Source organism: Sturnira hondurensis, unplaced genomic scaffold, assembly GCF_014824575.4.
Source record: "Sturnira hondurensis isolate 20B ecotype Veracruz unplaced genomic scaffold, ASM1482457v3 Scaffold0013299, whole genome shotgun sequence".
NCBI classification, from domain to species: Eukaryota; Metazoa; Chordata; class Mammalia; order Chiroptera; family Phyllostomidae; genus Sturnira; species Sturnira hondurensis.
This window is the reverse complement of record NW_028085930.1, coordinates 1,734,802-2,023,159: the sequence shown is the minus strand read 5'-3', so window position 1 is coordinate 2,023,159 and position 288,358 is coordinate 1,734,802. Positions and strand designations below refer to the sequence as shown.

General features: G+C 37.7%; 4 protein-coding genes and 2 pseudogenes across 12 annotated transcripts; 2 read left to right on the top strand and 4 right to left on the bottom strand.

The window, feature by feature from the left end:
- Positions 1 to 4,310: 4,310 nt before the first annotated feature.
- CEP70 (centrosomal protein 70) lies at positions 4,311 to 62,851 on the bottom strand. Of its 5 annotated transcripts, none has more exons than XM_037061193.1 (18): positions 62,705 to 62,722; positions 46,827 to 46,915; positions 44,913 to 45,034; positions 42,809 to 42,899; positions 42,556 to 42,679; positions 42,081 to 42,261; positions 41,167 to 41,336; positions 37,911 to 37,967; positions 27,702 to 27,786; positions 27,524 to 27,612; positions 26,322 to 26,396; positions 17,227 to 17,332; positions 13,960 to 14,130; positions 9,593 to 9,739; positions 9,250 to 9,418; positions 8,964 to 9,078; positions 7,941 to 8,020; positions 4,311 to 5,200 (listed from the first exon to the last, which is right to left on the bottom strand). In XM_037061193.1, exons 3-18 carry the CDS (start codon positions 44,925 to 44,927, stop codon positions 5,139 to 5,141), a joined length of 1,737 nt encoding a protein of 578 aa, XP_036917088.1. In that variant the 5' UTR covers positions 44,928 to 45,034; positions 46,827 to 46,915; positions 62,705 to 62,722; the 3' UTR covers positions 4,311 to 5,138. The 5 variants fall into 5 exon arrangements, with proteins under 5 accessions (XP_036917088.1, XP_036917089.1, XP_036917091.1 ...); XM_037061194.1 differs by lacking the exon at positions 62,705 to 62,722 and adding an exon at positions 56,191 to 56,205; XM_037061196.1 differs by lacking the exon at positions 46,827 to 46,915 and having other exon boundaries at positions 62,709 to 62,851.
- An 8,555-nt stretch (positions 62,852 to 71,406) lies between these two features.
- FAIM (Fas apoptotic inhibitory molecule) lies at positions 71,407 to 93,298 on the top strand. Of its 4 annotated transcripts, XM_037061188.1 has the most exons (6): positions 71,420 to 71,490; positions 75,196 to 75,254; positions 76,625 to 76,757; positions 77,107 to 77,335; positions 86,963 to 87,012; positions 93,009 to 93,298. In XM_037061188.1, exons 2-6 carry the CDS (start codon positions 75,211 to 75,213, stop codon positions 93,153 to 93,155), a joined length of 603 nt encoding a protein of 200 aa, XP_036917083.1. In that variant the 5' UTR covers positions 71,420 to 71,490; positions 75,196 to 75,210; the 3' UTR covers positions 93,156 to 93,298. The 4 variants fall into 4 exon arrangements, with proteins under 4 accessions (XP_036917085.1, XP_036917083.1, XP_036917086.1 ...); XM_037061190.1 differs by lacking the exon at positions 75,196 to 75,254 and having other exon boundaries at positions 71,407 to 71,490; XM_037061191.1 differs by lacking the exons at positions 71,420 to 71,490; positions 75,196 to 75,254 and adding an exon at positions 71,770 to 71,942.
- A 4,816-nt stretch (positions 93,299 to 98,114) lies between these two features.
- Positions 98,115 to 232,373, bottom strand: PIK3CB (phosphatidylinositol-4,5-bisphosphate 3-kinase catalytic subunit beta). Of its 2 annotated transcripts, XM_037061186.1 has the most exons (24): positions 232,274 to 232,373; positions 187,492 to 187,678; positions 183,933 to 184,158; positions 173,414 to 173,637; positions 167,282 to 167,461; positions 164,102 to 164,272; positions 163,231 to 163,308; positions 158,397 to 158,648; positions 157,726 to 157,822; positions 154,164 to 154,294; positions 151,906 to 151,956; positions 139,743 to 139,931; positions 133,180 to 133,301; positions 132,806 to 132,871; positions 131,105 to 131,248; positions 129,809 to 129,908; positions 123,249 to 123,427; positions 122,105 to 122,214; positions 120,919 to 120,997; positions 106,197 to 106,364; positions 105,066 to 105,189; positions 101,200 to 101,345; positions 99,942 to 100,074; positions 98,115 to 99,566 (listed from the first exon to the last, which is right to left on the bottom strand). In XM_037061186.1, the coding sequence occupies exons 2-24, from the start codon at positions 187,660 to 187,662 to the stop codon at positions 99,429 to 99,431; spliced, it is 3,279 nt and encodes a 1,092-aa protein (XP_036917081.1). In that variant the 5' UTR covers positions 187,663 to 187,678; positions 232,274 to 232,373; the 3' UTR covers positions 98,115 to 99,428. The 2 variants fall into 2 exon arrangements, with proteins under 2 accessions (XP_036917081.1, XP_036917082.1); XM_037061187.1 differs by lacking the exon at positions 132,806 to 132,871.
- Positions 232,374 to 237,388: 5,015 nt separating this feature from the next.
- On the top strand, positions 237,389 to 240,829 carry LOC118997498 (multifunctional protein ADE2-like; annotated as a pseudogene).
- A 39,948-nt stretch (positions 240,830 to 280,777) lies between these two features.
- LOC118997497 (small integral membrane protein 7-like) lies at positions 280,778 to 281,061 on the bottom strand (annotated as a pseudogene).
- A 5,931-nt stretch (positions 281,062 to 286,992) lies between these two features.
- Positions 286,993 to 287,907, bottom strand: LOC118997496 (60S ribosomal protein L36-like). Its single transcript, XM_037061170.1, has 2 exons — positions 287,895 to 287,907; positions 286,993 to 287,312 (listed from the first exon to the last, which is right to left on the bottom strand). Exons 1-2 carry the CDS (start codon positions 287,905 to 287,907, stop codon positions 286,993 to 286,995), a joined length of 333 nt encoding a protein of 110 aa, XP_036917065.1.
- Positions 287,908 to 288,358: the final 451 nt, after the last annotated feature.

The following is a 288,358-nucleotide window of genomic DNA, read 5'->3' as shown; positions in this document are numbered from 1 at the left end:
AAATACCGATAGAAATAAAGTAGCTTTAAACAACACAATAGATATATATAATAAATACTACAAATGAGATTTTTTACTGTAAGTGGAACCTTATCAACAAAACAAATGAGCAAAATAGAACCAGACACTTGGAAATAAAGAACAAACTTACAGTGATGGGATAGGGGGAGGGAGATAACAGGGGAAAGGGCAAACAAAGGAACACGAGTAAGAGGACTCAGGGGCATAGACAATGGGGGGACTGACTGTGGGAGTTGGGGGAATGGGGTAGGGGTGAGCAATGGGGGAAAACGCGGGACAACTGTAAGTGAACAATAAATTTAAAAAAATTAATTTTTAAAAGCACATGTGAAATAGTATATGTCCCATAGAAAGTCTCAAGAAATTTCAGACTCAATACTCGAAAGACCATGTTCTCTGACTACAATGCAAGAAAATTAGAAAAAATAAATACCAGACGACGACCTAAGAGAACCTACATATTTTCTTCTAAACTTCCATTTAACCAGGATAGACTGATAGAAACCAAGTTTACCCTTCTGCCTATAACAACCAAAATCAAAACAAAACACCAAAGAGATAAAATACATGAAAACAACAGTTTTTTAAGACACCAGTTTTCAAGCCCTGGCTGGTGTAGCTCAGTGGATTGAGCACAGGCCTGTGAACCAGACCATCGCGGTTCAATTCCCAGTCAGGGCACATGCCTGGGTTGCAGGCCAGTTCCTGGCAGGGGCCACTTCCCAGCAGGGGATGCACGAGAAGCAACCATACATTGATGTTTCTCTTCCTCTTTCCTTCCCTTCCCCTCTAAAAATAAATAAATAAAATATTTTTAAAAAGACACCAGTTTTCAACAGCTACGTGCGAAAAAATGAAACTCGAGCACCAACTTACACCATACACCAAAATTAATTCAAGGTGGATAAAAGACTTAAATATAAGCTGTGAAACCATTAAAGCCCTAGAGGAGAACATTGGCAGGAAAATCTCAGATATTCCACCCAGCAAGATTTTTACTGATACGTCCCCTAGAGCAAGGGACATAAAGGAAAGAATAAACAAATGGGATCTCATCAAAATTAAAAGCTTCTGCATGGCTAAGGAAAACAGTATCAAGATACAAAGAGAAGCAACAGCTTGGGAAAACATATTTGCCAATGATACCTCAGACAAAGGTTTAATCTCCAAAATATACAAAGAACTCACTCGACTCCACTCAAAGAAGACAAGCAACCCAATTAAAAAATGGGCAAAGGACTTGAACAGACATTTCTCCAAGGAGGACATACAGAGGATCCAGAGACACATGAAAAGATGCTCGATATCGCTAGCTATCAGAGAGATGCAAATTAAAACCACAATGAGATACCACTTCACACCAGTCAGAATGGCTATCATAAACAAAGAAACAAACAACAAGTGGTGGAGAGGTTGTGGGGAAAAGGGGACCCTAGTTCACTGTTGGTGGGATTGCAGACTGGTACAACCACTATGGAAAACAGTATGGAATTTTCTAAGAAAACTAAAAATGAACGTGCCTTTTGACCCAGCAATTCCACTCTTAGGAGTATATCCTAAGAACCCCAAAACACCAATCCAAAAGAACCTATGCACCCCGATGTTCATAGCAGCACAATTTACGATAGCCAAGAGTTGGAAGCAACCTAGATGCCCATCGGTAAATGACTGGATCAAAAAGCTATGGTACATTTACACAATGGAATTCTATGCTGCAGAAAGGAAGAAGGAGCTCCTACCCTTTGCAACATCATGGATGGAACTGGAAAGCATTATGCTGAGCGAAATAAGCCAGGTGGTGAAAGACAAATATCATATGATCTCACCTTTAACAGGAATCTAAACAACAAAACAAACAAGCAAGCAAAATATGACCAATGACACTCAAATATGAAACAGGCTGACAGGGTCCAGAGGGGAGAGGGGAGAGAATCATAGGGGAAAGGGGGAGGAACTCACATGAATAAGTATAAAGGACACATGGACAATAACTAAGGTGGGGAGCAGAAATGGGAGGGATGTGGGAAGCACTGTGGGGGGTGGGGCAGGGTCGGGAATATAAAACAGAAAACTGTACTTGAATAAGAACAAAATAAAATATTGTGGTTATAAAAAAAAAGACACCAGTTTTCATCACATGTACGTCCGCATAAAGACCTGAACGTGAATATTCATAAAAGTTTTATTTGTAGCAGTTGCCAAAAACTAGAAATAACCCACACTTCCAACAACAGGTGAATAGATAAACAAACTGTGGTATATCGCTACAATGGAGTACTACACAGCAATAAAAAGGAATGAACAGTTAATAAATGCAGTGACATGTAAGAATCTCAAAATAATTATGCTGACAGGGTAGATGAGAAAGAGAATGTATTGTATGATTGTGTTTATATAAAATCCCATCAAATGCAAACTAGTCAACAATGCTGAAGGCATATCATTTGTTGCCTGGGGATGGGAAGAGAGGGGAGGGCAAAGAGATAACTTTTGGAGTGATGGATAGGTTTATTATTTTGATTTTGGTGATGGTTTCATAGGTGTATGAGAGGGGACCCTCCCCCCAAAACAGAATTATCTTCTGGAGGGCAGGACCCTTGTCCTACAGGCTTCCCACACTAGGTGAGTGCTCTAAGAACTGATCTGTATCAGTGTACCACCTGGCACTGTTGTGAGAGGCTGTGTTCAGCTTCTATGAATTGTTTTGGAGACTCAACACATTTGCCCATTTCATGATTTATGAGCACACCTGCCCACACTGCACTGAGTATTCAGCAGTTTTCGACTAAAAACAGCATGACCCCCATGCCCCACCTTCCCTATTCACTTGATCTTGCCCCGAGAAACTTGTTTTTGTTTCCCTGGATGAAAAACTCCTCAAAATGAAATGCTTTTTGCTGATGTGGAAGAGGTGAAACCAAAAATAGCAGAAGCACTAAAATGCTTCAAAACTGATGAGTTCAAAAACTGTTTTGAGCAGTGGAAAAAACATCTTGATAGGTGTGTTGCATCAAATGGAGAATACTTTGAAGGTAACTGAAGTCTGAAAATGTAAGAATAAATACAAACTTTTTATAAGTTAATTCCAGAGATTTTGGGGGGTCCTCTCTCATATATGTATATCATAACTTAACAAAACTATATACTTTCTATATGTACAGTTTATATATCAACTGCATATCAAAAAATTGTAAGAAAACCAGGAGCTAAATAATATTTGCAGTATGTATATTTTAAATAATTAAAATTGGATTAAAGTAGCTCTGATAAAGAGGGCTTAATAGTCTTACTAGTGACACCGTCCCTCTCGGTGGAGGGACACCTCCAAACACGCCTAGGCCTCTGAGGAAGAGTCTGAAAAACATCAGTTTTAAACTAAGAGTTAGCCACAGGCTCTTAAACTAGCTGACAAAATTTAGATTAACATAATTTTTTAAAGATTTTATTTATTTACTTTTACAGAAAGGAAGAGAGGGAGAAAGGGAGAGAAGCATCAGTATATGGTCGATTCTAGTGTCCTTCACTGGGGACCGGGCCCACAACCCAGGCATGTGCCCTAACCAGCAACCCTGTGGTTCGCAACCTGGCACTCAATCCACTGAGCCACAAGAGCCAGGACAGAAAAACAAAATTTTTAAATTATATTTCTTCCTCTCAAATATTGTTAAGTTTCCAAAATGTCTCAGCAATTACTTGGAGTAATCTAATCAACTCAGACTATTTATATTATTGAATATCCAAATATTTTTTTCTGTCCAACCCTCAAAGACATGGGTTCTTTCACAATTATGGGCCAGTGTTTGGACATGTACTTGGAGGATAACAAAACAAAGAATTTTAAATCCAGAAAGAACTTTATGTCTAATCCCTAAGGTCAAAAACCAAAGATCAGGATGCTTATCTATTAACATTTATTCTCTCCATTTTACCTTGCTATTTCCTGGAAATTCTTTAGAATACTCTACACAACAACAAACAAGAATAACTGAGACCTGGCTGGTGTGGCTCAGTGGACTGAGCACCAGCCTGTGAACCAAAGGGTCACCAGTTCGATTCCCAGTCAGGGCACATGCCTGGGTTGCAGGCCAGGTCCCCAACAAGTGGCACATGAGAGGCAATCGCACACTGATGTTTCTCTCCCTCTCTTTTCCCTTCCCTCCCCCTCTATAAAATAAATAAATAAAATCTTTAAAAAAAAAGAATAACTGAGAAGTCCTCCTAGGCCTACTACTTATAAAAATGAAGGGGTGGGTGCCAGGGCTGTGGTGGTGGGGAAGCAGCACTAACTCAGAGCGGCTTGTACTCAGAGAGGTGAGGCAGAACACTGCCAGTCCTTTAAGAAAATCAGCTTTGACTATTGAGGATAGAGAATAAGTAGACGGTAGCAAGGGTGAACCCACTGCCCAAGGAAGGCTCAGCCTAGGAAGAGAACATGACTCATATTTGTAAGACAAGCCACTGAGGACACTTGTATTTGAAAATCGTTCACAGAAATTTTATTTAAAGATCTCATGCCCTTATAAAAAGTACATCACATCAAGATTGCAAACAAAGACACTTTTCAATGAGACTTTGATCTACTCATCTACATTACCTGGTCATTCATTTCCTACGCTAACACATTTCCTCCTTCCCCCTCCTGCTTTGACAGGACAGGTGCCGTGAAGGCTATCCTAATAGAATGTGCCACTTCCTTGCCAGGAAAGCAGTGACTTCCTAATGGCTGGTCTTGAGAGAGTCACTGGTATCCTTGTTCCCAGAACAAGAAAGGCACTAAACCCTAAACTTAAATGTGACCTTTGTATTACTCTCAATCTCTCCTTGAGTTTTTCCTTTACTCACTCATTACACTTTAAAACAGTCTTAAATTTTGAGCACTTAAGAACTGCTTAAGAAATACTATAATTAAAAGATCTAAAGCTAACTTACTAATCTGACTTAATAACTGTTTCCTACATAAGAATCTCAAAGCTAATAAAAATTACGAGTGGGAGGTCCAACACTAAGAAGGGGATGAATTCTGTAAACACATTTTATAACCCTTGTGTCAAAAGTAAGATCCTACAAAATGCTTAGAATGTTAAGAAGGCAATTTACACAGTAAAAATGATTTGTTTTCAGTATGAAAGTACTTTTAATTTCTTTACTGCAGGTACAATGGCATCCACGTCATCAATTTCTGTAATAAAATAGAACAAGAATAATAAAAGAGTAACTTTATCTAGTGATAGGATCAGATGAAGTGAAAATCTCTATGCAGAGGCAAACCTTACACCAAAGGTGCACTGTGCTTTCAAGCAGAAGAAACTTTTCTCCAGTAGTGTGATAGGAGTATCACTAATTCACAGGGCATCTTATTTGTAAAAGCTACCACATGCCTATAAGCATTCAGACACTGATATGTCATTAACAGTATGCTCTTATTAACAAATCCTACTGGCTACATTTATAGTATGTTATTACGTCTTTAAATCTGTATCGTTACGTGGGTGACCCTACATGGCAAAATCCCAGGTAGAGGCTCTCTTTCCTGTGCCTCTGAGGATTTCTTTGTAATGAACACAGTCCTATACTTAATTCTGTTGGAAAGACTTCTCATTAATATCTACCTAGTAAAAGGTGTGAAGCTTCCCAAAGTACAAATCTCAGATGCAACATATTATAGAGCTTTGCCTGCTCCAGCTCACCAGAGAAACCAGTTCAGGTTTTTCTCTGCCAGGTTCTTTCTGAATCTGATTTTTCTTCCTAGGACTACCTTTTCCCAATCAGCCCGTGAGAACTCTGTTTGAAAGGCCCTGGCTCCTGAGGAAGCAAGGTCCTTTCTCTCACATTCTGGACTGCAGCCCTACTTAAGGTAAGCCCCAGGGACAAGTTCTCTAGAGTCTCACCACTTTTTCTAGATTATTCTGCCAGGCCACTGTTCATAAACTCATTTCCTTTACATAAAACAAGCTTCCTTGCACCCTGGCCAGGTAGCTCAATTGGTTAGCGTGTCATCCCAAAGCACCAAGGACGTGGGTTCAATCCCCAGTCAGGGCATATACAAGAATCAACCAACGAATGCATAAATAAGTGGAATAACAAATCTCAATCTTTCTGTCTCTCTCTCTGCCTCCCTCCCACCTTCCCTTCCCCTCTGCCTCTCTCTCTCAAATCAATAAAAATTTTAAAAATGAATGAATGAATGAATGAATAAAAAACAAGCTTCCTTGGAATCCACCTCTCCCCCTCAATGTTTAGTTGGATTTGGTTGTTCTTCCTTTTGCCTAAACACATAACCCATGTTTAAAGTCCTGATTTCAGTCAGAATACTTATCTGGATCTAATTATAAAGCATCAATAAAAGAAAGGAAAAAACATAAGCAAGCCTACAGCAGAGACTTTGGTTCACACATTACATCATAATAAGGTTACAAGATCGGGCTATTCCCTGATCCCATTGTGAAATCACACCTGTTTTCTCACTAAATGAGAAATCCACACTATAAATGAACCTCACAGAGCAGAATCCTGGCTGATGTGAGAATTTCCTCAGCTTGTATAAAAGAGAAAAGCCTTCTCCATAGCTGGTGTTCAGTGCACAGCTCTAGTTCTGGATCCTCACCATGATGCTCAGTAACAAAAAAACAGTCATGTTTCCCAAAACAGATTTAACTTTCCCAGTGTTATAACATTTAACTCCATAATCTCAACTGTGACTAAAATGCAGAGCTCATCTGCAGGCAGGGAGACTTGAAGCGAATGGCCCTACACGCACCATGCTGGTAACATTTGAGAGAAAGTTTCTACAGAACGATTCTGAAATAAGTGTTACCAGCACAGCAATTAAAATGTTTACTAAGAATGAGAACTTCACTATTTAAGTTAATTCCTACCCAAAAGCAAGTAATATCGTGTTCTTCTATGAGACAAGGTTCTTCAGGACACAAGGCAACACATTTCCACAATTTCATGTCTCATCCTAAGTTTAACTTTCAAATTACATTTTTCCTTTGCAAACACATGAGCAAGCCTAAGGCACACTCACGCACAGCTCCCTGCTGCCAGTTCATATAAAACTGGCCCTAAAATGTCCTTTTTGTTTACTAGGCTGTAGATGCCAGTTGGACACTTCTTTCATTTATTTATCATCTTATCAAATTTTAATTTACTCATTCCCCTATCTTTTCCCAACTCATTTCCTTCTAATTTGATTTCCAATGTCAAAGAGCCATTGCTAAAAAAACTAACAAAAAACCCCAAATCTTTCAAATGAGCCATATAAAAATAAAGAACTAGTGAATCAATCGCTTTAAACTTTAACAAGTGTTCTTAAAATAGAAATTATTTTTATAGCCATATATAATCACATAAAATAAGAGCTTTAGGTCTTATAGGTCTCTATTTTGCCTATAATTCCCAAGCAAGTTCCCCTCAATATGACCAAGAATTTAAATGTATCTCTTCCCTTCTAGAAATTTATAAATTAATCTTCCTTTCTAGAGAACTTCAGTTCCTATCTCCAGACTAAAAACAATTTGTATATTTGAACAACACAGTAGCTAGGTCCTATTTTTTAAAAGGAGGAGGAAGAGAAAGAGAGAAAACACCTTATAAGACCATAAATTCTATCAAGATTTCTCATTATGTAGTGACAGAGTCAGGGCCTGGCCAGACTAATCACCATTTCTCTTCAGGTCCCAGCACAAAGGCAGCCCCTTGCTCCTTAAAGGACACATGCTTCTCTGTTCAGTAGACTAATCCCAACCATCTCTAACTGCACGTTACAAGTGTGTTTCTAGAACTATGAATGGTTTCCCAACACTTTCTACCAAATGTTCTAAGTAAAACGACAAATCTAGGAACTAATGAACATTCTTCCCTCCAACCCACTGTCCCCTTAAAACTTGAAATTTAAACACCATCAACAAAAATCTTACCTAAGATCTCAAGTAGATCATTAGTGAATGCCTGAAATGCTGGAAAAAATTCCTCATGTTCTTCCAATTTGATGATAATGCTTTAAAAAAATGCAGTTTACATTGAATTTCCAACTTAAATGTCTTGCAGCTGATTGAATATAGAACATTTTCAAAACAGAAATTTTCCTGCTAATTTAAATATAAATTAATCATAATTTATAGCAATTCTCCCTTTTGAGCTCTTTGTTCATCAAATATCACTTTTCTAAAAAAAAATCTAGTATCAGTATAAATTTATATAAAGGTTCCCTAACATGGGAAACTTTCTGTTTAGCTCAAGGATCCTTGAGACCATGTTTTTATAACATATTAAAGATAACTGGCTTTTATATCCACTATTCCATTAAACAGTAAGTATCAGTAGTCAGTAAAACTGTGGGGAAGGGAAAATAGCCAGTGGTGATAGAAATGTTTCTCCTAAAAACATCAAGTATCAGAAAATTCAAGTGTCAGATAGGTAAGGGTTCCTAGAGAACGTGCAGAACATATGGAATAGTTCTAACGTGTTTCCCTGCCGTTTCATAAATTTTGTGTATAGAGGTTGGGGTGGGGAGGAAAAGTTATACATTAGAAATGCTTAGTTTAAAAAAAATCCTTAACATTTTATGTTCTAATCAAAAATGGTAGTGTACTAAAAATAGAACCTGCTTATATATTCTAAACTCACGTGAAGTTGCTAACAAGGTTGGAGTTTCTCCATATATAATGTCCCTGGGAATGGACTTACGGCAACAATGCTGGATTATGTCATAAACTTACCACCTTATGTAAACTTACAGGCCCTACAATCTTCTTTTATCTTTAAAATACTTGGCATTACCTCCATCCCTAAGGTGTGACTTTTAAGTTATTTAAAAGATGCTATTTAAGTTACTTAAAAAATGAACAGGAAAGGTAAGTAACTTTTGAAGTTGTCAAAGTTTTAATTTTATCACTCCAAGCATTCTGGATGGTATTTTGTAAGCTATTTAAAATAAATACCTCTGAAGGTCTTCAGGTCCCAATACCTGCATAACCTGTTCATTCACATCCTCATTAATCAGCCTACACAATTTTCCAACTGTGCTCACTAGCACACACAAGGAAGATGAACTATCTGCAAAACAGATATAAAAGGGTATTTTAAAAGTGAATTCCCCAAATCATTAAATCAAATACTTTATGTTTGACTTATCCTCAATTTTTTTACTTAAAATTTTTTTATCTACTTTCTGTTGATTTAGGAATAATTCCTAAAGGGGGACCCAAAATGAAAAAGGGTTATCACCTAATTCTAAGAGTTCTTGGAGGTTTCTCACAGCATTGTTCATTTCTCCAAGTCTGGTATAAACTTCATTCATTCGGGGGTAGACTCCATTTAAAGAAGGAACATCAAATAATTTTTGGAAGTGAGAAACAATAGCTTGAAAAGTTTGAAAGTTTGGCAAATTGCTGTCCTGTCCAAAAAAGAGAAAGGAGGATACTTAATACCTTATAATAATCCCAAATCTTTAATTAAAAACTTTTAAAAGAGAAATAGAATTCTAGTAGAACAAATATTAATATCCATATTGTTATCAGTGTTAATATTACATTAAAATGTAAACATTTATATAAGTATTAAGCATTACCTTTTCCTTATTTTCAACCTCTTCCAACATGGTATCTACTATGAACAACAGATCTTCAACTCTGATGCCTTCACTTTCATCCTGCTTCTTTAAATTATGCCAAGGCACCAATTCTGCTGATAGTATTTTCAAGGACTTATACAGATCCTTTATAACAAAAGAAATGACATAATATTATTGATTTAAGAATAGTTTCCATAATACTGCTAATAAAATTAGCATAATAAGTGCTAATTATGTTTCAATATCTTTAAAAGTCAGGATTTATGTTGAGGCTTAATAAATCCATTAATCAATTCCAGTATTTTTTAAAATACCATTACCAGTTTAGAAAAAGTCTGTTAAATTAGTGTTCTCCAGGTAAAATATAGGCCTTACATTAAAACAATCTCTACCAGCCCTGGCTGGTGTAGCTCAGTGGATTGAGCACGGGCCTAGGGACCAAACAACCGAGGTTCGATTCCCAGTCAGGGCACATGCCTGGGTTGCAGGCCAGTTCCCGGCAGGGGCCAGTTCCCAGCAGGGGATGCACGAGAAGCAACCATACACTGATATTTTTCTCCCTCTCTCCTTCCCTTCCCCTCTAAAGATAAATAAATAAAATCTTTAAAAAAAACAATCTATGTTAATTATCTTGAATCTGGATGTTTTAAGTAATTATATGTTATATTAGCATATGTTATTTAAGTAATTGCTTGAATTATTGATGGATAAAATATAAGCTTGTTCTTTATATTTTGGCCTTAAATGTTTTATAACACTTACTAAGATGTAATTCACGTAGCATACAATTCACCCTCTTTAGTGTACAAATCAGTCGTTTTAATAGATTCACAGCGATGTGCAACCATCTCTGTTACCTAATCCCAGAACAGGTCATCCACAGGAAAACAAGCCGGCAGCTCCTTGAAGTCACTCCCCAGTGACCCTGGCCCTGGCCCCTGGGTAAGTGCTAATACTTCGTTTCTATGGATTTGCCTATAGCAGGCATTTCACGTAAAATGGAATCATCCAATATGTGGCCTGTTGTGACTGGCCTCTTTCACTTATGATAACATTTCCCAGATTCATCTATATTATAACATTTATCTCCTGGAAGGTTTTAGTTTCAAAGGGCTCCTAAATTAATTCTACTTAATCTTCGTGACAGCCTGCGTAGCTTTCCTGACCCAGACATGTCGCCCTAATCAAGTTTAAACTGGGCACAAGAGGCGATGCCGCTGCAAGTCGACAACTCTGAGGCCGGTGAACCGGTACCTGTTTCCTGAACATCTGTATGTGCGCGGCAGAGTACCTGGCCCTTTAGAACAGTGCTGCCCAAAAGAGATATAATGTGAGTCCCACTAAATTTAAATGATCTACTAGCTGCACTTAAAAAAGTAAAAAGGAGGTAATATTAACTTTGACAATATATTTCATCAATATATGAAAAATTTAAAGAATATATAAAATTTTTTATTACTTACTATTTTAATTACTTTTCCATTCTAAGTCTTTTTTTTTTAAATTATTTATTTATCTTTAGAGGGGAAGGGAAGGAGAGAGGAAGAGAAACATCAATGTATGGTTGCTTCTCGTGCATCCCCTGCTGGGAAGTGGCCCCTGCCAGGAACTGGCCTGCAACCCAGGCATGTGCCCTGACTGGGAATCAAACCACGATCGTCTGGTTCGCAGGCCTGTGCTCAATCCACTGAGCTACACCAGCCAGGGTTCATTCTAAGTCTTTTAAATCTTGTTTTATACTTATAGCAGAATTCAGTTAAAACAGCCACATTCAGGTGACCAAAGCTACTTGTGATGGGTGGTCACTGTGTGAGGCAGTGCAATTCCAGAACACAGGAAGAAGTATATAAGAAACTCTTTTTCCAGCTTCTTTTAGTCCCCCAATTAATTAATTAATTAAACAGTTTAATTAAAAGTGTGATTGATTACTTTCCAATTTATTAATGCTCAGATCTCACATGTGGTATGTTTAAGCCTTCATTTGACAAGAAGGTAATTACCTATTTTGGCAACATGTTCAGTGTCAAATAAATGTTTTAAATATCAAATGCCACCAGAACTTGGAGAAAAGCCAGCAAGTTGCAGTGTAATACTTTCATTAACCAGTGCTCCATCAGCAAGGTGTGATCATGAACAAATGGTCTATGGTAAAACCACACCAAATATAAGTTTTTGCTTGAGAAGAAAAGTATTAACAAGATTAAGAAAAAATGACATTCTGGTGTACTTAGCAGTGCAGAAGGGTTGCAGCACAGCCCATCAAGTAGGCCCTAAGAAATCGAAAGGAGAGTCCCTAGGCTCTCCACACTGCTCAGCTGTGGGGGTGCAGAAGCACAGTCAAGGTCCTGCCTGACTTTGGATGGCCGGCCCGGAGCACCGGAGCGCAGGAAAGCCACAGCACAGCACAGTGGGCTGGGCTAGGAAAGCTACGGAGGCTGGAAAGGTGGGCAGGAAAGATGGAAGGAAGGAGGCAGACAGCTAGCTAGCTTCATGCTTTTCCCATCCTTCTCTTTTATGCCAAATCAACCTGAGAAGAAAACTAACCTGGGAAAACAGTTGTCCCAGACTTGCAGGCCGCTACAGGATGGAAAACCTTACATATGAGGAGGCATCGAAGAACTTCATAGAGTCTCTCAATTTGGACCCTGATTCTGCAGTATAAGGTACATATCTGAAGCACTGCCCAAAACCCATGAGTTACTTCAGCGGCAGAGTGACTAAATTCCTCTTGGGTGTCCTCGGGATATTCTTATTATAATGCTCTCCTTGTCTTTTCCCAAACTATATAGTAGCAAAAACTCACCACCACTACAATGCTTTTCTTGGGGGCCCTTCCTCCCCCAGAACTTGGAGTACAAGTTATCTGCATCATTCATGTGGCACATTGTGGCCTGTTTTCATTTCTTCCCATTGTATCTTGAATGGTTAAATTTTATTTCCTGTATTTTAGAATGCTTTGTCTCTCCAATCAATCTGAATCTTGTATTACCTTTTCTGATAACTCCCACAATGCCTTGAACATAGTAAATAATCAATAACTATCCATTTATTTGATTCTTCCCTTTGTCTCCTTTCTCTTCTAGACTTTCCCTGTTCTTGAGAAGGCTGGGGCACGTTCTAGCCCATCTGCCCTGAGGAGAAAAGTAGAGTCAGCACCCCCCCTCCTACTGGAGGAACCCCTGACAAACAATGATTGGGGAAATGCCATGATTTACATAATTAACCACTATTTCACCCTCTTCCAAATAAAAACTGGAGGAACTCAGGCCCATAAGATAGGGCATATTAATCCAACACTGTCACTCAGTTAAAAAAATTTTATAGCTCTTGCCGAACGCTATTTAAAATGGGAAGTAGAAATTAGGCTGAATATGAAGATTCTTTATTCTTTCATCAGTTAGAGGTGTGTTTTCATTTAAAAATTTTTTCTTTAAATTCATTATCATCTCCATTTTGTTGCCCTGAAATGTGTTATTCTGCTTTATTCTTCTGACAAATATTGAGCATTCCTTATATATCAGGAGGTTCCTTGGAATATGTCAGAGAACAAAGACAAAACTCATGGAGCTTACACATTCTTACATGTGTCTCCTGCATCATTTAACTTCATGTAATAGAGCTTATATTGATGAATACTATTATTAAATCACCCCTTCATGAACAGAGGTGTGCTACATATGTATTAGTTACTGAAACATCTAAAATTTAAAGGAAACAGAAACTAAATACTATTGACTTTACCAATTCACCTTTCTGTGAGCTACTCAACAAAAACTGAAAAAACCTTAAGTTAATTAATAAGGAATATGCAGTAACTCTATAAAGCAAAGAAATTTTCATCTTTCAAGGATAGACAGAATAGGTAACAGTATTGGCTGCTGTCTGACCACCATCTACTCCACAGTATAAACAGACATGGAGATAAGCTTTGAAAAAAATAATTTGAAGTATGAAGAGGAAAAAAATCCCCAGTTAAAATGGAAGAAAGGGTAAGACATTACATCTGAAGGGAATAAGGGCCAGGACCCTCTGTAGGATGGGAAGGCCAGAGGCGGGCCATGAAGGCGGGCCAGGGAAGGACCTACAAGTGCGAGTGGATCTACTACAGGTTTGCAACACGGTGGGGGGCCTGAAATGTCTTGTCTGGTAGAACTTTACAGGAGGCAAAGCTAATAGTAATGACATCATACGGGTAATACTTAAAACAACATGTGAGTACCAAGATTCACATGTAGATAAGCTAAATAAGCCTTTTCAGCTTTACAGTTAAAAAACAAACAAAACAAATTAAGCCTAGTCCTATTAATAAAGTTCACAGACTCTAATAGATTTTCACAGCATATAAAGAATACTCAACCCCTTACCTTTAGGGAAGTCAGTTGATCTGCCCACATTTCTATTACAGGAACAAGATGCTCAAATCCACAATCTTGAACAAGATCTTTATTAAAATGTTGGGCTCCTCCTTTACTCTGTTTATAAATTATTACTGGAGCTCTTGGATTGTGAATAATTGAATTGATGCTATTCAGCACCTTAAAAAAAAGACTGTTTTTAGTTGAAATATTTCCCATAGTCCTATAAAAGCGACATATGGTAAAGTAGGGCTGTATATGTCAATGCAATGTCATTTTCAGAATCAATTTTAGGCATTAAGATCTTTAATGAGACTAACACTTGTAATGTTTGGGAAGTACAACAGTTTCATCACCATAATTAAATATATGAGTTCTAATGAGAACCACAGACTTCACAACAAAAACTAAAATGTTTTTTAAATGATTTAGACTTGAAAGTAGTTGTGACCTATTATAATTCACATAGAGAAGAATAATCATCCAGACATCCTTAGCTCAAGTCCCACATTTTCCTATTTCTTTTTCTTTTTTAAAGATTTATTTATTTTTTAGAGAGAGGGGAAGGGAGAGAGAAAGAAAGGGAGAGAGAAAGAAAGGGAGAGAGAAAGAAAGGGAGAGAAATATCGAAGTGCGAGAGAGATACATCAGTTGGTTGCCTCTTGCACACCCCCAAGTGGGGATCTGGCCTGCAACCCAAGTGTGTGCCCTGACTGGGAATCAAACCTGCAATCTTTCAGTCTGCAGGCCTGCACTCAGTCCACTGAGCCACACCAGCCAGGGCACATTTCCCTATTTCTATCTCTTCATATTTAGGCCAATTAGGATGTTAAATGGGGCACTTCCTGTTGTTTCACAGCTTCAGCTGAAGTTGAGAGTAAAGACAATGAGTTATAAAATTCAACACATTCTGAAGAGAAATCCTGGAAACATCATGCAGGTCTTGCTAAGGGGTGATCAGTGATCCTGGAGCATGACCAGCCCATTTAAGAAAATGTCTGATTCATTGGACAGGATTCACCAAGACAAGAGTGTTTTAAAGTAATGTATAAAACTAGTAAATGAAAAATGCTGTGCTATTTTTCTTTTCTCCCCATAAAAGCTACAAGTCTCCTGAGAATTTGACTTTTGATGACTATTTACAAGCAGTTTTGTTTGCTATTTTAGTGCATTTCACTATTTCGCTTGTAGTATAGTTAAACTCTATGACTACCATTTTAATGGAAAAATTTTCCCTCCACTAAATTATCACTGAGAGCAAGAACACAGTCCTTCACCCCCAGCCTCAGACAATAAGTAAGAAGGGCAATAGAGCCCCTTCAAGAGACCAGGGAGCTGATGCTAGCTGTGCTTCAGAAGTTCACAGGACAATCCTATTCCATGACCGAGGTGATGAACCAAGGGAAATTACATGTATGTCTAGCATATGTATCCAAACTTTATGATAGATGGCTTGCAAAAATTATTGCAATTTTTTCTCTTCCTTGTATTTTTCCCACTTTACAATGTGCCACTGCAGGTTCTCCCATCAAGAAATGGAGTCTATTTTCTGCTCCTTGAATCTGGTCTTGGGCCTTGCATTGGCCGACAGTAAAGGAATTAATGGTGTGCCAGCTCAGAGCCTAAGGCTCAAGGCACTTTGATTATTTCTGCTCTCTTTGAACTCTACTGCCACACGGGCAAGCCCAGGGTAGATGGTAGATGGTAAAAGACTAGTGGCTCAGTCATCTCCAAAACCCTGTGTCAATTACCCACCTAAATTCCAGAGGCAGAGCCACTAAACCTACTTGTATCTGGCAGCAGATGCATGAGGGAACCCAGCCAAGATCAAGAGAATGGCCCAGCTGTCCAAGCACAATATATTAAAGGGCTGAACTAAGTTTTAGGAGGGTTTGTTCCACAGAAAAAAATAACTGACACATATGCAAAAATAAAGGTAGAATGGAACAAGGAGAAGAGGCAGAAACAACAGAAGCCTGCCCTTCTACATTGTAGCAGGGTAAAATACACCCTGTGGCAAAATGAACACTGTGAAGGGGCATTAACCTTTCCTTTCGTGGAATAAAACTAACCATAGCTAAAGAACCCCAGGGGAGTATCACTTGAACAGGGGAAGGAAAGGCACTCCTAAGAAGTCAGCTGGAACATGCACTGCCCAGAGAGTGAATAACACATGGCCAAGTCCCTACGTTTCTTCCCCACATTTCTTGGTGGGGAAGAAATAACTGCACACACAAACTGTTTATCCAGAAGAATAAATGTGCTAACATATAGCAAAGGAGAAATTGTAAAAGAAGAATGACAAGACACTTAACCTAAAAGTTTTGTATCAAAACTACAATGATTAAAAGAATGTGAAAATAGCATAGAAATGAAACAGACTAGAGTCTAGAAACAAATCTGTGCATGCAAAGGAATATGGTATACACTAAGAGTTTCATTTCAATGGTCTGTTGGAAACTGCAAACTCAGATGCCTAGAGAAGCCAGGTAAGAACATAAATGAGTGAAGCAAGGATGGGTGGGACCCATGGCCCACTGAAGGGCACATGCCCCGATGTGACGAGGAAAGGAATAATTCTGCTCTGATAATGGCTGCACCGGATTTTCTTGCCAGATTCTCTTTGCAAGAGAAGCTACAAAGACTTAGCAAATAAAATCTCTTAATTTAGAAAAATACCATTAATAAATTCAAAGTTTTTTAAAAACCCTGTGTGGGTCCAATAACATAAATATGTGGGCCCAGTTCAGTCAACAAATGACCAGGTTAAATTGCACATGTACTCAGCACATGTACTCAAAAAAGGCACATCTATCTATTCTATAAAATCAGTAAGGTGAGATCTCTGCATCACAACATATAGAAAGTTAAATTTCAAATGAACTAAATATCTCAATAAAAAACGAAACCATACAAGGACTTTAGAAAACAGAGTTAGTTATAGAATAATAATAATAACCAGAACAACAACAAAAACGATGAAAAGGGAAATGGCTTAAGGGAGGAAAGTAGGGAAAAAGATAAAATCTTTCCAAAATCTTACCAGCTTCTTACTACCCTACTTTGAACAAGGCTAAAGTCTCTTAAGGGCTAAGACAAATTCTAAGTCAAGGTAGCTACAATGTTTTTGGCCAAATAGGTACTCCATGGCAAGACAAGACAGGGCAAGTACACACAAATACAGATGCAAGTACTCCTTACCAACTGATAATGTTACACTGCGACTGAAACCAAAGTTGACTACAAACACCAGTCTCTTTGCCAGCCATTCAATACCTGAAAGTATCTCTGGTCAATTAGGGCCTGCTGCGGGTTATCTTTGCTGGGTTCATCTTTTTTCTCTGTGTCCTCAGCCTTGTTTTGACTGATAAGATCCTGTAATCTAAAGGGGGAAAAATCAAGATAATACAAAATGCTTTCCTAGACACTGCATTAAGATAACAAACTGAGCCAGTGATCCAGCTACCCTCCCCAAAGCTTTCTGTCATTTTATATATGTCTGTGCACATGCATGCGTATGTGCATTTTTACAAATTTTAAGCCATACTCTCACTAGAAAACAAGAAGATCCTTTCAACAGACCACAAATTAGAAGGAATTACTGAAAACAAAAGGTTCACAATGAAGAAGAAAGTTCTAACCACTCCCAACACTTGCAAAAAAAAAAATAGAACAGGAAAGAACTGCAGTGAAGGATGAAAGCTACTTCCTAGGGATCCAAGCTAGGAAGATACAGGTACGGGAAGCAAGAGGCAATGGGCAGGGCAACGGGTTTGGGCACTGCAGCAGCAAGAGCTAGAGCAAGGACCATTTGGAATGGTCCTTCCTTCCCCACATTCCAAAAACAAATAGTGATGCCTGGCCCAGTCAAGGGGGCATGAAAACCCAAGAGAATACTGGACTTTCCAGGTAAATACTGGAAAGCTAGGGGAGAGGCTCTGCCCAGAAACCTAATTATGCATGCGTATCCACCCAGTAACTAACCGTTGCGCCCTTCTTCAAATATCTCTGAAAGTCGGGCTGTAGCAGACATTCCTTCTACAACCCACCAAATCTTTGAAAAAAGTGGTCTCTTATTAGACTCACTTCAAACTAACCATTTTACTAGTAACTCTGAGCATGCCTACTGGTTTCCTACAGAAACTTGACCACCAAACTGATTCCATGACTCACTAACGAACTTGACCTGCTATGTGTAAAATAGAATAGCAATGTGCCACCATGTCATTTGCCTGCTAAAAAACAATCATTTGCTTCCCACTGCTTTGTGAATTAAATCTAATGTCCTTGGGTTAGCATTTGAATCTCTCCATGATATCAGTCCTAACCCAATACTCTCCTGACTCCTTTCTCACCTCATCTTACTACTACTGACCCACCATTATCTACTCCAGTCACATGTACTACCTTGATCTTCACTCAGTTGCTCTTCTCTGCTCCCTTGTGAGAATACGACCAAAAAAATTAATGAATGGAATAAGCTCTAGGTAAAAAATCAACCTCTTTCCTCTAGTAGACACAAAGACCTCATAGTCCATTTTCCACTAGATTTCCCACCTATTTACCACATTAACATATTGTACTTAGGGCTTTTGCTGAAAGGCAGTGCCAGAAGCACATTACCTAAAATACAGGAGACACAGAAAAGCCAGTATGCTCTCCAGTGGGAGCACAAGTAAATGGACAAATCTGAATTTAAATGTTAGTTAACCTTGCAGTCTTGCTCCTTGAACCTCTGGAATGTTTAAACTGGGCAAAATAACCTTTGGACCGGGCAAAGCTATTTCACACAACTGTATTTCACACAACTATTTGCAAAGCTAACAGGAAAGCGGAGATACTGTGGACTGAAAATTAAAGATGTTCTTTAGCATTAGCACTACCATGTCTAACTAAAGAATATCTTAGCTTACATGCACCTATAAGATTCCTTCCTTTACTAATAACACCAAGAGAAATTCCTACCTTCTATTCAATTATTCCCCTTCCGTTTCTAATACAAACCCACTGCCATCAACCCCAGTCTGAACGCTATTTGGGTTCCTGCCAGAGTCAGTGCTTCCTGAGGAGATGTCCCTTTGGGTCTTAAACACGTGCTGGCTGCCCCTCACTCTGGCCTTTTATTTTTTAGACTAGCACTTCTAATCACATAAATGTTCTCTTCCTTTTCTCATAAAAACCCCTTGCCTTTGCCCTGTAACTGGGACACTATTTGGGCTTCTGTCTTAATCTGTTTTCAATTCTTTTTGATCCTAAGTAAGTGCTGTTGCTTCTCATTTTGGCCTTTTAAAAAAGTTCTTAGTTTATTCATCCTCTCATGAAAAATCTGCACAACCACCACAGATGAAGCACTGAAGAGTCTTCCCTCTCTTTGCCAGCACCGACACTGGCCTTCACGGTCCGACCTCCGGCATTCTGTTCCTGCATTCCTTTCACTGTTTTCTTTCTTGAAGTCTTATCCTTCTCATACAGGCCATGTCTGCTAAGTCTATATTTGGGCTCATTTTTATGTAATTCAAGGGATCATAAATAATGCCAAAGCCAGCTGTCTTGCCACCACCAATATGGGCTCCGAATCCAAATACAAAGATAATATCTCGTTTTTCTGGAATTTGTCTTAGGTACTGTTGCCTTCCCAGGGTGAAGGACATCAGTGACCACTGTTTCTGTGCACATCATAAACTTTCTGGTCCAGAGAGTTATTGTGTCATTCGTGACGGTGGTGTGACCTTCAAGCAGTCAGACTTGAAAATCTTTTTTTTTCTTAAATTAACATTGTTTGAGAAACCAATGTTGTAGCAGAACAGGCTGTACTCAGAAATATGCTAGGGATGTTTTGTAGTTTCCAAGGCAGTGAGCAAGGTCTGAAGGCCATAAAAGTCCCCTAAGATGGCTAAGGAATACTTTACATTTCTTTCTGGAGTCCAGGAAAACCAGAAAACCTCCCTTTCAACTTCAAATATGCTGTGTTACCTCCACAAGATAAGTTTCTGTGTAGAGACAATTTAGAGCTTTTGTGTCTGCTGAAGCCTTTCCATGGTCTCATGTGACTACCATTCTGAAGGTGAGGAACGAGTTGAAAAGTGTAATGCCAGTTTTGTTTTAAAATCATGCTAATTTAGCCACAATGATACAAAACACATGTACCCACCAATGTGAGCCTCTCAAAGTTTTATGTTCCCTGAGTCCTTCTCCCTACATTCCTAAGATGTATTTGTATTTTTTTTCTTTTTCCCTAGAATTTTTTTAAATTAATAGGATGAAAAGAGGGGTGGCTCCCTTCAATCAAGCAGTTACAACTCCGAAGGAAACGTTTTTCTAGGAGGGGCATCCAGCTTCGGGCCCAAACCCTGTGTGTCTATCATCTTTGGGGCCCAAACCAAGGCAACTACACAGGCTTTGCCTGGAAAGCCTCACAGGCTAAACCGCTTCTCTCCATACCAGACCGGGTGCACAGCCTGTGCATCACAACCTCTGGAGGGAGTTGCTGTTAAGGATTCTGTCCCCCCAGCCTCTTCCCTCCCTCCAGGTTCCCAGCTGGCCATGCTCACCTGCATGTCAGAACTCCCAGGTGCCTCCATTCTTAGGCCTTTTTAAGGGGCAGTTTTTGCTTCTCCTTAAGGGCAGTGGGGGTGGGAGAAAGCCTTAACTGAAACACTCTTCTCCAGTCTGACTCTATTTTTCCACTCTTGGGCCTTCTCCTAGGCCCATGAAATAGTAAGTGTTTTGTGCCAGGCTCCTAAGGCAGTGAGATGCTCCCTCCCATCTATTCTACATGTCACTGACTGATCTTTGCCTGGTGCCAATTCCTGGGGAAAATGGAACTCTGAGGACCTGGCCTTTTTCTTTTTGGCTCCTTGCTTATACTATTGCAGTAAGTGAATGAACCTTGACTGTTCATTTCAATTTGGCTTGTTGGCCTAACTGAGCTCCTTAATGCCCATCATCTCAACACCAGGATGATGGGATTCTGATTTTGTTTCCTCCTAGCAAAAAAAAAATACCATTGAAAAATTAAATGGAATTGTGCTTTCATTATCTTGCACTAACAAACCTATTTGGTTACTTCTTTGATCACTTCTTAGCAACAGAATTTCTTTAAAGAGATTTTATGTATTTTTTTATATTAGAGAGAGGGGAAGGAAGGGAGAGAGGGAGAGAAACACTGATGTGCGAGAGATACATCAATTGGTTGCCTCTCGCACACCCCCAACTGGGGACCCGACCCACAACCCAGGCACGTGCCCTCACTGGGACCCGAACTGGCAACCTTTCAGTTCGCAGGTCAGCATTCAATCCACTGAGCCACACCAGTCAGGGCAAACAACAGAATTTTATAACTGACCTGTTTGCAATATTAACTCAAACAAGAGGAATCTGTGTTAATAGTCTCATTTGATATTGAATGTTGGTAGTTGAAAGGTAACTACAAATCTTAAAAAAACCCTGAATTTTCTCTGATTCTAAAAAGGAAAGAGACTTCCCCCTCCTTTTCTAGTAGCATTTCCTTTGGAAAACCTATAACTGTAATCAAGAAAAATGCTAATTTTTAAGATTCGCATGAGCCCTGGCCAGGTGGCTCAGTTGGTTTGAGTGTCGTCCTGTGCACCAAAAGGTTCCCGACCAGGGCACATAGCTAGTTTGTGGGTTCGATCCCTGGTTGGGACGTGTATGGAAGGTAACGGATCGATGTTTCTCACATCAACGTTTCCTCTCTCTAAAAATCAATAAAAAACATATACTTGAGTGAGGATTTTTGAAAAAAGATTTACATAAGCCTCTTGCCAATTTTCTATCCTCAGAAAGTCTGCCTTGAGAGCCTTGGAAACATCTCTTTGAACGAGGACATCGGGGAGGACTGTGCCCTGTCTCCCTGGCTCAGTGGAGGTTAAGCCCAGGCTCCTGGTCCTCAACTGTAACCTCATGCTTAAGTCTAAGGATACAAGAATTTTTTTCCCCTTTAGATAAAGACAATTCACCTGTATGTAAAGGACAGTACCAGTGTGGCTGTATACTAGGGTGAGATCTCTTTCTGTCTCTGTCATCTCTTCAGCAGATTGCTCATAATACTTATCAGTCTGGTTGAATGTTTATTCAGTAAGGAAACTGTTTCTTTTTCCCTATAGATGTGGAAAAGTATTCACTGGTTGACAGGAGATTTTACTCTTAATTATTTCACCAACATCTGATCTTTGAAAAATATTCTAACTCTGACACTTAAGAAAATAAAAATTTTAAATGTTTTACCTTAAAAAATAATTTTTCATTGAGTATTTTGTTTGGTTCTGATTATTAGTGTCATGGTTAAGAATGTGACCTTTGGAAAAAGAATGATTAGATATGAATCTGACTTCTTTCAAAGTTTTTTCACATATCACCTGTGTGACATGGACAAGTTATTTAACATTCCTAATTCTGTTTCCACATCTAGATACTACAAAAATTCCATACCTAAAAAAAAAAATCAACAAATACTTTTTTAAATTCCAAATTTAAATTTCTAAAAACACAAACAATTTCTTCAAATTCAGCATAAAAATACAGCAGGGATTGGTTCAGAATCATAATTTTAAAGGCTAAGAGTATAAAATCAATCTAAAGACTAGACCTAAATGAACATTACAAAATATATTTAATAAATTCTTATTTGTAGTAGTTATGTTCTTAAGGTTAGCATAAACACTTAATTAGCAAGGACTAAACCACTGGTCCTAGGGGAGATACAGGGTCAGGTTCCTGCATGCATCTGGTCATAGTTCCTCAACTGACCAATATGCAGTCTAGTTTCATGCGTGTTAACATTTAAAGAAATGGCTAACAGCACGGTAACTCACGCCTAAATGAAGTTTACCTAACACATGTCACTCTTCTGTAAGGCACCTCACAGGGTTCTGGTGTGTAGGGACAGTAAACAGCACACTCCAACACTAGACTTGGGGACCATCTTGGAGAAATCACCAACATAAAGTACAAAAATGAAAAAAAAAGAGAAAGTGGCACTGTGATAACAAAAAGGATGTGGGTTGACAGCGGGAGAGGTGAAACAAGAGGGAAGTGCCTCATCTGGTTCAGCAGCTGGAAATGTATGTGGTGGCCATGTCCAAGAATGATTATGAAAGTGCAGCAAATATTAATCTGGGCACTAAAAATAAAACTTAGCAGGTAGGCAAGTTCACAAATATGGAATCTGCAAATAATAAACACTGACTGTGTTATCTCTGTATATAAAAGTGCAATAATGTGTGAGTGTGTCTTCACTCATATACTTGCCTTGATATCAGTAAGATCCCTTTAAAGGGGATCAAGATATGCCGGTCTGGCCCTAGTCGGGTAGCTCAGTTGGTTAGTGTCATCCCAATACACTAAGGTTCCGGGTTTAAGCCCCAGTCAGGGCACATGCAAGAATCAACCAATGAATGCATAAATAGTGGAACAACAAATCAATGTTTCTCTCTCTCTCCACCCCTTCCTTTCCCTCTCTAGAAAAATCAATTAAAAATATGCCACTTTTAAAACTCCCTGGCTCAGTGGATTGAGTGCCAGCCTATGAACTGAAAGGTTGCTGGGCAGACTGACAGAGCCACTGTGGAAAACAGTATGGAACTTCCTCAAAAAATCAACTGCCTTTTGACCCAGCAATTCCATTGCTGGGAATATACCCTAAGCCAGAAACACTAATTCAAAGAACTTATGCATCCCTATGTTTGTAGCAGCACTATTTACAATAGCCAAGTGCTGGAAACAGCCTAAGTACCCATCAGTAGATGAATGGATTAAAAAACTGTGGTACATTTACACAGTGGAATATGGAAGGAAGGAAGGAAGGGAAGAAGGGAGGGAGGGAGGGAGGGAAAGAAAAGAAAGAAAGAAAAGAAAGAAAGAAAGAAAGTCCTATGTTTTGGAGCAGTCAAGTTGGAAGTGGAAATTGTGCTAAGTGAAACAAGCCAGTCGGTGAAAGACAAATACCATGTTATCTCGTTTTTAAGAGGAATCTAATAAACAAAATTAACTAACAAGCAAAACAACGAGAGACAAGGAAACATGGAAGAGAATGACAGCACCCAGAGGGGAAGGGGGAGGGAGGGATGTTTGAAGGAAGGGGAAGGGACTAGTCAAAGAACACATATGACTGACCGTGGACACAGACAATGGTGATGTGGGGACTGAATGTGGGAGTGTAGGGTGGGCTGGGCAGAGAAGGGCTAAGGGGGAAATTAGGGCAACTGTAATAGAATAAATGAGAATAATAAAAAATAATTAGTAAAATAAAAATATGCCACTTTAACATACGAAATTTTTTAAGCTGAAGGAGTTTAAAAAATGGCAGGTACAGGAAAGACTCTCTGACCTCCCTGCTTCTTACTTGAAGCAAATGGTAAGACCCTCGCGTGACAGGTACCCTCCCTGCAACAGAAGGGAAGGATCGCCTTCATCTGTGAGGACAAAGAGACAGCAAGGAGAATCGGAATTTCCTCCAGTTCACTACCCTTAGTGCACACTCTTTTGTCCTATCATGTTTTCCCACAACTTCCCTCTCTTCATCGAACCTAGTAAAAACACACTCAGGCTTAACTGCTTATTCAGGTCTTCATTTCTTACGGAGGCTCCTATGTCACATAAAACCTACGTTCAATATATTTGTGTGCTTTTCTCATGTTAATCTGTCTTTGTCAGTTTAATTTTCAGGCCTAGCTAGAGACCCTAAAAGGGCTGATGAAAAGTTTTTTCTCCTATACTTTCTCCTCTGATTTTTTATCTCCCTGTACCTCAATGTTGCCATCTTGGTTAATGCACCAACAATTACCTAATTATTCAGGCCTAAAACTTAGGAGTCTTGATTTTTCCTCCTCAGCTGCCTATATTCGGTCCTTCACCAATCCTGTAAGTCCCACCTCTAATATTCCAAACACTCACCATCTCCACTACTGCCACCTTTGATCACGTCACCGCCACCTCCTGTCCAACAACTCACAGCAGCAACTCCTGTGCTATTTTACATTTAAGTTCTTCTCTACCAAAGCTGTCTTATGTGTCTATTTTCACTGTCCATCTCCCTTCATGTCATCTCCACGAGGGCAGAGACCTTTTCTATTTGGTGTAGCACTGGAATTTTGGGTACTGGAATTTAGGTCATTTGAGTACCCCAAATGCCCAGCAGACAGTAGGAGGTATTATAGGTACCCCAAATGTCAAGCAATAGTATAGTAAGAAGGAAAAAAATGTTAACTGAATGAATGAATGCAGCTTTTCCACTTCTCCTCTTTTTAAGTTTTTCTTCTCTACTATTTTAACTCAGTATGTGATTCTGGGATATCCAGAAAAGTTGCCTTTCACCATACACGTGTTGCCATAGAAAGAAGGAAACACAGCTATGACTAAAAACTGAATCAACTTATGCTACTACATTTTATTTAATACATCTAACACTTATATACCTCATACAGTTTTCAAAATATTTCATCCCAATGCTCCCTTCAAGTCCCATTTCCTTGAACCAAACAATGCACACAGATCTTTAGAAAATACTGTCACTTCTGGAGGACAAATTTTCTGAACCTCCTCTGAGTATGTATTTCCAAAGTCAAGAAAGATACAAGTGGTGGATATGAATGGCTGGCTGCATTCATTTCGGTATTTTAAAGTATGATGAGGGTATATATTCTTTAGGTCATGGCTCTACCAACAAAAATTTGGGGTGTCATTTCTAATTTTAGCAATTTTCTTAAAATTCCTCCATGACTTCCAAATATAATTTTCTAGTTAAAATCTTGCCCTTCATTGTATTACACAAATAACTTTTTCTTGTTCTTACTTAAAATTAACATATAACTAAATCAAACTGGACAGCATTATGCTAAGTGACATAAGCCAGGTGATGAAAGACAAATTACCATATGATCTCCCCTATCAGCAGAACCTAATCAACATACACATGAGCAAAACAGAACCAGAGACCCAGAAATAAAGAACTGACAGTGCCCAGAGTGGCATGGCGAAGGGGATAATGGGAGAGAAGGGGAGAGCAAAGGAATACGAATAGAGGACTCATGGGTACAGACAATGGGGGGGATTGACTGTGGGAGTGGGGGAGACAGGGCAGGGGAGAGGAATAGGGAAAAAGGTGGGATAACTGTAACTGAACAACAATAAATAAAAATAAATAAATAAATAAATAAATAAATAAAATTAACACATAGCTAAATCCAACACAATAGAAATGTTTTTAAACTGTGGAACCAGAAACACCCCCTGTTAATATCATTTCCCTCCATCAGCCTGCCAATTTCAAGCCAAGCTCACTGTGAGGTAAGCTAACAGGTAACAAAATACAAAAACCTAATAAATTTGTAACTTTGGTAAAATATAATTACTTGATGTTTTTCTTTAGGGCTTTCTCCAGTTTCTTCACCTGTTGTTTATAAAGTCTTAATTCATGCTGTGTGGGCCTGCAGAAAATAAATCATGTTGAATACATTCAATTTAATGAATTAAGCTATAAAGATATTTAATAATGAACAATTATCACAATCATTTTGTTAAAAGTCTTAAAATATTTCATGACTGCTACTGAAGTGTTTATTGGCCACTGCATTTCTTCTTCTCTGCATTCCCTGTTCAAAACTTTTTACCCATTTTTATTGTTATTAACCTATTGCTTGTTTTTATAGTGAGTATAGTGAGTATTTCAAATTTGCAGACAAGAATAGAAAATAGTAAAACAAATACTATTTGTTTTATAAGTAGTTTTACTAAATCAAAGTTGAATATTAAGATTTGTTTCAACTCTTACTTTTAACTAAAACATTATATATATACTTAAAACTCCATGTATGTCCCTCATTAATGTCATTCCTCTCCTTTGCATAACCTAGAAAACATACTATCCCAAATTCACTGGTCATGAGTCCCATGCATGTTTTAAATTTTTTACTACAGCCTATACAATCATAAATTTATATATCATTATGTGGCAAGCTGTTAAAATTTACTACATAAGTGGCTTATACTGTAGGTATCAGTCCTCTCTCCATTAAAGTATAAGCTTTATGAGAACGAGGTATCTGTTTTGGTCATTATATTACACCAGAGCTTAGGACAGTGTCTTAACTCACAATAGGTGCCCAACAAATATCTGTTGAATGAAAAGTCTCATTCCTTATCAACACGTAGAGTCTCAACCTTTTGTGGTAAGTATGCTGTATATACATACACTTGTCTGTCATATGGCATTTAAACTTTTTAGTTTTCTTCTCCTCCCACAACACAGGCATAAGTTGAGACGAGATGTTCTAAAGGAATTTGGAAACCTGCTAGTAACAAGACTGAATCTACTGAGTTCCTACCCAGTTTTACCTTTTCAATGTAGACTCCTATTCTCTCACTTCACTTGCCTACTTTCGTGTTCTTGTTCTACCCATCAAACGAAAGGCACTGGACTAAAATGATTATAAGTGTAGGAGTTTCCCCAAGATTAGTTTTACAGCAAAGGGCTAGAATGACTAATTTAAACATTCCAAATTCCAACATGTTTATTTTCCAAAGATTACATAAAAATGACTTCAGTTTCTCTCACCTGGTTTCCAAATCTTTTTGGAGATTCAGCTTTTCAATTAAAAGTACATCAATCTTAGCTTTTGACTCCTTCAGTTGATTCTGTAAGGACTGCAACACATTTCATAGAAAAAGAGTTAACTTTCCTAGATGATTATTTTACTTTATAAAAAGTATTTATGAGTTGTATAGCCCCATACCATGAGAAGGCCTTTATAAGTGAGTGAGGCATCAAGACTTCTGCAGTCGTCTTCTTCTGACTGACTTTCATCTTCTCTATATTGCCTATGAAAAAAATACATGAATACACTTCTTACGAAGAAATCTATCTTCAAAGAAAAAATCTAGCTAACAAAATCAATCCAATAAAGGTTTGATAATATAAATATGAATTTAAAATTAAGCCGTATTTCCTACTTGTTCTCACAGAGAATGGTATTAGGAATTAGGTACTATTGTTATGTATCTATTTACTATCACCTTAATTAAAATGTAAGAGCCACGCAAACCAGAACTTTGTCTTGTTCACCATGGTATCTCATTGTCTAGAAGAGTATGGGGCATAAGAATGAGTGGAAAAAAACACTTGTTGGCCCTGGCTGGTGTGGCTCAGTGGATTGAGCGTCAGCCTACGAACCAAAGGGTTGCTGGTTCTAGGGCACATGCCTGGGTTGAGGGCCAGATCCCCATGTGAGGGCACATGAGAGACAACCACATTAAAACACTTGAATGAATAAATAAAGCATACTGTTTTCTCCTTCTAGTACTTTTAAGTCACCAAAAAAACTATATAAAAAAATGTAGAGTGTAAGTGGACAAAGCAACAGATTTAATAGTCCTAATTCAAGTCATGACACCACCATTAACAAGCTGTGTTATTTGAATAGTAGGTCAATCTCTCAGGTTTGTTTTTGCATCTGTCAAACAGAGATATTATCTGTCATATATGTCTCACAGAATTGGTGTTAAAAGTAAACAAAAGATATTAAAGCACTCTGGGAACTGTGAAGTACTATCAAATCAGTATTATTACTAACAATCCTGATGCATTAACACTGGGCTAATACAGTAAACACTAAAACATTGTGGCTAATGAGCACTTGAAATATCGCTAGTGCGACTGAAAAACAAAATCTCTCATTTTATTTTAATTAAAAGAATTAATAACCTGAAGCAGTATAAAAGCTCAAATGAAGCTCAGAAAGGCCCAAACAAGCTGGACCCAGACACCTACACCAAGACATATCATAAGTAAAATGACAAGGCTTATAGACAAGGAGAGAACCCTAAAAGCTGCAAGAGAAATGCACATAGTTACCTACAAGGGAGCACCAACTAGACTGCCATCTGATTTCTCAGCAGAACATTTCAGGCCAGAAGGGAGTGGTGTGAAACATTCAAGGTGATGAAAAGCAAGGACCTACAACAAAGGCTACTTTACCCAGCAACATTATCATTTAAAATTGAAGAAGAAATGAGGAGCTTCCCAGACAAGAAGTAACTATAGGAGTTTGTTAACACTAAACCAGTACTACAAAAAAACAAAACAAAACAAAACAAAAAAACATTAAAGGGCTGCTTTAAAAGAAAAAGATAAAGGCAAAAACAAACACAAGAAAATGGCACTACATACGTATCTATCAATAATCACTTTAGATGTAAATGGCTTAAATGCTCCAACCCAAAGACACAGGACAGGGTAGCTGAATGGATAAGAAAACAAGACCCATACATATGATGCCTCCGAGAGATCCATCTCAGATCGAAAGATACACAGAGACTAAAAGCAAACAGTTGGAAGAAAAAGATATTTCATGCAAATGGAAAGGAACAAAAAGCTGGAGTAGCAGTACTTATATTTGACAAAACAGACTTTAAAACTAAGACTATAGTTAGAGACAAAAAAGGACACTATAGCATGCTAAAGGGAACAATCCAACAAGAGGATATAACCCTAGTAAACATTTACACACCCAACATCACAAAGCACCTGATATGTGAAGCAAATCCTAATGGACACCAAGGGAGGGATCAACAGAAATAGAGTCACAGTTGGGGATTTTAACACCCCACTGACTTCAATGGCTAGATCTTCCAGGCAGAAAATCAACAAGGAGAAAGCAGCTTTCAATAACACACCAGATCAAATGAATTTAATTGATTATCTTCAGAGCATTTCATCCCAAAGCAGAATATACATACTTTTCAAGTGCACATGGAACATTTTCTAGGATAGACCACATGTTAGGACACAAAACATTTGTTGAGACCATTTATTTAGGTCTCATTAAATTCAAGAAGATTGAAATCATATCAAGGATCTTTTCTAATCACAATGCTATGAAACTGGAAATCAATCATAAGAAGAACACTGAAAAACACACAAAAACACAGAAGCTAAATAACATGTTATTAAACAATGAATGGGTCAACAAGATCAAGGGAGAAATCAAAAGATACCCTGGAACAAATGAAAATGAGACACAACAATCCAAAATCTGTGGGACAATGGGAAAGCAATATTAAGAGGGAAATTCATAGTATTACAGGCCTATCCCAGAAAGCAAGAAAAAGCTCAAATAAACAGTCTAACTCTACACTTAAAGGAATATGAGGAAGAACAACAAACAAAGCCCAAAGTGAGTAGAAGGAAGGAAATAATAAAGATCAGAGCAGAAATAAATGAAATGGAGTCTAAAAAAATTATACAGTAGATCATTAAATAAAAAAATTGGGAAAAAAATTATACAGTAGATCAATGAATCCATTGAGAGGTTGGTTCTTTGAAAAGATAAACACAACTGAAAAACCCTTAAGCAGAGTCATCAAGAAAAAAAGAGAGATTACCCAAACAAATACAATCAGAAATGAAAGAGGAGAAATAACAACTGACACCAGAAAAATTCAAAAGATTATAAGATAATATTATGGACAACTGTATACCAACAAACTGGAAAACCTGGATAAAATGGATAAATTCCTAGAAACATACAATCTTCCAAAACTAAATCAGGAAGAATCAGAGAATCTGAATAAACAGATTACACCTAGTGAAACTGAGACAGTAATCAAGAAACTTCAAACAAACAAAAGCCATGGACCAGATGGCTTCACAAGGGAGTTTGCCAAACACTCCAGAAGAATTAATACCTCTGCTCCTTGAACTATTTCATAAAATTCGAGAGGGAGAAAGGCTCCCAAACTCATTTTTCGAGGCCAGTATTATCCCAATTCCAAAACCAGATAAAGACATTACAAAGAAAGAAAATTACAGGCCAATATACCTGATGAACATAGACACTAAAATTCTCAACAAAATATTAGCAAACCAAACACAGTAATGCATCAAAAAGATCATACACCATGACCAAATGAGACTTATTCCAGGAATGCAAGGTTGGTATGACATTTGCAAATCAATAAATGTGATTCACCACATAAACAGTATGAAGAACAATCACGTGATCGTATTAATAGATGCAGAAAAAGCATTTGATAAAATCCAGTACCTATTTATGACAAAAACTCTCGGCTAAGTGGGAATACAGGGAACATACCTAAACATAATAAAGGTCATATATGACAAACCCACTACCAGCATCATACTCAGTGGGCAAAAACTACAAGTATTCCCCTTAACAGGTGCATCCACTTTCACCTCTCTTATCCGACACAGTACTGGAAGTCCTAGACACAGCAAGCAGGCAAGAAGTAGAAACAAAAGGCATCCAAATTGGAAAGGAGGAGTAAAACTGTCTTTATTTGCAGATGACATGATACTGTATACAGAGAACACTAAGGATTCCACCAAGACTCTACTAGAACTGATAAATTCAACAAAGTAGCAGGACACAAAATTAATATTCAGAAATGAGTTGCATTTTTATATGCTAGTTACAAACTAACAGAAAGGGAAATTAAGAAACCAATCCCATTCATAATTGCTTCAAAAAGAATAAAATACCTAGGAATAAACCTAACCAAGGATGTAAAAGACGTGTACAGGGAAAATTGTAAGACACTGAAAAAAAGAAATAAAAAATGATACAAGTAAGTGGAAGCACATATAATATTCATGTATAGGAAGAATTAACATCATTAAAATGCCCATATTACCCCCCAAAATCTATATATTCAATGCATTTCCTATCAAGATTCCAATGACGTATTGCACAGAACAAGAACAAATATTTTAAAAGTTTATATGGAACCACTAAAGGCTCCACATAGCAACAGCAATCCTGTTGCTGTTGAGAAAGAAGAACAAAGTTGGAGGAATCATGCTACCTAATATCAAACTACACTATAAAGCCATAATAATCAAAACAGCATGGTACTGGCATAAAAACACACACACAGATCAATGGAACAGAACAGAGAGCCCAGAAATAAACCTACACCTTTACGGTCAATTAATATTTGAGAGAGAGGAAACAAGCACATATGATGGGCTAAAGATAGTTTATTCAATAAGCTAATGTTGGGAAAATTGGACAGATAAGTACAGAAAAATTAAACTAGACCACCTTCTCACATCACATACTAGAATAAATTCAAAATGGATCAAAGACTTAAATGTTAGACCCAAAACCATAAAAATCCTAAAAGAAAATATAGGCAGAAAGATCTTGGACACTGCTTGTAGAGATTTATTATTAGATATATCTCCCCAGGCAAGGGAAATAAAAGAAAAAATAAACAAATAGGATTATATCAAGCTAAAAAGTTTTTGCAGAGGAAATCATCAACAAAATAAAAAGATGACCTACAGAATGGGAAAACATACTCACCAACATATCTGCTAAAGGGTTAATATCCAAAATTTATAAAGTACTTACAAAACTCAACACCAAAAAAACAAACAATCTAATTAAAAAATGGGCAAAGAACCTGAAAAGACACTTTTCCAAAGACATACAGATGGCCAATAGACATATGAGAAGATGCTCAGTGTCACTAATCATCAGAGAAATGCAAGTTAAAACCACAGTGAGATACCATCTCACACCTGTCAGAATGGCGACCGTCAACAGATCAAGAAACAAAGTGCTGGCAAATAATGGAAAAGGGGAACCCTGGTGCACTGGTGGTGGGAATGCAGACTGGTGCAGCCTCTGTGGGAAGCAATATGGAGATACTTGAAAACACTAAAAATGGACCTGCCTTTTGACCCAGTGATCCCTAGTGTCTGAATTGAGCTAAGCTATGTTAAAATATTCATATTTCAGTGATTTAATATGAAAAAAGAAATAACTGAATAACTAAAAATATGAATGAAATAATTCATTATTATTGTTCTTTCTGATTACATATTGAAATGATAATATTTAGAATGTTAAATAAAATATTAAAATGTTTCATTTGTTTCTTTTCATTTTTTATCTTGGCTACCTGAAAATGCAAAATTATGTCTGTGGCTTGTATTGTTTTTCTATTGCAGAGCGCTGTACTAACATATCTCTTAGATCTTCTAAAGCACATTCTAGCCCTGAACAAATAACCGTTTTAGTAAAGATGGTTAATGACAAGGATAACTAAGTAGCTATTACATAACAAGTAGTGAAATACATATAAACGATTTCACATTTAACAGATTGGGAAGTAATGCCTAGAGGAGGCATACAACTTGTTCAAAGTCACACAAACAGTAAGTAGTAGTGGAGAGATTCAAATCGAAATCTCCCTGGCTCCATAGCCTACACACTCACATCATTCCCTATATACACTCCAAAATATCTGCTACTATGGCTACACTTGTTGTTCTCAAGAGAAAGCTAATACGGAGGACAATTTTAAATGCATGCACACCTAAAGCGAAAATGGTTCCAGTAGAGAATTCTAATGCTATTTTCCTGTAGTCCTTTACTTATCATTGAAAGACTTTCCTGAAGTAGAAACATAACTCTAAGCATGTCCCCAAGCTCTCATTTGGACTTGCAATGCCCACAGCCAAATTCCTCCCCATCCTTTCTCCAACGGCCTCCAGAAGCATCAAAGAGGGGCCAAATGTTGAAGATGATGCCTCTTAGGAATAAAGAGAAAAAGTAAAATTAAAGAGATCCTATGTCTTATTTTCTTCTCTAGCCCAAATGTGATCATGTTCAGGAGATCAGAAGTGAATCTCAAGGCCCCCTGCTTTCCTTTCCTAGGACTATTTTTAAAATTTCTATCTAAAGAGAGAATAATATTAGACAAAGGAATTTCACTCAACTGCTAATTCCCTATAAAACTATTTTCCTGCATGTTAACTTTTCAAATGCCTCTACATCAATTGCAGAAGAAACTCCATCTGAGTCTTGTAGGTTTTCTTTCTTTGTTGCTTTCTTTGGCTCTTTAATCCTATCCACCAAGCCACAGAAACACTAATGCAAATAACTAGCAATATATTCCATGTAATCTATATTGCTGTATTGATATTGGGTAGAGAAAAGTAGGTAAAGTAACACAGCTGAAAGTCTATCATTTGAAAATGTACTTTTCCTTTTTCAGAGGTTATAGCATGTTTGCAGTTTTCTCAGACTTCCAGAACACCACAATAAAGTGAAGTCTTGCAATGATTTTGCTGATGAAGAATCTTGCCTTTAATTTGTAAAAAATAATGCGACACCTCTGTGAGGCGCAATCAAAAGAAGTGCAATAAAACAAAGTATTCTTCTATTCACATTTCTGTTGCCTTGATCACTGCTTCCTTTGCCTTCCCTGAGTTTTCTTTTGCATGGAGACAAAAAGGAGTACCAGTCCACAGTATTCAGTAACTGTCCTTCACAAGTCCCTTTGGGGAGGCCCTCTCAATTCTGTTTCATGGAGCAGAGCCCCAAAATGGTATGCCATAGGTGTACTGCACAAAGGGCTACAGATATGCCAGGATATTCACCTCCCTCAGCCCTCAGGACAACTAGAGTGTTCAGGGTTCCTGAGCCAGCTGCTTCCAACTGCAGCTTCGTCTGGGTGCCCCCATGTGGCACACAAACATCACTTTCAGTATTTCATGGCGAGAAAAACAACACTGACTCTGCAAGAGGCGCGTGTCCCGTCTGTCTTCTTCCTTGGCGTTGCTCCTCAAGCTCTGCAGGTGCACACTGCCTTCCCCTGTGCTTCCTGTTCTTATCCCGGTTAGACCTCCAACTGCAGCCTGTATTCCCTCCTTTTCTCCTCTTCCACTTCTTTCATCTTTAAATGCTTCCATCACCTCTTCTTCAGTAATACTTGTTATTTATCACACTCTCCTTTTACAGTACTCCTGCTTCTTCAGGGGATGCTAATATTCTATTTATAGATCTCAAAATCCACTCTGAATTGCTAGTCTCACTATTAAGTTCATACTCACTCTTAGAAGGGAGGCAGGCTGAGCTTACAAACTCTGTTCAGTCCATGAACTCCGAAAATCCCCTCCTTAAGAGAGGCTCTATACTGCTGCAAAGTCAAAATGACTTTGAATTTTCTCATCTGTAAGAACAGCATTTATTATGTAGCCCCTATTTTCTTCCTACCTCCTTCTCCCTTCATGAGAGACATTCAGTCCAAATACCTGACCTAAGCAGTTTGTACAGGCCAAAACATTTCACGTCGACTAGACAGTCAGTGATGATGGGATTAAGTGAAAAATTCACTTCCTCCAACTTCTCATTCTTCAATCTCAGATTTTCACTACAAACTCATGACGACCAAATTCAACACTACCCGACTATGGCATCAATCCCTTTGTCATTTTTGGTCAGAGAACCCCAGTTTGCACAACTTCAGAGGCAACCCCTCACACCATATTCTACATGAAAGGCTTCAGTGACGGGTATCCTAATCTTCTCTACTTTTACTAAAAATCCCAAACTCTCTTCATCATCTAGATCAGCACCTAGCAAACTGTCACCTGTGGACCACACCTAGAAGCCCATCAGTTTTCGTAACTAAAGTTTATGGAATACATGCTCCTCCATTTGCATATTGTTCATGGCTGATCTCATGCTACAACAGTAGAGCTGAGCTGCAGCCCGAGACTATAGTGTCTAAAATGCCTAAAATACTGTCTGGCTCTTTAGGGAAAAATCTTGGCCAACCCCTAAATATAGAGTCAAATTTACTAAAGATATAGGCCAAAGGTTGCAAATGTTATATTGGTTTGCACCATATAATATTTTTTTAAAGCACTGAGTTAATGGCGAACATCAAAAATCTGATTTCACTTATAAATCAAATCTTGTAGCATCTCTTGAAAACCAGATCTAGCCGCATGGGGCACACATTCCTGCATGGCATCACCCAGCTAGGGGTGTAGCAACTGCCCCCTTGAGACAGATGTACACAGCTCTCCACTTTGCCACAGGCCCCATCTAACTACCTTCTGTCATTTTCCTTACTCTTGACTCCATGGGCATAAAAGTTTGCAACCAGTTCAGCCATGAAATTCTTCATTTTCCTTCTCTTTACTCTTATGCATTGTCATTGTTCACTGTAGTGTCAACTTGGCTAGGCTCCAGTGCCCAACTGTTTGGTCAAACACCAGTCTTGATGTTGCTGTGAGGTTTTTAGATATGATAAACATTTAAGTCAACAGACTTCGAGTAAAGCAGACTAACGTTCATAATGCGGGTGGGCCTCACAAGGCCTCAAGAGCAAAGACCCAGACCTCCTGCACATCTCCAGTCTCAACACCGCAACGCCAACTCTTCCCTGGGGCTCCAGCCTGCAGGCCTGCCTCACAGATTTCAGACTTTCCAGTCTCGCAATCACATAAACCAATTCCTTTAAAATAAATCTTTCTCTCTATACAAATGTACATCTTACTGGTTCTGTTTCTCTTGAGAACGCTAACACACGTATCTATAATCCCATCACCCAGTTTTGCTGTATTAAAGGAAAAAATGCCTTCTTTCTAAGGCAAATAATGTCCTCTTACTCATTCACGGCTTCCCCTTGGTCCAGCATCTGACTGACTGCTCTCTATAGGTTATGACCTCTGTCTATGAATATACCAACAAATCCCCTGAACTCCAGCCAAACTGGCTTAATTACAGTGACATAAGAAAACTTACACTTTTATATCGAGGCACTATTGTTCATAACATCCGAGCAGTCTAAAACGGCTTTACCTTTTTTCTTTCTGCCTTCCCAAATTTTACTTATCCTTTAAGTTCAAGCACAACCCCCATATACTTTGCAAAAGCTTCCCTAGTCACTAATTCGTTCTTGTTTTATACTCCTCTATTACTGCCTGTACAATTTTTAGTAATTATTATGACATTATTAGTGTTTTTTAAGCCTCACATTATCTGTCTTAATTATTATGTGGTTACATTTTACCTCCCTTAACAAACTGTAGGATCCTAGAAAGGAAGGACCACACCCAAAGCTCTGTCCCAGCTCTGTGGAATCTCACACCACACGTAGCATCTAGAGGATAACAATTTCATTTGAAAATCAGAAGGTCCGTGAAGTCACTTATAATACTGTTTTCTGAATAGAATGAAGCAAGGAGTGGCTCTATCATTAATTGTTCTTTTCTTGTCTTCCCTCCATCCTACATTTTTTAAGAGTCTCCAAGGAGCTAGAAGTCAGCATCCAGCACAGCTCTGTCACTGGTCCTGACAAGAGCACAGTGACTGCAGGGGGTGGGGAATGGGGTGGGGGGATGGGTGGAGGTGGAAAGGGGTATAGGGGAGATAAATGGTAATGAGGAAAATACAATAAAAAATGAAAAAAGAATACTAGAATGTAAACTTGATGAAAGTAGAAAATTTATCTGCTTTGTTTACTATGATAGCCTTAGTACCTGAAAAGGAACGTGGCACAAAGATGATGCTCAAGCCAAGATTTGTTAAAACAGCCGCCCCATCTACAAACAACAAACCAGAATAGCTACTGTTTTAATGACCTTACATCAAAGCACTTTAGATAATTTGGCCTTAGATATTGTTCAGCTATTTTAGGTTAATTGAAGACCACTACTTTTATCTTTACCCTTAATTTCTTTAATCAGAAGTGACAAGTGTGTTTTACTCTCTATGCCTGTGTTTTCACTAGGATATTTTATCTTTATCTCACATTAATCTGCATATTAATTTAACTGTATTTCTGTAGGCAGCTAATCTATCCTACGCATACTGTGCATATCCCCAGTTACTATCCAATGGCTCAAGATATCAGTAGAACACAATATGATACCTCAAAATATAAAGCAAATTCTACTTTTCCTGTGATCAATATTTTGGTGAAGTAAATACATATGTAATTTAAATACAACAATACATTTTAACATAAGTAGTAAAATAAAGTCTTTAATTTTTATTTAAAAAATTCATAATCACACATTAGATTTCCAAAGCATATATTAAGTTTTAAAGACTGTAAAAACTTTTGCTGTGATTCATGACTGGATAGTAACTTTAAAAACTGTAATACAGAATTAGTCATACCTTTGTTTATGAAGTTTTCTAATTTTAGATTCATAGTAATCAATTAGGCAAAGCAACCTGGAAACCAGAAAATAAATTTAATTATTTTCAAAATGTGATATTATAGCATTTACTGTTCTCTCTGGATAATTTCAAATTACAGTCACAAATGTACAGATACTCTAGCAAGCTTATAAAAACTTCAAGTGGTTTTACCAGAAGTAGCATACTAAATCATATATATAAAAGATTTTATTTATTTTTCCTTTTTTAATTTTTTAAAATTATTTTACTGCTGTTCAAGTACAGTTGTCTGCATTTATCCCCCACCACTCTCCCCCCCACCCCAGCCATCCCCACCTCCCGTCCCTGCTTCTACCCGCCCTTGGTTTTGTCCATGTGTCCTTTACAGTTGTTCCTATTTATTTATTTTTAGAGAGGGAAAGGGAGGGAGAAAGAAAAGGAAAGAAACATCAATGTGTGGCTGCCTCTCATGCACCCCCTACAGGGGACCTGGCCTGCAGCCCAGGCATGTGCTCTGACTGGGAATCAAACCAGCAACCATTTGGTTTGCAGGCTGGTGCTCAATCCACTGGGCCACGCCAGCCAGGGCCTAAATCATGTATTTTATATTAATTTCAAAGTATAGTTTTAAAAATAACCACGTACATTACGTCTCAACATTTAAATGCATATTCTCCTTGTCACAACAATTCCACCTCTAGCATCACTCCCACAGAAGTATTCGCCCAAAGTTGTAACTCAAGATGATCAAAGTTGCTCATTGTACCATTATTAAGGAAAGTGAAAATGCAGAAACAATTTATTCTTCAACGAGGAAGAAGTTATATAAATAACAGCACACCCATACTATAGAAAATGCTGAAGTATTAGAAGAAATAATGTAGACTTCCAGTCAAGATGGCTTGCATCCTCATAACCACATCAAAATTACAACTAAAATATAGAACCACCATCACTCAGAAGCACCAGATATCAAGTTGAATGGAAATCTGACAACTATGGAACTAAAGAAACCACATCCATTTAAAGTGATAGGAGGGGAAGAGATGTGGAACAGGCTGGTCCCACAAGCACGTGTGGTGAATAAAAATTTGGGAGAGCTATTTCAGCAGCGGGGAGTCCCAGCCCCACACCAGGCCCCACAGCCCAGGCTTCTAGAGCTAGTAAGTGAAGTCCTCGTAACTTCTGGCTGCATAAACCAGCTTGGATTGAGTTGGTGAAAGAAATTTCTGGAGTCCCAAGCAGTTCCTCTTACAGAGCCCACACTCAGACTTAATGAGACTCACTCTCTCTGAGCTCAGGCACCAGGGTAGCAGCTTGAAAGGCACCAGTGGCACACAGGGGGAAACTGAAGTGTGTGGCACCAAGGTGAGAGCTGGGAGACAACTTTCAACAACAGAAATGTGGGCAGAGGCCACTGTCCCTTTTCTGAGCCCTCTCCCCACAGAACCACAGAACTGGCAGGCGGGTGCCACATCTGAGACTCCATCCACCTGGCTAACACTGTTTGCCCTGCCCTGGAGATCCCCTGAGACTCCATCCCACCCAACTTGTGGGCCCAATCCAGCTGCTCTTCCATACGAATGGATGGCCTTAGGTCATACTTCACAACTTCTTAAATCCTCTCAAACAAGCAACAGCTGGCCTCAGTGAGCCCCCCAGCCCCCATACCTCTTGCTAAGTGGCCTCAGACCTGGGCACTAGCAGCAGCCAGCCTAGATTCACAGCTTGGCTTCACCTGGGAATCTCCAAGACCGGCACAAGGAGCAGCCATTTCAGATCACTTTATAGCTCAGGCAGCGTGGCTCCAGGCAACACACAGGTCGGGGCTGACCGTGGCCTGCACCAGCCGGGAAACCCCAGAGCATGTGCACCGAGTGGACAGCTACAGACCACATTAGAGCACCCCACCCTGCCCCCACACAGCTGATCCTCCACAGAGGGCAGAGGTTGGTGGTCAGTGGTCACAGCCAGTCCTTGCAGCTGACTGGCCTGGGTAAATCCCTCCCTTTGATCTGCCAACAGCAACCAAGGCTCAACTACAAGAGGAGGGTGTACTCAACCCACACAAAGGGTGCATCTCAAATACCCAGTTTTGGTGATAGGGGAGACTGTGCCAATGGAACCTATGAAAATACAATTTTTTTAAAAAGCGGTTATCTCTAGGATGTGGGAATTAGGGGGATAAGCAGATCTATATCATTTTACTTTAAACACTTTTATATTCTTTGAATTTTTATAAGCATGCACTGCTTCTATAATTTAAAAATCCTCAAAGAAAAATCAAGTAACACACTTAAACATGTTATTCTTTTTAAAGTAAGAATTCATACTATTTCCCTCCTATCTTGGGAAACTTACTGATCTCGTCCCTTTAGAACTAATTCAACCAATTAGTTGACTTTAATATAACCTTCTGGATTATTCTTTCTCTTCAACCTTTCTCCACCCCAACACATATCAGCTTTCATCTTACCCTGCAAATATGCTTTAACGTCCTTTATATCCTTAAAAGCCCTCTTACCTCTACACTTCCCCCTTATGCCACCATTCCACGTCTACCTTTTCCTTCCCTCATTCATTCTGGGTGACTGTTACCTGCTACCTTCAACAAACTTTTACGGAGGAATTATGTGTCAGACTGAGCATTCTGAGCAAATAAGACAGGAAGAAGGTAAACACATACACTGATGAGGTAGCAAGTAAGACTTAACATCTTCTCCTCCTTGAAACACTGTTCCTTGGTTATCCCGACACCCGAATACATGTAACTTCCCTTCTGCCTCTTCGTCTACCTGAGATTCGGAAGTTCCCTGGAGTTTAGTCCTTCCAACTGCAGGCCTAATATTTCTACATGGCTGACAGAAGGAATCTAAGCACACGCCCATAAACAAACTGATCAGCTTCCCGCCCCGTTCCCCAAACCTAGCATGCAACCTAACAATCTTTAACTCCTCTCCTTCTTTCTACAACTATAATCAGTCTGGACAATTTCAGTCCATCTCTGCAGTAACTTGCTTTTAGCTTTAACACAGCCTTCATTATCTCTCACCAAGACTATTACAGCTCAATAGTAACTTGTCCTTCTGTCTCTAGGCTTAATTTCTTTGCTTACAAATCCTGGGGATTTTTATCATGCTACACAGAAAGTAGAACCCAGTTTATGAGATATATATAGCCACTCCCAAGATAAAATTAATTTTTGGAAAAACTGTGAATCTACCTACAAATCAATATATGAAGCAAACCTTACTGTCTATCCAAGACGGTATGAGGAACTCTCTTGCAGAGGTAAGAAAACACTCGGTTTTGAGTGACAATGCGCTCTTCCTCCTCCTTTGTTAATCTATAAATATCCTTTTGCAAAAAAGCAATAGTCTCTTGTTGCTCCGACCATTTTTTCTTATAATACTGACATTTTGCCTATAAGAAAAATTTCAAAACACATAATTATGATACGCACATCTAGTACACGCTGCCCTAACAGTACTGTACACAAAGCCATCTTCACTGTTTCTATCAAGCTGCTTCATTCAAGGGCTTCAGTATTGAGGCTATTTTTAAACGGGTGCTAGCTCCAGAAAGTGTCATAAATGTGAAAATGTTAGTAGGTAAAACAGGTATAAAATGGAGGAAATACCACCAGATATTTTTGAGCTGCGATGTTGACAGCACATTGGAAAGGCCAGGGGAGCAGCAGCAAGACCAAGAGAGAAGCAGGAGGGAAATGAAGGCGACATGGACCAGAGTGGAGACTAAAGGAAGAAAATTTGGAGAGGAAAATTCACGAACTCAGTTTTATACATGTTAAGTTCAGTAGAGATACCAAGAAGGCAGTGGGATATGAGTTGGGAACTAAGGAAAGAGGTCTGGGCTACAGGTTTAAATAAGGTGCTAAGAACTAGACTGAGCATCGCCAGGGAAGTTAGAGTGTACACAGGAGAGAAAAGGTCTACGGACCAGCACTGAGAGGTCAGGGAGATGAGAAGAACCAGCAGTGGGGTCAGAAGGAAATCAAAAGAGGAGACAGTCTAGAAACCAAAGGAAGAATCTCAAGAAGGGACAGCAACAGGTCAAGAAAAGAGCACTGGATTTAGCAACACGGAGGTCCCTGTGACCTTAATGAGCTGTTTTAGTACAATCATGTACAAAAATAGAACTCAGTACCTGTAAAGCTTTATGCTCCTTTTGAAGATCTTTTATTTTATTCTGCTGCTGGCAAACCCTATTTAGAGATTCATCCTCCAATTCGCTGACTTTGGATTTCACACTCTCCAAAATTTGTTCCAAGTCATTAGCTCGTTGTTCCTGATCTACTACTCGGCATTTTTCTAGCTGAAGTTCTTCTCTAATAATAAACACAAATCACATCAACACACCTATATCTAACAACATAATGAATTTCTAAAATTCCTTTGCATTCTTAAAATTTCTATCTTATTACACAAACCAAAAGAAGAAATATATGGTACCATTACATATTTAAACTATTACCAAAAAATTACCCATTAAAAATATTCTTAATATGTACTCGAAGTGAAAAGTTAAATTTCAAGATTCTTTTCAAGGCAGTCATTTCTAGAATGCATACCATTTGGATACAAAAAAACTCAAGAGAGGTTTTTTTCCCCCATTTTCTTACTTAAGCTGCTGATTAGTTTCTATGAGCTCCTGGATCACGTTCTGTTGACGGGCTGTTTCTTCCACCAATGTCGTCAAGTTCTGTCTCATCCTTTGGGATGACTGTTTGTCAAAAATGATGAGATCTACATTTTTAAAAATGTAATACAAATAGGTAAAAGTAAAGGCATGACAAAAAATTAAGATAAAGATATTTTAAAAGAAAAAATAGCTTTTTACCATAAAAAGCCAGAGATTACCTAAGATCTGATTACCTTTAAGATCTGTTCTTTTGACTAGACATAAAGGTTTTAAGCCATGTGTCACCAACAGCACATTTATGCTCTCCCATTCTGCTTCTTCCCGCTACAATTGCAAAGGAGAGAGTAAAGAATCAATTTTAGAATATAAATTGAAGAAATAGACTCTCGTATGTAATTTCCTTTGTTTTCAAAACTTTTTATCCAAAAGTCTTTAATATAAATTTTCATGCACATTCAATTATTAAAATTAAAACAACATGACTTAAAAAAACCCTGTAATTGCAGTGAACCAAACAAACCTTAGATTTTTCATTTAACTGAACCAGACCAGGTCCCAATCAAAAGAAACAGCTGCAAACTAGGTTATATTAACTGAATAGTAAAGAGAAGATGAGTTGCTTGAAAACAAGTATCATTTTAACAATGACTAAGATCACCAAAAAAAAAAAGGGAAAAATATGACTCACTGGCAACAATAATGTAGGTATCTCCTTATATAATGGACCTGGTCTAACTATAAAAAGAAGTCTCTCTCCCTAGCTGGGTGGCTCAGTTGGTTGGAGTGTTGTCCCATAAACCAAAGAGTTGTGGGTTGGATCTTTGGTTAGGGCACATACTTAGGTTGCAGGTTTGATGCCAGGTAGGGGCACATGTGGGGAGGCAGCTGATGTTTCTCTGTTTCTCTCTCTTCCCCCCACCCCACCCACACTCCTTCCTCATCCTCCTCTCCTCCCTCTCTCTTTAAAAGCAATGACCACATTCTCAGGTGAGGATTAAAGCAACAACATAGGCGTCTGTCCACCCATCTAGGTAACTGATTCTAGTAGAATCACTCTGAGGTCTCTCAAGTCTTGTATCCCTGATTCTAAACATGTATTTATGCCATACAGCTGAGAGGGGATTCTAACTCTCAGAAATAGAGATGACTTTTTAAAATGACACATTTAAATCCACAATACTGATATAGTAGTTTTATAACGGGCTTTTGATATTAAGCACAGTGATCAATTTTGAAATCACGGTGTGAGGTGTTCTTGTTTTTTAAAGTATTAAAGCATATTTATGAAAAGGCAATTTAAGTAAATTTTCAATGTTTAAATGCTTGAAAAATGTAATTTATACAGTGAACACATTTTTATTACTACTACATAGTATGTAAATACTGTAATAGCTTAAATGTAATAATTTAGACAGACAAAGCACAACTAAAAATATTACTCCCAACACCCAAATGCCCCTCTAACATTGAAGATTCTACCAAGACAAAAAAGGAACAAATTGCCCTGACAACTCCTTGAGAGCTTTATGACTTACGGAGCCAAGTAAATCTTTCCTTTTGACTGCTGACTTTCTTTCCCTTCTTTATCTTTTGTACACCTCTCCTCCTCCCCGCAACCTTTCCTCCTACTTATACTGCAGGTCCTCTGGTCACAAAGATTAATGACGCAGAACTAAGACTATTCCTGATCTGTTTTAGGAGTCAAATGCTCTGTGTGGATCTCGGGGCAGGTCTGGTATGACTCACAAAAACAAAATACTCTGTAAATAACACTGTCATGAATACTGAAGGATCCAATTATACATGCTAGTCTGTGACACCTCTTTTAAGAGAAAGAACAACACGATTGTTTGCAAATTCTGAATAGAGCTATGAATGGCATTTTCCAAAGTACGTGCTGCCGAACACTAGTCTGATGAAATACTATAAGCAGGAAACGCTGTATACTAAAGCCTTCTTTTGGAGACTGACAGTGCTGTAAAGTCTCAGAATAATGAAATCATTTAATAGACTGTCACCCAGCATTTCTCAAAATTATTTTACTGAAGAATCTTTTTATTTTTCAATTACAGTTTACATTCAATATTATTTTCTATTGGTTTCAGGTATGCAGCACAGTGGTTAGACAATCATATACTTTACCGAATGGCCCCCCAATATTCCCAGTAGCCAGCTGGCACCATACACAGTTATTACACTATTATTGACTATATTCCCTATGCTGCCCTTCACATCCCCCAAAAGAATCCTTTTAAAGTAATACTTTCCATATTTGCAGATGCGGTATTCTTTACCACATACTTCGAGAAACACTGGTTTCAAATGTTCCAAGTTTACCTGTTTTTCAGTCATTAGTCTGTTTGATGATTTACTGGACTCCTGGGCTTTAGCGGCTGCTGGAGATAGGGTTTCGTTTGCAGAACCAAAGTAGAGATTGGCAATGATAAATGTTGAGTTGCCTAAATTAAAAGAGAAAAAAGTACAATAGGTGTTGAATGAAATTTTATTTAAGAGAATCCATTGCTCTTGAGCAATTTAAGCCATTCATGTGTCAAAACTTTTATAGCATCTTAGAAAGATGATTTAAAGAATGATGGGAACACACCCTTCTTACAATGTTCTCCTATAGATATTTTAAAAATGGGGTTTTACACACATACCAACATGAAGAAAAATATTTGTTTTAACTAGATAATGTGAAAAGCACATGACGCTAATAAACTGTTATCTTTTGAAAGCTGCTTCTCAAAAAATAAAAGCATTGTGCCTGACCCAAAAGTTATAGACCCGTCCAACAATTCACTGAACTATTTGCAAGAGTGAACGGAGTGCCACTTTCTTAGGTGGACTTTATTTCTAAGTAGATCAGAGGTTAGCAACAAAGGGTTCTGTTTCACACACACACACACTCACAGTCAGTATAAACTACCATCACTTGCTCTTGTTATCTAAGATTCTACCAATCTGTAGAAAAAAACTTCCTTGGATTATTTTATATACGGGTATAATCCCTCCTCTCCAGAGGCACAACCCCACACAATCATTGGCATCATGGAATTTTAGAACTTGAGAAGACCTTGAGAAGGAAACTCGAGCTGTTCATGGCTGGCAGGAAAGAGTGCAGGGGGAGCTGTCCCGACGCATCAGGCGCCAGAGCCGTCTGAATCCCGGGGCTGATCAGAGGCAGGCCTCCTTGCTGCCAGTTCCGTATTTCTTCCAAAGCACCCTCTGCTCTTCTCTAGCTCCTTCAGATCGTGAAGTCCAAACAAACAATTTACTGGCCACCACCGATAATTTATTTATAGCTAAACCTCGTAGCATATTACAAATTCTCATATTCTGCCATTTTTGCAGTTTCACGTCAGAGTCCTTTCTCCCTTTAAACTCTGGTCTCTTTCAATAACTCAATCACCCACTAAGTTCAAGCCTACCACCTTTATTTTAAATAAAGATCCTTTACAAAAATGTCGAATAACTTCAGCTGCTATCACCTTTCAGATAGATTTTTTTTACTTTTCATTAGAGAAAATTTTCAAAAATACACAACAGTAGAGAAAGCATATAATGAACTCATGTATTCACCAATCTATTGTAGCTTCAATGATAACCGACATTCTTCCATTGTTACATTTCTTCCTTACCCACCTGTATTTCAGTATATATCTCTAACAAATATAGACTCACTATCACACCCAATAAAAATAACAATTCCTTCCTATCACTTAATATCTAATCTATGCTCGATTTCTCCCAAGTGTCTGACGATTCTTTAAACAAGGTCCATATTTAGCACTCTTAAATTTCTTTAATTTTTAACAGTCCAAGCCCCCTTTTTAACATGCCACATTTTGTGGAAGAAATAGGCCATTTGTCTTGCAGAGTTATCCTCATTTCAAATTCGGCTTATTGTATTCTCATCATTTAACATATTTTTCCAGCTCCTATATTTCTTGCAAACTGGATATATCTAGAGGCCTTATTAAATTCTGGTTCAGTATTTTTTGGCAAGAGTAACTCAGAGGTGGTGCCGTGTCCTTCCTACTGCGTCACCATCAGGAATCAGCCAGAGTTTTAAAATGGGAGGGATACACCATGTAAACCAGACATAAGGCTCGTAGACGTCGATGTAAGAGAATCTCCCAAAGAGCGACACATTCTGACAATCTTCATAACAGCCACCCCAGACCTCTCTCAAAACCTCAAAGCGTCTCTGCAGGTTCAAAGCCTCCACCTTGTTAACTCATACTCAACCTTCAGATGTCAGCTCAAATTTCCTTCTTCATGGAAATCTCCCATTTCCATGACTAAATCAGGTCCTCTTGTTATACACTCTTGTAGCACTACAAAGAGTAAAGTATAGAGGTTTAAAGTTCAGAGTCAGAAGGCCTGAGTGACTACCAGCTTAACCATTTATTAAACTGTGTTACATAGACAAACTCATTAACATCTCTGAGCCTTGATTTCTTCATTTGTTAAAAAGACAACATAGTAATAACACCTACACCTCAGAGGTTGAATTAAGTCAGACAACATGTAGAAAGTATTTAGTACAAGAGCATGGCACACAGAAACTTACAGATAATTGGTAGCTGTTATTACATAAGTATGCTGAGCAAAATGGATCTTACCTAATCATACCATCATATATTATCTTAGACCTTTTTCTACAAATTACTCAGCTAACTATCTGATACCGGTTGTTTTACATAAAAATGTATAGGCAAAATTAAATTCCATGAGATAAGTAGCCTACTTTTTGGTAATGGTCGAGTAGGCAACTCTGCCTCTAAAGACAATGAAGAACACCAAATAAAACGTGGTTTTTTCATATAAACATTAAAGAACTAACAAGATATGAGGAATTACCAGGCAAAAAAATCAAGAAAATGAGAACCCACTTTTCCCCTGAAGGCATTTGCCAACTCCAAAAAAGAATAGTGAGAATGAGTGGGGAAAGATAAAAGCCTGAAAGGGCTACAACTCTCAGGAGAAGGGTGAGCAAGAAGTAAACCACGTCTTCCGGAAACCTGATTTCCCCTTCTCTGTGTCATTCCAGTGTCTCAAGGATGTCCCAAATTAACGGTGCTTCAAGCACCTGGCAGAGCCAATGAAATCTCTGGAAAAAGGTCTCAAATTAACCGCACAAAAAACTGTTTCATGTACAACTTTCAGAAAATAGTTAGAGATAACTAAGTCATACAGGAAACAAGATATAAGAACAGAAACAACAGTGAGAAGAAAACCAACCAGCAAAGAAGGATTTCTAGTATTGTACTTATTAGGCACAGACCATAAAAAAACTATGCAGACAATGTTCTTTGTCTATGCAGACAAAAAGTCAAAGAAATAAAAATAAAACTTTGAAACTTCTGGTAGAGAATAATAACTGATTTGAAAAAAAATTAAATTTAGAACAAAAAATGACAATAACTAAAATTAAGATCTTAAAGCACAGGCTTAACAGCAGATTAGACAGAAGAGAAGAGAAAATTAACCAACCGGAAGGGAAGTTAGAAGAGACTACTCACTTTTTTAGCTCTCTATGCTGCATTCAGGAAAACACAAAAGAGATGCAACTTCAAGTGGAGGGATATTGCCACCCAAGAAAGGGAGAAGAAAAGGGAGCAGAAGCAGCAACTGAAAGTAAGACAAAGAAGTTTTGAGAGCCAATGAAATATTCAAGTCAATAGATTCTAGAAGCCCAACATAATAATGCATCAGGATAGAGAAAAAAAAATCACACCTAGACACATCATATTAAAGTATAAAAAACCAAAGTATTAAAAGCAATTACAGAAAAAAGATTATCTTCAAACGAGTGACAGAATGTCAGCTAACTTCTTAGCAGTAACAGTGGAAACTAAAAGTAGACTAGTATCTTCAAAGTGCTGAAAAAATAAGTGCAGCTTTAAAATTCTAAACCCAGTGAAAATATCCATTAATAATGAAGGCAAAAGTCCCTGGCTGGTGTGGCTCAGCGGACCGAGGGCCAGCCTGAGAACCAAGGTGTGGTTGGTTCAATAGGGCTCATGCCAGGGCTGCGGGCCAGGTCCCCAGTAGAGGGCGCAGGAATGGCAACCATACATTGATGTTTCTCTCCCTCTCTTTCTCCCTGCCTTCCCCCTCTCTAAAAATAAACTTAAAAAAAATAATGAAAGCAAAGAGTATTTTCAAATGAAAGAGATCTGACGAAGTCCTAAAGATGTTCCATGCAGAAGATTTCTTGATAGAAAGAGCTGTAGAAAGGAATAAAGAGCAAAGAAATGGGGGGAGTATAAACACATATTGACGACATAAAATAATAAGATCCTGTGAAGTTTAAAAAGTAACTAAAAGGTACAAGGACAAAAACACATCAGTTAGCAGCAGGGTAACTAGAGTAGCAGTGCTCTAGTTTTTTGTAACACAGGAGGAGAGTAAAGGTGTGTACTACCATCAGGCTTTTGTAAGTCAGGGGTGCTCGAGAATTTCCAGGATAACAACTAAAGAATACAACACAAATTTGCTAATTAATAAAGGGGAAAAAGAGATCGTGATGATAAGTCAAAGTAATTTCAAAAGGAGAGATTAAACAGAACAAAGAGAAAAGTACATGATAAGATAGCAGACTTAATACTCACATCAGTCATATTAAATGTAAATGGAGTAAATGCTCCGATTAAAAAAGAAAGATGGGACTTTGGCTGGTGTGGCTCAGTGGACTGAGCGCGGGCCTGTCAACCAAAGGGTCACTGATTGGGTTCCCAGTCAGGGCACATGCCTGGGTTGTGGGCCAGGTCCCCAGTAGGGGGCACATGAGAGGCAACCACATACTGATGTTTCTCTCCCTCTCTTTCTCCCCTCTTCTCCTCTCTAAAAATAAATAAAAAATATATTTTTAAAAAAGAAATATGGTCAACTTGGATTTAAAAAAAGTCAAACTATATGTTGTTGGAGCAAAAAAGACACCTAAAATACTAAAAAGCCATAAAATATAAAGAATGGTAAAAGTAAAAGAATGAAGAGAGGATTGATGGCATAGTGCCGGCTTAGTTCAATCTCTGAATCCCTACATAAAAACAGAAGCAACTAGGTAGCAAAGACAAAGACAAAACAACAATATTTATATCAAAACTTAAGGACAAGTTATTAGTACAAACATCAAAATAAAAGTGGGTGAAGACCAATCACTATCAGCCAGAAAAAGGGCAGGGTATCAGCATCTTTGTAGAAAGACAAAAAAAGCAACACACACTCTCTAACAGTTATGAGGACAGGAGGCTTCCCAAATCATTGGTATTTGCTAATACGCACTATACGGCACTAACACGAAAACAGCAGGTAGACCTGAAAGGGGTTTTGCCCTCTTCTGCCGTAAGTAAGAAGGACTGAAAATGCTGCAGCCCTATGCCACCGAGAACTGACCCACTAGGGCTCCAACACAAGACCCACAATAAGAATAAACTTCTATTCTCAGGAATGAAATAAAAATTGAGCAAGACAAACAAGAGGGGAAGGGGAAGGTAAGACCAAGTTGGGGTGGAAAACAGGTCCAGGAAATCTTAGAGAAAAAAACTGCCGTATTTCCAAACACTACATAAAACCAACAGAAGAAAGAAATCTGAGAAGTTAGAAAGGCTTTCCTGAATTCTACTGCACTGTACAAGTTCAGGAGGTGAGGGCTCAGGGAAGACAGCAAAGGGAGGAGCACCAGGAAAGTCTCCAAATACCAATCTTGGCGGACCAGACAAAGAGGCAGGCTTGCCTCTCCCCACGGTTGTAAATCCCTCCCCCTCTGGCTAAAGTGACTTCCAGGGGATTTAAAGGGCTATCATTCTTTTCTTTTCCCCTTCATTTTCCCCCCTTTCCCCTTTTGGGAGCCAGATATTAAAGACCACGACTTTTAGTAAATGTATGTATGAGGAAGAAAAAGTTATTACACATGCCCAAGAAAACATTCAGGCTAAAAAAGATCTGAGAAGACCTTAAGTTTACACCTCAGGCTGATCCACAGGAGAGACAAAACCTGGAACAATTAAAAAAGAAAAAAATTAACAAACAAAAAACAAAACCCATATAATCATGGTGAAGGAAGAGAATCTTGACTTTCAGTGTTACCACATTATTAGATTCAAATATCCAGTTTTCAACAAAACATAACAAGGTATATACCTTATTCTCACAAAGAATAAGGGAAGTTGGCCTATTTAAAGGGAAAAAAACAACAACAAAAATTGTCGGGGTTGGGGCAGAGGGGAGGATCGAGGGCTAATCTACTAAAGATTTTAAAATAACAATGTTGTGGTTGCCAGAGGGGGGTGCGGGTGGAAAAGGCAAAGGAATTACAAAGTGCAGATTGGTAGTTAGCAAACAGTCACAGGATGTAAAGTACAGAATAGGGAATAATATTGCAATAGCTATGTATAGTGCCAGTCAGGTACTCGGACTATCACGGCAAACACTTTGTAAAGTATATGACTGTCTGATTACTATGCTGTACACCTGAAACTAATACAAAATAATACTGAATGTAAACTGTAACTGAAAAACAAAACCCAACCACACACTGCCTTCAGGAGACACATCTAAGCTGCAAAGACAAACATAGACCCAAGGTGAAGGGGTGGAAAATGATTCCACAAGCAAATGGCACCCACAGAAAAGCAGGTGTAGCCATACTTGTATCTGACAAAATGGATTTCAAGAGGAAAAAAGGTAACAAGAAACAAAGATGGACACTTTACAATGATAAAGGGGGTGCTGCATTGAGAAGACCTAACGACGGGGTTCCGGATCCTCCGTGTGGACAACCCCCATGCCTCAGCCATCGTGGAGAAGTGGCCCACGGAGCAGGTGCAGGCAGCTCCCGGGGCCGAGTCCGGTCTGATGGACGGAGTGACAATGACCGACGCTGCCTTGCTGTATGATGCCATCCGCATCGTGTCTGTGTGCTACCAGAGGGGACCCCAGATGACTGCGAAATCTGTGCAGTATCACAAGCACAAGGCCTGGTGCTTTGGTGGCCGCTTCATGAATTTCATCAAGGAGGTTCCTTGGAAGGATTAAGTGGACAGATTATTTTCAACAAAACCAGTGGCTTATGAACCAATTTCAATCTGGACATCATCAGTCTGAAGGAGGACAGCCTGGAGAAGCTTGGGGTGTGGAATCCTGCTGGGGGGCTCATCATCACAGACATCGCCAAAGGCCAAGGCCCTAATGTCACCAACTCTCTGACAAAGAGGTCACTCGTTGTCACCACAGTGCTGCCCTCAGAGAGCACTGGAATACAACAACTCTGCTGAGGGCCACAGGCCAGAGGCCTCCTAAAGCCCAAGCACTCTGTACTCATGCCCACCTGAAACCTGAGTGGTCAGTTCCTTCTGCAGAGGCCTGTGTGCTTGCATGTCACCCCCACCCACTCCCTAAGCCCAGAAGTTTGAATAGGAACCGTGATGGTATGGAAGAGAGAAGGGCCAACCTGACCTCTGAACCAGGACTCAGGGTCTACCTCTTTCACTGCAGTCTGCAGGGAAAAGACCCTTTCTGCTGGTCTCCCCGGCTGCGGCGGGTGCTCTGGCCACACCTGGAGAGCCCATCAGGTGCTGTGAGACCCCACACATGCCACACTCCAAAGTGCCCCATCCTAAGAGCTCTAGGCAACACTACCTGCCATCCTCCCTCCAGTCCCAGGACTGAATGGTGCCATTTTCTTCTGACCATTTCAACCCAAGGAGGGTGTCTGGGGTCTCCTAGGGTCTCTTCCCTTTGGAGCTCAGGATGGGCAGGATGTACTCAGGCCACTGCCCCCATGAGTGGCAAGTGCTGTGCCCACTCTGAGTGTGCCGGCCCCTCTTGAAAAGCCTCCAGGGTGACCAAGACCCTCCCTCTCAGAGATACAGCACTGCTCTTAGAGGCCCACGCTGGGCTACGTTGTGGGAGGCAGGCTGGTTGCAGCCTGGTGGAGTCTGACCAAAGACCTTTTGAGGACAATTCTGGCCCTGGTCAGCTTCTTTTTATAATAAAGCAAAATGTTTACAAGGAGAAAAAAGAAGACATAACAAGTGTTGATAAATATGCACCCAATTAGGGAGCAAGAAAATATTTAAAGCAACTACTGAGAGAACTAAAGAGAGAAATGACAAAAACACCATCATACTAGGGGACCTAAATACCCTACTGATAGCTGCAGGGAGGTCATCCAAAAAGGAAATCAACAAAGAACGACACATTAGACCACACAGACATAACTGACATTTAAAGAACCATACACCCCAGAACACCAGATCATACATCCTTCTCTAGTGCACATGGAACTTCTCAAGGACAGACCGTATGTTAGGACACAAAACTAGCCTCAACAAATTTACAGAGACGGAAACCATACCAAGAATATTCTCTGAACACAATGCTTTGAAATCAGAAAGCAACTGCAAAAAGGAAGCAAAAACCCCGAAAATCATGTGGAGATTAAAGAACATGCTACTAGAAAAATGATTGGGTCAAAGAAGAACTAAAAGGTGAGATCAAAGATATATAGAAACAAATGAGAATAACAATACTACATAGCAAAGCTTTGGGGATGCAGCAAAAGCAGTAAGAGGGAAATTTTTATCATTACAAGCCAATCTCAAGAAACAAGAAAAACCCCAAGTGAACAATCTAATTCAATATTACATCTTAAACAATCAGAAACAGGGAAAAAAAGCACTTAAAAGTCAGGAAAAAGGAAGGAAATAATAAAAATTAGAGCAGAATTAAATGAAATAGAGAACAAAAAGCTATACAAAAATGAATGCAACAGAGCTGGCATTTTGAAAAGATTAATAAAATTGACAAACCTACGGCTAGATGCACTAAGGAAAAAAGAGAAAAGGCTGAAATGAAATCAGGAATGAAAGATGGGAAGTTATCACAGACATCACAGAAATACAAAGAAGCATATAAGAATAAAAGACTATATGCTACCAAATTTAATAACCTGGAAGAAATGTATAAGTTTCTAGATGTATAACCTTCCCAGACTGAATCACAAAGAATTGGGGAATCTAAATAGACTGATCAACAGTGAGGAAATTGAAACCACCATTAAAAACCTCCCCGAAAGTAAAATTCCAGGACCAAAAGGTTTCACTAGTGAATTCTACCAAACATTCAAAGAATATTTGATACCTATTCTTCTCAAATTCTTCCAAAAAACTGAAGAGGCACTACTTCCCAACACATTTTATGAGGCCAACATAATCCTGATACAAAAACCTGGCAAGGATAACACAAAAAAAAGAAAACTACAGACCAATATCTCTGATGAATATGACGCAAAAATCTTAAAACAAAATACTAGCAAATCAAATACAACAATACATTTAAAAATAATGCATTTTTAAATACTTGCCGATCAAGATGTAAATGCAGTACTTTCTTCCTCCCACATCAAAATTACAACTGAACTACAAAACAACCATCATTCAAAACTGCCTAAAATCTAGCTGAAAGGAAGCCCTACAACTAGGGAATTAAAGAAGCCACGTCAAGACTAGTGGGAGGAGCAAAGAGAGTGCTATGAACAAACAATATGCCAACAAATTAGATAACCAAGATGAAATGAACAAATTCCTAGAAACCCAAAACCTACCAAGACTAAATCACAAAGAAATAGAAAATCCTTTCTGTATCTAGAAAGGAGACTGAATTAGTAATCAAAACTCTTCAACTAAGAAAAGCCTTGGATCTGGTGGCTTCACTGAGAAATTCTATCAAACATTTCAAAAAGACTGAACACCAATTCTTTTCAAACTTTTCCAAGAAACCAAAGAAATTGAAAAACTTCATAACTTGTTTATGGAGGCAAGCATTTGTCATCTAAAAGTCAGACAAAGACAATACAAGAAAATTAATGACCAATATTCCTTATGAATATTGATGCAAAAACCTCCAACAAAATACTAGTAAAACCAAATTCAGTAGCTTATTGAAAAGGCTCATGATTTAGTAGGAGTTACTCCTGGAATGTAAGAATAGTTCAATGTATGAAAAATGATCAATGTAATACACTAAAATAATGGAATGAAAGGGAAAAAAAACACATGATCACCTCAACTGATGAAGAAAAAGCAGTAGACAAAAATCCAATGCCCTTCCATAATAAAAACACTCAACAAACTAGGACTAGAGAAGGAAACCACCTCAACATAATAAAAGTCATATATGAAAAGCAGCGAACATCATACTTAATCACGAAAGACTGAAAGTTTTTCCTCTAAGATCAGGAACAAGGCAAGGAGGTCCATATTTACCATTTCTTTTCTAGAGAAAGTTCTAGCCAAAGCAATTTAAGTAAGGAAGAGAAATAAAAGGCACCCAAATTGGAAAGAACAAAAATTATCTCCGATTGCAGATATAATCTTATATGCAGAAAACCATACACACACATGCACACACACACTGTTAGCACCAATAAATTCAGCAAAAGGAGCAAGATACAAAGTCAAAGTACAAATATCGATTACATTTTATACACTAACAATAAACAATCTAAAGGGGAAATTAAGAAAAGTTCCATTTACAACAGCATAATTAAATAGGAATAAACTTAACTAAAGAGGTGAAAAACATATACAATGAAAACTATAGTAGTCCCCCTTGTCTGCTGAGGATACATTCCAAGACCCCCAGTGGATGCCAGTGGGTATTAATGAACACTATATCTATTGTTTTTTCCTATAAATACATACCCATGATAAAGCTAAATTTATAAATTAGGCATAGTAAGATGTCAATAATAACAGAACAATTTTAACAATATAGGCAACTCAAATACCCACTTTAAAATGTACTCTATTTATAAAGAATGAAGCTGGAGGTATCCCACTACCTGATTTCAAATTATACTACAGAGCTACAATAATCAACACGGCATGGTATTGGCAGAACAGACACACAGACCAATGGAACAGAACTGAGAGCCCAGAAATAAAACCACATGTATATGGGCAAATAATTTTTTTCAAAGGAGCCAAGAACACACAATGGAGGAAAAAAAGCCTCTTTAATAAATGGCGCTGGGAGAATTAGAAACCCACATGTAAACAAATGGAACTAGATTATAGTTTGTTCCCTTGGACAAAAATTAATTCAAACTGCATCAAAAACCTAAATGTAAGATCTGAAACAATAAAAGCACATAGAAGAAAATATAGGTACTGAACTTATGGACCTGGGTCCTAGAGAACATATGAATTTGACCCCAAAGCAAGAGAAGTAAAGGTAAAAATGAATGACTGGAACTATGAGTATATCGAACTAAAAAGCTTCTGTTTAACGAAAGAAACGCCAACAAAACAAAAAGGCAATCAACCAAATGGGAGAAGATATTTGCAAACAAGTCCAACAAGGAGTTAATATTCAAAATATATAAAGAACTCACACAACTCAACACCAAACAATTTTGATTATAGTGATGGATTTGCAGGTGAATATGTTAAAACTTATCAAATAATACTCTTTAAATATGTGCAACTTACTACATAGCACATACATCTCAATAAAGCTGCTTTAAAAATAAAGATTTTCTGAAATTAAAAAAAATGTGGGACTGCATATGGAAAGAGCTTATCAAGTACTTCTCAATACTGACCTAGAAGAACCAACACATTCTGATAAAATTACTGGACTCTAAAGAAAAAGAAAAAAGAAACATAACTTTTAAGGGTAAAAAAAAAAAACAGACGATCATCCGACTTTGATACCAATGCTTTATACCAGAATATATTTAAGAAACTCAAGGAACAGAAGTATGAGCTAAAGATTTTACATTATCAAAACTGACTTTCAGGTCCTGGCTGGTGTAGCTCAGTGGACTGAGTGCAGGCCTGCAAACCAAAAGATCACGGTTCAATTCTCAGTAGGGGCACATGTCTGGGTTTCAAGCCAGTTCTCAGTGGGGGATGCATGAGAAGCAACCATACATTGATATTTCTCTCCCTCTCTCCTCCCCTTCCCCTCTAAAGATAAATAAATAAAAATTTTAAAAAGCTGACTTTCAAGTATAAAGGGCACAAACTTTTATCAACATGCAGGAACTAAAGGAATATTCCTTCTTGAGGAATCTAATAAAAAAATGAGCATCAGGACATCAAAATGCCTAGAAACACACCAACATAAACCCTAGTGGTGAGCATTAAATATACCTAAAGAACTAAGAATAGCCCAGCAAGTGTGGCTCAGTTGGTTGGAGCATCATCTCATGCAGTGAAAGGTTGTGGGTTCGATTCCCAGTTGGGGCACATGCCTGGGTTGCAGGTTTGGTCCCCAGCTGGGACACACAAGAGGCAACCAAAGTTTCCCATTGTTGCCTCTTTGCCTCTGTCTGTCTGTCTGTCTGCCTGTCTCTCTCTCCTCCCCACCCCACCCCTCTCTCTCTGTGTCATCAATAAATACATATGAAAAATTTTTTAAATAATTAAGAATAGCCTTGGATGGGTGGCTCAGTTAGATGCAGTGTCGTCCTGTATACCAAAAGGTCACTGGTTTGATTCCCATTCAGGGCACACGCTTGGGTTGTGGGCCAGATTCTCAGCTGAGGGCGTGCAAGAGGCATTTTGCACTGATATTTCTCTCCCTCTCTTTCTCCCTCCCTTCCCCTCTCTCTAAAAAGTAAATAAAATAAAATCTTAAAAAGAACATTTCAAACACTTTTAAAAAGCTGGAAACACTATTTAAAAATGTGTAACTAGAAAATAATCATGATACCTGCATACAAAGTAATAACCTGGAATACGGTAATTGATGTTGTTTCTAAATATAAGTAAATAAATAATTGAATTAAAAATTAAAACAAAAGATTCTTTTCCTGGAAGTTTGAGCCAAAAACATGGGTGTGCATTATACACAGGAGCACATTGTACATGGCAGAGTACGGTAAGTTTCAATAGTGATAATAATCACAACGAACTGAAACCCAACAAACATGTTTAAATTCATGACTTTATACTGACATTAAATGTTTTAAATTGTCTTCTAAATATAAGGAATCAACATACAAGCTTAATTACTACAACATTATTTATAAGAGCACAAGAAAGGGAAGGAAACTAGATATTCATCAACTGGGAGCTGGTAAATAAATTCTGGCAACATACAATGTACCAGGATAGACAAATGAAAATATTATGTAGATGTAAAAATAAATGATGAAAGAAAAAAAAGAAATGATGATGCTCTTCATCTACTGGTCATGAATTATCTCCAAGATATATGTGTATATTAAAAACCAAATATAAGTATATATAATTTCTTGTTTATATATAAATGTTTTCTTAAACAGAAATATAATAAATCAAAAGTATTTGTTGACTTTGGGGAAGGATCAGAATTATTAAAATAGTGACTTAAGCCTGGCTGGCATAGCTCAGTGGACTGAGTGTATGCTGCAAACCAAAGGGTCATTGGTTCAATTCCCAGTCAGGGCACACACCTGGGTTGTGGGCCAGGTCCCCACTGGGGGTTGCGTGAGAGGCAACCACACATTAATATTTCTCTCCCTTCCTTACTCCTTCTCTTCTCCTCCCTCTAAAAATAAATAAATAAAATCTTTAAGAAAAATAGTGACTTAAGTGAATATTTCCAACATATATATGCATTCAAATAGGAAAACTCAACTCTATGAATGTCTAATATGCCAATAATATTTACATTATAATGTAAACTTAATAAAATTTAAACTGTAAAAAAATGAAAGAACCAATTTATTATTTTGAAAATTGGTAAATAAATGGTAGGAATCAAGTATAAATTCTGCCTTTCCTAAAAAGCTATATATACTACTGCCTATCCAAGGGACCAGTATGATTACACAAGGGACCAGTATTCCAACTAGTAACTGAACAGGACACTATGGAATTACAGCACTGCTATTTTGCAACCTTCAGTGAATAGATATAGGCATTAAGTAGCACCAGCTGCTGAGATCAGTAAGGAAAAAATAATACACATTATGTGCCTCCTACAGTCTCACCAATCACCACCTAGAAAACTGCCAAGGGGAGTGACTCTAAGCCTTATCCAGTCTGGAATCCAGCTACCAACGTGTAGGAATTTGTTTCTAAAGAACCTAAGGCAGAGAAACATGTGAACTGTACATGATTATACAATCAGCAAAACCCAGACTGCAAGATACAGAGAACAAATGACCAAGGTTCTTTATGAGAAATTATGAGAAAAAGGAACAGAAAAAAACCCTACAAATTAAAATTTTTTAAAATATTTTTTTGAGAACATTATGGTAAGTGAAATAAGCCAGAGAAAGACAAGTACCATATGACTTCACTTATATGTGGAATCCAATGAGCAAACTGTACTAACAAGCAAAACAGAAAAAGACTCATAGACAGAGAGCAGGCTGACAGCTAACGTGGGGGAGGGAAGGGGAGAAAGAGGAATCCAACCAAAAAGAAAAAGGACTCAGAACATGGACAACAGTGTGGTAATTGTGGGGGGCAGCACGGTGCAGGGGGTACAAGGGGACTAAATGGTAATGGGAAAAATACAATAAAGATTAAATAAAAAATAATCAAGTCAAATGAAATGGAAATATTAGCATAGAATCTTTAAAATAAATAAATGGAAAAATTAAAAAATATCATGGGCAAGACTACATTATAATGTCTAGGAATATGTATTCATGAAAAACTTTTCAAAACACAAGGAAGCAATTACCATGAAAGTCAGAAGATGGCTATTCAGGGGAGTAAAGAAGTAGCTGTGACTGGGATGGGGCGATGGGGCACTCTGGCACGACTGGCGGGGTTCTACACCCGAACCTAGGTGCACCGTCTTTTAATAATTCATTATGCTATCCATCTGGTCTGTGCGTTCTGTTTGATTTCAGAGTGAAAATGCATTTCACTATTAAAAATTAGTTAAATAACAATAAAAACAAAAGTAAAGGAAATACTAACCAAAAGACAGCTGGTATAATTTTTTTAAGATTTTATTTATTCATTTTTAGAGAGAGAGGGAGAGAAATATCAAGGTGTGGTTGCCTCTCGAGTGCCCCATACTGGGGCCTGGCTCGCAATCCAGGCATGTGCCCCCGACTGGGAATGGAGCTGGTGACCCTCTGGTTTGCAGCCAGCACTCGATCCACTGAGCTACACCAGTGGTATAATTTTATAGCCAGACTGCCTGGGTTTGAATTATGGATTCTTTCACACAGCCAGAAAAGTACTAATCTCTCTGTGCCCCCATTTCTCTATCACGAAGTAAGGATAAGAAAAACATTTAGCTCATAGGTTGTGTGAAGATTAAGGGAGTTAATATACAGGCATACCTCAGAGATATTGCAGGTTCAGTTCCAGGCCACCACAATGAAGCACACATAAAAGTGATGCTTACACTATAGTCTATTAACTATGCAATGGCATTATGTCTAAAAGAACAATGCACATACCTTAATTTTAAAATACTTTATTGCTACAAATACTAACCATTATCTGAGTCTTCAGTGAGTTGCGCAGGGAAGTTAAGCACAAAAAAACAAGGTATGTCTATAGAAAGGAAACAGAACAGTCCCTGGCACCCAGCAAGACAGAGGTGGCAATCAGAGTTGGTGATCAGTTGTGTCATCTTGGTTACTTAAACTCTCTGGGCTTTAATTTCCTTCACTGAATTTAAGTATCTTACCTGATAGGATTATCAGGAAGTCAAAAGGAAATATATGTACTATACCTAGCATAGTAATCAATGAACAATAGATTCTTTCCATGGTCTCCCAACATCCAGAGAGTAATCTGTCACATTAGGCATACCTCAGTCACAGCACATTCCTCCTGCACTTTTAACCTGGTCATTCAAGTTGATCTCAATGAAATGATCACCCAGTGAATCTTATACCTGAAACTGGATCTTCATCTAGGTTTCAAAGAAAGAAGCAGGCCAAAAACTCTTAAAATATCCAACCTCCTAGTAAGAATGGTCTTGTCTGATTGCCAGAGCAGGCATCCACAGTACTGGTAACCAATGAACTGAAGCTGCACAACTGAAGTAACTGCTAATGGACCCTGATGCTCAACACCATGTGCCTTCTCCCTTCTCTTCTTTCCCGTTCTTAACTTTCCTCTCCCCGCTGGGAGCCCAAATCTATTATCAGTTCTGACTTCTGGCCTCACAGGTAGAATATTCTCATTTGCCAGGTACTAAAAAGAAGCATGCTCAGAGAGACAGATACCACTGAACACGAAAGGCAAAAGCAGGAAGAAAATTTTATCTCAATTCCACCAGTAATCCAAAGGCAAGGGCAGGAAGAGAAACAATCTCAATTCCCACAGTAACCAAGCTTTCTTTTTTAGAGGTCCATACTCTGAAATTAATGGGTCAATCGTTTGCAGCCTTCCAGGCTCAGGCTCACAGAACACAGCTGGAATTTCTGATCACAGAAAGAGATCAAAGGCATAAACTGTAGCTTTAATGAGTCTGTTTATTTATTTATTTTTTGGTATCTCACCCTAGGTAAGACAGGGGTTGCAGGGTAGGAGTTGGTTTGTACATGGCATAGAAAGCCAAATGCAAAAAAAAAAAAAAAAAACAGAACACAGCTGTATTTTCTGGCACTGTCCAGGTTTCCCAAGAGCCCTTTGGTAACTTGCCCTTTACAGGTTTAAAGCCCCTGTAACGTGTGCCATATATTAAATGTAATTATTTTTTTGCCATGGGGGAGAGGGGCTGGAAATAAACTGTGGTAAGTTAACTATTCTTTCTCAAGAGAATCACATTAATTAGCTTTCTCAAAAAGCATATAGTTCACTTTACTGCAATAAATGGAATATGCATTGTTTTCAAAGTCTCTACTGTCTATTAAGGGCAAAAGCTCTATTCCAAACATATGCCAACATGCTGTTTAACGTTCCTAAAAAGAACGGAATCTAGCACAAACAAGAAAATGGAGTTAGGATTGGATATCACCTCAACCAAATCATTCTGCCCCAGGAGAGGTTACATAAAGGGCCAGGACACACCTCTCCCCCTTTGAAGCAAAAGCTGAGGCAAAACTCTAGTGGGCCCCTCTCTTCCCCAAGGTGGGGCTGGGGAAGTCCACATCCATTTGGCAAACTGAAAGTAAAACAACAACAACAAATGGGCATTACGTGCACAGTGTTTAAAAATGCAATACTTAAAAAAAATAAACTGGTAGTAGAAACCCTTTCTTGTTGGTCTCTTAGCCTCTGACGTTTCCACCTCATTGATTTTTCTTGGCAGAATAAATCAGACTCCGCGTAAAGTCAGAGGAGCCCCGAAACAGGAAGGAGAATAATAAACCAGAGAAAGGGATACTCACCCACCCATTCGCATATACCGCCCCATTTTTCGCTCCCAGTCTTCCCTAGCCAAGTAACCTTCCCAGACTCCCAATTACCTGCAATTTATACAGAATCCATCTGCCCAGGTATCAAGAGCGATTTTCAACAGGTATGCCATAAGAATGTTTTTTAACATTTAAAAAAAATTGTTCAAGTACAGTTTTCCGCCTTCCCCCGCCCCCCGCTCCTCCCCACAACCGCAGGCCTCCCCGCCACCTGCCCATGTTTCTACCCCTCCTTGTTATTGAGAATTTTTAAAACATTCAATACCTGACTATTTAGTCTGGGGCACTGACCTCTTTGTTCTTAGATTGTCGAATTTTAAAATGACAACAGTCAACACAATAGCCATTAGTGTGAATAAATCAAAATTATACCTTTTTGAGTACCACATAACTTTAATTATTAGTTTATGCGTGCCATGAAATTAAAAAGTTTGGAAATCGCTGCTCTAAGATTTACTTTTACTGCCTCATTTAACCTCCGCAACCACCATGCTAGGCAAGAACTATCAGCTGTATTCTATGAAAGAAAACGAGGAGCTGAGACGTTACGTGAGTAGCCAAACATCACAAAGGGCAGGCAGCCAAGACTCAAACCAGGTGTACTAGGTACCCAACCCTAAAACTGTGATTTTTTTTCAACTCACGCGAACCAGTCCAAGGCGGCTCCTCTTTGCGGGGGTGCAACAAGGGTCAGCTCGACCACTCGCAGGGCCCAAGCGAAGCCAATTCTGGGGGTAACTCAAGTGGGAGCTGTAGCCCAGGACCCTTTGAACCTCAGCGCTGCACTCACCTACCTCCTCCGAGGTGTGCCACCAGCAGCTCGCCCAGAAGAGCCGGCTCAGATGCCTGAGGCCCCGCCTCTGAGACCGTTACCGCGCCGTGGGAGGCTGACCAATCGAGCCCAAACACGTCGAGGGGCCTCCCTCCGCTCCACCTCGGGAATGCTCGGAGCGATTTTCTCGGACCCCAGCGGCGAGCCGGGACGCTCCAGCAACTCCTAGTTGTGTCCGTTGCTGGAGGCGGGGCTTACATTATTGTACTTGCTAGTGCTTGTGCGTGCGTGGCCATCTGCGCCTGCGCACTCCGTTGCACTTTCAATGAGGTCTTAGTCCGCAGGTGTTTTACCACCCATCTGGAGCTCAACATGCCGGGGTTATTTAAGATTAACACAGCGAGTCGGTCGGTGAAAGTGAGTCCCGGACTACGTGGCCACCAAAGACTACCCTCCAGACACATACACCCTACTGAACTGCGAACTTTTAACTGCGGAACCTGTTAACCTCTATGTTCCAGACCTGGCTGAGGACGGCAGCGCCTAGCATTTGGAGGACCCCAAAAGCGTTTATGACATTTTACCGTTCTATTCAGCATTTGCCAAATTTTCACAAAGTGTCAGGACCTGTATCAGGCTCCAGAAATGCAGAGGTGGCTGAGAGGAGATGCTCAAAGTCTAGTTAGGAAGAATGGGTATACACTCTGAATTTAAGATTGATTGTGTGGTATCATCAGAGAAGGGTGTGAAGGGCACAGAAGTGAAAGAGAAGGCGGCTTACCTAAGTCAGTCACTGAAGTCTTCCTAGACCAGTGGGTCTCAACCCTGGTTGCACATTACAATTACCCAGGGAGCTTAGAATACCCAGGATGGGGCCTGGAGATTCTAATGTGCAGCCATGCTCAAGAACTATAAACGTGGAGGAATACTTAAGAATGATTCTGAATGGTGAAGAGTTTCCCAGTAATGCAGGGAAGAAAGGTCAGGAAAACTACATGTGTAAATGAAGTAATAATTCAAAAGCACATTATTATAATGCCTACTTTACAAGTGGTCAACAAACCCAGTTGTTTTTGGGGGGATAGGTAAACCTGGGTCCCTTCAGGGCAGCTCGTATCAGCCTTCCCTTGAAACATAAGACCCACAGCCTTTGCAAATATAATGGAATTTACTGAGGGCTACCTTGGAAGCTGAGGAATGTGCTTTATCGCTATAGACGATGAGGAGGAAAGCCTTAGGTATGGTAAGGAACTGAGACTTCATCCAGAAGGTGATAGGAAACAATAGACAAGTCTTCAAAATGGGTGTTAAATGGAAAGGTGTTTGGGTGTCTGCCAGCCTAATTGTCTTATATCCTGATATATCGGTGAAAGTTGTAAAGCAAACAAACAAAAATAAATAAAACCTAGCTCCACGGTGTATGAATATGATTGCTGCTTTACTTTTTTTTCCACAAAAGAAAATCAGCTCAATTCTCTACTCCTTGGTTTAATACGTTGAGGATATACAAATAGGATCCATGCCCACCATTTTAAAAAAACTGGTAGGGGGTTAAGTGATCCAAAAATTCCTAACGGAAACACATATCCTTCAAGAGAAGGCCAGGTCTCTCCCCTGCCACCACTGGCATTGACCCTTATTAGCCACAGAGTGTCGCTGTTGACAACCTGTATTTTCTGATGCAGGTCTGTTGCATTGCAGGTCCCTCAATGGCCAACAGGCTTCTCCAGATGAGATAACAGCCACGGTGTCTCACAAGGTCTCAGAGCCACAGCAATTTGGGTACAATACTTTCAGACCCATACTCATCTTTATTCCAGGCAGCTGTGTCTGGGCCCCATGCAAACATCCAGAAGGGAAAGGGGGTTACCATAATTGGAACTGGCAGTGGGTTGGGTGCTCTTTGAATCACATAGGTTGGGAGGTTGAGACATATGACCTAAGTAAAACTGGAGTCCTGAGTGCAGTGAGAGAGGACAATGGATGCTAGATGAATAGATCCAGCATCCAGTCTTTGAAGAACAGGAAGCCTAATGGCTCTCTATTTCACACCAATAGCGAGCCTCCCTCTCATCACTCCTGGACTTTGTAGCAAGTGAAGAGGAGGAAGCTCTGTAGCACTGTCCTCCAAAGAAACTCCCTTCTTATGGACCATCAAGGTAGAGCCTGTCCAGCACCTCACTTTGCTGGAGAACGAAAAGACTGTACACAAGTTCAGTCTTCATCTCAGTATCCTGCTGCACTGGGCTCGAGAGTTTTCTATGGGCCTCACTCACCCATCAGGATTCTAATGGTTCTAAATGCTTATTTAACATTCAGCCACTTACAAAAAATTTATTAAGCACTGGTTATGTATTAGGCATTGAACTAGATGCTGGGTTTACAGTTGTGAGTAAACCAGATGTGGTTCCTGCCTTTGGGGATCTTACAGTCTAGTTGGGAAGAGAAATATGAAACATAAAAAGAAGTACATAATTATGTTAAGTGCTGTGAAGGAAGAGAATGGGAGTACATGGTGGAGGCCTCTCTGAGGAAGTGACATTTAAGCTGAAATCCAAAGCTTGCCTTCTTTTCAGCTTACCACTTTTGTCTGTGGTTTGACTTCCCAGTATAAAGTATAGCCTTCATTAGCAATTAAAACAGACCTTTTCATTTCTAAACTGCTAAACTGGTTCTCAAAATTTCTCGTGGGTATTGAACTATGAGGTTTCTTCCCACCACTAGGAATACATAAAATAGGTATGGTATTTGGTGATGAACTCTTGGAGCTTCTCTGATTCACAAGTATTTTCAAATCCTTTATTACATTAATGCATTTGTTTGTTTCCCCCATGAGAATTTGAACTCCTGGGGAAATGGGTCATATCTTACTTTTTCCAGCATCCAGAATAGTCCCTAGTACACAGTAGGTGCTCAGTGCAGTGTTAAATTGCATTGTTAAATCTGAATTAGATCTATACAGGTGGCATTCACCATCAATAGCCATTTTCTGATATGAAAGACAATAAGCAAAAGGCTCAGGCAAATATATTAATAACAGATGCTTGAGAATCTATACAGAATAACAAGTTATATTAACTGAGCCCTTAAAATATGCCAGGCTCTGGGCTAAGCACATTTTCATCTTCTAATTGTTGACTCTTCATTGTAATGTACATACTGTTATTATCTTTACAAATTATATTACAAATTATGAGATTAGGAAATAGAAGGGAAAAAAAGACTTCAGAGTCAGGATCTGAAATTAAAAGTCTGGCTCCAAAGTCTATCTCATTCACCACTTGACCATGTCATGTCTCATCATGGACATCTGCTCTCCCGTAAGTTGGTATCTGCACTTCTTTTCATTTGCAATTATTTCATCTGTCTCTGTGTTAGTTATCTATTGATGTATAACAACAAATTATCCCTAATCACAGCAGCTTAACACAAACATTTACTACCTCAAAGTTCCTGAGTCAGAAATACAGGAGTGCCTTAGCCGGATGGTCTGACGGGATCTTTCCTGAGGTTGCAGTCATCCTACTGACCAGAGCCACAATCCCCTCAAGGCTCAGCAGGGGCACAAGGATGAACTTCCAAATCCATACGTGTGGTTGTTGGGAGGCCTCAGTTCACTCCTTGTCAAGTGGGCCTCTTCACAGGCTGCCTGAGTGTCCCCACAACACGGCACTTCCCACAGAGGGGAAGTGTTCTCTTTCCTTTCAAAGGAAGGAAATATGTTCTCTTTCCTTTCAAAGGTGATCTAAGAGAATGTGTGAGCAGCTACAGAAGCTGAAGTCTTTTTTTAGAACCTGTTGCCCCTGATCACAAGACCAACCCTGGGAAAATGTGGGAGAGGACTGCACAGGGTGGAAACTCCAGGAAGCAGGGATCACTGGGAGCCATCCTGGAGGTGACTAGCCATAATCTGTGTGCTTGTTATTTGTGACTGTCTCCTCCACTAGAATGTAAACCTTATGAGTGAGGAAAAACCAGTGCTGCTCACTGTTATATTCCCTGTCACAGTGCCCGTCATATAACGGTCAATACTGAACCAATGTAGTGATGATGGTGAAATGAGGTCCAAAGGAGGAGACGCCTGCAATCCTGTCTTACACTCAGATTCCCAGCTGCCATTTATGGTACAATTTAAATAATTTTTAAAAGCAGAACTATATCACACCCAAGATGATTTACATATATGAGGCCTGTCCAGAAAATATCCAACCATATAATATGAAAAAGAAGATTTTTTATCTTTATTGAAGAAGATAAAAAAAACAAGAAACACTGTACATAGGATGATGACACCTCCGTCCCCTTCAAAGTAGACAGCTTGGGACCTCACCCAGTTCTCCCAATTGCCATCATCTACCCTATCGTATTTTCCTTAATCTCATCAATGGTCTGAAATCTCTTTCCTTTCAAAGGTGATTTTTGTTTTGGGAAAAGCCAGAAGTCACAGGGCACCAAATCTGGGCTGTAGGGGAGCTGAGTCACCGGGGTGATTTGATGTTTTGCCAAAAGTCTCCAGACCCCACATAGTGCATGAGTGGGAGCATTGTCATGATGAAACTGCCAATCACCAGTTGCCCACAGCTGTGGCCTTCTGAATCATCCAAATAGTTTCTGCAGAGGGATGTTCAAGCTTAATGCAAAATTTGATGCAGATTTTTGCTCTACTCAGTCATTTTAAAGATTTTATTTATTTATTTTTAGAGATTGGGGAAAGGAGGAAGAAAGAGAGGGAGAGAAACATCCGATGTGTGAGAGATACATCAATCAGTTGCCTCTCGCAGGCCCCCAACTAGGGACCTGGCCAGCAACCCAGGCAGATGCCCTGACTGGGAATCAAACCAGCAACCTTTTGGTTCACAGGTCAGCACTCAATCCACTGAGCCACACCAGCCACCAGGGCTGGCTCAGTCATTCTGAATATGACAGCCACACAGTACACATGCTCACTCAATAGCATCTACCACCCCCACTGATTAGTACAGTGAAGTCCTACAAGCCATTCTCATTATATTTATAATGGCTGGACTTTTCCCGGACACGTATATAGGAGGTCTGCCCGGAATGCTCTACAAAATCACCTTGGTTTGCTTCTTCTCCACTTTCTGCATTTGTGCCACAGCTTCCCTGAGCTGAGGGAGAGCCTGGCCAGCAGCAGGAGGCTGTAATCACTGACACTGGTTCTGACACACAATCCTCTAAGGCCAGAATCCTGGGCCCTGAGCTCTTGCCTAAAGCACGGGGGCCTCTTCCTTTAACGCAGAGCCGGTAGTCACACTGGAACAACGCTGCAAGGGCACATTAAAATTTTAAACATGTAGGTATCAGACTATGTAACTTTTCCTTTTATTTTGATCTCTATTCATGCTCTTCAAAAAGTAAGTTCAGAAAATCAGTCAACCCATTAACAAATTCCCTTGCAAAAGGAGGCTCGATTAAAACATGGACTATTGTGAATGAAAGCATTTTTAGCTTCTCTCTTAACATAAATCACTGATACCTATGGGCATAATGGTGAGAGGCCATTTAAGAAGAAAGAGCAGCATCCAGGTACTTCCTGGGGAACAACCTGCGAGTGAGAATAAAGTCAAAGGCAGGATCAGTCTGAATGAATGAGTATGTTTTGTACTCAATTTCAATACCTTTCACAATGTTGTGTTCAGCTTTCTTTCTTTCCATAACAATCCTGTCTGATAACAACATACTATTCCCGCCTCCAGTGTCCTGGGCCCAGGGAAAGAGTAGGTGAAAAATGAAGCCCAAACTAATATGTTCCTTAATCCCAAGTATCCCAAACACTATATCCAAAGATATAGAGAAAATAGTGGCACAGAACAGGTCACCTGTGAAATCACAAACTGTCTTGCCTATTCTGGGTGCAGACCCGGGTGTACCTTATGAGCTCACTCTGCTGTCCCAGGGCACAGGAGCTTTCTAGGCCTCAAAGACAAGGCTCAGATTTTTCTTCAATTTTAATTAACACTTTTCTAATAAGGCCTTATTATTGTGAACTTTTCAAATTCCACAGGCCTGGTCCCACATACTGGCCCTACAACTCCTGAAGGGCTGAGTCTCTCTGTAATTTGGTGTAAATATAATCACTGGGTGTTGTAAGAATTATAGGCAATGAGCCTTGGCTGGTGTGCCATCACTGTTTCTCTCCCAGCTCAGTGGATTGAGCATGGGCCTGTGAACTAAAGGGTCACTGGTTTGATTCCCAGACAAGGCACATGCCTGGGTTGTAGGCCAGGTCCCCAGTAGGGGGCATGCAAGAGGCAACCACACCTTGATGTGTCTCTCCCTCTCTTTCTCCTTCCCTTCCCCTCTCTCTAAAAATAAATCAATAAAATCTTGTTTAAAAAAGAAAAAAGAATTATAGGCAACGATACAAAGGCAGATAGCAAGCATTCAAGAAATTACCCCATTGATTTTGTTAAAGATAGCCCAATTCCTAAAGTTTTATAAGAAAATATGATCCTTCATTAACACGTCTTTGATCTACTCCCAAACCAGGATTTCCTGATCCTAACCCAACAACTCAGGATTGTTTCTAAGAAGAACTAAGGACTAGGGAAAAAGAATTAAGGAGATGTCTTCACCCAGCCTTGTCCCAACTCTGGAAATTTCACCACTCTGGAGCCTTTTACCTTTTCCCCTTAATTCATTCTTTCAACAATCATTTATTTTAAACTCCCTGTTCAAGATACTGGTGCAAAAGAAAATACAAATACGAAAAGTCTTTGTCTCAGGGGCCTTTCAGTACAGAGTAGCAAGCAAGAAACCAGCACTCATTAAGCAGAATTCCTGTAACATAATTTGCTTAAGAATTCAGTTATTGCCCTGGTCAATGTGGTTCAGTTGGTGGGAGCGTCATCCTGTAACCAAAAGGTTGCCAGTTCAATTCCCAGTCCAGGCACATACCCTAGGTTGTGGGTTCAAACCCTGGTCTGGGAGCTAGATCCCAGGTCCAGGCACTTATGATCCTGGGTCCAGGAGCATACAGAAGACAACCCATCAATGTGTCTCTCTCACATCTGATGTTTCTCTCTTAAAAATAAAAAGAATTCAGTTATTACTAGTTTGTAGACTGGATAATCTAATCAATAAATTATTCCCTATTGCCTCTCAACTCCCCCTTCACTCACATACTGGCCTAGAATGTAGAAACAAATCCACCCTATAACCCCAAAGGTGAGACAGTTCTTTACATCGACATCAAGCTGCAAGAAGAAATTACATAAGAGGTCTGGATGCCTCTCTGCTCCCAAATCCTCTGGGCCCTCAGAACCCCTCCAGAACACTTTGCATCTCTCTGCTTTGTTGCTGGACCCACTCTCCACAGGGATCACTCACTGCTCTCCTCAGGTGTCCCACTCAACAACCTTCCTCTTTCTCCGAAGGTGACATTGTCCCCTCCTTAAAGTGAAACCCAAGGCCACCTAAAACATTACCCAGGCCTGATCTTCGTTTGGTCATTCAACAAATATAGGCTCTGTAAGAGCCTACTCTGAGTGAGCCTACACTATGCAAATGTGGGAGATAAAAGAACAACAGCTGGGCAACCATGGTCCCTGCCTTCACAGATCTCAGTCTACTAAGATACACATTCAGGCCCTGACCCAGCGTGGCTCAATTGGTTGGGTGTCCTCCCACAAAGTGAAAGGTCAATGGTTCGATTCTTGGTGGGCGCAAGTGCCTGGGCTGGAGGTTGTGGTTCTGTGCCCTCTTGGGGAGCCTTAAGAAAGGCAACGGATCAATGTTTTCTCTCTCACATCAATGTTTCTCTCCCTGTCTCCCTTTCTTCCGCTCTAGTAAAACCTTTTTTAAAACTAGATACACATTCAGCAAAAATTACAACAAAAAATTGCACACCTTGAAAGGGACGAAGGAGAATCACAGGGGCTGCAAGTTTTAGGGACCAGAATAGTTTTCGCTAAGAAATGATCCAGGGGTGTCCAAACCACACAGCCTGCGGGCTGTACACAGCCCAGGACGGCTATGAATGAGGCCCAACAGAAAACTGTAAAGTTACTTAAAACAGTGCGAATTTTTTTTGAAATTATGTGTCGCGATGTATTTAATGTGGGGCCCAAGACAACTCTTCTTCCAATGTGGCCCCAAGACACCAAAAGGTTGGACACCCCTGGAATTTCAACAACAAAATGGCCATTACCTAAGGGAAGAAGTCAGAAGCACTGGAGAGGCCCTGAGGGGAGAAGGAGAATGCATCATCTGCGTTTCTAAATGAAGCCAGGTAGGAAAGCACTACATCATACATGGGCCTTATGCCTCCCAAAAGGAGTGTGCATCTCTAAACTAAAGACGTAATCAGAACCCATAGGAGGTTTAAAGGAGCGAATGCCTGATCCCATTGACCGGCCCGTTGATTTCAGCGCAGGCACAGGGTCCGTTTTTGCCCCACGAGGTTATCATCCCCAGGGTCCAGCCCAGCGCCTGCCACTGCTGGTTCTTACCAACACTGTCGGCACGGTGACTAGATGCAGCGCGGGGCTGTGTTTCCCGGGAACGGCCTCTGCAGAGAGCGAAAAGCCCTCCGAGGAACGGCGGGCGGGGCCGGGTTGCGGTGCAGGGCGGGGGGGATGGGGGCGGCTGGCGGCCAGTGCGCCCCAGGAGACCTGAAACGCGACAAACAATCCGCCCGCTTGGTACTCGCGCTCTCCGAGCTTTAGTTCCTGCGGAGCCGGCGTCTGGTTCTCAGCGACGGGAGAAGCCCCGGAGGCGTACGTGCCGGAGGCCGCACCGACCGGTGGCGTGGCCCAGAGCCTCACACCGCCCACTGCGTACAGGTGAGACCCGCAGCCCACGTGCGGCGCCGTGGTCCGGCCCCCGGATGCCCCTGCGCGCAGCTTCGGGCGCCCCCTCTGCAGCAGGAGCGGCCGCCATCTCGGAAAGGCGGCGGCGGCGGGCCTTGTGAGCTGTGGGGCGGTATCTTCGCGGCCGCGGTGAGCCCGCGGTGAGGCACCGGGTCGGCGGGGGTGTGTTCCGGGCGTCTCCTGACTGCCGGGCCGAGATCAAAGGCGGGGACCGGAGTCCAGCGCGCCCTTGCCTAACCAGGCCCTGCGATCAGCCGCTCCAGCCTCCGGGAGGCCTTGTCCCCCAACTGTAAAGTTAATATTGTACTTGTCGAAGTTGAATATTATTGTTGAGAAAGTGGAAAAGCACAAGGAAAGAAGCACATGAGCCGAATCCCTGCACTCCGGAGACAACCGCATTAAGGAGTATTTCCCTCCTTTTCCCAGTAAGCACGACGAGACTGATTTTGCAGGACCTGGGTCAGAAAGTGCTGTAACTTGACTTCTTTCTCTTAATACATCATGGGCATCTACCTTCGGCTTTAAATGTTTTCCCACGTTTCTCTTTATTGACCGCACTAGATTGTGATCATGTGTGTCAGGTTAACCTCTGCATCCTTCCCCGGAGTCTGGCCCCGGCTTGACCTTCAGTTTGTTGAGTGACAGGACTGTGATTTACTTAGTGGATTCCGACCGTGATGGTGAACATACACGTAGTTTTCAGTTTATAGCTGTTACAAAAGCAATTTGTTAGCACTGTTCCGTCTGGTTTTTGAGCATTACTGCTTACAGTGACTCCTCTAAAGGCTTATAGTACATATACATTAAAAATTGCTTCTTAAAAGAGTTATTCTTGTTTTTTTGTACCTCCACTAGCACTTGGGAATACCTGGTTCAAAGAACTTTCTAACCAACTTCGTTGTAGGACCCAGTGGGTCACAGAGGACAGGGGGCAAAATGTCAACACCAGTTTGTTAAAGAGTGACCTGCCTTGTGGCTGGCCTTACCCAGAGCAAGAGCTTTTGCGGAAAGGGGAACTCTGAGTACCTTAGTAATTTTAAAAACTGATTTAACTTTACCTTGGACAAACCACTATAGTCCTCAATACAGTTAAGTCCTAAGTTAATGCAAAATTCAAGCTGGGGTTAGATGAGTCGTGGAAACCTTTTAATGCTTAAGTCATACGCTGAAACTCAGCTGTTGTGTGGCCAGGGAAGGGATTTTAAAAGATCATGCTGCTAGGTAGTCACTAGATACTCAAAAGTTTTCTTTAAAGTCTTGTAAAAGACTGAATGAGTGACCTTCGTTGTCCTCATCAGTAAACATGAATGGAATTTGATTTTCCATCCTTTTCATTTACAAAGTTTTGTGCTAAATTAGAAGAAATCTTTCTTTGTCACGATCATTTCTTTTTGGTGATGTGATCCTGAAAATTAAATGTATGTATTAGAATTTAAGAATTACAGTGCCTTAATTCCTTTCTCCCAGATTTTAAACCAAGGCCTTCCCGCACATTTGTCAGGGTTAGGGGCCTTTCTCTGTGAGCCCATTCTGTCCTTTACTCCCTTTACAAGACACTCCCATGGCTGTACTGTCATCATCTTTTGGCCTCTCTGGACTCCCTCACTCTGAGCTTAGTGCCCAGCTCAATGCCTGGCATATAAGTGACTGATAACTATTATCATGGTGGATGGACTTCGAAGATGACGTGTTTATTAAGTGCAATTTATAAGTCAGAGATCTATGTGTGACAGTGATTTCTCATTCAAATGAGTACGGTAGAGATCAGGGACGAGGACAGCTGTGATCATCCCTCAATTGGAAGTGATACCACATTCTGAGAAGCAGTACTGACGGGGCACCTGGGTCTTTTGTTTTTAACAACTTCATTGATATGTAATTCATATACCATGTAACTCACCCATTTAAATTGTGCAATTCAAGGTTTTGGTATACTAGAGTATTTTTTAAAATGATGGTGAAATACCTATGTCATAAAATTTCCACCTGAAATATTTTTAAGTGTTAACAATTTGGTAACATTAAATACAGTCACAGTGGTGTTCAGCCATCATCACTATTTCCAAAACATTTTTACACCTTAAACAGATGTGCCATAAATAAATGTTGGCTAAATGAATGAATGTTGATCATTTAAAGAAAAAAGTTTTTAAATGTTATCTTGATTTCTGATCTCCCTTTAAATTGGTTGTGTCGTTTTTTTATACCTGTATGAAAAGTCATTATAGTTAAGATGGTACCATTCCCTATCTTGGGATATGATACTGGAAACTCCTTATAGTGGATAACTTGGCAATTCTTTCAAGTTTGGATGCTGAAATTACTGAACTTTCTAGAGCCTCTAAAAGTTGTAGAGCAAAATTTGAATGATATCCCTAAGTCCTCTCTGCCTCGAAGGACGCCTTATCCAAGTTGATATTATGCTGCTTGGCTTACTCTATTGCTTTGTGTGCTCTTTGCTTTCATAGTTGTAGGACACCCTCCACTTTCATAGGAAATACACTGGGGCTTAAGACTAGAAAAATCAAATTTGTAAGGTGCTAATTTAAGAAAGGGAGTTTATTTTAGGTACAAAGTATTTTGAGTATTTACCTAGTTTTCATTCTAAAACTCTTTGCTTTTCTTTGCCTTTTATAATGCTTTTACAGATGCTAATCTCTTCCTTAACATCTTTTTTAAAAAAACAGTTTGTGGTTTCTGGCTATTTTTAGCCAAAGAAGGTTGATGATCTCCCATTTTTAACAAGGGGTGAGCACCCTTGGGCATCTGTAGGGAGAGGGCCAGGCCAGGGTAGATCTTGGTAGCAAAAATTAGTGAGCCTGTTTTACAGGAGGTTTGGCAGGGGTACCACCATTAATCCCAAATCTTCAAATGTGGAGGGTTTCATGTTTGTGAGTATATCTGTGCTCTGGTCTCAGTAAAAAAAAAAAAAAGCTCAATTCTCATTACAGCCCAGTTTGGTATCGTTCGTTGCACAGGAGCACTGGGCTGTAGTTTTGGCTTGGGCCCTCCAGTGACCTGAGCAAACCACGTAACTTTCGTGGATTCCTTATTGACACTAGTAAATGAAGTAGGCTTGAGTAAATGGATAAATTAATTTTGCTGTTATAAAGCGAATTGGCACATTCTTGGCTGCTACCTGCAGACTCAACATTTCTTTGACATTATCTAAAATTTTTTAAAAATTACATATTCTATTATAATGTAGCCTTCTAAAATTAATGTAAAGATTGCATTTTAAATTTGTTACCACCCATAACATTGATACTTTCAGAAGATGCATTCCGTCCATCCCAGAGTTTTATGTACTCTCTGACCCACTCACCGCCTCACACCCGTGGGGCTTCTTCTGCCTCAATTGAGAAGCATGGGACCCAGAGGACCTCTGGGTCTCTTGAAGCTCTGGTGTGGTGTAATCCTTAAAGTAAACGAGAGTTGATTCTCTAGTTTTAAGAGACTGTAAATCCATATCATAGAACAATATGAGTAGCCAATTGGCACGACTTCTTTTCCTAAAAATTAGCGATCACAATTCTATTGGATGTAAAAGCTGTTTCGTCAGAAACTACATGGATTGCAAAGTTAGAAAAACCCTTTGCAGATGTCATCTTTGTTGCTCTCAATCTTTCTTGCCTGCAATTCTGCTTTTTTCTTTCCTGGCTGCTAATTGGATTAAAGACTGTTTTGCCAACCATGGCATCTGGAGATGACAGTCATATCTTTGAAGATGATGAAAGGTAAATGTCTTGTGTTGTGATAAACTAGCTTTTGAAAGTTTCAAGATTGTTTTAATCATTCAGAAGTTATTTATCTAGGCTACTTTTTAAAGGACACATTTTGTAAAATTGCACAATGCATGGTTTTGCTTTTGTATGGTGTAGAACAAAGGTAATAAAGACTTGACACGAATGTGGCCATCACTAACGTGGCATCTTTCATAGACTCAGAAGTAGGATCTTCAAATCCCAAGTTCTTGGCAATCACTTCCAAATGATATAAAGCCCGTTTAGTATCTCTGATACAGAACACACAAAGTAGATTACAGGGAATGAAGACTAGGTTGTAGTTAAGAGAATAGCCTCTGGAGCCAGAGTCCTAAGTTTAAGTCCCATCTACCACTTACTGTCATTGTGACCTAAGAAAAGCCCTAAGCCTCTCTGAGCCTCAGTTTTCTTGTCTATCAAATGGGGATAATAATAGTACCTGTCTCGTGGTGAGGATTCCATGAGTTACTATCTGTAAAGTCCTTAGAACAGCGACTGGCACACGGTGAGCACTTACTTGTTAGCTATGATCGTCAATGCTGTAATGTGTCGTCTCTCAAAGCTAAAAACCCGTATTAATGTCAAACTGTTTTTTCTGTTCTATTCATATTATACATGTCATTTACATAGAACACATGTTTTATATGAAAATGTTTATATTGTGTTTTAATATATGTTCTATGTTAAAATGTGTTTAAATTGGTCCAAAAACTTCTGACTAACTAGAATCCTTTATTTTTTTTAAATCCTTTTTTTTAAAAATAGGAAACCTATTTTTTTAGGTTTCCTATAGTAATGACAAGTTACTATTTTCCATAACATTTTAATTTTTGTTATAGGATGTTTCTTCCATGACTTCTCAGTCTCACTTTAGTGAATTTGAATTTTTTTTTTTTGGTTGTTGTTAAAACTAATTCCTAGCCATTGGTTTAACTGTTAAAGTTTTATAGAATTCTTGTCTTGGAGTGATTAGATCTGGAGAATAAAATCCAAAGGGAGGGGAGGGAGAAATAGAGACCTCTTACTGACCTTTCCCAGCATTATTCTGTAGCCTAACTTAGAATACTAGCGTGGATAAACTGATAGATTCTTAATCCTATTACTATTAAGGTGACTTTGTTTGGAATTATCCGACTATGTACCCTTAGGGAGTAGTTTTATCTTAAAGGAGGAGTGTCTAGGAGGAAGAAGATAGTTACATGTACATGTAGGATTTATTAGGTAATATCCTTTAATATTTGTAATTTCAGGGGTTTTACAAATCTGTTTTCATCTTAAAGGATTAATTGCCTAGTCTATTACTGTCTTTTGCCCATTGTAATTGCTGTATTTTATTCCCTTAGCCCTCTGCATAGCCTGGGAAAAATGACAGATCTTGTAGCTGTTTGGGATGTTGCTTTAAGTGACGGAGTCCATAAGATTGAATTTGAACATGGGACCACATCCGGCAAACGAGTAGTATATGTAGATGGAAAGGTAGGAAAAAAACATGCTACTTTGTAAATATGGTATACAGAGAAGGTTGATTTTGTTAATATAGATTCTTCATATGTGAATTCAGGCTTTTCTCTTATTAAAGTGGTTATATTTTGGCCGATATCATTTTGCTGTGCAAAGTGATCTAATAATAGTTACAGAATTCATTAAATATAACATATAATATTTAAACTTAAAATGACTTTATTTTCTAAAATATTTGCATCACAGATTAAAACTATATCTAACTAGCATTGTCATTTTCTCACTTTAATTACATTATTTCTAAAATTAAATATTAAATTTTCCCCCATTCATGCTTTTTCAATTTTTCTATTTTATTACATAGGAGGAGATAAGAAAAGAATGGATGTTCAAGCTAGTGGGCAAAGAAACCTTCTGTGTTGGAGCTGCAAAGACAAAAGCAACCATAAATATAGATGCTGTCAGTGGTTTTGCTTATGAATATACCCTGGAAATTGATGGGAAAAGTCTCAAGAAGTATATGGAGAACAGATCAAAAACCACCAATACATGGGTATTACATTTGGATGGTGAGGACTTCAGAGTTGTGCTGGGTGAGTGATTGCTGTTTCTCTGAACGTATTGGCTCTTACGACAGCTGTTCAGTTAGTTTCCCTGACTCTCCAGACCTTTAAGCTTTGAGTAGCGAGAGTACAAGTGCAGGTCTATTTTAAATGTGTTCTGTGTGAATAAGGTGTTCACTAATCAATTAATTTATATATAAAACAGGAGGCAGATTTTATAGTGATGGATTTTAGGATTATAAACTTGGGCTTACAAAAGCAGATATTGGCATAGACACTTGTTTTTTGATATTTCACTTTAAAAGCCTGTCTAAAGGGAGTTGGAGATTTAAGATTCATCTGTAGGAAGGGAATTTTTCTCTAGGTGGCAATAGGGTTAAGACTTCAGGAGATCAAAATTGTCAGAATCCAGATAAAGTATATTAAAAAGTAAAAAGTAAGGAGCCGTTGAGCTTTAAGCTAAGTTCTGTTCTTGCAGATTTACCATCTGTGTTCTCAGTTTCTATGGGCCCTCAAAACTTGTGGGATGGATATTTACCATTGCTACCTTTTCTCTCTCCTGGTTTCCCCTGGTTTTCCTCTTCATGTCAGGGAAGTTCAGACTGTTTAGGTCACCTCGTTAATTCATTGATAATTCATTGATGTATTTCCTTGGAGAACTGAGCACCTACTGAGCAGCAGTCAGTGTGCCGAGCACTGAGGAGGTAAAGATGCAGAGCTTTTGTCCGTGTCTTCAAGATTCCACAGTCTAGTCAAATGCTGGCAAATGACTCTAAAAAGATTTTTTTAACAATGAAAAATGTTTATCAAGTAATAAATGCATTTAGTTAGGAAAAAATCCCAGAAAGTCCTGTGCACCTAATGTGTTGAAGAAACAGGGTTGGCTTGTCTTGGAGAGATTCCTGTGGTCTGAATTTTGTTGAGTGCATTCCTGTAATGTTCCTCTGTCTTTAATATTCTTGTAAATTGATAGCTTACTCTGAAGAACTGGTCAAATGTAGGGTTCTTTTTTTCCTGGCAAGACTACTTTATACTTTGTTGTATCAACAGACACATGGTATTGTCCATTTTTAATGACATTTGCAACCATTAATACTTAGTGCCTATATCCATGAATTCATGGGCACTTACGAAATGTGGTATTCTATCATTTATTCATTAGGTGACGTACTTCTATAATGAGAAGCTTCTTGTTATCTATTATTTAGTTACACAGAGGCAAAATTTGTTTAAGAAATTCAGGAAGGCCCTGGCTGGTGTGGCTCAGTTGGTTGGAGCACTGTGGCATAAACCAAAAGCTCATGGGTTTCATTCCCAGTGAGGGCACATGGCTATGTTGCGAGTTCGTCCCCAGCTGGGGCATGTACAAAAGGCAACAGAACGATGTTTCTTACTCACATGGATGTTTCTCTCTATCTATCCCCCTCCCTTCCCCTATCTCTAAAATCAATAAGCATGTGCCAGGAAGGAAGGAAGGAAGGAAGGAAGGAAGGAAGGAAGGAAGGAAGGAAGGAAGGAAGGAAGAAAGGGAGGGAGGGAGGGAGGGAGGGAGGGAGGGAGGGAGGGAGGGAGGAAAGGAGGAAGGGAGAGAATGCTTCTTTTCCCTTTATTTATTAGTTTTCAATATATTGAATTAGCTCCTTATTTTCCTTCAAAAGGTGATCATTTAGGTTTTTTAAAATCATTAACTCGTGGGTTTAAATATTTTTATGCATTTTAATACATTTCAGGTATTATCTTTATTGATGCTCAAAGTTTCCCCTTTTTGGCCAGTGGGATGGATGCTCCTTAGTGGCTCCCGGTCCTTTTGACACATCCTTGGTCAACTTTGATAGCTCACTTGCTATCTGGTATGACAGGATGTCCTAGGCTGATCATTTTGAACATTTTCTGCCTAAACCTGGAATCACCCGTTTCTCTAAAAGACCTGATTTTTGTTAGAGGAAAATAATATTATTTCAAGAGCATAATGTGGACATAACTTAAGGATGCACATTCACTATTTTTAGGTTCTCAGTGTATGGAGCAAGGAAATTATATAGATGAATGGATGGATAGATGGATGGACGGACTTCATCTAACATCTGTATGTCCTTTCTTCCACACTGAGAATCTTTCTCAAGGACACAAGGGAGGATATGCAATTAGCATATGACATAATTACTTATTTGCTTTGTGCCACATAACATACATAATAATTTCCATTAACAGCACAAATACTACCACCATTAATATGGTTACCAAAAAAATTTTAAACATTTTTTGTATCATTTTTCAATTTACTGTATCTGTGAACATAGAGCCATTATATACTATGCTCTGTTCCTTCCAGCCCATACGTAGTTCTGTAAGTCATTATATTACTCCTCTGTGATCATTTTACTTGTCTGAAACTTGTTCTCTAGTACATTCCTTAGGAATATTAACAATATTGCCTGAGTTTGATATGTTGATGACATATTACTTACACTTGGAGGTCAATTTGGTTAGATATAATATTCTTTGCTCACGTTTCTTCCCTTAAGTATCTTAGAGCCCTGGCCAGGTAGCTCAGTTGGTTATCCTGATACATGAAGGTTATAGGTTCAACCTCCAATCGGGGCACATACAAAAAACAACCAATGAATGCATAAATAAGTGGAACGACAACATTGATGTTTCTCTGTCTCTCAAATCAATAAATAAAAAGCTTAAACTTTAGGCATAATCTGTTACTGTTAAAATGTCTGGTGAGCACTGGCTGGTGTGGCTCAGTGTCCTGAGCCACTCCTAATTGGAGTGTCCTCCTGTAAACCAGAAGGTTGCAGGTTCCATCCCTGGTCAGGGCACATACCTGGGTTGCGGGTTCAATCCCCATGTTGGGGCACATATGAGAAACAACCAGTGGGTCTTTCTCTCTCTCTCTCTCTCATTCTCATTCTCCCTCTCTCCTTTCCTCTCTCTAAAAGCAATGAAAAAATGTCCTCTGGTGAGGATTTTTTTTAAAAGTCTGATGACATTCTGATTTTCTTTCTCTTAAAAATGCTTTGTTGCCCTGGCTGGTGTGACTCAGTGGATTGAGTTCTGGCCTGCAAACCAAAATGTCAGTGGTTCAATTCCCAGTCAGGGCATATGCCTGGGTTGTGAGCCAGGTCCCCAGTTGGGGGTGTGTGAGAGGCAACCAATCAATATATCTATCATACATCAATGTTTCTCTCTCTCTTTTTCTCCTGCCCTTCCCCTCTCTCTAAAAATAAATAAATAAAAAATCTTTTAAAAAATGCCTCTCTTTTTTGCCTAATTTTACTAGACTATATCAGGGTAATTCTTGGTTGATTTTCTCAGGTACATGGTGAATATATATTTTCAATGTATAGAATCAAATTTCTTTTTAAAGTTTTCTTGAATTATAGTTTTAGTATTAGTTCTGTTTCTTTGCTTCAGTTTCTTACCTATGGAAGTTTGTGGTATATGTTGGATTTTTTTTATCTATCTTCTAAATTTAGAAATTTGTCAGTTTCTCTCATATCCTTTCTCTCTTTTCTCTTTCCCTTCTTTTTGTCTGCCTACCTCCCTCTCTCTTTCTTTTAAATGAACTTATTTTCTAGAGCAGTTAAAAGTTTAAAGAAAAATTAAACAGTACAGTTTTCCCATATACTCCCTCTACCCACATCCCCTCAGTTTTCCCTATTATTGACATCTCGCATTGGTGTGATGCATTCGTTACAGCTAGCAAATCAATATTGATACCTTGCTATTAACTAAAATCCAAGTTTATACTAGAGTTCACTCTTGCATTGTACATTCGGTGGGTTTTGCCAAATGCATAGTGTCATACTCCACCATTACAGTGTCGTACAGAATAGTTACACTGCCCCAAGAATCCCTTGCTCTTCCTTATTCGTCCCGCTCCTCCTTCCTCTCCCAGCACCTAGCAACCCCTGATCTTTTTGCCGTTTCTATAGTTTGCCTCGCAGAATGTCACATAGCTGGAGTCATACTACATGTAGTTTTCCCGTACTAGCTTCTTTTTTCTTAGCAACATGCATTTAAGATTCCTTTATGTCTTTTCAGGCCCTGAGAGCCGATTATAGCTGATTTCTTCTTATCGATGAACAATACCCCATTGTATGGGATAGCTGCAGTTTGTCTGCCCATTCACCTTGGTTGCTTCCAATTTTTGGCAGTTATGAATAAAGCTGCTATGTAAATTTGTAAATTTGTTTGCATTATGTGGACAGAAATTTTTCAATCAGTTGGATAAATAAGCAGGAACTTGATTTCTGGATCATATAGTAAGATTATATTTAGTTTTTGGAAACTTTTGGAAGCTCATCTTTATTTTTCAAAATTTCACAACAATGTTTAGTAACGCAGCACTGCACTTTACAGTAAAGTGTGCGATCTGTTCTATCTCATTACTTACTAATGGAGATTTTGGTTTTGAAAGGATTAGAATTAGTGTCAATGCATTTTAACATATTGGGTTTCATGTGATGAAACCAAGCCTTTACAAAAATTTTAGAGCCCTGGCTGGTGTGGCTCAGTGGACTGAGGGCCAGCCTGCAAACCAAAGGGTGGCTGGTTCCATTCCCAGTCAGGGCACAGGCCTGGGTTGCAGGCCAGGTGCCCAGTGGGGCGCACGCAAGAGGAAGCCACGCATCCATGTTTCTCTCCCTCTCTCCGTCCCTTCCCCTCTCTAAAAATAAATTTTAAACACTTTAAACAGAATACTTTTAGAAACTTAATCAGCTGCTTTCCTAAAGTGTAATACAGTTGATAGTAACTTCATAGGCGAACTGGAAAAGGCTACCTAACCTATGCCAAGCTTATCCTTTGTTTCCTTTTAAATGCCCAGGAATCTGCATGTCCACTGTGGCTTCTGTTAGCCTTTTAAATCTCTTTCTTTCTTCCTCCCACTCCTTGCCTGTCTTCACCCTCATCTATCCATTACAGTCCCTCTTGAGCCTGAAAGAGTCAATAAGTTCAGCCCAAACTTGTGCCTTTTGCTGATCCGGTAAAAGGACGAGGCCAGAACTGTTTACTGACATGAGGGCAGAATTGCCTGGAGTATGTATGTGCTTGAGCCTCCACTTCCAGCTCCACCGAGCCCCAGATTCTTCTGACGAAGGCCTGCATTTTTCAGATTGGTGATGAGGAACGCAGGCTCCTGGGTCAGAGCTGTGGACAGATTACGGGGACAGATTACTTACCCTCTGAGCCCGGTTTTCCTCATCTGTAAAATGGGAATAATAACAGCATCTACCTCAGAGTTATGTGGGTGAAGCATAATAGAATACACATAAAATATTAGCAATGTACCTCCCATAATGAGTTCCTTTAAAACCTTGTTTGTGGCTATTACTGTTGCACATGGGCAAAGAATGGACTTACCTAGAGTCTTGGGGTGAGAGTTACCTATGTATTTATTATTGGACAGATTTCAAATAACTATATTGTGTAACTTTCTCAATTTTACATTGGAAAGTTAAAACACACCAAGGACAGAAAAAGCTCTTAATAACAAAAACAGTACAATATACTGAGAGTCCATATTCTGTGCCAGATACTACACTAGGCATTTTACATAAATTATTTCTAAGCCCTATAGCAGTTCACAAGAAAAATGATATCATCTTCATTTTACCTGTGAGGAAACAGGCCAATTGAGACTCAGAGAGGCGGTGACTTTTGGAAGCATACTGCTAATAAATCACAAAGCTGGGATCTGACACAGGCCTCTCTGACCACAAAGACCCTGTACTTTCCTTTTCACCACCCAAAGGATGTGAGGCGCACGGAGGCCTGCAGATAGCACTGGTCAGCATCGTTAGGGCTGGCAGTCGCCACACCGCTGTACACTGTGGGAAGAAAGCAAAGATGGCAAGAGAAAAGTACTGTTGTGCTGAAACTTCACCCTGGGAGGAAAGTCTCTGCTCTGAAACCTTGTGCATATCTGCTCAGGTGTATCTGCAAACTCCACGGCTGTTGGTCACATGGGCCACGGGACTCTGCAGGTAGATAGAGAGGACAGGCTCCTAGGTGAACACACTCCAATGCCTCCTTTGTTCACTGAATCCACTCCTGAGCCATAACTGATCTGATGCTTTATCAGATCAATATGCTCATTTATAACACGTATTTATTTTTTATTTTGTTTTTAAGATTTTATTTATTTATTTATTTTTAGGCAGAGGGGAAGGGAAGGAGAAAGAGAAGGAGAGAAATATCTATCAGTTGCCTCTAGTACATGTCCTGACCGGGGACTGAACCCACAAGCCAGGCATGTGCCCTGACCAGGAATCAAATCAGTGACCCTCACTTTGTGGGATGATGCCCAACCAACTGAGCCACACCGCTCAGGGCATAACATGTATTTTTGAATAGGTGATAATCATTCAGAAATAAAAATGATGTGAAAAGATACACTGAGAAATCTCTTTTCCACTTCTGTTCCTCTCCAGCCTGTTTACTCCATAAATATACCCATTTTGAAATTTTCATTAGTTTATTTTGTTCATTAGATTCTACATGATGTGAAATCATATGGTACTTGTCTTTCTCTGACTGGTTTATTTCACTTCACATAATACTCCCTAGGTCCATCCATGCTGTTGCAAAAGTTTAGATTTCCTTCTTTTTTATGTCTGAGTAGCATTTTGTTGCGTACATGCACCACAGCTTTTTTATCCACCCATCTACTGATGGACACTTGGGCTGCTAAATCTTGGCTGTTGTGAATAGCACTGCAGTGAAATAGGGGTGCTTATATTCTTTTGAATTATTGTTTCAGGTTTTTTCTGATATATTCCCGGAGGTGGAATCACTGAGTCATAAGGCAGTTCCATTTTTAATATTTTGAGGTATCTTCATACTGCTTTCCACAGTGGCTGCACCAATCTGCATTCCCACCAACAGTGCACAAGGTTCCCTTTCTCCACATCCTCTCCAGACTTGTGGTTTGTTGATTGATTGATGATAGCCATTCTGACAGGTGTGAGATGGTATCTCACTGTGGTTTTAACTTGCATTTCTCTGATGATTAGTGACATTGAGCATCTTTTCATGTCTATTGGCCATCTGTATGTCTTCTTTGGAGAAGTGTCTATTCAGGTCCTTTGCCTATTTTTTAATTGGATTTTTTTTTGGTGTTGAGTTTTATAAGTACTTTATAAAATTTGGATATTTACCCCTTATCAGAAGTATCATTGGTGAATATATCATTTCGTTTAGTCATTTTGTTGATGGTTGCCTTTGCTGTGTAAAACTTTTTTTAAAAATTTTATTTATTTAAGATTTCTTTTTACTTATTTTTAGAGAGAGGGGAAGGGAGGGAGAAAGAGAGGGAAAGAGAGGTAAAGAAACATTGAGCAACCCAGCCTTGTGCCCTGACCAGGAATTGAACTGATGACCTTTTGGTTTGCAGGCTGATGCTCAGTCCACTGAGCCACACCAGCCAGGGCCGCACAAAAACTTTTTAGTTTGATGTAGTTCCATTTGTTTGTTTTTTCTTTTGTTTACCTTGACCAAGGCAAAATATCAGAAAAAAAAATATTGCTATGAGAAATGTCCAACATAAGAGCCATTTTTAATAGAATCCTTCTAGTGTTTCTTCTTTCAGATGGAAGCAAATATATTTTCTTACTTCCTTATTAGATAAAATCTTCATTATTGATTTATTAGTATATTCTGAAGATTCTTTCATATCAGTACATAAAGAACATTCTCATACTTTTTTATAGCTAGAGAATAAATTTAAACAGTAAATAAAATGGTTTATCTAACTCATTCCAAAGTGATGGGTACTTAGGCTGTTTCTACTCTGTTACTGTTAAAAGCAGTATTGAATGACCTGGTTCATTCACATGCTTCCTGGAATGTAGTGCACATCTCTCTTTAGGAACAGTTCATAGAAGTGCAAAAGTAGCATTGCTGGGTCAAAGATCAATTGCATTTGTCTCCTTAGATTTTGCCCAGTTGCTCTCCGTTGATGCTTTTACCATTTCGTGCTCCCATACCTAGTTCCACACAAGTTCTCAAGACAGTGTGTCGTTGGATTTTTGGATTTTTGATATTCTGCTAGGTGAAAAATAATATTTCAGTGTTACTTTCATTTGCCTTTCACAAAATTGAGTGAGGGTGAACATCTTTTCATGTGTTTAAGGCCCTTTTGAGTTTCTTTTCCAATAACGCCTGTTCATGTTCTTTGACCCGTTTTGTGGGCTAGCTGGTCTCTTTCTCCTTGATTGCGAGGGAGGAGTCCTTATGTTACTGAGTTTAGCCCTCTGTGTTGTGAGTTTTGAATTTTTTTCCAGTTTGTCATTTCTTGCATGACTTTACTTATGTGTGTGCATGGTTTTGTTTATGCAGAAAACTTTCGTACTTTTATGTAGTCAAATTTATTCCATTTTTTTATGGCCCCTGGTTAGTGGTGCTCCTCAGAGGCATGTTAATAATAGTTGTTACAGCAAATGTGAGTGCATGTGCATGTTCAGTAGGCACACTGAGGAAAATTCCAATCTCAGCACCATTGTGGTTTATTTTAGCACTGTGTGCTCCGGTCATGCGTTGGGACACACTGGGTTCCCTGAAACAGTGGCTGTAAGTGCTTCCTGCTCAGAAGCCACAGGGGCACAGGGGTGCCTCTGACCATATCTCCTAGGCCCCGCTCCCTCTAGCCCAGCTCAGAGTCCTTTCTCCACTCTCTAAGTGGGGCTGCCATCTCTAGGTATGGGGAGAAAAGAATCCTCTTAAGACCATGTTCCAGAGTACATGGCCTGTCTGTGTCATGCCAGAGTGGTACCTCAGCCTTGACCTTCTGGACTCCTTGTGCACACACAGGTCATGCACATCTCTAGTCTTCATTATTCCCAAAGCTCATCTCCTGGTAGCTTGTTGAGTGTTGTTTTCTCTCCTGTCACTCTCCAGAACACTGACATTAATAAGTGGGTCTGGGGAATCCTGTCTCCAAAATGCATGTACAGTTGTGCACATGAACTCTCTCTCACACACACACACACACATGTGCGCGTGCACACACACATACCCCTCCTGAAGTGAGCTATGGCAGCCTAACTAATGCCCAGGCGACTCATGGCAGCAGTTGGCTCTATTGTATTAGCACTACTTTCAGCTCAGTCTACCAGGCATACCTATATTTTTTTCCCCAAAATGAAATCACAACAAAAATGAAGAGATTACTTCGCTATCCAGTAAGAAATTTCAGGCGCAGTTTCTAGCCCTGACACGCTGCCTACCCTACGTGAACTCCACGACAGCCTTTTGGGTGGCCTTCTGTGCCATCATCCAGCCGGGTCTGTGTGAGGACAGGGGTGGCCAACTAGTCAGGGTATCAAAGGACGTTCTATGCCGGAAAGCCCCTCCTCACAGTGATTTGTGTGACCCTCCCTTAAAAGATTGTGCTGCGCTATTTATTTTGTTTAACAAGTCTTCATCACTTTGTATCGGGACCAGGATTTTCTCTTAAAAGTTTGTTTTTTCACTTTGATTTTGTGAACAAAGAATAATCAGTTTCTTCAAGTTGAGAAGAATTTGAAAGCTATGAAAAGTTTATGGACTTTTAGGAATCCAGTGTATCAAACCTTTCTAAAAATAATACAGAGTTAACTTTATCTTTAAATCATAGATTATAATGTTTAAAATTTGTTACTTTTACAGAAAAAGACACCATGGACGTCTGGTGCAATGGTAAAAAAATGGAGACGGCAGTAAGTGGGCCTTTTGATCACCCTTCGAGCCGTGCATGTGCGTTACTGCTGAAATGCTGCTGTTTTCTGATTACGAAGGTTTTATACCTTGCCACAGTCCTTAGTAGAAAACAAAAGAGATGAATTACTCTAGACTCCAAAATCTTAAAACCTTTCCCAGAAGGTGCCTGAGCAACAAGAGTTTGGAAAAAATTTAGGTTGTAAACTTTCACAAACCTCACCCTCCACCTTTCTTTTCCTGGACCAGGCTCTATCCTAAAAAAGAGTTCCCACATTAGACAGTTCTTCCCCCGCAAAACTTCAGGAGGGATGCGCCCCACAGGCCACACTTTGAATAGAAGGCTTTTTTTTTTCCCCATCGCCTCAAAACAGATGGTACCTTCCTAAAAGCAAAGTTTTTGAAAAAGAAACAATGCACACAATGTCAGATGACAATGCAAAGCAGACAGGAAAGGGCACTGTCACAACCCCCAGCAGGCAGGTGGAATTTATAGACTGGCCGTGCCAAGAGGCTGCCCACTCACTGTGGCCAAGCGGGATGAGGTCCCCACCTAAACCCCAGTGTGTCTGTCTGGCTCTTGCTCTCAGCTGCTGCACTGTCAGTGCTGTGGGTGGGGTGAAGATAGGAGTAGATTTCAAGCTGGAGTGAAATAATAGTGGTGTAGTATATACAACACAGGAAGGGAGTGGAAGCAGAGAGTGCAGGGCCAGGAGCTGAAACCACTGGGTGGAAATTCTCGTGTTATGGGGTCAACTGGCAAGTGGGGGGGTACCTGCCCTTCATGCTGCTGCACCAGGGTTGCAGAATGAGATGCCCTCTTCTTTAGTCACATATGTAGCAAGTTGCACAATTGTAGTTGTTGCCATTATCTCCTCTATCTAATGTAGGTACAGGGAGGTGAGAAGAGGAACTTATTCAGACTACGTAGAACCTGCTAGGTCTTGTAGCTGTCTGCTTCTGAGGAAGTGCCCAAGTCAGAATTCAAAAGTAACAAAGATGAATGCTTTTCTTTTTTTAAAAAAATATATTTTATTAATTATGCCATTACAGTTCTTCTATTCCCCCCCTTCATTCCCCTCCACCCTGCACACCCCATCACCCACCATTCCCCCCCTTTAGTTTATGACCAGGTGTCTCAAGTTCTTTAGATTCTATATTTCCCCTACTATTCTTGCCCTCCCCCTATTTCCTACCTACCATCTATGCTACTTATTTTCTGTACCTTCTCCCCCCTTCTCCTCCTCCCACTCCCCTGTTGCTAACCCTCCATGTGTTCTTCATTTCTATGGTTCTGCTCCTGATCTAGCTGTCCTCTTAGTTTGCTTTTGTTTTAGGTGTGGTTGTTAATAACTGTGAGTTTGCTGTCCTTTCACTGTTTGTATTTTTTATCTTTTTTTTCTTAGATAAGTCCCTTTAACATTTCATATAATAAGGGCTTGGTGATGATGAACTCATCACCACTACAAATCCTTGAATTTGATCTTATCTGAGAAGCACTTTATCTGCCCTTCCATTCTAAATGAAAACTTTGCTGGATAGAGCAATCTTGGTTGTAGGTCTTTGGATTTCATGACTTGGAATACTTCTTTCCAGCTCCTTCTTGCCTGTAAGGTCTCTTTTGAGAAATCAGCTGAGGGACTTCCGCCAAGATGGAGGCATAGGTGGAAACACTGTCCCTTCTCCCACAACCAAGTTTGAACACAACAAAGGTTTGGAGAACTAAGACACACCCAAAGACCAGAAAACGGAATTGTACGGAAGTCTGACAACTACGAACTGTTCAATGGGGGACGGTAAGAGAGGTGGAGCCAGCAGCAGAGCTGGGTCGGGCAGGACAGATCCCCTGACCTAGGCACACAAGCAGCCCGGAACCAGTCGGGGTGCGGGGCAGACTGACCTCGGTCGCACATTCGCGCACAGTGAGACGGACCATGCAGGCCCCAGGGGGTGAACCCAGTGGTGGAGGGCTGACGGCCGTGGCACACTCGCGTGCAGTGGAATGAAACTCATGGGCCTGGTGATGGTGGTGGCTGTGGCGCCGGGGCCGCAGCGCAGGCGGCAGACGGGAAGCCATTGTCCCTCTTTGACCCCGCCCCCACATACGTCACAACCCAGCAACTTAGTTGCCCTGTTCTAGTGAATACTTTAGGGCTCTGATCCTGCTACGGAACAGGCATGAAGAACCCAAAAGATGGTGCAAGAACTCAAAGTCCCAAAGCCAATAACTCTAAGCGACCGAGAAATTGCCAGCCTCGCAGAAGCACAATTCAAGACACTATTTATCAGGATGCTCACAGAACTGGTAGATTATAGTCACAAATTAGAGGAACATAGTCACAAATTAGAGGAACATATGAAGGCTAAACTAATTGAAATGAAGGGAGATGCACAGGAAACCAATAGTGATGGAAAGGAAACTGGGACTCAAATCAATGGAATGGACCAGAAGGAAGAACAAAACATCCCACCAGAAAGGAATGAAGAAATGAGAATTCAAAAAAATGAGGAGAGGCTTAGGAACCTCCAGGACATCTTTAAACGTTCCAACATCCGGATTATAGGGGTACCAGAAGGGGGAAAGAAACAGCCACGAGTGGAAAACGTATTTGAACAAATAATAAAGGAGAACTTCCCCAGTCTGGCAAAGGAAATAGACTTCCAGGAAATCCAGGAAGCTCAGAGAGTGCCAAAGAAGTTGGACCCAAGAAGGAACACACCAAGGCACATCATAATTACATTAGCCAAGACCAAAATGAAGGAGAGAATCCTAGAAGCAGCAAGGGATAAGGGGACAGTCACCTACAAAGGAGTACCCATCAGACTGTCAGCGGATTTCTCAAAAGAGACCTTACAGGCAAGAAGGGGCTGGAAAGAAGTATTCCAAGTCATGAAATCCAAAGACCTACAGCCAAGATTGCTTTATCCAGCAAAACTTTCATTTAGAATGGAAGGACAGATAAAGTGCTTCTCAGATAAGGTCAAGTTCAAGGAGTTCATCATCACCAAGCCCTTATTATATGAAATGCTAAAGGGACTTATATAAGAAAAAGAAGATGAAAAATATGAACAGTGAAAGGACAGCAAACACACAGTTATTAACAACCATACCTAAAACAAAAGCAAACCAAGAGGACAGCTAGATCAGGAGTGGAACCATAGAAATGAAGAACACATGGAGGGTTAGAAACAGGGGGGTGGGAGGGGGAGAAGCGGGGAGAAGGCACAGAAAATAGCATAGATGGTAGGTAGAAAATAGATAGGGGGGAGGGCGAGAATAGTGGGGGAAATATAGAATCTAAAGAACTTGAGACATGTTATAAACTAAGGGGGGGAGAATGGTGGGGGAGGGAGTGTGCGGGTGGAGGGGAATGAAGGGGGGGAATAGAAGAACTGTAATGGTATAATCAATAAAATATATTTTTTAAAAAATCAGCTGACAGTCTGATGGGAACTCCTTTGTAGGTGACTGTCCCCTTATCTGTTGCTGCTTCTAGGATTCTCTCCTTCATTTGAATCTTGGCTAATGTAATTATGATGTGCCTTGGTGTGTTCCTTCTTGGGTCCAACTTCTTTGGGACTCTCTGAGCTTCCTGGATTTCCTGGAAGTCTATTTCCTTTGCCAGACTGGGGAAGTTCTCCTTTATCATTTGTTCAAATAAGTTTTCCACTCGTGGCTGTTCCTCTCCCCCTTCTGGTACCCCTATAATTCAGATGTTGGAACATTTAAAGATGTCCTGGAGGTTCCTAAGCCTCTCCTCATTTTTTTGAATTCTTGTTTCTTCATATTTTTGTTTGGTGATTTTTTTCTGTCTTCTGGTCCACTCCCTTGATTTGAGTCCCAGTTTCCTTTCCATCACTATTGGTTTCCTGTGCATTTCCCTTCATTTCAATTAGTTTAGCCTTCATATGTTCCTCTAATTTGTGACTAAAATCGACCAGTTCTGTGAGCATCCTGATCACCAGTATTTTGAACTGTGCATCCGAGAGGATGGCTATTTCTTGGTTGTTTAGAGTTATTGGCTCTGGGGTTTTGAGTTCTTGAGCCATGTTTTGGTCTGTTTGTGCCTGTTACGTATTGCTTTTCTTTTTCTTAATCCTCGTATTAATTCTTGAAGGGAAATTGAACCAGGATCCTGAGAGCCTGAGCTACTCTCCAAGTTCAATCTACTGAGTAAGACTTCTTTTATGCAGAGGCCCGGAGAGCTCTTTGGTATTTTATGACCACTTTTGGAACAGCTTCAGTTACCATTAACATGGATCGAGTACCTGCTGTGAGCCAACGCCACACCTAGTGGTCCCTTCTGTTCTTACTTTCCTACCCTAGAATTCTCTACATGGAGAATGAGCAGTTTTGAATCACATTCCTCCCACCCTCAAGGAATTCTCCAGTGCAAATGTAAAGAGAACATAGTTTTGTGATATTAAGAATGTGGTTGTAAATAATTAGTTGAAAATTATGTTAATCCATGATGGCCACTTCTCAATAATTGACCAGAAACCACAAGTGTGTGGACAGTAGCCCCTTATGACCCAGTTGTCCCCTCATTGTACATACAGCCCAGATTGCCGGAAGATTTTGATAGCTCAGTGTCTGGAAGCTCCCCCAGTACTATGCACACCTGCTCTTGCTGCCTGTGAGTTACAGCTTATTTTCTCCTCTTCCTATTTATCTGCAAGTTTCATGACCAAGATTATGTATCTGTCAAATTGCCAAGAAGCTACTTAGAGAGACTGTATTGCTCAACTATTGCCCTGCTCTCTAAATTGATCTTTACAGAAACACAAGAGAAAGGCATTTTTCAAGGCTCAAAATAAAAGAGTGAAAAGAACACAGTGCACTCTAGTTTCAGACCTGGCCCTTTTAGAGGGTTCAGTACACCTCCCATGAAGAGCTATTATTGGCCAAATACCTCTCAGAGCTAGGAAAGGCTTCTCTCCCAGATGTATCCTGTGCTTTCTTTGGTTAACTAAGGTTAGCTACAGGACCTTTCTGTCTGCTTCAGCTGCCAGGAAGCTCACAGCCAGGTTTTGAGGTTGACTGGGGTTTTTTTGCTTTTCGGCTCTTTCATTTTTATCTTCTAATCCTCCTTTTCTTCCTTCCTTCTCTGTACTACTCGACCCCTTTTTACTCCAGATCAGTATTCAATAGAAATATAGTACAAGCCATAGAGCTTCAAGTGTAATTTTTCTAGTAGCCATGTTTTAAGGTGAAGTTTATTTGTATTTAATTTAGTCTATCAAAGTGGTTTTATTTAATATGTACTCAATATAAACATTTTTAGTGAGCTATCTTACATTGCTTCATATTAAGTATTCCAAATCCAGTGTAGATTTCACACGTAAACAGCATCTCCCACGTCAGACTCACCACATCCCAAGTGCTCAGTTTCCCCACGTATGGCTAGTGGCTGCTGCACTGGCCAGAGCCAGTCTAGATTCAGTAGTGTTTGATTTTATGTAATCTGTGTATTCTATTGTAAAGTCACTTTACATCCCAAGGAATCAGGTTTTCAGAGTGGTTAAGAACACTCCATCCCTTACTGACTAGTAAGCAAGTTATTAACCATTCTGTGCCTCAAGTTCCTCTTCATTTCTATAAAAGGAAGATAAAGCACTTCTTTGGAGTTATTGTGAGGATGCAATGAAACGATGCATGTAGACTGTTCTTGGTATAAAAACAGGTGACTAATAAATGTTTCCCATTATGTTTATTTTTACTTTTGAAAATATCCTGTCTGCATAGTACATGGTATAGACAGAGCTGTGAGGTACGTGTTTACTTTTTCTCTCCCAAACAAGAGTCTTAGATTGTAGAAAGTACAAATATGAAACTTTCAATCCATAGCAGAATATAACAGCATCTGGACACAATTTTACAAAAGCTTAACATTTAACTCATATGTACTTCATTATGCCACCCTTCTAGATGGTGTTAATGCCCTAGACAAAGAGTAATGTTTCTGAGCACTAATCCATCCTCCTTTTGTTGGCCTAGGGCGAGTTTGTAGATGACGGGACGGAAACTCACTTCGGTATTGGGAGCCACGACTGTTACATAAAGGCTGTCAGTAGTGGGAAGCGGAAAGAAGGGATTATTCATACTCTCATTGTGGACAATAGAGAAATCCCAGAGACTTCTTAAATGACTTCATGTTAATGAAAATCTTAAGAAGTGACAATCAGGACTTTTAAATACTGTGGTAAATAAAAATGTTCAATATGTACTTCTCAGTACATTTAGTCTGCCATGTTTATGGTTGTTTTGGTTTTTTTTGTTACTTGAAACTGTAATGTTCCAAGGGTCAGAGGAAAAAATAATGTACAATTGAAAAACCTGCCATTTATTTTGTAAATAATGTAAAAATGTTTCAAAGCCAAATGAAAAATAAGATATGGACCAAAATCATTAATATTTTACAAAAGGAACTTTTACTATAATAAACACTATAAAATAAAATTGGTGCTGCTTGATTAGTGTTTCTAAAAATAGATGTTTTCATATATTTCTAACTTCTACAGAAGGCTGTCTCTCTAATTCAAAGCACTTGGTACATAAGGATATAATTATTAGTTTAGCTGGAGAAAATGAGAAACATTTTCTATCTGGAAACTTAATATTAAGGAAATGTCAAAGTGTCAATATACAGTGGTTGGCAAAAGCAGATTTACAGTTGTGAGTACAAAAATGCAGTTGTTGTTTTTTAAAATTATTTATTTTTAGAGGGAAGGTAAGGAAGGGAAAGGGGGAGAGAAACAGCAATATGAGAGGAAAACATCATTCAGCAACTTCCCACATGCACCCAACCTGGGACCAAACCTGCAACCTAGGCATATGCCCTGACTGGGAATTGAACCCACACCTTTCAATTTACAGGGGAATGCCGAAATTTTGTACTGAATGGTAATGGAGACTTCATATCAAAACGAATGGGATGCAGATAAAGACTGTTATTATTATAGGCTAAAATTGATCAGCTAAGCAAACATCTTATACAATTGGAGGGGAGGAATAACAGCAAAATAAATACAAATAAAGTAGAAGGAATGAGATAAGGATAAAAGGAGAATAGAAAACAAACAACAAAAGATCAAAAAAGCCAAGAGCTGATTCTTTTAAAGACCAGTGTAATTGGAAAACCTCTAGAGAGACTAAAGAAAATAAAGAAGGCACTAATCAATACCAAGAGTGAAAGATACCACTTTCAATCCTGCAACATTAATAAACTCTTAACACATGATTTATAAAAATAAATTTGAAAATGTAGTTGCAGTGGACACATTCCTAGAAAATTAGAACTCATTAATATGAACAAGAAGATATAAAAATCTGAATAGTCCTCTAGCTATTAAAGAAATTCTATGCGTATCTCAAAGAAAACATCAAACATAAGATCACTCACAAAATTCTACCAAACTTTCAAGTAATAAATGATGTCAACATTACTTGTGTTACAAGGTCACAAAACCTTGATAGCAAAACCTGACACAGACCTTTAAAGAAAAGGACCAATCCTAATGATGAATATAGATGCAAAAATCTCAAATGAAATATTGGCAATCAAACTCAGCAATATATAAAGAAAGATAATACATCACAATCATGTTGCTCATTCCTGGAATGTAAACTTGATTTACTACTTGCATATCAATATAACTCAGCAAATGAGAAAAACCATATGATCATCTTAGTAAAATAGAGAAGAAAAATAATTTGATAAAATTTGACATCTTGTCACAATTTTTTTAGCATACTATTACCAGTTTATTATGGGGGATATTATAAAGGTTACAAATGAACATACTGATGAAGAGGTCCATAGGAAAAGGTCTGGGTGGGACCTGAGCGCAGCAGCTGCTGCTGCCTGTGGAGTTAGGGTACCAGCCCAACAGCCGGTACATGCATGAGTTCACCAATCCAGAAGCTCCCGTTCACAATTTTTTTAAAAAAGTCCCATGGAAACTGAAGTTTGCTCCCTTAAATTGGTAAAAGATCCACGTTGTAGCACAAACACCATACTTACTGTTGAAAACTTTTCCTTTGAGATCAGTAAAAAGTTGAATATTGCCTCTATTCAACCTTTTATTGGAATTCCTAGCCAGTGCAGAAGGGCAAGAAAAAGAAAAATGTTGAAACAGAAAGAAGCTACGATTATTTGTAGATGATATATACAAAAATCAAAACAATTTCTACCAATAGGATTAGTAAGAATGTTCGGTGCATCTGCCAATACAACATCAATTGTATTTCTATTGATTGATCTGGAACTTTAAACTTCTATTAAAACACATGTTGTTGGATTCCATCTGCAGAGTTTCTGATTCAGTAAGTGGGTCTGGTGTGGGGCTCAAGAATTTGCACTTACAATCAGTTTCCAAGTGATGCCCATGCTCCTAGCCAGGAGACCGCTCTTTGAGAACTACTGCTATATATTAGCAACAAGGACATTTAAAATAAAATATACAAGACTATACATAGAAAACTATAAATCATACTATGTTGTCATAAATTGGGAGAGTCTACATTCTGAAGATGTCAATTTGCCTTAGCCTACTCTATCATTTAATTCAACCCCATTTGAAATTTCCATAGGTTTCTTTCTGTGAATCTCAACAGGCAGATTCTAAATATATATGAAGGCATCGTCAATAATTGTGAGTAAAGAACATGGACACTCAAGATAGACTCCCTGGATTTGAATACTGGCTTTTACTTTAGACAAATTACTGAACCTTCTGTGCCTCAGTTTTCTCATCTGTAAAGTGGGGGAGAACAATTGTACCTATTAAATAAGATTGTTATAGGGAATAAATACATATAGTTTAGATGTGTGCCTAGCACACTTAATGGTATATATGAGTTTGACAATAAAATAAAACTAGGGAGATGAAATCTACTGGGTATCTTCTAGCATCCAGACTCATGCATATATGGACACTTGGTTTATGACAAAGGCGGCTCTACAGAACAGTGGGGAAGGATTATTTTCCCAATAAGACACTGGGACAACTTGGTGCCCGCATGGGAAAAATCAAAATTTGGCTCTCACTTCACACTATATTAAAAAAGCAATCCAAGTAGATTGTAAATCTAAATGGAATAGGTAAAAAAAAAAAATTAAGCTTTTAGGATAATCCAGGAGAGACTACTACCTACCTTGGGGTACAGAAAGATTTCTTAAATACTACACAAGAAATATTAACCATAAAAGGAAATCATGGTAAACGTGACATTAAGATTAGAAGAAACTTTTAAGAGAAAGTCACACAATGAGTAGAAATTTCCAACACATACGACTGACAAAGGGCTTGTATACAAAATATACATAGAATTTCACACAACAAAAAAAAATTTTAAATCCATCCTCAAATCAAAAAAACCCCCCAAAACCAAAGTAACATGTAACCAAATAAATAAATGCACAAAAGCCTGAAGGAGGCATTTCACAAAGGAGAAAATCCATGACTGATGTTTAGATCCTGAATCCCTGAGAAGAGGCACAGCATTCCGGAATGGAGGAAGAGGCAGATGGAAAGAAGTGATTGTTGAGTGTGTTACCGACCATGAACCCTGCTTTTTTCTCAATTACAGACCTTTACATATGCTGTACCTTCTTGCTATCTGTCCTTGAAGACTTAGTTCAGAGGTCTACTCCTCCAAAAAACCCCAGCCCCTGCCTCCTCCTAAGAGCTGCTCACCCCCAGTTGTCAGGGCCACATGGCATGGTACCTTTCTGCTTTCCAACCCAAGGACCAATTTTTCACCGACTGAAGAAGAGTGACCTCACATTACAGGCCGCCTGGCTGAGGTCTGGTGCTGACAGTTCCCATTCACAGCCCTACACTGGCCTCTCCCCACTCCACCAAAGTGAGGAGCAATTATCATCAGTCCCATTTTACAAACTAGGAAGCTCAGACCCTGAGAAATAATAAAATAAATACTTTACTCAAGGATCAGAGGCAGAGCTGGATAGCAAATATTGGCCTCTAAAGCTCAGGGTCTGTCTACAGACATGAGGTGGATACTCAGGAATTACTTGTCCAACAAAGTCATTCTTTGTGTTCCCAGACCTGGGTAGATAGATATAGATGCTGTCTCCAACTATGGAAATGTATAGGGTTTCTAAAACTGTTTTGGGAAAAATTGGGAAAGTATCAAAAAGAGAGGGAGCTAAATGTTTAAGATTCAATGTTGACCAGAGAGCACTTAGAACCAAGCCACTGAGTAACCAGCTCCCATGCAAGAAGCTAGCTCATCCTGCAGTTCAGACCCCAACCCATCCCAGAAGCTGCTTATCCTCTGCCTTCCACCTCCTCCTCTCTGGCTCAGGGGAGCCCCTGAGAACCAGACAGGCAATTCAGCAAGTATCTAGGAGCACCTGCTAGTGGTCCTCAGCAGCTACTCCTGGCATCTTTAGAGGGCCTACAGTTCAGGAGTGGGGGAGAGTGTATGAAAAGAGCATTCCGAACTCAGGTCTGGTACTGTCTGGGGAGGTTCATTTCCCTTCCTGGCTCTTAAAGACGCTCGTATTCACTAATTTAACATATATAATTATAAAGGTTCCCTATGGACTCAGGAGGCCCCTCTGGAAACAGTAGTACCCACTTCTGCCTGGCAATGCTCATTACTTTCCAAAACCCCTGACCTGCAAGATGGGGTATATAATGATGGACTGATACCAGACAAAACTCACTGAACAAACCATCCTTCTAGTCCAATTCCTGGAACTCTCAATGAATCTAGACCAGCCCTGGGAATGTTGAGAGGTCAACCACCACCCTCAGCTGAGTTATTTCCAAGAAGCTGGCCTGCTCTGAGCATCTGCACCCCACGGAAGAGAGAACACCAAAAGTGGTATAGTCTGGCCTTGGCTTGGAGACCAAGTTAACCGAAGAGGCATTCTCCCAGACTTAAGGGTAACTCCCAAAGATATGAAAACTTGATGAGGGTACCCTCTTGCCTTAGGGACTGGGAAGCAAGGAGTGAAGTCAAGGAGACTGCGTGCCTCACAGTTCCTTAGGTTAGTTTGTCTTCGGCATTTCTTCGAGAGTCCCAGCACCAAGGTCCAAACGCCTGTGCTGCCATACAGAAGAGGCCCACACATCCCAAGAGCAGCCGAAACCAGCTCGCCCGTTTATTTGAGAACATTAAGGAAGACAACAAAATTAAACAATCTTTAATGAAGTTCCTATAGAAAATTCAGTCACAGGGCAAATACTCAGTTCTCTTTCCCATGTCATGAGGACTGAGAGATCCCAATAGTCTTTGGAGAAAAAGCAGTAGTTTTGCTGGATGTTGCCAGTACTCAGAAAGAGCATCCATTTACACATTCAAACCAGTAGTTCCTATTGCACATATTAACATTATTTGCCATCTAGCACCCTAAATATATGGTACCTCAACAAATAAATTAAAGAATTCCACATGGCGCAAAACCATTTCAATCTGAACTAATATCCTTTTAAAAAATCACATTATTATAAGTTTTAATAAATACACTAACAGCTGGCATTTTACTAAAATACTGAGTTTTAGGCCTAGAGTTTATTCCATAAATAGTTTCCTTTTCATTTGCTTTCTGTCTTGGGTACATTTGCTCAAGTATTATGCTCTATGAAGTGAACTCTTTCATAGATGCCGTGTAAAAACTGTATTAATATGTGCCTCATTACAGAAGCAGTTGGAAGAACTGGATCATATAATTAACTGAAAAGTAACTGAAGAAAATGCTCTGCTTTTCGTAAAACAGAGGCTGAAGAAAACCAAAGATACATCTTCTTATATAGAACTTCCGCTAGGAATTTTATAAATATATATGCAGCAAATATATTTTCAGCAAGTCTGGTTGGAATGATGCTATCACGGTAGATAAATATCAACAAAAGAATTAATGTTTCCATGGGTTTAAAAGATTTCCTTTGAAAAATAATCACAATTTCAAATTATATAACTTGTAGCTTATACAATTTAAAAAGGAAGATGACTAATTTGGAAATTAAGAACAGCCACCGTCCCCAGATGTGAGTAAGTCGGCTAGGTGATAACACTTGGTCACAATTCAAAAAAAAAAGTATTTACACCTTTCTGGAAAAGTACCAAATAACAGGGGAAAAAAAGTCAGAAAGACAAAAAACATTCTCTAGTAGCATTCCTTGGCGTGCAAAGTCAGCAGGGAAATGATTATCCATAATGTTGACAGTTTTTGTGACAAATCTTGGAAGCATTCAAAAAGCAGAGGGTGGTCATCGGGGATTGTTCAGATTAGGTTCTGTGGGATGCCTTGTTCTTAATTTAACTGAGATTCAGAATTTCATTCCCTTTATAACATCTCTGGCAGGGTCATGTTCAACTTAGTGCAAGTGCAAAATGAAAATGAAATGAAACCAACAAATGCATTAGAAGCAAAAAGGTTCATCATTAAGATCTGTAGTCTTTCCGAACTGTGTGGGCCATCCAGTTCACTTTAGTAGTCCAGCTTTCCCTGAGTGCCTCATCAAATTTTTGCTTAAACTGCTTGAGTGCTTCATCTTCACTCTTTCCTAAGGCCAGAGAGTCCTAAAAATGAAAGGGAAAAAAATTTGATTTTATTCTTCCTCCCAAGTGATGTGCAAATGTCCAAGTCCACAGGGCGCTTACTTGGTCATGCCACCCTAACCAAGGTGAAGAAGTGTGCCTCATATTTTTATTTAAATGCCATTTGCAGTTGGGAGAATAAATATCCAAGTAGGGTGATAATATGACCCCCTGCCGGAGGGATTTTGAAAATGAAATGAATTTATTACTACTGCAAGACAGCTACTCAAGCATTTGCCACTACCACTCCTGGGTAAGAACGGTCTCACAGAAAAGGACTGTTCCAGTCCCTTTTTGAACATTTGAATGCATGAAAGAGGCAGGTACAGTTGAGCTGATACACAAAGGGGTTTGTACCTTAAGATACTGTATATCCTTGACTGATGTGAGCTCAGGAAGCCCTGCAGTTAACATCAAGGCAAAGAGAGTGATGAAGAGGTTCCCGTGCCGTCGTAAAATCAGGTATGCATCCTCACAACACTGGCGGAAACTTTAGTTGATGTCACAAATTACAAGAACATGTAATGTCAGAGAGGAGACAGAAAATTTCATAAAAGAAAATAAGAGAGACATATCTAGACTTTCCACAAAAGCTGAACATTTTCTACTGAACCAAATGTTTGACTTCTTTGAAAATTGTTCCAGGAATAAAATTTACACAAAATAAATCAAGCTCTCAAAAATCATACATCTCTTTTTCAAAAAAAAAGACTAAAGAGAAACTCTATAATAAAAGGCAATATAGGCTTTTAAATTTTATGAGGCAAATAAGAATGATTCTAAAACAAGTGATAATTATAATTCATGAGGATGTCTGAACATACTTCTTCTGGACTCTAGATTTGTGGTCTGACGCTAGAGGTGAATTTCTTTAATGTCCCCTAAATCAGTATCAATGCTTTTGCACTGCGCCTCCCTGTCATCACCCTTCTCTCTTCTCTTCAAGATGGTCATTCAAGAGGATCATCCAAGTCTAATTTTGCCAAAGGAAAAAATGAACCCAGAGGTATATTCTGTAGAAACCCAAGCAGGACCAGAAATGGCAACAGCATTTATTTGGTAAGACTATTATATGAATTGGTTATATCATATAACATACCTCTACCATAATAGCCCTGAAATTTAAGTATTTTTGTCCTCATTTTAAGATGAACAAAAATATTAAACTGCATCCATCCACTTAAAAGAAATGAAGAAACAAAGGAAAACAAGTAAAGTGTCTGGAAACATATAAGGAGCAAGGAATAGATCAGAGATTACAAAGCCTGTCTGTGAGCCCTGGCTCCCTTACTGTACTCTACGCTGAATGACAGCAAAATGCCTGTTCTCAGCAACTCACTAGCAAATGTTTTTAACAGTTTCAGATAGTTTTCTAAGACAGGTAAAAGGTGGTATTTCATACTATTGGAATGAAACACAGTAATTTACTTCAAATTTCTAGTTTCTCTTCTCTGAGTATATATGAATTACAACATGGATCTAAAAGGCAAATTCTCACCAAAACCCCAGTAGCAGACTGAATATCCCCCAAACCTAAATATTCCTCTGCAAAGAAATGCAAGTCAGACAAGAAAACATTAGGTGTGCAGACCCTTGACATGAGGGCAATACTCACCGACCGAACTTTTCCGTGTTTCCTGTTTTTCCTTGTTGAATCACATGAATGAAATCATAGGTAAGAATAAAAGGCACCCGCTCCCTTTTAATACCAAACTTAGATTTAAAATTTCCAAGAATATGTCCAAAATCAATGTGGAAGAGCTGGAAAACAAATGGGATTTAATTACCCTCATTTTTCTGATGGGTTCTGAAAACAGAAAGTCCAGATCTCAGCAGTCCTAGGTCCCCAAGCACTGCACCCCCATTCGCTGAGCCCTTCTCTCTTTCTGGGCCACTTGGGAAGAAAGCACATCTAATACATTCAGAGGTCTTTTATATTCAACAAAAACCCTGATACAGCGGAAAAGGCAAATCTTTAAAATGAATAATACATCCAAATAATAAACATGTCTAATGTTTTAAAAAATAAAATAGTTCTATACACAGAACTATTTCTATATATAGAAATATATATGATATATTGAATAGTTCTAATATATACTCAATACTTCTACACATAGAAACATAACAAAAACAGGATATTCTTGCTCCACCAGCTCACTCATCACATAAGCGCTGCTACCTTGAGCAATAATGTCTCCCAACCGTTTCATGTATTTTTCCTGGTATCTGCTGCCATTTTTCTAAATGGTATGTTCACATTTATTTTTCACTTCCTAATTTCAGATTACTGTTTTTATCATGAAAGATAAAGATTTAGTACTCTTGGGCTAATGTCATACCATACAACATGGCACATTATATCTTAATGTCTGGTCAAATCAACATTCAATGTTTTTATCATTCAACTACGTAAATACATTTCAAATCTAAGCCAAGTGGTAGTGGTATACTAGGACTACATTTCTTTTTTGTTGTTGTTCACTTTTTTCCTCAACAAAACCTTTCTTTTCTTTCTTTTTTTTTTGGGGGGGGTGGATTTGGGCTCTATGACCCTATCATTAACTATTCCCCAAATCTTCTTAAAAATCTAAAAATCATCTTCGAAACATTTTCCCACCTAGACAGGTAATCTAGGGCTGCTGTACAACCACCACCCTGGGCTCTCCCTCTAACTCTTGTCCCATTTGAAGTCCCTGTTTTCCAAGTCCTTTATCATATTCTCTTACGGTTTAGACCAGGGTTTTTAAATACTGGCACTACTGACATTTTGGGCCCAATAATTCTATGTTATGAGGGTCTATCCTGTACACTATAAGATGTTTAGAAGCATTCTTAGCCTCTAACTACTAGATGCCAGTAGAATGCCACTTCCCCAGTTATTACAACCAGAAATATCTTCAACTATTGACCAATGTCTCCTGAGGGCAAAAGCACCCCAGTTAAGAACTACTGGTTTATCCCCTTGTTTTGGTGGCTGTCCTATTCTGGTAGGACAGAGCCTCCTTAGACTACCAGAATAGATGCAGAGGAGATACAGCTTTTGAGATCCTGTATGTTTGGAAATCTCTTTATTCCACCTTTGTACTTCATTCATAGTTTGACTAGAATTCTAGGTTAGAGATCATTTTTTGTCAAAATTATGAAGGCTAGCTTCCAATGTTGTTATTGAGAAGCAAAGTCTTTCTGGCTCCAAGTATGTGGCCTGCTGGGTCTCTGGGAAGGTTTTAACACTGTCTCTTTATGCCTGATGCAATGAAATGTCATGGTGAGGGGCCTTAGTGAGGCTCTTTTCATCCATTATAAGGGAACTTTTGTGTTCTATTGACTAGATATTCATGAACATCAGGCTTTCGAAAATTTTTAATATTATTTGCTGGGGAAGTTCCTTCCCTTGTTACTTCTTTCTGGAACTCCTATTATGGTGATGGTGGACCTCCCTAGACTAATTTGCTATTATTACTGGATATTCATTCCTCCTTCAATTTACTTATCAGATAGTTTTGGTTTTCTTGGGATATTAAGGGGCGATACAGAGCATGGTGGCTAAAAAAACAGAATCTGTGCAAAATGACCAGGATGTAAATCCTGGTATGTCTGTTGCCTCAATTTTCTCACTGGTGAATGGTGAATACCCTATCATTTATTCTGCAAGGTTGTCCTGAGGATTGAAGAAGTTAACTAAAGAACTTAGAACTGTGCCTTCCAAAGTTAAAAGTTCAATAAATATTAGCTAATCTTTAGATTATACTAATTCTATTTTAACTTTTTATTTGTCCCTTCTTTTAATTTCTAAGAATTCTATTTTCTGTTTTTTTAAAAATCATCCTATTATTACTTCACAGATGTACTGTTTCTTTGGTTTTGATTTATTAATCATCATCCTTTTACTGCAGTTATTTGTTTCCCCAGGTTTTTTTCGCCCTTTTTGCTTTGATCTCTATTTTTCATGTTAGAGGCTTCCTCAAATTTCTGCTAATTCTTGGTTAACCATTCATGTTTAACAATGAATCACTAAAAAGCTGAATGAAAATTCTATGTACATGGTAGGAGTATTGACTCGTGGAATTTCTTGCAAAATGACTGGGGGGAATCTTAAATGTCAGGATCTGTTGGTCTTTTTGTTGGAATCAATCACATTCTCTTAAAAAGAATCAGGACTCCTGCTGAGAGTGGGGATGTACACACCTGGTTGCTAGTGTTCTCGGAGCAAAGCAAGCCAAAGTGGGTGTGGACTGTATCATTTAGTATGCCAACTTTCACTTCATCCCCGTTTTTAATATTGCACCTTTCCCTCAGCTTCTGTAGAATGCCTGAGTCAGAAGAATCAATTTCTTCAGAGATAACTCTATCTCCATCTTGGAAGTGGGAAGGAGACATGAGCACGTAATTGCTCTGCATATAAACTACCAATCAATCCTATTCCCACCTATACCTCTGCAGTACCTTGTGCACCTGGTTCCAAAGCTTTATTCAGACTGACAAAGCCCTCTAAAAGTATTCAGGTTTCAATTTTCCTCAGCTATGCTATAAGTCATTGCCAGTTTTTCATCGTGCTATCATCCCCAAATTGCTGATGTCTTTTACCTACTGGGACCTCTTCTTCTATTATTTTTGACTACTTGGATTCACACATTTCTTATTCCTTAAGATATATTAGAAGGGTGTCAGAAAGAATAAAGAAAAACCTGTGTTCAATCTGATTCACCAAAAATCCGAGGGAATCCTTTTAAGTGTGAACACAAAGTTGAACTGTCAGAGCCCAAAGCAGAACTACCTAAATCTCTCAGAAGGTATAAATTCTGGTTCCCACCTACAGCCAGATTTCACACAGGGACCTAAAGATTTTCATTCTGGAATGTGCCTCTTGTGGCAGGAAATTCCAAAAGTGGCAAAACTAAAAAAATTATCCCAAATATCTCATTTTTGTTTACTATAAAAGAATTAACAAGAAAACATAAGTCACTTGGAAATATAAAAAAAATTCTTCATCTAAAAACAGCTTCTTCATAAATAATCTGATCTACTTCCCCAGCTACCCCAAAATGTTGTTACTCATACTCCATTTCTCCCTACTCCCATGTATATTTGATGTTCTAAAAGAGAAAATGGCTCAAGCAGGGTTCATCCCAACTTTTTTCTTTTTAATCACTGGTTATCTTATTTAAAATGAATACATTCTATACATCATCTGTTCCTTCTACTCTTAAGTACATATGTGTCCAAAATACAATTTCTTACATTGAAAAAGTCACTTTTTAAATAACCACAATAATTTTTTAAACATTTAAATAAATTCTCTTCACCTAACTTTAAGCAAACAAATCAATGGCCATATGAAGTAGATGGTATGTGAAATGAGGAGTGGGAAATCAAACAAAGACAAACACATGACTCCAAGAATTAAAGAATCTGCCTGAGTTTCATAAGAGATTGTGTGACACATAAGTAAGTATTACTTTAGCCTGGGGAACAGCTCACCTGGCCGTTTTTTTTTACCATGATGTTGTCACTGTGTCTGTCACCAATCCCAAGGACATAAGAAGCTACACAGTAGCCAGCACAGGACAAGGTAAACTCTTCAATGGCTCGGTCCAGGTCATCCCTGAACAAGAGAAAAAATAGAAGCAACAAAGGTCTTCAGCCTCCAGACGTGTGAGATAAGACCCAGTTCATACTTGCTTCCTCTGTAATTGGGAGAACTGCAACACAGAGCTGCCAAAAACATATGAGCAGAACATGCTGGGTCAGCCAAGAGAGTGAGCATATCGTCACAGGGAGAAGGGCAGAGAGGAGTGAGCAGGCTGACTGAAAGCCCTAAAACAACTGGACCTCAGCCATTCAAATTGCTGTGTCCTGGGGTCATGTTTCAGAGCAGATGAAGGTAAGTTCATACGCATAGAAATGAGAGGAGCCCATTAGCTTTGCTGGGTAATGCTGGGGCTTTGGAACATTTTGGTTAGTTTTGACCTAAGACCTAAGAATTCCATATTTAAGAGTTAAGTTTTGCAGTTCCAATCATTCATGTCACTGATTTAAACTAGAAGTGAGTAATACAGACCCAATAGAGACAAGATAGAAATTTGTAAACTGATACATACAAGTCCTCTGACTTTGCCAATAATAAAATTTAAGTCTGACTTTGAAATCTTTAGTCAAAAATACTTGCAGAATGTTTACTCCTCACTGTGATAATCCTTAATTTCCTAAATATTAGGGCTTTTCCAACATAATATCCATAAAAAACACAAATCCAAGCACTTCATTTTTTAGTGTGGAGAGATCACTATTCATTTACTTCTGTAAAAATCTACTGAGAACTCACTTAAGCTCATACATTCACATAATTACAGAAGTTGATGCACTTAAACAAAAACTTATGTTATTTTTAAAATATCTAAGCTTTGGAATTTAAGATCTAGATAAAGTATAATTCAGTGCTAATCATCTGTAAGACTTTAGGAAGGCCTATATGTCATTTTGATCTAACCTGAAATGAAGCAACAACAAATAACAGTAATATTTCCTCTAGGACACTGATGATCCTAACTGGGAGAACAGTTATTTGACTGTTTGTTCAGAAAAAATAATAATCAAACAAAATAAACTAACCCAGAATTATATTCTTTAAGCCAGTTCAAAAGGGCATCTTTATTGAAGGCTGCAGCAGCAGCCACATTGCTACTGTTGAGCTGAATGTCAGCAATTGTCTCAGAGGTGCTCACAACTTCAATGAGGCCAGAGCGATCTCCTGTGGCTAAACAGCCATAAGGCAACATCCTGAAAGGGAAAAAAAATTGGCATAAGGAGTCACATGTCTATATTATCCATTAAAGTAAATATTAAGAGTAAGTTTTTTCTTTGATTTTTTAAAAAATGTTTTATTACTATTGATACCCTTGCTATTACTATATTATTATCATGTGGAAAAATAAGAGCTCTACCTTCTGTTAGGAAGTAAATCTCTTGGCCAACAGATGGAGTAATTTACTAGAGTTCCAATATGCCAGCTAAATACATAATGTTATCTAATTATTCTGGTGAAATACTCTATGTGTGTATAGGTGGACAGAAGCACATTAGATACAAGAAAAGTCTTTCATTTTTACTCTACATATTGGGGAAGGGAACAACCCTTAATGGAGCACCTACCAGGTAATACATAGCAGGATATGTACTCCATATTAGTTTAGTTAATGGCAACTCCATCCTTCTATGTGTTCAAGCACACAACTGTAAGGCCATCTTTGACTCTTTCTCTCAGGCCCGACACTTACCTATCTTAAATATGCATAGAGTCCAAGTACTTCTCTGCCTCCACCATTCCTTCTGCTACCACCCTGGTCCAAATAACCATCAATCCTTAATAATTCAACAGTTTCCTAATTACTCCTGGTTTCCACATCAGAGTTTGTTTTAGATGCAACAGCGACATAATCCATCTAACAGATACTCATATTATGTCACTCTCCTGATTGAAATAATCTGCAAGGCTTCCCATCTCAAAGTGAAAGCCAATATGGTTGTCATAACTCACAAGGCCTTCAATCTACTTCTTCTTCACCTCTCCTAGTATCCTCTCCTTGCTCACTTTGTTCAGATAACACTGGCTTTCCTGCTATTCAAACATATCAGGTAAAATACTCTCTCTGCCTGGATCATTCTTCCACAAGACATTTACATGGCTTACTCCCCTGTCTTATGGAAATCTTTGCTGATATGTTACCATCTCAGTGAAAAATTCCCAGATCATGCTATTAAAAAATAGCAACATACTATCTGTGACATAGTACTTGCTATCTCTTCCCTGCTTCATTTTCCTCTATAGTCCTCGACATTACCCAATACCCTGTACATTGTATTTATTAGTTTATTGTCTGTCTCCACCATTAGGGTGAGAGTTACATCAGGCAGGGACACTCTGTTCAATACTGTATCCTCAGTGCCTGAGAATGTGCCTGGCACAAAGCAGGCACTCAATAAATACTTTTAAACTTTATTTTTTACTGTTGACACTTATAGATATCTTCATTTCCCCTTACTCACCCACCCCTACCCAGCCCTTACTCCAACTTCCCTCGGGCCATCAGCACATTGTTCTCTGTGTCTATGGGTTATGCTTGTTCTTTGGTTAATCCCTTCAGTTTCTTTCATCCAGTCCATCCCCCTCCCTTCCTCTGACAGCTGTCAGTCTATTCCATGTATCCATGTTTCTGTTTCTATTTTGTCTGTCAGTTTATTTTGTACATTAGATTCCACATGTAAGTGAGATCATATGGTATTTGTGTTTCTCTGACTACCTTATTTCACTTAGCATAATAATCTCCAGGTCCATCTGTACTGTGGAAAAAGGTAAGATTTCACTCTTTTTATGGTAGTGTAGTATTCCACTGTGTAAATGTACTACAGCTTTTTTATCCCTCCATCTACTGGTGGGCACTTGGGCTGTTTCCAGAGCTTGGCTATTGTAAGTAACAGTACCATGAACATAGAGGTGCATATATTCTTTGAAACAGGTGCTTCAGGATTCTTAGGACATATTTCTGGAAGTGGGATCTCTGGGTCAAAAGAAGTTCCATTTTTAATTTTTTGAGGAAACTCCATACTGTTTTCCACAGAGGCTACACCAGTCTGCATTCCCACCAACAGTGCACAAGGGTTCCCTTTTCTCCACACCCTCTCCAGCACTTGTTTGTTGATTTATTGATGGTAGTCTGGCAGGCATGAAGTAATAGCTCACTGTGGTTTTAATTTGCATTTCTCTGATGACTAGTGCTCAGTAAAAAATTTTGAATGAATAAACAAGTTTAATAACAAAATCCCTATAAAGTAAGCTGCCAATTTTAGAAATGAGAAACAAAAAACTTGCAAAAAGTCATACATCTAACTACGTAAAAGATCCAATGCTTACAACTATGTCTGTGTGGCCCTAAAACTAAATTTTTAACCTCAAAGGCACCAGTGTCACTGAATATAAAAGAAGCCTCTAAGGCTGCTTCTGGTGCAAAGCAGTTTTTGCCAAGTTGATAGGTAGCATTTTGTTTTAATATGCACTTCTATTATCCCTAGTAAAACCTAAAACTTTCTCAGATCTCTTTAGCCATTTTAAGAAGAATTTCCTTTACGAATCAGGTTTACAGTTGTTCCTATGAGAAAAGAAGTGCAGGTTATCACTATTACAATAACTTTACTAACTCTGTTTCACATACAACTGTAAACCAATTTTTGTCCACCCCTGTATATTAATAATATCCTTTTCTCATTCTGGTTGCAAACATTTTCTTCTGTTTTCTAAAAACTGTATTCTCACTAGAACAATTCCAAAATGGAATGAGATACCTTGGAAAGTTCTAATAAAAGTTGGGTAACTACAGAAAATGCAATGGGTGGAATTCATGAATTCCGTAAGTATTCGGGTGCAGATATGTGCCAAGAACTGTATTAGCTGCTGGTGATACAGAAATGAGCAAATAACCAGCCTCTCATTGAGAGAAACCACAAAGGCACAATGTACTACATGTGAGAAGTGCCACAAGAACGTGCCAAGTGTTTAGTAAGGTCCCTGTGAGGAGAGTAGGAGGGGAGCACAAAAGCAAGGTGAGGAGAAGAAACAGTGTTGGAAAGACCAGGCAGTGTTCTTCAGGCAATCTAAAAACTTTTGTCGTTCCCCTTAAATGCAATGAAAAAAACTCTTGGAGGACTTTATGAAAGAGAAAGAAAAAAGGACACACAGAGAGAGAATGTAAGGGAGTTAGTGCATGTAACAATCAAATAAAAGTGGGGAGTTTTATTAAGTAGTTCTTAAATTTCCTTCCAATGAACAATTTAACTAATTCATGCCTCTCTAAGCATTTTCCTACTTCTAGCAAAATAAAGTTAAGAGCAGAGTTGTCAAAGTACATATTGGCTATCTGATACACCAACAGACTGCTTTACATCTCACTATTAATTTATTTCTCCTTTTAAGAATGCACCTCTCAATAAGAAAAGTAGTTACAGTACACGAAAAGTTTTTACCAATACCCTTTATCCTTATCATGACACACACATGTGAAGTAAACACTGCCCAATTAAAGTGCACTTTGGCTCACTTTCCTGCATCTCCTCCTACCCCACTTGCAGCCCAACTGGGCAAAAGTCCAACAACTTCCTCTTCAAAAGCAGGCAATGATGAAAGCATTCAGTGTCTTGAGGATAGAGCACTCACAATGGGAAGGAAAAAACATTCCCATCTGAAGACAGTTTGACAGAAGTCAAGCTGGGGGCAAACCCTGACCATCTGACATGGGCCTCCTTTGCACTGAATGTCTACACTTCTTATAAAGGCATGACAACAATTGGTAATGTTTACCTTCCTTTCTCAGACTCTCTGACCCAAGGAGTAATTTGCTACTTTTCCACCAAAGCAAGAATTAAAATATAAAGTAAATTTTACAGTGGGAGGCAGCTCCATATCCCTACTCTGAATAGTTATGTAGAAAGTTTTCTTTGGCCTTGACTCTGACACATTGACCCACGTCTGCATGGTACCTTAGCCCATTGCCCCTAGAGAAGGAAAATAAAACAACTTTTCCTAATGACTGCTTTAATTCCATCTTCTTCATCCTTCTGAGACTACCAATACCAGCGTCATTCAAGTACTGCTGTGTAGCTCTCTTAAAAGCAAAGTAAACTCAATTAGAGCAACTTAGATGTAAATCACAATGAAGACAACTGTCCAAAATTTAATGTCACGTGTCTTTATGGGTATGGGTGTGGGGGGGGGGGGCGGCAGTGTGGAGGACTGTCAACTCTAACAAAGGCCAGACAGTAGAAAACATATTGGACTTGACAGGAAAGACTAACTGCTTATTATTTGTTAAGCAAAGAAGGTCAGGATGTTCTAACATATTGATGCCTTACAAATGTTCTAATTGGAAATGAAAGATGCCCAAAGAGCATTTTGAGACATCAGGGAAAATGAAACTGAGAAATTTGCACTTTGATTCATGCTAAAATGGCACTGTTACAAGTACTAAAATATTGTGATCAAAATAGTACTGTATAGAGAAGGTACATTAAATTTTAGATTGAACTTAAGAGAGTGTGTGCTATGTGACCCAGTTTAACCTGAACAGCTGGCCAAAAGAAAAACAAACACAATAGGAACACTGGAGCACATATATTTATAGAAACAGTAAAAAAATGTTTGGTGAGAAAAAGGTACTTGTTTAAAAATGAACTCAAAAGAATTAAAGTTCTGCATATTTTTTTAAACATGGGGTCAGAGTACAAAAAGTCAGCAAAGATCTCACTAGACAGGCAAGTTCCTTTTTCTCATTAGCCACATACTGCTTCCCATAAGACAGACACCAGGTTTATTTCTAGCACTCCCACATGTGGCTGCCTCCCTTTGCCTGAGGTCACAATGAACTTCATATGATGATAAATGTGCTTTATATTTTAATAGAATATAAAGTCAAAACTAAGAGAAAAGAATTTAGTTTAGGTTTTCAATTTTACTTTTGAAACTAAGGGCAAAGTCTTTAGCTCAACCATTTACACACATAACTGAATAAGACTCATCATATAACCTGAATCTGCTCTTAGCAAAAGGAGACCAGTGTGTAGTTTACATGCTAACCTTGAAAAGAATCAATGAGTTATTAGCCTAAGCATGGAAAGTTTGACCAGTTTTTTTATAGTATAAGTCAAGTAAAAACATTTTTATCAGGGTTTACTTTTACGGAATGGTCTGTAAAACTTCTGCTGGAATAAGCCACATAGTAAATATTTCAGGCACTTCAGACTATTAGGTCATTACTCAATTCTGCAGTTTACAGCATAAAACTGGTCACAGACTATATGCAAACAAATAGTTTTGTGGCTATGTGTCAATAAAACTTTATATACAAAAAAAGCCAGCCCAGATCCCTCTGGGATAATGTACCTCGGATGGAGTTTCTCACAATCACCCAGTCATCTTATCTATGCAGTATTTCTTACAGGGGCTGACCAAAAAAATTGCTACCTATTCAAAACTACTATACATTTGTAAAATTCCTCTTAATTTAAAAGACAAACACTATCATTTACGGTGCTCAAAAGGTCCTTTACAGAGATGAACCATAATCCCTCTTCTTTATTCCAGTCATATCTTGTATCTCATGAAAAGAACAACACCCATAGCAAATTGTTCTTTCTACCTTAACAGTACTGCAACAAGTTTACCCTTAGTATATGAAATGTTAAAGGGGCTTATCTAAGGAAAAGAAAATGATCAAAACTATGAACAGTAAAATGATAACAAACTTACAACTATCAACAACTGAACCTTAAAAAAAATCCCACAAAGCAAATAACTAGAACAGGAACAGAATCACAGAAATGGAGATCACATGGATGGTTATCAGTGGGGGAAAGGAGAAAATGGGAAGAATGGTAGAGGGAATAAGAAGCATAAACTGTAGGTACAAAGACAGGGGGAGGTTTAGAATAGTATAGGAAATGGAGAGGCAAAAGAACTGATATGTACAACCCATGGACATGAACTAAGGAGGGGAATGCTGGAGGGAGGGGTACAGGGCAGAGGGGGATTATGTAGAGGAAAAAAATGGGAAAACTGTAATAGCATAATCAATAAGATATACTTTAAAAAGTATAATATTTTTTAAAAATAACAGGCTTACAAAAACAAAATCAAATATAGCTCCTACAATAGTCATTGAATAAACAGAACTACACTGAGTACACAAGAAATTAAACAATGTTGAAGAGATAGTCAGTGAACTGGAAGACAGAATAAAAGAAACTACATAGAATGTTAAACAGATAAACATAAAGATAAACAGATGGGAGATAGAAAAGACAGGTAAAGACAGGCAAGACAGAACAGGAAAGTGCAACATGCATCTCTTGAAATTGCAGAATAATGAGAGTGGGAGAATTGTGATGTTAATGAATACTGATACACATTTTGTAGAAATTTAAAGGTGAGATTTTCTTTGATTGCAAAGATACAATGAGCAAAGAAAAATAAATAAAAAGAAACCCACACACAAATTCTAGTAAAACAGAAACCAAAGGCAAAGAAATTATGTTTTTTGCAGTAGGATTTTTTAAAAAGACATTATGTAAACTGACAGTAGACTTTTAAAAATTAAAACATAAGTCAGAATACAAAAGAATGTTTTCAAGTTTTCCAAAGAAAGCAGCTGTCAATTTAGATTTTTTTTAGAGTTATATAACCAACTGATGCCAGCAAAAACAGGTAGTTAAGGACCTCTGAAAATCTACTCTTCCATAAAAGCAACAAGAACACTGGCCAAAAAAAAAAAAAACAAAACAAAACAAAAACAAACCAACTGTCAGAATCAACTATTTCAGTAATATGGAAAAATACGAGAACGGGCTTCTGGCAATCTGGGGAGTGTTACTAAAGAAAATGGCTGAAGCTCAGTTGTATTCTATCATAACCTATTCCAATACCCCCACACTTACCATATGGGTATAAAACTACTCTTCAAACAGAAAAGAGAAATTAGGAAATTCCCAGATAAATAAAAACAGAGAAAGAACAAAAGTTAGAGAACTCACATTTTCCAGTTTCAAAACTTACTAAAAAGCCATAGCAGTCAAGTCTGTGATAAACACAGACATGAAAATCAATGAAATAAAATTTAAAGTCCAGAAAATAATCCTGGAATTTAGTCAACTTGTATTTGACAAGAATACCACGATAATTCAATTCAGAAAGAATAGTCTTTTCAACAAATGTTGCTGAGATAACTGGATGTCCTAATTTAAATAAACAAAATTGGACTCCTGCTACCTACCATATAAATATATTAACTAAAAATGAATTAATTTTTCATACCTTTAACCTCCATTACAAGGGTTAAAGATATGAAACTTTTAGAAGAAAACCCAGGTGTAAGTCTTCACAACAATGGAGTAGACTATGGTTTCTTAGACCAAGCATCAAAACCAAAAGTAACCAAAGAAATAATAGATAAATTGGACCTCATCAGAAGTAAATACTTTGTGCTTCAAAGGACACTATCAAGAAAGTAAACAGACAACCAACAAAGTAAAAGAAAATATTTGCAAATAATTTATCTAATGGGGTACAGTATCTAAAATATTTTTAAAATTCTAACTCAAAAACTAAAAGACAAATAACCTAATTCAAAAATGAACAAAGGACTTGAGTAGATAGATATTTCTCCAAAGAACATGCACAGATGATCAACAGCACAATGAAAAGCTGACCAACATAATTAGTTATTAGGGAAATTCAAATTCCACAATGAGAAAACTGACAAATGCTGATTATAAAGGAAGGTTTTTAACATACTTCTGAAGTGACAAATAAACTTAATAAGAATATAGACTTGAACACAATTAAATTTAAGAGAACAGACCAATTTATGACCTTATAACTAATAATTACAGCATCTAGAATCTTTTCAATCACAAATAGAATATTTAGAAGAACTGGACATATATATAAAGCCTAAGGAAACTCTTAAGAAGTATGAGTTACAGTATACAGACAACATAATCTGAGAATAATGTAATAAAATTAGAAATCATAAGACAGGAAAAACATTGAATGTATTTAGAATTTAAAATAATTTAAACCAGTCCAAGAGCTGAAGAAATAAAAATGAAAATTATAAAACATTTAAAATTGAATTTTATACAGTTTGATGTAATATGAAAGTACATTTTAAACCTGGAGGATGCAGTTAAGGCAACAGGTACAGAAAACATACTGTTTTAATTATATGTATAAAAAATGGAAATTACTTCACCAAAATAAATCAAAACAGCAGAATAAACACAAGTAAAAGGAAGGAAGACATAGAATTAATAGCTGATAAAAGGGAAAGCATAAAACAAGAAACCATTCTTTTACAATACTAAGTAAACCTCTAATAAGATCAATAACAATGACATACAGATGGCCAATAAACATATGAAAAGATGCACAGTCACTAATCATCAAAGAAATACAAATTAACACCACAATGAAATACTACCTTGCACCTGTACAAATGGCTATCATCAATAAATCAATAAACAAATGTTGGTGAGGATGTGGAGAAAAGGGAACCCTTGTGCACTGCTGATGAGAATTCAAGTTGGTGCAGCCACTACGGTAGGGAAAAATTGGGACAAATGTAACAGCATAATCAATAAGATGTAATTTAACGAAAAGAAGAAATACAGTCAGTAACACTCTAACAACTATGTGTGGTGCCAGGTAGGTACTGAAAATATCTGGGGAACACTTTTAAAGTATTGTTTAACCACTATGCTGTACACCTGAAACTATCACAAAATAATATTGAATGTAAACTGTAATTAAAAAATAAAATTAAAAAATGACTAATACAGAAAAAACAATGCATTTAAAGACTTTACATGTGCAAAAAAATATAGCAGAGATTTTAAAATTATGAGGATGTTATAAAAGTATATGGTAATAAATTTGAAAATATTGATAAACTGGACAGTTCTTAGCCTCAAAACTAACTCAAGAGGGGAAAAAATCTGGAGAGTCCAATAACCATTAAGGAAAATAAGTAGTCAAAAACACATAGACTCAAAAATGAACAACAGGACCATACTTTGGCTGAGAGAGCAGAAGAGGGAAAGCACACAAAGTTTAAAATTTGCAAAAAAGAAAATATAAGAGTATCTTTAAAGATATGATACATAAGTAACATGGAATATACTCAGCCATAAGAAAGGATGAAATACTGCCATTAGCAACAACATGGATGGATCTTTGAGAGTAGTATCATGCTATGTGAAATACATGGACAGAATAGGATGAGACCTGTATGATTTCACTCTTATGTGGGATATAAAACAGGATGCAACAAATGGACAAAAAAACTCACAGACACAGATGACAGTGTGGGGTTACCAGAAAAGAAGGAAGCTGGGGGAGGATAAAGAGGTAAAGTGGGCACTTCCGGCCAAGACAGAGGTGTAGGTGGAAAAACTGTGCCTCTTCGCACAACCAAGTTTAAAGACAACAAAGTTTTGGCCCTGGCTGGTGTAGCTCAGTGGATTGAGCGCGAGCCTGCGAACAAGACGATCGCGGTTCGATTCCCAGTCGGGGCACATGCCTGGGTTGCAGGCCGGTTCCTTGCAGGCTAATTACCAGCAGGGGACGCACAAAAGGCAACCATACATTGATGTCTCTCTCTCTCTCTCCCCTTCCCCTCTAAAGATAAATAAATAAATAAAATCTTTAAATAAAAAAAAATAATAAAGACAACAAAGTTTTAATAACAAAAACACAGCCAAAACGCAGAAAATTGAACTGTACGGAAGTCCGACAATGAACTATTCATCCTGACTGGTAAGAGGGGCAGAGTCAGTGACTGGTGGAGCGGGGGTCTGGCAGGAAAAATCGGCTGGACTGACCCAGGAGCACAGGCAGCGGTGGGCAGATCCCAGGTGTGGGATGGCAACAGGCGGACCCAGTGAGGGCGCAGGGCAGCTGGCTGACCATGGTCACACATTCGCACGCAGATAAACCAGGCAAAGGAGTGAGCAGAGAGACAGACAGCATAAACCAGGGCCCCAGCGCCATGAATTCAAGCCTAAAAGCACCAATTGGAAAAATTTGGGGGGTCGAAGTGCCGGGAGAAGCTCCCAGGCTCACAGAGAGTTTGTTGGAGAGACACACAGGGTCCTAGAGGGTGCACAAGCCCACACACCCCGGAGCCGGCACCTGGGGAGCCCGGTTTGCTTATGGAAAGCAGCAGAAGGGACCGAAGTCCAAGAGAGAGAGAAGCAAACGCCATTGCCCTTCTCTGACCCTGCCCCCACATACAGCGTCGCAACCCAGCCACAGGGTTGCCCCACCCTGGTGAACACCTAAGGCTCTGCCCCTCACACATAACAGGTATGAACAGACCAAAACATTATGGCTCAAGAACAGCTCAAAGCCAATAATTCTAAGTGACCAAGAGATCACCAACCTATCAGATGCACAGTTCAAAACACTGGTGATCAGGATGCTCACAGAACTGGTTGATTTTAGTCACAAATTAGAGGAACAAATGAAGGCTAAACTAATTGAAATGAAGGGAGATGCACAGGAAACCAATAGTGATGGAAAGGAATCTGAGACTCAAATCAAAGGAGTGGACCAGAAGAAAGAAAGAAATGACCAAACAGAAAAGAATGAAGAAACAAGAATTCAAAAAAAATGAGGAGAGGCTTAGGAACCTCCAGGACATCTTTAAATGTTCCAACATCTGAATTATAGGGGTACCAGAAGGGGAAGAGGAACAGCGACAAGTGGAAAGCTTATATATGAAAAACAGCAAAGGAGAACTTCCCCAATCTGGCAAAGGAAATAGACTTCCAGGAAGTCCAGGAAGCTCAGAGAATCCCAAAGAAGTTGGACCCAAGAAGGAACACTCAAGGCATATCATAATTACATTACCCAGGGTTAAAATGAAGGAGAGAATCCTAGAAGCAGCAAGAGATAAGGGGACAGTCACCTACAAAGGAGTTCCCATCAGACTATCAGCGGATTTCTCAAAAGAGACCTTACAGGCAAGAAGGGGTTGGAAAGAAGTATTCCAAGTCATGAAAGGCAAAGACCTCCATCCAAGATTGTTCTATCCAGCAAAGCTTTCATTTAGAATGGAAGGGCAGATAAAGTGCTTCTCAGATAAGGTCAAGTTCAAGGAGTTCATCATCACCAAGCCCTTATTATATGAAATGTTAAAGGGACTTATCTAAGAAAAAGAAGATAAAAAATATGTACAGTAAAACGACAGCAAACACACAATCATTAACAACCATACCTAAAACAAAAACAAACTAAGCAAACAACTAGAACAGGAACAGAACCACAGAAATGGAGATCACATGGAGGGTTAGCAACAGGGGACTGGGAGGAGGATAAGGGGGGGAGAAGGTACAGAGAATAAGTAGCATAGACGGTAGGCAGAAAATAGGGAGCAGGGCAAGAATAGTATGGGAAATATAGAATCTAAAGAACTTGAGACACATGGACATAAATGAAAGGGGGGAATGGTGGGGGAGGGGGTGTGCAGAATGGAGGGGAATGAAGGGGTGGAAATAGGACAACTATAATGGCATAATCAATAAAATATATTTTTTAAAAATTAATTAATTTTAAAAAAAGAGGGTAAAGTGGATCAAAGTGAGGAGACTAGATTTGGGGTGGTAAGCACACAATGCAATATACACTCAGATGATATATCAGAGGACTGTACACTTGAAACTTACATAATGTTATTAACCAATGTCAACCCAATAAATTTAATTTTTAAAATATATCTCTAAGATAATTGTAGTCCTGAGTGGGTAGCTCAATTGTTTAGAGCATCATTCTAATACATCAAGGTTCAATATCCAGTCAGGGGAGATACAAGAATTAGTCAATGAATGCATAAATAAGTGAAACTTTTATGCAAAAGTTTTCTGTAGAGAAAAAATAAGTTTTATGAGCTCTTTAAATATTTAGGATTACTATCTCTTATCCTGTTTGTTATGATATCATGTGCAATGTGAGGGCTGACTTAATTTTCTTGGCTTTCTCTCTCTCTCTCTCTCAAATCAACTTAAGATGCTTCTCTCCCTCAAATCAATTCTAAAAAGATAACTGTATGGGGAAGGATCTTTAAAAAATAATATAACAAAAAGCACAGACCTTAAATGAACCTAGGTAATTTATAGCAGAGAAACACAATACTAATAAAATACTGAAAATATACTAACCCTAACTACTCATAAAGGAATGAAAATTAAAATTCTATGAGATACCATGTTATATCCATTAGATTTAAAAAACATAAGTACAAGGAGATATTTCTGGGTGCTAACATAACACTGTTACTACCTTTTAGGAAGGTAAAGTTGAAAATACACATGCCTTATGATACTGCAATTCCATTTCTGGCTATATAAAAGACTCTACAATACATAAACAGAAATATATTTAGAAGTGTGTAAGCTATAGGGCTTTGGGAGGGTAGGGGTAGGGGGGTGAACACAACAGGTATTAATAGGGGAGTGGATAAATTTATATTTATTCAAAGCATTAATAGAGAAGTGAAAATAATTTAGAACCTCCCATATTAATCTTTGTAAAACTCAGAAAAAGGTGAGAAAAAAGTGAACTGCAGAAGTTACATACAATATGATGGCATCTATTTATAAAATTCAAAACATACAACCCTGGCTGGTGTGGCTTAGTGGACTGAGTGCTGGCCTGTGAAGCAAAGGGTTGCCAGTCTGATTCCTAGTCAGGGCACATGCCTGGGTTGCAGGCCAGGTCCCCATTTGGGGGCACGTAAGAAGCAACCACACATTAATGTTTTGCTCCTTCTCTTTCTCTCTCCCTTCCCCCCTCTCTGAAAATAAGTAAATAAAATCTAAAAGAAGAAATGATAATGCTTTAAAATAAACAAAATATAAAGAATTAGATAAATGATAAAAGTTAACATAATTAACTAGCATTTGAACAGTTTAAAAACTCTATGAACCTATATTATATCATGAAATATGCTTAATGTTTTTTTTCCTCCTTGATTGAAAGAGGAAAAAAATGTTTTTTTACCACTGTAGAAAAGTAGAGAAACAGACACACAAAGGTGTATGGGATGGGGAGAGGATGGGGGAAGGAAATAATCTTTAATCCCATAACCTAGAAATGACTGTTACCGTTTTAGATTCTGTCAGCTATCTGACTTTTTAACATGGCTGAAATAATTTTATAATAGTACTTTTGCATATTTATTTCATTTGATATTTGAAAGTAAGCACTTGTGCCAAATTGTAAGCAATTCTCTATAAACAATATTTTAAAAATATCTGAGATATTTGGTCATATTGAAGAAGCTCATAATTTTTAAACCCTTATTCTACTACTGAGCAAATGTTTAGCCCAAGTGTTCATCAGTAGATGAGCAGATAAAACAGCTATGATACATTTACACAATATAATACTTCTCAGCAGTAAAAAAGAAAATTTTACCCTTTTTAATAGTGTGGATGGACCTGGAGAACATTATCCTAGGTGAAATAAGCCAGTCAGAGACACAAATACCACACATTTCACTCGTATGAGGAATCTAATGAACAAACCAAATTAACAAACAAAAGAGAGACAGACTCATAGAGAGCAGGCTGACAGCTTTGGGGGATGGTTGGGGAGTGCAAGGATGGAGCAAAAAGAGAAAACGATCTCATGGACATGAACAACAGTGTGGTGATTGCTTTGAGGAAGGGGATGGATGGAGATGGAAGAAGATATAAAGGAGATAAATGGTAACAGAAAAAATACAATTAAAAAAACTACTAAAAATTAATAAATGAGGTAATTTTAAAAGGGTGGTCCAATTTTTAAATCTGTAAATAAAGCAAGAATAAATAACTTTGTACATAAATCTCTGCCCACATTTCTAATTTTAAAGTAAGTTCTGGAAATATTGGATACAGGGTATCGTTTAACAAAAATCTTTGCTATGATATCAGTGACATCCAATTGTTCCTGAATCTGTACTTTTACATTGGAACTAACAGTATTCACATAATTATTAATTTACTTATTTTTATCTTGTATAGATAGCCTTTTCACATTTTTCCCATATAGTTTTATGAGCTCTTTAAATATTTAGGATTACTATCTCTTATCCTGTTTGTTATGATATCATGTGCAATGTGAGGGCTGACTTAATTTTCTTGGCTGACATACAAGTCTTGTATTTTTATGTAACTATGCCAACATTTTGTTGCAATTACCTTCATCAGTTCTTTACCGTAGAATAGCTGGAAATTAAACTTTTAAAGTCCATTATGTTTCCTTTTGTCTGTTGCCGTAAACCTGTCTTGTTTATTCCTTTCTTGTCTACCCCTAATAATGGTGGCAAGCTAAAAACCCTCAAAGTCCACCTAGACTCTTTACCATCAGGAAGGCAGAGAAGTCGATGTTATTAGGCTAAGGAGATGAGCAATCTTTTCTCTGTCCTTGTCACTCTCATAACCACCAGTGAATCCTTCCTGAGAGCAACTTCAAAACCATAGAGGTTAGAATGTGACTCTTGCTGTCTGTCCAGGCCCACATGGAAGTAAACATTTTCCTTTTTCCTGAATTTACCATCACATGGATAGTTTTACACCTGATGAGGTTTAAGTTAAGTTGTGTATTTGAGAGTACACTGTAAACTGTAAAATGCTATACAGATTTCATTATAAAAAATTAATAACAGGAGGGAACGAATCAACAAGTTTTTGCAATTTTGCTATGGAAAGAATATAATATGAGGTAAAAACAATTCATCAGAAACCTCACCGAAGATCCAAACCGGCTTCTTTCCAGAGTAAATCCATCAAGCGCAGCATTTGGAGTGTTAGCATATCCTGTCGTAAATCTAAGGGGGAAAAACCTTGCATTATTACAAATGCTTCCCATTTTATGACTGCTAACATTAATTTAAGATCAGCTATTTCCAGCCAGAAGTAACTAAAACCATTGACAAATGCTGTGCTATCTTCACCAAAATTTTAATATTGATCATATTCACTATGTCAAATATTAGGTTTGTTGGTTAGAATGTCCCTGCAACACTATTTCAAAAATTAAGTGTAAAACTATTCTTAATGTTTACCATGTATAAGCTACTATACGAATTGTATGGATGCTGTAATACAGTTATAACACAATAATGCTGTATTAAAGCATCCACACAATTCACACTAATTTTTTCCTTTTTTTAATTTTAGGGATGTACAGGAAGTTCTTCAGAATTACATAAATAATAATTGCATGATGGCTTTGTAAAACAGTAATATTTTATTTTATTTATAATGTCCACGGGTAATTTTAAAGTTATCAGAGGCTGTGAAAGTAGTACTTTTTACCTAATGACATTCATATGCTCAAGTGATATTAAACACCAGCAGAATACTACAAGTTCCTTTAAAAATAGTTCTAAGCACATATTATGTTAAGCACATTTACCTGTTATCTCACTCAATTCATTTTAATAACCCCAACACATACATTTTATAATACTCATGGACACGAAGAATCTGAAGCTCAATGAAGTTTGCATGACTTGCCTGCAGTCACATAACTAATAACTAGTAGCACTCAATGACGACCCTGTGGTTGATGTGATTACTTCAGAGCCATTTCCTTTATACAGTGTGGGTCCGTTAGATATTTTAAAATACAAAAATATGGCAGCAATATCAAAATTGCTATCATTGAAATAAAATGTATGAATATATTATTGAAAATATTCTGTTGTATTTCACAAGCTTTTGACCAAAGGAATAGACAGACTTTGTATTTTGGAAGTAAAAGGGAGAAAAAAAAGATTTAGGACATGCTGAATCCAACCTTACAACCATTAATAACTAGCTCTTTTGGCTATCATTATTACACATTCACACACTGCCTTTCAGATAAAGCAAAATAACAACAAATGAGGAAATACTAAGGAATTTGGTTCTGTAAAAACCTCAGTACATACCATCACCATTTTTAAAAATCACTCCGACTGAATCCTCACCAAAAACCTTGTTGTTGTACACCAACCACAAAGGCTTCATTTTAGAATCCATGTATTTACACTTTTCAACACTGAAATCAAACAAAGGTAAAATTAGCTCACTTCAATGTAAAGATATGGCAAGATTATAATTTTGTCATGATATACTAGACTTGAGAGAACCCCTCGCCTGTCCCAGTCTACAGAATTTAGAACTAGAACATTTCCTCTCAGTAGAAAAGCAACCTGGGTGACGGTCTCAGTTGGCGTGTAGTGATGCCAGATGGACAGGACTGAAAACCCAGGTTTGCACCTCTCACTACCTACATTTAAAATTCCTTCTTTTTCAGGCCTGGCTGGGTATCTCAGTTAGTTAGAGCGTTGTCCCAATGTGCCAAACTTGCAGGTTCTATCTGTGGTCAGGGCACATGTAAGAGGAAACCAATGAATGCATAAAATAAGGGGAACAAAATCAATGTTTTTCTCTCTCTCTCAAAATTCAATAGATAATTTTTAACCCCTTTTTTTCTTTCTTCTTAAGTTTATGTTGTTATATGTGGTCATTAACAAACAGAACATATTATGGAATTAAAATTAGGGTTATTAAAAGTTCATTCTTGATTTCTTAAAAAGGAATCAACTTTGATTACCGATATACTAAAAACACATTATTACTTTTCTACTATTACTTCTGTAGAGAATAAAAAAGTAGAAAATAATTTTCCAAATTTATTCAAGATCTCATTTTGAAATAGGAAAGTTAATTAGTAAATAATTTTAAAATATGTTAACTATTAAATGACAAGTACCAACATTTTGCTTAATAGGACTTTTGACTCCTATAAACCAGTTATAGAAAACAAACTTAATTACATACAATTGAAAGGAAATTAACTTGTAATGACTTTCACTAAATTTAGGTAAATTTAGTTAGCAGGCATACATCTTATTGTACACAAGAATAACCTTCTAGTACTTTTAAGATTTCCCTTCTTTAATTATGTTCCATTTATTAGGGCTAACAGATGAACTTATTCCTCCTACAAGGCAGTCACTTAGAAATGCTTTCTTCTTTATTGCTATTTTTATGTAAGATTCACTAGTTTTATCGCAGGCTGTCACTTACTAGAGTTCTGAGAGGATGACACATGGGTTCAGAGGCGACTGCAGGCCGGAGAGGGCTTCCCGGTAAGCGGTCTGTTTTAAACAAGTGTGCATGGCCTCCTTCCCTTTGGCTCTGTTTAGCTTCACTGCATTCAGTTTGATTAAACTATTTAAAGTTTTTAACTTATTGAGTGCTTCAACCTGAAAAATAAGTTTCCCCACCACCAAAATTAATTCATGGTTAAAAATAATATAAAGTACTATCATATAATTTGACCATATTAATCAGTAACCACTCCAACACACACACATACCCCAACCAGCTAAAGTAAAAATGGTGCTTGGCTTACAACAGACACAACGGTATTTAAAAACTTACTTTTTCACTTGTTACTTAAAGCACCATTTTTCAAGCTTTCTAAATCTATTTTCTTACATGGAATCTTATAAATCAGAGAAAAGTAAAGGGACAAAGATTATAAGAAGGTAAGTATGGAACTTAAACTACTCGGAACTCTACATCTTACTGAGCAATAGAATTTGAAATGCTACGATTTGAAACGCAATTAATCTGAACCACTACATGTGGCCAACTCCATAGCATAAGAGGAAAAGTTATATACAAGTAACCCTGGAGTTCCTGACATTCAACCTTACTACCTGCTTCTTATCATCACTCTTATATGACATCTTCTCAGTATATTCTCTTTCCACTAATGGTGAGTTAAAATGGATTGTTTCTATAATAAATAAGATACAGACAGACACAGTATTTGTTGTCCAAGCCTAAATTGATTACTTGTTTTTATAATGAGGTAACTGGCTACCAAAACATATGCAAATTTTTAAAAAGGTTATGTAAATGGTATAATATGAATTAACTATGGGCAACTTAATCAAATCCACTAAGTTTAAAAGTCAACTTTAATTAATTACTGAGGGTGTTCGATGCTATATTATGTAACATTCCACAAGAGAGCCATGGCCAACCATAAATCATAAGGTTTTACCATATGGCTATAAAACTGAAAGCAACTAATGATAAAAACAGAGTATATGTAAGTTGTATATAACAAGCATATAAATATTTATACAAAAAACATATGGGCTCTGGCCAGGGAGTTCAATTGGCTGGAGCATCGTCCTGATATACCAATGTTGGGGATGTGATTCCTGGTCAGGGCACATAACAAGAATTGACCAATGAATGCATAAATGGGTGGAACAACAAATCAATGTATATCTCTGTCTCTCCTATCAATAAATAAAATTTATTTAAAAAATTATTAACCCCATGGCTTGAATTTCCATAAACAGAAGATTTATTTTATACCCTCTTTTCATTTTCAAACTCTGCTTCTCTGCAAGGAAACCACTAAGCCTCTGTAGGGAGCTGAATTCAGGCACACAGTTTCTATAGACAGGCTGAGGGCATACTCACAAGAAACTGAGAAAGTTCCATGTAGCTTGATGATAAAAGTGACATGGCTAAAACCTGCCAAGTTAGTCATCTGTCAAAACCAGACACTCCTTATTTCAACAATTTCAGAAGCTATGCAAACATTGATAAAAAGGGAACAAACTGAAAAATGGGCTATGCAAACAGAAACTTTTTGAAGTATTTCAAATTTGAATTTCTTCCATGTTTATACAGTTGTGAATTTTCATGCCCCATCACTAATTGTGTTGACATCCATTTCCTGGAACAGTGTCCTGAATACCCATATGTCCATAAGTCAAATACTTCAAGTGCTTTAACACCTTGTCTTTTTACAGGTTTACAGTGAGTATAAGAACTACCATGTAAAAGGCAGTCTTCCCCTTGTTAGTCATCAGTCTAAAAAAAAAAGTAATAATGATCATACATATAAGCATATGTACGTTATGCTGTTATAAAAGTCAAGCTGAGGTTCCCAGAGAACCAAGAAAATGGCCAGTATAGTTTGAGCATATGAGTGAGGTCAAAGAAGTAGGGACTTCATCAAGTGTAGCCTTATAGGTTTTGACAAAGGGTTTGGGTTTTTATTCTCCATATAATGAAAACTATTACAGGGATTTAAAAATAGAAAATGAGATAAGACATCTACATTTTAAAAGGAATAATTTTATCTGTAGAGAAAGGGGGTGGAGTGTAGGGGACAAGAATGGGAACAAAGGGCACAATTTAGGAGGTTAATGAAGACATGCAGGTGAGAGGATAATGGACTGGATTAAGGTGGTAGTCATGAACACAAGAGACACTGACAAGTATGCGACTGATTAAAGGGGACTAGAAAATTAAAAAGATTAATAGCATCAATTTCATATTTTTATGAAGAATAAATGGCCCATAATAAGTGGTTAGCTATTACTGCCATCATTAATGAGCTTTCCAAAAAGAGGGATCAGATATAATTGGTTTTATCATGAATGAAAAATCAATCACTATTAAAATTATCTCTGAAAACCTATGGAAATTTCTCTGGCAATTCAAATGAGTTAGAGTTAGAAAAATGCAGTGGATATGAATTTGCCTTCCCTGCACTCAATGCTTCTGCCAAAACTACCACCTGTGAACTTATAGTTACCCATCATCATGGTATTCCACACAGCATTGCTCCTGATCAAGATGCTCATTTCTCAGAAACTGAAATACAGCAATGGGCGCATGCTCATGGAATTAACTGGTCTTACCATATTCCCTATAATCCTGAAGTAGTTGCTTTGACAGAAGAGTGAAACAGCCTTTTAAAGACTCAGTTACAGCACCAACTAGGTGACAATACCTTGCAGGCTGGGGCAAGGTTCTCCAGAAGACTGTATCTGCTCTAAATCAGTAGCCAATATATGATGCTGTTTCTGTTCTTGCTAGAATTCATGGGTCCAGGAATCAGGGTGTGGAAATGGAGGTGGTATTACTTATTACTCCCACAATAAGTGAATCACTTATTGAATCACTAGCAAAACTGTTACTTACTATTCCTGTGACCATACGCTCTGCTGACATAGTGGTTTTAGTTACAAAGGGAGGAATGCTCTCACTGGCAGACAAAACAATGATGCCACTGAGCTTGAATACTCGTTCCCAGCTATTTTGCACTTCTCATGACAGCCTCTGAGACAAGAGGCAAATAAGGGCATTGTGATGCTGGCTGGAGTGATTGATCCTGAGCACCAAGGGGAAATTGGCCTACTACGCCACAGTGGAGGTTAGGAAGAGTTTTTCTAGAATACGGGAGATCTCTTGGTATTGCTAATCTCTGTGATTAAGGTCAAAATTATAGGCCAATTCAAGCAGGACAACTAATGGCCTAGACCATTCAAGAAGGAAGGTTTGGGTCATTTCAGCAGGTAAAGAATCACAGACAACTGAGGAGCTTGCTAAAGGCAAAGGAAATACAGAATAGGTTGGAAGAAACTAATGATAAATACCAGCTATGACCATGTAACCACTTACAAAAATGAGGACTAATTGTCATGAATATTTCTTCTTTTTGCTATTTGTGTTTTGTGTTGTATGTTTATAGGAAATGTCTTTGTTTCTGCCTTTTCTTATTCCCTTCTCAGGTAACACAAGATAAACTGACTTTATGCCATAGTATTTAAGTGTTGTTTATTTTACATCACAGTATTTAATTTACAGGATTTCAAGGAAAAGAATAAACTCCACTCAAGGGCATTATCTCCTCTGCTGGGAAAGAGGTTAGTGCATTTTTAGTTATACTCAGGGTAGCTGTACCATGCTAGGTGAAATTTTGATCTTGTTGTTGTCTTTATTTGTAGATTAAGTATAGTTTAACAATCTGTATATGGATGCTTAATTGATCTGTCATGGTTAATTTTATGCATTAGCCTGACTAAACTATGGAATATCCAGATATTTAACCCAATATATTCTATTAATGTGTTTGAGGGTGTTTTCAGATGAGATTAACATCTGAGTCAATAGACTGAGAAAAGTAGGTTGCCCTCCCGAATGTGAGTGGGCCTCAACCAAACATAGGAAGTCCTGACTACATCGAAAAGGCAGACCCTCCCGAGAGTAAGTAGAAATTCCACGTGCCTTACTACCACGAACTTGGACATAGGTCTTTTCCTGCTTTCTGACTTGAACTGCAAGATGAGCCTTCTTAGTGTCAAGCTTGTCTGCTTTTGACCAGAACTTACATACTATTGGCTCTCCTGGTTTTCAGGCCTGCAGATTTAAACTGGAACTATGCCATCAACTTTCCAGCTTGTTTGACTGCTGATCTTGGGACTTCTCAGCCTCCATAATCATATGAGCCAATTCTTTATAATTCTCAATCTCACCCCCACCCTGTTCTCTCTCTCTCTTTAAATATATACATAAATATACATATCCCATTGGTTCTGCTTCTCTGCAGAACACTAGCACTTTTCATCTAGCTAATACCAACTAGACCATCAAAACCCCAAACTGTCCCTTCTACTGTGAACACTTCCCTAATGCCCTAGGGTAGATTAGTTGTGTATCTTGTTCTTCTGTGACACGCCCATAACACTGGTATCATAATACACCTACTCTATGAAATATAAACTCCTTGACAAGAGCAACATAGCTACTTTGACTTCACGTAACTGATACCTAACACAAACCCTGGCATATAAGTTTTGAGTAAATATATATCAAATCATTAACAAAACCTTCTTGTGTGAGGTTAGATAATACTCAACTCAGAAAAGAAAGTACTGCTAGAGGACAAGAGCATAGGGTTGTTATCTGTCAATGGAGGGTTCCAGCAGAAAGAAGCTGAGATACAGGGCTGCTTTATTTTGAGGGCAGAAATGCTCTCATCTCATCCTTCAAGGAACCAAGGCCCAACTAGCAAATCAAGCCTGGGTCATAGTCATGCTTCTCATTTGTAAGCAAGCTATTTAAAAACTCATTATTATTTGTAATTACTTAGCTGTATGAATCAGGATTATCTCAAAAACAAAATACAGAAATAATTGCATATTGAGACTACCACTATTAACAATAATCCCTAATTTTGAAATTTTATATTCTGTTAAATGGTTTCTATTTTATTTTAGCTTAAAAATACATTTATACTAATAAAATAACATTATTGTTGACTTATAATACATACTGGGTCTGTGTTTAAGTTCTGACTTTAAAAGATTTGTGCTGCTAAAAGTATAAAATCTCCCAGATTTTAAAAAAACACTTTAGTTTTATATCTAAACAGATCTAACTTTGAATATTATTTCTGTCACTTAATAGTTGTGAGTTTTGCCTTACTGATGTGGCTTAGTGGGATGGGCATCATACCACAAACCAAAAAGTTGCCAGTTTGGTTCCCAGTCAGGGCACATGGCTAGGTTGGGAGCCAGGTCCCCAGCTGGGGGCATGCAAGAGGCAACCAATAGATGTTTCTCTGGCACATCAATGTTTCTCTTCCTCTCTCTCTCCCTCCCTTCCCCTCTCTCTAAAAATAAATAAATAAAATATTTTTTAAAAATAGAGGAAGGGACAAGTCAAGGAACATGTACAAAGGACTCATGGGCATGAACAGTGGGGTGGGGACTGACTGTGGGAGCGGGAGTGCAAGGGGACAGGGAAGGGAAGAGCAATGGGAAAAAGGCGGCACAACTGTAACTGAACAACAATAAAACAATAGTTGTGAGTTTTCAGGTAAGTAAATTAAACTCTTGGAGCCTCAGTTTTTTCCTTTGCCAAATCTAGACAGTGCTGGTAAGTACTATGGCATATTATTAACAGAGTACAGTAAGAATCACGCTTAAAACACTTAGTGTGATTACTAGCCTAAAGTAAACAATATCTGACCTATTAATATCACTAATATGCCACCATCTGCAATGAACAGAAAATGAGGGCTGGGTAGGAAATAAGGGACTATAGGATAATATCACAATTTCAGACATATATACATATACAGTTTTTAAAAAGCAAGTTAAGGATTATGAATTCTTTTAACACCTACGGACTTAGATTTCAAAATATCTTCGTGTAAAACAAATGGTAGAGCATATGAATCATAAATACTACAGGATTTGAAAAGAGTAATTCAGGGACATGAAAAAAGGAGCCTAAAGATGCCCTGGCTGGTGTAGCTCAGTGGATTGAGCATGGGCCTGCGAACCACACGATCGCGGTTCAATTCCCAGTCAGGGCACATGCCTGGGTTGCAGGCCAGTTCCCGGTTCCCGGCAGGGGACACATGAGAGGCAACCATACATTGATATTTCTCTCCTTCTCTCTTTCCCTTCCCCTCTAAAGATAAATAAATAAAGTCTTTTTTTAAAAAAAGGAGCCTAAAGATTTCGTGACTATTGTCATCATCATCAACAAACCTACTGCTAAGCATATTGAACTAGGTATTTCCTAGTATTGTTATAAACACTATGGGGAACCCTGATTAATTTGTCAGGTAGCATTCATTTAGTGATCTTCTACTAAGTTTGTTGAAATTTCATTCTTGACTTAAATTCTTATTTTAAACACATATTAATCAGGTTTAGTTATTAAAACCTCTAAAATAATGAAATGAAATAGCATATGATGCAATTTATCAAATACCATGTGGCAAACTGAATATGAAAATTAAAACAAGCTTATACCTGCTTGGATAGCACTTTCATGTGCCCTACGCTTCCCCGGCAGTACGCTTCAAGGATGACACCGAATTGTATGGAGATAGCAGGAATGTGCACTTCTGACCTGCAGAAAGTTAGTAATATTATGATGGTTTATCAAACACTTCAGATCACCAAATACAAGTACTGAACTCTTTATTCTATCATAAAATTAACTTAAGATGTTAACCAAAAAAAAAAAAAAAAAAAAAGAACACATCCTCTTGTGAAAAAATTTTAGTGGAACAGTTAACTTTCTAATTCTTTAAACATCACAGTTCAAAAAGATATAAGATTTTATAATTATTTATTTATCCCAAGAAACCCCCAAATTTTATATCTTACCTCATTTGCTTTTTGGAGTAAAAAGGTAATATTACCAATTTAGAAATAATTATAAAGACATGACCCATATCACAAAATTGACTAGTCCCTCAATTAGCTTCTATTCAATTTTTTCTCACTTACTGAATGCTGTGCACAATTGAAAGAGGAAGGAATACCTGATTCCCTGGGAGGTTTAAAATAAGAAAATTTAACTGGGTAAGAAAAGAAAATAAGTTAAAAATAAGAAAGGAAAGACTCTTAAGAAAATCAAGATCTAGAAATATAATCCCTAAAATTAACATAAAATATTATAGATAAAGAACTTATTTTCCTTAGGAAGTTTAGCTTAAAAGAAAGTTATTTTATTTTCTGATAATCATTACTTTAAATTCTCTGAAGTACAGATGAAAAAAAAACCAAAAAGGTCTCGGTAGGGTCAGAAATGAGGAATCGGTATTTTTCATAGGAAACAAAAGAACTTTAGTCCTCTTCCCTGATTTTACTCCTCTACAAACTAGGTGAAATAAGGTTCATGTATTTCTGAAAATGACCTAGTTAACAAAGAAGCTGAAAATAAAGATGCTGTTGTTACAGGAAAACTTTAAAATTTTAATCCAACACAAACTTATGGAAGGAATTAGTAAATCTGTTTTTTAGTTCAAATATATTACCATAGTAAATACACTTTATAGGAAAACAGCAACACATTAATGATTAGTTTCAGTTAAAAATCAAGGAGGCACGGAGGAATAATTAACTAAATTATTCTGCCAAATAGTGAAAGTTAAGAGTTTGGGTTATCAAGAAACAGAAGACACCAGGAAGAGTATCAATGTTATAGATGGCTCAGAAACAACTAAAGCAGCTGGTTGTTTTTGCAAAATGTCCTATCTTATGCTGATTTATAGTTATCAAAGCACAAGGTGGACTCAAATTGAAATACAAAACACTTACCTAAGATGCCAAAATAGAAACTGCCCTATCCTCCGATTAGCAAGCGCTCTCTCTAATAGGAATCTAGAGAGGGCACAATCAAGAAAAGGCTCGTATTTTAAAACTTGCACCAGTTGTAAAAGATACTGAGAGAGTTCTTCATCACTGAAAAAACAAAAGACATAGTAAGTCACTCAACACCCTGCACCAGAAAAAGATCCCTTCCTATCAAACTATCAAATACTAACTTACTGAGACACATTGTTTTTTGGGGGGTTAGGATTGTTGCATGCTTACACTCACTATTCCACTAACACAAAAGAAAGGCTGAGGATTTCAGATAGGCAGAAGCAAGAGTGGATGGGAGCAAAGAATAGACACACAGGGCATTTTTATTAAATTATTCAGGTTGCTAGAACTGATGACTGTATTTACAATCAGCCCAGAGTTACAATAAAATTAGGTACTAATTTCTGGACATGCTAGAAAAGCTTTGTACTCAATCAACCAATCGTTTTTTTAAAATAAAAATAATATCAGTACTTTAGCAATTTATTTTCCTTTCCTATCATAAGGGTTAAGCAATTCTTTCTCCCAGATAACCAATGAACAATTAAAATCTTAACTTTAGCTTAAAGGATAAGAAAATAAGTGCATTTTTAAGTGGGAGTTCAATCACTGAATAACATATTTTAATTAAACTGAGTTGAATTAATTAAGGTTAGTGCCTCTCTATTGGGTGTCCATTCCCAAACATTTACATGTAAACACACTCCCATCAGAGGCAATTCCAGTAGTCAGGTAAGATATGAATCTGAAGTCCACTACTTGCAAATAAATCCCATGGATTTCTACACAGTATCAACCAAAGGGGACTGTACAAGCATATTCATAGCAGCACTGTTTATAACAGACAAATTGGGAGAAAACTTAAAATGTTCCTCAACAGAGAAATGGAAAAATTAAGATATATCCCTATGACAGAATACTACACAATGGTAAAAGGAATAAACAACTTTTATCTATAATCGGAAACATTGAACCCAAAAACCTAACTTCAAATTTTTTAAAAAGCAAAATGTAAAAAAACATGTACTGTAAAACACATTTGTGTGAATTTTAAATGTATTATAATATCATTCTATATCTATATTTTATAGATGTAGAAGTATGGTAAAAATATGAAAATGTAGTATAGAAAAGATACACAAAAAATTCATGATCACAGTTGCCTCTGGAAAGTGAAGGAAGTAATCAGAGCTGAGTAAGGAAACTATGAGGACTTCATCTTTAACTGTGATATTATTTGCCCAAAATTTTTTCAAAGTTTTTAAAAATAATCATTATGAAATATTAACATTTATTTATTCTGAGTGGTAGATAGAAAAAGTTAACAGAGCAGGCTTGACTGCTACCACCTGAAAAAGGTTGCCCTTGGCTGGCATCTGGAAACAAAGATGTCAAAAGGCTTTCTACCGCCATAACAGGTGAGAGTGTGCCTCAATTGCACAAACATACGGCTTATGTTAGATATCCATTTTTCTTCTGGAACTCTAGAGTTTTGGTATGTGCTAGACTAGCCCCTATTAAAAAGCCTACCTACTAAATCTCTAATGAGCTTTTCTGGTAGACAATATTTCAAACATGTTGTTACACCTTGTTGCTGAGCGAATTAAATGTATTTAGTGTGACTCCACTGGGAAAGGAACCTTAGAAACTTGCCTGGTTTCCTCCAGACTTTGCCCCATGAATCTTTTTCCTTTGCCAATTCTGCTCTGTATCCTTTTGCTGTAATAAATCATAACCAAGAGTATGATTATATACTGAGTCCTATGAGTCCTCCTAGTGAATCATGGAACCTGAGGGTGATCTTGGGGACCTCTGATCTGGTATGTTTTTGTTTGTTTTACAATACAGAGTAAGTGTGTACTCACAGACACACATGCACATGGGGGGCAGGGAGGAATAAATGTTTTATGAAACACTGAACAATTCTTAGCCCCTTCCTTTCTTATGAGACATTCAAGTAGACATCACTTTCTCTATCCACACCCAAGCAGTTCCTTGCCCAGCAAAAAGCCAAGTACATGAGATACCTCATCTGTCGAAGGCAGCCCACAGCATATTCCCGAACATACTGATCTGGATAGTTGAAATCTAGAAGCTCCAGGGCCTCCCGGGGGGGCAGTTTAGGCCAAATCTGAAGTAGTGCCTGAAGCTGTTTAAAAAATTGAAACTGGTTCAGAAATTACAGGAGTTAGGAGCAGAGATGGGTCAAAAGAAAGAAGCACACTTGTAATTACACCGGCCTCGAAAATCTATTCCTATTAATACGGATTAATAAAGATTCACATAGCTAAGATATTCTATAGATAAACAGGAAAAAAGCTATTAAGTACTTACCTGGAAATAAATGATACACTGAATATATGAACTCTACAATCAACAGCCATTAAATAATTTTTAATTTTAAAAGGAAAGAGGGAGAAAGGAAGGAAGGAATATGTATGCATGCACAAAATGACCAAGAAATAGTTGAAGGTAAAATTCAAAGTGCAAATAAAAGTTGCAAGACTCAAGTTAATAAGGGCAATTTACATATAAGGTTCATTAATAACAAAAAATTATTTTGAGTTTACTTTGAACTCTTAATATTTTAAGAGAATCTTATCACAATTGAACATTTTATTGACCATAAGACATTTAAACCCTTTAAATCACAGTAAGTACTCCATTAGAAATAAATAGCACCTAGTTGTTTACTTTCTAAAAACAAGATAAATACAACCAGTCTCCTATTTACAGATGCTACTTAGAAATGGTCCAGATATAGGATAAAAATAGAATTCCTTGGAGAGATGAGCGGGAAGTGCAGGTGGAGGACAGGTCTGGATACACACAGCCACATCTTCGAAAATCCTAGTTCCAGAGAGCCCAAACCTTTTGAGCTATTGAGTTTTTGTGTGAGACTGGAGCTTTGAGAATTAAGTAAAATGTTTGTATTTTATCTCTATCCCATCATAGCTCAAAGACACTCAACACGGTTGCTGCTGACAAGAGTTCCTTAGTCCTCAAGCTTTTGATATGTTTATATTATTCATTCTTATCAGGGATGGTAAGTGGGAAGAAAACTGGTTGTGGAGAGCAAACAAAATTTTTTGACAATATGAATGTGGCCTCTAACACTCAACTCCATCTAACAAAGTATTATTGTTTAATATTTGATTTATCTCACCAGGTTTTCTTGGTTTATCACTGACATCAACCCCAAGGAAGATAGAAAAAATGTATACAACATCAGAGTTACAAAATTATGGCACACAGATGGCAACGACTTGGAAGACTTTTTCTCAACTGGCTGCCCAATCTCAAAATTGTGTTGTGAGAAGTGGTCTGTTACTACCTGCTGGCTGCTTTGTGTATGTCATTTGATCTTTTGTGTACAACTTGAACTTTGGAAATAAAATTAAAATAGTTTATATTTTATTATTTAATCCTACAAATTATTTAGCCCTCATTAATTACAGAGAGTGTCCAGGAAGTACACAGACACAAAATATGAAAAGTAGAGACATTTGCTGGATACTAGATACATGAAACATTGTACATAGGACAATGACACCTCAGTCCCCTTCAAAGGAGGTAACTTCGGACCTCACACAGTTCTCCCAGCATCTCTTCCACTATTCAAAACACTCTGCAAAAATCCTTTGTTAGAATCACCACCAGCTGCCTCATATATTCCTCAATCTCATCAACAGTCTGAAGTCTCTTCCCTTTCAAAGGTGATTTTAGTTTTGGGAAAAGTCAGAAGTCTTTGTTGACTGCAGCCTGTACACATTCAATATTCTCAGGTGGTCTCCTTATTGCAGGTCTTCCAGAATATGGATCATTTAGATTCTCAACCATCTTTAAAGAATCTTTGCCACACTTTTATTTACAATGCACTCATTACATCATCCCTGAAAGCCTTCTGAATCATCTGACTAGTTCCATGGAGGAATGTTCAAGTTCAATGCAAAATCTGATGCAGATTCATTGCTCTACTCACTCAGTCATTTTGAATGTGACAGTCACAGAGTACACACGCTCACCCAACCACTCAACAGCATTTACCACTCCCACTGACAAGAACAGTGGTCACTGTTTAGGCATGCACGTTTCATTCCACTCTTCTTCGCTGCCAGGTTATGTCAATGTAACTCAAACTGTTCTTGTTATATTAACAATGGCTAGATTTTTCCCAGAAAGACCTCTTAGGTCAGCCCCCCTACAAGTCAATAATATGTGAATGGACATCTAGCAGCTAAATTAAAAGGTATTTTCTCATTTTCCAAAAATATTAAAGTTCACTGATGATATTTTTTAAGTAACTCATTTTCTTTTTCATTTTTAAAATCTTTATTGGATATTTTTCCATTACTGTTTAGTACCCTTATACACCCCACCCCCAGCAATCACCACGCAGTTGTCCATGTCCATTAGTCCTTTTTCCTCAATCCCATCACTTCCTCAACACCCCCCACTGTCATCCTCCTCTCCATCTATGAATCTGTCCCCATTTTCTTTGTTAGTTTAGTTTGTTCATTAGATTCCACATGAATGAAATCATATGGTATTTGCCTTTCTCTGACCACCTTATTTCACTTAGTATGATGTTCTCCAGGTCCACCCATATTGTTGCAAAGGGTAAAATTTTCTTATTTTTTTTTTACAACCGAGTAGTATTCCATTGTGTAAATGTCCCACAGTTGTTTTATCCACTCATCTACTGAGGGACACTTGGGCTGCTTCCATATCTTGGTGATTGTAAATAACACTGCAATGAACATAAGGGACTTATATTCTTTCAAATTAGTTTTGTGTTCCTTCAGACACATTCCCAGAAGTGGGGACTCTGGGTTAAAAGTCAGATCCATTTTAAATTTTTTTAGGTATCCATGCTGCTTTCCACAGTGGCTACACCAGTCTGCATTCCCACCAAGAGGGCAAAAGGTTCCCCTATCTCCACATCCTCACCATCACTTTTTGTCCATTGATTTATTGATGACAGCCATCCTAACATGTATGAGATGATATCTCATTGTGGTTTTAATATGCATTTCTCTAATCATTAGGTGACATAGAACATCTTTTCATATGTCTATTGGCCATCTGTATAACTTCTTTGGAGAAGTGTCTTATTAAGGTTCTTCGCCCAGTTTTTAATTGGGTTGTTTGCTATTTTCATGTAGAGTTTTGTAAGTTCTTTATAAATGTTGGATGTTAACCCCTTTTCAGATGTAACTGTGAATATATTCTCCCATTCAGTGGGTTGTCTTTTTATTTTGTTGATGATCTCCTTTCTATGCAAAAACTTTTTGGTTTGATGTAGTCTCATTTGTTCTTTTGTTTCCCTTGTCTGGAGACATATAGCTAATAAAATATTACTATAAGCAATGCCCAAGATTTTTCTGCCTATGTTTTCTTCTAGGATTCTTATGGTTTCGGGTCTAACATTTAAGTCTTTGATCCATTTTGAATTTATTCTTGTGTATGATATAAGAAGGTGATCTGATTTCATTTTTCTGCCTGTATCTGTCCAATATTCGCAAGACCATTTATAGAATAGACCATCTTTAGCCCATTGTATGTGCTTACTTCCTCTGTTGATTATTAATTGACTATAAAGGTGTGGGTATATTTCTGGGCCCTCTAGTTGGCTACATTGATCTATGTGTCTGTTTTTATGCTGTTTTGATTACTTTGGCCATATAGTATAGTTTGATATTAGGTAGTGTGATTCTTCTAGCTTTGTTCTTCTTTCTCAAGATCAGTGTTGCTGTCTGGGGCCATATAAATTTTTGAAATATTTTTTCTAGTTCTGTGAAATACATCATTGGCATCTCAACAGGAATTTCGTTGAATCTACAGATTGCTTTTGGAAGTATGGACAGTTCAATGATGTTAATTCTTCCCATCCACGAACATGCATGTGCTTCCATTTATTTGTATCTTCTTCAATTTCTTTCCTTCAAAAACTTCCTTCAGAAATTTCTTTCTTCTAATTTTCTGAGTACAGGTCTTTTACATCCTTTGTTAGGTCTATTGCTAGGTACATTATTCTTTTTGTAGCAATTATGAATGAGATTGTTTTCTTAAGTTCCCTTTCTGTTAGTTTGTTATTGGCATATAAAAATGTAACTGATTTCTGGGTATTACTTTTGTTAATCAGCTTAACAATAACCCACAACCTTAGGACCAACTAGGGTATTACTTTTGTATGCTACTACTCTGATGAATTCATTTATTGGTTTTAGTAGTTTCTTGGTGGAATTTCTTTTAGTAGTTTCTTGGTGGATGTGTCCAATATCATGTCATCTACATACAAAGAGGTTTGCTTCTTCCTTTCCAATTTGGAAGCCTTTTATTTCTTCTTCTTGTCTAGTTGCTGTGACTAAGCCTTCCAGTACAATGTTGAATGAGAGATGATAATGGACATTCCTGTCTTGTTCCTGATCTCACGGGGACCACTTGTAGTTTTTGCCTATTCAGTAGGATGCTGGCTATGGGTTTTTCATATATGGCCTTTATTATGTTTAGGTATGATCCCTCTATTCCCACTTCACTGAGAGTTTTGATCATAAATGGGTGCTGGATTTTATCAAATCCTTTTCTGTATCTATTGGTATGATTGTGTGGTTTTTATCCTTCATTTTGTTTATGTGGTGAATCACATTTATTTTTTTATTTTTTATTTTTATTTTTTTAATTTAATTCTTGTTCAAGTACAGTTTTCTGTCTTATATTCCCAGCCCTGCACCCCCAGTGCTCCCCACCTCCCTCCCATCTCCACCCTCCACCTTAGTTATTGTCCATGTGTCCTTTATACTTGTTCATGTGAGTCCTTCCCCTTTTCCCCTGTGATTCTCTCCCTTCTCCCCTCTGGTCCCTGTCAGCCTGTTCCATATTTCAGTGTCTTTGGTCATATTTTGCTTGCTTGTTTGTTTTGTTGTTTAGATTCCTGTTACCGGTGGTATCATACGGTATTTGTCTTTCACCGCCTGGCTTATTTCGCTCAGCATAATGCTTTCCAGTTCCATCCATGATGTTGCAAAGGGTAGGAGCTCCTTCTTCCTTTCTGCAGCATAGAATTCCATTGTGTAAATGTACCATAGTTTTTTGATCCAGTCATTTACCAATGGGCATCTAGGTTGCTTCCAACTCTTGGCTATCGTAAATTGTGCTGCTATGAACATCGGGGTGCATAGGTTCTTTTGGATTGGTGCTTCAGGGTTCTTAGGATATACTCCTAACAGTGAATCACATTTATTGATTTTTGAATGTTGTAACAACCGTGCATCCCTGGAATAAATCCCATTTGATCATGGAGTATGATCTTTTTGATGCATTGCTGTAGTCAGTTTGCTAATATTTCATTGAGGATTTTAGTGTCTGTTTATCAGGGATACTGGCCTATAATTTTCTTTCTTTGTAGTGTCTTTACCTGGCTTTACAATTAGAATAATGCTGGCCTCATAAAATGAGTTTAAGAGCCTTCTCTCCTTTTGGATATTATGAAATAGTTTGAGAAGCAGAGGTGTTAGTTCTTGGAATGTTTAGTAAAATTCCCCTGTGAAGCCATCCAGCCCAGGGCTTTTGTTTATTAGGCGTTTTTATGGATTATTACTTCAATTTCACTAGGCATAATCCATCTGTTCAGATTCTGATTCATCCTGATTTAGTTTTGCAATATTGTATATGTTTCTAGGAATTTATCCATTTAGTCCAGGTTGTCCAGTTTGTCAGAATATAGTCATTCATAACATTTTCTTATCATCCCTTGTATTTCTTTGGTGTCAGTTATTTCTCCTCTTTCATTTCTGATTTTATTTGGGCCCCTCTCTTTTTTTTTTTTGATGAGTCTGGTTAAAAGTCTGTCAATCTTGCCTATATTTTCAAAGAACCAGCTCTTGGGTTCATTACTTTTTTGTATCATTTTTGTAGACTCTCTTTCATTTATTTGTGCTTTGATCTTTATTATTAACTTCCATCTACTTTTCATTTTCTTTGTTGATCTTGTTCAAGTGCCTTAAAGTATGATGTTAGATTATTTGAGGTTTTCCTTGTTTTTTGAAATAGGTCTGTGAAATTCCCTATGAAATTCCCTCTTAGAATTACTTTCCCAGTGTCCCACACATTGTGGATTCTTGGGTCCTCACTTTCATTTGTTTCAAAGTATCCTTTGATTTCTTCCTTGATTTCGTTGTTGATCCATTCATTCATTGTTTAATAATATAACTTCACAAACAGAGGTAACATTTAAAAATACATATTCATTTTAGAATAGTCACTGCAAATGGTCTTAAGATTAAAACTTTGTAGTACCCTGAACTGTTAGAAGTAGTCCAGGACCTACATCTTGCTGGTGGTAGACAATTATACCAAGACCATTGTTTTTATTATGTTTAGTGAAAGATACAGAAAATCTATACTGAATCTGGGATTTTTAAATCTTGAAACTTTCTGGACTACTACTTAGATTATACATAAGAATTTAAAACTTGAAAGAAAATTATCAAACCTATAGCAATATATCTACGCAGAAAAGGAAAACTTACACAAAATCAGGAAAGTAATATATATTCCCAAAAGGCACTATAGAATGATCTCTTGTTACCTGAGCAACATCTTCAAGTTTATTCCACTTGATTGACAATAATAATTTTGGCAGTGACTGTGGGAAGTTCTCTCTGCAATCTTGCCGCAAAGTCCAAATAAGATCCATTTCATTCTCACACAGTTGAGACAAGGGATCCCTGTCCAAGATTTCCTTCAGTACAGGAAGAAACTTTTTTCCACCCCGACTCTAAGAAAGTAAAATTAGTCATTATAGAATTCAATTGTGCAAACACCCTGGGTAAAAAGTTAGCAAATTTGTACAATGAATTTATAAATAATTTATGTGCTTTAACATGTGAAATATTTAAAATCTAATTCCTCAATAAGATTAATAAAGATGGATTCCCTTTTTAAAGTTATTATTGCCAAACAGAATATCTAAAAGCTAAGAATGAAGTTAAAAGTTATCCTCGAAAAGAAAAAATACTCTTCCCTAAAAATCCACATGTAGACACTAGGTGGCAGAATTGCAATTTGGATGAAAAAAGTCATTATTTGAACTGAATTTCTTCTTTAAGTTTCTATTTTTAAAAACAAAATAAACAAATCAAAACATATATCAACAAAACATATGAAGTTAAAAAAAAACAGGAGCCTTCTTAGCTTAGAGGCATAAAACCATTTATTTTATTTTTAATCCTCATGCAAGGATATGTGTTGATTTTAGAGAGGAAGAGAAACAGAAAGAAAACACTGATGTAACAGAGAAACATCAATTGGTTGCCTCTCATATGTGCCCTAATAGAGAACAAACTCACAACTTTTTTGTATACGGGATGACACTCTAACCAACTGAGCCACCTGGCCAGGGGCATACAAAACCATTTAGGTTAAGAAATAAATATTAGCTAAACACACAAAAAATATTATTATCCCATTTTTCTTCCCAATTTTTATACAAAAATACTAAAATACAGAAGAAGATCCATGCTCTTTTTTACATCTAGGACTCTGAATTCCTTTAAGAGAAAGGTGCATTTCCTCATAGTTAAAAAACTGTCCCAGTTAGGACAAAATACATTTAAACACACACACACACACACACACACACACACACACACACATCTCTGCAGAAGTATCTGACAGGATTCTATAGGGATTTATATTCTACTATAATATTTGTGCTTTGTATTATTTTAACTGGGATTTGGCATAAACATTAAAATAAATTAAAAAGTCATACTACTAATTTTATAAAGTAACAGACAAAGCAAAATAGTACATGCAATATGTAAAAAGAGTGGAGGGATAATGATTATTCATGTAGAATATCTGAAACACTCAACAAAAACAATATTGCAGCTAACCAACAATTAAAGTAAGGTTGCAGGGTAAAAGGTCGATATACAAAAACAAATTGCTTTCCTATATATCAGAAACAATTCTTCAAGTAAAATTTAAAATTAAAAACACAATATCAGCTGGCTGGTGTGGCTCCAAAGGTTTCCTGGTTTGATTCCCAGTCAGAGCACATGCCTAGGTTGCAGGCCAGGTCCCCAGTATGGGGCATGTGAGAGGCAACCACACATTTAATGTTTCTCTTTCTCTCTTTCTCCTTCCTTTCCCCTCTCTCTAAAAATAAGGAAAATCTTTTAAAAATAAATAAACAAACATAATATCACTTATATTAGCTCCCCAAAATATAAAAACTTGGGTATAAACTAACAATATATGCAAGATCTATATGGGAAAAACTAGTGACCTCTGATGAATGAAATCAAATAAGAACTAAATCAATATCTCATATTGCATGTTCACAGATAGGAAGACTCATATTGTGAAAAAGTCAGTTCTTCCAAACTTAATGAACAGATTCAAAGCAAAACTCATCAAAATCCCAGCAAGTCATTTTCTGGGTATCAACAAATGGGTTCTAAAGTTTACACAGAAAAACAAAATTTACAGAATAGCCAACACAGTACTGAAAAGCAAAGAACAAAACTGAAAGACTGACATTATCAAACTTAAGTAAAAATAAATGTGAAATGCAAAATTATAAACTCATAGAAGATAACAGGAGAAAATCTAGATGACTTTGCAACTGGGAATTACTTTTTACATGCAACACCAAATGCATGATCCTGCAAGAAAGTACTGGTAAGCTGGACTTCATTAAATTTAAAATTATCTACTCTGTGAAAGACACTGTCAAGAGAATGAAAAGACAAGCCACAGACTTGGAAAAAAATACTTGCAAAAAGACTTATCAGATAAAAACTGTTATCCAAAATACACAAAGAACTCTTAAAAGTCAACGATGAGAACATGAACCACTAGACTAAGCTATAGGCTACAAACCTAAACAGATAACCTCACCCAATAAAATACACAAATGGAAACTAAGCATATGAAAAGATGCTTAACATCATGTCACCAGGGAAAGGGAAATGCAAATTAGAACAAAAATGAGATACAACTATACATCTATTTGAATGGCCAAAATTCGGATCAGTGACAACACCAAATGTTGTTGAACACATGGCACAACTCTCATTCACTGCTATTAAGTATGCAAAATACTACAACCACTTAGCAAGACAGTTTGGTGGTTTCTTACAAAAATAAACACACTCTTACCACACAATCCAGTAATCATGCTCATTGGTATTTACCAAAAGGAACTGAAAACTTATGCCCACACAAAAACCTGAACATGGATGTTTATAGAAGCTTTATTCAAAATTGGCAAAACTTAGAAGCACCAAGATGTCCAGAATTCAGTAGATTAATGGATAAACTGCAATATATATAAACAATGAAGTACTTAGCACTAAAAGGAAATGAGTTATCATGCCATGAAAAGACATGAAGAAACTTTAAATGTGTATTACTAAATGAAAGAAGGCAATTTGAAAAGGCTAAATAACGTATGATTCCAATTATGTGGCATTTGGAAAAGGCAAAATTAGGGGTGCAATAAAATAAAATCAGTGGTTGCCAGGGATACAAGTTGGAGTGGGAAAATGAAGAGGCAAAGAATAGAGGGTTTGCAGAGCAGTGAAAATCCTCTGTATGATATTATAATGATGGATATAAGCTGAAGTATGTCTGGAAAAAGCCCCACCATTGTTAATGAGAACAGTTTGCACAACACTGATATAACCTGGCAGCAAAGAAGAGTGAAATGAAATGTGCATGTGTGAACAATGATGACTTCACCATACTAGTCAGTGGGGGGTGGTGGATGCCATTAAGTGAGCATGTGTACTGTGGCCATTGGATTCAAAATGGGCAAGTAGAGCAACGGATCTGCAACAAACTTTGTGTTAAGCTTCAACATACCTCCACGGAAGCTATTCAGATAATTCAGAAGGCTGCAGCTGTGGGCAACTGGTGATCGGCAGCTTTATCAAGACAATATGCCTGCTCACACGTCTCCTGCAGTTTTTTTAGCAAAACATCAGATCACCTAGATAAGTCAGTTCCCCTATAGCCCAGATTTGGTACCCTGCAACTTCTGGCTTTTCCAAAAACTAGAATCACCTTTGAAAGGGAAGAGATTTCAGACCATTGATGAGATTCCAGAAAATATGACAGGACAGCTGATGGCGATTGGGAGAACTGTGTGAGATTCCAAGGTGCCTACATTGAAGCGGGACTGAGGTGTTTATGTACATCGTTTCTCGTATCTTGCATCTCGTTCACTGAACAAGATACAAGATATTTTTCATATTACACGGCTGGATACCTTCTGGATAGACCTCATATGTTATTATACATTTGTCCAAACCCAGACAATGCAGAACACCAAGAGTGAAGCCTAAGGTAAACTATGGACTTTGGGTGATTAGGATGTGTCAATGTAGGTTCAGTCTTGGTAACTAATGTACCATTCTAGTGAGTGATATTGATAATGGGGGGGACTATATGTAAATAAGATGGTGGCAGATACATGCCAAAATCTCTGTACCTTCCTCCTTATTTTTTTATGAACCTAAAACTCCTCTTTTAAAAAAAGTATTATTTAAAAGAAATAGACACACAGAGACTCTATGTATTATTATAGTAAAAAGCATGTATTATCTATTTGACAAGTTCGACTTAGGTGTCTCTGAAAAGTGATCGTGAGAAGTCAGAATTTGAAAATGAAACTCCTACACTCAAACATTAAAGTGAAACTTATTACTGCTAATGACAAAGTATAAATTGTTCGTGTCAAAGAAAGGCAAACTTGCTTTAAGTAAAATATTGTAAAAAAGCTAGCAGACCTACTATTTCATGGGTCAAAATCAGACTTTAAAGACATACTATAAGTAAACATCCTGAAGAACTAGAAGTAAACTAAGAGGGGAGGAGCATGGGTTTGGATGGATAACTGTACTGCAAGTGTTTGCTGAGCTGTGAGAAAAGCACAGCACTGAATAATGCCAAGGTAAAAACAATCAACTACCAGAAAGTGGCAGAAAGCCCAACAAAACACAGAATCTTGCATTCTTTTACAAAATCCAAAACAATCAGTAATTAAAAATTATACTGTACAGTATAACTCGTGAACTTATATACATGCTCGAATGCTTGAACTAAAATAAGGGAAAATCACAGGTGATAGCAATGAAAATTACCACCCATATTCTCTACTTTATGTTTAGATTTTTCAAAAACATACACATATTGTAATAGCGTACTCATCAAAATAAAACACATAAACCTTGCTATAAGCACATTCAAAGAAAAAAGACTATGGCTCTTTCCCTTTCACAATAGAGAGGGCTGGAAAACTCATCTGTTGTCATCAAAGAGGCTGGAAAATCAAACAGCATCTTTAGCAGTGTGCTTGAGAGGACAGAATTAATAACTTGTTGACTTGACTGGGGACTTGACCAACATGTAGCTGGGATGACACAGTCCATGAAGATAGGGCTGGTGTGATGGAGACTGAGAAGATGGTTATATGACTGAGAGAATGAATACAAGTGGAATTGAGTAAATAAGTAAATATATTAAGATTAGTAAGAATCCAGATTTTTCACTGTCTAAGAGGAAATAAAAAATACAGAAGGCTAGAAAAAAAATTCTGTGGTGTTGGATCCAAATTAGAAACATCGGTAAGAACTCATGGTTTTTAATGGATAAAAGAAATCTATCTGCACTTGCATTTGCCCAAATACATGCAAATATAGACATACAAAGTCTGTCCAGAAGGTATCCAGCCATGTAATATGAAAAATAGAGAAATTTAATGAACAAGATACAAGATACAAGAAACAATGTACATAGCACAACGACACCTCAGTCCCGCTTCAAAGTAGGCACCTTGGGACCTCACACAGTTCTCCCAATCTCCATCAGCTGTCCTGTCATATTTTCTGGAGTCTTATCAATGGTCTGAAATCTCTTCCCTTTCAAAGGTGATTCTAGTTTTTGGAAAGGCCAGAAGTCGCAAGGTACCAAATCTGAGCTGTAGGAGAGCTGAGTCACCTGGGTGATCTGATGTTTTGCCAAAAAAGTCTGCACGAGATATGAGGTGTCGGTGGGACAGTTTAGTGGTGATGAAGCTGCCGATCACCAGTTGCCCACAGCGGCAGCCTTCTGAATCATCCGAATAGTTTCTGCAGAGGAATGTTCAAGCTTAATGCAAAATCTGATGCAGATTCGTAGCTCTACTCCCTCAGTCATTTTGAGTGCAAGGGCCACACAGTACATGACATGCTCACTCAATGGCATCTACCACCCCCACTGACAAATACAGTGAAGTCACACATGTGCATTCTAGTCCACTCTTCTTGGATGACAGGTTACATCCATGTCACACAAACCATTCTCATTATCTTAACAGTGGTTGGACTTTTGCAGGACAGACCTCATTCATATATTATCTCACTGCATCATGAAAAGGACTAAAAGCACTTGTATGCCAGTAACAATGAGCATATCTATTCCCCAGTATTTAGATTCAAAATACTTTTCACAAGTAAAAGGAGTCAGGACTCCCTGGAGAAATTACTGATTCCAAAACTGGGGTAGAGGAAATATCAGAAGATTCTGAAATACTTTGTTGTATCAGAAATAAGGAAATGCTCGAAGAATGATTGGGACATGTCAAAAAGACACAGGAGAAAGCTTGAATGAGGTGCCACTGGCCAATTCTGGGTCATTTTCAACATTAAAATAAATGACAGTAACTAATTATAAGTCATTAAATAAAGTAGAAATCATGGATCCATATTACTATAACTAAAAATAGAAAAAGTAAGTGGAGAAGAAAATCTCTACCTTATGGTATAAGCCAGTAAGTCCAAAAGAAAAAAATAAATTTGAAAATCAGCACTTGGCAAATCACTATAATAATATTGATTTAAGTAAAGTGTATTAATAACTATTAAAACAACTAGATAAAAATCTGATGTAAAACAGGAGGTCTATTTAGAGTCAAACTATCCCCCCTCCATAAAATACTAACTATAAAGAGAAACTTAGCAGATCGTGATAACAATTAACATCAATAGTAATCAAATAAACTGACCCTGCTGTTTCCTGATAAAATGCAGTAAAATGAACACTCCACCACTTCTATAATATTCATGCTAAAAATGCATAGCTGAGATCATGATAAAACATTAGGTAAATCCAAACTGAGTGACATTCTACAAAGTAATTGGCTTGTATTCTTTAAAAAATGTCAATCATTAAAAATAAGACTAAGCCACTTAAAATGAAGGAAATTAAAGGCACAGAAATAAAATGCAACAAGTAATCCTGAGTTGGATCCTATACCTATAAAGGACATTACTGATCCAACCAGCTAAATGTGAATGTAATGCGTGGTTTAGACAACAAAAGTATATCAATATTATTTTTCTGATATTTATAACTGGATTCAGGTTAAGTATGAGAATGTCCTTGTTTTTAGGAAAAACACACTGAAGAACCAAGGGGTGAGAAGGACATGACAGACAGGATATTACTCAATCACAAATGATCCAGAAAAATTCATTCACACACAATTTGGTAAAGTGTTAACAGCTGGGGAAGTTGAATGAAGGCTATATATGGGAACTTATACTCTTATGCAAATTTTCAGTAAGTTTGAAAATTTTGTTTTAATATTTGATATTTCCATTCCCTAAAATTGACAATTGTGAACACTCCTGATCATTCTATAAAGAAAACATTCTAGGTAGGTCCCCAGAACCTCTTAACTAAAGGCTGAGTAATGACATACATTCTCCAAAGCCAGCCCTTAAGGTTTTGTGCTTGTTTCTGCCATAAGAAAATAAGACACACTTTATTTATAACATAGATCTTTTAGATCTATGTTATAAACCCTTAAAGCAGGGTTTCTGAATCTTGGTATTGATATTTTTGTTGTAGGAAGACAGTCCTGTGCATTGCAGAAAATTTAGCAGCAACCTTGAACTCTACTTACTAGGTGCCAGAAGCATCCTCCCAAGTCGTGACAAAATCTCTAGCCATTACATTAAGTATAAAAGGTGAGTCACAAAAGGATAAAATACTGCATGCTTCCATTTATATTAGGTATCTAGATGGTCAAATTTATAGAGATAGAAAGTACAATAGTGGATGTTAAGGGCTGAGGGGAGAGAAGGAAAATATGAAGTTGTTTAATGGATACAGAGTTTTAGTTAGGCAAGAAGAAGAAAAGTTCTAGAGATCAGTTGCACTTAACATTATAATAAGAATATTGTGAATATACATATAACACTTCTGAACTATATACTTAAAAATAATTAAATGGTAAATTTTATGTTATATGTATTTTATCACAATTAAAAAAATTTTTATCCCTCGCTGGTGTGGTTCAGTAGGTTGGGCATCGTCCCACAAACCAAGAGGCCACTGGCTTAATTCCCAATCAGTGCACATGCCTATACCTGGGTTGTGGGCTGGTCCCCAGTTGGGAGTGAGAGGCAACTGATGAGTGTTTCTCTGGCACATCAATGTTGCTCTCCCCCTCTTTCCCTGCCCCTTTCCCTCTCCCTAAAAAATAAATAAATAACATCTTTTTAAGAAAATTCTAATTCCAAGAGAAGGTGTGATTCTGTTAGTAAGGTGATGGTAAATTCAACCAATGAACTGTGTGTATATATATATTTTATACATATGTATACCTGTGTTTTATATATAACTAAAATATACATGCACACAATTCAGCAAGTCAACCTGTGTTGATCTTATCAAGGAATGTAACCTGCCCTTGGCATACACAGTGAATATTCAACTAAAACAGTTCTATTGATTTCTGTCACTCAAAAAGCCATAATGTTAGAAAAGATGTATCTTTTTAAAATTACTAATCAGTAACAGCTCTGGGGAAGGAAAAAGAATGCCTAACACAGGGTTCCTTTGAGAAAGCAGATACAACCAGGAATCCAATCTGCTAAGAGCCATGCAGCTAGTGAGAAACACAGGCCAGGGGAATTCCAGCTCAGAATCAAGGAATACAAGGAATGGGAGGAGGCTGGGGAATTGTCAGAGGGGTATCAAGGGATCTGCAGGTGGAGTAGCTCCTTTGGTCAGTCATGCTCTTTCCTCTGAACTGAGTATATTTGAAAACTTATTTGAAAAAATAATGGAAGAAAACTTCCATAAGTTGGTGAAGGAAATAGACATAAGAAGTCCAGGAAGCACAGAGAGTTCCAATCAGGACAGACGCAAACAGCACCACATCAAGACACATCATAATTAAAATGCCAAAGGTTAAAGATAAAGAGAGAATCTAAAAGCAACAAGAGAAAAGGAGACAGTTACCTACAAAGGAGTTCCCATAAAACTGTTTCTTTTCTTTTCTTTCTAAAGAAAGAAATTCTGCAGGCAAGAAGGGACTGGCAAGAAATGTTCAAAGCCATGAAAAGCAAGTACCCATGACCTACATTACTCTACCCAGCAAAGCTATCCTTTAGAATTGAAGGGCAGATAAAGTGCTTCCCAGACAAGGTAAAATTAAAGGAGTTGATCATCACCAAGTCATTATTACAAGAAATGATAAAGGGATTTTTATAAGAAAAAGATGATTAAAACTATGAACATTAAAATGGCAATACATTCACACAACTATCAACAACCAAATCTAAAAAACAAACTAAGCAAAAAAAAAAAAAGCAGACAGAAACAGAATCAGAAATATGGAGATCATTTGGAGAGTTATCAATTGGGAGGGAGAAGGGGGATAATAAGGGAAAAGGTGCAGGGATTAAGAAGTACAAATTGGTAGGTACAAAATAAGGAGACATTAAGAACAGTATAGATAATGGAGTAGACAAAGAACTTATATGCATGACCCACAGACATGAACTAACGGGAGAGAATTGCTGGAGGGAATGGGGATACAGGGTAGAGGTGGGCAAAAGGGGGAAAACTGGGACAACTATAATAGCATAATCAATAAAATCTGGTTTTTAAAAATAAATAAAATCTTTAAAAAAGAAAAATAAATTTTTAAAAATATTTTATTTATTTATTTAGAGAGAGGGGAAGGGAAGGAGAAAGAGTGGGAGAGAAACATCAATGTGTGGTTGCCTCTCATGTGTCCCCTGCTGGGGACCTGGCCTGCAACCCAGGCATGTGCCCTGACTGGGAATCGAACCAGCAACCCTTTTCTTCAAAGGCCAGTGCTCAATCCACTGAGCTACACCAGCCAGGGCAGAAAAATAAATTTTAATTTAAAAAAGAAAATACAAAAAGTAGAAATCCTTCTACAGTGTAAATGGGGTTGTAAATTTTCCATCTTTATGGTAAGCAATTTGGCAGAATTCTTACAAAAACAGCACATACCTTTTGATCTAATCATTTCATTTCTAGGAATCCACCCTATAAAATATACATATGCATAATGAAGTATGTTCAAAATATTAATTGCAGCACTGTTTGAGTGTAGAATAATTGGAAGTAAGCAAAACATCTATCACTAGGGGAATGTAATGGACACTAATAATTAATGTGGTGGAATGTTAAGAAGAAGCCTTAACATACAGACATACAAGACCCACAAAATGCATTAAATGAAAAGCGGAGAGATTATATAATAAAAAGCTCAAAGAGGGTATTGACATTTACTTATTAAGTACATAAATGCAAACATAGCAGTAGGTTTGGCAGCTGCAAGCTAAACTACACAGTTATCTCTAGGGAGGAAAGTTTCTGGGAGTTACAGAAAAAAGCCTCCATTTTTGGTTTCACAATTTATTAACTGTATTATATACCCAATTTAAAAAACAAGGTTGGTGTGGCTCAGTGGACTGAGTGCCAGCCTATGAACCAAAGGGTCACAGGTTCAATTCCCAGTCAGGGCACATCCCTAGATGGCAGGCCAGGTTGCTAGTGGGGGGTGCGTGAGAGGCAACCACACACTGATGTTTCTCTGCCTCTCTTTCTCCCACCCTCCCCCTCTGTCTAAAAATAAATAAATAAAATAAGTTAAAAATAAAAAAAGAAGGGTATATCAAACCTGGGCAAGAATATTATAGCAATATTAAGCCCTGGCTGGTGCAGCCCAGTGGATTGAGCTCAGGGCCTGCAAACCACACGATCGAGGTTCAATTCCCAGTCAGGGCACATGCCTGAGTTGCAGGCCAGTTCCCAACAGGGGACTCACGAGAGGCAACCATACATTGATATTTCTCTCCTTCTCTCCTTCCCTTCCTCTCTAAAGATAAATAAATAAAATCTTTAAAAAAAGAATATTACAGCAATATTAAAACTAATAAACGGTAACTACAAATAGGCATTAGAATGAAGATATCCCTATATAACTGTTATCTTTTAAACTTAAACTATAAGTATGTCTTTTAAGAACTGTCTGACTGGTAAGTGTGTAGTGGTAATAAACTTCTTTTGCTTCATCACAGAGAACTACTCCTAAAGTATTTATTGTAGCAGACAACCTGCACTACAAAGCTACAGAAAATTTTGTAAAGATTTTATTTATTTATTTTTAGAGAGGGGAAGGGAAAGAGAAAGAGAGGGAGAGAAACATCAATATGAGAGAGAAACATTGACTGGCTGCCTTTCCTACATGACCCAGCTGGGGACCAAACCTGCAGCCCAGGCATGTGACCTAACCAAGAATCAAACCAGAAACCTTTCGCTCTGTAGGACAATGCCCAACGGAGCCACAATGGTCAGGGAAACCAATAGGAATTTTTGAGAACTCTAATGTCAAAGCCAAAGACAGCCTGTGCCAGACATTTCTCCAAGTAGCCAGCATTAAATATCAGTTTGATTCACTGCAAATGACAAAGACATATACATTATCTCTACTTTGCCTATCGGCCTCTATATAATTACCAATCTATACAGAATGACTGTACTGAAAATGGCTTTACACTTAAAAGTTGTAAACTGATGACATGAAAACAGAATATCAGATTAGCACTCAGCAAAGTGTTGTACTAAAAAAGTTTTTTAATTAGAAAATATAGATGACAGATATATTATACATGTATTATGAGCTAAGTAAAAAAGTGATATGTTTTGTTAGTGTTTGGGCAGAAAAAGTGAAACTACTGTGTGTGGCAGAGACTGCTGTTTTTCCCTCAATATGCATTCTCCTCTTCTTCCCTTAGTAGCTACAGTCTCTTACTTACAGCCAAACACATGACTGCCCAGTTAAAGACTACATTTCCCTGCCTCACCTGTAGTGAAGGATGGCCATGTGACTAAGTTCTGTCTAATGAGATGTAAGTAGACATGAGGCATGTCACTGATATCCTCAAAAAGAATGAGTGTGGCCTCTAGTCTTGCTTTTCCTGTTCTTGCGATAGGAAGCTCAAACACCAGTATTAAACCATGAGATAAAAACTACATGTAAAACATGGCACCACACCAAGATGGAAGAAACCTGGGATGATTATATCTGCTCTGTTACATGACAGAGAAAAAGAAAAATTAGAGCTTCCTTCTTCAACTGAATTACATTCACAAAGACCGCATTGTTAATTTATGAGATGTCCTAACATCCCTTACAAACTAGATGCTGAATTTGTGTTTATATCAGAAAAGGGCTTACCACTGAACACAGACCACTTACAGACAGCTGCAATTTAACAAAGCAATAGTATGTACACATTCACCCACACTCACAGACTATTCTTGCATATGAGTCTGGTCTTCCGTAAATTCACTGCTGTAAGTGAGATAAAGGTAACTAATAATAAGCACAACTTTATAATAAGAAGGGGCCATTTTAAAACCTTGATACTTACTGATACATTAGCACTATCGCTGCTTGCAATCTCAGCTGCCTTTTCGATAATCTGTTAAAAAAGATTTTTAAAAAATCAATTTTGGCTCCTGTATTTGTAAAATTTTAAATATAAATGACACTTGTACTTAGACTACATGTAGTCTGGCATTTTATGCTTTATAATATAAACATGAATTTTAAATGCAGAATGGTAATATGCAGTGACTCAGAATCTTCAAACTTGTGACAAGTGGGAATCAATCAACGGCATTACTGTAAAGGGACTGTGACTCCTTGGATGCACTAGGACAGTCTGTACATAAGATGAACAGTGGCTTGCATATGTATATGGGAAAAAATAATATAGGTAAATATCTTCTGATTAAAAAAATAAAGAGGTATATTAGAGTTACTACAGAGTAAGTTTTGTCATGTCACGTTCTGTTTGAATTAGCAGGTACCAAAAATGTAAAGTAATGTCAAAAAGATAGTCTAAAAATATTTTTCAAACCATTAAGTTCCAAAGGCCTCTAGGTCTTCAAGAAATGTGACCCTAAGGATCCAGGAAGAGGATAAGTGGTAAAGAATCTGAAAATCCGTATCTGAATTAGGTAATCTTAAACTAACAGTTTGTCTGTATCCTCATGTGTAAAATGTAACGATAGTTCCCATTCTGTTTCATAAAGTTGCTATAATCATCGAAGGAGATTACAGTTAAAAAAAACTAAGCAATAAAAATAAAACTGATTTGAAAAGCAAAATGTTTGCAAGTAATTACATCAAGAAAACTCCATTTTTTAAAAAGTGGAAAACTTTATCTTTTTATATCATTATTATTTGATTTGGTGTTTACAGTGATCATATAAAATCTGTACTATTAAAGGAAACCCAGTAAATGTAAACCTAGTCAGACATTTAAAGACTAAAATCTTCATCCCAAGTTGATCTTCAAAGGCAAAGGAAAGTTCAGTGATTGGCTGAAGATAACTTAAGCAATGTTGAAATAAAACATTCTTAAAAAACTAGACTTCCCTTGAAATATCAGATTAAAAATATTCATATTTGCACAAGATATTGTATTTGTAAAAATGCTTCAAAAAGCATCTCAGCTAATTCCAAAATAAGTATAACTGATTGCCAAACAAAACATAACTGAGCACAAAAATTGGCACAGATAGGACCACTATTCCTATTCCAAAGAATAGAGGCATGGCATGAATGTAATGGATGAGTCAAAATGTATCTTTCTTTACTCAATGTACAAAAAGGTATGGCGCTCTTGATGTATTTGGGATTTCTACCACAATAATCACAAAACATTACTGGTCAGAAAAACATTTTACAGGGATTTGAAATAAAAGTTACTTTTTAGATGGATAAAAATTCAACTAAAATGCAAGTTAAAAAAGAAACATTAAGTTACATAAATTTAATTTACATACTATTTTTAAAATCTACTCTCTACAGGTCTGGTAGTGTTGAAAATTAGAACACAATTAATTTTACATGTGGATTAATTTAAATGCTATTTAGTGTAACATCATTGTTTAAAGGTAAGTGGTTCTCAAATGGATTAAGGAAATAAAAGAAACATTATTATTTGAGAATTTGCTCAAGGACTGCATCATAAAAATCAGCCTCAATTATACCTGAAACAAAAATGCCAAACCTGAAGATAAAACATGACAGCTAAGCTCTCTCAGCATATAAATTATCTAGCCCTATTATAGGGCTAGAGATAGTTTCCTTACCTCCCCAAGACATGCAGCTTTATACTAAGGGGATACATTTAGAAATAGAAGTCCTTGCTATAGATTCAAATAACAGTACTTTAGGAAGTCCTACTTACTTTAATATTCAACATAAACCATGTTTTCTTTTAATACCAACTCTAACACAGCAGTGATTACGTCTTTAATCTCGGAACCAACATGCTGGCATATTTCACTGTTCAGAATTACATATAAACACATTTACAGACCTTTTAATTTGAAAAATATCTGAGAACAATTAATGATTTCCTCATTTTATAAATGAGGAATCGGAACTCCAAAGATAACATATCTCACTTGATCAGTGACAAAGCCAGAACTAAATAGAGTTGGCTCCCAGCACAGTGGTCTTTGCACTGAACCTGTCAAAAAGCTGTCAATTTATGTGACATTTTGAAACAGGAATAGAATTAGATATACAGAGCTTCACCATAAACACATAGAGCCAGAAATTAATAATTCAATTATTCCATGTATAGTACAGTCCTTTAAAAAATTAGCTTACCTTGTCAAAGGGAGGGTAATAATAAGGCTGTTTTTTATTCTCTGGGAATTTGATATGCAAGGCTGTTGCATTTTCAGTGTATGGATTTGTTTGAACAGTTCCCATTGGATTCAACATTTCTTCAAGTTCATCTAAAACATGCAAACAATTTTAATTCTCAAAAAATACTTTTACAACTAAAATAAAATAAAACTTGAAGGGATTCCAGCCATAAAAATTATTTTAAAAGTGTGCCACCTAAGGAAGTTTGACAATTTTAACAGTAAGCCTCTAATTTTCTGTTAATGCTTAGCACAAAATTTGAATCTGAGTTTACATACATTTTTAAGTGAGAAAATTAACAAAAATTAACAGCTACCTCACCCTTTCTTCAATTTGGTAAGTATTATCAATTAGGAAAAAAACTTACTTCAAACTGCTCCCCCTACATCAAAATCAGGTGGCCCATAGGATTCATTATTTCAACACTACAGATTTCTTAATCACATGTAATCTGATTTCTATGGTCAGCACAGTACTCAAACTGATGATATTCAAAGTCATCAATGACATTCTTTGACAAATGTAACACTCCTCAATTATCTCAAGCTTCTGGTACAGTTAAACACCTTTTCTGGTAGTTTTTATAATACTCCATTCAAGTGGTACTCCTTTAACCTCACCACCTGCTACTTTCAAGACACTCCTTCCTCTTCTCTACCACTCTAAACACTGTCCATTCACAAAACTGTGCATGGGAACCTTAGAATTTCAGTGTTGTCATAAAATACTGGAGTTCATGTAACTTTTTTATTTCGCAGATGAGTGAACTGTTGAAGAGAGATGAAACCCAAGATGAGAGAACAAAGCACTACAACCAAAAGTGCCCTCAGTCTACAATTCTTTTCTTATATTGATTTTTAAGTTATTTTCTCGGTATTTCCTGAAAAAGTATATGTCTAGGTCCAATGAAAAGACAGTATGCACAATCGGAATTATCTCCCAAAACTAGAAAATCTTTAAAAAATTTACAAGTTTCAGCTACTTAATTCTTTGCTCATCTTTTTTAACACTCTCTCAATCTCAGATTCCATTTTAACTGGATTGAAGCAATTCTTATAAATTTATATACCTCTAAAGCTGCCTTCTCTACAAATTATGATCCTATATTTGATAACTAATAGCATTACACTGAATTGTCCCACCAAATGCAACCTATCTAAAGTCAAATGGAGCATTTTAGTATTCTTTTTTAAAAATATATTTTATTTATTTATCTTCAGAGGGAAAGGGAAGGAGAGAGGGAGAGAAATATCAATGTACGGTTGCCTCTCGTGAGTCCCCTCCTGGGAACCGGCCTGCAACCCAGGCATGTGCCCTGACTGGGAATCAAACCAAGATTGTCTGGTTTGCAGGCCCACGCTCAATCCACTGAGCTACACCAGCCAGGGCCTTTAGTATACTTTTTTAAAAATATTTTATTTATTTGTTTTTAGAGAGAGGGGGAGAGAGAAAGAGGAGAGAAATATCAATTTGTGGTTGCCTCTCATGCGCCCCCTACTGGGGACCAGGCCTGCAACCCAGGCATGCACCCTGACTGGGATTCAGACTAGCGACCCTTTGCTTCGCAGTCTGACACTCAGTCCACTGAGCTACAACAGGCAGGGCGCATTTTAGTATTCTTATCAGCCCCACACTTTATGAAGGTAACCATACTTAAAAGTGATCACAAACCCCTGGCTGGGTCACTTAATTGGTTGGAGCATTGTCCTACGTACCAAAGGGTTGTGACTTTGATCCCCAGTGAGGGCGCATGCCTAGAAGTTTCAGATTCAATTCCTGATTGGAGCACATACAGACGGCAGCCTATCAAATGTTTCTTTGGCATTGATGCTTCTCTCCACACGCACTTCTCTCCCTCCTGCCCCACCCCCTAAATCAATGGACATGTACCCAGGTGAGGATTAAAAAAAAAAAATCACAAAAAAGGCACTCTAATATATTACAAATGCAGAGCACACATTGATATAATCTCTAAGACAGCAATTTATGATTATCAACATCACAAATGTATTTATTCTTTGACTCAAAAAAGCCAGTTCTTGGGATTTAGCTTAATATATACCTGTATATAAGCAAGGTTATTCCTCAGAACTATTAAAACTATCAAAAGATAACTCTGCTTTAAAAAGAAGCAGCAGCACTTGGAGTAGAGAGAAAAGGTTGAAAGGGCAAAGAACAGAACACTCAACAGAATATGCTATTTTATGGAAGAATAGAGAGAAAAATAGAAATCTACTTTTATATTTCCTAGTATATACATAAAAAATTCTGGAAAGACATAAAAACAATCAATAAATATGATTATTGGTGAGCTAAGAACTCTAGATAATAGATTACTTGTAGCTCATTTCTGGCTTGCTCCTACAGGGGATAAACGTGACAATTCTACAGCTGATACATGCAGTGCAAATGTGTTCGCTTATTATTTTTCATCTTATATTTTGTCAGAGATAAAGCTAAGATCATGGTATGCCAAGTTAATACCACCAAAAATTTTTCTGCAAATACCAGTCAAGTTGCTTGATGATTCTAGAGAACATGTGTAAGTCTAAATTAAGATTTACAAAAAAGCGTATTACTGAAATGCTTAATTTTTATTCTAAATGTGAAACTCTAGTTCCTCTTAAGAAATGTGTACATCACTGCCCCCCTATATTTGGAGAGTAATGTGATTAGTAAAAATTATTGGAGGTATATGCAGGAAAGGATAGGAGTAACAATATGCATACACATAAATTGTAAAAACATGTCGTAAATAATTGTAATTTATGTCCAAAACAATTATGTGTGTATCCAAAAACTATTTCTCACATAGTAACTAATACATGAACATTTCATAAGTCTGTCACCCACAAAATAATTTAAAAATGCAAGTTAGTTCAAACTTTTACTAAATATCTATGAAGACAGAAAAATACTCACTAGGATAACACAAGTTCTACACTAAAAAGTGCACACCTGGGAAAGAGTCCAGAGTAATGGAAAGAGCCAAGCAGTCTTCTGTACAAACCCTAGATATGAATGAATTATGTAAGACTGACAAAGGTTTACTTTCCTTATCTGTAAAATGGAGATAAAACCATCCATCTTATAGGGGTACGTTAAACTGTATTTGAAAAATATAGGCATGTAAAAGGTGCTCTTCTTAGCTCATATTTCAGGCTAAACCTTTTTTATTAGTCTTCCCATATTAGTGAATGTTCCATCTATCAGTATAAAAATTTAGTACAAGTAGGAATAATAAAGAAAAAAACAATGTTATAAAAGACATTGTCTCCTAAGAGAAATTCTAAAAAACCTATATATATAAAATGTTTACAGTGAGAACACATTCATTAAAATAATAATATATGCAGGTACAAATCACTGGAATACATTAAAATAATCTATAGAAATTTGTTTTAAAATAAACAAAAAGACATAAAATGATAGTTTCTTTACTATACTGAAAGGAAACATTATCAAGTCCACTGTGCCAAAAGTTACTCTTTAACACTAAGAATTAGGAAGTAAATCTTACCAGGAAATGAAGACCAGCTGTGCAATATTACGTCTCCAGATCTCAACTGTCCTTTAAAGTCAAAAACCATCGTATTTACCCATGCTACAGGATAATGCTGTTGAAAAAGATACCGTTGCATAAATATACTAAGAATGAATTTAATGTGAATGTTCATATAATTCTAGATACTCATACGTTTGATTACAGATGAGCCCCAGACCCCACAAGGTCTGCTAAGTGAAGTGCGATCTATGATGTTTCAAAAATGCACAAAATTCTGAATTCTCAAACACATGTGGCAGCTGAAATTTTAGTTAAGAGACTGTGGACCAATAATTTTTAAAATTCCTTCACTCTTTTTCACCTGTACCTTCTAAAAAGTATAACATTTATAATAAAGCACTTGTCGTATGACATTTACTAAAATAAATTTGCCAAAAGAGAAATGACTGAGAAGAATATAAAAAGGGAGATTTATTGCCTTTGTGAAATCAGTTCTTAGGTACCAAAGTTATATGATATAACTTCACTTAGATTACTCGGTTATGTCAAAAGGTATTACAATATAATGTAATGTATTGTAATGTATAATGTATTATAATGTAATGTATAATATAATGTCTTCCATTTTAATATAATTCCATTAAGTTACTCCATTTTTAATTTTTCAGAAGTTATTAGGTAATTACCACTTTCCCAGATTTCCTGATGGTCTGATATTTAGAGGCATTAATGGTTTTAGTCGATTTCTTCGTTTTTACTTTATCCAAAACTGCATAAACAGCAAAACATAATCTTGCCATTCGTGGCAGGTCACAAGTATTAATATCAAATTCCAGTGGTTCATTCCAAATATGATCATTTTTCCCTGATATCTCTGAGCTTACAATGGTTTTACACAGAAGTTCAGTACCATGAAAAAGGCCAGCCCTGACATGAACCTGAAAGAAAGGAGACAAAAATAAATACAGAATCATGAGTATCGAACCACTGACACATCCTAATTTGGGGGAATAAACATATACTGGGAGAAGCAGCACATCGACTCCAGAAAAGATTGTCTGGACACAAAGCACGAGACTGTAATTAATCAGTATTTTATTAACTAAATGGTTTAACCTATTTTTCACTTACTAAGTAGACCAGATAAAAAATGCCAGGGACCTCAAAGGTATAAATAGGTCTGAAGGAGCCAAGATGACAGCTATAAAAACTATCACATGCTTACTCTCATTGACTTCATTTACTTGGGGTCTTGTCTTACTCTTCTGTACACTTGAGAAGGAAGGGATAAATAGAATGTCTTCAAAGTCTCTTTCTACTTCTGAATAATTTATGAATATGTCATTAAAAGTAGTCAACCAAAGATATTCTATTCATATTTATGATTACCCTATTAAAGATATTCTATTCATACTTATGATTATCCTACACATCATTGTCTCTTTGCTTTTTTTCCCAAAGACTCAAATCCAGAATGATACTAGGGATCCGTAAAATGTCCCCCCAAATATTATTCATTCATTTATATAGTGGTTTTTAAAGACATAATCTAATTATCTCCAATTAAGGTGTGTGAGTAGTAGAAGTAGAACTAAAAGCAGACACTGACTCAATGAAATACATAACATTAAAGTCAAATGTTTTACATCAATTATTCAGATGTGACATTAGCACACAGTGTTACTCAAATATTTACTGAATAAATGACACCTATGTGGAATTCTTTAGGTATGTGGTTTTAAAATTTAAACAAAAGCCTATCAATAAAAGTTTGACTTGTTAAAAGAGTTACTATCCTAATTTTGAGAAAATAATAATATCTACTTTATAGAGATTAAAACATTTTAAAAAGTGATTCAAATTTTTGAATATTGACCATAGCATCAATTTTTAAATTATATTTACAATATATCACAATTATTAGTTTTATTAAAACTAATAAAATTAATTAAAAAACTAATAAAACTCATTGTTTTATTAAAATAAAACAATGTTATATTAGCAATAAATAAAACTATAGACTAGTAGACTACATACTTCATAAGGTAGCAGGGAAAGAATGGCTTATTTTAATAAGTATTATTCATTAATCTAATCTCTGCAAAATAAACATAAATGGATTGAATGGTTAAATATCTTTTAAAAATAAAAAGCAAATTACAAAGCAAAATTGTTAAAAAGCTATCAAAATAACTACTGAAACTGGTTCATGGAAGTTGATTACACTATTCTCCCAACTTTTATGAATGTTCAAAATCTTCCTTAAAAAATTTTTAACAGAAGAAAATTATTTACTCCAAATACAAACTGTTGTGTACAACACAGTAATGACTAAAGTAATAAGGGTTACAAAGGATTATTAAAAACATCTGCAGTAAACTCTCCGGCTACCAGGAGAATTTTTATCAAAACACACACCTCATTCTCCTCAACTTCATAGGAAAGGGGCTATTCCACCATGCTCCAACTCCTAAAGTACTTAGACCTTACTCCTTTGCTTCTCTGTACTGGGGGAGGGGGGAGGGGAGGGGCGCGCGGTGTGGGCGGCAGGTAGGAATCTACTTCCCCAGCCCCTAGCAGGTTGCAAACCTATGCAAGTCTTTTCCATATCAAACTCAACAAAAATTCTCGCTCAGAATCTAACTTACCGTAACCACCTATTTTTTCTGCCATGATGAGAATGGCACTAACATCTACTAAGGCACTCTATGTCCCTTACTTTTCAATACATCATGATGCCTTGCATAGAAGGGGAAAATTATTTGCAATGTAACCTTAAAACAATAAATAACAAAATACTATATACACTCATTAAAAACACATTCACATCTTCATCTTGTGAAGGAAAGAATATAAATAAAAATAGTTTATAGTAAGTAGCTTAGCAAGAATGTTGGTAACCTTGGATCTTAATTTATAATATTATTTTTAAATATTTAAAAATCATTATTCTAGAGAGTACCACATAATATCTCGGTGATCTAAATTCAAGATCCTATACACAGACATAACACCAAATTCTACAATCAATCCAAAACTCATTCAATTTAATAAAAGTATAGATAAAAGTGAAAATACTTTTGGTATAACTTTTTAAAAGCAATCATTTAAGTTTCAAGATTGAGTAGCCTTAGCCTTAAGCAACCTTTATGTCCATGTCTCTAAACTGCTTTAAATGGTATTTCACTGTGTTCCCCCAAATTAGACTAAAAGTCTAGGGACTTTCACTTTTAGTTTGTAAAAAATATGGTAAGAATAATTTTTTTAAAGATTTATGTAACAGCACTTTTAGGAAATCTCTGTATCTAGCTTTATGTTATTATACTCAAAGTATCTAAACTATGAGATACTAACACTATCAGTATTTTTAACAGCCAAGACAGAGTAAGAGAAAGCATATCGACAGAGTCAGAGCACACACTGGGTTGCGGGCTGGTCTCTGAAAGGGGTGTGCAAAAAACAACCAATCAATGTGTCTCTCCCTCTTTTTCTCCCTCCCTTCCCCCCTCTAAAAAATAAATAAAATCTTAAAAAAGAAAAAAGTCCATTCATTATTCCTAAAAATATGACCACAAACAACAGAATCAATCCAGCTTCAAATATCTGATGGAACTTGGAAAAACCTATGGAAATAAAACGTCTCTGACAAAGAAATAAAATGTAATACTAAAAAAAATAAAGCAGGTAGTGAAGGCTTCTTTGGTCTTCTTCAGGAAGAAATTAAATAATAATAAAAGACTAGAAAATTTGCTAATTTGATTGATCTTTATAACTACAAAAGAATTAGATAATATAAATTGCCTACAGAAGACAAATACAGTAATATACAAATGGGAAGAACAAGTAGGAATTCCCATTTTTACAATATATATTACACATCTACACATATAAATCATAGAAAAAACATGTACATATATAATACTTCACATGACTTTAGGACAGATTTGCCTCTACATGATTTCTACCTTTAGAGATACCCAAGGAACGCTAGTGACTATGTGTGACTGTCCAAGATGTTTTATAAAGTAAATAAATCAAAAATAATGTATATAGTATCTTTTTTAACAAAACAACCAATCAATAAAATAAACACAACCAAAACTCATTCAAGACTAAAACTCTAGCTTATATATTCGCATAAATATGGGGGTCATTCACAACACTAGTTAACCTTAAATCCATATGATGATAAACAGACAGGTAATCGACACCAGTACCTTTTTTAAAACTCTGATTCAGACTTTTTTTTACCTGTTGCAACAATGTTATAGTTTTATAATTGAAAAAAATTAATTAAAAAATTTAAATGAAAGGAAACAATAAAATTACCACTAAAATAGAAAATAGCTAATTGGCATAAGCACATTAAAAGTTCATTAAAAGTTCAAATCTAGCTAAGAATATAAGAACAAAAAGCCTGCATTTTAATGACAGCTACCCAGAGAATCTTTAGTGTCCATTTACAAAAACAAGCTATTGGTAATTTTTGGCAAGGTGCTCCTGAATATATTGTCATACTAGCGAACATTTCAAACTAACTGAATCTTTCTTGGATCACAAAACTATCCACTTAACTTCCTGCCAAGGAAAATAGGGGTAAATGCATGCTTTATACTTCGAGACAAAATGCCTTAAGTCTTCACTTAATTGTATGGAGTTGTGCAATAAACCCCATGTGTTAACAACTTGTGGTCTATAATGCAGTCATCTATTTTCTTCCAAGAAATGGTATTATATTTTCTGTGTTCAGCAAATTTAAAAGAAAAAAAACAAGAGCTGGGTGCAGCTCTAAGCAAGGCTGAGAAAGAAAAGGAAGCTTGCATACAAACATGTGACCTATAGCTTCAATTTAAATTCCATTTGCTAAAATTCTGCTCTAAAGCAATTTCTTTTATATAAATATACTAGGCGGACCCCCAAACCCAGAATTTATGAAAAATTGTGTATTTATTTTTACATATTTAAACTTTAGTCACCTTCAAAGTACTCTCCATTTCATGCAATATACCTACCAAGACATTTTGTCCACTGCTCAAAACAGTTTTTGACTGCTCAACACTCAACATGCAGTGTGGGCAGATGTGCTCAAAAACCACTAGTCATGAAATGGACTACGCATTGAAAGTGTCTTCAAAAAAAACTTCACTGAGCCAAATGAAGCCTCTCACAACAACATCAGCTGCTGCACTGATACAGATGGGTTCTTAGAACACTCAACCAGCAGAGGAAGCCTGTATTAGAAGAAGATAATTCCCTCCAGAAGATAATTCCATTTGGGGGCGGGGGAGAGGATCCCCCTCGTATATCTGGAAAATGTCAATCTATCCATTATATCTCCAACTATTTAAAGACATTAAAACAAAAACTCTTAACTGTCTAGTAATAAATTACTATATTCTATCTGGTATAATTGACTATTATTGGTAAAATTTAACTTGCAATGTAACATTCATTGAGCATATCTGTGAGTTATCTAATTAATGGAGCAGACGACAAATTCAAACCTTAGCAAGTACTCACTTTTACAGTTTCTTCTGTGTTAAGTTTATTTCCCTTTACCAAGACAATTTGGAAAGGGCTGTTATTTTCCCAAACATGCTGCAAAAAATGAAATAAATATGGAGTATTTTAATGAAAGACATGAATATTTTATGCTAACAAATCATCTCATCAGTTCTGATGTCCACTGGTAAAATAATGAAAATAGACTTTTGAACTAACAACTGAAAGTCACATATATTAAGTTAAGTTTCATAACCCCTAAGTAAAATACAGGCAGCATTACAGATAACATCTTAACCATCAAGGAGTATTTAAACATACAATTTGTTAATAATGGATAACTATTTAAAATACGTTAACTGTTCCCACAAACATAAGCTTAGTATCTGGCTTTTACAAATGTCTCAGAGTCTGAAAAAAACTTTGATACCCTTTGATACCTTTGATACCCTTAAAGTATAAAAGTACTCAATAAGAAAGGTAAATTAACATCACAACTTTATCATAGCTAAGCTGATAAAAAATGAAATATACTAGTAAATCAACTATTTCTGCACATCTAACTTTTCTTACCACAATGTCTCAAATTACTCACTTAAGTCTTATGTTTAGCTCTAATCTAAAAAAATATGTAATTTAATGGCATTTTTCTATGGCACCAAAAGAACAACAGAAATATAAATGGCATATTTACATTTATATATAGCTTGAGTAAAGAAAAACAATAGTAGCTAGACAATAATTACAAATGGTGATGGATATTTGGCAAATGTGCATTGGTTTTCCCAGAAGGAGAAGTGAGCAAATACTAATGTGTAAGACTTAAGCATATAACTTAACAAAATCGCATGCCTTTTGGGATTCCCAAAAGTTAACACATGAAACTTACAGAAATAATTCGTGTTTTCTTTGGTGGTAAAGGAAGAGGAAAGTTAGATGAATTTCGATTTATGGCAGCCTCTATGGCAATCATTTCCTGTTCATACATCTTTTTGATCTTGCAGCATTCCACAAGCATAAAATGGGGCAAGGTCCTGTTCATTACACAGTTCCGGATATACTAACAGTGGCAAGACAACAAGGTAAGGATATTCAAGCAAATACTTAAGTCAATAGTAGAATAAAACTAAGCTGAACAACACTGTATCAAAATACCCTATAAAAGTATACTTCAAACAACTTGACTTCAAGAATATGAGAATGGGGGGGGGCAAGGCTGGGAATATAAGACAGAAAACTGTACTTGAACAAGAATTAAATTTAAAAAAAGAATATGAGAATTTAAAATCTCAACATAAAAAAAGCTACCGTAAGCCTAAGTACCTAAGAACTGAGCTAGACAATTCTTACACGTTATAACTAATCTTCACAAAACCTGTGTAAGAGCGATTATTCCCCATTTAATAGGTTCAAGAACAAAAATCAGAAAGGTTAAGTTATACATCTAGTATCTTTAAAACCTGGACTTAAATCCACCTGCCTAACTTTTTTTCTGATTATTTTTTAAACCTTGAAGAAAGACATGCTTCAGTCTAAATGTTTTGTCTTTTCTTTTCTGCACTCAATACCTCACAGTCTGGCCAACAGGCATACATTTCTAGGGGCAGGACTTGAATGTCATTGATTGACATCACAGTGTAAGCTTTCACTCAGTTAGGAAAAGGGAACATGTAATTGTACCCACAAAGCCATTTCTTAAGTCATCAAGTGGCCAACTCACACCTTCCCACGAATTTCTGAGGTAAACCTGGTGCCATTTTAGCACAGGGCTCCAAGCCACTATTACTGTTTCCCCAGAGAAAACCTAGAGGCCATCCCAGCATGATGTGCTGTTTATTTCCTGTTTATTTCCATGAAACCAGGATGACTTTCCAGAGGTATATTAAAAAAACGGGTGGTTATTCACATTAACAAAAATTCCTAACAAACTGAATAAAATCCAATGTATTACTAAAAAGTAACACTATCTTAGACAGATATAAAGTGAAATTCAATGTATTATATTCAATTTAAAACTACTAAAAATATATTTTTAATTAAAAAAATTTCCAGGATGGCCTATAAGTAAAATTACATAATATTATGATAAATGTATTCATTTAAAACTTTTCAACATGAAAGAGATATCATTCCATTTCCTTCCTATTCCTTTGCCTACATTACATATTTTCTCCCAAGACCTTGTACAAAAATATATGCATAACTTTATTTTTTATAATAATAAACTCACTTCTGACAAAACAATAACTTCCTCTCTTTGAGTTAAGAAAAGGTGTTAAGTTAAAGGGGAAGGCAACTACTTAAAAGATGACAAAACATGAAGGGAATAAGTCAGTACTTCTATGCTCCCACCAAGCACTTTACGTCTATCTTCTTCCTCTTATAAGCTAGAGTTCAAGGACTTATTATCAGAATGCCACAAGTACCAAAGCTGTACACAGAAGTGATAACTCCTCTTAGACTTTCTACCTACTAAAGTTCAAGAATTGAGGACCACACCAAAAATCTTAAAACAAAAGTATAAAATTCCCTGTTACCTGATAAAAAAATCACAGCTCCTACTCTCAAACAGCACTTAATATCTGGCATGATTGTACTCCTCTTACTCAAAACAAAACAAAAACAAAAGTAATAACATAGTATTCTAAAGTCCTGTTATTATTTATCTGACTCAGCTTATTATGCTTTATATCTCAGGGGTGTCAAACTCATTTTCACTGGAGGCCACATCAGCCTCACGGTTGTCTTCAAAGGGCCAAAATAATCTTTGGACTGTATAAATGTAACTACTCCTTACCTGTTAAGGAGTTGAAATTACATTCAGCCCTTTGATGGCAACTGTGAGGCTGATGTGGACCCCAGTGAAAATGACTTTGACACCCCTGTTTTATATGTAATAACCACTTTTTAGCCTCCAATGTAATTTCAATAAAAATATCTTCAAATTCCTTGAAGCACGGTCGGATCCTGTCTTTTAAATAGCACACCTTATTATGTTGGGGAAAGGGCTGTTGCACTGCATGTTATCTTATTTAAAGATTTTATTTATTTATTTTTAGAGAGAGGAGAAGGAAGGGGAAAAGACAGGGAGAGAAAACCTGCACCTATGATATTTAAACTCTACTCCAAAAACAATCTGAGCACTTCAGTGCTTTCCATAAAGTAAATAATCAAAGAATTCAGGACTAAATGGAAGTAAATACCTCAAAGATAAGGAAAGACTTTTGAGGACAGTAAACCTAATACTTTCAAAATTCTTACCAAATATGGATGTAAAAAAAGAGGGGGGAATTGCTGAAGGGGAAGATTATGTGTATAAATATTAGACTTAAATTGAAGTTTTCTAATACACAATGAAAATTTATATTACTTCATACTAGTTAACTAATAATCACAAATAAGTTTTATACAATTTAATTAGAGGCCATTTAATCAAAATGTTTTATGTTTTACTTCCCCCTAAATATTTCATATCTAAATCACTATTTATACAATGAAATAGTAGGCAGCTATAACAAACTATATTAAGAATTCATAATGCTATAGGCAATTATGACACTGAAATAATTTAAAAAGCAGCATGAAAACATTATAGATACATACATAAACATATACATAACCATTATGCCAAAAATATATATAACTTCAAGTAGAATGACCAAAACATGCCAAAATGTTATTAATGGTTATTTCACAGGGAGGTAGGATTATGGCTATTTAATTGTGTATACTTTTCTGTAGGTTCCGAATGTTCTATTAGAGTAACACATTTTTTGCCCTGGCAGTGTGGCTCACTGGATTGAGTAGCCACCTGTGAACTGAAAGGTTGCCAGTTTGATTCCCAGTCAGGGCACATGCCTGGCTTGTGGACCAGTTCCCCAGCTTGGGCCATGGCAGAGGCAACTAATCAATATATCTCTCGGACATCAACGTTTCCCTGTTTTTCTCTTTCTCTCTAAATATAAATAAAATATTTATAGTAACACATTTTTTAATCAGAAATTTCAATCATCAAATTATTAGATATACACATACACTTTTCTGGTAAACTCATAATTAATACACATACCTGGAACTGGATTAGTGGGTGATCACCAAACACATATTCTAATCTCCCACTAATTTGCAACACATAGTCATAGGGGCTAACTTCATCTTCTTTCCCATGAATAGTCAAACGTTTCTGGATTGCCAATTCATTTATTTTGACAGGGTTCATATCAGGAGATACTTGAAAGCTAAACACATCCTAAAGAGGATAGCAGAAAAAAGGGATAACTTAACATTTTTGCTAAAAACAAAACAAAACCACTCTTTACATTTGTACTTATTACTATATTATAAACACCTATACATAATATTTAATATATATGCATACACTGTCCATTTAATGTCAGAAATTTTCCTATTTTCTAAATATACTGTCTATGTCAAATATGTTAAGATGGATGATAATTTTTAATTCATTTTACATTACACAGAGTGCTACAGTTACTACAGGTCAGATAAAAATTTAACGGAAGTTTACTAATATTTAACTAAATTTATTATCAGGTAGTTTATCACAGGCATTTACCAGTGAATATCCTTCTTTTAAAGAGTTTCCGAAAAAGCCCTGGCTGGTTGGTGTGGCTCAGTGGACTGAGTGTCAGCCTGTGAACCCAAACCTCTTCGGTTCAACTCCCAGTCAGGGCACATGCCTGGGTTGTGGGCCAGGTCCCCAGCTGGGGGTGTAAGAGGCAACAGATCCATATCTCTCACACATTGATATTTCTCTCCCTCTCTTCCTGCTTCCCTTCCCTCCTTTAAAATAAATCTTTTTTTAAAAAGTTACCAAAAACTCCTGTACTTTTTCAAACTTAGTATGTATTTAAAAAGAATTGTATGTTGTCACTAGTAAGAGATCTTGACTTTATACCAGTTGAACCATAAATTAACAATTCTGATTTTTATAAACATGTAAAAAGAAACAAAGAAATTTTAATTAGTGAAAAGTGAAGATAGTTGTGATGGAATATTATTAAATATGTGCATAAACCCCAGAAGTATAGATATTAAAATTTATTTGATAATACCTCAATCCTCCCATAATCTAGCAAAATAATTCCCCACCATATGATCATCTATCAAAGATATAAGAAAGCTCACTATCTCCCAAGGCAGCCAACTGCTACCCTGGACAACTATTAGAAAATTCTCTATATTGACCTAAAGTTGATTTTTACAATATTTCCCACCAAATTAATTTCTGTCATCTCCCTTTTTCACAAAGTATCTCAAACCTACTGGGTCTTCCAATCTACTTTCTTCAGCATTTTTATCCTTTCCTCCTGTACTTTCTATTTGAGTCCGTACCATACTCATCAAAGCACAAGAACTAAAAGATATGCAGAGTGACTTAGGAAGTCTTATCACTTCCCTTTCCTTCCCCATCTCACTTCCCAAAATATACAATGATCGCCTTCTCTCCACCTTCATTACTATGCTCTTCTACTTCAATGACTCTTTACATCTGTCCTAAAGAGCAATATGGTTTCTTATTTGATCAATCTCTTGTACTATCTACGTCCACCTAGCTTAGAAAGTAATCTATGTTTAAAAGAAGAGCAGCAAGGAGATTTGATAGTCTTTTTTAACATAATACAAATGCTCGTAACTCTGTTAAGCAGTGGTACACAACAGAACTCTCTTTAACAATAAAAATATTCTATTCTGTGCTGTCCAATACAATAACCACTGGATACAACTGGCTTGATATGTGACTGGTAAATTACACATGCAGCTATTTACCACCATATTCAATAGCGCGGGTCTGAATGATTAAGCACAGGTTCCTTAATATAATTATTCTATGATCCCTACCGTCTATTTCATAGATAAACTCTTCACAAATACAAAACTAAAGGACAATCTCATCAGCAGACAGTAAGAATCTACAGAAAGCCTAGAAAAAAAACCGGGCTTGAAAAACTGCAGGTACTAAAATTAATAGTCAGAAAATAAAGCAAGTATGGTTAATATTTCTCAAAAATTAAAAGCACCTTGAAAATGAATAAAGACCAAGTATATATGAAGCAGAATCAAAGAGAACCCTAAGGAATAAAGCATCTTAAGTAAAATGAAAATTTAATATTCAATAAAAAGGAAAATGGCAAATTTAAGAAAGTTTAAAAGACTGATAATAACAAGTATTAGGAAAGATGTGCAAAAACATCCACTGGCATAGCTCAGTGGATTGAGTGCAGGCCTGCGAACTAAGGGATCGCGGTTCAATTCCCAGTCAGGGCACATGCCTGGGTTGCAGGCCAGTTCCCAGCAGGGGACACATGAGAGGCGACCATACATTGATATTTCTCTCCCTCTCTCCATCCCTTCCCCTCTCAAGGTAAACGAATAAAATCTTAAAAAAAAAAAAAAAGAGATGTGTGAAAATCAAACTCTAAATACTACTGGTAGCAACGTAAATTTGAAAACCTATTTGGGAGTATTTATTAAAACATACGCCTGACTCAGCAGTTTTGTTCCTAGGTATACATATAAGCAATAGAATTACATAAATGAGCATTGTTGTATGCAACACCAATGTTGAACTTGATATGCTCTGTGTGTATATACAAATCAATTAAAAAATAGACAAAACAAGCCTAACAGAAACACAAATGTTTCATAAATTCTTGAAAAGAGATACATCTTCATCAGCATTGAGGGAAGGGCAATCAAGACAATGAAATTTATATAATGGAATTGTATAGTACACAAGGGCTCCAATCTTTCCTCCAGGGGCCTATCTTAATCCCTTGGTGATTAAATTCATGTCTTCTAAAGATTTACTGGTATGTCATTATCACCCTTGTTAATTTTCTTCACATAAACTGTTCAGTGGACTGCCTTGGTCAGAACTCAACTTGAGTGGTTTTTCCTTTATTTTAAGCAGTTTTCCAACATCACTTACATATACTTCACAAAATATTACACCTTATTATCAAGACTTGTGATGTGCTTCAGCAATCAATTGGCTAGGACAGTAATTATCAACCTTTTTTACCTCATAGCGCATATAAACTAATTACTAAAATTCTGCAACACACACAAAATATATTTTTGCCAGTCTGACAAAAAAATAGGTATAATTTTGATTCACTCACACTGGATGGCTATTGTGTTAAGTGTTATCAATTTTTTATTTGACAATCTAAGGAAAAAAAGGTCAGCGCTCCTGACTTAAATAGTCAGGTATTACATGTTTTAAAAATTATTGCAGCATGCCAGTTAAAAATCATGTACTATGCATTACCCCATGCTTACAAATAACTATAGATGAGAGACTATCCAACAAAGACACTAGGCATATGGGTGGGAACACATACTTGTGCTCAGGAGGGAGGAATACAATTCATTAGTGACTGTCTATATCACAAGAACTGTAGCTATTCAGATCATGACTACTCTGGTGGAAAATACTTACTCTTGATAGTTTTACTCTACATGCTTCACTGTTCCACACATTTCTGCCATACCTTCTGATACGTTTTCTGGAATTCCCAAAAAACATACTCTTCATTTGCTTTACCACATTTACTCTTCCTCCTCCATGCCCCAACACACAAGAGCTACTTCAAATTATGTGTGCCCTCCTTTAATTGATAGAATTATTTTATACAGCTCGGTAGTTGAGGTTAAAATAAAAACAAGTATTAAAAGTACTGCTTAAGTTTATGAGTATTCTTTACAAATTATGATTTTTGAAATTAAAAACAATGCACTTGTGACCTGGCAGCTGGGACTATTGTTCTGTAAAACTGACATATAATACTTTCATAACTGTATTTGTATCTTGCTTCCTAAGAGCCATTTTCTACAGCTTGCTGATACTATGTGGTCACCAAAAGCTCTGCATGTTTTTCACAGAAACTGCTGTCTAGCTCTCCCTCTGGAAAATAATTTTTTAACCTAAATGAATACCTTGTTACATTTCATTGAATTTTTAGTTTAGTGTTTCCAAATGATACTTTCCAAACAAAGTTAATCATCAGCAATGATAGTAAAAGGGCCAAATGAGAATTTTATAGACATGGGAGGGGCAAAAGAAAATACATATATGACAGTTGCCTGCTGTCCTTTAGTCTGAGATTACCATTTCTATATTTTGGTGGTAAATATTTACTCATTTATGAAGTACTATTGGTAATAAATTATCATTTTGGACTTTTTAATCCAAATTTGGCTGGTCTTGCTTAAAATAAAAAGCTTTAAACTCTATGTGACCTCCTAAAATTCTTTAATAACTTAATAATTTTACTGGTTTATATAATTCAAAAGTCTAGGAGCTTTTGTTTTAATTCCTGAGGAAATATTTAGCCAGAAGAAAAGGAGACTAAAGAAAGATATGATAGCTATATTTCTACTACCTGAATATTTAGCATGTAGAATGAATGGAAGATTTAATGGATACTTATGCAAAACAAAAGTACAACCAGATAGGCATAAGTCACAGAAGCTAGTTTTAATTTTTAAACGATTTTATTTCCCTGGCTGATGTAGCTCAGTGGATTGACTGCAGGCCTGCAAATCAAAGCATTGCCAGTTTGGTTCCCAGTCAGGGCACATGCCTAGGTTATAGGCCAGGTCCCCAGGAGGGGGTGCTCAAGAGGCAACCACACACTGATGTTTCACTGCCTCTTTTTCCCTCCCTTCCCCATCTCTCTAAAAATAAATGAATAAAATCTTTAAGATTTTTATTTAAAAAATAAAATGTATTCTTGTCCACAGTGACAATATGCTGCTTCAGGAGGCAGAGGGCTCCCCCTTCCACTGGATGCGTTTGGTTAGAGATGCAGGTTAGAAGGGATAGTAAAAATAATTATTGTATTATACAAAGAGTCTGACTAGATGATCTCTAAACTCCTATCAGTATTAAATTCTGTAACCACTATGAATCCAGTAAAATATCCCAATATCTTCATTCCTTTCCTAACTTCAAAATGCTTCTTTTCGCATACACTTTGTTACAATGATGATTACATTAAAATTTGTGTCCAGGAGAAATCTGACCCACATGTAATGAAATTTAGACTGATCTAGAAAATCAGACTGTTTTTAAGTTACAGTGTTTTCAAGTTAAATTCTAATCATCTTTTAACAGTAAAAGTACCTATTCCAGATATTCCAACACTACAGAACTCCATAAACAGTTTAAATTTGTTCCTGACACTTCATGACATCCAAATCCTGGCTCAAATTGAACTTTAGCCTCAACATAGATGAGTATAGAGTCACAAATGGTTTTTGTTCCCTAGACAAACTTCCTTTGTAAAACACCAAAAGGCAGGACCCTTTTTCCATGTTTGTCCCAGTACATACTTAATAACATGTTGTTTGAAAGGAGGCAGGACTGGATAAAACCAGAAACACAATGATAAAATCCTGGCTTTAACACTGGGTAAGCTATATGACCAGCATAAATAACCAAACAGGATAACTCCAATCTAGACAGGAGTTAGCAAACATTTTCTGTAAAGGACCAAGCTTTGATGACATGTATGTTTGTCACATTTTCTTTTTTTAACATCCCTTTAAAATTCTTTGCTTTTTCACAGCCCATTAAAAATATAAAAACCATTCAAAAACAGCAGTTCACTGACCCAATCTAGATTAACACACCACTACATCAAAAAATAATATATAAGCAAAGGATGTATCACTTTCAGATTATTACTATAATCCTAAATATATTTCCATCTTAAATTTTAAAATGTTCTTTGTAATTGTGTTGTCCAGGTGGGCAAGAGCCTCCTCTGAAACTGGAGCTGCATTCAGGCAACAGTCACAGATTATAAAATATTTACTTTATTTTTCCTCCCCAAGGACAGTTTTTCATTGCCTTTAGAGAGAGCGCAAGAGGGAGTGGGGAGGAGGGGAGGGAAGTAGGGAGAGGAGGGAGGGAGAGGAAGGAGGGAGGGAGGGAGAGAGAGGGAGAGAGAGGGAAGAAGACGGGGAGTGCAGCAGGGTAAAGAGGGAGAGAAACATCAATTGGTTGCCTTTTCAGATGAGCCCCGACTGGGTACTGAACCTGCAATCAGGATATATGCCCTGAACGGGAATCAAACCTGTGACCTCTTGGTCTCTAGGACAATGCTCCAACCAATTAAGCCACACCAGCCAGGTCTATTACAAAATATTTATTAAAGTAATATTACATTACCTGGCAATTTTCAAAATGAACAGCCACAATGAGCTTTCCTCCATAAAGTTTATCTTCTAAGTTTTCAAGGTTGGATGGTTCATGCTCTGGTGGATATGTTTGCTTTAGCCAGTCTATCCAAGTCAATCCCACAAGTGACTGAATCTTTTCCTCACTGAATTTGCGCATTTTTATTCGGAATTCATTCACTTCAGGATCCTTCAAGGCATCAAATTCATGCAGACCTAAACACATTTTTAAAGATGTTATTCTGAGCAGTTAATAATAATTATAGAAAGTATAAAATATATTCAACAAAAACTTATAGACATATAAAATAATAAAAGTAATGTACAGAAGACAATTATAAAATTAAATATTCTAAAGAATATGAACTTCAAACTTTGTAAAGAAATATAGTTGCTTACTAGTTTTATAAAGATATAATTACCAGTTTTTTCTTTTATCTTCATCATATTTTTCCCATTACCATTTAGTTCCCTTATACCACTCTCCCCCCAGCAATCACCAGACTGTTGTCCAACAATTGCCAGTTTTATAAAGATAACCACTGAAATACACAGCACACATTTAAAAAGGATATATATAAGATTCAGTTTTTCTTCATAAACTAATTAAGTCACATTTATAATATCCGAGAAAGACCAAGAATCTGAAAACTCTTCAAGTACTGTATTAGAAGAATACTTTATACTGAAGTTAGTATGAGCCTAAAATTCGTTATTACTTACGTACAGTTTAAACTTTCGGTTCACTGTGATTTATCCCAATGAATACAATATAAAAATTATTCAAAATTTCATACACATAAAATCATTCTTTGTGGTACATAAGTATGAACCACTTGAGCAATGAAGAAAACTATATATGGTAATTTTGCATAAACTTATGATTATTCTAATAAATAATTGTAGAAGTATAAAACAAAAATAAACATGTATAAATTTTTGTTCATGCCTTAATTTTTGACTAACAGACAGGCAAAGACTTTACAGTTTGGCAATATCCTGTGCTGTAAGGATATAAGAAAAAAGGCAAGACTTCCGGCCAAGATGGAGATGTAGGTGGAAACACTCTTCCTCCTCGCACAACCAAGTTTAAAGACAACAAAGTTTTAAATAACAAAAACGCAAGCAAAACACGAAAAATTGAACTGCACCTAAGTCCGACAACAACAAACCATTCATCCAGACCTGTAAGAGGGGCGGAGTCAGTGGTTGGTTGGGGGGGGGGGAGCGGCTGGCAGAAAAAGGCGGCCAATGACAGATCCCAGGCATGGGTGGGCAATCAGCGGACCCAGTGGGGGTGCAAGGCAGCTGCCTGACGGTGGTCACACATTCACAGTCAGGTATACCAGGTGAAGGAGCGAGCAGTGAGACAGACCACGCAGACTAGGGCCCCAGCAACAGGAATTAAAGCCTAAAAGCACCAATTGGAAAAATTCTTGGGGTCAAGGCGCCAGGAGAAGCTCCCAGGCTCACAGAGAGTTTGTTGGAGAGACCCACAGGGTTCTAGAGGGTGCACAGGCCCACACACCCAGGAGCTGGCACCAGGGGGGTCTGGTTTGTTTGCGGGAAGCAGCAGAGGGGACCGAAATCCAAGAGAGCAGAACAAACACCACTGACCCTCTCTGACCCCACATCACAACCCAGTGACTGGGTCACCCCACCCGGGTGAACACCTAAGGCTCCACCCCTCATACATAACAGGCATGAACAGACCAAAACATTATGGCTCAAGAAGAACACCTCAAAGCCCCAGAGCCAATACTTTTAAGCGAGCAAGAGATAGCCAAACTATCAGATACACAGTTCAAAACACTGGTGATCAGGATGCTCACAGACTGGCTGATTTTAGTCACAAATTAGAGGAACAAATGAAGGCTAAACTAATTGAAATGAAGGGAAATACATAGGAAACCAATAGTGATAGAAAGGAAACTGGGACTCAAATCAAAGGAGTGGACCAGAAGGAAGAAAGAAATGACCAAATAGAAAAGAATGAAGAAACAAGAATTCAAAAAAATGAGGACAGGCTTAGGAACCTCCAGGACATCTTTAAATGTTCCAACATCTGAATTATAGGGGTACCAGAAGGGGAAGAGGAACAGCAACAAGTGCAAAGCTTATTTGAAAAAATAATAAAGGAGAACTTCCCCAGTCTGGCAAAGGAAACAGACTTCCAGGAAGTCCAGGAAGCTCAGAGAGTCCCAAAGAACTTGGACCCAAGGAAGAACACACCAAGGCATATTATAATTACATTAGCCAAGATTAAAATGAAGAGGAGAATCCTAGAAGCAACAAGAGATAAGGGGACAGTCAACTACAAAGGAGTTCCCGTCAGACTGTCAGCTGATTTTTCAAAAGAGACCTTGCAGGCAAGAAGGGGAGGGAAAGAAGTATTCCAAGTCATGAAAGGCAAGGACCTATATCCAAGATTGCTCTATCCAGCCAAGCTTTTATTTAGAATGGAAGGGCAGACAAAGCGCTTCTCAGATAAGGTCAAGTTGAAGGAGTTCACCACCACCAAGGCCTTATTATATGAAATGTTAAAGGGACTTATCTAAAAAAAAGAAAATAAACAATATGAACAGTGAAAGGACAGCAAACTCACAGTTATTAACAACCACACCTAAAACAAAAGAAAACTAAGAGGACAGCTAGATCAGAAGTGGAGCCACAGAAATGGAGATTACATGGAGGGTTAGCAACAGGGGAGTGGAAGAAGAAGGGGGGGAGAAGGTACAGAGAATAAGTAGCATAGATGGTAGGTAGAAAATAGACAGGAGGGAGGGCAAGAATAGTATGGGAAATATAGAATCTAAAGAACCTGTGACACATGGACATAAACTAAAGGGGGGGAATAGTGGGGGAGTGGGTATGCAGGGTGGAGGGGGATGGAGGGGGGAAATGGAACAACTATAATGGCATAATCAATAAAATATATTAAAAATAAAAAAATTAAAAAGAAAAATGGCAAATTATTAGAATTTCTAGTAATATATAATATATTAAATACATATACATAACTTAACCTCAAAATTGAACAACAGGAATTTCAATCTGAGTGACCTGGGACAAACCAGAGAAAAATAAATATGCCCAGTTTCTAGCAAGCTCACCTCTTCCAACTACTTCTAGTCAGGGATACCTGAAGCCTTAACCTTTTATAAGTATAAAACTTACCACCCTGCCTGCCAGTGAGACACTGCCACACATAAAAATACTTTGTAGCAAGCTCTGAGTAAATAGTCTGTTCTCATTTTGCATTCTTGTTTACTTCCACAAATCTATGTAAATAATTATACAAATGACATCAGTACAAAAATGTTCACTATAGTTTTTCTTAGTAATAATTAAAAATGGAAGCCCTGGCTGGTATAGCTCAGTGAACTGAGCGCCGGCCTGTGAACCAGAGGATTGCAGTTCGATTCCCAGTCAGGGCACATGCTTGGGTTGCAGGCCAGTTCCTGGCAGGGGACACACAATACATTTTAGGTCCCCAGCAGAGGCAACCATACATTGATATTTCTCTCCCTCCCTCCTTCCCTTCCCCTCTAAAGATAAATAAAATCTTTTTAAAAAATGGAAAAAGCTGAAATTAATCATTAAGACTTGGTTTAAAAAAATAAGATATATCAACCATATGCCATTATACAGTGGTGCAAGTAATAAAATGACTAAAACAGAGATAATAGCCCCAGAGTAAATTTTAAAAACAGAAAAAGAATGGGTCCTCCAAGATTTGTTTTATGAAAATTTGAAAGCAGAAAACTAGAATACATATACACTTTTGTTTTGAATGGTGTTGGGAGAACTGGACAGCTACATGCAAAAAAATGAAACTAGAGTACCAACTTACACCATACACAAGAATAAATTCAAGGTGGATAAAAGATTTAAATATAAGTTATGACACCATGAAAGTCCTAGAGGAGAACATAAGCAGGAAAATCTGATATTTCACACAGCAGTATTTTCATTCATATGTCCCCTAGAGCAAGAGATATAAAGGAAAGAATAAACAAATGTGATCTCATCAAAATAAAAAGCTTCTGCACGGCTAAAGAAAACAGTATTAAAATAAAAAGAGAACCAACTGTATTGGAAAATGTATTTGCCAATGATACCTCAAACAAGGGTTTAATCTCCAAAATATACAAAGAACTCACTCGACTCCGCTCAAAGAAGACAAGCAACCCAATTAAAAAACGGGCAAAGGACTTGAACAGACACTTCTCCAAGGAGGACATACAGAGGATCCAGAGACACATGAAGAGATGCTCAATATCACTAGCTATCAGATAGATGCAAATTAAAACCACAATGAGATACCACTTTACACCGGTTAGAATGGCCATCATAAACAAAGCAACAAACAGGTGTTGGAGAGGTTGTGGAGGAGAGGGGACCCTAATCCATTGTTGGTGGGATTGCAGACTGGTACAACCACTGTGGAAAACAGTATGGAATTTTCTCAGAAAACTAAAATTGGACCTGCCTTTTGACCCAGCAATTACACTGCTGGGATTATATCCTAAGAACCCTAAAACACCAATCCCAAAGAACCTATGCACCCCAATGTTTATAGCAGCACAATTTACAATAGCCAAGAGCTGGAAACAACCTAGGTGCCCGTCAGTAAATAAATGGATCAAAAAATTATGGTACATATACACAATGGAATTCTATGCAGCAGAAAAAAAGAAGGAGCTCCTACCCTTTGCAACAGCATGGAAGTCACTGGAAAGCATTATGCTGAGTGAAATAAGCCAGGTGTTGAAAGACAAATACCATATGATCTCACCTTTAACAGGAAGCTAAACAACAAAACAAACAAGCAAGCAAAATAAAAACAAAGACACTGAAATAGAGAACAGGGGGACAGTGACCAGAGGAGAGAGGGGAGGGAATTTCAGGGGGAAAAGAGGAAGGATTTACAGGAACTAGTATAAAGGACACATGGACAACAACTGAGGGGGGGTGGAAATGGGAGGAAGGTGGGGAGCACTGGGGTGTTGGGCTGGGATGGGAGTAAAAGAAAACTATACTTGAATAATAATTAAATTTTAAAAAATTTAAAAAAAAAGAAAAAAATTTTTGTTTTTTGAAAACATACTTGAGATGACAATAGTAATGGTATTTCATAATGATTGGGAGGGGAGTAGAGTGAGACAGTTGTCTGTTTTTGTTCAATAAAGCCAATTAATATTATACCATTTGAATCTATAGAATTTGAATATACAAGACCTGTCCAGAAAGTATCCAACCATGTACTATTAAAAATAGGAGACATTTATTGAAGAAGATACGAGATACAAGAAAAAAAGATATGTGTACTCCTATGCTCATTGCAGTATTATTTACAATAACCAAGATGTGGAGGCAAACTAAGTGTCCATAGAGAGGCAAATGAATAAAGAAGATCTGGTACATGTAGACAGTGGAATATTCTTCAGCCATAAAAATGAATAGTCTTACCATTTGTGACAACATGGATAAACCTAGAGTGTATTATACTAAGGAAAATATCTCAGACAAAGAAAGACAAATACCATATGAGTTCACTTATATATGGAATCTATAAAACAAAATAAACAAAATAGAAACTAACTCACAAAAACAGAGAATAGATGGTCCTCAGACAGAAAGGGGTCTGGGGATGGTGGGTGGGGGATGGTTATAGGGATTACAAAGTATAAACTTCAGCCCTGACTGGTGTGGCTCAGTGGGTTGTGCATCGTCCTGCAGACCAAAAGGTTGCAAGTTTGATTCCCAGTCAGGGCACATGCCTGGGTTGTGGGGTGGGTCCCCCACTGGGGGCGTGCAAGATGCAACTGATTAATGTTCCTCTCACATGTTAATGTTTCTTTTCCTCTCTCCCTCTCTTCCCCTCTCTCTAAAAGTAAATTTTAAAAATCTTTTTTTTAAGTACAAATTGCCAGTCATAAAAATAGTCTCAGGGAGACTACTATGTATAGTAAAGCATATGGAATACAGTCAATAATAATGTAATAACTGTGGTGTCAGACAAGTACTAGACTAATCAGAGTGAGCACTTTGAAAAGTATAGAAATGTCTAGTCACTATGTTGCACACCTGAAACTAATCTATGTCAACTATAATTGGAAAATTAGTTAATTATTAAAATGCAAATCTGATCATGTTGCTCCCCTCTTTAAATCCCTTCAATAACTTCCCAAGGGCTCTTAGGACTATGTCTCCATTTTTTATATGTTCTGAAGTTGCTTCTCTCTCTGGTCTTCCTACTTGTGCTAGCTGTCCCCTTAGAGAAATGACAATAATTTCTTTTATTCTTCAAATAGACTACCCTTTACACACGCCATTCTCTCTTACTTTTCCTTCCTCTAACTCCTTTCACTTGCTCAACTCTCAATCAGCAGTGAAGGTTCAGATTAGCTGTGCTCCCACTAAGGGCCTGTCCCTAATTCATAGAGTTGATTTAGGTGACCTTCCTTTATTTACAGCAGTTTACACCTTGTATTTATTTAACTGTTTACTGATCCATAATTCCCATTGTACCAGGAGCTCAAAGCAGACAAAGGCCACATCACCAAAGTTCAATGCTATAGTCCCAAGAATAAGCACTCAAGCCCTGGCTGGTGTGACTCAGTGAACTGAGCACCAGCCTATGAATCAAAGTCACTGGTTTGATTCCCAGTCAGGGCACATGCCTGGGTTGCATGCGGGCCAGGTCCCCAGTGGGGGATACATAAGAAGCAACCACACATTGATGTTTCTCTCTCTCTCCCCTCTTTCCTTCTCCTCTCTCTCAAAATAACTAAATAAAATATTTAAAAAGGAAAAAAAGAAACCACATTTAAAAAAAATTGGGGGAGGGATGATAAACACCCAATAAGTTGCAATTCACTTGCAACTGTTACTGTGTTGGTAATTTTTTTAATATATCATAAACTAGGGACTCTGTTCACGTAACTGTTATGATCATCTGAAAAGTACCAATTTCTTTTTCTTTTTTAAAAAAAAGATTTTTATTTATTTTTAGAGAGAAGGGAGGGAGAAAAAGAGGGAGAGAAACCCCAATATGCAAGAGAAACATCGATGGGCTGCCTCTCACAAGCCCCCAACTAGGGACCTGGCCCACAGCCCTGACAGGGAATTGAAATCAGTGACCTTTTGGTTTTGCTGGCCATCCATTAAACCACACCAGCCAGGTCCAGATTTGTTTAATTCATCCCAGACTCACTGAATCCTCATCTCTGAGACACTGCTTTTTAAGAAACTAATGAAGCTTAAATTTGGGAACCACTACCAAGTTCTCTTAAAAATAGAAACTACCAAAATTAGGAAGTTAGGCTAAGTAATTTAATTTTAAATCTAATTAATTTCCTACATGTCCTCCAGTAAGAAAATGTGATAACCAAGCTTAAATTTTAACATTAAGATTAGCTTACAGTCAAATACAATTTTTAATATTAAAAAATGTATTGAGTGAAGAATTTCTTCATACTACACATGTTAAAAATCCAGCATATTATGTTTCCTTCACTTTAAGATATACTATGATAAGTCAGGGGAAATAAAGAAATTTCCAAATGCTTTTTCTCAGGATGCTTATAAAATGCTCTGATCAAGATTTACTCATTTGGTTGGAGCATCATCCCATTAACCAAAAGGTTGCAGATTTGATTCCAGGTCAAGGCACATACCTGGGTTGTGGGCTTGATCCCTGGTCAGAATGCATACAGCGGCAATCAATTGCTATCTCTATCTCTCTCTCACTCTCTCTCTCTTTTCTCCCTCGTCCGCCCCCCACTTCCTCTCTCTCTACAATCAAGAAACATATCAATTTAAAAAAGATTTATTACTGGGTGTTTGGAGAAATTAACTCAAGGGTGACATGTACCTTCACTACAGAGAATAATCAGAACCCAAACAGCTACTCCTGTAAATAATAATTTAGACTTAAACATAGAAAATAAAATGATCAGGCACATCACGTTTAAGAGAAGGCATTTTTAGTAAAGGTTTTATAGTTTTCTTTGGGGAAAAGGAAGCAGCAAACTTGTTCCTGAAGTTAAATTGAAATAATTCTTTATTGTTAACCTTACCAAGTCCCAGTTGTAGTGATGAAATACAAATCAACAACTACAAAACTGACTTGTTAGGTATTTAAAGTAAATATTAAATATTTTTATTTTAATAAATATCTAAAATATTAAAACAGACTTACTCAACTTCCTAAATGTATGTTAACATTTAAGATTGTGGTTACAGCCCTGGCCAAGTAGCTCAGTTGGTTAAAGCATCATCCCGCTCACCAAGATTGTCAGTTCAATCCCCCGTCAGAGCACATACAAGAAGCAATCAATGAGTGCACCAATAAATGAAATAACAAATGAACATTTCTCTCTCTCTCTCCTCACCCCTTCCTTCCTATATGTCTCTAAAATCAATCAATAAAAATGAAAATACAGTAATTTTTTTAAAGTTGTGGATACAGTCAAAACATCACATTTTCTAGAGATGCTGAAGATCTAAAGTACAGTTTATAAATAGTTAAGTGTTTATAAACTGCTTAATTTATATGCTTTACATCTTTATCATTCAAACTGCAAGGAACACTGCAAAAAAAGTTATACAATAAGCTTTATGATTCTGAGTGAAATATAATACACTGCTTATAAAAAGAGAAATTCAATTCTAATATACACAGAAGATCCTTGAGCTGTGGTAAGGTAAACTTAGGTTTGCCAAATTTACAGAAAGTAGAATAGTATGCCCAGTTCTATTTCAGTTTTAGGTAAACAATAAATTTTTTAGCATAAGTATATCCTATGTAATATTCAGATTGCCTATATTTTTATTTACTAAATTTGGCAAGCCTGAGTAGAAGTAATGGTAGCTAATAAATCCATATATTTTGGAAATCAAGACCAGAAGAAAGCACAGTGATCTAAGTTTTGAAAAGATGATAAATTTTAAAAAGACATCTATATTCTGAAGAAAGCTCCCTCTGTGGTGCTAACCTTTTGGATTATCAAATGTTTTACCTACATGAAAATATTATCAGTAGATATTCTAATCCTAGAAGATAAAAGACTACAAGTAATTTTTTATTCTTTCTACTCTTCCATACATTCTTCTATTCAAATGAAGGAAAAACTTTCTAATGGAGAAAAATTAATACTCTATAAAAATCTTTGGAGCATTAGAAAATAGAAATGAATGCTTTCTAGTGAGTCCATTAAAATATAAGGAAAAATCTGTACGGTATATAATTATAACTACTTAATGGGAGGGAAATTATTGTCAAAAGCAGACTAGCTAGTCTCTGAAGTAATCAAACATTTTTATTTTTTTTATTTTATTTTTTTTCTAAAGATTTTATTCATTTATTTATCTTTAGAGGGGAAGGAGAGAGGGAGAGAAACATCAATGTATGGTTGCCTTTCGTGCGTCCCCTGCTGGGAGTTGGCCTGCAAGGAACCAGCCTGCAACCCAGGCATGTGCCCTGACTGGGAATCGAACCGCGATCATCTGGTTCGCAGACCCACGCTCAATCCACTGAGCTACGCCAGCCAGGGCTGTAATCAAACATTTTTAAAGAACAGGGTGACTTTTAGTAAATCAACAAGGTTCTATGTGCTCAAAAGGAAGAGTTCAGTCTGACAGTGTAATAATCAGAGGCTAGCCTGAATTACCTTACGTTGAGATTAAAGAATACTATCTTAAATGTGATGGTTCTTAGAGAGGATGGTACTGTATTATCTGAAAGATACTTACTATCTTAGAGGGGATGGAATTATATTATTCTCTAGTAGTAAATTTGATCCATACCATTAACTGATCCAGATCCAATCATTCTCAATAACCCCTAAAAATACCTACTTCATGTTAGTATTTTGTCTGAGGCAGGGTGCCGACAATATACCATTGGCCTTTGAGACACCTAAGATTACTATAAAAGAGTGACTCCTGCATGTTTTTTATTACAATTCTCCCTGAAATTAATTTGCAAAGAATAATATATACATGCTGTATCTGGACTCACTACAAAATTAACTTCTTAAAGATAATTTTAGTTATGAAGTATAATGTGTCAACAATATGGTTTACTTAAGGAAACTTATCAGCTTAAAGTCTTGGTTGGTGTAGAGAGTTGTATACAAATTATGTAGGGGCAGATCAGTATCTCTTACAAAGGGGCTTCTCAAACTATCTGAAGCAAAGAACAATATTTTTCTTTTCAATCTGTCAAAAAACAGTATTTTTTAAAATATAAAAAAGCCACAAGAAAAAAAGACATACAAAACATATGCCCTTGGATACTGTGGCACTATCACATTGCTAGAGGAGTGTCCAAACATTTATTCCTCATTTCTGCACTTGCCTCAGTAACTGGTGACAATTCACAGACCAGCACTTGTCCATGGACCACACTGTGCAAAGCAATGTCTTGATCACACTTACTATACATGTTTGTATATATAAGAAAAGATATGTTAAGAATTCATACTAAAATTTTTTAAAATTACCTTTTCCTATAAGGACTCCAATTTTTGAGTCTAATTTTTCTCCTGGGTCACAACTTCTTGTTACTAGTTTGAGAACTGGAAGAAAAGGTCTGACATCACAGAGTCTTCTCGTTTCATCTTCAAGCTCTTCATATACAGCAGTTTGATTCACACATGCAAACATATAGGAGTCAATGTCCATAAGAAGGCTAAACATTGGGTAATTGTGAATCTGCTTCCACAACATCTGCAGGAAAAAAAGAAAACATTTTCTGAAATGGCAGTTGCTCAAATGTACAAGGACATTTCTACAGGATGCTCACTGTAGCACTATATGTAAACCTCAAAACCTGAGGTAAACACAAATGTTTTAGCAATAAGAAGCTAATTAAAGTACAAACCATTTAAAGGACTGTGAATATAAATATATACTATAACATGGAAAGACATATTAAGGTTGTTTTCTTTTTTTAATAGAAATTGCAAGAGTATATATGTGGTATTGCCCTGACTGGTGTGGCTCAGTGGGTTGAGTGCCAGTCTGTGAACCGAAGGGTCACAGGTTCAATTCCCAGTCAGGGCACATGCGTAGATTGTGGGCCAGGTCCCCTGAAGGGGACATGCAAGGGGCAACCACACACTGATGTTTCTCTCCCTCGCTTTCTCCCTCCCTTCCCCCTCTAAAAATAAATAAATATAATTTTTTAGAAGTGTATATGTGTGTTATTAACCCATTTTTATAAAGTAATATAATGGTATAACAAAAAATACATTTGTAAAAATAAAATTATTAAAGGGGAGTATCTATGAAGAGTTAAGAATCATTAAAGACTTCCATATTTAACATTTGTATGAACATAAACAACTTATAATTTGAAAAAATAGAAATTTTAAAGTATGTATCATCACCCCCATACAGAATGTGTTACTATTTTTGTTCTGTGTTCCTTTCTATTCATAAGGGAGATGGGGTTAACCCTGCCCTGTCAGGATGCACACAGTCAATCTCTCAGTACCTCTCACCAGGTCTCCTCAATGAGATCATATAAAATAATCACCATACAAACACAAGATGGGGTTACACAGTTTAACTACAAGCAGTAGAAAAGCCAGGAGCTGAAGATAAGAGACCTGCGGTAAAAACCATAGCCAAGCCTTATATACAGTTATATAAAGTAAAAAAGAGAAAACAATGTTAGACAACAAAAGAAAAAATATGGAAATTGGACCTCACTGAAATTTAATCTTTTGTGCATCAAAGGACACTATCAAGAGTGAATGAAAAGGCAACCAACAGACTAGGGAAAAAATCTGCAAGTTATATATTTAGTTAAGAAATTAATAGAGAATATATAATGTGTTCCTATGACTCAACAACAATAAAAACAAAACAACTGAATTTTAAAATAGGCAATGGTCTTGAATAGTCAATTCTAAACATGGTCAATAAGAACATGAAAAGATGCTCAACATCCTTAGTAACTAAGGAAATACAAATAAAAACTACAGTTATATCACTCTCACCACCATGAAGAAGTTATGATATTGAAAAAAAGAATGGAAAATAACAAGTGCTGTCAGGATATAAAGAAACAAGAACCTTGTACATTGCTGATCGGGATAAAAACGGTACAGTCACTGTGGAAAATAAATTGGCAATTCCATCACAGACTAAAACAGAATTGCCATATAATCCAACAACTCCACTTCTAGGTATATACATAAAAATCAGAAAGCAGGAATTCACACAGATACTTGTACAGCAATGTTCATAGCAGCATTAATCACAATAGCCAGAAGACATTCACAACGAAAACTGAAAGATAAATGGGTGAAAAAAATGTGGTAGAGCTATAAAGCAGAATATTACTCAGTCTTAAAAGAGAGTAAAATTTGGATACATGTTACAACATGGATGAAATTTTAAAATATTACACTAAGTGAAAGAAGTCAAACACATAAGGATAACTACTATATAGTTAAACTTATATGAAATAGCAAAAATATACAAATTCATAGAGACAGTAACTAAAATTGAAATTACCAGGATTGGGAGAAAGGGAGATTTATTATTCAATAAGCACAGAGTTAGTGATGGTGATGGTAAAAAGTGCTAAATATAGATAGTGCTGATAGTTGGGCAACACTATGAATGTGCTTAATGCCATTCACATGGAAAAATGACCCTAATGGTCAACTTTATATTATAGATATTTTGCACCAATTTAAAACAAAAAAGGAGAACGACTATCAATGGTTAATCCAGATTCAGTTACAGCTATAAACATCCACATGTATGACTGGGCCCTATAAAAGTAAGTAGGGTGCCTGAAAAAACTTTAAAAAAAAACAAAAAACTTCATGGGTCATGCAATTTTAGAATTTTCATGTATCCCTGATGAAGAAGCAAGGGTTAATAGTTAAAAGGCTGTCCTATCCTGGCCCACATTGCTCAGCTCGTTGGGCATTGTTGCACAAAGTGAAAGGTCACAGGTTTGATTCCTGGTCAGGGCACATGCCTAGCTTGTGGGTTCACAGTCCCATCAGGGCGCATGTGAGAGGCAACACATCTCTCATTGATGTTTCTCTCCCTCTCTTGCCCCATCTAATAAACAAACAAACAAACAAAGAAACAAAGGCTGTCCAAAGTCAGGAGCTTTACAAAGGTTTGTCATAAATACTTTTTCTTAAAAGTATCATAAGCCTTGATTTCACATTGGGTTCAGCTATTTGAAAAACATCAAAAAGAACGTTTAGAAAAAAAATTTTATTTGTCATAGTCTTCACAAATCAATGGCACTCATCAATTCATTTGAAAAAATAATCTAACAAAACACGAAAACCTTGTTACATAAAAAAATTTGCTTCCAGCCCTGGCTGGTGTAGCTTAAGTGGATTGAGCGTGGGCTGTGAACCAGGTCCCCAGTGGGGGCCATGTGAGAGGCAACCACAGATTGGTGTTTCTCTCCCTCTCTTCCTCCTTTCCTTCCCCTCTCTCTAAAAATAAATTAAAAAATATTTTTTAAAAGAATTTGCTTCCAAATGAGGACATACCATTCATCACTGAGCGGGGATAAATCTAGTGAACAGCAGAAAACTTTTTCTTCCCAGAGTCATCACAAAAAGTACTGGATTTAGGGAAGGGAAAGAAAAAAATAAGGAGAAGGAGAAAGAAAAACAGAGAAAAGATAACCAACCAAAAATCACACTTTAAAAAAGCATAGTAAGCTCAAAGAGAGTAATTACAAAGACTTTAACTCAAAATTTTCTTTAATAATGTCAAATTCCTTTTAATAACCTGAACATTTCAAACTAGCTAATATAAACCTATTTTCTTAGTTCAGGTATCACATACAGATCTTTTTTAATTGAAAGTGGGAGTAAGAATGAGGATGTTTTATATGTCCACAAAAAACAATGCATGTATCAAATTCTTTAAAATGTTATGACCTACAGTTTCAATGTTACTCAAATTTACCATATGATTTACATTATGAACAGTTCCTACAACAGAAGACTATGTGCCCATGAGTGATATAGTAACAAGCTACATTTACAGAAATTCTACCTATTAACATACCTGTTTAATATAAGAAATGGTAGCTTCCCGAGGTACCTCCAACTGGATATAAATCCCAGTGGGCAAGAGGAAATCCACAGGTATGGGGCCATCAGCGGGTATTTGTGAATCCACTGCCCAGATGTCAAGGATGTCTGCCATAGCAGGAGGCATTATGAAACTGAAGCACATTCATAACCATGGGGCCCTAGAAATCAGAAAGTAAAATTCAGTGAAACAGATAATTAGCCAGATTTTACAGTAAAATATGATAAAGCCCACTAATCCATAATTAGTCCTCGTATTTCAACACAGCCAGTAATGTTATAGGAGACCAGTTAAATCAAGCAATAGTGAGACAACAAAAATGAACTACTTAAATTACTTTGGTTATCACTGCATAAATATTATACACACACACGCACGCACACCCCAATGACTTAAATTCATCCTAAGTATATCACATGCAAAGGATGAACAGTTAAGGATTACAGGGTCCTAAGAAAGTTAACCACTAAACAAATGGTTATCTCCAGACTTTACTTAGATGATATTGGCTTCTTTGACTCAGGGGTTTTTTTGGTTTTGTTTTTTGTTTTTTTCCCCCCTAAACACTCCAATGAAAGTGGCAATCGAGAGGGTCTTCTTTCAAAAATAATTTTCTATCAATCTCATGTAAGGAACAAAGTATCATGAACTGAATCCCATGACCAACACCACCTAAATATTAAAAAGACCAAGTCCCTCAAGCCAGCTAGCAATGTCTTTGGTACTATGTTTCTGACCTGTTTTCTTTCGGAACTCCTAGCACTCCATAGCCCAGGCCCTTGTGGGACAGTGTCTTTTGCCTTCCCACTGCTAGAACGATGTTTATAGTTTGACACTCCTGTATCAAATCTCCATCACAACAAATGTACCCCTTAACAGTTCCATTCAAGTATCATTGATTCCTTAAAGGCTTCCTTCAAGAAGGCACAACAAGAACTGTGGGAAGAACATGGGTTTTGAAGTTAATATACCTAGATTTAAATCTCATTTATTCAAAGTATGAAAGTGTCATGTCAAAAGATATAAGAGCCAACTTAAAGCATTTTGAGCATCAAAAATAATGATACACACGGTTTGAAACTAATGAAATATATGGAAATGTCTGACTTAGTAATCATACAAAAAAATAAACTTATTTTTTAAATTTTATTTACTAATTTTTAGAGAGGGGAAAAGGAAGGAGAAAGACAGGGAAAGAAACATCAATGTGCAAGAGATACATCAATCACTTGCCTCTCACACACCTGCAAATGGGGACCTGGCCTACAACCCACTCATGTGCCCTAACTGGCAGTAGAACCGGAAAGCTTTCAGTTCGCAGGCCAGCACTCAATCTACTGAGCCACACCAGACAGGGCAATGCGGAAAAAATAAACTCTTTACTGGTCACCACTGGAGGCTGCTTAGACCAGCTCATTATTTTGAAATCTGATAAAAAAAATAGGGAAGTAAAGCAAACATTTAACCTGCTTGTTTACTAGTTCATAACTGATGATATTAGGGGTTTTTTTAAAGAACAATTTTAGCTAGTAAAAATGCAAAAGAATGATAGAATTAGAAAATCGCTATTTTGTAACCTGTAATGAAATAATGGACCTACGCAAGAATCATTTAATGGATGCTAAAAAAAAATTTCACAAGATAAGGTGAAAGGGTAATATGGAACTTTACAGTTAACATACCAGGCTGACACCTTCTAACTCTGAACAATCCAGATATGATATGACTCTTCCTATAACACAACAGGAAGTATTACCCACTACCTATAGAGTATACTTGGCTTAAAAAATTATACTTGAATTTAAGTATGTCTCAGATCTTATATATCCACCAGTTTATAGGAAATAGGAAAAACAGAGGAGAGAGGTAAACAATGATGGAGGCAATCAGTAAGTAGCATCAGAATGTTGGATCATCAATAAAATAAATCATCAACAAGAAAGCAAGCTAACCAATGACAAGAAGGAAAGGACAGTGGGAGAATTTGTTTAAAGGATAAAAAATACTTACAAATCCAATGTTGATTTGAACAAATACTCTATGAAAAACTATCTTTCAAACAACCTAGGAAATTTAAATATGCATTGAATATTAGATGATTTTAAGGAAATTTTAAGGTTATGTTTGTTATATACAACAATGGAATGGTTATTATGTTTCTAAAAATCAGCCCTTATTCATTAGAGATTCATAATGGTAATATAAGTAGGGCTAAATAGCATTACATTTGCATTTCCTTTAAATATTTCAATTTTTTTCCAACGTAAATAGCTGATTTAAACAAAGCTATAAAGGCAAGTTCATGAGACAAATAGATTGTTTTCAATGAATCATTAAGGAATAAAAGAACGTCCATATACTAAGAAAATGAACCTCTATCCATACCTTAAATCAAAAATAAAAATTAGCTCAAAATGAATCACAGGCCCAAATGTAAACTCCAAAACCATAAAACCTCAAGAAGAAAACACAGAAGCGCTTTTGTCCAAGATGGAGGCAGAGACAGATATGCTTCACCTTCATGCACAAACAAAAGAAGAATAACAACCAATTTAAAAACAAAAACCAACCAGAACTTGCAGAAAATCAAAGTGTATGGAAGTCTGACAACCAAGGAGTTACAGAAGAAACATTCACCCAGACTGGTAGAAGAAGTAGAGAGGGTGTGCAGCAGGCAGGGGCTGGTGGACCAGGCAGCCCTACAATAAGGTTGTGGATAAGTCAGGAGAAACAATTGGGGAGCAAGATGAACCACACAATCCAGGGTTCCAGGGAGGGAAAAGAAAACCCCTGGCTATAAAAATCTGTTGGGGTTGCAGAGGCAGGAGAATCTCACAGTCTCACAGGAGAGTCTGTTGGGGTCCTAGAACATACACAAGCCCACCTACCCAGGAATCAGCAACAGGGCAATACCTCAAAGGGTTCAATTCACTTGTGGGATGTTGGGGAAGTGGGTGAGAGCCAGGCAAGCAGCATTGTTCCCTCTCTGACCCCCTCCTCCACATACAGTGCCACAAGGCATAGATGTGGGTTACCCCACCCCGGTGAATACCTAAGGTTCTGCCCCTTACAACATAACAAGCAGGCCAAGATAAAGAAAAATGGCTCAAATGACAGAATAGATCAAAACACCAGAAAAAGAACTAAGCAATGAGGAGACAGCCAACTTATCAGATGCAGAATTCAAAACACTGATAATCAGGATGCTCACGGAAATAATTGAGAAGAGTTTCAAAATAAAGGAAGAAGTGAAGGCTATGCAAAGTGAAATAAACAAAAAGATAGAGGTAACCAACAGTGAAAGGGAGGAAATTGGGACTCAAATCAAAGATTTGGAACAGAAGGAAGAAATAAACATTCAACTGGAACAGAATGACGGAACAAGAATTCAAAAAAATGAGGAAAGGCTTAGGAACCACCTCCAGGACAACTTTAAATGTTCCAACTCCTGAATCATAGGGGTGTTAGAAGGAGAAGAGGAAGAGCAAGAAATTGAAAACTTATTTGAAAAAATAATGAAGGAAAACTTCCCCGATTTAGCAAAGGAAACAGACATGCAAATCCAGGAAGCTTAGACAGTCCCAAAGAAGTTAGATCTAAGGATGTCCACACCAAGACACATCATAATTACATCACCCAAGATTAAAGGAAAGGAGAGACTCTTAAAAAACAGCAAGGAAAAAGGAGACAGTTAACTACAAAGGAGTTCCCATAATAGTGTCAGCTTGTTTCTCAAAAGAAACCTTGCAAACAAGAAGGGGCTGGAAAGAAGTATTCCAAGTCATGAAAGGCAAGGACCTACAGCCAAGATTACTCTATTCAGCAAAGCCATCATTTAGAATGGAAGGGAGATAAAGTGCTTCCCAGATAAGGTCAAGTTAAAGGAGTTCATCACCACCAAGCCCTTAGTATATGAACAGTTAAAAGGATTTACCTAAGAAATAGAAGATCAAAAGTATGAACAGTAAAATGACTAAACTTACAACTATCAACAACTGAACCTAAAAAACAAAAACACAAAGAAGCAAACAAGTAGAATAGGAACAGAATCACAGAAATGGAGAATACATGGAGGGTTATCAGTGAGGAGGGGGAGGGGGAAGAATGCAGAAAAAAGTTACAGGGAATAAAAAGCATAATGGGTAGGTACAAAAGAGACAGAAGGTAAGCTAAGAATAGCACAGGAAATGGAGAAACCAAAGAACTTATATGTACAACCCATGGACATGAACTAAGGTGGGGGGAATACTGGAGGGAAGGGGGGTAGCAGGGTAGAGGGGGATAAAAGGGAGAAAAACTGGGGCAACTGTAATAGCATAATCAGTAAAATATACTTAAAAAAGGAAACAGAAGAAAATTTTGTGATCTTGTATTAAGATTTCTTAGTTATAACACTAAATGCACAATTCATAAATTTGAAAAAAATTGATAAATATCATCAAAACTGAAAAGTTCTGACCTTAGATACAAGTCTTCATAATAAGAAGAGACAAGCCACAAGACTGGGAGAAGATGCTTTCAACTATATAAAGTGTTTATATCCAGAATACATAAAGAGTCCTGAACATACAATAATAAGAAAACAAAAACCTCAGTTTTAAAATACGGCATAAGATTTGAACACACTTCATTAAAGCAGATATATAGATGACAAAAGGGCTCAATATCATTAATCAATGCAAATTAAAACCACGATGAGACACCACTATACCCCTATTCCAAAAACTAAAATTAGTAAGACTAATCATCAAGTGTTAGAAAGAATGCAGAGAGAACTAGAACTCTCATACATTTCTGGTGGGAATGTTAAATAGTACAACTTTGGAAAAACAGTTTGGCAGTTTCTGAACATACACCTACTGTATAATTCATCATCCCACTCCTAAATACACACCAAACAAATAAAAATAATGAAGGCATATTTCACTGCAGAAGCTGTACACTACTGTTCACAAAAGCCTTACTTATACTATCCAAAAACTGGAAATAATTCAAATGTCCATTAACAGATGAATGGATTTTTATAAGGTTGTGATACATTCATACAACAGAATACTAAACAGCCCCCCAAAACCCCAAAACAAACAAACCCAAAAAGCACTACTCATTAACTCAGCATTATGGAGGAATCCCAAAATAATTATGCTGACTAAAAGAAGCCTGATAAAAAGAGTACATACTATATGATTTCACTTATATAAAATTCCAGAAAGTGTAAACTAGACTATAGTGATAGATTACTGGTTGACTTGTGTGGGGAAAGGGATGATAGAAGCAAGGAGAGATAGGAAGAGGGGATTACAAAAGAACACAAGGAAACTCTTGGGAGAGATGGTTATCTTGTTCATTATCTTGACTGTGGTGTGGTTCCAAAGTTTATACATGTATCAAAATATATCCAGTTGTATACTTCAGCACTTCTATGCATGTTAATTACACATTAATAAGGCTGTTTATAAAAGTGAGAGGAATAGATGAAACAAGAAAAGCAAAATACTGATACTTTTTGAAGCTGGGTGATAAAAAGTAACATTATATTACTTCTCTGCTTTTGTGTACATTTACAATTTTTCATAATAAAGTTTTGTTAAATCCCACCTATGCTACTCACCTTCTATGTGAATTTTGTTAAGTCACTGAAACGTCTGAGCTTCCATTAACTAAAAAAGAAATAATAAGCCCTGACTGGTGTGGCTCAATGGATTGAGTGCCAGCCTGTGAACCAAAGGGTTGCTGGTTCAACTCCCAGTCAGGGCACATGCCTGGATTGCGAGCCAGGTCCCCAGTTGGGGGCATGCAAGAGGAAACTGGTAGATGTATCTCTCACACAATCGCGTTTCTCTTACGCCCTCCCTTCCCCTGTCTCTGAAAGTAAATAAAATCTTAAAAAATAATAATAAAAGGCCCAAGATGGCGATGGCATAAGAGGACACTGAACTTGCCCTCTAATGGCCAGATTCAACTATACAAGTAGGGAGCAAGTACTCCTAAAAGACAACTAGGAGCTGAATGAACAGCTTCTGTACAATAAACAACAGAAAGAGCAGAGAGGAGAGTGGAGAGAATCACAGAGGAAAGGGGGAAGGACTCACATGAACAAGTATAAAGGACACATGGACAACAACTAAGGTGGGGGTGGAAATGGGAAGGAGGTGGGGAGCACTGGGGGTGGGGTGGGCAGGGCTGGGAATATAAGACAGAAAACTACTTGAACAAGAATTAAATTTAAAAAAACTTAAAAAAAAACACAGAAAGAGACAGAACAGAAATGGCTGGGTAATGGCAGGAGCTGCAGAACTCTCCAGGCTGGAAGAGCCAGTACCTGTCATTGTTTAATTCCACTCCACTTACATATGGTAGGTGTGACCTCTATTCTGGTGCTTCCGCTAACCTGCCAGGTGAGCACAGCACATTCCCAGCTACACAGCCTGTAGCCTTTTTCCCCTGAACACAGGAAGTAATCACCACACATACCTGGCCTCCCTGCCAGGAGCCACTCCAACCCAGCAAGCCAGTGCCTGAGGCACCAGAAGCTGCTATGTGACTCCTACTTTACTAGCCTAAAATAGGCTGCTATAGATACAGAATAATAAAAACAAACCTCATGGTAACCATGAACAAAAAAAAACCCTACGAGATATACAAAGCATAAACAGAAATACAAAACAAAACATTAAATAAAACCAGTAAATCACATGAGAAGACATCAAGAAAGGGGCAGAAAACTATAAAAACAACCAAGAATTAAAATGACAATAAGTACATTCTTATCAATAATTATTTTAAATGTAAATGGATTAAATGATGATAAAAATACACAGGTTAGCTGGATGAATTTAAAAACATAGCCCATGTATATGCTGCTTATAAGAAATTTACTTCAAATTGAAAGACAGATATAGACTGAAATTGAAGGGATGGACAAAGATATTCCATACAAATAAAAATAAAAAGAAAGCTGAGCTAGCAATGCTCACACCGGAAAAACAGACTGTAAAACAAAAAACTTTTTAAAAGACAAAGAAGGCCCTGGCCACGTAGCTCAGTTGGTTAGAGCATCCTCCTGATATGCCAAGGTTATGGGTTCCATCCCCAGGTAGGGCACATACAAGAATCAACCAATAAATGCATAACAAAGTGGAACTATAAATCAATGTTTTTTTTCTTCTCTCTCCCTCAAAATCAATAAATATCTTTAAATAAAAGACAAAGAGTAACATTACATAATCATAGAGGGATCAATCCAAGAAGAGGATATAACAACCATAAATGTCTACCTACCCAACATGAGCATCTAAATATATAAAGCAATTATTAATGGACAGAAGAAAATTCACAGAACTATAATAGTAGAAAATTTTCTATACCCTGCTCCTATCAATTGTCAGATCAACAAGCATAAAATTAATAAGGAAATAATAGTCTTAAGTGTCATGTTAGACCAGATCAATTTAATAAACATTTATAGAACATTTCATGTAAAAACAGCAGAAAACACAATTTTCTTCTAAGCACACATGTAACATTATCCAGGATAGATTATATTTTATTCCACAAAAGAAGCCCCAAGAAATTCAGAAGACTGAAATCATATGGAGCACATGTTCCAAACACAATGGCATGAACTAGAAATCAGCAACAGAAAGAAAACTGAGGGGAAAAAAGACATGGAGACTTAACAACACGCTACTGAACAACCAATGGATTAAAAAGTAAATCAAAAATGAAACAAAATCAAAAAAGTAAATCAAAATGAAACTACCTTGAAACAAATGAAAATGAAAATACAACATTTCAAAATTAATGGGATGCAGTAAAAGCAATTCTAAAAGGGAAGTTCATAGCTATATACAGGCCTACTTCAAGAAAGAGAAAATATCAAAAACAAACTAAATCTATATCTAAAAGAACTAGAAAAAGAACAAAACCAAAGTAAACAGTAAGAGATAAACAGTTCAGATCAGAGCAGAAAGAAACAAAATTAAGATCCTGTTCTTTGAAAGGTAAACAAAATTAATAAAACTCTGGACCAACTTATAAAGAAAAAAAAAGAAAGCCCAAATAAATAAAATCATAAATGAAAGAGAAGTTAAAATCAACACCACAGAAATACAAAGAATCATTAAAGAATACTATGAACAATTATATGTCAACAAATTTGACAGCCTAGAAGAAACTGATAAATTTCTAAAAGTATACAACCTTCCAAGACTTAGCCAGGAAGATATAGAAAACCTAAACAGACTGATTACTACCATATATCAAACCATACTACAAACCTATAATAATCAAAATAGTAAGGTACTGGCATAAAAACAGATGTATAGATTGATGAAATAGAACATAAAGCCTAGAAATAAATCCTTGCTTATATGGCCAATTCATCTATGACAAAGGAGGCAAGGATATACAAGAAGGTAAAGACAGTCACTTCAAAAAGTGGTATTGGAAAACTGAAAAGGAAGGAAGGGAAGGAGGGAGGGGCAGGGGGGAGGGGAGGGGAGGGGAGATTACACCACTTTCTGATACCATATACAAAATAACCTTAAAATGAATTAAAGACTAAAATGTAAAACATGAAACCATAAAACTCCTAGAGGTAAATAAACAAAGGCAGTAAACTATGACATAACTTTTAGCAATATCTTTTTGGATATGTCTCCTAAGGCAAGGAAAACAAAAATAAATTAATAAATCGGACTATATCAAACTAAAAAGATTTTGCATAGAAAAAAAACACTACAAACAAAACAAAAAAACACTCTACTAACTGGGTAACGATATTCACCAATTATAAACCCAGCAATGGGTTAGTATCCAAGATATATATCAACAAGAAACTCACACAACACCTCCCCCCTCAAAAAATCCAGTTAAAAAATGGGCAGAGGACCTAAATAGACACTTCTCCAAAGAAGACATACAGATGGCCAACAGACATACGAAAATATGGGAAACATCACTAATAATCAGGGAAATGCAAATTAAAACCACACTGATGTAATATCTCACACCCCCCAGAATCGCCATCATCAATAAATCGACAAGTATGTACTGGCAAGGATATGGAGAAAAGGGAACCCTCATACACTATTGGTAGGATTGTAAATTCAGGCAGCCACTATGGAAAACAGTATAAAGAATCCTCAAAAATTAAAAACAGAGCTTCCATATGATCCAGCAAGTCCACTTCTGGGTATTTATCTGAAGAAAATAAAAATATTATGTTGAAAAAATATATAGACCCCTATGTTCATATGGCTAAGATATGGAAGCAACCTAAGTGTCCCTTGACAGACAAATGGATAAGGAAAGTATGGAATATATATGCACATGGAATGGAATATTATTCAGAAATTTAAAAAAGAATAAAATCTTGCCATTTGTAACAAGACAGATGGACCTGAAAGGTATTAAGCTAAATGCAGTAAATAAGAAGAGAAAGGCAAACAGCATATGATTTCACTTATATGTGAAATCTTTACAAAAAATGAATAAACAAAACAGAAACAGATCCATATATTCAAACAACAAGCTGATGGTTGCCAAAGGGAGGAAGTTGAGGGCATGGAAATACAAAAATAAGTTTGGAAGAATAAAGTGTTGGGGGAAATAAATAAATAAAAATAAAAGTGAATAATAATAAAACATGTCTCCTTGGGATCACTATGAAGATAAGAGCAGCTAATGTTTGAAGGCCTTACACATCATAGATTGTAGTAAATTACAGCTCTCTTCCTTCCCTGAACACTCCAGCCTCTAGTGAGCTCTTCCTCCTAACTCTTATACCTGTTATATAGTCTGGACCCATCACACTGATACTGACACATAGGTCCTGAATCTTCCAGAAGTATCAGTCTTTTTTCTGAACACAGAACAGCGCAATGATTAAAAATTGTGGTCTGACCTTATAGGCAAGCAGGGGCTGGAAAGAAGTATTCCAAGTCATGAAATCCAAAGACCTACATCCAAGATTACTCTATCCAGCAAAGCTTTCATTTAGAATGGAAGGGCAGATAAAGTGCTTCTCAGAGAAGGTCAAATTCAAGGAGTTCACCATCACCAAGCCCTTATTATAGGAAATGTTAAAGGGACTTATCTAAGAAAAAGAAGATAAAAAATATGAACAGTGAAAGGACAGCAAATGCACAGTTATTAACAACCACAGTTATTAACAGTTAATAGCAAATGCACAGTTATTAACAACCTAAAACAAAAGCAAACTAAGAGGACAGCTAGACTCAGGAGTGGAACCGTAGAAATGGAGATCACATGGAGGTTTAGCAACAGGGGAGTGGGAAGAGGAGAAGGGGGGAGAAGGTACAGAGAATAAGTAGCATAGGCAGTAAGTAGAAAATAGATAGGGGGGAGGGAAAGAATAGTATGGGAAATATAGAATCTAAAGAACTTGAGACACACGGACATAACTAAAGGGCAGGGGAATGGTGGGGGAGGGGTGTGCAGGGTGGAGGGGAATAAAGGGGGGGAATAGGACAACTGTAATGGCATAATCAATAAGATATATATTTTAAAAATTGTGGTCTGAGCCCTGACTGGCGTGGCTCAGTGGATTGAGCATCATCCAACAAAATGAAAGGTCCCCAGTTCGATTTCTGTAAGGGCACATGCCTGGGTTGCCAGCCAGGTCCCCAGCTGGGGATGTGCAAGAGGCAACCAACCCATGTTTCTCATGCACACTGATGTTTTTCTACCTTTCTTTCTCCCTCCCTTCCCCTCTAAGAATAAATAAATAAAATCTTTTTTAAAAACTGTAGTCTGAGAGTCCAACAACTCAATGATTAGACAGCCTGCCTCCATCACTCTCTAGCTGAGAGATCTTGGGCAAATCACATTTCTTCTCCCAACTTAAGTTTCCTTATCTGTGAAATGGTGAAAGACGGTAATTACTTTATAACATACTCATTGAACCAGAGTAAGGAATGCCTGGAACATAGCCCAATGCAAGTGCTGCTATTTATTATTTTTTTATTTTCATTTTTATTCAAAAGCCCTAAGTTCTTTTGAGCTGTGTTATTTTTCAGCTTTTTTCCCTAAAAGTGGTCAGTACAGAGTAGCCATTTCATAATTGTTTAATGAATCTAAGATAAATTTTATTATCCCTATTGCATGATTTTTAAAAATCTCATAGGATAACAAAATTAGTAATAGTGGGTTGGCCAAAAAAGTTTATTTGTTTTTTTCTGTAAGACAGCCCTAGTAGCCCTTAGTTGTCTTGAACTTCATGCAAAACAATTTTTTTAGATTGTATTGTGACAGCTGTCATATCAGCATGCATTTAAAAAAAAAACATCAAAATTGGTGAACTTTTGTGTAACCATTTTAATACTAAAGATGGCAGAAAATATGCAACATTCTCAGCATATTATGCTTTATTATTTCAAGAAAAGTAAAAACGCAACTGAAACACACACAAAAAATGATTTGTGCAGTGTATAGAGAAGGTGCTGTGACTGACGGAACATTTCAAAAGTGGCTTGCAAAGTTTCATGCTGGAGATTTATCGCTGAACAATGCCCCACGGTCACATAGACCTGTTAAAGTTGACAGTGATCACATCAAGACATTAATAGAGAACAATCAACATTATATCATACAAGAGATAGCCAGATTTCTCAAAATATCCAAATCAATAGTTATTGATGAAAATGAAAAATTAGTCTTTTATTTTATGGAAAAAACTGAACAAACTTTTTGGCCAACCCAATAGTTACAGCTGAGTACTAACTATTATGTCTCAAGGTTCTACTAAGTTATTTACATGCATTACTATATTTTACCATTACTACCACCTTCGATAATATTTCTACTCCTTAAGGAAGCACCTGAGGTTCAGAGAGGTTGAGCTGTCTACAGCTAATTAGCAGCTGCCCTGGGATTTGAACTTGAGTCTGACTCTAGAAAGTGAGCCTTAAATTATAACTATTATAACTATTGAGGTACCAGAAAAAAAGTATGAGACATTTAACAATAATAAAACACATTATTTTGACTGTAAGCTCCATGATGGCTTGCACCAGGCTTTTTAAAGTACATTCTCTCACCACAGCATACAGAGAAGTCGCTTTAAAAAATTATGAAGTGTAAACTGATAAATTTTCCTACAAAAGAAGAGAGCTACACAAAATTACTAGATGCCATTGACAGTTAATGGTACTGGAACTGCTTTCAACAAATAACTTCAAAACAGCCTTTGAAAACTGCCTTCAGTGAAGGGTTTCTCAACCTTGCAAGTATTAGACATTCAAGAAGTATTTGCTGAATGAAAACATGCTACATCAAATTATAACCATGCTTTGCTTAAATTCAAATACCACCACACAAAGAGAGTTGCACAAGCCAACTCCTGAGCATCAAGTCACAGCAAGTATGATGAATGAATCAAGAGTTAACAAAAGCTGAGGGGAAAAACCGAAAGTAAGCATTTAAAATTGAGAAGGGTTTATAAAACATGAGCCATCTGTCATAGAATTACAATCATGATAAACCTGTACACATTCCTGATTTTTTTTGCATAGATTTTTGGCAAGAGTCTCACAACTGAAACCAAATCACCTAATAAAGAAGAGTAGTAATACTCTTGTGCATGAAAGTGCATGAAACTATAAAAACAAAAACCTCTGAGATATCACCCTTACCACACAACTGGAGCCCAGAGTAACAATCTTTTCAAAAAGACTGATTGCACCCCACCACCCTACAACATCAACTATCCAGTCACGGAATTCTGAACTTCTGGGGTATTACAGAAAAAAAAGGGTAAATTTAAGAATTTCTTCATATTTATACCTAAAATGAATTACGAGAATGAGTTCATATGCCCCATCTCCCTTCCTTTTGAGATTTGACATTCTTAAGGATAATTAACTACATATTAATTATCCTTAATCCAGCCAACTGAATCACTGATACTTGTCAGCATATCCCAGTCTCTCCTGCCTCCTACCTTAAACATATCCTTCCCACTGCCTAGGATATCCACATTTACCTATCTCCTAACCAACGCTTACTCTTCAAGACTCTTGGAATCCTTCCCTAATACTCCTCCTATGCACTCAAGCACTGGGGCATACCTGCGTCGGAGCAGCAGCACACTATATATTGAAGTTCATTGCTAACAGAGAGGTCCAAACCTCCTATTCCTGACATATATGAAGCTCTCAATAAATATTCGCTTATGGCTAAATAAATGAATAAAAAAATTCTATGGAATTCACTGGAATAATTATACTGGATAATTAAAAATGTGATTTAACTCATGATTGACAGGAAGAACTACTATGTGTCCTTCAATCCAGTCTTTCAGTCCTAGTCTAAGAAATACTATAAATAGCCTCCAAAGGTAACATCTTTATGTGAAGCCAAGGTAATGTTTTACCATACACAGACAAAATATCACATACCTAGAGTTCCTAGAACTCCTTATACCTAAAAAATTGAGCCATGGCTGGTTTAACTCAATGGATTGTGTGTTGGCCTGAGAACCAAAAGGTTGCTGGTTAGATTCCCAATCAGGGCACATGCCTGGCTTGTAGGTCAGGTACCCAGTAGGAAGCACGCAAGAGTCAACCACACAGTGATATTTGTCCCCTTCTCTTTCTCCCTCCGTTCCCCCTCTCTAAAAATAAATAAAATATTAAAAATTTTGAAAAAATATGTCTATTTGCATATGGCTTTATATAACAGTCTATATTTTAGAGTAAATATATCTTTCCATAAAAGAATAAAGTAGAAAAATATTAACAAACAAAGAATTCTGATTGCATCATTAGTTGTACAGGATTAGGCTTTGCCTAAGATCACTTTGTCTCCAATCATAAACTCCTGTCACATGAATAGGAACATGAAATAGGTCCCACCTATAACTGAAGTACTATATTCCAACTGTATTGCAATTGCAGTAATATCACAGGAACTTCCAAAAAATGATGTATTTCTAACTGATTACATAACTGGTTATTCCCATAAAATGGTAGCTTCTATTAAATTTAGACTGACTGGGGCACTCCTAACCCTTATGTTCAATACAGAGAAACAGAATATAGAATTTTACTTCAGAAAAATTCACTGAACTCTATGTTTTGTGTACTTTTTTACGAAATATATCTATGCTATGTTGTGAAACATATCTATGCTATATTTCACAACAATGTCTTGAACACTAAATAACTGGCAGTATAAGTTGGAAAAATCAAGAATTTTTCTCCTGCCATCTCAAAATGCACCAGAAAGAAAAGTTTAATCCTTTAGCTTGACAGCTAACCATTCTTTCTCTTTAGTTACTAAAGAACCTCACATCAATCTCCAAAATCAATTCCCCTATCTTCAAAATCCTCACATTCAAAATATCAATGATTTAGAAAGAGTCTGATGATTCAGCAATATACAGAAAATGCTTATAAAGCACCATTTAAATAAGAAACCTAGAAATGTTTTTGTTCACCAGGAATAAATTATCAAAGGGACTATTACAAGGTTATGCCCAGGTACATAAAGTTGTACCTTGAGATTTTCATATTAGTAATTTACTAATAACTGAGTTAGACTGGTCATCAGACTTTGTAAATATCCAGGAAGACATGCAGTATATAATTACAACTAACATATAGATTATAATTATGTGTCCCTTTAATAAAACCCCTTTTATTAGACCAATTCTCAGGCTTTTCAAGTACTTTAAGCTAAACACTATCTAGAAGAATGGTTTTCCTTTTCCTTTTGCTTATTTTTATTTATTTTGTTTAAGTTTTTAATTTTTTCAACTAAAGTTTACATTCAATATTATTTAGTATTAGTTTTAGGTGTACATCATAGTAAAAGAATGGTTTTCAATCCTCGTATATTCAATATTCCTTTAAAACAAATATTTTACAAATACTTTAAAATCTGAAATGACATTATTAATAGCTTACCTACAACATATTTATTTAATTTGAAAATAAACCTATGTAATGTCCTAACTGTACTAAAAAGGAGAAATACTAAAATAATGTAATAATAATAATAATAATAATAATAATAATGTATATCTGAGTATACGGATACTTGGACATGACCATACCTCTGCTTAATAAGGTAGTCAGAAACAGTCCCTGTGTCCCAAGTGCATTCTTATTTCATAAGGAACACCACACACAACCTTTTACATCTATGCATGTGGATATAACAACTATAAATGCAGGTATGCATTGACCCAGGTATATTGTAACATGACCAAATACTGCAAATGCAAATAGTACCAGATTTTTACAAATCTGTATCTTCCAAAACCAATGTATAAAAATCATATAAAATTACTTGGTATTCTATTTTCAAGCAGAACTCTACATTTTTATAGAGTTCAGATCTATGATCAGGCACAATAAAGAGATTTTTCACCTACATGACTATCTAGAAGAAAATTCAAAAATTCTGCTATACATCAGACACTTTTTTATTCAAGACTGCTCTGTATCCCAGAAGCTCCCCCCAGATGCTCCCTTCTACCCACTATCTTGCCCCATAGAGGTAAACTCCCTAGGGAGAAATACCTGTCCTGTGCATTACAGGATGTCCAATTATCCCTCACAATAGTAAAATCTCCCTCAGTCACAGCCTCAACAAGCACAACAAAATCACTCCCCACAAATTTCCAAAGCATCCTATGGGGGAAGTTCACACTGTCCACTTTCAGAACCAGTGCTCTAGGCCAATTTCTACTATATCTCAAAGTAGTAATGGGTTCTTCGCACAATATATCCAGACCTACTTAGAGCCTATATTTAAAATAATATAAAGAATGTAACTTGGCATACACCATTTGACAATCAATGGTGTTACATGTATTTGCCTATGTTGTCTTGGACTAATTCTTGAAGGGTAAAAGACACTCTAAGTCCCCCCCCAAAAAATAAATAAACCCTTTAACCCCCTCAACTGATCAAAAGAATGGAAAGCCACTTGTAAACAAACTTACTGATGGGGTAGTCTAACTAAAACCACAGGATAACTAGTAGTTATTCAGAGCTTCATCCACAACACATTAAGTATTGAGAGAGGGTAGTACTCACATGATGTGCTACGTTGTAATTAAAATGGCATGTCCTCTGTCATACCTAAAACTGTGATGCAGCTACTAAACAAATGAGGTAACAAACCAACTGCTAACAGATAATCTTTTGTAGAGATATTCTGAAGAAAGCAAAATTATTGCTACATAATTGAAAATAAAAATACTCATTCTGGTTCCTATTTCCCTGTGTCCCAAGTGCATTCTTATTTCATAAGGAACACCACACACAAGAGTCTGAAATAACACAGTTTCAGATTAGGAAGTAGGTGACTTAGGAGTTAGAGACCCTTCCCATTTTAAAGATAAGAAAACTAAGGCCCAGAGAGATTAAGTAAATTACCTAAGATGACACAGAGGCAGGGCCAGGACCAAAAGAAAGACTTTTTCCCCCCAGCAACTAGCATATGATTAAATTCTTCTTTTTCCTTTTTTAATTTTTTCTTTCTTTTTTTTCTTTAAAGGAAATGTTCTTCACAGGGTTACCTACCCCAGCAAGATCCTTAGTCTTGTATCACTCTTGTTTGAGCACCTACACAAATGGTCAAAGGCTGAGGACAATCATGAAGCAACTATGAAAACTTTTCAAGGAATAAGAGGGCACCAGAACTTCAGCGACAATGAGCTTGACTAAACCCTTAGACTGTAATTACAAACCCATATCCTGTCAATTGTTCACTGGCAGGAAGATAGGAAAGCTGTTTAAATGTTCTCAGCCTCCCTGGCAAGTGCAAGCAGAACCACTGGACTTTACTCCTTCAAGTTAAATGTCAAGCAGAAACCAACATAAACTAGTTATACAGATGAATAAGTTCAATGGAAAACTACTTTGGAAAATCATGGAAGAAATCTAAAGAGAGACCGAAAGGGAGTTTTAATAAAATTACATGCAATAGTGTTTACCAAGTATTTCTCTTTCCTGTTATATGATATAGCTCATAAAAGAACAGAACATTAGTACTGGAAGGGGCCATGCCCCGATGATGAGCACTGATCTACACGTACTATTTTAACCTCTAGGGTTCAATCAGAGACAACTTAAGTGATGGGATCTTGATTCATCTGGGCTTCAGCCCTCCTGACCAAATTGTTCAAAGATAACAAATCAGCCTTAATTGCTGATTTCTTTATAGTGAACAATATACTATGCTGAGCAATGAAAAATTGAACAGTGCAGAACTTCATTTTGTTAGACAGTTATTTGATCCAAATCATTGTAATTTGATATAAGAAGCATCTCTAAAGTAATCTGGGAAATTAATAAAGAGTAATTACCAAAACATATAAATTTATATTCTGAGATAGAAGGTGGCACTCTAAATTGCTTTTAGAAAATATGTGCAGCCCTAGCTGGTATGACTCAGTGGACTGAGTGCCAGCCTGTGAACTGAAGGGTCACTAGTTTGAGTCCCGGTCATGGCACAGGCTGAGTTTCAGGCCAGGTCCCCAGTTGGGGCCATGCAAGAGACAACAGATAGATGTCCCTCTCACACATCAAAGTTTCTCTCCCTCCCTCCCTCCCTTTCTGTGTCTCTAAAATAAGTAAATAAAATCTTTCCTTAAAAAAAATAAAATATTTGCATATATGCTTTTGTCCTTAAGGTATTTTATACCTATTAACCTGGTAATTATAATTCAATAGTTTACATATTTAAAAACTTGATTACAGAAAATTTATATGCAGAGCAAAATATGTAAATATGACAAACTGCAAATAAACTGTCCAAACATGAAGCAATTTAGATAAACAATGATAGAGCCACTTGGTGGCCTACTACGCGGTCATTTAACTGAAGTTTGGCAAGTGCATTCAATACTATGAAGTGTTTAAAAATGATTTGAAAACAGCAAAACATAAAACAGCACAAAAATATAATTAAAATTCTGATTACTGTAAAAAAGGAAAAAAATGAGTACAACCGAATGCACAGAAATTAAGGCTGTAAGAAAATATATTAAAAGAGTTCAAAAGTAACTATAAATAAGTATTTCTTTTTTTAATGTTTCAGTAATGAGGGCATACAGCTTATATACTTTTTTGAAGTTCTATTTTCAGTCCAAAGGAAGGACTCTGGTTAGAGCTAGATAATCTATTCTTAATATGTATCCGTTCATCAGTATGTATAAACTACAAATTTAAATTCTTAGCATTGAATCTAACAATAAATGTTACATTGATAAATACATAGTAAACCTCTATAAAACAAATCTATTATAAGTCAGATTTATTTTAAAGTCCATGAATGCAGAATGATTTTTAAAACCACCACACGTATTCTTAATATATCAAAATGACCTCTGTGACTAACGCCTGCCTTGCTTAAGAAATTTCTCCTTTTTACAACTTGCAGTCCATAATGCACAGCATTAGTACCCATTAGAGTAAATATCCTGAATAGGAAAACATATATCTAATACTAAAATAGTACAAATTTAAATAAAATATATATATATTTTTTGGTAGATAAGTGATTTTTATTTTTTTTATTTTTTATTTTTATTTTTTTTAAATATAATTTTTATTTAATTCTTGTTCAAGTACAGGTTTCTGTCTTATATTCCCAACCCTCCCCTCCCCCACCCCATGCTCCCAAATAAAATATATTGTTATCAAGTTTCCCCTAAAAAAAAATAGCACAACATTTTATTGTCTTTGGGTCTTAAAAAACAAGCTCCAAAATATAAATTTCAAATTCAATAAAGGAATTATCTCAGATAAAATTATCCAGTATGTAATTACTTTTTCTAACTTGGAAAGGTTAAAATAAGATCTAATTTTATTCACTAGTCACTAAGTATTTAACTTTTCATTCTATCATTCACTTTAATTTAGTATAAGGCACAGAGATTTTATTATTCTAACACTAGAAGATCCTCTACATAATATGGTTTCACCTACATGTTTTGTTGTTCACCTTGGGTAACTTAAACCCTCTCTGATTTTCAGTGTCCTATTTTGTGAAAAAGACTGGTAAGAACGTCCACCTCGCAGAGTTAGTGTATGAATGAAATAAAACAGCAATGCAGAAAAGCACCTTGCATAGTAGCACTTGACATATAAAAAGCACTTAATAATTGATGACTAAGATTAATTTACAACAAGACCTGTTTCTTTCCAATAAAAGGAACAGCCATTCCTTCTCTTCACAGCATGCAATCAGCCCTGCTTGTGTGGTGTGGAAGAAATTAGAGCAGTGTTTCTCAAAAGGTAGTTTCTAGTGAATTAACAGGTGGTTTGCTTACATGTATTTCCCAAAATTAGTTACAGTTTCTAAAGAAATCCTACAAAAACAGTTCTGTGTTATCAGAGTTATGTTAATTAGTTTCTTAGTTAATGTAAGGCTTCTAGGCTCAGCAAATACTATTTTACTTCATTTTTGATAGAGTTCACATTCATCAAATATTTCTTGTTACTTGTGATTACATCATTCATTGCAGGATCAATGGCTCAAAAGAATTCAATGAAGAAACCAAAATTAGAGAGGCAAAATACAAAGTTACATTCCTGTGACAAAACAATTCCAATTTACACAACTACTTAAAAGATTCCAGCCCTGGCTGGTGTAGCTCAGTGGATTGAGCACGGGCCTGCGAACCAGACAATTGCGGTTCAATTCCCAGTCAGGGCACATGCCTGGGTTGCAGGCCAGTTCCCAGCAGGAGACTCATGAGAGGCAACCATACATTGATATTTCTGGCCTTCTCTCTTTCCTTTCCCCTCTAAAGATAAATAAAGTCTTTAAAAAAAAAAGATTCCAAAGCCATGGTAAACTTAATGACAATGAGAGCCCTGGCTGGTGTGGCTCAGTGGATTGAGTACTGGCCTGCAAAGCAAAGGGTTGTTGGTTTAATTCCCAGTCATGGCACATGCCTGGGATGCAGGTCCCTGGCAGGGGGAGAGTGAGAGGAAATCACACACAGATGTTTCCCCCCCTCTTTCTTTCTCCCTCCTTTCCCCTCTCACTATTAATAAATAAAATCTTTAAAATAAAGTTAATGACAATGAACAGAGAAAAGGCAGAAACTAGCTACTACAAAACTCCTTTACAAATTACAGCACTGGGTATTTATGAATGAAAAACCATGCAACTACAGTAAGGACTTTCATTTAGTTTGTTATTTCATGAGCCTCAGAAGTGGCAAGCTATATGTAACACTCATGGAATTTAAGATGCCAACACAACATGCATGAGTCAATCTTGTAGCCAATGCCTCACAGTGATCTATGCATCTGACTATGGTCTACATCAGTCATGCCTGAGTATTCACATATTGAAATGTGTACTACCATTTCATCACAAATTACCTTCCTTCATATTACACTTTGAAGCATTGTATTTTTCTTATTACATGCATAGGTAGATTATATTATCTGTTTAATTTCAATATAGTAAAACAAGTATTATAAAACATACTATGAAAAGGGGGGGTTGTCTAATTTGGTTAAGAATCACTGGTATAAACTTTTTTTTTATATTTTATTGATTATACCATTACAGTTCTTCTATTCCCCCCTACATTCCCCTCCACCCGCACACTCCCTCCCCCACCATTCTCCCCCCCTTAGTTTATAACCACATGTCTCAAGTTCTTTAGATTCTATATTTCCCCCACTATTCTCGCCCTCCCCCCTACCTATTTTCTACCTACCATCTATGCTATTTTCTGTGCCTTCTCCCCCCTTCTCCTCCTCCCACCCCCCTGTTTCTAACCCTCCATGTGTTCTTCATTTCTATGGTTCCACTCCTGATCTAGCTGTCCTCTTGACTTGCTTTTGTTTTAGGTGTGGTTGTTAATAACTGTGAGTTTGCTGTCCTTTCACTGTTCATATTTTTCATCTTCTTTTTCTTATATAAGTCACTTTAACATTTCATATAATAAGGGCTTGGTGATGATGAACTCCTTGAATTTGACCTTATCTGAGAAGCACTTTATCTGTCCTTCCATTCTAAATGAAAGTTTTGCTGGATAAAGCAATCTTGGCTGTAGGTCTTTGGATTTCATGACTTGGAATACTTCTTTCCAGCCCCTTCTTGCCTGTAAGGTCTCTTTTGAGAAATCCGCTGACAGTCTGATGGGTACTCCTTTGTAGGTGACTGTCCCCTTATCCCTTGCTGCTTCTAGGATTCTCTCCTTCATTTTGGTCTTGGCTAATGTAATTATGATGTGCCTTGGTGTGTTCCTTCTTGGGTCCAACTTCTTTGGCACTCTCTGAGCTTCCTGGATTTCCTGGAAGTCTATTTCCTTTGCCAGACTGGGGAAGTTCTCCTTTATTATTTGTTCAAATAAGTTTTCCACTCGTGGCTGTTTCTTTCCCCCTTCTGGTACCCCTATAATCCGGATGTTGGAACGTTTAAAGATGTCCTGGAGGTTCCTAAGCCTCTCCTCATTTTTTTGAATTCTCATTTCTTCATTCCTTTCTGGTGGGATGTTTTGTTCTTCCTTCTGGTCCATTCCATTGATTTGAGTCCCAGTTTCCTTTCCATCACTATTGGTTTCCTGTGCATCTCCCTTCATTTCAATTAGTTTAGCCTTCATATGTTCCTCTAATTTGTGACTATAATCTACCAGTTCTGTGAGCATCCTGATAAATAGTGTCTTGAATTGTGCTTCTGCGAGGCCGGCAATTTCTTGGTTGCTTAGAGTTATTGGCTCTGGGACTTAGAGTTCTTCTTGCACCATCTTTTGGGCTGTTCGTGCCTGTTCCGTAGCAGGATCGGAGCCCTAAAGTGTTCACTAGAGCAGGGCAACTAAGTTTCTGGGTTGTGACATTGTATGTGGGGGCAGGGTCAAAGAGGAACAATTGTGTTCCATCTGCCGCCTCCCGCCTCGGCCCCCACCGGCGCTGCAGCCACCACAGTTACCAGGCCCACACGTTTCGTTCCACTGCACGCGAGTGTGCCACCACCGTCAGCCCTCCACCACTGGGTTTGCCCCCTGGGGCCTGAGTGGTCCGTCTCACTGTGCGCAAATGTGCGACCGCGGTCAGTCTGCCCCACACCCCGACTGGTTCCAGGCTGCCTGCGCACCTAGGTCGGGGGATCTGTCCTGCCTGCGCGCCTAGGTCGGGGGATCTGTCCTGCCCGACCCAGCTCCGCTGCTGGCTCCGCCTCTCTTACCATCCCCGGTGAACGGTTTGTAGTTGTCGGACTTCCAGATAATTCAATGTTCTGGTCTTAGGGTGTGTCCTTGTTCTCCAAACCTTTGTTGTGTTCAAACTTGGCTGTGGGAGAAGGCACAGTGTTTCCACCTATGCCTCCATCTTGGCAGAAGTCCCCCTGGTATAAACTTCTTTAAGGTTCTTTATACATAATATCAAATTCTCTAGATAAGTTTTACCAATTTGTATTCCCACTACATTAATCATTATGTAGTATCCATTAACAGGATTGCAATAGAGCTTTTTAATCTTAATCACCTAAAGGCAAAATAGTTCTTGAGTTAATTTGTGTTTCTCTAGTTACCTGTAAAATCAAACTCCTAAAATATTTACTGGAATCAGTATTTCTTTAAGTTTATGTTCACACAAGTACAATGTATAGGTTAGAGATCATTCAACTTAAACATTAATAGTATTTTTGTATTTCATAATGAATGATTTGTGAAAATGTTAGAATTTTGAGTTACTGTCCTGTTGTTTGCTTATCTTAGGCTTTGTAACTTTCAATGTGTTAAAATATACTATGTAAATCAGCTGAGTAATTTGGTATCTTAAAGAATATTTGCTGCCCTGGCTGGCATAGCTCAGTAGATTGAGCACAGGCCTGCGAACCAAGGGATCACGGTTCGATTGCCAGTCAGGGCACATGCCTGGGTTGCAGGCCAGTTCCCAGCAGGGGACACTCAAGAGGCAACCATACATTGATATTTCTCTCCCTCTCTCCTTCCCTTCCTCTCTACAGATAAATAAATAAAATCTTTAAAAAATATATTTGTTTTGATAATGGTTCTAATTGTAATAAAATAGAACACATAAATCTCTAAAAGACACTTAGTAACAAAAATCCTATTTCCCAAGAAAAAAATACTCCAAATACATTCTAATACTAAATATTCATCTCACGTAAACTACAGCTAATCAAATAACAGAAGCCCTAAGTGGGCTTCACAGAATGCTAAGATGGCTATATGTCATTTGTCTTATATTAGACACTATATTTTTCCAATTTAATTATATTGTTGCCATTACTATTCCCTGTAAAAAATTCTCAGCACACTCTAAATAATAACAGAAAGTATTCAATGTTCAAATAAAACACATCCTTTTTTAAATTAACTTTTGTTTTCATGTGTCCATTTTGAAGTATCAGTGTTTTTCATTTCTAATTGGTTAGATATCTTTCTCTACTGAGGATTTTTATGCAGTAAGGATTTAGGCCTCTCCAAAATCAAAAATAGTCAAGCATAATTCCAGAGGCCTGGAGTCTCTCCACAGTCTGAGGATTGCAATATAGTTTTTCACACTGATTCCTACATGGTCGTCTTTCCAAACAAAATCCTGACCACCTACAGCAGCAAAATGTCACCAGTAGTCCATACTTTAGGATTTGGAAATGCAATGAATCTCAAAATGCATGGCAAACATCAAACCATAGATTGCTCTAAAAGTTTACTACTACCTTTTTACCCTACCTTTTTCTTGCTCCACTGATAATCTCTGAACAATTACTAAGGTTTCAAACAAGCCATATAAATTAGCATTGTATAGTTAAAAGATTGAGAACTTGGAGAATCAAGGAAGCATATACCATGTTCATGGATTGGAAGAATTAACATCATCAAAATGTCTATACTACTGAAAGCAATTTATAGATTCAACACAATATCTATTAAAATACCAATGACATATTTACAGATGTAGAACACTTCAAAAAAATTTATATGGAACCATAAATGGTCCCCAAATAGCTGCAGGAATTTTGAGAAAGAAGAACAAAGTAAGTGGGATCACCATACCTAACAACATACTATATTACAAGGCCACTGTAATCACAACAGTCTAGTACTGGCATAAGAACAGATACATAGATCAATGAAACAGAATAGAGAGACCAGAAATAAACCCAAGTCTCTACGGTCAATTAATATCTGACAAAAGGGGTAGAAACATAAAAAGGAATCAAAATAGCCTCTCTCCAACAAATAGTGTTGGGAGATTTGGATAGCTACAAATGAAAAAAAATGAAAGTCGACCACCAACTTACACCTTACACAAAAATAAGTTCAAGATGGATAAAAGACTTAAAGATAAGTTGTGATACCATAAAAGTCCTACAGGAGAAGATAAGCAGGAAAATCTCAGTTAATCCACACAGCAATATTTTCACCAATATGTCCCCTAGAGCATGGGACATAAAGGAAAGAATAACAAATGGGATTTCATCAAAATAAAAGGCTTCTGCATGGCTAAAGAAAACATCAGCAAAATGAAAAGGGAACCAACTGTATGGGAAAATATATTTGCCAATGATATCTCAGACAAGGGTTTGACCTCCAAAATATATAAAGAACTTACACAACTTTACTCCAGGAAGACAAACAATCTAATTTAAAAATGGGCAAAAGACCTGAACAGACACTTCTTTTAAAAAAAAAAATTTTATTTATTTATCTTTAGAGGGGAAGGGAAGGAGAGAGGAAGAGAAACATCAATGTATGGTTGCTTCTCCTGCATCCACTGCTGGGAACAGGCCCCTGCCGGGAACTGGCCCACAACCCAGGTATGTGCCCTGACTGGGAATCGAACCTCGATTGTCTGGTTTGCAGGCCCACGCAGACACTTCTCCAAGGAGGACATACAGAGGGCCCAGAGACATATGAAAGGATGCTCGGCATCACTAGCCATCAGAGAGATGCAAATTAAAACCACAATGAGATACCACTTCACAATGGTCAGAATGGCCATCCTAAACAAATCAACAAACAATAAATGCTGGAGAGGATGTGGAGAAAAGGGAACCCTAGTGCACTATTGGTGGGGATGCAGACTGGTGCAGCTACTGTGGAAAACAGTATGGAATTTCCTCAAGAAACTAAAAATGGAAATGCCTTTTGACCCAGTAATTCCAGTGCTGCTTTTATACCCTAAGAACCCTGAAACACTAATTCAAAAGAACCTATGCACCCCAGTGTTCACAGCAGCACAATTTGCAATAGCCAAGTGCTGGAAGCAGCCTAGGTGCCCACAGGTAAATGAATGGATCAACAGACTGTGGTACATTTACACAATGGAATACTGTGCAACAGAAAGAAAGAAGGAACTCCTACCCTTCGTGACAACATGAATGGAACTGAAAAGTATTATGCTAAGTGAAGTAAGCCAGGCGGTGAAAGACAAATACCATTTGATCTCACCTATAAGTGGAACCTAATCAACAAAACAAACTGGCAAGCAAAATATAGCCTGAGACATTAAAATCAACAACAAACTGACAGAACCAGAAGGGAGAAGAGAGGAAATAAGGGAAAGAAGGGAAAGGGACATGAATGAACATGTATAAGGGACCCATGGACGATGTCAAGGTGGGGTAAGATTGAAGGTGGGAGTGGGTAGAGTGGGGAAAAGTGGTGGTGGGAAAATGGAGACAACTGTATTCCAACATCAATAAAAAAGTAGAAAAAAAAGATAGAGAACTTGAAATAACTCCCACATTCCCAATAATTTTTTGAAGATTTTTTAAAATTAATTAATTTATTTATTTATCTTTAGAGGGGAAGGGAAGGAGAGAGGGGGAGAAATATCAATGTATGGTTGCCCCTCATGCGTCCCCTGCTGGGAAATGTCCTGCAACCCAGGCATGTGCCCTGACTGGGAATCGAACCTCAATCCTTTGGTCCGTAGGCCCACACTCAATCCACTGAGCTACACCAGCCAGGGCAAGATTTTATTTATTTTTAGAGAGAGAGGAAGGGTTAGGGAGAAAAAAGGGAAGAGAAACATGGATGTGTGGTTGTCTCTCACACACCCCAAACTCAGGACATGGATCGTAACCCAGGCATGTGCCCTGAATGAGAATCAACCTGGTGACCCTTTGGTTCACAGGCTGGCACTCAATTCCATGAGCCACACCAGCCAGGACCCAATAACTTTTTAATAATTTTTATTATTTATATAATGACTTTTAAAATACAAACAAACAAACTTAGCTATACAGGGCTGGGCAAAAGTAGGTTTACAATTGTGAGTATATGAAATAGAGTTAATAAAAATATTGTAATAATCAATACCTGCATATCTTTTCCATATGAACTGTAAACCCACTTTGTCAACCCCTGTAAAATCGATAACAAAGGCACTCCAGTGGGAAGGGGGAAAATTATTGGTACTATTTCTTCTGACCAAATGGGATAATAAAGAATTTTTTAACCAGCAGATTGTCAAATATAAAAAATGTTAATAATCTTCCTATAAAGATTATAAAAAAATAAAAGTTCATATATCACCCCACTAATCCAAATTATACAGTAGCCTCTGTAAAACACTCCAATTATGTTAACTTGAGTTAGAATATTTAATTTTTTATTAAGTAATGCTAATTAATTTTTTCAGTGTTCTAGTTTTTGGTCTCCCCTCTACTAACCAAATGTTTGATCATGCTTAACAACAACAACAAATAATTATTCTAATCGGATATATATTTCCATGGAAAATATATTTCATCCCTACTACATTTTCTCTTCAGCTGGTCTCTTCTCTCCCTGAAGACCAAATGAATAGTTTTTTGGACAGGGGAACTAATTGTTAAGCCTATTTCAATCACAGGTTGACCATAACCATGTTTTAAGGCAAAAGTAATTATTTTCCTAAATAGATAAAATTAACAAGATAATTCTAGTACAAAATACTGAAGAAAATTTACCTACATAATGGACAAGTATTTTCTATTTTTAAACACATTAATTTAAAACAACACATAAACAAAAAAGTACATAGTGAATTATTAAAAAGCAAACACCTAATGTAAAGAAAGCCACAGCTCAAGTCAAAAAATAAACACTACCAGCATCTTCAGGGTGTTCCTTCCAGATAGCAATGCCCTCTCCCTCCCTAACTTCTCACCATATCACTGACTTCTGCAGTTAAGTCCTTTTTTCTTTTCAATCATTTTTGTTAACAGTAATAAAGTAGATACACTTTTGCACCTATCATGCACAAATTTCTGACAAAAGTTTCATTGTCCAGATGACTTCCTTTTTTTTTTAAGATTTCGTTTATATTTTTTAGAGAGAGGGGAAGGGAGGGAGAGAAACATCCATGTGTGGTTGCCTCTCGAGCGCCCCCCAAAAGTGGACTTGGCCCATGACCTAGGCATGGGCCCTGACTGGGAATCAAACCAGCAGCTCTTTTAGTTCGCAGGCCAGTGCTCAATCCACTGAGCCAAGCCAGCCAGAGCTGACTTTCTGTTTCTAACTCCAGTGGCAATGGATCCAACAGACTAACCAGAGTGTTCCTATGAATGTCAACAAATCTTCATCCCAGAAATGGTGTCCAGTAAATTCTGGTACTTATTTATAACAAGTGCCATCATGATACTCAGGAATGACTGTACAGCACAGGGTAATCCACAAGTAAGTGCTGTGGGCGTGAGTCATGAGTCAAATTGTAGAAGAGTGTGGTGATGCTGGTGAGTAAATAACCAACAGCCTTCACATCTAGGAACTGAAACAGTGCCAGAAAGCCATCTGGATGGCAAACAGTATCATGAGAAGAATTTTAAGTAGCTTACAGCTGTAGAAAAAGCACTATTCCAGACTCTGAACCTTTTAGTTATTTCTGCCTGCTGTCATTTTAAAAATAAGTTATAATATATAAAAATTAACAGAGCATCCTAAAAAACTAACTGGCATTTCTCCCAAGTCATTTCAGGATTACTCCTTTGCACCCCGGGTTAAGTTGGTCTATGCAAATATTTGTCTGTCTGTTATAAAGCCTTTACTTGGAGACCAATTTTCCTCCTAAGCTGTCCAGCCATGAATGACAAATGCTTCTGTGTATAGCTTTTATTCCCCCTTCACTACTGACATAAACTGAGAATTTAATAACAACAACAACAAAAAAGTAGGGAAAATTGAAGAGACATTTGTCCTTGGTGCCAGCTCGTCCTTCACTGCTGATTCTTTCTAGAGGACACAGTGAAAGGCTTGCTGATAGTGTCATCTCAATAGCAGTCCTTGATCAAGAGAGGAAGAAAGAAAAAATGATTGGACTTCAAATCAATAAATATTTAAGCACTCACTCTGTTTAAGATACCATATCACACACTTGAATGGGAATAGATGGGATTATAAAAATAAAATGTGGAGACACTTCCAGCCAAGATGGAGGCATAGGTGGATATACTTTAACTCCTCGCACAACCAAAATTAGAACAACAAATTTAAAAACAAAACATAACCGAACTGCGAGAAAATCAAACTGTATGGAAGTGTGACAACCAAGGAGTTAAAGAAACAGTCATTCAGACTGGTAGAAAGGGGGGAAACGGGCAGCCAGGGTAGAAAGGATGCAGGCTAAGGTGGCTGGTGGACTGGATGGTCCCACATTTACATGTGGATAACTGGAGAGTACAACTGGGGAGCAAAACAGACCATGAAACCCAGGGTTCTAGTTAGGTAAATAAAGCTTCAAAACCTCTGGCAGTAAAAACTGGTGGGGGTTACAGCAGTGGCAAAAACCGCCAGCCTCACAAGAGAGTTTGTTAGAAAGACCTTCAGGGTCCTGTAACATACACAAACCCACCCACTGGGGAATTAGCACAAGAAGGGCCCAATTTGCTTGTAGGTAGTGGGGGAAGTGACTGAAAGCCCCTTAAGAGCTAAGTAAGCACCATTGTTCCCTCTCTGACCCCTCCCCCACATAGAGTATCATAACGGAGACACATGGGTGCCCCACCCTCACGAATACCTAAGGCTCCACCCCTCCACCCCTTACAACATAACAGGTGAGCCAAGACAAAAAAATATATATATATGGCCCAAATGAAAGAACAGATCAAAGCTCCAAAAATAGAACTAAGCATGAAGAGAGAGCCAACCTATCAGATGCAGAGTTCAAAACACTGGTAATCAGGATGCTCACAGAAATCGTTGAGTATGGTTGCAAAACAGAGGAAAAAGTGAAGGCTATGCAAAGTGAAATGAAGAGATACATACAGGGAACCAACAGTGAAGAGAAAGAAACTGGGCCTCGAATCAATGATTTCGAAGAGAAGGAAGAAATAAACATTCAACTGGAACAGAATGAGGAAACAAGAATTCAAAAAATGAGGAGAGGCTAAGGAACCTCCCAGACAACTTTAAACATTCCAACATCAGAATCATAGGAGTGCCAGAGAGAAGAGGAAGAGCAAGAAATTGAAAACTTATTTGAAAAAATAATGGAGAGCTTCTCCAATCTGGAAAGGGAAAAAGACATGCAAGTCCAGGAAGCCCAGAGCCCCAAAGAAGTTGGACTCAAGGAGGAACTTTATAATTAAATTACCCAAGATAAAAGAGGAGAGAATCTTAAAAAACAGCAAGAGAAAAGGAGAGTTATCTACAAAGGATTTCCCTTACAATTATCACTTGATTTCAAAAAAAAAAAACCTTGCAGGCAAGAAGGGGTTGGAAAGAAGTATTCCAAGTCATGAAAGGCAAGGACCTACATTCAAGATTACTCTATCCAGCAAAGCTATCATTTAGAATGGAAGGGAGATAAAGTGCTTCCCAGATAAGGTCAACTTAAAGGAGTTCATCACCACCAAGCCCTTATTATATGAAACGTTAAAGGGAGTTATCTAAGAAAATGAAGATGATCAAAAGTATGAACAGTAAAATGACAACAAACCCACAGCTATCAACAACTGAACCTAAAAAAGTGAACAAATATTAAAACAGACTAAGGAAACAACTAGAACAGGAACAGAATCACAGAAATGAAGACCACATGGAGAGTTACCAGCAGGAAGGGGGAGGCAGGGATTGGGGGAAAAGGTACAGAGAATAAGAAGCATAAATGGTAGGTACAAAATAGACAGGGGGAGACTATTCTAAGAATAGCGTAGGAAATGGGGAAACCAAAGAACTTATATGTACAACCCATGGATATGAAATGGGGGAAGGAGACAACTGCAACAGTATAATAAATCAAATATATTAAAAAACTAAAAATAAAACATGGAGCAGTTTGCAACCCAGTCTATCCCAGAGCACTTCAGTCAGCTGGGAATGAAAAGTGGTGTGTGTGACTGTTTTGTTTATTCAGATGATGCTTCTTAAACCGCTATGAGGGGAATAAAACAGAGAAAGGTAATAAAGACTTATATGACCAGTTGTAGTGTTTTCCACCTCACCCCACAGAATTCAAGCACAAGAGAAGAGGGTAAAATATTGGAACAGGGTTGTATGAAATAACTACGTGAATTTCATAAAAAGGTTTGGAAGGTAGCTAGGGTTCAGGAGACTTGACCTGAAAAGTTGAGGCAATACCACAGTATCACGGCCATGAAACCGCCCTCACTGCCTAACTGCCCCAGCCTACCAGCAGTGCATGTAAGAAAGTACTGGGAGTTACATGGTTTGGAGCAATGATTTACAACCTCTTTCATCTCATGGCACACATAAACTAATTACTAAGATTCTACAACACACCAAAAAGTATATCTTTGGCTTATCTAACAAAAATAAATATTAATTTTGAATGACTTACAAAAAAATAGTCATTACCTACCTTTTTTGTTCCATAGTGACTTTTTAAAAAAGATTTTATTTATTTTTTAGAGAGAAGGGAAGGGAGGAAGAAAGAGAGGGAGAAAAACAACTGATGTGTGAGAGAAACATGAATCAGTTTGCCTACTGCATGCCCCCACAATGGCCTGCAACCGAGGCATGTGCCCTGACTGGAAATCAAACCATCAACCTTGAGCTTTGTACACCAGTACTCAAGCCACTAAGCCACACCATCCAAGGCCAATGTGACTTTTTTAAAAAACAAGTGGCTATTCAGATTTCTGCTACAAAAAATTAACCAATCAGGTGCAACCTCATTATGCAATGTGACCAATAAGAAGCAACTCTATTACATGACCTATGAGAGAGGACCCCAAGAAACCCAGAATTTATTTATAAAAAATTTTTGTATTTATTCTTACTTGTTTAAACTTCAGTCACCTTCAAAGTACTCTCCATTTGATACAATACACCCATAGACTTTTTTCCACTGCTCAAAACAATTTGGAACTTGTAAATTTTTATGCTTTTTAGTGCTTCTGCCATTTTGTTTGTTTATTTGTTTGTTTCACCTCTCCCACATCAGCAAAACATTTCCCTTTGAGGACTTTTTGAATCCAGGGAAATGAAGAAAAAAGTCTATCAGAGTGAAATCTGGTGAATAGTGAGGGTGGGGCATGAGATTCATGCTGTTTTTTGGTCAAAAATGGCTCAAAACTCCATGCGGTGTGGGCAGATGTGCTTGTAAATCACCATCATGAAATAGGCAAATGCACTAAAAGAGTCTTCAAAAAAACTCACTGAAGTTGAATGCAGCCTCTCACAATAATGCCATCTGGTACACTGATACAGATGTGTTCTGAGAACACTCACCTAGTGGGGGAGCCTGTACTTCAAGGAGCCAGCCCTCCAGAAGATAACTTTGGTTTTTCTGGGGTCTCCCTTCATATTTATGGTTCAAGACAGGGCATTCCCACTGGACAGCTATTGTGTTGGCTGTTGTCATTTTTTAATCTGACAATCTAAGGGAAAAGAGGTCAGTGCCCCCAATAAATAGTCAGGCATCACATGTTTTAAAAATTATTGTGGCATACCAGTTGAAAACCATCAGTTTGGAGTACAATAATTCATCATAGTTCACTAGGTCTAGGTTCCCAAAAGATCTGAAATCTTTATTTATGCTCCAAACTCAGCTTCTGGGTAATGCCCTATATTTAATTTGTAACACTACCCTGTAGACAATATAACACTGTTTTCAAAACTGCAAATACACTATTTTTAAATAAACACAATTTTTTTCTTGTGATGAAATGATCTACTTTCTCAACAACTTCCAAATACACAATTAAGTGTTATTAACTATAGTCACCATATTGTATATTACATCCCCATGACTTATTTGTACCTGAAAGTTTATACCTTTTGATCCCTTTCACCAATTTTGCCAACCTCTGACACCCTACCTCTGGCAACCAACTGTTATATCTCTGAGTTTGACATTTTTTTCTTGTTTTTGTTTTTAGTTCCATATATAGGGGCTGGCTGGCAAAAGTAGGTTTACAGTTATGAGAATGTGAAAGTTTATTCTTGTATTATTTTATTAATTACTGTATTTATCTGTATTATAATTGTAAACCTACTGCTCACCCCTATATAAGTGAAATCATACAGTATTTGTCTTTCATGGTCTGACTTATTTTACTTAGCATAATGTCCTGAAGGTCCATCCATGTTGTAACAAATGGCAAAATATCCTTTTTTATATGGCTGAGTAATACCCATTGTATATATTAGCTTTACCTACTTATGTTGTTAACATGTCTTGGTTATTGTAAATAATGCTTCAATGAACATGAGATTGCGGATATTTTCAAATTAGTGTTTTTATTTCTTTGAATAAACACCCAGAAGTAGCACTACAAGATCATATGATAGCTCTTTTTACTATATTCCACAGTGGCCATACCAATTTACATTACAACCAGCAATGAAAAAGAAGTCCCTTTCCTACACATCCTCACTTGTTATTTCTTTTTTGATAACTCATTCTGAAGGGGTGAGGTACTACCTCACTATAGTTTTAATTTGCAGTTCCTTAATAATCGGTAATTTTAAGGACCTTTTCATGTCCCTGTTGGTCGTCTGCATGTCTTCTTTGGAAAAACATCTATTCAGATCCTCTGCCCAGTTAATAATCAAATTGCTTTTTGTTCAGGTTTGTTTGTTTGCTATTCAGTTGTATGTGTTCTTTAAATATTTGGGTTTTTTAAAAGATTTTATTTATTTTTAGAAAGAGGGGAAGAGAGGGAGAAAGAGAGAGAAACTCCAATGTATCAGAGAAACAATTTATTGCCTCTCGCACATCCCCAATCAGAAACCTAATTACTAAACCCAGGCACAGCCCTGACCAGGAATCAAATTAGCCACCTTTTGGTTTGCAGGACAACACTCAACCCACTGAGCCACACCAGTCAGGGATGTAATTTATGTATTTTGGATATTAACCCTTCATCAAATACATGTTTTGCAAATATTTTCCCCCATTCAGAAGGCTGCCTTTTCACTTTGTTGATGGTTCACTCATTGTCCAGAAGCTTTGTAGTTTGATGGCAAAATATTTTTGGTTTTGTTTGTTTATTTTTGTTTTTGTTTATTTTTGTTGTCTTTGCTTTTGGAGTCAGATCCAAAAAAAATCACTGCCAAAACCAATGCTAAGGAGCTTACCCCCTACGTTTTCTCCTGGGAGTTTTATAGTTTCAGGTCTTTGATTAAAGTCTTAAATCCATTTTGAGTTAATTTTTGTATGTAATATAAGATAGTAGTCTGGTTTTCCCAATACCACTTAATTTTTTTTTTAAAAACTGTTTTCCCCATTGTATATTCATGGCTCCTCTATTATAAATTAATTGAACATATATGCATAGATTTATTTCTGGGCTCTCTATCTGTTCCATTGATCCATGTGGTATCTATATGTAGACCAATACTATACTGTCTCTTTGTTTTTGTTTTTTATTTTTTAGAGAGGGGAAGGGAAGGAGAAAGAGAGGGAGAGAAATATCAGTATGTGGTTGCCTCTCATGAGCCCCCCACCAGGGACCTAGCCCACAACCCAGGCATGTGTCCTGACTGGGAATTGAAGCTACAACCTTTTGGGTTGCAAGCCTGCAACTCAATCCACTGAGCTACACCAGCCAGGGCCAATACCATACTGTTTTGACTACTATAGCTTTATAACATAGTTTGAAACCAAGAATTATGGTGTCACCAGCTTTGTCCTTTCTCAACATTGTGTTGGCTATTTGGGGTCTTTTGTTTCCATTAAAAAACTGTTCTATTTCTGTGAAAAATGACATTGAGATTTTGATGTTGCATCAAATCAAATCTATAGATTGCACTGAATCTGTAGACTACTTTGGGAAGTATGCACAGTCTAATAATATTAATTATTCCAATTAATGCACATCAAATATCTTTCCATTTACTTGTGTCTTCTTCAGTTTTTTTCTTCAATGTCTTACAGTTTTCAATGTGCAGGTCTTTCACTTCCTTGACTAAATTTATACCAGGGAAATTTATTCAACTTTTTTATCCTTTTTGATGCAATTATAAATAAAACTGTTTTCTTAATTTCTCTGATAGTTCATTAGTAGTGTATAAAAATGCAGTATGTTTTTGTACATTGATTTTTGTATCCTCCAACATTACTGAATTCATTTATCCTAATAGTTTTGTGGTGAAGTCTTTAGCATTTTTTGTATAGTGTATCATGTTGCCTTGTCTGTTATGGCTCAGTTGGTTGGAGCATCATCCCGTAACCAGACGGTTGCAGGTCTGATCCCTGGTTAGAGCCTGTACGGGAGTTAATCAATCCATGTTTCTCTCTCGTGTCAATGTTTCTCTCTCCCTTCCTCTTCCTCTAAAAGCAATGAAAAAATGTCCTCAGGTAAGGTTGAAAAAAAAAAAAGAATCAGTAAAGGAAAAGAAAAGAGTTCTTCCTAATGATCTGGAATGATTTTGAAACAGGTGCCAAATTCTTTCATATTCCTCCTGTTGAGAAGTGAGGCCTACTGTCTCTCCCCTTGTACCTGAGGTCTGTGAAAGTCTGACCAAATGCATAAAGCAGAGATAATGCTCTTCTAGGTTCTGGACCCAGATTTTAGAAACTATAGCTTCCACATGCTATCCCTTAAGATATCAGCTTGTGAGATGCTCGTTTTAAGAGCCATGTGTGAGTGAATATTCTGACCAACCCCAACTGACTACCAGCACCAACAGCCAGACTTGAGTGAAGAGGCCTTCATGGCTTAAATCCTCAGAGTTTGAGCTTCTCCACCTGAGGCCCAGACATCATGGACCAGAAACAAGCTGTGCCTTGACTAAATTCCTGACCCCCCAACAAGGTCATAACAAAATGGATGTTTCACACTAGTAAGTTTTGGGGTGGTTTGCGGAAGCAATCAATAATTGAAACATGATCTATTAGATTAAGAGATTGAATTATGCACCTACTACAGCCAAGAGTTAATTCATGTGTTTCTTTAAAAATACATATATGCACATATGCATTTCACTTAAATATATCTTTTCTCAAGGGCATTTCAAATAAGAGATATTTTCTTCTTACATACAAATAGATTCTGTGTATTAGCAAACAAGTTAACCTCTGAAATTAGAATCACTCAGATCAAAAATGTATCTAAAATCAAATAAGCCAGTCAGAGAAAGGCAACCACCACATGATTTCATTCTTATGTGGAATCTAATGAACAAACCAAACTAACAAGCAAAACAGAATCTCCCAGAGAGCAGGCTGTCAGCTCTGGAGGTGGGAGTTAAGGAGTGGAGGGATTGAGCAAAAAGGAAAAAGGACTCATAGACATGGACCACAGTGTGGTGACTGTCAGGGGAGGGAGGAAGTGGAGGTAGAAGAGAGTATAAGGGGGATAAATGGTAATAGAAAAAATACAATAAAAATATGAAACTGAGAACTATTAGCTAAAATCAAATTACCTTTGATAATCTTAATGCTATCATTTCCCTAAAAAAGGAAGGCATATAGTAAATGAGTTTTAAAAAAATGACTTCATATAAAAATGAAATCTATTACCCAACTTTGATTTATTAAACTTCAGTTACAAAACAACTATTAAAGCAGTTTCCTTGAAATAGTAACTGCTGGAACTTAAAGTTCAAATTTATGAATAAACTGATACAAGCTCTAATCAGCTTCCTTAATTAGGTGCTTATAAATATATTTAAAGTTCATATATTTTCCAAAGAGAATACAGAATATTTAAACAGGTTCTTAATTTAGTATTTAAAAACTAATATATTTGTCTACAACTTTGCACAAACATATAACATGAGAATTGTTTTAGCCCATATAATAAGCTTCCATTCATGGTACAATTTTCACCCAGGGCCTAAATAAAGTTAGAGCTGTGAGTAGTCTGGTTGTGATAACAAAGAGCCAATATTGATGAAAAACAGCTTTAGCATGTCATATTCCTTCAAAATTGCACTGAACAAGGCGAATGGAGTCACGACAGAAACACTGCCCTTGTGTCTTTTAAATTTAATCTCAAAGGGGTGTGTATATTATAAATCTTCTGAGTATACAACTGTCATTTTATACCTTAAGACCTGAGATAAACAGAAATAAGATTACCAGGGCCACTGTGACAGAGAAGGCTTTTCTTTCATAGTCAGGGAACTTGGCAGACTACACATATTCTAAGCTCCTGAGCAGTAAGAAATAGTCATGTACTAAGTTCTCTCCAGTGGAATACTGAATGTAAATGCCACTTCAGGTGAGGTCTTTTAAGTTAGTGTGGCCCTGACTGGTGTTGCCTAGTGGACTGAGCATGGGCCTACAAACCAAAGGGTCGCAGTTCGATTCCCAGCCAGGGCACATGCCTGGATTGCAGGCCGGATCCCAGTAAAGGGAATGTGAAAGGCAACCACACATTGATGTTTCTTTCCCTCTTTCTCCTTCCCTTTGCCTTTCTCTGAAAAGAAATAAAATCTTTAAAAAGAAAAAAAGAAAGTTAGTGTGTTGCCTATATACCTTCTCTTTTCTCTTCCACTGGTCATAAAGAATGAAAGGGAAATAAGACAGAAGAAACCACCTGGAAGAGAACCCACCCACCAAAGAAGAACAATCCATTTCAGACTGTTCCATGAGTATTCATTTTCAGTCTGCTACAGCAATTTGGGCTACACTAATTTAGTAAAATACACAGTTTAGGTCAGTGATTTTCAATGGGTGTGCCATAAGAATTTTTAAAACATGCAACACCTGACCCAGTGCCCCCAGTCAGGGGCACTGAACTCTTTTCACTTAGATTGTCAAATTAAAAAATAACAACAGCCAACAAAATAATAGCCATCCACCGCAAATGCCCTCTCTTGAACCATAAATACATAGTTCATATAATAGATTCGCATGTTACTGGTCACATAGCATAATAATGTTGTATCTCACTGGTTAACTCTTGGTACTGGAAATCCTTATATACAAAGATAAGCACCTGTCTTTTTAAAAAGTCACTTTGGAACAAAAAAGGTAGGTAATTACTAGTTTTCACAAATCAATTAAAAGTGTAATTATTTTTTAAATAAGCAAAAGGTATATCTTTTGGTGTGCTGCAAAATTTTAGTAATTAGTTTGTGTGCCATGAGATGAAAGAGGTTGAAAATCGCTGGTTTAACTTTTAAGCAGCTACTAGGCCATGATGAAAACCCACATATCCTGCTCAGTCACGCTGAGTCCACTGCTTGGTCAACTCTACCACTGTGTTTTCCTTATCACCCTTCTCAATCCAAACAGAAAATAGAATTGTGAAGAGGAGTTGGGAGACATTAATGAGAGTATCATTATGACACCAGCAGATTATCCTCTCTTCTTTAAACAGCTTTCATCCTTGTTTATCACTTTGCACAATGCAATTTTTTAAGATTTTATTTATTTATTTTTAGAGAGGGGAAGGGAGACAGAAAGAGAAAAAACATCAATGTGAGAGAGAAACAGAAATCGGTTGCCTCTGGCATATACCTCAACCAAGAACCAAACCTGCAACCCAGGCATGTGTGCTGACTGGGAATCGAATGGGCAACCCCCTGCTTTGTGGGAACATGCTCAACCAACTGATCCATTCCAGTCAGGGCTACACAATGCATTTCTTTAATCCTCTGGTAGAAATGAACACATTGATTGCTCTCTTTCTCTTCCTGCCTAGTCATCTGACTTGAATTACTATACTTTTCAAAAATAAGTGCAGAGGTACAAACTATGTGAATTTGATACAGATAAAAAGCCAACAGTAATTTCTTAGGAAAGGGGCATTTTAACACAGATTTGAAGGGAAGAAATTAGCTAAGCAAAGGGAGAAAAACATATGCCAAAAGCTAAGGAACCATAAGAATTTGAGGAATTCAAAGATAAGAAACAAAGAGAAACAGAAAACAGAGGCAGAATGGTACTGGAGAGGCTGGCAAGATCCAGCTTCTAGTAGGCTTCTGGTACTGCTCTTAATACAAAAAACAAGAAGAGCCCTGACTGGTATGGCTCAGTGGATTGAGCACAGGCCTGCAAACCAAAGGGTCACCAGTTCGATTCCCAGTCAGGACACATGCCTGGGTTGCGGAGCCATGCGGAGCCTACTGGGGAGTAGGAGGTACATGAGAGGCAACCACACACTGATGTTTCTCTGTCTTTCTCTTTCCATTCCCCTCTGTATAAAAATAAAATAAATAAAATCTAAAAAAAAGAAGAAGAGAATGAAGAGCGTTAAACAGGTAATTAAAATCGATCAAATAATTTTTACAAATTATAGTGAGAAAATGAATATGTAAAGAACTTAAACCCAATAGAAAAATGGGTGGCCCTGGCTGGCGTAGCTCTGTGGATTGAGCACAGGCCTGCGAACCAGAGGATCTCGGTTCAATTCCCAGTCAGGGCACATTGCCTGGGTTGCAGGCCAGTTCCCTGCAGGCCAACTCCCAGCAGGGGACGCACAAAAGGCAACCATACATTGATGTTTCTCTCCCTCTCTCCTTCCCCTCTAAAGATAAATAAATAAAAAATCTTTAAAAAAAAAACAAGTTTAAAAAAGAAAAATGGGCAAAATAATTAAACAGAAACTTCACAAAGGCCAAAAGATGCCATAACCAACCATATGGGGAGAAAAATGTTCAACCTCATCAGTCACCAAGGAAATGAAAATTAAACACAATGCTATATGTCTCACAGATGATCCCCGTTGGGAGATAAACCAATTCAACCTCTTTCAAAGAGTTTGCATCAAAAATTCCATTATTACGTTTATACACTAGGGAAATCTTTATCCAAGTATGTCACATATATGTAAATGTTCAATGTGCGATTTTTCCCAATAGCCAAAAACTAGACATAACCTAAATGGACATTAATACAATGGTTCAATAACTTATATTAGATATTTTACAATATGAAAAATTAATAAAATACAGCTACACGCATCACCATGAATAAGCCTTACAATGTTAAGAGAAACAAACTATATATATACAATGATTCCATTTACTCAAGTATGGATAAAAGTTAAACATTGTTCAAAAATAAAATATCTGGGAATAAACCTAACCAAGGAGGTTAAAGACTTGTATACAGAAAACTACACAACACTGAAGAAAGAAATCAAGGAAGACACAAACAAATGGAAACATATACCATGTTCATGGGCTGGAAGAATTAACATCATCAAAATGTCCATACTACCCAAAGCAATTTACAGATTCAATGCAATAACTATTAAAGTACCAATGGCATATTTCACAGACATAGAACAAACACTTCAAAAATTTATATGGAACCATAAAAGACCCCGACCCCGAATAGCAACTGCAATTTTGAGAAAAAAGAATAAAGTAGGAGGGATCACAATACCTGATATCAAACTGTATTACAAGGCCACTGTAATCAAAACAGCCTGGTACTGGCATAAAAACAGGCACATAGATCAATGGAATAGAACAGAGAGCCCAGAAATAAACCCAACTCTGTACAGTCAATTAATATTCAACAAAGGGGGCAGTAACATAAAATGGAGTAAAGATAGCCTTTTCAACAAATGGTGTTGGGAGAACTGGACAGCTACATGCAAAAATATGAAACTTGAGCACCAACTTACACCATACACCAAAATTAATTCAAGGTGGATAAAAGACGTAAATATAAGCTGTGAAACCATTAAAGCCCTAGAGGAGAACACTGGCAGGAAAATCTCAGATATTCCACCCAGCAAGATTTTTACTGATACGTCCCCTAGAGCAAGGGACATAAAGGAAAGAATAAACAAATGGGATCTCATCAAAATTAAAAGCTTCTGCATGGCTAAGGAAAACAGTATCAAGATACAAAGAGAAGCAACAGCTTGGGAAAACATATTTGCCAATGATACCTCAGATAAGGGTTTAATCTCCAAAATATACAAAGAACTCACTCGACTCCACTCAAAGAAGACAAGCAACCCAATTAAAAAATGGGCAGAGGACTTGAACAGACATTTCTCCAAGGAGGACATACAGAGAATCCAGAGACACATGAAAAGATGCTCGATATCGCTAGCTATCAGAGAGATGCAAATTAAAACCACAATGAGATACCACTTAACACCAGTCAGAATGGCTATCATAAACAAAGAAACAAACAACAAGTGCTGGAGAGGTTGTGGGGAAAAGGGGACCCTAGTTCACTGTTGGTGGGATTGCAGACTGGTACAACCACTATGGAAAACAGTATGGAATTTTCTAAGAAAACTAAAAATGAACGTGCCTTTTGACCCAGCAATTCCACTCTTAGGAGTATATCCTAAGAACCCTGAAACACCAATCCAAAAGAACCTATGCACCCCGATGTTCATAGCAGCACAATTTACGATAGCCAAGAGTTGGAAGCAACCTAGATGCCCATCGGTAAATGACTGGATCAAAAAGCTATGGTACATTTACACAATGGAATTCTATGCTGCAGAAAGGAAGAAGGAGCTCCTACCCTTTGCAACATCATGGATGGAACTGGAAAGCATTATGCTGAGCGAAATAAGCCAGGTGGTGAAAGACAAATATCATATGATCTCACCTTTAACAGGAAGCTAAACAACAAAACAAACAAGCAAGCAAAATATGACCAATGACACTCAAATACGGAACAGGCTGACAGGGTCCAGAGGGGAGAGGGGAGAGAATCACAGGGGAAAAGGGGATGGACTCACATGAACAAGTATAAAGGACACATGGAAAATAACTAAGGCAGGGGGCAGAAATGGGAGGGAGGTGGGGAGCACTGCAGGGAGGCAGGGCTGGGAATGTAAGACAGAAAACTGTACTTGAACAAGAATTAAATAAAAATTAAAGTTTAAAAAAAAACATTGTTCAGAGATATGTTAGGTGATAACATTAAAAAAGCAAGGAAATAAGTAATTCAGCAAAGTATCTTCAGGAGAGGGAAGGAAATATCATAGAGAAAGGCACATACGATTGGCTTGCCTATTACACCTAGAGGTTTTCTTTTTTAATACTATTTAAATTACTAAATTAAGTTTTCATGTGCTCTTCCATATATACACTAAATTTCACAACTTTTTTAATAGCAGTAACATATGTAAAGGCCCTAGGCAGCACCTGGCAAGGAGAATCCATTTGATAGGAATCCATTTCCATTTTGCTCTGCCTGTGACCTCAGTGTTGGTAACAAAGATCAAACCCAAGACCCAGATTTTTTCCTGTTACCCACCAGGACTACTCTCACCTAAGAATCCAACCATCCTCACACCCCTGCTTCTCCTCAGAACCTTTGCCTGTACCTCTAGATTCTAGAAGGGAAGTGGCATTAGCACCTAGAGCAAGAAGTTGTGATCCTACTAAACTCTATTTCTGCCACCCTTGCTCATATGCCGAATGACAGAAACAGGCTCTTTCATCTTCAGGGGTCCACACAGTCCATGACGCAAGTCCTCTTTGCTGAACAAAGAATAAACAAATGCATGCATTACATAGCTATGTTACTAGTGAAAAATAAGATTAAAGTTTAAAATCAGGCTGGTGCTACCCTGGCCAGGTGCTCAAGTTAGTTGGAGTGTCATCCTGTGCACCAAAAGGCTGCAAGTTCCATTCCCAGTCAGGACATATATACTTAGTTTGCAGGTTCAAACCCCAGTCAGGGCATGTACAGGAGGCAAACAATTCATGTTTTTCTCTATTGATTCTCTTTCTTTCTCTTTCTCTCTCTCATCAATAAACATATCCTCAGGTGAGGATTTTTTTTAACTTTAAATAATAAAAATAAAATGAAATCAGGCAGTGCTTACTCATGTTCTCCCAGTTCCTTCACAGTTTTAAGGAAGCTTCTCTTGAATGCTCAGAACAGCAAGAAGATACCTTCAAAGTTGCTTTAAAATCTTTTCCCCAAAAATACTAGATTTGATTTTTAAATGTGAAAAAAAAGGAAAAGAAATGATGGATTTGTATTCATGACTATACACAATAATCTCCATTCACTAATATTTCTTAATACTTTGAATAAAAATCTAGATCCTTTTTCAAAGTATCATGTTTTTCTATTTAAATTTTAAACACTATAAAATTTATAAAATCACACTTAGAATATATTCTGTATTATGCATAAAACTAGTCAGTCCTCCACATAAACAAAACAATAACACTTAGTAACGTATGTGACTGTTTAGCATGCTCTTATGTAAGAAAACTGTATTGAGATCAACAAGGCATTCATTTATGTTGCCCTTTATATACTACTTCCTCTGTCATGTGGCAGTCAAAAGGCTAAATGAGATGCTTGCAGCAAAGAAAACAATTCTGAAAGGTCATGTTACACAGATAGCCAGAATTTCTTTCACAATATCCTTACTGTGTATGACAGGCTATATGACAATCTAACCACAGTTATTTTCTGAGTAAAAGCAAAAAGCATGTTATCAAAGCACCAGAAACAGTAGGCACTCAACAATATAATCTTTATGAACATTTTTTCTAACTGCACAAACATCCAATGCAATTAACAGAAAAGAACCCTGGGGCAAAGAAAAGAACTGAAGGAAGAAGAACTAGTAGAAACTGGAAGGCAAGTATAAACCCACTCTGTTTATGTGCAGTGTTCATATAAAATAAGAAATTTCTAAAGTATCATTTTTAAATTAAAACATAATTTACCAAGGAAGAGCATAATTGTAACAATATTGAAGATAATGAATATGATCTACCTCAAATTTCCAAATCTGACCTCTCTGAAGGGGCTGTAATCCCACCAATATACTACCCCTTAATAACTTTTATTGGTTTGTTATCCATCTGAACAAGGAATGCCTTTTCCCATTTGTTGACACATAAGGTGTCAACAGGAAGATGAAAATTCCCCCAGCTACTTATAAAATTTCCAATCTCAGAGGTTAACAAGTGTACTCTTTCAAGGAAAAAAATCGTTCCAGCTCATTTAACCATCTTATCCAATCCTCAGAGATCACAGTTATTCCTGCTTAGATACTAAAACAAATAGCTTGCTCCTGAGCCAACTGAAGGTACTTAGAATATTAGACTTCACAGCCAAATTACACAGACATAGTAACCACAAGTTCCGGGCAATGCATTCTTTTTAAGGCTCCAGAATTTTAATTCCTGTGAGGATTTCTCACTAAAATTTAAATAGAAGACAACTTTCTTGACCAGTTCTGATCTCATAGTAGAGCATGAAGATTTGTGTTCCTTTCAAAACTACTAGGAAACAAGCTATGATAAACACTAAGAAAATACACTTAAGCGCTGGCTGGTGTGGCTCAGTGGATTGCGTTGCGTGCCAGCCTGCGAACCAGAGTCTCTTGCTCGATCCCCAGTCGGGCACATGCCTGGGCCAAGGGACAGATTCCTAGTTGGGAGTATATGAGACAGCAACTGATTGATGTGTCTCTCTGAAAATAATTTTTTAAAAAACAACAAATATGTCTAAACAGAATTCATCATGTCATAGCCCCACCCTCTCACCCCTAATACCAATCTTCCCTCATGGTTTCCTTACTTTTCTCTTCATGGTACCACCACACTTTCACCACTGGAACTCAAAATCCTGGATTCATTTATATGACTTCTTTCTTCCATATTCCCTGACAAATCTACCTGTGAAATCTACCTTGCAAAATAAATTCAGAGACCACTGACTTTCACTCCTACAGTAGTGGAGTGAAATTAATTTCATGACTATTTTTTAAGCACCTTAATTACCTGCTAGACAGAAAGCTCAGTCTAGCAGGCACAATAACTTCAGGCAGGGAATGTCCCTCCTTGTAAAACAGCATAACTAGGGTGGACCATGTTATTTATCATCCAAACCAGTAGGCTTGAGAGTAAAAGAGGGCATTAAAAATAGGTAGGTAATTACACAATGTTATGTGTCAATTCTATCTCAAAGATGGAAAAAATAGGTATTAATTTTCAAGAGCTTTAAACCAGGATATATGGTCACACTAACTGCAACTCCAGCGCTTAAATGACTGTTGCATCCTGAGTACATACTACAAAATGGTTTAACAAATGAATTAAGAGCTGAAATACTGACTTTATCACTTCCTCATTTTTTAACTCCATTGCAAGCTAAAAACTGTTCTCATATGACTCTACTGGAGCCAGCAATGACCTCCTCCTAACTGCCAAATTCAAAAAAGCTTCTTTAGTTTTCAATTAACCTCTCTATAAAGCTTTCAACACTACTGGCCCCTCCTCTCTCTTTCATGAAGCTCTGTTCACTCTGTGGTAAACATCATCCTAAACATATGATTGTCTTAAAACAAAGCCTAGTATTCCACCCCCTTTCTGCCCCAGATAAACTGAAAGATTTAGAATCTAACCAATATTCATTCACATTACCCTTCTATACATAACTTCTGGGGGAAAAAATGTTAAGTAATCAAAGATACAAAAGTGAATACTTACCTCAAAATGGTAGCCTCCATTTCAGTCTTTTAGGAAAACAGATGGCATTACTTATTTTTTAAAAGTGAGGTTTTCATGAAAGACTTTTCAGATTAGAAAATACACTACAAAAAAAAAAAGGTGACAAGATATTAGCACTTAAATGGATTAAATTAAAAATAAAATAAATTGTATTGCTTTTATGAGATTTAATTGCTCATAACTATTTTTTAAATATGAGGGAAATATAGAATACACATGAAACAATATTAAAATTACAGAACATCAGAACTGGAAGGAATTTACGTGGACATTCTGTGCAACTAAATGCTCTCATTTAGATCACCTCTTTTTTCTTGAAATCTATTTTCTATAAGCTAGTTTTCTTTCTATTTCTCAATCCATTCCTCTATCTACATCATGAACTATTGACAATAGTAGTTATTTCATTTTCCCCTTTTATTCTTTAATATAATATTTGACAGACACAATATATGGAAAGATGCATGTAAGCAAGCATAAAATGAACATTGCAAATCACCATCCTATAGAAGAACACATGTAACATTACATCTTCCTATGTACCCCTCTCATCCCAATTTTTATCCTGAATACTTACTTTTTTTGAAATTTTTATTGAATTTATCAGTGACATTGGTTAATAAAATTATGTTTCAAGTGTACACTTCTGTAACACATCATCTGTATATTGTATTGAGTGTTTACTAGCCAAAGCTGTTATTACATTTTAAAAAATAACTGTCACATGTGTATATGCCTCTGAATAATTTTTTTGCTTGTGCTCCCTGCTTCCTTTTCCAGCTTAATAAATTTACACTATATGAAGTCTTCAAGGACTTGAATTTTTTCACTCAATATTTTTCTAAGCTTTATCCTAAGCTTAAGCTATATTACATTTTCATTCATCTGTAGTAGCTCATTACATAAATATGCCACAATGTACCATAATTAACCATTCTGTTGACAGATATTTAAATGGCTTATACTTTTTGCTTTAATCAACATTATTACATCAATATATGTCTCCAGGTGCATGTGAACAAGAATTTCTTTAGGGCATGCTTTAAACAAGTGAAACTGGTGGGATGCAGCACATGCAAATTCCCAGCTTTACCAAAATGCCAAATTGTCTTCCAATTGTATCACCTTATAATGCACCAGAGGTAAATGGATTAATAACATTTCCTCTCCAATGCTTGGTAAAGTTAGATTTCTTAATTGGTACCATTTCAGAACATATAAAATGATATCATATTTGCTACCATATAAAATGATATATCATATTGAAGAACTTTTCAAATGCTGAATAATTATCTATATATGTTCCTTTCTGCATTCTTTTGTTCACAGACTTTGGCCATTATTATTGGGTTGTCTTTTCTTATTAATTAGTAAGTAGACTTTACATATTCAATATTCAGGACCAGGACTGACTATGTAACTTGCAGGGCCCAATGTAAAATAAAAATGTAGAGCCACTTATTCAAAAATTAAGAATTTCAAAAGAGAGCTGAGCATTAAAATAAGCATGAGGTCCTGTGTGACTGCACAGGTTGTATATCTATATAGCAGCCCTGTTCAGGATATTTCTTTATTATACATAATATTTACTGTTTTTTTTCAAGTCTGTGATTTACCTTTTCATTGTATATATTGTGTCTTTAAATGAACATTAATTTTAATGTAATAAAAATATCATTTTTTATTTGAGTCTTATCAAGAAAATCCTGTAGTCTTCATAAAGTTTTATGGCTTTGCCTTTCCATTTGAGCTCTGAACCATGGGTGCTTAGTCCAAGCATCAGTGAGCTCACAGCCCTCTCCTCTCAGCTGTTAAATCCCATTCTTCACTAATAACATTTTGTCGGACTTTATAACCTTTATGATAGCTGCATCCTAATTATTATCTATTTCATTTCTGGGCAAGCTCATTCAAACTGGACTGGAGTCTCTACTACATACCAAGTTTTGAATTATTTACATTTGCCAGTAGTACTTAAAGTCAGAAATTTTATCTTTTTAAAGATTTTATTTATTTACTTTTCAAGAGAGAAGGGAATGAGAAAGAGGAGAAAAACTGTGATGTGCAAGAGATACATCAATAGGTTGCGTCTCACATGCCCCCAACCATGGACCTGGCCAGCAACCCAGGCAGGTACCCCAACTGGGAATCAAACTGGCAACCTTTCAGTTTGCAGTCTGGTGCTCAATCCACTAACCTACACCATTCAAGGCCCAAGTGAGAAATTTTAATTAAAAAGTTCAAGCACTGCTTTGGCTGTTGCGGCTTAGTGGACTGAGTGCCAGCCTGTGAACCAAAGAGTCACCAGTTCCGTTCCCAGTCTAGGGCAAATGTCTGGGTTACAGGTCTGGTCTCCTGTAGGGGGCACATGAGAGGCAATCACATGATGTTTCACTCTCTTTCTCCCTCCCTTCCCCTGTCTAAAACTAAATAAAATCATTTTAAAAAAGAAAGAAAATGGAAAAGAAAAATATTTTTCAAAAAAGTTCAAGCATCTAGTTAGAACAGTTTACATTTTTAAAAAAGAGAGAAAAGGTTGAACAATCTTCAAGTTTCATAATATTTCTAGGAATCAAAGGAAGGCATAAATGTTGCTATTAAGATTGAAAATCTTTTTCATTTTGTACCTTCAAAAGAAAATTCAGCTAGGAAGCAAGTAATTTAATTCTAGTCAAGGTTTCTTTGTTTTTGAACTAAGATAAATAATATTCTTTAAAGTGAGAGAAATGTTATAAAACAAATTTCAGAATGATGTCAAACTATATCAAACTGCTTCTTTTCCCAAAAGTTAAGGTCATCAGTCAACTCAAAATTAGCCAATTTGCTGGTCAGGATGTTGACAGTGGAAGAGGCTATCTGTGTTGGGGCAGGGATATATGGGAACTCGATGTACTTACTGCTCAATTTTGCTGTGAACCTAAAACTGCCCTAAAAATTAATGTCTACTTAAAAAGGAAAAAAGAAGGCAATGTTTTGACTGCTGGAAATAAAAAGATGTGACACAGTACCAGCTAACAATGAACGTAAGTATGTATATTGCTCACTGTTCTTGGACAGTCAATGAAATTACTCTGATTTTTATCACAGAATTCAAGAAAAATTACTCTTTAAGTTCTTAATAATGATTTAGGTATAAACAATGTTATTAATGACCTAACATATGAAGATTCACTCACACAACTTCATTTGGTGGGGGGAGGGAACAATTTACTAGAAGGAAAAGTTTTAGACAAACAATAAATATCCATTAAACTCTAAATGAATGGGGGCAGGGAGAGAATTTCAAAATCTCACACTGAAAATTGCCCATGACCAACCCAAACTCCAATATAGGTTCTGAACAGGGACCTGTTCAAGTAAAAGTACTTTTCTACAAAAACAAAACAAGAAACACTATGCCTCAATCATACAGTTTATATTACCTCAGTTTTAAGATGGAGGTTTTTCCACATTTTAACATCTCTGATATAGAAATGCATCTTACAGCCACTATCAGACAGCAAGGGTAATGTACAAGGTCACTGCCCACACATGTGAACTTGATTCTTTTTTTCTTGATGGCCTAGTAATACAACTATAACTTAGTAATATTTCAGTACACAAACCATACAAGGACCATTTGAGGTGAGAATAAATTTTTGTTGATATCTTCCAGTAAAAATTACCAAAACCCCCAGAATGAGTGTCGAGGCTTATGAAAATCCATCTCACTATATTAAGAATTATGCACTCTGCTGCACGTTATACTTGAATTAGAAAAAAATGAAATATAAATAAAGATACTTCATTTCTGCTTGAAAACCTGATGAGAGTTCAAAGAAAAGAAAGACTTTAAAATACAAAGAGACTCTTACTCTCACTAACTAGAAAAATGCAAATTAAAACTACAGTGGCTCAATTGGTGTGGCAACACCAAAACTACAGTGGCTCAATTGGCAATGTCCCACAAAACAAAGGACTGCCAGTTGGATTCCAGGTCAGATCATGCCTGGGCTGCCAGTTTGGTCCCTGGTCCCTGGTCCAGGCATGTGCAGGAGGCAACCAGTAGCTGTTTCTCTCCCTCTCTTTTCCCCTCTCCCCCATAAGTAACATCTTTTTTTAAAAAGATACAAAAAAAAAATGCAGTGAGACACCATTTCAACACACCCATTTGAGAAGAAATACCTATATACTAAGTTACTTTGTTGGCCAGGTTGTGAATATGCACTATCTATCCATCATAACACCACTACAATGGTAATTATATAAATTTTGCGAAGGACATGTTAACCTTATTGTGGTAAATATTTTGCAATAGACACACATATCAAATCATCACACTGTACACTTTTAACTCATACAAATGTTATAAATCAACTAAATCTCAAAGCTAGGGGTGAGAGGAGAAATATACACCATCCCTTATTATTAACAGGGAAGCCGAGGTCCAAACATAAGAGCAATTTGGCAACATCTAAAAAAGACAGAGATATACAGCCTTGAATAGCAATATCACATCTGAATTTATTACATAATAATATACCTGTATATGGGCTCCATTCTGACCAATCAGGAAAGTGCTTTTTGCAATAATCAAACTGTGAGTATTTGGAGTTCTCATTTGCAAAAGGACACACCAATCAGGAACCAAGGGCAGGGACCTCTATCCATAAAGGAAGTTACCCTCTGGCTCAGAGAAAGTACTGTCCATTTTCCACTGAAGACTGAAGACTGAGTTTCCCCAACATCAAAGTTCTAACACCGAACTTTTCTCAAGAACACAGCTGTCCAGCTAGAGAGGGGACTGGCCCCAGGGCTGCCTCGCAGCCATGCTGTATCATGACTGACCTGAGGTTTCCTTCTTTATTGCACCCTAAATTAGGGGTTGTTGGTGGTGCTGAATTGACACCAATGACCATCAGTTGATAGTTTATAAAGTTTTTGTTTCAACCTAGGGTTTACAGTCAAAATTCTGTATGGCTAATTAGTGTAGTTTTTTTAATTCTCCCTTTCAACTTGTTATTCATGAGAAATCCATTTAGGGCTGTTTTTGATCTCTGAACTTTTTATGGGCCTCCTGCCCTGCCAAGGAGTGCCCCACTTCTGCTGCCTTTAATGCCTCAAAACTTTGGTGCCATTGACCTCAGACACCACTTTGCCATCCACAATTCTGCAGGTGGTGATCTTTTAGATGGTATGAATGGAGTGGCTTTGGTCCAGGACATCAACAATATCAAAGTCCTCCCCTTCTCTCAGTAAGCGGCAATCTCAGCTAAAAACTTGACCTTAATGTTCAGCAGAGCCTCTTACTCCTGGGCCTGGTGCTGCCCCTCTGCCCAGGTCTGAGCCAGCCCTGCCACAGTTGCAGCAGGATCCCATTGAGCTATTCCACCTCTATGGCATGGAATATCTCCACCTCCCTTGAGCTGTTCTCCAAGGGAGAATCAAAGCTAGGCCTTCAGATCTCTCAATGAGTACAGATCGATCTGCAAGGACTGGACCATACATCTCAGCTCTGAGTGTCATCTCAGCAGTTCCTATCTGAGGTCTGTTGGGTGACCACTGTGGTGCTCTCCTCAATCTGCTGGGACCAGTATTTGCCTAACTCCTCTCAGTTCTTCCAAGCAAGGTCATCACACTGGGCCCAGATGTCTGCCATGATCTTGCTGAGGTCCTGAGATCTGGGGGCATCCAACTCCATGGTCAACCCAGAGCTGGCAATCTGGCTTGTAGACCATTTACTTCTGTCTCGCAGTTCTTCATGAAAGCAATTCTTACTTGAGAGCTTCAACCTCTGTCTCCAGCTATAGCCAAATGATACTGGTGTCATCAATGACCTTTCAGGTCCAGCTCTGTCTCATACTTGACTCTAAAGTCATCAGCAGCCAAGACGGGTATTGTCAATCTGCAGAATGATGTGGGGATTGTTCACAGAATTTGCAAAGAACCCTCAATGATCTTGAAATAATGCCCCCAGTCTCTGATTGGGGTCCCTTCTCCAGGTGTTCCAGATTTTGCTCTCCAGTCTCCAATTATCAGCCTCCACGTTTCTCACCCTCTCCAAGTAGAAGGCCAGGCAGTCATTCAGGCATTGCAGAGTCTTCTTCTAGTTCTGGGTGCCACCTATGCCTGCCAGACACTCAGCCATCCCTGCAGCCAGACCCCTAGATCCCCAGATGCCTCACACTGGTGGAGTGGGATGCCGAGATTGGGGAGCCCAAGCCCCCCGCATCTGCACAGACGCTGGCCACAATGCTTACCAGCCAGACCCAGTGGCTGGGTGACTGCATAGAGCCCAGGTCCACTAGTTTGTGGAGAAGCTAGGGCTGGTGCTGAAGCTCATGTTGTTCAGGGAGAAAGGCAAGACGCCAAGACTCAGGTTCAAGCTGCCTAGGTCCATTTTTGTCTGTATTTCACTTGGGTTTTTTTCTTCTCATCCTGATAGATTTTTTTTTTAATATTTTATTTATTTATCTTTAGAGGGGAAGGGAAGGAGAGAGGGAGAGAAATATCAATGTATGGTTGCCTCTGCCAAGGACACACAATGTATCATGTGTCCCCTGCCGGGAACTGGCCTGCAACCCAGGCATGTGCCCTGACTGGGAATCGAACCGCGATCCTCTGGTTCACAGGCCCGTGCTCAAACCACTGAGCCACACCAGCCAGGGCTAGATTTGTATATCTGTTTATGATTATGTAAAACATTATATGGCTCTAAAAGTACACATATATAAAAAGATATGCTCAGAAAAGCATCCCTCTCTCTATCCCTACTATACCATCTCCATCCTCTTCATTTCCACATTGCTGCCACCCAAATCCTGTAAGCAAACCAGTATCATCGGTTTCTGGCTATCCTTCCTCGGTATGTTTTTGTACAAATGTGCAAATACATATCCACATTCTTGGTTCTCTCTTTTTCTTACCTAAAAGGCAGCACACTATAGTTATTCTTTTACACTTATTAGCAGTATGTTTCTTGACTCCTCTTTTCCAAAGTCCTATGTGTCTTCCTAGTTCAGTCACTGCCCCTAGCCCACCCAGGATAATGGTGACAGTGGAGGTACTGAACACTGATTGGTTCTTTAGAAAAAAAAAAACAAAACCCTCTATAAAAGTAAAACAAATGAAGCCTGTGAATTGTTAGATAGTCCAGGAAAAGTCCTCCTGCAGTCCAAGGACCAGATCACAATAGGAAATGCAGCCAGAAAGGATCACCTGGAAGGAAAAGCTACAATCTCAAGTAAAATTATTAGCTGTATTTTGCAGTTCTCAGAGGAGGCAGGTATCAAAACTGCTTTCATCAGAAAATGTGAAGAGACAGCTTTCATTGCACCTAAATGTGAAATGATTCCAAATGAATGAGTTTATAGAACAACAGCAACTGTTTCTGTTCTCAAAAGAATACTGGTGTCAAGGAAGGGTACAAGTTTTACCTTCCTAAAGTGGAGATGTCTTTTAAGGATGATGTCAATAATGATCCACAGTGATTTGAGGAACAGATCATTGCTGCAAAATTTTGCTTTGCTGGACTTGTTATAGGCCAAACTGAAGTAGATATCATGAACCATGCTACATAGGCTATTTTTGAAATACTGGAGGAATCCTGGTTGTCCAGGACTGTACTATGAAGTTGATATGAAGACTGGTTAATATGAAGACTGAATTTGGTGTTGATGTCACTACCAAAGAAACTATTCTTGCTGATATAACTGATAATAATTCCTGGAGACTCTATTCATCAAGAGATCAAAGTAGACAGAAAGTCATATTGTGACCTCAAGAAAGTAACTCCTGAAGGGCTCCAGATGGTGAAGAAAAATTTTGAATGGGTTGCTGAAAGAGTCAAGTTGCTTCTGAAATCAAAAAGTCAGTGCAAGGCCCTGGCTGGTGTAGCTCAGTGGATTGAGCACAGGCCTGCAAACCAGAGGATCACAGTTTGATTCCCAGTCAGGGCACATACCTGGGTTGCAGGCGAGTTCCCTGCAGGCCAGTTCCCAGCAGGGATGCACAAAAGGCAACCATACATTGATGTTTCTCTCCCTCTCTCCTTCCCCTCTAAAGATAAATAAATAGAATCCTTAAAAAAAAGTCAGTGCAGGACTATATAGTACTGATGGGCTCAACTTCGGATCTTGGTCACTGTGAAAAAAAAATCAAGGCTTGTGGAAAGTCTAGCATCCATGTAAACTTCAGGTAACCTCTACCAATAAAGGACCAGATGAAACCCTAAGAATTAAAGCTGAGCATAAATAGGGTGGCAATCCTGTATTATTTGTGGTGGGGGCAGAAGCAATGGTTTTAGGGCCAGTGATGTCCGGTTATCAGTGGTTCTCCCCTCATCCAGACTGAGACGCTCAGGCTGTGTGGTCTCCTCTTCAACTACACAGTGGTCTTCACTGTTCAATCATACTTTCTCCAGAAGGATTAGCTCAGTGTGCTGCTCAGATACTTGGTTTAAATAACCACTTGGTGTGGGTCAAACTGTGAGCAACTATATTGAATACGTGGATTTCCTTAAAGCAGGATAAGAAAACCCAAGAGGGAAATTTGTAAGAAAGAACATCATTGGCCCTGGCTGTTGTGGCTTAGTGTATTGAGCACCAATCTGCCAACCAAAAGGTCACCGGTTCAATTCCCAGTCAGGGCACATGCCTGTGTTGCAGGCCAGGCCCCTAGGTGGGGGCATGTGAGAGGCAACCAATGGATATGTCTCTCACACATTGATATTTCTCTTTCTCCATCCCTTCCCCTTTCTCTAAAAAATAAATCAGTTTTCTCTGATTGATTTAAAATCTTAAAAAAAAAAAGAAAGAACATCATTGCATTTTTAGGAGAAAAACTATTAAGTTTCTAGTTTATCTGCAGAAAAAAATCAAGCAAGAAGAAAAGATTTTAAATCAGAGAAAACAAATTTTATTACTGGGTGAAAAAACAATGTTCCTCATTTTCAATATGTTCTGGAAATTACACTGTATATCAGTCTATAGAAATATTCATCCTTTTTTTTTACATCTGCACTCTACTTTGTTGTGTAGATGTGCCATCGTTTATGGGTAACTTAAACTGTTTCCACTATTTTTACAATGCTACAATGTAAACTATTGATATCCTCCCATCCTGTTCCCCCTGAAACACTATTCAGGCCAAAAACAAACAGAAAAGGCTGGCTCTACGTCCAAAACATACCAAACTCTCAACACTCCCACTGTCCCTGACATAGCCTCAGTCTAAAACATTATCGGCATTTCTTGACTGCTTTGCTCCAATACCCTCCTAATCAGCCTCACTGCCTCCAGGTCAGCCTCTCCACAATTCATCTGTGCCAGAGTGACCAGAATGTACCTTGTACAGCAAAAATTAGATCACTACAGTTCCTTGCTTAAAACCTTCCGAAAGCTCTCATTGTAACTCTGAGTTGCAACTATGACCTACAAAGACCCTACATGATTTGTTATTTGTCTGCCTCCAACCTCATCTTCCACTCTCTTCCTCATTCACCACTCTCTAGCCATACTGGTTTTGCTATCCATTCATTACATACTTTGTTCCTACCTTAAGGCTTTTGTACTTGCTATTCTTTCATCTTGAAATGTTCTGCTCCAGGTCATTGGCCAACTTCTTTTTAAAAAAATATATATATATATTTATTTAGAGAGAGGAGAAGTGAAGGAGAAAGAGAGGGAGAAAAACACCAATGTGAGAGAAACATTAACTGGTCTGCCCTTCAGATGCGTGCCCACTAAGGACCAAACTGGCCACCTAAGCATGTGCCCTGAGCCGGTATTGAACCCACAACTTTCTGGCCCAACCAACTGAGCCATACTGGCCAGGACTCATCGGCCACCTCTAATATTCATGTCTCAACTCAAAAGTTACTTATTTTAAGAGAGTTTCTGTGTATCTCCACAGTTGAGACAGTAACTTGGATCATCCCTACAGACAAAAAAGGTTCTATGGAGAGTAACTTCACAGAGTGATCTAATCATGAATTCCTAACTAGGTAGGTCATGATGGGTAGTCATGCAGCAGGCATATAACTTCTTTAGTAAACAGTTTATCTTTGCTTTGAGCAAGCCCTGAGCATTGTTTCTGTGCATCCAGGTTAACATACCTTTGAAAAGCCTCTTTTCAGAACCCTTAGAAGCAAAAAAGTCATTCTCAAAGAGAGCCCATAATCTTTAATCCTATTAACTATCCTGTAATCCAATCTCCACCTCATTTTCTCCCACTTTAACATAATTTTCCTTCCTTCCCTCCTTAATTCCAAATGCATAAAAGAAACTGCAAACTCAATCTAAAAGCAGTTTTCTGGGTCTAGTGAGATCTTGCTTCCCAGAGTATCTATCTCATCTGGCTCAAATAATTTTTTTAATTTGTATTTACTTATTTTTAGAGAGAGGAAGGGAGGGAGAAATAGGAGAGAAACAGTGATCAGTTGCACATGCCCTCAACAGGGCCCAGCCAGTAACCCAGTCAAATGCCCTGACTGGGAATCTAACCTGCAACCTTTTGCTTTGCAGGAAGACACCCAACCCACTGAGCCACATGAGTCAGGGCTCAAATAAATTTTTGTAAAAATTTCCTAAAGGCTTCTAATAACTTTGGAAGTTATTATATTGACATTCTCTATCACTTTATCACCTTCACACTACTTATTAATACTTATAATTCTCATTTATTATTTAGATGTTTATCCTTCCACTAGGAAATAGGGAACGTCTTGACAATAACTTTTAATCAATAAAACTTTTAAGTATTATTTTTTAAACTTTTCTGTAAGTCTGAAATCATCTCAAATAATTCTCCTTGGAATTGCCTATTCTGGACATTTTATATAAATGAAGTCATATAAGACATCATCTTTTCTGACTAGCCTATTTCATTTAGCACAATATTTTCAAGGTTCATCCTTACATGTTGTAGCATGCTATAGCATGTACAAGAACTGCATTCATTTTTAATGCTGAAAACTATTCCACTGTATGAATGAATTGCATTTTATTTCTCCATTTACCAGCTGATGAACATTTGTGTTGTTTCCACTTTTTGGCTATTATAAACAATGTTGCTTGAAACATTCACGTATATGTCTTTGGATGGACATGTGTTTCAATTCTCTTGGGTATATATACCCAGGAGTGGATTGCTAAGTCACATGGTAACTCTATGTTTAACTTTTTGAGGAACTGACAGACTGCTTTTCCAAAGTAACTATGCTATTTTACAATCCAGCTAGCAATATATGAGGCTTCCAACCCTACATGCAAAACTTCTTATTGTCCATCTTTTTGTTATAGTCATCCTGTTAATATGAAGTTATCTCACCATAATTTTGGTTTTCATTCCCTAGTAACTAATGATGTTGAGCAATCAGTCATAGCTGATTATCCACTTGTATATCTTCCTTGGAAAATGTTTAACACACTGCCAATTTTTAAATTGAATTATTGAAATTTTTATTATTAACTTGTAAGTGTTCTTTATATATACCTTATTTGATATAAGCATTACTAACATTTTCTCACTGGCCCTCTATTGGATTGTTAGGGTCTGCATTTACATATCAACTTAGCTTCCAGGTTCAGAAGAAAATCTCTGTTAGTATTAGCTTATAACCATTAACCAACACATTAAAAGCAATTTATAAGAATTTGGTATCACTGACAAGTGGTTACTCAAAATCTACATTTTACAGGAAATACAATAACTTCATTTCAATAGTATGAGGACTCGAAGTCATAGATTACTCATGTTTTCAATGCTAAAATAGTATGTATAGAATGCCCTTAGATATACAAAGAGCTGACTGCTAATTTAACAAATCACATGAAATCAGAAACACAATCTTCTATCCTCTTTATATTTAAAAATACTTATATAGTAAAACAGCTTCCAACAAGACTTCAAAAGGGTAGAAATTAACACAGTTTAGATACTTATTTCTGACTATGAGAGCTAGAACAAACTTCTTAGGCATACAAGGCCTTCTGTGACCCACCTCTTCCTACTTCTGAAACTCCCTCCCAATTTACATTCCAGCTGCCAGTTATTTATAAACACCTGTGATTAAGCCCTGGTATCATCTCATACTGGTTCTTCCTTGACCACCTCTCTCCTGAGGACTAGTTTAGAATTTATATACCAGTGGTTCTCAAACTTTCTGGTTTCAGGACTTCTCCACACTCTTAAAAATTGTTGAAGACTCAAAAGCTCTTATCCATCCATGTAGCTTGTATCTATTAATATTTACTAAATTTGAAATTAAAACTGTATATTTAAAAATGTTTACTCATTTGCCTGACCAGCATGGCACTGTTGGTTGAGCGTCATCCCGCAAAATAAAGGGTTGCTGGTTCAATTCCCAGTCAGGGCACATGTCTGGGTTAAGGACAGTCCCCAGCTGGAGTGCATGTGAGAGGCAACTAATCAATAGTTCTCTCCCTCTTTTCTCCCTCCCTTCCCCTCTCTATTTAAATATATATTTATTCTTGTAAAAAACAAATCTATTAACTATTTATTTTAAAACATTTTATTTTTAAGCATATTTTTAGTTTTAAAAACCACAATTTTCAAAACAAAACCTCTAGTGAGAAAAGGGACACCATTTTATAGTTCTGCTAATCTCCTTAATGTCAAGCTTAAAAGAAGACAACAAATTTTCATCTCTACTTCTACCTTCAATCTACTGTGATGATCACATTATATACTGCCTCTGGACAACTCTGTCATACACACACACACACACACATACACACACACAAGCAAATAAGGGCAAATAATGTCTCATGTTATAAAAATAGTTTTGACCTTGTAGATGTCTGACAAAGAGCTTGTGGCCCTCCCAGGAACCCCCAAGCCCTACTTTTGAGAATCACTGCTCCATCCTTTGCTCCCACAATACTCTGGATAGGCTCTATCATTTGCACTTATTTACACACAGTATGTGAATTATCTGTTACTCTTTCTTAAAGTTCCTTAAAGTCATGAGCCAAGAGCCTTCTTCAACTTTGCATCCCAGTACCTCACAAAGCATATAGCATATACCTTCTCAATAAACATTTCATGGATAAAATAGTAAATACAGGAAAATGTCTGCACACCCTAATACAGAAAGGTATATGTATAGGAATCAATTATTCCATGGCCAATTCTTCAGCTAATAGAAATGTATAAAAGAAAATCTTATGATAAATTGATAGCAATGCCAAAAGTAGAATAAAGGATACATTCAGACCTGGTTTAACCACACTAGATCAGACCTTTTCAAAGTGCAGTCCTGAAGGAAGACGGAAAGCAGATCCTAAAAAAAATCTTAGACTGTAAACAAACACCCACAGCTCCAGTCGTCTGACTCAATAAAAGTATCCACCTCTGCAACAAGACAATTACACCACTGTTTGAAAAAAAAATGGCCAGGTGGGGAGAGGGAGTGTTGGTATCAAGGTATGTAGAGTGCCAGTGACTGATAACTAGAATCAAACAGGTATTCTCAGCTTATGAATTTCTTGAAATTTTGTCAATCAAACTAGAATATTCTAAAAACAATTTCTGCCTTTATTTCCCGTTTTTTCAAACACCTCCTTTTATTTCTATGAATGAATGTCATCCTCCCAATCCAAATAAACACCAACATCATAACATTATTGAAGATAAGGAACATATTTGTCTCTCTCAGTTACGCCTAGTCCAATATCTTGAAGCTCAACCAATATGTCTATAGCTTTGTTCAGTAACTGGATATCTGAAGAAGTATGTGTGCCAAGGAAAAAGAAATACTTTTGCAGTAAGGCCTGGGATGGGTTGGGGTAGAATGGCACATTCACCAAGAGGATAAAAAAAGTTCTTGGTACAATTCTGAGAAGTGAAAGGGTAACTGAATGCAGAGCTAAAGGAGCATGGGATTCAAAGGAAGCCACTACACCCTGCACAACTTAGATGGCCACCTTCTCTAGGTCTCCACTCTCAATTGTAAAATGAAGTTCTAAAATGCAGAGGCTCTCTGACATAATTTTTAGGGTGTCTATGTTGCCCTGGATAGCGCCAACCCTACGGCAGTACAAATCTGACATTCCAAAGGTCTGAATTTTCACCAGAGCCAGTGCACCACATATTGATGTTTGTCTCTTTCTATTTCTCCCTCCCTTCCCTCTCTCTGGAAATAAATAAATAAAATATTTTTTAAATCAGCATTAGAAAGTCTACTTCTCATTTTACACATTGTATTGGCAGAGCATTAAATTACTGTTAGATAACCACAACATACAGGTTAATACAGTTAACCCATTTTCTAGGTAGGGAACTGGGAACAGAAGTAACCAAACAAATCACTTGCCCTCTTACAGAAAAAAGCCACGTGAATATTTTAGGAAATGATAGTCATTAAAATAATTTCTTTCCCTAGCTGGTATTGCTCAGCAGATTGAGTGCCAGCCTGGGAACCAAAGGGACACTGGTTTGATTCCCAGTCATAGCACAAGCCTGGGTTGAGGGCCAGGTCCCCAGTATGGGGCGCACAAGAGGCAACCACATATTGATGTTTGTCTCTTTCTCTTTCTCCCTTCCTTCCCTCTCTCTGGAAATAAACAAATAAAATCTTTTTTTAAAATCAGCATTAGAAAGTCTACTTCTCATTTTAAAAGGATTCTTCCCTTTACAAAAAGAATCAGAATTTCCCTAATTAGATCAGCAGAGCAACAGTTTCTGAATAGATTGAGAGAAAGGTATCTTAACACACAATTATAAACACATCAGTGGTTTGTTTATAATATCTTCAGCAATTTTCCCCCGCAAGACTTGACATATTACAGAAAACTATCACTGTTAAAGTCCTTCGGCCACATAACTAACTATACATGCTCACTAGAAAGGAGTCCCAGGAATGACTGAGTTGACACCCTACTGGCCAAGGCTGGGACTGAAAAAAAGAAAGGAGGCCCTGAATTCCAGGGAGCCTACAGCCTGTTTACTCAAAATTACTCTGGAATAAGTTAGACTTGAAAAAAGACCAACATGAGATAAAAGGCTAGAATGGCCAGCAGAAAAACAAACTCACATCAGGGGAATAGGAAGAAGATGGGAGATACCTGGGGTCACTCTGGAAACAAGGTGACTGGCCAGTGGTGATAACTGCAAATGGCTTAATGTTGAACACCATCATCAAAATACAAGAAACTGAGATACCACAGGCATCTGTAGGAAGGTGACTAAATGCTTACTCTTTACAATAAACTTCTGTATTTTTAAACTTTATACTATGCACAAGCATTCCAAGCTCCTACAGCTCTTTGTGGAAGTGCCTTCTAATACATAAATTATATGCATACATATAGATATGTTAACCACTATTCTGAATGTGAACCATTTATTGCAGTATGTCAATTTGCCTTCATTGTTTCTTTCACTGGTCAAAATCCTTATTTTGGATCATACAGAATGTGAATCAAATGTTTCAAAGTAAAATCTAAAATTTTTTTTTTTCAGTACAGGAGTACTAGTAATGGCAAAAGACTGTAAAGTAAAAGTCCATCAACAGGGGACTGGTTAGGTACATTATGGTACATTCACGTAATATAATGTTCTGCAGGTATTTTTGGAAAAACCACAATTAAAAAAACTGCACATGCAGAACAATGTTTAAAGTATGCTACCAGTTTTCTAAAAAAAAAAGGAAGGGGAACTATATCAATACATACGTGTTTGCTTGTATAAACACTCAGGAAAAATGCATTTGAAACCACTGGTTGCCTCATGAAAATTAGGTGTCTGTCTGGGAGACAGGCAGAAAGGAGACTTTTCAGTACATGAGCTTTGTTTCCTTTTGATTTTTGAATCATGGGAATGTATTACCTTTTACCTGCTCAAAAAACAATAATTAAAAAATAAGAACTAAATCCAGTATCTTGAGGCATCTAATTCCTGCACTTATCTCATCTGCTAGTATTTTCAATTACCAACTCAATCTTTTATTTCTGACTCCAAAAGCACATACTTCACTTGTTCCTTCTTCATTTCCTCTCATTCTTCATCCAAGACTATCTCCATTTGTCTACCCCCAGTAGCTCCCTTACTGCCTACATCTAGTTCTTGTCCCTCAACTGAAAATGTTTTATCACCAAGTCCTTCAAAACCTAATTCAACTCTGCCTCACCAGTACAGCTGACACTAACCTTGGTCTCCTCACAATTTTAGGGTTTTTAAAAACAAAATTAAGCATTACACCATATAGTGTTAACTATTTTATTATATATGTCTTATACCCTGAATCAGATTAAGGACTGGAAAAAGATTGATTTATTTTCACCATGATATATGGTATTTCAATTATGACATTATGTGAACTTTTTATTACCCCCCAAGAAGTTCTAAAATTTTACTTCACCATTTCTTTTTCTAACAATGCAACTTTTGACTGGCATCTATCTATATCACAGCTAAGAAATTAACAGGGAGAAAAATGCCCAAAATATATTACTTATTGAAACGATCAAAATTCTCTCAGTTAAAAGCTAAAACAGCTATCTCGGATGTACAACACAAAACTATAAAACTTCTATAAGAAAATCTAGGCAAACTTGAGTTTGGCTATGAGTTTTTTTAGATAACACCAAAACAATGATCTGCAGGGAGACAAGGGTAAGTTGGACTTTTCAAAACTTCTGTTCTGTGGAAGCCAGTGCTAAGAAAATCAAAAGCCAGTTTTCTCCCTGTTGAAGTAGGACACTTAAGCAACAAAAGGAGGCTAGAATGGATTAAAGTTAAAAATATCTACATAAACTCATAGATAGAAATGGCTAAATATAGAAATATTTATATGCATATGTATATTCAGAGTAACATACTTCCATATTTTCTTGCTCTGTCAGCCAAGAGAGCCTAGAAGCAATGATATTCCAATAGTAATGAGCATACCTAATGCCCACATCTTAGTTCCCATCCTCCAATAAAAGGAAACAGAGCTCCTTGGAGAAATGACTAATCCTAGGACTGAGGCAGGAAACAAGATCAGCCCCGAGTATCTTTTTGTATCAAAAAGTAAGAAAATACTAGGAAGGAAGGAAAGTAAGTAGGCAGGCCAGCCACAATGATGGGTCTATCAAACACACCGGAGCCAATGGTCAAAGCTAGTTCCCAGTGGTCAAAGATAGAACATTTTGAACAACAAAATTAAGTACTATTGGATTATAATCTAAAGTATAAAAAATTTCATAAGCCTACACTAATATGAACAAAGAAAAAGAGTACAGCGAAGAAGACAAATCACCCATGCAGAAGAATTACAAGTAATGTATATAAGCACTCTCCCTCAAGGAAATGGAGCATAATTCCCCACTTCTAAGGTTTGGAGTACATATAGTACCTTCCTCTCAAAGAGTGTAACATGAAAAGCAAGCGGGGGCCAGTAACTTCATTATGGAGAAATTGAGCAAACACTGTATCAGCCAGGTGATCCCAGTCAGCATCAACAGTGATCAGCACTTTGATATGATGTGATGAAACAGTACTTTATCCTCATTTTTTAAAAGTCATCAGAGTAATCCAGTTGAAAGACAATGTGCAACCCTGGCTGGTGTAGCTCAGTGGATTGAGCACAGGCCTGCGAACCATATGATCACAGTTCGATTCCCAGTCAGGGCACATACCTGGGTTGCAGGCCAGTTCCCAGTTCCCGGCAGGGGACGCATGAGAAGCAACCATACATTGATATTTCTCTCTCTCTCTCCTTCCCTTCCCCTCTAAGATAAATAAAATCTTTAAAAAAAAAGAAAGAAAGAAAGATAATGTGCAAAATACCTGGTCAATATTCTTCAGAACTGTCCAGATCTTCAAAAACAAAGGCTATCTGAGAAACCAATTGGCTAAGAGGAACTTTGAAAAAGCTAAGAGGAATTCTAAAGAAACATGACAACTAAATGCAATGTGGTATCCTGGATGGGATCCTAGATCAGAAAAACACACATTAGGTAAAAACTAAAGAAATCTGAATGAAACGTGGGCTTTCCATAATAATAATTTATCAACACTGGTTCACATATCATATTAATGCTAATAATAGAAACTACATGCAAACTATATGGGAACCCTAGACTACCTTGGTAATTTATCTATAAACCTAAAACTGTTCTTAAAAAAATTTTAAACTACCTCTGCCTTCAGATTCTCAAACTTGCTTTTATCTTTTTATAATTCATAATCGAATCTTAGCTTCTTGAAAACTCTTCCTTACTTCAACATTTTTCCCTTAAATATTGTACTTTTGGGAGGGCTTAAATTTATTATCTGTTTTTATATAACATAACCCTTGCCTTTTTAGGCTTCATTTCATATTCTTAATATATATGAAAGAATTGGTGTTTTCTACTTGTTAACTGGATAATGAAATACAAGTCAGCTTTACCTTTTTGCTGTCCTTTAAAAGTTGATCACCATCCTGACTGGTGTGGCTCTGTGGGTTGGGCATTGTCCTGAAAACCTAAAGGTCAACCAGTTCTGTTCCCAGTCACGGCACATGCCTGAGTTGCAGGCCAGGTCCCCAGCTGGGGGTGTGCAAGAGGCAACCAATCATTTCTCCCTCCCCTTCCCTTCTCTTAAAATAAATAAATAAAATCTTTTTTTAGAAAGTTTATCACCATTTTGCAACCATAATAACAACTGATTAAACTACAAAAAACTCAATGGATGTTAAAATTGGTAACAATTTGATAAAGAATGCACTCTTTACTTGGACTCAAAGTATCTTTCTACAAAAAAATACTTTTTAATGACAAAAGCAAAAAATAGTATCTTTAAATGGAGAAATCAAGCCAACATCACCTTAATCAAGCAATACAAGTTAAAATGACCAATAATGGCATGAACTGTCATCTTGTTTATGCCGAAGAACACACAACATCACTTATGTGGTGCTTCTGCCAAAAACACATAACCTGTATCCAATCATGAAAAATAGATGAATCCCAATTGAGGAACATTCCACAACATAAACTGACCTGTACTTTCCAATTATATCAGTTAGTAAAGATAAAAAAAAAGCAAAGGAATTGTTTCAGATTAAAGGAAATTAGCAGAAAAAAAAACCAACAAAGGTCAGACATTAGATGATTCCATTCACATAGTATTCATTTTTTTAAGATTTATTTGAAATATTTTACTTATATACTTTTTTAGAGCAGGTACGAAAGGAGAAAGAGAGGGAGAGAAACATCAATGTGTGGTTGCCTTTCACATGCCCCACACTGGGGACCGGCCCACAACCCAAGCATGTGCCTTGACTGGAATCAAACCGGTGACCCTTTGGTTCACAGGCCAGTGCTCACTCCACTGAGTCACACCAACCAGGGCTATTTATTTGTTTTTTAGAGAGAGGGGAAGGGAGGGAGGAAGAGAGGGAGAGAAACATGATGTGTGAGATAATCAGCAATCTGCTGCCTCTCTCACACCCCCAACTGCAGACCTGGCCCGCCCTCCAAGCATGTGCCCCAACTGGGAATTAAACCAGTAACCTTTCAGCTTAGAGGCCTGCACTTAATCCAGTGAGCCACAACAGCCAGGGCCATAGGATTCTTTAAAAAAATTTTTCACTTACTGATTTAAGAGAGAAGGAGAAAGAGAGAAATACTGATTTGTTGTTCCACCTATTTATTGTATTCATTGATTGATTCTTATATGTGCCCTGACCAGGGATCAACCCTACAACCTTGGCCCATCAGTATGATGCTCCAATCAACCAAGCTACCCAGCCAGGGCTCATATAGTATTCTTAAAATGACAAAATCAGAAAGGTTAGCAGTTACCAGAGGCTACAAAGGTGGGAGGGAGGAAGGTGGCTAGAACTATATAAATGTAGCATGAGAGATTCTTGTAATCTAACTTGTATTTTCATTGTGGTGATAATCACACAAATCTACACGTGATAAAACTGCATAGAAATAAATACACAAATAAGTGTGTGTAAAATGGTGAAATTTAAATAAGATGGATGGACTATATCAAAGTCCATTTCCTGATTGTGATACTGTTCTACAGTTATGCAAGATGTCACCACAGGGGACATATTGGTAAGGGGTAACCAAAATTCTTCTGCATTATCTTACAATCACATGTAAATCTACAATTATCTTAAAATAAGAAAAAGAATTTAATGATGCCTAGAATTGAACATCATTCCATTGTTGGAGTGACTACAATATGCAAAACAATATTTAGAGTATGCTATTACTTTATTTTTAAGAGAGGAAGAGGGGATACATAAATACACATATACATGTATATATATGTGTATATAAGTATATGCATATGTACTTATATATACACATGTACATATACTTATAAGTGTATATGTGTATTTATGTACATTATTTATGTACATATGTGTGTACATAAATATATTTATATAAATATATATTTAGTTATATAAGTACATGTACATATACACTTATCTTTAAATATATCAATGTATTTATGTATTTTTACATGTACATATACATATACTTTTGTAAGTATATATACATATTTATGTATATAAACACTTAGGAAAATGCATTTTTAATCACTGTTTTCCTCAGAGAATGAAAATTGTGTGGCTGGGGAAAAGGTGGAAAGATTAACATTTCTCTAGGGTCAATGTTTCTAAGGCTTTTCCCAGTTCAATTCAAACATTATCAGGTGGCTACTAGGTGCCAGGCACTATGCCAAGTATTTTAGTGGGGCTGCAGGGTGAAACTAAACTACACAAGACATTACAAGAGATTGTTCCCCACCCTCAGATAGGGGCAAATAATCAGATACAGAAATTTCAAAGGAATGGTGTCCTGCAACAGTTGTAGGCTGGGTAGGTTCACACGTGACTCAGGCACATGGAAGAAAATTCAAGGAGCTGTGGGGATGGCTGACATGCCTTTATTCCTGGGTGGGAAACTTCACAATAACAGCAAGCCACAAGTCACACTGCAGGAAGTCCCAACTCCCTTACATACTAAGTGCATACAAAGCCAGCAAGATGCCAATACTGACCTTCTAGTTATATGACAGAGCTTCCTTCTATGCATTCAGGCCCCTACTCAAGGCCACATGAATACTGCTAAGCCACTACTATGCCACAGTCGCCCAGACATCTGGGTGAGGAAGCCAGCCTGACTGACTTCATTTTCCCCTATAAATGGGGTGAAGGGTAAGACAAATGTATAGAATACAGAAGCAGGGCTCTTAGTTTAACCTGGATGGTTTCTTAAAGGAGTACACCTGAGCTGAAAAAGGCTGAATAAGGACAAGGTTAGTTGGTGAGGTAGCAGAAAGCTATCTCAATGTGGATGCATGTAGACACATGCTATACCAACAGCTTTATATGAATTACCACATGGTGAGGTGTCATTATCCCATTTACCCCATTTTACATGAGGAAATGGAAGCACAGAAAGAAAGGATAACCTGCCCAAGATCACATGCCTAATAACTATGAACTCAATCTGATGCCAAGACAGTAATAGAAAGGTTGAGTCTTGGGTTTCAGTCCTTGCGTTGGGAAAACATGGGCTATTTCACACCTCTCCTTTATTCTTATCTCCTTACTTCTTCTTTCCCCTCATCTTCCTTCTAGCTATCTCTAAGACTATCTCTACTCGTCTTCCTTTCTTAATTCAATTTTCCTTTCACTGTCTCCACACATAGCTCCCACAGGTTGATCTTAAATCTGGCCACTTTAAAACTACTCAAAACTATAGCAAAAGATGGGAAATAATTTAAACATACATTTACATGCAAATAGAGAGAAATTATATTGACACAATGAAATACTAAAAAGTCATGGAAAAGAATTCTATACCTACAGATACGTAACATCAAATATATTGTTAAATAAGCAAAGATACAAAAAAAAATGCTCTCTGAGAGTGGGATTTTATGTGTATACACTAAAAATAGCTTCTCTAAGGAACAGCACACAAAAAAGCTTAAAAGAATGATTACCTACTGAAAGAACTGGATAGCCAGGAGAAAAGATGTAGGAAACATACATTTCACTATATCCATTTTATATTTTATAGAACATGAATGTACCGACTACTAAATATATATTTAGGTAAAGTAGGTTAAAAAACAGAAGGTGGTTGGTTAAGTCTCCCTGGGGACTGTTATTTACTTGCTCATAATAGTGGGACTGCCCTCACTGTGAGTCACCAAATGGTACCAGGGACTCTAGAGAGCTTGCTTATTCACCTCACCTGGGAGAGGAGATAATGCATCACATTAGGAACAATCCATGAGTAATACTACAGAGAATTAAGTGCACAAACCCCTTTTAAAAATAATCTTCTAAATAAGATCTAAACTATAGAGCTCCTAGTTCCTTATTTTCAGTATTACTTAAAAGTACAGTCATCAAAGCATGTTGCTGAAGAAGAGCTTTGATATACGGAACATTATCTGCAGTCAACTATAAGTCTACATAAGGAGGTAAAAAGTCAATGCAGGACAATGAAATGAAGATTCTAGTAAGCTGGTGGCCCAATTCAAACCCTGATGCATGGGGCCCTAATTTTGTGGCTTCCAGTTACCCCATTGCCTCCTGGGTGCACACAGCCATTCAGCCATCTTCATCTTGGAAATCTCTTGCTCAAAACCTGAAATACTCCCAATTATCTGAAATTTAACCCCTCTGCCTGGTAAGTCAAGTGTGAACAATGAGCTAGCACCACTGATTTTGGGAAAGTTCCCTTAATTTCCACTTTCTTATTTGTAAAATGGGATGGTTCAGTTTACAATCTGTTGTTTTTTATTATTTTAAAACAGACCAATTTTTTAAATATATTTTATTGATTATGCCATTACAGTTGCCCCATTTTCCCCCTTCACTCCCCTCCACCCTGCATATACCTTCCCACCCACATTCCCTTTTAGTTCATGTCCACATGTCATGCTTATAAGGTCTTTAGCTTCTACATTTCCCATGCTATTCTTACCCTTCCCCTATTTTCTACCTACCATCTATGCCACTTATTCTCTGTACCTTCCCCCTCTCCTCCTCCCACTCCCTTGTTGTTAACCCTCCATGTTATCTCCATTTCTGTGGTTCTGTTCCTGTTCTAGTTGTTTGCTTAGTTTTTGTTTCTGTTTTAGGTGTGGTTGTTAATAACTGTGAGTTTGCTGTAATTTTACTGTACATGTTTTTTATCTTCTTTTTCTTAGATTAGTCCTTTTAACATTTCATAAAATAAGGGCTTGGTGGTGATGAACTCCTTCAACTTGACCTTATCTGAGAAGCACTTTATCTGCCCTTCCATTCTAAATGAAAGCTTTGCTGGATAGAGCAATCTTGGATGGAGGTCCTTGCCTTTCATGACTTGGAATACTTCTTTCCCTCCCCTTCTTGCCTGCAAGGTCTCTTTTGAGAAATCAGCTGACAGTTTGATGGGAACTCCTTCGTAGGTAACTGCCTCCTTTTTTCTTGCTGCTTCTAGGATTCTCTCCTTCATTTTATTATTGGCTAATGTAATTATGATGTGCCTTGGTGTGTTACTCCTTGGGTCCAACTTCTTTGGGACTCTCTGAGCTTCCTGGACTTCCTGGAAATCTATTTCCTTTGCCAAATTGGGGAAGTTCTTTTTTATTATTTGTTCAAATAAGTTTTCCACTCGTGGCTGTTCCTCTTCCCCTTCTGGTACCCCTATAATTCGGATGTTGGAACATTTAAAGATATCCTGGAGGTTCCTAAGCCTCTCCTCATTTTTTTTGAATTCTTGTTTCTTCATTCTTTTCTGTTTGGTCATTTTTTCTTCCTTCTGGTCCACTCGATTGATTTAGTCCCAGTTTCCTTCCCATCACTATTGGTTCCCTGTGCATTTTGCTTCATTTCACTTAGTGTAGCCTTCATTTTTTTCATCTAATTTGTGACTAAAATCAACCAGTTCTGTGAGCATCCTGATCACTAGTGTTTTGAACTGTGCATCTGATAGGTTGGCTATCTCTTGGTTGCTTAAAAGTATTGGCTCTGGGGCTTTGATCTGTTCTTCTGTTTGAGCCATAATTTTTTGGTTACATATGAGGGGCAGAGTCTTAAGTGTTCACCTGGGTGGGGCATGCCGGTTGCTGCATTGTGATGCTGTATGTGGGGGTGGGGTTTGAGAGGGAACAATGGCGCTCTCTGCTGGATTTCAGTCATTTCCCCCACTTTCTCCAAGCAAATTGGGCCCTTCTGGTGCTGATACCCATGTGGGTGGGTTTGTGTATGTTCTAGAACCCTGTGGGCCCCTCAACAAACCCTCCTGTGAGGCTGGGAGTTCCTCTCAGCACCTCAACCCCCACAGGTGTTTTCAATTGGTGTTTTGAAGCTTTATTTCTCTGCACTAGGACCCTGAGTTGCGTGGTCTGTCTCACTCCCCAGTTTCACCTGGTTTATCTGCGTGTGAATGTGGGACCTCCCAGTCCACCAGCTGCCATTTGCACTGAGCCCCTCCACAATCCGCCACCTCACTGGGTCCACAAGCCGCTACCTTGAGCACCTGGGGTCCTCTAGTTGCTGCCTTGCACACCGGTCGCCAGCCATCACTTTGCTGCAACCCCTCTCTGCCCGACTCTGCCCCTCCTACCTGTCTGGATGAGGGGCCATGTCTCCTACTGTGTCTACTTTAACGCCTTGGTTGTCGGACTTCCATACAGTTCAATCTTCTGTCAGTACTAGTTGTGTTTTGTTTCTAAATTGTTGTTGTCCTTCTTTTGGTTGTGTGAGGAGGCACAGTGAGTCTACCTATGCCTCCATCTTGGCCGGAAGTCTAAATTATATAATCTTAAAGTCAATTTCAACTATGAATTCCACTTGGTCAAGCAACTCTAAACCTCACAACTCCTCAGTGTCTGTTCTAGTCAAACAACCCTCCAAGCTTCTTCCTACAAGGTCCTGCATGGCCCCTGTCTCCCTCTTGGACTCATCCTACCCATCTATTTTACACTCTCTCCCTCTCTCTCCTCTCAAGCTATATATGGCCCCTTTAAGTTTCTCCAAGGAGCCAGGCTTCCTCCCACCAAGGTTTCCTATGTGCTATAATTCTACATCACATCTATCATAGGTGTTCTCAGTCATGTCAAACCCAATACTCTGTCTTTTTAAAAATAACAAATATTTTGCCCTGGCTGGTGTGGCTCAATGGATTGAGCACCAGCTTCTGAACCAAATGGTCACCAGTTCAATTCCCAGTCAGGACAATGCCTAGATTTTAGGACAGGTCCCCAGTGGGGGCTGTGTGAGAGAGAACCACACACTGATATTTCTCTCCCTTTCTCCCTCCCTTCCACTCTCTCTAAAAATAAAATATTTTTTAAATAATAAATATTTTATAACATTCCCTTTACCATTCTGAAATAAAATGTATAGATAAGACAAGCTAAGCATGATTTTACATAACTCCATATATATGTTATATAGAATGCTAACTATATTATAAAAGAGAAATAAAACAAACATAATTTATTACAAAATTATATAAAAGTTAGTAGTTAATTCTCTAGTACAATTACTTGAGAAAGGAGTGGAGCAGCAGAATATTATTGCTTCAGACTTTGCAGTACTACTTAACCACTCAAACAATACATATAAAAGTATAACTCTACTTTACAAATGCAACAAAAAAACTAGGAACCAAGAAACCTGAGTTCCTACCAGCTTTGCCTGTAACAAGCCCAACATTACTTCTAAATCTCTTTTTTTTAAGTTACTTCAAAAATAATAATTTTAAATAAGTCACTCAACAAAAGACAAATACCATATGAACTCACTTATAACTGCAATCTAATGAAAATAAACTAATGAGATAAATAGAACCAGAAACATGAAAACATGGAACACCTGATAGCTATAGGCAGGGAGGAGAGAGGGTGGAATGATGGAAGGAAGAAGGACCTACACAAAGAACACATACGAATGACTCATGGACATGTACAACAGAGAGGGGAGCTGACTGCGGATGAGTGGGGGTGGGCTGGCTGGAGGGCAACAAAAGGGAAAAAATGGGATAACTAACAGAAGTAGGAAGGAAGGAAAAAGAGACAGTAACTTCGCCTGTCTAATCCTCAATTTTACCTGGGTGAGGAGAGCAGACAAGATTGGCACAGTCCCTGGGTGGTGATCAAGCAGGGGTGGTACTCAAAGATTACTCCACCAGAACAGCAGCTCAGCTAGGATTTGTTCATACATGTATATTGCACCTAGCATCTGTTCATATAAGGCTTTTCTGTTACTCTGTGTTATAAAAGATACTGCTGGCAGTTTCTTATAAAACTAAACATGTAATTACCATATGATCCAGCAATTTCACTCATGGGCATTTATCCAAAAAAAAACAAAAATTTACATTCATACAAAATCTGTGTTCAGGCCCTGCTCAGTTGGTTAAAAGCATCATCTCGATATGCCACGGTTATACGTTCAATCCCAGTCATGGCACATACATGGAACAATCAACAAATGCATAAGTAAGTGGAACAACAAATAGATGAACTCTTAAAAAAGTCTCTTTTCAGGTAGCCCAGTTAGCTAGATCATTGTTCTGAAAAGAAAGGTTGCCAGTTCGATTCCTGGTCAAAGTACATACAAGAATCAACCAATTAATATATAAATAAGTAGAACAACAAATCTATGTCTCTCACTCCCTCTCTCAAAACAATAAATGGGGTTTTTAATCTATAACAAAAAAATGTTTAAACCTGTATTCATACAAAAAAGACATGTTCATCTTAAATTTATTTGTAACAGCCAAGAACTGGAAACAATCCAAATTTTCCAACTTCCAATCAAGATGGCAACCTAGGTAAACCCAGCTAACCTCCCTGCACAGCCACATCAAAATTACAACTAAATTATAGAATAACCATCACTGAGAACTGGCAGAAATTGAGTAAAATGAAAGTATGCCAACTAAAGAATTAAAGAAACCACATCCATCCAGAATGACAGGAGTGGTGCAGACATGAAACAGGCTGGTCCCTCACCCATGTGTGGTTGATAAAAATTCGGGAGAGGTATCTCAGGAGTGAGGAGTCCTAGCCCCACACCATGCCCCCGCAGCCCGGGGTACTAGTGCCAGGAAGATAAGTTCCCATAACTTCTGGCTGCAAAAACCAGCAGTGATTGAGTGGTAGAAGAAATTTCTGAAGTCCCAAGCGCTTCCTCTTAAAGAACCCACATACAAACTTACTCAGACTCTTTCTGAGCTCCAGCACTGTGGTAGCAGCTTGAAAGACACCAGTCACATACAGAGTAGAACAGAGTTTGGCATCAAGGCAGGAGCCTGGGGACAGCCTTCTTCCAGACAGAAAGGCAGGCAGAGCCACAGAGCCAGCAGAGTGGAGCCATATGTGAGACTCCATCAACCTGGCTAACACTGTTTGCCCTGCCTTGGAGATCCCCTAAGGCTCCACCCCACCCAAATTACAGCTGTGCAGAGTATATTTTTCCATATGAACGGCTGATCTTGGCTCAAGCCTCACAACTTCCTAAATCCTTTCAAATAAGCAACAGTTTGGTCTTAGTGAGCCCCCAGCCCGACCTTACCTCTTGCTTAGAGGCCCCAGGCACAGCACTAACCCCAGCCAGCCTAGATTCACAACTAGGCTTTGCCTGAGACGCTCCAAACCCAGCATAAGTAACAGCCATCTTGGGTCGTTCTATAGGTCAGGGAGGGTGGCCCTGAGCAAAACAAAGGTGGAGGCTGACGTTGGCCTACACCACCTGGGAAAGCCCACAGCCTATCTACCCAATGGACAGCTACAGACCACATCAGAGCACCACCACCCTGCCCTTGCACAGATGATATTCCACAGAGGGTGGGGGATTAGTGGTCAGTGATTACAGCCAATCCTTGCAGCTGATTGGCCTGAGTAAATCCCTCCCATTGATCTACCTATAGCAACTAAGGCTCAACTACAAGAGTAGGGTGTACTCAGACCACACGAAGGACACACCTCAAGTACCCAGCTTAAGTGATAGGGGAGGCTATGCCACTGGACCCAACAGGACACCTACTACATTAGGCCATACTACCAAGATAGGGAGTCATAGCAGCTCTAACTAATACAAAGAAACAAACTCAGGGAGGCTGCCAAAATGAGGAGACAAATAAGTGTGCCCCATATGAAAGAACAGATCAAAACTCCAGAAAAAAGAGCTAAGCAAAATGGAGATAAGCAATCTATCAAATGCAGAGTTCAAAACACTGGTTATAAGGATGCTTAGGAAACTTAATAAGGACCTCAATAGCATAAAAAAAGATGCAGTCAGAAACGAAGGATTCACTAATTGAAATAAAGAACAATTTACAGGGAATCAACGGTATAGTGGATAAAGCTGAGAATCAAGTCCATGATTTGGAACATAAGGAAGCAAAACACCACGCAGAACAGCAATGAGAAAAAAAGAATAAAAAAAAAAAAAAAACGAGGACAGTATAAGAAGCCTCTGGGACAATTTCAAGAAGTCCAACATTAGCATCATAGGGGTGCCACAAGGAGAAGCAAAAGAGTAAGAAATGGGGAATCTATTTGAAAAAAGAATGAAAGAAAATTTCTCTCATTTGGTGAAGGAAATAGAGATGCAAGTCCAGGAAGCAGAGAGAGTCCCAAACAAGATGGATGCAAAGAGGCCCATTTCAAGATACATCATAATTAAAATGCCAAAGGTTAAAGATAAAGAGATAATCTTAAAAGCAGCAAGAGAAAAGTAGTTAGTTACCTACAGAGGAGTTCCCAAAAGACTGTCAGCTGATTTCTTAAAAGAAACTTTGCAGGCTAGAAGGAATTCACAAGACATATTCAAAGTCATGAAAAGCAGGGACGGCCCCGGCTGGTGTAGCTCAGTGGATTGAGTGCAGGCCTGTGAACCACACGATCGTGGTTCAATTCCCTGTCAGGCCACATGCCTGAGTTGCAGGCCAGTTCCCAGCGGGGGACTCATGAGAGGCAACCAAACACTGATATTTCTCTCCTTCTCTCCTTCCCTTCCCCTCTAAAAAATAAATAAATAAATAAAAATATTTTTAAAAAATAAAGAAAAGCAGGGACCTACAGCCAAGACTGCTCTATCCATCAAAGATATCATTTAGCATGGAAACATAAATAAAGACCCTCTCAGACAAGAAAAAAACTAAAGGAGTTCATCATCACCAAACCATTATTATATGATATGTTAAAGGGACTTATTTAAGAAAAGAATATCAAACTATAAACAATAAAATGGCAATAAATACATACCTGAGTCTAAACTGAGTTTAAAAAACAAACTAAGGAAACAAGGACAGAGGCAGAATCATGGATATGGAGAGTGTTTTGATAGTTGCTAGATGAGAAGGGGGTAAGGGGAATAGGTAAAGAGGTGAAGGAATTAAGAAGTACAATACGCAGTTACAGAATAGCCATGGGGATGTAAACTACAGTACAGGTAATGGAGTAGCCAAAGAACTGAAGCAAATGACCCATGTACAGAACAATGGTGTGGAGACTGCCTGACGGAGTGGAGAATGATGGGTGGATGGGGGCAAAGGGAGGATAATTGGGACAACTGTAATAGCATAATCAATAAGATATAATTTAAAATTTTTTTCTACAGATGAATGATTAAACAAACTGATTCTTCCATATCATGGAATTCTACTCAGCAGTAAAAAGGAACAAATCATTAACACATGCACTTGGATGAATCTTCAGAGAATTATGTCAAATGAAAAAAACCTATCTCAAAAGTTTATATATTCCATTTATACAACAATTTTCAAAGGCAAAATGGTTGTCAGAGGTTAAAGACCACAGAGGGGAATGAAAGGTGGGAGAGGTGGGTGCCAGAGGTAGGTGTGGTTACAAATATACAACACAAGAGATCCTTATAGTGTTGAACCGTTTAGTATCTTGACTGTGGCGGTGCATACAAAAACCTACACAGATGATACAACTGTACAGAACCTATACACACATAAAATTCCTAGTTTAAACTGGGGAAATCTGAATAATATTAGTGGATTGTACATATGTCAATATCCTAGTTGTGATACTATACTAATATTTTACAAAATATTACCACTGGGGGACACCTAGTCAAATAAACATTCAAAGAATGTCTGTATTAGTCAATATAACTTTACATAAATCTAAAATTTTCTCCATCAAAATTTCCATTTTTAACTTAAATCCACTGAGCTAGAGGTACCTGTAAGCTGGAGCCTGGACACCTTGCCACCGCTCTGTGCTTTTCTAACTGTCTAGTAGTAAAGAACAAGGGGGATTTCCCCAATTGTAGAAATTCAATATTTTCCTAAAATACAATAAAAAGAATTAATAGAAAAACAGAAGACAAAATACAAGCCCACATGTTATTAACTCTCAATTTCTGTGGGATAGTATAGTGAACACAGCAATCAGCACAGGCTCAGACTTTTAAGCAGTGATGCATCAAGACAACTAAACCTACTCATAAATTCCTAGGAAACCAGTTCTATCTCCTGAAAACTCAACATAAAGACATAGTCTATCTAAAGGAATACTTCCCATGTTCATGAAAAAAATCTTAAAATATTTATGTGGGGGGGAAAAACTATATATTCATGAAAATGCCCATCACAGACAAAAGCAAACAAACAAAACACTTCAGGAACCAATCTCTTTTATAAAAGACAACACATGACAGCTAAATGTTCCTGTAAGCCTGATTAATCGGGAAATTAGTCTTTATAATACATACACTACAAATCACATACCCGAGATTAAAGTAAGGCAACACTACAAATCACCCACCTGAGACTGAAGTAAAGAAATTCGAAGATGGAGGCGTAGGTGAAAACGCTGTGCTTCCTCCCACAACTAAGTTTAAAGACAACAAAGTTTTAGTAACAAAAATGCAGCCAAAACACAGAAAATTGAACTGTACGGAAGTCTGACAACAACGAACCATTCAGCCAGACCAGTAAGAGAGGCGGAGTCAGCGGGGAGTGGGGTTAAGCTGGAAAGATCATTCGGTCAGACCGACCCAGGAGCGTAGGCCAAGGCAGTTGGCGGATCCCAGGCACCGGGGCAGAAACGAGCGGACCCAGTGAGGGCGCAGAGTGGCTGGCTGACAGCGGGTCAGACATTCGCACGCAGATAAACCAAGCAAAGGAGTGAACAGTGAGACAGACCACTCAGGCTAGGGCCCCAGCAACGGGAATTACAGCCTGAAAGCACCAATTGGGAAGACTTTTCCGGTCGAGGGGCTGCAAGAGGCTCCCAGGCTCACAGACAGTTCGCTGGAGAGACCCACAGGGTCCTGGAGAGTACACGAACCTACACACCTGGGAACCAGCACCAGAGGGGCCCAATTTGCTTGTGGGAAGCTGCAGAGGGGACAGAAATCTGAGAAAGAGCAGAGCGGAGCAAAGCGCCATTTTTTTCCCTCTCTGACCCGCCCCCACATACAGTGTCACAACCCAGCAACTGGGTCGCTAGGCCCAGGTGAACACCTAAGGCTCCGCCCCTCATACAGAACAGGCACAAACAGATCAAAACATTATGGCTCAAGAAGAACAGCTCAAAGCTACAGAGCCAATACTTCTAAGCAACCAAGAGATAGCCAACCTATCAGATGCACAGTTCAGGTGCATCAGGATGATCAGGTGATCAAGATGCTCACAGAACTGGTTGATTTTAGTCACAAACTAGAGGAACATATGAAGGCTAAACTGATGAAAATGAAGGGAAATACACAGGAAACCAATAGTGATGGAAAGGAAATTGGGACTCAAATCAAGGGAGTGGACCAGAAGGAAGAAAGAAACGACCAAACAGAAAAGAAGGAAGAAACAAGAATTCAAAAAATGAGGAGAGACTTAGGAACCTCCAGGACATCTTTAAACGTTCCAATATCCGAATTATAGGGGTACCAGAAGGGGAAGAGGAAGAACAACAAGTGGAAAACATATTTGAACAATAATAAAGGAGAACTTCCCCAGTCTGGCAAAGGAAATAGACTTCCAGGAAATCCAGGAAGCTCAGAGAGTCCCAAAGAACTTGGACCCAAGAAGGAATACACCAAGGCACATCATAATTACATTAGCCAATGAAGGAGAGAATCCTAGAAGCAGCAAGAGATAAGGGGACAGTCACCTACAAAGGAGTGCCCATCAGACTGTCAGTGGATTTCTCAAAAGAGACTTTACAGGCAAGAAGGGGCTGGAAAGAAGCATTCCAAGTCATGAAAGGCAAAGACCTCCATCCAAGATTGCTCTATCCAGCAAAGCTTTCATTTAGAATGGAAGGGCAGATAAAGTGCTTCTCAGATAAGGTCAAATTCAAGGAGTTCATCATCACCAAGCCCTTATTATATGAAATGTTAAAGGGACTTATCTAAGAAAAAGAAGATAAAAAATATGAACAGTGAAAGGATAGCAAACTCACAGTTATTAACAACCACACCTACAACAAAAGCAAACTAAGAGGACAGCTAGATCAAGAGTGGAACCATAGAAATGGAGATCACATGGAGGGTTAGCAACAGGGGAGTGGGAGAAGGAGAAGGGGGGAGAAGGTACAGAAAATAAGTAGCATAGACAGTAGGTACAAAATAGACAGGGGGGAGGGCAGGAATACTACGGGAAATACAGAATCTAAAGAATTTGTAAAAAAAAAAAAAAAGAATTTGTGACACATGAACATGAACAAAAGGTGGGAATGGTGGTGGAGGGGTGTGCAGGGTGGAGGGGAGTGAAGGGGGGAATGGGACAACTGTAATGGCATAATCAATAAAATATATTTTTTTAAAAAAAGAAAAAACCCTGGCTGGCGTAGCTCAGTGGATTGAGGGTGGGCCTGCGAACCAGAGGATCGCGGTTCGATTCCCAGTCAGGGCACATGCCTGGGTTGCAAACGGTTCCTTGCAGGCCAACTACCAGCAGGGGATGCACAAAAGGCAACCATACATTGATGTTTCTCTCCCTCTCTCCTTCCCCTCTAAAAATAAATAAATAAATAAAACCTTTTAAAAAAAGGGAAAAAGAAAGAAGTCTGTGTAGCACAGACCTAAACACACAATAGGTGTCAAAAAGAAGTGTGTTAAATGGAAAAATGACAGATGATGTTGAAAATTTTAATAAAAAGAGATACAGAAAATGTTAAGTAGTCCTATTTAAAATAAATTATAACTGAAATAACAAATAAATTATAACTGAAAATGTACAGAGGATTGAGTGCCAACCTGCAAATCAAAGACTCACCAGCCCAAATCCCAGTCAGGGCACATGCCTGGGATGAAGGCCTGATCCCCAGTTGGGGGTGTGCAAGAGCAATGTTTCTCTCACCCATCGATGTTTCTCTCCCTCTCTTTCTTCATTCCTTCCCCTCTATCTAAAAATAAATAAATCAAATATTTTTATTAAAAAAAAGAATCAACCAATGAGGGCATGGATAAGTGGAACAACAAATCAATGCTTCTCTCTCTGTCTTTATTCCTCTCTCTTTAAAAAATCAATTTAAAATGTTTAAAGAATTAATTGGTAAAAGAATATGTGCATTCATAATTTTGGTAATGCTAAAATGCCCTTCTTATAAGTGATACCAATTTATACTTTCAGGAACAATGTATAAAAATATTTTCTCCCAATCCTATTCAAAAATATTAAAATATTTTATCTTTGCCAAGGTGATAGGTTCAAGTTACTCTGGTGGCATTTAAAATAATTTGGGTTTTTCTTAAAAGTAAAGTATTTTACTATGTAAATCCACCCCCAAAATGCTACGTTTTAAGATTATATTCTTTTGTTGTTGTTGTTTTTCAATTACAGTTGTCCCAATTCCTACCCCCACCCCCACCTTGCTCTCCCCTCCCCCTCCCTCAATCTCCATCCTGTTGTGGATTATCATGGGTCCTCTTAAGATTACATTATTGGTACCGTCAATAATTTAGGAAAACTTCGACAAGGATTAGGCTTCTTAAAAAATAGTTTTCTTTACTGAAATCAGATCCGAACCTTAGCATATGGGTACAGCTAAATGTAGTGAAGTATAAAACTTCTCTAATTCATTAAATAGTTCATTTTAAAAATGGATAATATGTTAGTATCTTTAAGACTCCACACCAGTAATGACGAAATAGTAAACATTTTAAATGTTATAACTACATAGACCCCTTCTATAAAATCCATTGCTCATAAATTAATTCAAAATTAGTGGTTAACTCAAAATAACTATTGGAGTGGGTTCCAGTTAGAAAAACCTAAATGTCCTATGCATCTCCTTCTATGTGTCTGAGTATTACTAATGGTTGATGCAATATTAATGCTCACATTCCTTTCTCACATGAATAAGGGAGGAAAAAAGCCAAATAGTATAATGCTCCTCAATTCATTTTTAAGTTAAAGATTAATAACTATGTTTATTAGTTCATTTATTCAAAAGTAAATTTACGTTTTACTTCCTCTATTGTCAATACTTTAGGATCAAGCTTAGCCATATGTATCTGAGCAGAAAGAAGAAAATATATTTTTAGTTTTATTATCTGAAAACTCTGTAAACATGACCTACACAAGCTTTAGAAATCTCGCTATACTAGGTCATATATTACGCACTTCTGTTAGTTACACATATATGACAAATCACAAAACCACAGTCTTTCTAATTGTAAAGCCAAGGCAAAAGGAAATCCTTATTGTATATTCAAAACAAAAGCATACTACATCAAATAATTAATTCATTGTTTCATTCTTACCCATAAAACTGGACTATAGCCATATAAACCTGGTTAAGAATAGTGAGAGAAAGTTAATGGTTAAATGACTGGAAAATTCCTTCATGTTCCAAATATATAGGTATTGAAATGAAGATGGTGACTATACTAAAAAACCTAACACTTTAAACTTATGTAGTCTCATTCAACCTCCCTTTGAAAGACCCAAAAAATAAAAAACTGCATGAGACAATCATTAAAAGCATAAATTCTAGAGTCAGACAGACCTGAGTTTGAAACCTGAATCCCACTTAAAAGATGGGTGCCAGCCCTGGCTGTTGTACAAGCCCTGGCCATTAAGGCTCTGCTGGTTGGAGCATCCTCCAGTAATCAAAAGGTTGCGGGTTGGATTCCAGATCAGGGCACATGTACCTAGGCTGCAAGTTTGATCCCCTGGTCTGGGTGCATATCAGAGGCAACCAATCGATATGTCTATCTCACATTGATGTGTCTCCACTTGGCACATTATCTTCCCAAAGCTTCACTTTCCTCATCTTTGAAATGACAGTATCATTAAAACCTTCAGGCCCTGGCTGGTGTGGCTTATTGGACTGAGTGCCAGCCTGTGAAGCAAGGGGTTGCTGTTGCAATTCTCAGTCAGGGCACATACATAGGTTGTGGGCCAGGTCCCCCGTAGGGGGTGCACAAGAGACAACCATACATTGATGTTTCTCTCCCTCTCTTTCTCTTGCCTTTCCCCTCTAAAATTAAACAAATAGTCTAATTACACACAGTATACCCACACAGATGAGTTTTCCTAATAGACTATAATGGCAGCTTTCAATGACAAAACAACATAAAAGGAAGCAGTGCAAATACACAGAATTAAAGAAATCACTGATTTAAAAAAATAACTGAGGCTCAAGGAGAAGACAGTGAATTCTTCATAAATTAAAGGTGAAATCATTGTGGTTGCTATAGCATATATAGCTCTCTAAAAATATTTATATAAACATATACAATAGTCCTTGTAGAAAGAATGAAGACCTAAAATGCAGAAGCCTCTCGGTTAGTCAAGAAAAATATAAGCAATGAAATAGTGGATGATATATATCAAGATAGCCCTAACCCCTGGCTGGTGTAGCTCAGTGGACTGAGCACAGGCCTGCGAAGCAGAGGATCACAGTTCGATTCCCAGTCAGGGTACATTCCTGGGTTGCAGGCCAGTTCCCAGCAGGGGACCCATGAGAAGCAACCATACATTGATATTTCTCTCCCTTTCTCCTTCCCTTCCCTTCTAAAGATAAATAAATAAAATATTTTTTTAAAAAAAAAGATAGCCCTGGCTGGTTAGCTCAGTTGGTTAAAGCATCGTTCCAATAAGCCATGGTTGCGGGTTCAATCCCCAGTCAGGACACATACAAGAATCAACAAATGAATGCATACATAAGCAGAACAACAAATCAATGTTTCTCTATCAAACCAATAAATAAAAACTTTTTAAAGTATATCAAGATTTTTTAAAACCTATAATTTTCAATGATAAGGTGAAATCTCCACAGCCATAAAAGAACAAAAATGAAATAATTTCAAGTGATCAAACCTGTCCAAAACCAACAGCCATCTACTCCTGTGGATGACGTTACTTACGCTCACAATATAAAAAAACAAGCATGTTAAGAGAATTCCAGCTGCTTCTCCCCAGAACACCCTCCAAAAAAATTAACAATAGTGAATCTTAGTTAACGGGAATGACATCTACATAGCTGATCAATAAACAACCTAACTTTTGAAAATATACAACTGCAAAGGTAAGTTTTACCTCACAAATTACTATTTTCATTCAGATAATAGCAGAAATCTGTAATGATTTATAAAGCTAGAGGAAAACAGTGATTTTAATAGTAACTAAATACAAGACTCTGATGTTAGAGGAAAGACCTACACATACCCTGGACCACCAGAGAGAATAGAAGTGGGGGGGAAACAGAACACAGGTGGATCCTAAAACAAATTAAGCCTGAAACATAGCTGGAGGCAAAAATGACAAAACTGAAGCTGTCCTACTTCAGGCATACCATGAGAAGACAAAGTTCTCTGGAAAAAAACATAATGCTGGGGAAAATAAAAGGCAGCAGAAAAAAATAAGACCAAATATGAGACAGATTGATTCCATAAAAGAAGCCATAAGCCTGAGTCTACAGGGGCTGAGCAGGGCTGCTAAGGACAGGACACTGGGGACATCACTCATTTATAGGGTCGCCAGGAGCATGAGCCTACACAATGGCATGTAACACAAATACAGGACCTATACTAAATCAGTAGATCAAGAGTAAACAATTTTATTTTTAATATATTACTAAAATTATTTTTACCTGTTTCTTTTCACTTTTTAAAGATTTTACTTATTTATTTTTAGAGAAAGAGGAAAGGAGGGAGAAAGAGAGGGAGAGAAACATTATTGCTGATCAGTTGTTAAACACACCCCCAACCAGGGACCCAACCCGAAACCCAGGTATGCGCCCTGATGGTAACCAAACCAGCAACCTTTCAGTCTGCCTGCAGGCGCATGCTCAATCCACTGAGCCACATCAGTCAGGGAAAGAGTAAACAATTTGAAATAATCATATTTCAACTACTTAAAAGAAAGTAATTACTCTGTAACTACATGTAACTTGGAAGTAGTATTTAGTGGCCTGGCTACAAAAACTGAGCATCTGTATTTCCAATTACAGGTCTTCAGTTAATTCCTACAAAAATTATCAATATGTTGAATTATTAAATAAATATTAAATACAAGGTCAAACTGCATAAAACTTAAAACTATGACAATTGAAATGTCATTATTTAAACTGCAAAAGCTCAATCATTTAAGGTAGTAAAGTGCAAATGTCTCAAAATGGAGTATGACCTCTTGTTGACAGTCACTGCAAATTTCTCCCAGTGGCTCAGCAGGTAAGGAATTCATGGAATTCAGGTCTTCAAGGTCTAGTAAGCATTGTGGTTAAACCACCCAGTCAACACCAAATTGTGTGGGGCAATGCCTGATGATTATCTAAATTCTTTGACCCCTCCCATCTTTTCACTACTTCACAACTGCCATTACTTCTAAATGGTAAAAGGAGACAGATAAGAAATCAATAATTATAAATTAGTTATTAGAAATGCAAGAAAAACTATGGTCAAGAATGTGGATAAACTGCAGTTTAAATAAAGCTTCTGGATTAACCAAGGATTATTTTTAATCCACATAATCCTCAGGATCACATTTCCCTTGAAGGCAAATGAGCATTTGCTTGGTGGTCTCCCAAGGGGCCAGGGCACCAAAGGATGACAAACGCCAGGGTCAGCAATGTGGCAGTTCCTCCAGGGCTTCTGAGCTGCAGACCTGGCTCTAGCTATACCAGAATACACATGACTGTGCATATTAACATGATTTCAGCAATAAACACTCACAGTTAAAGGGTCAACTAATAATAACCTCAGGTGATCTGCTTTAAATATTCAGGGAAATAAGGAGATAGACATTCTTGGTAAACTGGTGGGGAAAAGATATATAAATCCTAAAGCCAGGGTTTTTCAGAGGTAGGATCTGTGGATTTCCTGACAAAATGATGGAATTTCTACGTTAACTTCTTTAGGCTGGAACCAAGTTAAAAGGATCATGAAAAGCTACATTTACAATATATTTTAGCTAAACAGGTAACATATCCTCCCTCTCCTAGCAAAGTTGAATACCTAAAATTCTAAGTGCTGAAATAAAACAGGCTGGTAGAGACAGACCTGGGAGAAAAGCTAAGACTTCATAACATAATCCTTTGAAAAATTAATCTTTACTTTACCCCATGATGGCAGTAGATGGGAATTCTGGGTTTACTACAGAGAGATGAGAGAACATGTGATGATGTTTATTATGATTTTATCACAGAGTTAGCTCCCAAATTTCTTTGTTAGATGGTTCCTATTATAACCTGATATTGTAAGATTTGCATCATTTGACAGGCTCCAAAAATTATACAATTTTTTTAACACTCTGACCCATGTGGCTCAGTGGGCTGGGTATCATCCTGCAAATTTGAGTCCCAATCAGGGCACATGCCTGAGTTGTAGGCCAAGCCCCCAGTTGGGGGTGTGTAAGAGGCAATGTTTCTCACACATAGATGTTTCTCTCCCTCTCTTTCTCTCTTCCTTCCCCTCTCTCTATAAATAAATAAATAAATACATACATACATACATAAATAATATTTTAAGGTGTATTTTTTGGTTTGCAGGCTGGCACTCAATCCACTGAGCTATACCAGCCATGGCTTAACAATATATTTTTTAACTTAATGCCTTTATAAACATTCCTCCATCTACAAGGTTAAATACTTTATTGCATGTAAACCCTTTATGTTGAAGATCGCGATTCTCTTATATTTCTAAATGAAAAACAATTAGGTTGACGGAAAAAAAGTCTAAATTAGAGATGCACAATCTGCTTTATCAGAGCAACTAACAGCTGACACACAATACAGTATACACCCAATCAAACATCTAGCCCCTTTCATTTTCCCTCTCTTAACTAAAGGCTTGTGACTCAAAATTATTTAACCTGGTAATAAAATAAAAGCTACCATAGAATATTTGGGAAACAACAACTTAAGACGGAAGTGCATCGGTTTGAAGCCACTCTTAAAGGGTAAAGCTGGACCAATGGCAGAAAAACCCATGAAGACAGATTTTAATTATGAGAAAATACAATAAAAAGGCCTCTTCAAGAAAAGCATAGTCTCCTCTCCCACAATGTGTTATAGTTGACATTGGACTACAACAGGCTCATAGATACTCCTTAGAAAAATAGCCCATACACATCAGGGAATGGAGAGGGGACAGAGGGGAAAATATCCAAATATCAAATTTAGGGAGGGGGAAATCGGGGGACATCTGTAATAGTGCCAACAATACAAAAAAATTAGGGGGTGAGATGTAAGGAGTAAGAAAGAAGTTGTCTCACTCAAGCCTCAAAATCTGGATTTTCCCTTATCTTCCTTCTTTTCTGCTAAATGTTCAGTCAGTATTATTGTTCTAGTCTAAGATTTTCTCCTCCAATACGTATTTTTCCTATATTCCTACTTTGACAATTATACACTTCTAATTTTCCCATACCCTTCTTTGTTCACATACTGCTGGATAGTTTTCAGGTCTAGACTCAGGCAGAGGGAAAGAATCCTAACTTATTCACCTCTTTCTACAACATGACAAAGCTGTCAAATGAGCAGCTAATAGAAACCAAATAATAGGAATTTATCCCCAAGATATGGTAAGCTATAACTTCAAGTCAAACGGTTCAGAGGAGCCCTGACCTGTGTGGCTCAGTGTATTGGGTGTCATCCCTCAAAGTGAAAGGTCGCCAGTTTGATTCTGGTCAAAGCACATGCCTGGGGTGGGGAAGAGGGGCCTGCAAGAGGCAGCTGATCAATGTTTCTCTCCCTCTCTCCCTCCCTTCCCCTCTGTCTAAAAATAAATAAATAATTTTTAAATGGTTCAGAGAATATATACATTATGTGCACGCATGTGCAAGAGGTAGGGAAGAAAAGTCTCAGGTGTTTTTTTTAATAGTGTATTGAAATAATAAACATCTGTTCTCTAAATTCCAACTGCTACCCTTTGGGATTTCTTATGCAATGTTACTGTAGATCAAACTACCACATTCTAGAATCAATCCCCTCTAGTTAAGACCGAAATTCACTGCCTCAAAAAAACTATACAAAGCTGGAAAGTTTGTTTGGTTCCTTATTTGTAAAAATACTAATGATCCAGTACACAATGAACAAATACACATTTGTTTTGTTATCAGTAGCTTAAGATCTAAATGCTTAACCTTTTTAGGAAGTACAGGATGTTAATGAAGACTGAAGGAATAAGGATGTCTAACAGAGTAACTCTTGGCCCTCTGACTGCCTCCTCATTTGCCCAAACCTGCGACCAAAAAAGTGTAAAGTGTGTTTAGTACATGTTATACTTAGAACCAGAATATTTTATAACTTACTTAATTCACACATTCATTCATTCAACATTAGTTAAATGTTCCAATCACTATTCTAGTTACTGAGAATAGCACAGGAAGACAGACAAGGTCCCTGCCATCAGATAACTTATAGTATGTCAGAGGAAAAAGATCATAAACAAGTAACAAAAAAATAAGTGCAATAATGAGCTAATAATGGAGGTAAAGAGTTTGGATTACTTGTAATAAGAAGCCACTAGAGCAGGAAAGTAAGCAAAGATCACTCTGATTGCTGTCTGAAAATGAACTGCAGGAGAGCAAGATGAGAGGCAAAGAGACCAGTTAGGAAGCTACTCTCTAGGAAGAACTGGGGTGGTGGCAATAAAAACTAACTTGAGTAAAAATATTCAGGATATATTTTAGAGGTAAAATTGACAGATTTTGCTGTTTATCTGTGGGGTGTGAAGGAAGAGTGACGCAAAAGAATGAATTAAGAATGGACACCAGACTTTTCACTTAAGCAGGGTGAAGGAGGTGGGGCAAAGGGGAGCTCTTATGAAATGGAGACTGCAGGGAAAACAATGGGTTGAGGAATGGAAATCAAAAGCTCTACTTTGAACATGTTAAGCTTAAGATGCCTACAGACAAAATAAGTAAAGATTTCATGTAGGCAAGGAGAAGAAATCTGAAGTTCAGAACCTAAGACAAAAATCTGAGAGTCATCTGAGTTGATAGTAATTAAACCACAGGGCATGCATGATAGGGTCATCCAGAAAGAGTACAGGTAGTAAATACAGAAAGGCAGACTTGAAAACCCTGAGGCATCATTAGAATGTTGAATTCAGGAACAGAAGGAAAGTCAACAAAAGGGAAAGAGAATGAAGAGAAAAAGGTATATCTTGGTATATCTTGGTATATCTTTTATACAAGGTGGGGCAAAAGTAGGTTTACAGTTGTGAGTACACGAAACAGTTTACTCTTGTATTATTATTGTACTGTTTTCTATACAAACAACTCTGTAACTTTTGCCCCACTATGTATATTATACACCTCTCTAGTCCACCACCACCTTCCTAACCTGCTGGTGACACACACGCTCAAATTTCATAAATTAAAAAAAAGAGGAGACCCAGAAAGACCAACTGACATCCCCAAAGCCCCAGATAATTGGAACTAATATCCAGGCCTAGAATCAAGATATGACTTCCAACCCCTAGCCTTTCCACAGTAGCTAACAGTGCTTCTACTGTGGGGTTCGCCAGTCTAAAGTGAAACAACAGGAAAGGTCACAATTTAGAAAAAACATAATTAGACTACAAGGAAGAATATAATTTAAATTACAAGGTTCATTTTTAATTATTTTCCACATATTTTGTTCACATGCACAAAGCAAGTTCTATCAAAAGCCTTTATGAATGAGCTAAGAAAAGCAGGAAATACAGGCAAGAGGTGCAAAATGGCAATAAATCAAAACCCCACTCGATTTTCTCCACTTCTAAAGAACAACCTGAAGAGGAAAAGACCCTCATGAGTGTGAACCAAGGGGTGTAAAATAAAGTTTTTTGTTTTTAGTCATTTGTGCTTCAGTGAATACACTTCTAGTTTAAAGCTTAAATTGCACACTTGCCTCCTGAAACTAGGTTAAGATCTTTATCCTGAACACCTCCTATGGTACATTACGACTTCACCAGTTCTGCTTTTACCATAAAAATCTTAGAGCATAACATAAAAATCCCCACATGATTAATGAACTGCTGAGAATTCTGACTCGTTGGGGATGATTTCATTAGGAATCATATTTCCAAACATCCATTCAGTGCTTCAAAATAAGTACTCATCTAATTTAATTACGATGACTTCACCAGACACTAACACTGCCCACAATAATGTTTACAAAAGCACTTGTCACTCCCTTCGGATGTAACAATGCAGAAAAAGGAGTCTGTTTCCACATCCCTCGTGTGTTTACACTCTGTAACAAGTGACAGAGTTTAAGTGTCATTTAAGATTATTTAAACAGCAAAGCACTTCTCGTTGGTGTCCCACCATCTTCCATACTATACTAAGCAAAGCCTAAATTCGCCGGGTTTTATTTCGGCAACAATTCACTTAGTCCATGTCACAGAAATTCCAAGGCAACTGAAGCAAGAGACTACAGGACTCGAGGATGGAACTACGGGGCTCTTTCTCCTGCCACTCCAATATCAAGCAATTCCAGTGGAGGTTACGGCAACCCCAGAGTAGTTCCTGCATAATGTGCCCCCAAACGTCCACGCGCAGCCAGCGATTCGCAATAGCTGACAAGACGACGCACCAGGGCTGCTGACAGCCTACCATTTACTGACCGATCACTTGCCGTTCGGTCTTGCACACCTTCCGATCCTACCCTCCCAACAAGCCTGTGAACTACGTATTATTATTCCCACTAACAAATCGGGACTTCGGCCCAAGCCCCAGGGCTGGTCAAGGGCAGCGCTAGGATTTGAAAACACGACCATACCCCAACAGTCCAAGATCCCCGCCCCTAAAAGACACTCTGCGCAAAACCGCACCCGAGAGTCGGGAAGCTCCGGGGCTGACAGTGTAGACGCAGCGGGCAAGGACACCTCTCCCCAGAGGATCCCCTCGGGAACGCGACCAACCGCGCGGGCGGCCCAGGTCGCCCAGCCGCCTCCCTGCCGCCCGAGGCCGGGGAGCGCTGCTCACCTTGGAGAAACCAGGAGGGCCGCAGTCGAGCTAGGCGCACCCGCGGTGGGTGGGAGTCCGCCCAGCCGGGAGGAAGTGCGGCGCGGGCAACGAAGTCGCTGGCACCCCAAGCTGTGGCCAGCCAGAGCGCGCCGCCGGCCCGCTCGGGGGCACCTCAGCAGGCTGCCACGACCGCGCCGCCCCTCAGCCGCGCCGCATATCCGGGTCCCGCTCCGGCACACTCACCTGCCTGGCGCTCCGCCGCCGCCGCCGCAGCCGCAGCAGCTCCAAGCTCCGGGTGCGCGGTCAACAGCCCAGACCACCGCGACCGCCCAGCTGCAGCGCCCCCATCCCGCCTTTCTCAGTCACCTCCCGCCTGCCTCGTGCCGCGCTACACCATCCCGCCGCCGCCGCACCGACCGACGGAGTACGCGCGCGTCGCCTCTGTGGTCGCGCCTGCGCGTGCGCGCGCGCGGGCGCGCGATAACCGCGCCGGCCTCCCTGCAACTGTCAGCCCGCCCCGCGCGCTGCTCCGGCCAATCCTCGACCCCGCAGCGGCTGCAGCAGACCTACCGGACGGACCAGGCGGGGCCGGCCGAGAGGCGACTCTGCCCCCTAGCTCCCCTGCTGCCCAGCCGGCAGCGCCGCTGCTGCGTGGTGGTTCTGCAACAGTATGCTGCTGCCTGAGGACCAGGGGATCGAAAATGCCCAGGGAGCTACTTTCGGAAGAGACCCACCACCTGCCCCGACCTTCTCAGCCCCCTCCCGAGAAACCCCTCTGCTTCCTTGCTGGGCTTCCTTGCTGGCCGCCTCTTCGCAGTTCCTCTCCCTAATTCCGTTCTGCGACTTTGAACAGACTCCTCGGTTACTGAGCGCAGGCTGCATGTAGCTTTTACACCTTCCCCTCTTTCACTCTGATTCTGGGGATGGGAACGCTAGGTCAGCAGCCCCACAACTGGCCCTTCATTCCCTACACTGTTAATGGTCATAAAAGAAAAAGTACAGCCTTCCAATTCCGAGATTCATTTTTTATATGTTCATTTTTGGAATAACAACAGCTAACACTTGCTGCAGAGCGCTATGGTTTACCCAGCCCTTTCTCATACCTTATCTCCTGTTATTTTTCACCTCAACCAGGAAATTTCATGGCCCTCTTGGTGGCACACTCAAATTTCACTTACAGAAAACCAAAATTTTAACTTACTGAAAAGCTACCATTTGTAAAGTTGTTGTAACTTAGTACTATAATCGCTCAGGCAAATAGTTGAGTAGTCCAGGGTAGAATCTAGAAGTATAAGAATCTAATACAAAGCAAAGGTGGGTGACAAACAAGAAATAATTTGTTTGATAAATGATCTGGGTTTAATTGACTCTGTAATCATAACAAGTAAAAATAGAACCACGCCATATTCAAAATCCCAGAAGAATTAAAGATGTAAAATATACAAATCAAAAATTCAGGGAGAAAACGTTTTAAAGAGTTTACTTATTTTTAAAGCGGGGGAAGGGAGGGGAGAAGAGAGGGAGAGAGACATCAGTCCTAGAGAGAAATATCCATCAGTTGCCTCTCCCACAAGCCCCCAACCCCTGGACCGAACAGCAGCCCAGGTACGTGCCCAACCGGAATGGGACCAGAGACCCTTCCGTTTGTGGGACGACACCCATCCCAACGAGCCACACCAGTCAGGGCTAGAGGAAATTTTTTAAAGAATAGTAATATTATCATAATGAGGGGGAACTTTAAGCAAGACAGGAAGCCCAGAATCATTAAAGAAAAAAAATTAAAACATTTGTCTCCATAAATATTTTTAAAGTTTTGAATGACATCACAATGACAAGTTTAAAAAGAAAAGAAAAAACAATAGTTGGAATATAACTAAACAAAACATATGGCAAACACATTGTATCTTACCATAAAAGAATTTCTATGAATGGATTTTTTTAAGCCAAATAGCTTAATGTTTTGAAAATATGGGCAACGTATACCAGCAGGCAATTAATGGAAGATAAAATCCAAATTAAAAATATGTTTATTTTACTAATAGTCATGGAATTTTTTTGATCATTAGATCGTCAAACATTAACAAAAGCAATCAATGATACATGTGGAAACAAGCCTTGATACATAGGTGATGAGAATGTAAATTGCCACAAACTCAAATATTTAATAGAAAATATCTATTAAAATTTAAAATTCAAATACCTAGCCCTGGCTGGTGTAGCTCAGTGGATTGAGGATGGGCCTGTGAAGCAAAGGGTCACTGGTTCAATTCCCAGTCAGGGCACATGCCTGGGTTGCGGGCCAGGTCCCTAGTGGGGGACACATAAGAGGCAACCACACATTGATGTTTCTTTCCCACTCTTTCTCCTTCCCTTCCCCTCTCTCTAAAAATAAATAAATAAAATATTTTAAAAGATATAAATACCTAATCATTAACCAAAAATACACTAACTTGTCATCCTAATACACTAAGGTTGCGGGTACAATCCTTGGTCAGGACACATACCAGAAACAACCAATGGATCCATAAATAAGTGAAACAACAAGTCTATGTGTCTCTCTGTCTGTTTGTCTGTGTGTGTCTCTCTCTCATCAACAAAAGTTAAAAAGAAGAGAAAAACTATAGAAATTGCCATTTGGAAGGATATACACAATGATGCCATAGTGGGTTTAATGCTGGTCCTCCAAAGGTATGTCTGCCAGGCACCTGTGAACATACAGCCTCATTTGGAAATGGTATCTTTACAGGTGTAATTAAGAATCTTAATATGAAATCATCCTAGATTTAGCGTGGGCCGCACATGCAATCACAGGTGTCCTTTTAAGAGAAAGGCAGAGGGAGATTTGAGATACAGAGACACAGGGATGAAGATAGGAGGAATGAGGTGGAGGTGGGAGTGACACAGCTACATGCCAAGAATGCCAAGGATTGCTGGCAGCTGCCAGAAGCCAGGAGAGGGACATAGAAGGGATTCTCCCCCAGACCCTCTAGAAGGAAGGACATCTTAATTTCAGACTTCTGGATTCCAGAACTGTGAGAGAATAAATTTCTATTGTTTTAAGCAACTCAGTTTGCAGTAATTTGTTAAAGTAGCCAAGGGAAACTAATACATATGCTTACTGTATTGTTTGTGGTGGAAAACAAACAGAAGCAAACTGGAAACAGCCTTATTAGCTATAGGAAATGGAATCCATGAGTCAATTGTATTGCCTCCACACTGTGGAATATTATGCAATGATGAAAATGAGTTAGACCTATTTGTATGGAACCAGAAGGATGTCCACGATATATGCTAATGTGGAAATGCACTTTTTAGAGTGATAAAGAGTGGTATGATCCTGTTAGTATATTGCTGAATGTATATATATATATACACTCACACACACACAGACACATATATATGTATTATATATTCAGGTGAACATAGAGAAAGGGGTAGAAGAATTTATACTAGGCTGATCACACTGGGTATCTCAGGGAGCTGAAAAAGGAGGGTGTGGGTGAAAGGGAGTTCTTCTCTATAAGTCTTTGAATTATCTTACTTGTCATAAGCAGTACTTATTCTTTTAATCTAATAAATGCAGTATTTTAAAAGAAAACAACAATTTGTGATGAATTTTTAAATCACGGCTAAAGTTATGAACATAAAAAGAGGGTTCTACCTCCCCAATTTTAGAATCTGCATTGTTCTCCACAACTCCCACTTCCCCTCCACTGAATTCCGAGTTCTCTGGTGTTTTTCCCCTATTTTCCAAGTACTTCTGAGTATTTCCTAGACTCACAGAATTTTTTTATTTTTCTTATTAAAATTTGAGTGCTTTCATTTCATTATATAAGTGATATATTCACGTGGTTTGGAATTCAAAATCTATAACCAAATATGCAATAAAGTCTCTCTCCCACACAGCTAGGAAGCTCTCCTTACAGATGACTAGTGTTGTCATTTTTTTTTATCCTCACCTGGAAACATTTTTTTCATTGATTTTGATGTGAGAGAAGCATCAATTGGTTGCCTCTGGTATACTACCAGACCAGGAAATCCGACCCGAAACCTAGGCATGTGCCCTGAGTGGGAATTGAACCTTCAACCCTTTGGTAATGGGATGATGCTCCAACCAACCAAGCCACACCAGCCAGGGCTGGTCATTTTCTTGAGTATCCTTTCAGAAGTACTTGCATATAGAAACAAATACAGATATATTACCTCCTTTTTTTCACTCAAATGAAAGTGCTTGATTTATACTTTTTTCCCACAAAATATATATCAGGTTGTTTTATATAAGTGGATATAGATTCTCTGTAGTCTTTTAAGATTTTTATTAGTGTATAGAATACATACAAAAAACTACAAACCATATTTTTCACATATTAAACAAAGCTGTGTAACCAGTTCTTAAATCAATAAAGAACGTGATGAACATCTCAGAATCTGTTTGTGACCCCTTTCAGTCACTGCCCTGCCTCCAGGAGTAACCACTATCTTAGATGCTAACTAAAGAGAGTCTGTTTTCTTGTTTGTTTTTTGTGTGTTTTTTTTAAATGTACAATTAATGGCTCCTTAACAGAGTGCTTTCAAAGCCACCTGTGCTTTGAAAAAAACACCTGTCTTCCCCTGCCAACTCTTCTACATCTCTCTTCCGAGGGGACCAGTAATACTTCATCCTTAAAGTCCTGGGGTAACAGCTACACAGAGTGGCCAAGCAGAACCTATCATGACAGAGAAGGAACTTGGATGCAGATCCAGCAACAATGAACTTTGTGAGCCACATAGTCCGATAAAGAGGCTGCATCAAACTTAAAAGCCAACCTCTCTGCTTCAGATCCTTGGAAATAAGTGATTTCTAAAAATTTGTATAATTCAAGTCAAAGTGATAGTTATTAAAAATAAAGCAAGAAATAGCCAGAAACATGTTTCTAGTGAAAGCCTGGTGGAAGAGGGATTCCACTCAAATATAACTAACTACCTTTTCTATGGGGAATGGGATGTTATCACAGCCCCTTACTCCCTCCTGAAACTCCTTTTACAGACAATGTTTCAATGCAGATACCAACGTGAAAGTATCTTGAAAAAGAAAACAGCATCTTGGTGGGGAAACCATCCGCATCTTGGTGAACATTTTTTTCCATCCACCACAAGCTTGAGCTTCCTGGGAAGGCCACCGTTATCAGGAAAGAAGAAAGACTTGGCATCTGGAAAGGTGTGTTCTTAGTTCCGTATCTGGAACTGTGAGGCCAAATAGCGCGGTCATGCAGAACATCGTGAAAACATTCCACAGGGTGATGAAGATTCGGAAGTACCTGAGGTTCAGGAAGAACACTCAGATGTCACCTGTGCCAGGCTGCCTGGATTCCTCCCCAAGCCTCGTGTGTCCTTCTTTTTCAGCTTAGAATTAAGCACCGCTCAGATGTTCATCAGTAGCGTCCGGAAGAGCAGGATGACTCTGATCATCATTAGAGCCCAAATGACTGATAGAACCAGAAGCAGAAATCCCTTTTCTTGTTTTTAAACTTCAACTAAATAGATTCATACAGTGTGTGCTCTTTTTGTGTTTGGTTTCATTTGCTCGACATTTCCTCCACATTGGATATTCTTACACTACTGCATGTGACAGTACTTTGTTCATTCTTTGCTATATAGTATTTCATTGTCTGTATCCTATTTCATGGCTATGTAATGTTTCACTGTAAAGATGCACTATAATTTATTTATCTGGCCCCTTATTGATGGATATTTAGAATGTTTCCAATCTTTTGATATACAAACACTGCTGTAATGAACAACCTTGAATTTATATCATTTGACACATGTGCAAATGTAGCTACAAAATAAATTTGTAGAACTAGAATTACTGGGTTAACAGCTATAGATAGGTATTTGTCATTTTCAAGAATATTACCAAACTACCTTCTATACAGGCTGGACCCTTTATACTCTTGCCAACAGTATTTGAGAACTTTTTTCTTAGAATTTTAGAGCTTGGAGCTGGGAGACTTAGAAATCACATTGTACAGCCCACTCAACTTACACAAAGAAAAATTGAAACCCTTAAGAGTGAAAAGACTTGCACAAAGCCAGAGAGTGGGTTAGTTATCGTCCCCAAATTCTGAAGGAGAAGGCTTGGATGCTGGTCTCCAGTATCAGAAAGAGCCAACAAAGCCTCAGACATCCTGTCCTGCCCACAGCTATTGGCGTGCTGCCTCTCTCTCCTCACCTCTTCCAACTGTCTTCAAAGACCAGCACAGAAAGGCCACACACACCAGAGCCACCACACCTGAGAGGAAGGAAAAAGGGAAAGGGAGATGAAAGGCAGAGGGGAAGGTAGAAGGGTAAGCAGTAGCCACTTGAAGAAAGACAAACTCTGCAATAGAAGAGAAAACTTGGGGAACAGATAAGTGGGGGCAGTGATATTGGAGAGAGAAGAAAAGGCAAAAAACCATGGATTTCTGTCTTTTTTCCAGGTAAGAAAAATATTTTCACAAATGCCTGCTTATCAGTCATTTCACTTAGAAATATAAAATTCTGGCTTTAGATAGGATATTTGGAGTAAAGTTATCTGGTCTTTTCATATTTCTCTTTTATCTATTGCTTCCCCAAGACAAGATGTATATCTAACATATAATAGATGCTTATTAAATATTTTTAAAATTTTTTTATTGATTTTAGAGAGAGAGGAAGGGAGGGAGAGAGAGACATCGATTTATTGTTCCACTTATTTGTGCATTCATTGGTTGATTCTTGTATGTGCTCTAACCAGAGATTGAACTCACAACCCTTAGTGTAACAGGATGACATTCTAACCAACTGGGCTGCCCTGCCAGGGCTGACTAAAAATTTTGAATGAATGAATTATATATCAAGAAACTGAGGCCCAGAGGTATTAAGGAGCTTGCTCAAAGTCACAGAGGTAGTGGAAACCCAGCTATTTTAGGCTCCTAATTGGGTGACGTGCCTGCCAGTTTCTTCTCATGACCCATTGAAATTTCCTCCTTAGGTTCCCAAGCACTGTTTATGCCAACATTCCTTGCCAAATAAGAAATTCTCTAGAAGTCCTGGCTGGTGTAGCTGAGTAGCTTGAGCACCGGCCTGCAAACCAGCTGGTCACTGGTTCAATTCCCAGTCAGGGCACATGCCTGGGTTGCAGGCCAGGTGCCCAGGAGGGGGCGTGTGAGAAGCAACCACACATTGCTGCTTCCCTCCCTCTCTTTCTTCCTACCTTCCCCTCTCTCTAAAAATAAATAAAATCTTCTTTAAAAAATAAAGCAAATAAAGATATAGCATACTCCAAACAAATGACAAGTTAATCACAGGCAAGGGGAGGTAAAAGGAATAAGGTCCAAACTCAGAGGCGTACCATTTTATACAAGTCTGGTTTCTTGGGAGAGATGGCTTAACCATATGTAAGCTGACTTTCAGCTACGAGAGCAAAATGAAAGTCCCTTGTTGCTAGAGCATATTACTAAGGAATGAAGACAGCAGTGTTGGCAGATAGGCTATTCTTCTCTGAAGGCTGTCACTCTGGGGACGATTACACAGTTTCACACCACCAACAACCAGCCTACTTGGCAACAGCAGGAGCAACTGTTTCAAGATCTCTGGAGAACTATTAAGTCAGCAAAGCATCCCCCTGACCAGACCAAAACTCTTGAACCATCCTCACGAGTTTTCAGTTCTACAGTCTGAATGTCCCTTGGCCATAGGTGGATTAAAACAATTTTACTTGTCATAAACAAATGGATTTGAAATTACATCAAACCAATACACAGCAGACTCCTACCTTTCTGTTGGATAATCATTGGTTTTCTAGCCTGTCTCTCTACTGGGCTGCAAGAAACTTGAGGGCTGGAATGCATCCTTGTTGTGGTCCTTAGCTTCAGATCCCAGCAAATACGTCAGCTGGTTTTAATTGAAGGCTTTCTTTTAAAGTACCAACTTCTCAGCTTTACTCACATATATTTAGCCATATTGTTTTAGAAAAGGGATCAAAGTACAGATACACCAAGATACAACCTCCAGGGCTGGAGTCTGTAGGAAGGAATACAGAGGGCATTCTGGAAAGAAGGAGAATGCCAGTCATTGGGACACAAGGAGGACCAGGCACTACATCCTCCTGGAAAGCAAAGAAATATATAAGGCTTTGGAGAAAAATGTAATAAAACACAATTAGACACATGTAATGAGCACACACAGGAGCACAAACATATAGACAGACACAGATTTTAGCTGAAATACATGATATACAACTTTAAAAAGAATAAGACTTTTCTACATGCACTGGTATGAAACAATCTTCAAAATATTATTTAATAAAATACGCAAGACACAGCACAGTAAACCATGCTACCATTTGGATGTGCATTGATTATCATTAGACAGATATAAAAAATTAACAGTGGTAACCTGGAGAGAGAACTAGAGGCTGGGAAACAAGAACGGAAGGGACAAAAAAAAAAGAATGCAACGGAGAATTAATTTCTATGGTATTTCTCTTTTATTCTATTTGAAATTTTATCATGCTCATGTGGGATAGGTATTTCCCTCTTTTCCCTCACATTTATTCTGGATGGTCTAATAATCAAATTGACACGAGCCAGATGACCAGGAGAAAATAACCAGAGTTAATATGTATGTTCATACAGGGGTTCAGTAGGACTATGGGACCCCAGGACAAATGGGACAGTTGAGGCTTACATGTCAGCTTGAGCTAAGGAGACTTCAAAGGGAAGGCAGGCAATTCACAGGTAGATGAGAAGAACCAAACATCTGGTGAACAAATTCTTGCCAGGGCCATCCAGAAACAGTGGAGAGTCAAACAAGAAGACTTTGCTGGTTCCTCCCCAGCTGCCACACTTAGTACATATTAGAATATAAGTATATATGACAATTGTTCCCCTACTAGAGCACGTCTTCTATCTAAATTCTTTTAAACAGTTAGGGGTAATGTCAACATTTCTTTCTGAGTCTTTTATTTTTCTTAAAAATAAAAAGCTTAAAATAATAATCCCCTAATATATTTCGGTGTGTCAAACTCTACTCCTCCTCATTCACATATTACCTATATATATATATAGAACGGAGAGGCAAAAAAGCAAGTAAGGAAGGGGTGTAGCCTAAGGAGGGAATGACCGGGTGTGGCAATGAGGGCACTAGAAGGACAGGAAGTAGGCTCAGGGACCAGCCTTGCAAACTGAGAAGGCTGACCACATTGTATTTTGAGTGCAATTACTCTTCAATCCTATTGACTTTCACCACTGGAAATGGTGTCATTCACTAAAGAAATATTAAGTTGAATGTAGAAAAATAATAAATCAGGCACTTTTAAAAACCAATTAGCACAGGAATGCAGAGTTAGGTAGATCAAAGATTGTAGCCCTGGTTCCCAAGGGGTTTGGGTGTGACTCTGCCTAGTGGAATGTGAGCAATTTATCAACAAAGGCACTGCCCTGTTTGTTGTTTCGGACAAACCACCAGAGACTCCAATTTAACCTGTTTTTATAAATATGGAAGATAATGTAATGTCATTAAATTAACATTTTACATAATCTGCCACCTTAAACAGCTGAATCAGGCATTTTCTGGCTGGGGGGCATTGGTGTGGAGGGAGATAGAAGGGGGTAAAGAGAGTATAAATGGTGACAGAAAATGACTTGGGGTGGTGAACACACAGTACAGTGTAGAGATGATATATTACAGAATTGTATACTTGAGACCTATATAATTTTATTAATTGATGTCACGCCATTAAATTTAAATTTTTTTTAAATGTCTTTTTTCTAGCTCATCAAGAAGGTGTCAGAGGAGCCCTGGCTGAGTAGCTAAATTCCATCTTCAGGTTCCATCAACTAGGTTCCATCTTCAGTCAGGGCACTTATAAGAAGCAACCAATTAGTGCATAAATAGGTGGAAGGACAAATCAATGCTTCTTTCTCTCTCTTTCTCCAAAATCAATCAATAAAAAATTTAAACAATTATTTTATTGTTGTTCAATTACAGTTGTCTATGTTTACTTCCTGCCACTCCCTCCCACCCCAGTCAAACCCTTCTCCCTCCCTTGCTTCCACTTCCCCTTGGTTATGTCCTTGTGTCCTTTTTAGTTGTTTCTGAAAACCCCTCCCAATAAAAAAATTTTTAAAGAAGAAATGAATGCATAAATAAGTGGAACTATTGAATACATAAATAAAACAACAAATAGATGTTTCTCTCTGATCTCTAAAATAGTCAATATAGAAAAAAAATTTAAGGAAAAAAGAAAAGGTGTCAAAGGAAAAGACACCTCACACTCTAATGCCAGTGGGTTGTTTGCCGTTTTACCCTATTCACCAAATACTGAACTTTTATTGGAGAGCCAAGATTCAGCTCCTTAGGCAGCTCACAAGGCCTTATATTTGCAAAACAAGTTCCAACTTCAAAGGGAATTCCTTCAGCTAAAAAATGGGTTTCATCATGTTCTTTTTCTTTAAGCAAACACAAACTAAAGAGTTGACTTTCTTTAGTGTCTGGATCTTAATCAAGTCTTTATTTCAAAATGTAGGTAGATAAGATAGTTTGGCTTCTTGCACTAACTTTTGATATTCAATCACTCACGGATCTAGAGCAATCTTGAAATACCTATGCAAATGAATAGGGAAGCTGGTAGGTACCGGCTGAGTCTAGACAACAAAAACCTGTATTACTCAGTCTGAATGGGTGAGGACTGGAGCCAAATGTGAAATAACTTCCCTGGTCCTCAATCCTCCTGGATGGTCAAGGGGCAGATAAATGTTTTTTTACAAGATCAAAACTTACACTGTCAGAGGGTTCAGGGGTGTTCCACCCAGACTAAACTTTCAAAATGAAATCAAGTATCTGTCAAGTGTCTTCTTTTTTTTTTAAGTATCTTCTTAATAGCTACTCAGAGAAATTCATACAAGGCAGTAATTCTCAAATTCCAATAATATGCAGATTCATTGGAGGTTAAAAAGAAATTATTCCCAGACCCTTCAGATTATTTACTTCTTCATTCACTCAGCAACAGTCCCAGGCACTGGAATAAATGGTGGGGACAGAAAGGTGAACAAAACAACATGATTCCTACAGCATATGCTGCAGAGGAAGAAAGTCATTGATGAAGTCATCACGTGATTAACTGTAAATTACAGCTGAGTGCCAGAAGGTGAGGGAGCCTGTGCTAAAAGTAAATAGTAATGGGGAAAGGGGAGAGCAAACATTTCCCTAAGGAAGAGAAAACTTGCTTCAGTCTGAGAGATTAGAGGAGGCAAAGATTGAGGGTAAGAAGTTTCAAAATCAGAACAGCCAAGGCAAGGGTCCTGTGGCAGGAGGGAACATGTCCATTTGCATGTGATTTTTTTTTTTCCCTGAACAGGTTTTATTACACAGTGAGGATCAGTCCTTCTCAGCTGCTGCCTTCTTCACGGCTGCAAGGACCTTGCTCAGCTCCTCTCTCTTCCTCTTGGCACAGATGTGTGTTTCCAACCCTTTCTTGATGAATTTCAGGGCCCTCTTGTCCTTAGAGACCTTGAGCAGCTCCATGGCGCGCTGCTCATAGGGGGCCACCTCTCGGATCATGTCCCGCAGGAACTTGGTGTTCTTGGTGAGGCTCCCTTGGTGGCAGCTATGTCTCGGCTTGCTCACATTCTTTGTCACTTGGTGTCCCTTGTTGAGGCCCACTGCCCTGGGGTAGCGGAGAGCCACCGCTGCTGTTCCTCAATGGCGGCCACAGTGAAAGGCTGAGTTTTCTCATTTAATCTTCCTAGTAGCCAAATGAAATAGATCTATTATTATATGCTCTTTGCAAATGAGGAAACTGAAGCTTAGCCTTACCAGATTGTAAACTCCTTGGGGACAGAGTATGGGTATAGTGTTTATTTTTATACCTCCCACCATTGACACAGGGCCTTGCTCTGAGTGAGTCTTCAGTAAATGTGCATTCGTTCCCTTCACCTGAATCCACATAAAAAGCAAGTACCGAAACAGGAACTCAGTATCATCTGCTCAGAACAATAGCCCGGGTGCCTTTCACACTACACTAACTTCTGTCCTCCAGCCTCCCTGAGTTCTATTCCTCCAGGATTTTAGTTAATTCACTCTTTTCTAGGAATATGCAATTTATGGCTCAACCATGCATGGCATAATTTTTTTTAAATTTCGTATTCAACTTCGAAAACCATTAAGTCATCTGTTGTGTGAGAAAAAGCAAATTGAAAAACACACCTGACTGTACATACAATTAAATGGCCTTGAGGATGTAACACAAGCCAACCAAAGCACAAAAATCCAGAGTTCACCCTGCAACGGCATCCTGAAATTGTGTCTCCACTTCCACTTTGATTCTTTGAACGAGCTTCCCAGGTGTTATTTCCCAGTGATGACATGACTCAATATTTGGAGCTCTGGGTTGTTCTGAATAGTGAGGATACTATCTTAACACACTTTAGTCCAGGCAGTTTAATGCAGCATTTCTGAAACAGTAAAACATGCATTTTACACTACAACCTATAGTGTTGTATGTGTATGCATTTTTAGAATATAAGCTGAAATAAAAATGTGATGGAATAACACCCTTAATACGTGGGAGGCACTCTGCTGTTTTCTAGCCCATTTCTATTTTCTCTTCTATTTGATTTCCTGTTTTAAGAATTGTAGTTGCAATCCACCAAGTTAATTTTACCTCTTATTGAGTCTTGCAGTTTGAAAAACATTGGTCCAATACATATGCAAAAGTTGATACATCTTGAGTACAGTAATAGGA

What these genes read in the sequence shown, in the direction of transcription:
- CEP70 (XM_037061196.1), bottom strand. An exon ending in CATACCGTCTTGGATAGACA is followed by an intron (nt 37,968 to 41,166) that starts GTAAGGTTTGCT and finishes TCTGGTTTCCAG; the next exon opens with GTTGCTTTGCCTAATTGATT. An exon ending in TGATCTACTTGAGATCTTAG is followed by an intron (nt 5,201 to 7,940) that starts GTAAGATTTTTG and finishes ATTTTATTACAG; the next exon opens with AAATTGATGACGTGGATGCC.
- FAIM (XM_037061188.1), top strand. Translation starts at nt 75,211, where the DNA reads ATGGCATCTGGAGATGACAGTCATATCTTTGAAGATGATGAAAG. An exon ending in ATCTTTGAAGATGATGAAAG is followed by an intron (nt 75,255 to 76,624) that starts GTAAATGTCTTG and finishes TTATTCCCTTAG; the next exon opens with CCCTCTGCATAGCCTGGGAA. An exon ending in GGACTTCAGAGTTGTGCTGG is followed by an intron (nt 77,336 to 86,962) that starts GTGAGTGATTGC and finishes TTACTTTTACAG; the next exon opens with AAAAAGACACCATGGACGTC.
- PIK3CB (XM_037061186.1), bottom strand. Translation starts at nt 187,662, where the DNA reads ATGTGCTTCAGTTTCATAATGCCTCCTGCTATGGCAGACATCCTTGAC. An exon ending in TGGAGTCCTTATAGGAAAAG is followed by an intron (nt 173,638 to 183,932) that starts GTAATTTTAAAA and finishes AAATGTGTTTAG; the next exon opens with GTCTGCATGAATTTGATGCC. An exon ending in AGGATATACAGTATCTTAAG is followed by an intron (nt 99,567 to 99,941) that starts GTACAAACCCCT and finishes TTTCATTTTTAG; the next exon opens with GACTCTCTGGCCTTAGGAAA.